Here is a 251276-nt window from a genome sequence, read left to right on the forward strand (position 1 = left end):
AAATTAATCAAGAGATTCTTCAAGATTAATTAAGGTGAGGGAAGAGAACTCTTGAGTAGCTACTTTACTACTGAAACTTGACACATTGTCAGTTAATGACAACTCTGTAAGGTAGGTAGGTATTAATTATATTTTACAGATAAGGACATAGGCTCAGAGCTGTAAAGCAGGTTGTTGATCCTTAATCATATCCATATCTGTATGACTTCAAGTACATATTCATCTTACTATAGGGCAATTAATCTCCCATGATACAAGACAGACCTTGACTGAACTGAAATACTGAAATGTCTTAAAGGATGAAAAGTAACTGTAGGTTGTAACAGGTAAGTTTTGTTGACCAAAAGTTTTTCCAGGCTTATTATATGCTGTTTTGAACTAAATTTGATAAACCTAAATCTTGCTCTAATTAATTTAATCACTCATCACTCTACCTGTGGAAAATACAGGAATTATTCAGTATGTCTTGTTTAAGTGAAATTGCTAAATTTCAAATTAGTTAGAGTCTAAATTTGTTTCTTTGCAAAAATACAATACAGTGATTGGGTCAGTAGTGGTAGCCAGAGTTGGTAGGAGGAGAAGGTAAAAATTTGAACTTCTAAATCTCAGAACCACTTCCTCTTCCTCAATACTGTTTGATATTTAAAGCTACTTTCTAATCATATGCAAATGGAGTTAAAGGCAAGTTCCCCTATCTACCCTTTTCAATCTGACTCCTGGCCCCTTCCTATACTCTAGTACTTTCATTGAATATTATTTTCTCCTAAAGAAATTTACCTTTGGCTTTTAATATAGGATTAATGGTCTCAATACTCTAAGGTATCCAATTTCCTTTAAACTTCAAATAACAGGATGTATTGATAAGGATTTACTTTCCATACCTCCTCTTTCTTTGTGAAGATGAATGCTGAAAGTACAACCTGAACACCAATGACCCATGTTATCAATACTGCATACTAAAACAAAAGAAAAATAGAGATGATGACTATGCTACTAATATATATTTTGTATGCTCAAATAATAGGAAAACACATACCATTGGAAATATGCAACCATAAAGTATATATGGGTATTGCTGAGGCTTCCTGCCTTCACAAATATGAATGAAATTAGGGAAATAGCAAGGCAAAGTAAAAAAACAAATGAACATTTGGGTAAGAGCAAGAGAGAAAGAAGTGATAGTAATTAACTAGTACCTTGGTCCCATAGAGTTGTCAATGATGCCATCTTAATTCAGTTATAAAACTATTATAAGGTGAATTTAATTATCTTCACCTCACATTATTTTGCTGAAACTAAAGACTCACTAAATTTCTGATGTACTATTTAAACCCATGCAGAACGTATAACAAAAACAACTGCAATAATAAACTTAATTCTGTATATACATTTGGGCTATTTCCTGAAAACTAAAAATACTTGTATCCAAACCAAATAAAATAATTTTTTATATTTATTAGACTGTTTAATTTTTTAAAAAATATACAGCCACTTTAGTCTTCTTCAAAGCTATTGTCAACCTAAAAAAAGGCACAAAAGAAAATTATCTCTAAATATGTGGAGTTATTCAAGAATAAGAAATAAAGATTTATAGTCCAGATAGCATGAAATGGTAAACTACCAGTTCATTCTGTGAGGAGAGGGCAGAGAGAAGTATTTAGTAGCAAAAAGGGTGAGATTTACATAAACTGCTTAGAAACAGAGTTTATTGGTTCTAAAGATTCAAAGCCAGAGTTGTTGCCAGTTCACTGGTAGAGATGCCATGACTGGTCAAGTGCTCTTCTAAGAACATCTTATCAGAATTACTGCAGTCCTAAGGAATATCAAGTCATAAACATTATAAAAGCAGGAGATGACTGAAGACAGTTTCCAGCTGGGAGTTTTCAGAAAGTCCTTAGAAACAGTATTTATTTCAGACACGTAGCATGAGCTTCCTCTCCTTTAGACTTTCCTGGCTCTATTTTGTCTGGGTCTGACAAAAGTGATTTCCTGCTGGTATCAGCAACTTTTACACAGCATATATTAATATATAAGATTTAGAATTCAGCTGGGTGCTGTGGCTCACGGCTGTAATCCTGGCACTTTGGGAGGCCGAGGTGGGCAGATTCCTTCAGGTCAGGAGTTCAAGACCAGCCTGGCCCACATAGTAAAATCCTGTCTCTACTAAAAATACAAAAATTAGGCGGGCATGGTGGCTCGCACCTGTAATTCCAGCTACTTGGGAATCTGAGGCAGGGGAATCGCTTGAAGCTGGAAGGTGGAGGTTGCAGTGAGCCGAGATCGTGCTACTGCATTCCAGCCTAGCGACAGAGCGAGACTCCATCTCAAAAAAAAAAGAAAGAAAAAAGGAAAAAAAAAAGATTTAGAATTCATAATAATTTTAAAAGTAAGCGGTCTGAATATTTACTAGGCAAAATATAAGTACTAATGATTTACTGTATTATTTATTTACTTTTTACTTGGCCCTCACAAAGATAAAAATTATTTAATTACACATATTTTATACATTTAATATCTTAAAATATCAGACCAAAATTTTCTTCTGGGCATAAGTTATGTTTCCTAGTTTCAGAGAAAAAAAAAATTCAGAGACAAAAACGTGCTCTTTACATCTATTTAGATGTTCAGATTTTTAACTTCTACATTCAATATCTCACTTAATCTTATACTAATAAGGGATTGGGAACAGCAGGAAAAATTGTATGAAACCTTTTTTTTTTTTTGAGATGGAGTCTGCTCTGTGGCCCAGGCTGGAGTGCAGTGATGCAATCTCTGCAACCTTCGCCTCCTGGGTTCAAGCGATTCTCGTGCCTCAGCCTCCCTAGTAGCTGGGTTTATCCGTGCCCAGCACCACGCCAGGCTGATTTTTGTGTTTTTAGTAGAGACGGGGTTTCACCATGGTGGCCGGGCTGGTCTCCAACTACTGACCTCAGGTGATCTGCCGCCTTGGCCTTCCAAAATTGTTGGGATTACAGGTGTGAACCATCTTAGATTAGAGTAGGAGTATGTAAAATTACCTTTAAGACATGGACTAGCTTTTTTTTTTTTTTTTGAAGGAGTTTCGCTCTTTTTGCCCAGGCTGGAGTGCAATGGAGTGATCTCGGCTCACTGCCACCTCTGCCTCCCGGGTTCAAGTGATTCTCCTGCTTCAGCCTCCCAAGTAGCTGGGATTACAGGTGCCTGCCACCATGCCCGGCTAATTTTTTGTATTTTTAGTAGAGATGGGGTTTCACCATGTTGGCCAGGATGGTCTCGATCTCTTGACCTCGAGATCTGCCCGCCTTGGCCTCCCAAAGTGCTGGGATTACAGGCGTGAACCACCGTGCCCGGCCCAAGACATGGAATAGCTTTTAGGCCTGTAATATTTGCCCATAAGTTGACTGTGTGAATTAATTTGGTTCGGAGAAAAATAGATTCATCCGAAAAATATTGGTAAATTCAGAGAGTGTCACAATGGCCAAATTAGCAGTACCCTTCCATGGAATGTCTAGAAGGAATGGTGGTATCTTGGTTCCAGGCCCTAATCTGTCAGATCCTATGTTCATGTGTATCCTTATGATGATATCTATCAGGCTTTCTCATTCAGATGCCATTAATATTTGAATTATATGAGGCAGAAACTTAGGAAATGTCTGTTTTTCTCCTTCTACTTTCCCCCTTCCTTTCCTATCCTCTACCCCCTACATTGTAACATTGTATAAGTAGTAGACTCTGCATTTCCTTTGCCTACATGGAAATTTGTGACAAGAAGAAAAAATCAAGATTTTCTTGCAAGCCATTTCTCTCCTGGCTTTTATATCCCAAATCTGAAGCTCAGTGAGAAAATTATGCTAAGGATCCTGGAAAGAGAGAAAGATAAGATTTGAGAAGAAAGGGTTGGCCTTGGAGGAAAATAAGAGGAGAGAGTAGAGTCTCTTCTTAGACTAAAAACATACTGAGGTGGAATCTGGATGTCTGTGGGTTTCCAGAGCAACACAGAATAGTCCTTGGAATCCTGGCACTGCCCTGGTAAGGTGGTAAAACCTCAGAGGGAAATCAGGGTCCATATCTAAAGTGCCTGTGCCAGGGTAATATTCAAAGAATAGTAGAAATTACTATTAATAGGCAGCAACTGATTCCTATGCTAGGTGTACCTCCTAATTGCTGTGTCACTAGGGAAGCTCACTGTCTCAGGGAAGGAAGACTGAAGGAATGGAACTGAGGTACTGGTTATTTACCAATATTTCACAAAAAGGTTTCACTGGTATGCCTGTACTGGTAAATACTGGATGAATAGCAGCCCTACCTTTGCCACCCATGCCTTTCAAAGAGCAGAGTGGGTACACCTGAAGGGACCTTGTGACCTGGGAAAGTGAGTGTGTTTGTGGTAGGTGGCGTAGACTGGTAACTAGTGTCCAGGGTGACCACCCAGACGTTCAGTGCTCCATAAAAGTTCAGTGTCTCTGCATTCTTCCTGGTAAGGGACAAAATGTCAGCAGCTGAACTTCCTATCTGCTTGGCTGCAAATTAAAATCAATTTGATTTAGAGAAAAATGTAAAGGCTATATTTCATATGAGTGTGTGAATTGGGATCCATAACTGCCACATGTATGGTAATTGGCTCATGTCCAGGTCAGTACTCTGGAATATAATTTGTCTTTTCACATTACAAGCCTTGAGAGAAATAGTGCACAAGCCAGATGCTACAGTCTGCCTCTTTCAGTAATTATAGTTCTCTTTTAAAAATAACAATTTGTGATCTCAATTATAGGTTACCTTTCATGGCAATGATAGACACTATTATTAAAGAGGGGATGAAAAGAGTGGGGCAAGGGTTGAAAAAGTAACTGCTGGTTACTATGCTCACTCACTAGCTGGGTGACAGGATCAATCGAACTCCAAACCTCAGCATCATGCAATATACACATGTAATAAACTTTCACGTGTACCCTGAATATACAATAAAAGTTGAAATTATAAAAAAATACATACATACGTAAGTTACCTTTCTTCGTGCCACACCCACAAAGAGAAAAATGTGCTGACTATAGATCATGTTTCTTTTACCCTGGTAAGCTACATTGCTCATTGACTTAAATACACTTTATTCTAATTCTAGCCTTCGGATTCTTAAGTTTGGTGAATTGTAGTTCACCCTAGGAGACAGAGAGTCCTATTGATTCTGTGTTGAAAATTAAATGTCCGAATGTGCTGAGGTACAGATTCAGTTCACAGAAAACTCACTGAGAAAGTCTTATCTGGGAAAGTGACTTTGTTGGAGGGAGGAGGGTGTGCTTCATTTGAATTACTCTAAGGACATACTCTACTGCAGTGCCATGGTAATAGAAATCACTATTCATTTGTGTAACTTAGATACTTAAAAATCTGAGATAAAAATTCAAGCTATTGACGTGAAATACGTACCACAATTAGGAGCCATCTGATTTCGTTGTGAATTCCTATATAACCCAATAGACAAAAAAGAACAGTAGAAGATCCCATTCCAATCAAAATCTGAGAAATAGATACTATGAAGTGATTATTTTCATCTGTGGAAAGAACAAAATTACTTATTATGAAGTGGTATTTTTATATGAAGTGGTATTTTATTTTCTATTTAACAATAATTACAGCAACCAAAAGTTTTTCTGAGCAGCTGTTACCAAACCACCAGGATTCTCTCTCTATCCCTCTGTCTCTCTTTCTCTCTTTTTCTCTCTCTCAATTTTTGACCTCATCTACCAGCTCTTACTTTTAGAAACAACTCTTCTTCCTTTTCTGATATGAAGAGAATTTCTTAAATTTCAGATATCTTTACCCTTATCCTCCTTGTCTTTTATGATAGAAGAAATTTTTTTCTAAGATTTCATCTATGTCTAATGTATATTCAAACATTCATATATTCATTCATTCATCAAAAATCTTTAGAACCTAATATGTGTGAGTTAGATGTATATACCCTGAATTTATTGCTAATATGAGCCCTTTCAAACTATATTTTAGTTTTCCCCATCTAGACTGTGAGACCTCAGTGCTAGATATTATATATATTTATCCAGTCAATAGGCTGCCTGTTGGATACTTGGTGCTGTGGCACAAACAGCAGAACAGTAAATGCTCAACAAATAATTGTTTTAAAAAAGAAGGATGGATAAATGAATTAAATATGTGGGAGGTGTTATGGGAGAACAGTGTAGGCAGTGGTGTGCTGGAGTGAGCTTGTATTGGCTCATAAAAGCCAATTGTGGTATTTTCAGGAAATCTGCAAACCAAGTGAATTCACTTTGACACCCTGAAATTGGCCACTGAGGAACTGCTATCATGTCAATCATGTGCTATATACATTAAAACATTGTAAACTACAGTATGTTTAAAAGTATAGTGCTAGTTAGAATTAAAACAATGAGAAGAGAAAAGAGAAACCATCTTCCTCCTAAAATCTCCCAGTGTTGTTGTTCTCAGTTTAAGGAGTCACTACAGGTTATATCTTGTACCTGTTTAAACCATGGAAATGGGCAGATGTCATGAATCAGTGTTCTCCATTCCAGAACTGGTTGTTAAACGTTTGCCGGCGTACTACTGGGAACAGAAGCACCTAAACCAGCTGGGGGAGAAGGTTAGAAGGTTTGGGCAAGGCTGCTGGAAATGGTAACATCTGAGCATAGGCTTTATTGGTCACTGGAAATATCCAGGTTGGAATGGTGGAGCATTTCTGAGACATCCAGCAGCACAGGGTGGGTAAGAAACTCAGCTTTGTTGGCACTTACAATTTGAATCAGATGAGACTAAAAATGTTTGCAGGGATGAAATTATAGGCACTTTGTTTTTCAGTCTTCTTCACTGAAATAAAGCTCCACGAGGATAAGAACTTTATTTTGTTTGCTCACTACCATATCCTCAGCGTTTAGGGCAATGACTGACACAGAGAAGATGCTTAGTAATATTTGCTATACGAGTAAATAGTGGCAATGGGGAGTCAGATTAAAGCTTTTAATAGGAAAGTTACATGTTTAAAATTGCATTTTTAATTTTTCTTTTTAAAGTGACAACTAATAATTGTACATATTCATAGGTGTTGTTTTGATACAGATGTCTACATTAGTCTATGCTTTCCCTACTTTATCGTAAACCGTCTTCCTCCTAAAATCTCCCAGTGTTCTTCTCAGTTTAAGGAGTCACTACAGGTTATATCTTCTACATATGCTTTGAATTCTCACAATATTTATAGTGATCAGATCAGAGTAATTAGCATATCCATTCATCTCAAATATGTATCATTTTTGTGTGCTGGGAATAATCAATATTCTTCTAGCTATCTGTGATTATGTAATACATTATTGTTAACTACAGTCATCCTACAGTAGTATAGAACACTAGAACTTTTTTCTTCTATCTAGCGGTAATTTTGTATCCTTTACCAAATCTCTGCAACTGATGAAGACTTTCAGAGGGAATGCTAGACAACACTTGATAAATTCCAGAGAAATATTGCCACCTGCTGAATAAATTGTGTATACAACTGTTTAAAATGGAATGTCTGTTTCACTGAGAGATAAAAATAGATACATACCAAAAGCTGTTAAAAAATTATTTCTATCTAATAAAAGCCATGCACCAAATCCCATGAATAGAAGTCCAAGAACCTTAAAAAAGAAAGTCAATGCTTATTTTTTTTTGTAATTGCCTATACAATACATTACATTTTCTTTACTATATAATTATGAAGATTCTTACCATGAAAGCTCCATTAATGAGATTAAGAAAGTACTTAATAATTATTGCTTTGTTATTTCTTAACATTCTTTTTCTTCCAAGATATAGATGATTCTGAAAAGACAACCATAACTTTTTTATAAACATTCTACACAGTAACTTTAAATATTTCGCCCTACTTATGTTCTTTATTTGCACATTTTTCTTCTCAAATCAGTTATCAGTATAACATACTCCCATCTCTAAATGAAAGGACATACTGAAGGTATCTTGAAACTGTACCTTGTCTGCATTTTTTTTTTTTTTTTTTACTAGAGAGTATCTGTACTTAAAATAATAAATATATATCTGCAATGCTTTTACTAGGCAATCAAGACTAAGACAGTTGTATAACAAGTCAAGCAGCCTTACTGAACTTCTTGCAGTTTCAGAAAGCATAAGATATTTTGTTTTCAGTCTTATTGTATTTTTAAATGTTTATTTTAATCCTAACCATTTAGATGGCCAGTAAATGTTCCAGTCTTAATATACCTTGTTCCCCTGGCTGGAAAGCTTTCCTCACTTCTGCATGCCCCTTCTCAGAATAATATTAGCTCCTCACTGAGGTGTTGGTTTGGGGATCTTTATCTTTTTTATTTTATTTTTATTTTTTGAGACCGCGTCTCGCTCTGTCGCCCAGGCTGGAGTGCAACAGCTGGATCTCAGCTCACTGCAAGCTCCGCCTCCCGGGTTCACGCCATTCTCCCGCCTTAGCCTTCCGAGTAGCTGGGACTACAGGCGCCCGCCACCGCGCCCGGCTAATTTTTTGTATTTTTTTTTTTTTTTAGTAGAGACGGGGTTTCTCAGCCTCCCGAGTAGCTGGGACTACAGGCGCCCGCCACCGCGCCCGGCTAATTTTTTGTATTTTTTTTTTTTTTAGTAGAGACGGGGTTTCACCGTGTTAGCCAGGATGGTCTTGAGCTCCTGACCTCGTGATCCGCCCGTCTCGGCCTCCTAAAGTGCTGGGATTACAGGCTTGAGCCACCGCGCCCGGCCAGGGGATCTTTATCTTTACCCAATTCGTTGCCTTTCAAATTTCTCATTGCCCTGTCTTCTTCCCCACAGAGAGTCAGGGATATTTAAGTGGCGAGAGTATGTCTTATATACCAGTATAACCTCCAGATTTAGCACACAGTAGGTACTTGATATATATTTGTTGAATGCATGAATGGATACATGAATTAAATTACTTAATCTATAATTTAATTTGGTATGCAGTATATATATAAAAAAACTAAAGTAGCTTTCATTAAAACTTATTTTCCAGATAGCCAATTTTCCTAAAACTTTCATGGAAAAATCAATACTTACTCCATTGGTTTTTGGTGATGTTTGGTAGAGATGAAAGTTTCAAATCTAATCTTGAGTATGTTCCCAGATTTTCTCTTTTCTCTTCTCATTGTTTTAATTCTAATTAGCACTATACTTTTAAACATACTGTAGTTTACAATGTTTTAATATATATAGTGCATGACTGACATAATAGAAGCAGATTTAATAAGATTATTTTAAAGCTATTTGTCTGTCCTGTCCCTAATTAGGCAGAAACCAATTTGTTGAACTGAAGGATGCTTTGAAAAGTGGAAAAATAAGAGATGTCTACATTAGTCTATGTAGTATCTCCCTACTTTATCATAAACCATCTTCCTCCTAAAATCTCCCAGTGTTCTTCTTCTCTGTTTAAGGAGACACTACAGGTTATATCTTCTACCTATGCTTTGAATTCTCTTGCTGTCATTTGGTTTTTCTACTTTGCATCCTATTGTCTTATTCCTTCATTCCTCTAATGCCTGGCATGTTTTGATGGTACACTCAGTTGGAAAGGCTGCCTGATTTTTGTTTCAGTTTATTTCAAAGATGCTATAAATCTACATTTTTGGTTCCAATTCTATTTCCTGCCACATGTGGAAAGCTCTCTCACAACCTGAACGAGAAGATAGGCACAAGGTCTTGGCCCCTGTCTGTGAACAAGAAATAGAATGGAGACTAATGAACCAGAAAGCTCTGTAGTAACTCTGATGTAAAATGTTGAAGGCATGGACTTGAGTGTTGATGTGGTAATAGTTAGCATGTTAGGCAGGGTCAAGCTGCAATGCTTTATCAAAGGACCCAAATACAGAAATAAACTTTTATTTATCTCTTAGTTCAAAGTAGGTGATTGGTTTGCTTCTAGGAAATCATGTTAGAAACTTGGAGCTAACTCTGGCCTATTCAACATGTGGCTTCCAAATTGGCCCCAGGTGCCATCTTTTACAGCTAACAGAAAGGAAAGGGGATAAGTAAACTCAGGCAGGCATCTTTTAAGCAAATGAGGTTGAAGTTGTACACTTCTCTTCTGTTTATATTCCACCAGCATAGACTTGGTCCCACAGCAATACTCAACTTCAGTTGAAGGCAACCATGTACCCAGGATAAAGAAAAGAAAATAGATAGGGTGGTGAGGGCCAAACAAAATGCCCACCTGTCAGAAAAGGCCAATTACAAAAGATAATTAGGAAAAAAAGAGAGCTTGGATTAAACTTTAATATGCTTTACTGTGGAAAAGAATCAAAGACAATGAGGAAGACTCCTGTTCATTAGGATGAAAAAATAAAAGAATAATGGTAATCACTGGAAATTTAAAATTTAAAAATTGGGGAAAATGGTTTAGAAGAAAAATTCATAAATTCAATATTTCATGATAGAATTTGAAGTGGTAAAGGATATCTGTCAGTTATGTCTCATAAGCACTGTGAATGGAGTACAGATAAATAGGTAGCATAGGCTGTACAGACTTGAAAGTCATTTATAGAGAACCAATTTCATGGGTGTGAATGAAAGAGAAGAGACATTGTCTATAGATGGAAATGGGCAGAGGTTTGATGGTAGAGAATGAAATGATACAATTAAGAATTTGGAATTTTTAAAGCCGACTTTTATAGAAGTCAAAAGGGGTGAGAACTTAGTAAGCTCAAAGGTAGGCAACGTGGTAAGGAAGATGTTTATGGTAATTTCAAAACTGTGGTTCAAGGTTTACCAAGTTAAAACACAACAAACTGTGCATCCAAGCAACGATTCAAAGAAGCCTATGACTGTTTACAAAGAATGGTAAAATGAGATGGTCATGTGTTGGCTTTTTCAGCCATAAGTTCCACGTACTGGAAACAACGTCAATAAGAATAATGATGTGCCAACACAAAGATACACAATAAGTTAAGTGTAGTTCTTATTTAAATATTTGTAGTGTGAAAGGTCTATATTTTCTTTTGCTATAAACAAAGAATTTGTTTCTAACCTAATTAAATAAGGTCCAGGTGTGGTATTTATTTTGTTCAGTTCCTGACTAGTTAATTGATGTTGAAAGTTCAACAGCAGAGATGCTATAGGAATGGACAACTTACAATAATTAATCTATTTATAAGTGTTATTTTTTACTAGTTTAATAAACTCGAATTACTTCTTGTTATTGTTTTTATATTCTAAGTTCCAAGAGATGGGAACACACAAATGAACAAGAGAAGGTCAAAGAGTCAAATATTAAAACCTGCGGCTGACTCTGAATTATGTGTTGAGGTGGAAACAGGAAATAAGGAAATAGGAAAGTTTCATAGAGAAGATGATTTTGAGATGACTCTTGAAGGAGGATTAAGGTCTTAGACAAAAAAGGGAGAGAAACAGGAAATATTCAAGACGGGGGGACACTATGTTCACAAACTTTACAATGAGGTGTAAGGAGGCATGGATCAGAGTGGCAAGAGATGAGAGGCAAAGCTAAAGAAGTAGACTCAGTAGAGACTGTGACAAATCTTGTATGCTTTACTAAAGATTTTTTTTTTTTTTTTCTGAAGGTAATAGGGAGCCATAATTCTGGCCTCAATGTGGAAGCCAAATTAGAAAAGACACTTAAGATAGAGGGATCATTTATAAAGTTAATGCACTAATTCACAAGAGAAAAATGTGGTCTACACTGCAAAATGGCTGTGGAAACGGAAACAGTATCACAATATGAGATGTAGTAGGAAGTAGAATCACCAGCACTGGGATAACCAAAGAATCAAAGATGGAATTTAAGTCTGTAGAAACTATGTAATTAAACTCTGAACAGTATCTCATATTCTACAATGTTTCATTTAAATTGATTCCCTTTATCATCGATATTTTGCAAATGCTATTATCCCCAATATCACCAACAAGGAGAGAATCAGGAATGCAAAATTACTTGCTAAAGATCGCTCAGTTAATAAATGGCAGAGATGAGATTTAAATCCATAGATATAAACCACCCTCTCAGTAACTTTCCCAAGCCCCAGTGTCATCATCTGTAAATGCAGATTACAATTGTACACGCCTCAAAGGAATGTTGTGAAAATCAGATGAGATTGCCGGGCGCGGTGGCTGGTGCCTGTAATCCCAGCACTTTGGGAGGCCAAGGTGGGAGGGTAACGAGGTAATCGAGACCATTCTGGCCAACAGGGTGAAACCCAGTCTCTACTAAAAGTACAAAAATTAGCTGGGCGTGGTGGCGGGTGCCTGTAGTCCCAGCTACTCAGGAGGCTGAGGCAGGAGAATGCTTTGAACCCAGGGGCCGGAGCTTGCAGTGAGCCGAGATCGCGCCACTGCACTCCAGCCTGGCGACAGAGCGAGACTCCGTCAGAAAAAAAAAAAAAAAAAAAAAGAAAGAAAGAAAGAAAGAAAGAGAGAAAGAAAATTAGATGAGATTATGTTTGTAAAGCACTTAGCCCAGTGCCTGGCTAGATGTTAGTTATCTCATTATATCATATGGTTAGAATCTCGTTATATCATATCTCAGTATAGAAATGCTAAGATTATACAAGAGTCATGCATGTGAGGATGGGCAATGGGATGGAAACTGTGGAAAAGTGATAAATTCTCACTTTTCCGTGAAGTGGTGGTCACGACACCAGCTGGGAGGGAGCACAAAGAATCTGAAGGCTTGAGACACACTTTAAGTGGAACAAGATAATGAGAGGTCTAAGAATACAATATGTGGTACTATGAGCTACATAGTAAAGTACTTTTACTCAATAATCACCTTGCCTCAAGAAAATAAAACAAAGAAATACAGGCTATGCAGCTCTTTTGAACACAACAATGATATTCTGGGATATTTAAATTATATCACTGCCATATGAAGAATAAAGCAGTTGTTGAAAAATGCTATTAAACTAAAATGATTTCATTACTCAACATTTTCAAAGGACTTATTAGTCTTGTGAGATAACAAAGAACAAACATTTATCTCTTATTCTTTCATTCTCTCAACAAATATTTGTTATGTACTCTTTAAATGAAATATGCATTGTTGAGCCAATATACTATAAATCAACCACACCTACAATTTTTTTTTTTTTAAATTTAAATGAAATGAAATTAACAGGTTCAAAAGAAACAAAAGTTTACTCAGGTGAAAGGGTCATAGGCAAACTAACATACTCAATCTGAAGTCACCATTTCTAGGAATAATGCAATTTAAATGGACTTCTGCTAAATGCCACATGGTTGATAAACAATAGTGTCAAGTTAAATTTACTTATAATCTACAAATGTTTTAGATAATTGCTGCCTTTTATTTTTGATTAGTAATATTCTAGTGAAATTATGACTAGTTGATAAAGTTGTCCTTTCTTCCAAAGTAAAAAATTGCATGACAATATAAGATCTATCACTATGAATTAATTTATCCTCAGAAAAACTTAGTGTTTTTCTTTTTTGCTGTCAATATTTGACAAAGTAAGCTTTGAGAAGGAAAGGAACTAAGGCAATATTTCCAAAATTATTTGATTATGAAAACTAGTTATTCAAAATTAATTTTGAAATTGATTATTAAAGGATTTATATTTTTTAGAAGTATGGATACTTTCGTAATCAAAAATAAAACTAATCTTAAGATTCTTACATGTGAACTTCAACACAATATGAAAGTCTATTTTAAATGAAGAGTTTGAGGTTCCAACACAGTAGCTCATACCTATAATTCCAGTGCTTTGGAAGGCCACAGTGGGAGGATCACTTGAATCCAGGAGTTGTGCTACAGGGAGCTATAATTGTACCACTGCACTCCAGTCTGGGCAACAGAGGGAGACCCTGTCTCTCAAAAAAAGACAACAAAACATAGATAATTTCAATAGTCTATAAATTGGCAATAAAACCAAACTTAAAAAAAAAGAACAAATTCCATTTGAGCATGGACTTTGATAATGAAAATGCTCTGGATTTAATTAGACCTGAAACCAAGTGTAGTTTAAATTATCTTTCCTGAAAAGAACACTAACATGTGTGCTTTTAATATGAAAGTCTATTAACTTCTCACTTTATATTATTAGTTCTAATGTTGATGCAATTCAAGTTTATTGTTACCAGGAAATGTAGTCTATTATTTTTTTTTTTTTTCCAGAGGCTCAATGAAATATTTGCTTTTAGCTTATTTTATAGCAGATACCTTTTACAATTACGGCTACTTCCTTTTAGAATTTAATGCCTTGTTTGCAAACTTTAAAATAAAATTAAAGTAAAAAATATGTTATTAATTAAAATATTATTTTGTACCCTATATATTTGCTCCACAAAAAACTTAATAAATTAAGTTAAAATTAAATAGCATGACATAAACTTAGAAATTAAGGTTTTATATTGAAATACTGTCTGCCAATAGTTTTACAGTAAAATAACTCCAGAAAATAATTTTTCAATTTTTTCACCCACATCCCTTCAGTTAAGAGGTTTTTGATGGGTATTGATTGTTTTTTTTTCTTTTCTTTTCTAAAAAACTGTTGTCATGGAAGGCAAACAACTTATTGACTTCTCTTCCATACTTCTAGGTCCCACAAATCACTGTTCAGGATTAAGGTTTTGTGGAATGAACACCTTATACATGGGCAAATCACCAGATTGAAATATAAATATATGTAGCTCAGAAACAATTTAAACAATTTAAAAGTGAGGTCACATCTACTTGGGTAATTATAACAAAATTTCATTTTATTAAATATTTTCCAAAAGTATTTAAATATTAAAATCTACCTGTAAAAAAACGTAAGCTCTTCATCCAGTCCCTGAAATGCTGCGTTCGTTTCAATTTTAGAATCCAGATTGTTTGTCCTTCTGGAGCACCTGTAGGGAAAAACCGGCTTCTCTTCCTTGGGATTGGCTGTTGCCATGGATACGCTTTGTGTAGAGTCTATAGGCGCCGTCTTACAACGAAGCCGAGGAATCTCGCTGCTGAGGGGTGAGCCGGGGCCTCAAGGCAGGGATTCCTGTTGGGGGAGGTGAAGCAGCTGTGGGAACTCAGGCAGAGCCGGCACACTCTCTGCCTAGCCAGACTTCCAGGAAAGGGAGAGACCGCGGGTCGGGAGATGGCTGTGCAGCTCTGAGAAGCTCGAGGCTCCCTTGGGGAGCTCTTTCAAAACTTAAAGAGATGTCTTGGCTAGATAGGGACATTCGATGGTTACTCACTCACCGCTCCCCACAAACCATTCTTTTCCTTCCTTCCTTCCCTTCTTGTCTCCCTCCTTTCCACCCTTTCTTTTTCTGTCCGTCTTTCTTTTTTTTTTTTGGTATATATAATTTATATGAACCTTATAAATTAGATTTCTCTCCCTTTCCTTTAGAGGGGTTGAAGGTTGGAGTTCCTTAAGCTTTTCTACTTTTGACAGCTTTAGTGAACTCCAAACGATTCGTTTTCAACTTAGAGCACTTTTTTTTATTATTATTTTTATTTTTTTGAAACGGAGTTTCGCTCCGTCACCCAGGCTGGAGTGCAGTGGCCGGATCTCAGCTCACTGCAAGCTCCGCCTTCCGGGTTTACGCCATTCTCCTGCCTCAGCCTCCCGAGTAGCTGGGACTACAGGCGCCCGCCACCTTGCCCAGCTAGTTTTTTGTATTTTTTTAGTAGAGACGGGGTTTCACCGTGTTAGCCAGGCTGGTCTCGATCTCCTGACCTCGTGATCCGCCCATCTCGGCCTCCCAAAGTGCTGGAATTACAGGCTTGAGCCACCGCGCCCGGCCAACTTAGAGCACTTTAATGCAGCCCATTTACAGTGAGACCCATCAGTGACTGCACGTCATATACAGTAACCACTAACTACAGGTGGCTACTGAGGACTTGAAATGCAGCTAATCCTGAGATGTGCTGCAGGGGTAAAACACACAACAGATTTCTAAGAATTACTGTCTAAAGAAAGAATATAAACTCTTTGCCATGATATTAATAATTAATTTTGTGATTACACGTTGAAATTTTTTTGGATATGTTGGGTTAAATAAAATATATTGTAAAAATTAACTGTACTTGATTCTCTTTTGTTTTTAAAAAGTTGCTAATAGAAAATTTAAACTTGCATAAGTGCTCAAATACGTAATTGGACAGGAGTGATCTAATGAGCTAGTAGACGAATAGAGAGGGTCATGGTAAAGGAAATGACTTACTTCCACCATACTCTCCTGCCTCTTTCTACATAAAGTTTATTATACCTGTGCATTTTGCTTTGTAAGCATAGAAAAAAAAAAATCTAACTTTCCTTCTAATAAAGCCTTTTAAATGCACTTTGAGTTCCATTGCAGGATAATATTTTGCCCTGGTTTGGAGTTTCATTTCATTTTGTTTTCCTTTTCTTTCTTTCTTATTTTATTTTATTTTTTATTTTTGAGTGAGTGAGGGAGAAGGTTGTGGGTAGAGTTGATTCTGAGATTATTGAATAGAGTGAAAGGAGGAATCAACGAAAAGGAAAGAGGATGGAAGGAAGGAATGAAGAAAAGAAGAAGACAGGTGGGAAGTTCAGGCTCTTGAGGAAAGAAAAAAAAGAAGTTTAAAGTAGTGCCACGAAAAATAAAACGATAGCTGACTAGTACGTTTTCAAACCTTTTTTGGGATTAAGACCAACAGTGAAAAATAAAAAAAAACCCAGAACATTAATAAAAACACATATTACATTGCAACTCATGCATACACACATACATTTATATGTATTAATCACTGAAACAAAAATTTTATAAACAATTCTGATCTTTATATAGTGCAATTATATAGACATAAATCAAGAGTATTACGGTACAGTTGATCATTTTGTAGTCAAATTTTAAAAAGAATGATTGAAGAGATAAAACAATGTTTGGTGTAACCATAATAAGGTGTGATAAAAGTTTGTTAAATTAAAACATGTTTAAATAAATATGTTGGATTGGTATGACAAATTAGAGAACACATAATTTTTAGCGACATATTAGCCTCTTCATTTTTAAAGCAGTTCTGTGCTTTACTATGAAGAATAATGGACGACGATGATGCAAAGCTCAAAGCAGAAATAGAAGCTGAATTGGATAAACTCAGCATTTCCTCCTTGGAAAAAGAGGACACTGAGAGTGATTCAAAATCAGAAACCCAGAGTGATGATAGTGATACAGTAAGTATTGCACTTTTGAGCCTTTTAACAGGAGTAGGCTTTTCAGGGGAAATATTACTTTTCTCAGGATATTTTTATATACTTCTCATTTTTAGCAGCATTGTTATAAACAATTTATATAAATATAACTTATATTTAATATATATAGTCACCTATACATCTTCATAAAATTGAGATTATTATTATATATATTTGTGTCCTGATTTTTGTTTTTACTTGTGAACATTTTAGCATGATTAAATTACACGGGAAGAAAAATGTATATGAAATCTTTTGACATATCAAAATGGTTACTTTTGGGAATAAAACAAATTATCCTTTTATTTGTGTATTTTTATCAATGTTTATATGCTTACAGAGTTCATTCATGGATTTATTCATTTATACCAATATCCTTAATCCAACTGGAATTTATTTTCAGGAATGTTATGAAATGTAGAACTAATTTGAAAATCTCCTGCACATATTGAGCTAATTTTTCCAGTGTCTCTTGTTTAATAATCTACCTTTTCTCAATTGATTTGTCATTTGTCTTATTGATAGTTATTGTACATATGATCTATCCAAGGCTGTCTATTCTTTTCCATTACTTTGTTCATTATTTTCTTACTGTTGTATATTTTTAAATATTGAATGGATAAAATTCTTCACATTGTTTTATTATTTTCAGATCTTAACTAAGCTTTTTTTAAAAAAGAAAATTTTTTAAAGATTTCAGAACTTTGTATTTTATTAGGATTGCACTAAACCTACCCATTACATTTAGAGAAATTAATATTGTTACATTATTATGTCTTTTATCCAGAGCTAATTTAAATGAGACAAAAAAAATCTGAAATTTTTATTTGAATATGAAATCTAACAGAATAATGGATTGTATTATGTTATACCTTTTTAAATAAAGGAAGAAGAAGATTTTAAAGCCCTTCTATTTCAATTAAGATACCTCACTATTATTTATATCACTTAGAATCAATGTAAGTATTATTACCAGGGGAAAAAATTATTAACTAAGGATTTAGAGATTATGAACTATATTTCCCAGGACATAACAACAATCTCTATAATCCAGATCGTTTCATTTAAAATGCTTCTTAGTCAAACAAGAAATAGAAATCTCAATGCAGGACAGATGTCAGAAAAATAGAATTGATATTTTTGTCACTATTTTTAACACACTACTTTATCAGGACTCATTTTATGACATAGAATTTTACATGCTTTTCTGTAGTACTAAGAGAAAGGTAATATTTTCTCATTATCTTCTGATGTTCATTCTCAAAACTAAACACTGAATTTCATTAGTTAGGATGGAGAAAATAAAGCTGGCTATAAATCCTAAATTCAACACATGAAAACACAGTATGGCAGACAATATTTATTTTTAGTTAAATGAAAGCAGGTACATATCATGGTCTTCTATATAGAAACATTTATATTGTTTCATTCATGCTATGCTTGAAGTCCCTCAAGGAAGTGTTGTCATCATGTAGATATATGTAACTTCAAGATTATTATTAAAATTGTTCATAGATGCTTCAAGTATTTTGTTGTTATGAATATTATTTATTTGCATTATATTTTCTAACTAGTTATGGTGTTTATGGAGGAAGGAATTTAATTTTCACATTTTGCATATCAATATATTTAGCTATTTAGAAAATTTACAAATTGATTTACATAGGCTGTATTGATAGATATTTTATAACAGTTCACAAATGTGACTAAGTTTGTGTATGATAATCACAAAGCCAGTTTTGAATGGAATAATAATTATATCAGGTATTAGTTTGACATTAAATATTTTGAAAAAATAATCTTGCAGTTTTGATTAATATTTGATACAATTTACTTGAAGTTGGAATTAATCTAAAAATATATACAACTATTGAGGGCATTCAAAAATAAACAGCCTCTACAAAAGTGATGTGTAGGTAACTCTTTTCATTTGTTTTCTTAGAGTTTTCTAGAAATGCACAACCACCTGAAAATTAAAAGCAAACTTTAGCCAAATATATTTGTCTGAACTATGCTGCTTGTATGGAACCCTTTTACTTCATTTACATGTTTTGTTCACATTTTTGATGTGGAATGAAGCGTCCAAAATTTGACACATAATTTTGATAATAAACACTTTCACAGTTTCTTGTATTATTAAAATTTTTAGGATTCGGTTGAATTACCAGAATCAGTTCTTCATTGTATTAACATCATAAAGAACAGGAGTAAAGCTGTTGAAGAGCTCATTCTTCAGGACCTGGAAGATACTGGTATTTTAAGTAAGTACTGTTTTCATCTGTCTGGCAGATAAGCTTTCTGTACATATAAACAAATTATAATTTAGTAAACTCAATTGCTTATAGTTCTTATCTCTTACTGTGCACATGTGTATACATTTAGTGTATTTCTAATATATCTACTGTATATTGGACTGTTGGGTTTAGTTCATTCATTTTTTTTTTTTTTTTTACTATCTTTCTTAGGTCTTCAGTAAATACCATCAGCATTTTGTTTCCGTAGTTCTAATTAATACCAGACATCCTTTTATTTTATATTAAAGAAAATAAAACTAATCAATAGACTGTTTTAGCAGTATCAGTATATACATCATTTTTTGGGAAAAATATAATCATTTGATTGAAAAGCCCAACAGTATGTTTCTTGAACTGTGCCAATTTGCTTCTTGGAATTGTTGTAAGACTAATGGAAAAATCGAAGATTTAATTAGAATTAATCTTGGCTTGGTTTATAATGAGAAATGGCAGCATTCTAAATGTTCAACAAGACCTTTTTTTGTTGAATAATATACCTATTTTTAAAAATGAGTTAGACAAATATTTAATGGAAAAAATATTCATGATATGTTAAAAGCTATTTTAAAATTAAATGGCATTTATGTAGGTTTAGTATAAATTAGAATGTAGATATTCATATTCATTCAACAAATATTGCTTTATGATACAATGTGTTCTAGTCACTAAGAATACCGCGGTGAACAAAACAGGCAAAGATTCTGCTCCTCTGTTTTAATGTTGCAGTGTAGGCAGACAGATAATAAACAAATATGCAATATTTCAATAGTGGTAACTGCTATGAAGGAAAAAAATGTAAGAAGATAGAGACTGGGGTTTGCTGTTTTAAATCGTCAGGGAAGGTCGCTATGACAAGGTCTCTATTTGAGCAATGACTTAATGAATGTAAAGCTGAGTCACATGATTATCTAAGAAGCCTGTATTCTGGAAAGAGGGAAGTATAAAGTCCCACTGAATGGACTTAATGTTTGCAAAACAGCAAGTAAACGTTTCTAGTTTTATCTGAGAAAACAAGGGATTAGATGATACAGGGCTCTTCTAAACCATTTTGTGGACTTTGGATTCTTTTCTCAACATATAAAAATTTTTGAGTAAGCAATGACAGTATTTGAATTTTATTTGGAAACAATCATTCTGTTGACTGTGTAGAGAATATGCCTTGAAGTAGTCAAGCTACTACAAGACTATTGCAATAATATGTTAAGAGATGAGAGTGGTTTCAGTAGACATGAGAAAATATGGTCATATTCTGGAAATTGTTTTAAGGTGGAAAGAAAAGTATATATTGGTGGACTGGTACAAAATGAAGAGAGGAAGATGGCTCCAAGATTTTTGTCCCGAACACCAGCATGAATTGCTATGTAAAGATTTACTGTATATTTTGACAGTGATTATCTATGGTTGAATTATGAGGAATGTTAATGACATGTTTTGTTTATTTTTACTAGGTTTAAACAATGAAAATATAAATACATTAACAGTTATACAGACTATTTATAGTCTAATTATGAAAAAGATAAAAGAAAACACAATTGTAGAAATTAGTTACATGAATTGTGATACAACTACAGTTACAGCAGTGGTTTAGAAAATTATGAGATCTTGTATATGACTCTAATGTAATCTAATCTAATCTGATCTCTAACAAGATCAAACAGATCAGAGCCTTATAAAAGATATTTGACAATCTCAATGAATAAAATAATTTTCCCAGAAAATTTAAATTAATTTAATATTTAAAATGGTTAATTATTTAAATTATTTAAAATTATTAAATTTATATTAGTAGAATTATTTTAAACATAAATCATTAATTTTAATTTATTAAATATTAAATTAAAATAATTGTTAAAATTATTAAATTTATTATAAGTTTATTCATTAAATTATTACTAATATGTATTATTTATTAAATTTGGATTTATTGAAATTTAATTTAAATTATCCTGTGTAATAATTTAATAATTTACATTATATATTCATTCTTACATAAATTATTTAATTTAAATTATTTGTTACATTATTTATTGCACAGGATGATAGTTTAAATTAAAATTAATTAATGATTTTTCAAGAAAAATGATCAAAATTATTTGAAAAAGTGAAAAACAATTAAATCAATAATATGGCAAAGAGGTGGAAAGAGATTTCTCAAATGTTGCTAAACGAGGAAAGATGTTAAACTAAGTTCTTACAACCCATTAAGGAGCAAAAATACTTTATTTCTAAAAGCTATTATTTCAGATCAAAATTGTATAAGCATAGCACAAATAAAAGAAACTAGAAGCTAGTTTCATTTATGAATATAGATGTGTTGATTGGGGTTCTCAGTTGTAGAGAACAGACACTAGCTACTTTATGGGCAGTGAAGTTTTTTGTTTATTTTTATAAAGAGAGATGTTCTGAATATTTATTGCTGTGAAACAAAGTTAGAAAGTTAAAATAATTTATTATTATACCTTTTGGTTCTGTTGGTTGACTAGGCTCACCTGGACAGTTCTTGCTTGGGTTTTTCATGCACTTAAAGTCAGATGTTGGTTAAGTCTGTAGTCATGTGAAGGCTTGACTGGATTAGAATTCCAAAATAGCTCATTAAAATGTCTGGCCATTGATGCCACCTGTTGACTGGAGAGTTCAGATGTGGCTTTCAACTGGAGGCACCTACATGTAGCCTCTCTCTGTGGCTTTCACTCCTCAGATCATGTAGATTCTGAGAAGTGTTCTATAGCAAAATACCAAGAGACCAAGGTGGAACCTTGTAGGGCTTCTCATGATCTCTTCTCAGACATCATGCGTCATTTCTGCCGCATCCTGATGGTCACACAGGGTCAGCCTGTGTCCTATGTGAGAGGGAACTAAACAGGTATGTATACCAGTAGGTATGATTCTTTGGGAGAAACATCTTTGGGGACTATCTACTACAATAAGTAACCGAATTATTAATAAGACTGGAAAAGCAGTCTCTAGTCTAAACATCCAAGGTGTAGAACAAACCCCACACATATATCATAAAACTGGGCTTCGTCAGAAGCTACTGTCATACTTAAAGAAGTTCGGAAACATTAATCCTCTACTATACACTCTTGTCTCCCAACTCTGAGCTCCCTCTACCACATTCTGGCTCATATAAATAAAAATATCATCACCTGCCTCCCTTTAGACATAATATTTTATGAAAAAAAGAGTTATGTAAATATATTTATGAACATAAACTAAATCACTCTCAGAAATCTAGCTGCAAAGGTATCTGGATGATGTCATTTTTTTTTTCTTTTTGACCTTTTACAGAGGAAAGCTTGCCAGAAAGGTAGTGAATAGGTGTTAAAAGAAAATCTATAATATCTGCCAAACTAGGTGTGAATAATCAGTTAACCAGCAGAATGGTCCTCTGTAAAGTTAGTTTACTATTGGGAAACATTACAATGTTATAACATATTAATTGAAAGAAAGAAAATAAACATAACTACGTCTGCACACATAATTAAAAAATACAAAATTCAACAACTCATAGAATAAGAAATATAATTCCTCTTCATTTACACGGTAATAATTATAATTTTTAAATTAATATTTTTATTAAAATGTTTTCAATATCTTATGCAAGGTCCTGTCTGGTTTGTGGCAGATAGAGTTGAATTTTTGTTGATTTCTAATCAAGGTGCCATTGCAATATCAAGCAAGGCATGTTTCTTTATGCCTGGGAAATAAACTTCAGGCACTAGAATATGGAAAATGATACAAAGCACTTTAGAAATTTATTACTTTTATTTTTAGAATAAAGGGAGCAGATTTCCTCCACTGTTTATTCTTAATTATTTTTCTGTTATTTTGAGTTACTCTTACTGATCAACAATATACCCTGATAGAATTTGAGATTAAAAATTAAGAAAGAGTTTGAAATTTTGAGATGTTGTATTGTATTCTAATATTGGAAGTTATATATATATATATATTCTTTTTCTAGACTGTAGTTATGGAGCAGTTTCTAATAATCATATGCGTTTAAGAACAGGACTATCAACTGAATATGAAGAAAGCTCAGAGCAATTAATTAAGGTATATATTCAATATTTGACTTAAAATATTCACTGTTACAATTAGAAACTTTCTCTCTTACACAAGATTGATACTTCACTGATTTAAATTTTAAAAATGTAATTTTTTTAAGCAAATCATCTGTGGTTTTATGGTTTCCTCTGGCATATGATTAAAAAACACTCAATTTTCAATCTTTAAGAATATTAAAAGTGGTGGCTTGAGCCATTTATACCTGGCAATTTAATGTGCATGTCAATAAAATAGAACTGTATTACACAAATTTTGTTGTCTAAAAATTCTGAGGAAAATAATGAATATATTCTAATTTACTCTTCTTAGGAATGTACTATGTTCCAGCAGAGAGTTTACAGAAAATTTAAATTTACAATACTTTATAGCAGTTTTTAGAAACAAAAGAAAAACTTACTTAAAAAATAAGAAGAGCCTTAGCAGTTTATTAAGTTAAAATCCCACAAATGTATTTAAGAGAAAGTCTCTCCTAAAGATTCACTTCCTAGATTGATTTTTACTTCTTATTTTATCCAACTTTCTCTCCTTTTACCTATTTCTCCTCCCTAATGTGTTTAACATAATTTGAAAATTGCTTGTATATATCTTATTCTTTTTGAATGTTTTACTCTATTGAATTTTTTTTGTAATACTTAAATTTGAAATATTAATTTTAAATTATTATACTGTTACCTCCTTGGAATACATAGCCTGTATCTTTCCAACTAAAGTATGGTGAAAATATAATTATGGAAAATAATTGATACAAATGATGTATACATAATTTAGGTTAGAGAATAGTTCTCTTTTTCATCATATAGAATATGTAAAAAGTTTGTCTATGTGAACAGTCACTACAGTCAGAAAAACAGAAATATATATAGATATATATAGTTTTTTTTTTTTTTTTTGAGACGGAGTCTTGCTCTGTCACCCAGGCTGGAGTGCAGTGGCCGGATCTCAGCTCACTGCAAGCTCCTCCTCTCGGGTTCACGCCATTCTCCTGCCTCAGCCTCCCGAGTAGCTGGTACTACAGGCATCCGCCACTTCGCCCGGCTAGTTTTTTTTTTGTATTTTTTAGTAGAGACGGGGTTTCGCCGTGTTAGCCAGGATGGTCTCGATCTCCTGACCTCGTGATCCGCCCGTCTCGGCCTCCCAAAGTGCTGGGATTACAGGCTTGAGCCACCGCGCCCGGCCAGTTTTTTTTTTTTTTGAGACTGAGTCTCGCTGTGTTGCCCAGGCTGGAGTGCAGTGGCTGGATCTCAGCTCACAGCAAGCTCCGTCTCCCGGGTTTACGCCATTTTCCTGCCTCAGCCTCTCGAGTAGCTGGCACTACAGGCGCCTGCCACCACGCCCAACTAGTTTTTTGTATTTTTTTAGTAGAGACGGGGTTTCACCGTGTTAGCCAGGATGATCTCGATCTCCTGACCTGGTGATCCGCCCGTCTTGGCCTCCCAAAGTGCTGTGATTACAGGCTTGAGCCACTGCGCCCGGCCTAAAACAGAAATACATTAAAAGGAAAACATTAGTAGAAACATTTTGAAGTGATTGTCAAGCAGTTTAATTGAATATTGTGGAATAATATTAAATAATATTAAAGACTTATTAGAGTTCTGAAAAACATAAGGAGGGTTACTTATGCTTGCATGGGAAAACTTTTTTATTCATTGTAAACAGAATAATTTTCAATGTACTGCAGATTTGTATTTGAGAGAAATCTGAAGCACATTAAAATTCTTGGTATATACATGTAAATATTTAATGTATTATTAAAATGACAGCTTTACACTCTATCTTGATTTTTTTAATCATTAGTACTCATTTAACCTCTTAGATATTATCTGAAATAGAAAAAGAAGAATTTATGAGAAGTAAAACCAATTGTGCCAGTCCTGATTTTGTTCCTGAGCCTATTCCTCATGACTTGCCTATGGATGAACATGTTTTACCAGGTGGACTAAATCGCTCAATGATATGTTTGTTAATTTTTATATGATTGATTATAGTTATCTCAAAAATTTTGGACAGTTGTTTTTTGTTCTTTTAATATTTAGAAAAACAATTGTAATGTTTGAATATTATTATGCCTTTGCTATACTTATTAAATTACATATCATAGACTTTTATGCCTTCTAAATTTACTTGATTTAAATATTTTTTCCACATGTTCAGCTGATTGCAATAGATTTCACTATCCCTGACTTTATTTAGTATCTCTTAACTATCTCTTAACTATTTCTTAATGACAACACACACACACACACTCACTCGTGGATTTTAATTTTATATTAAGTTTTGTGAAATATTTTAAGTCACCTTATGTGACTTTATTCACTTCAGTGAAATTTCTATGTCTATTCAACAATGCAACAATTTCTATTGCTGCATATTCTCGCTTTGGGAATATGTTGGCATTTTTTTTTAATTTTAAAATTACTTTTATACTTTGAATTAGTTTTGACAGCTTCCATCTTACAAATAATAATGTTCTTTTTCTTCATGAATCCAGATGATGCTGATATAAATTTTGGATACTGTGAAGTGGAAGAAAAATGTAGACAGTCTTTTGAGGCTTGGCAAGAGAAACAGAAGGAATTAGAAGATAAAGAGAAAGAAACTCTCAAAGCTCAGAGGGATAGAGAAGAAAAACAATTTCAAGAAGAAGAAGAAAAGCGACATTGCTGGATGAAACAATTTAAAGTTGAAAAGAAGAAATTAGAGAATATTCAGAAGGTATTTTGCTTTTGTTTTTCATCATATTTTTAAAATCAGTAGCTACCTCCTCTGAAGAATATTGATATTTGGATTGTGGTGCAGATTGAGCTTAATAGTATGACTTTTAATTACTCTCTGATAGAGGAAGAAATTGACTGTGAATTAACAGTATTTAATATGAGCTCCTTGATTAGTTTTTATTGAAATTCATTGGAAGTTCAGACACACTTTTGATCTTGGGGGCCGATGGAGTCTATGAAGTTTCAAGGGTCATCCTGGATAGTCTGAAATTTACAATATAAATTGTTGTTTTTCTTTATATGCTTCTAAACATTGGAAAAAGCAATGAAAAATTCTTGAGTATGCATTAACCTTGCTATGTGGTCTGGCATATAACATGTAAAACATATTTAAAAGTAGTTCAACCATTTAGGGACAGTCTGTGCCCCACCTTCGTAATTAAGCTACTTCCTTGAACTGGAACCTTTTTGATGTGAAGTTTTGTACTGTTTTTATTTCTGTCGTTTGTGTTGTTGGTGTTGTTTTCCCCTTAGGAGAGCCACACAATCAGGTCATAGTAGTGGTTTATCGATATTGTGAAACTGGTGGATTTTAGGACCCTACTTGCAGGTCATCAGAACCTTAGAATATTTGGATAACAGGCATGACTGACTTCTCTCTCTTTCCTGATTAAAGTTGTTTTATACATTATCCAGAACTCGCTGGGTTTGAGTGTTGCATATAAAGAACATTAGCTTGTTCAGCATTTTTTTAGTCCTCCATGTTGAGTACATTTCATTTCTTACTGTGTAGAAAATAGACACACTAAAGGCTGGGCACAGTGGCTCACGCCTGTAATCCCAGCACTTTGGGAGGCCGAGATGGGTGGATCACGAGGTTAGGAGATTAAAAAAATCCAAAATAAGATTGAGTATAATATAGATTATTGGAGTAGTATTTGTTGGTTTGTACTAAAATGCATAATTGTTATTAAGTGTTAGTGGCATTTTCAGATTTAAAAAACATTTGATTTCAATCCTATTAAGCAAAGTTTTCATTTTTATTTGTTTTATAACCAAAATTTGCTGACTACCTTAAGGGCAAAGCATTCAGCTATGGGCTTAAATGATGCAAAGGAGATCTAACACCAAATCCCACCCTCAAAGAATTATAACTTATTTTTTGAAACTAATTTGCAATTTATCATATAATTATGATTTAAGGAAATGCAATAATATTAGGTGAATGAATTCCTAAATATGTCCTTCATTATGCCTTGGAACTTAAAAGTTTCCAATGGGACTAGCCCACAAGTTTATGACTGACTCTAAATATATAATTTACTCTCAGTAGTTCTTTCCTGGGTTGTTAGCTGCCTCTCCATTCCCCAAAATAGCAATCACAAATCTCTTAAGAATTACACTCAATTCCTCCCCCCTTGTTATTAGCAAATAATCATATAACTTTTTTTTGCATCAAATACAAACTTTCTCTTTTAATTCCACAGCTATTTAGTATCAATATCTGTATTCACCCTTTTTAAAATTATTACTGGCCTTCCCTCCTATCCCAGTAAGAAAGGTTTCTTCCTTCTGCCAAAGGTTAACTTTTCCACCTCTACTTTATATTTTGTCATTTTTCAACCTACACCTGCTTTTTCCATATGCTGAAACACTCCTGTCGTCTTCCTCCTTTTTTATTGTTTATAAGCATGTTCAATTTCCTCCCATCCTAAAAACAAAACAAAAGAAAAATCATGAGATCATTCGTATATTTTTCTTTAGCTGTTCTTTGATTGACTTTTTAAAGGCTGTGTATGATAAGCTTCTTAAAGAGTAGTTATTTATACTGTATCATTTTTTTCATTCTCATCCAATTCTAATCCTGCTAGATTTTTTGCAGCATTACCACACTGAATGAAACTGTTCTTGAGGAAGATAACCATTGACTTCTATATATTGTAGTCACACGTTTCTTTCAGCTATTTTGGCCTCTGTAGTATTTTATGCCACCAAAAATTTGATGGTTGACCATTTTACTTTCCCTTGACTTCTGTAAGATCAAATTGTCTTGATTCTCTCACATCTTTGGCAATTACTAATTGATATCCATTTTAGACTTCATTTTCTCTCTCTGTCCTTGTGTTTTCCATTATGCTGTTCCTGCATTGCTATAAAGAAAATGCCTGAGACTGGGTAATTTGTAAAAGTGGCACACACTTTTAAATGACCAGATCTAACGTGGACTCAGAGCAAACTCTCACTTATCACCAAGGGGATGGTCAAAGACCTTCATAAGGGACCTGCTCCCATGATCCAAACACCTCCCAGCAGGCCCCACCTCCAACAATGGGGAGTAGGGTTCAACCTGAGATTTGGGTAGGAACTAACAGCATGGATTCTATTTTTGTCCCTTTCTTTTCTTACTTCATGTACCTCTTCTCTTGATAATTTCATCTTAATGAATTCCCTAATGTGTCCTTTGTTATGCCTTGGAGCTTAAAACAAATGATCATTGATAACCGAATCTACAATTGTATCAAAACAAGGTAGCCTACATAACTCTCCTACAAAAACTGCATACTCAGAGAACTTTATGTATCTAAAACTGAATGCATTGTCTTGCTTTCTGAGTAGTTCTTCCCTGGGATTCTTAATTTTGATAAGCCACATTATCATCATTAGTCCAAGAAAGAAAAATGAGAGTAATGTTTTATTCTTCCTTCTTTTTTATTACTATCTTCCAATTACTGTATTAGCCATCTTCTCATCCATGTACTTTACAGCTCCTTTGTAGTTCAAGCTGCCTGAGGGTCTAACTTGGGATATTTACTATATTCTCCAATTGGTCTCCTTACCTTTGGTCTTACATTTCTCACTCTTATCCATAGCACTGTCAGACATTTATTTAAAAATATGTTACTTCCATGCTTAAACCTCATCAAAAATTCCCATAGCTCATATAAGATAACGATCAAAGAACTTTTCCTACTTTTTAAAATATCCAATGAATTGGTAATTTGTGGCAATTTCATGTTTATGTTGTCTTTGCATCTGTTCTCACTCTTGCTACCTATCTACAGAAGGCCCTACTGATTCTCACGTGGTCATTTCCGATACTTTCTGATACAGTTTGGATGTTTATCCCCTTGAAATCTCATGGAATCATCCATGTTGGAGGTGGGACCTAGTGGGAAGTATTTGGGTCATGGAGGTGGATCCCTCATGAATAGCTTGGTGCTATCCCCATAGTAATGACTGAGTTTTTGCTCCATTAGTTGCTGCAAGATCTGACTGTAAAAAAGAGCCTGGCACTTTCTCCTCTCTCTCTCTCTTGCTCTGTCTCTTGCCATGCGACACACTAGCTCCATTTCTCTTCCACCATGAGTAAAAGCATCCTCAGGCCTCACCAGAACCAGATGCTGGCACCGTTCTTCTTGTACAGCCAGCAAAATCATGAATTAAATAAACCTATTTTCTTTATGAATTATCTAGCCTCAGGTGTTCCTTTACAGCAACACACTGATTTAATTTGCTCACCGATCTCATTGTCTCCTTTGTTCTCTTTTAATTTTATCTAATGTAAACTGATGATTTTCATAAAAACAGAGATGTAATTATTTTCTTAGCTCAAAATGCTTAGTAAGTGCCAAAAATTATTTCTCTTCTTGAAAACCTAGTGATTTCAAATACAGTCTTTTGCATGAAACCTTTTATGATCTAATTATCATGCCCATTATTATTTTTTATATTTTTTCCCTTGTAATAAACTTATTCTTCTAAATTTTGGGTAATGTGTAAATTTATGATAGTGTCTTCACGTTATCAGAAGAGTTTTTGAAGAAGGGGGTTGTGTTTTACCGATCTTTGTTTATTCTGAGGAGTCTTATTGAATGTGTTGATAAAGAGTTATTGAAAGAAAACCATTACTTATTGAACTGATTTATGTAAATTAAATGGTATGACATGGTGAGAAAACAATTGTAACACAAATCCCATTTTACAAACATTATTGTAATTTTTACGATGCCCAACAGTGTTTCGAGCCAATACATTATATTCTGTGAATAAACATACTCAAATAAACACAACTTTCCCAGGTTGCAAACTTCTTTCTGTTCTCAGAGTGGAAACCCTAGGTATTATTTATGTGATACTTCAGTTTGAGATTAAAGTTTTTATCCCAGTACTAAAAATTGAAAGCCATTGGTTGGGTTGTCATCTTTAACTATTGTTTACAAATATAGGTTATGAAAATCATATATAATTAATATTTTTGATATTTGAGTATAGTCATATTTATTATTATCATATGTTCAGCAAGAACAGGACAAGATGAATGATGAACTCTATGAAGAAGAGAAAATTTGGAAAGAGAAATTTAAACAGCATGAGGTATCTATTTGTTGTTTTTAATTAGCACATTAAGCTTTCTTTATTTGAAATACATTACTATACTTGAAATGGTTATTTTTAGATAATACTGCCTAAGTAGTACAAGATTTTAGTTTATTACAGCATTAAAAATTTATTAATCCTCAGAAACACTTCTTGAAATAGAATGTCTTGAAAATGAGTTAGCTGGTTTAGTGAGTGTTGTCCATATAAAATTGTAATTCTAACATTTCTTTTAAGGTTTGATGAAATGTACCATTTTGAATATTTATTTATGTTCAAAGATTGTTATGAAAGCTTACTCTTTTTCCTAAATACAATTAATTTTGTTTTGAATGTAAGATTATTCTGATTATACATTTATTGATGAAGTTTTAGTTTTTATTTACTCCATAGGTTTTATATACAATTATTTTAAGTAATTACAAATTTAAAGTAGATATCTCCCATAATCCTGTTATTTAGCTAAGCATTATCGTTTTTTGTATTCCTTTCAAATCTTTTTTAAATTTATATAAATCCGCTCCTGCAAAAGTAGGTGCCTACTACACATTGTCAAATTAAAAAGCTGGTTAAGCATGTAAAGAGACAGTCATATGAATGACAAGTGACAAAAAAAGATAATAATAGCTCATCTGTAGATAATCTAAGTGTTAAGTATAGTAGAACTGTTAAAATACCTATAATTATCATTCAGTAGCAAAATACTTAGACAGGTGATGTGAAAAGAAAAACAGCATCTGTAATGAAGTACCAACTATACATTCTAGAATTTAAAACATTCAGTATATAAAATTAAATTTCAGTGGGTAAATTTGATTGGACATAGCAGATGAGACCATTAGTGAAATGAGACAGTTCAATAGAAAATATCCAAATTAAAGCACATAGAAGAAAAAAAAAATGAGAAAAGAGGAAAAGAGCACAAGGAATATGTGATACATGGTGAAAAGATATGAAATTTGTATTATATCTTAAAAGGAGAGGAGAGAGAGAATGGGGCAGAAGCAATGAAGTAAAGAGATAATGGTTAAAAAGGTTTCAAATTGTTTTTAAAAAATCAAACAGCATATTCAAAGATGAAAAATAATTTCCAAGTAGGATAAATACAAAGAAAATGCCACCTTGGAATAAATAGTATAATTACTGAAATTCAAAACAAAGGAAAAATAAAGTCTTAGAAGCATCTGGAGGATAAAAGACGCTTTACCTAAAAAGGAGTAACAGTAAAACAAATAGCCATCTTTAAGTAAAATGATGGAAGAAAGAAGACGATTCAAAAAACGTAAGTATTCAATGATAATGGTTTCTTTATTAGTGTTCTTTGAATCCTGACTCTTCTTCCAATTTCTGGACTCAATTTTTAATTTCCTGGAGTATACACTTAAATACTTGTCAAAAAATGTTTTTGGATGCTAGATTTTCTCAATCTTTGTTTGCCTATTTGAAAATATTTTTAGTTTGCTTTCAAAAATGGTCAATTTGTTTGGGTGTAGAATACAGGTTTATACTACTTTTAACAATGTAAAGATATGACTTCATTGCATATTTATTTATTTTTGCCTATGCTATCTATGATTGCAAATTTGATACCTTTTCCTTACATTCTTTTGAAGCTTTAGGATTTTTCACTTTATAAATTCATCCACACATATTTACTGGTTTTCTACTAGGTCAGTCACTTCTCTGAGTGTTTAAGATATGGCAATACATAAAACTGAAAATAATCCCTACTTTCAAATATGATACACAATTCCCAAGGAGGAGAGATACAAAGAAAATCACACGTTGGAATTAAATAGTACTATTCAAATTCAAGACAAAGGAAAAGTGAAGTGTGGAAGCATCCAGAGGAAAAAAAGACATATTACCTAAAAAGGAGCACAGTAAAACTAACAGCTTACATTCCTTAGAGTTCTGAAATATTGCTAGCATCTATCTAAGTGTGTTGTGTATGTGTGCATGCAATGTTCGGTCTTTCTCCTACGGCTTTTTGTTATTGTTTTTAAGAAAATGTATTTTTCTATTATTTTCTTCCCTTCAGTTTTTCTCAGTTCTTTATTCAGGAACTACTAATAGTCATGTGTTGGAGTTTCTGTGTTAATCTTCTTTACCTCTGACATATCATTTTTATCTTTGTTATTATTTGTTGTTGGGGGAAAATATCTAATTTTGAACTTTTTTTTTAAAGTAATCAGCTGTCCAGCCGTTCTATTTTGATTATTTAAGTGAGTTGTTTTTATTTGAACACTTGAAATATGAGGTTATTCCTGTTTAAATATTTTTTCTAAAATATCTTTATTTAAATTTTTATCTAGTTTATTTAATAATTCGATTTTCTCAGAAACTGGTTCTTCCTTCTGCTGGTTAAAATATAGTCTCATATCCTTTTTGTTAGTTTCCCGTAGATATTTTCTTAATTTTGTTGATCTGCTTACTTTTGGTTTAGGACTCTAGTAAAAATAATATTTTCTCACCTAACTCTAAATATTTCATTAAATACAGTAGTATATGGTTATCAACTATTTTGGTCATTGAGAAGGGGTAAGATATGTGAGTAGGCTGGTTCTGGATATTGTTTTTATGTAGGGACTATCTGACTTTCTTGGTATCATAAGTGTCACAAAATAATTCCTGTTTTTGCACTCTCAGTACTAGCTGAGCCTTCTTGATCAGAACTCTCGTTCCAGCAAGTTTGAAGTCCTTTATTTCTATGTGGTTTTTAGCCTGTGGTTTCCCTTTTGTTGTTGTTGTTGTTGTTTGTTTGCTTATTCTGTGTCTTTCTGACTTTATGTTTTCTATCTTCAAGGAAATCTCCAATTTATATCTGGGTGGCTTATAATACATATAACATTGGAGTATCAACAACATGATTCAATCTCCTAAAGATTAAAAAAGTGTACCCTTTAAGATAAATGACTTTAGTTTCTCTAAATAAATTTTATAGAAACTTTATTAAGATGTCAGTTTTAGTATTTGTTTTCAATCTATATTTCAGATGACATTTTAGTAACATCTCATGTTTAGTTTATGCTGACTACCATGTATCTTACTTTGTTTTAGGAGTATATTAGAAGCTTGCATTTACAAATGGAAGAAGAAAGGACAAGATTTAAAGACCAACAGGAAAAAGAAAAAAATTGTTTGTTAAAACAGCAGAATAATGCAGCTGTTAAAATTCAAGCTAAATATAAAGCATTTGTAGCCTATCAAAAATATGCCCCAATTATTAAAGAGCAAATTGAAAGTAGGAAAAGGAAAGCACAAGAGTGGAAGGAAAAGGAAGCAAAAATACGACAGAAGGAGGAAGAAAATCGAAAAAGATTAGAGGAAGAACAAAGGATAAAAGAAGAGAGAAAAAAGCAAAAGGAAGAGGAAAGGAAAAGGAGAGAAAAAGAATATGAAGACAAAAAGAATATTATGAAACAAGAAAGAGAGCAACTAATAATCAAGGAAAAAATAAGATTAAGAGAAGATGCAAGCCAACAGCTAATAATAAGTAGTGCATTAAAGAAGAGAGGATATAATAACAAACATTTAAGTCTTGAAGATATTTCAAATGATAAGGGTGATATAGCCAAAAATCTAGTGGATGAAAATTTAAAGAAGCAGGAAGATGTTCTCCTTTGGCTAGCTGAGGAATCAAATATGAAAGGAAATATCGATAGACAGACTATATTAAAAGAATCAATACAAGTACAATTAAAAGAATCTATATCAAGCCAAACAATTCTGGCAGATTTTAAAATGGAAGAAAAAAATGAAAACCTAGCAAAAAAACAATGTTCAGAAGAATGGGTCAAGCAAGAAAGAAAATATGAAAATGCAGATAACAAAACTGAATTGGGAGACTCTGATCTAAAAGGAAATCTGAAAGAACAGTTTCCACTGCAAGAATTAAAGTCTGATGCACAAAAAGAAGAAATCATGAAACATGTCATAAATGAGAATATGGGACTAAAAACCCAGATAATATTAGAACATAACCAAGAAATCAATGAAGTGAAAACCAATGAAGCACAGAAAATAATCAAAGATAATCAGCAGAAAAAGATACAAAAAGTAGAAAAAGAAGAGATACAAGAACAGAATGGATTATTATACAAAGATAAGGATACTTTAATTATTTCAATGAAACAGAAATCACTCTCACTAACATCAGAAAATTCCGAAGATATAGGAGAAAACGTAATATTACAAGAAAAAGAAATTTATTCAAAAGTCAAGGAAATTGAGGAGAACCCTAAAGACAATGCTTGGAATAGTGGCATTGTGATTTTTAACACAACTGATACCATGATAAATAACGAAGGCGAAAGAAATGACCAAGATTATGTGTTAGGTAGACATGCTCCTTGTGAAGACTTGAGTGACTATAATGCAGAAAGCTCCATGGTATCTAAAGAAGTAAACTCTCTTAAATCTGAGATTAGAAAAATTTCAGAAAAATGCCCTGAAAATGGACCTGAACCTGAAAGCATGACCTGCTCTGTACCAGAGTCAACCCTTCTATATTCTATTGAAGAAAAGAGACTAGCCTGGATAAAATCATTTAAACCTTGGCTTGAAATTTTCAAGCAAAATCAACAAAAGAAAATTGTTAGAAGAAAGAGACCTGTGAAATGCCCAGCCAACATGACACCCGCTTTGGATAAACTGGAAATTCTTCGATGTGGCCCTTGGGATACGTTACAGCAGGTATTTCTAATTTTATAATACTTTTTCATATTTAATTGCAATTATCTCTTTAAAATGTAACATTTCAGATCTTAGAAAAAGAAATATTTTGTATACAAGAATTGTCTCTCTTGTTTAATAAAGTTACGAATGAAGTATTACCCCATTTGGGAGGGAATATATCTCAACTAAAATATTCAAGGCATCTTCCCTAAGTGACAGTCTATAAACAACTTTGATTTATATTTTTTAATGTCTTGAAGCCTATGTTCAAGGGCCCTACAGTCATTATTTAAACCTCTAAGAATGGAAGCATACAGGAAGTTAGGGTTAGAATTATAGTAGGAAACTCCTAAGTAAACAGAAGTTTGCTTTAGACTTGAGCCACGACACCACCTAGTGGTTCCTTTTGGAATAAAGTGGATTTCCGGTGCATGACCACTGTTGTGAAAGAAAGGCTTGCATGATAGCAGACCCTAGAACTCCTATCTAGAAACAATTATTTAGTTGTGTGCTATTTAAAGGTGGTGCCTGTATGTCTGAAATGTAAAACAGTTGTCATCAAATGTTACTAATTTTATATGGTTATGGAGAACATTGTTTCAACCAAAATTAAGACACAGAAACTAACAAACGTATGGAAAAAGGGAAAATAATATTTTAAACAGTGTAACACTAGAAAGGACTTATGATTAAAATACATATATTTATCTAAGGCCTGAAAGTCAAATATATTCCATAAAATTTATTTAGTTTCTTGATAGACTTTCTTGCTAGACAGATGTCTAGGAAAAGGAACAATCATATTAATAGGTAAATATTATTTTGTTTATTCATTCAGCAAATATTCATCTATCCAATAAGACAATCAATATTTATTGGTGGACTAAATAAAAACAAAGAAAACTCAGTCTTTTCCTTTACGGAGCTTAAACAAATAAATACACACATAAATACATTATGGATCTTGAGAATTGCTGTAAATAAGACTTCAGAGTATCCGGTGAGAGAATAATAAAATAGTGGGATTTTGAAGAGATTTGTGGTATATGAAATAGCAATATAAGAGATGAGAACTGGGACATACACTTTTAAGTGTCTTTTATTTCCTAGGTAATGTATTTGCCACATCTGTCAGGTCTGTAGAGCTACATATAGAATCTCTCATCTGCTCTTCCCTAATTTTTTCCTTGGGCATGTTATCTCTGGAATCATGTTTTAGCACTTTTCTGTCTCTAACATATTGCTGCAGGCCTTCCAATATGATAACATTAGCAATTATTTAATTTTCCTCATGAATATCTGTTAAAGCTAGGCACGAGTGGTGGCTTCATGCCTACAGTGTACTTGCTTCAAAAATGAAAATGAAGTTATAGAAACAGTAGTGTTCCTCCCTTTTTTTGTAGGTATCTGTTCTGTCCAATGAGAAGGAAGTTAAGGTGTGTGAATCTCTTTGTCCTTGGCATTTCTTCTCCAGCTCACTCTCTGTTCCTTCTTTCAAACGCTTGTCAGTTTACATAAAATGATAATTAACTTTATTTTACTTCTCAGAACAAGGCCTAACAAACTGTTAAAATCTATAGAATACCTGAAGATTTGTTGAAATGTGGATTCTGATTCAGTAGGTCTGGTGATCCACCCATCCTGCATTCTTGCAATGATTCTAAATGATGATGTTGGTGCTGGTGAGTGGACTAATCTGAGTAGCAGTATTCTAAATGGCACCATAATCCTCTCATCACTTCTTAAAACAACTATCTCAAGCTTTTAATTTGGCTTTGAAGCATCAAATAGACAGTATAAAGATGAAAAATACACGTGAATGTGCCATATAGATGCCAGAGTGTTAAGAAAATATCCCTTTTGTTACCAGACAACTCCTGTAAAGATTCTGTTTGGTAGATAGCTTACTATGGTGCATTTATTCACCACTGTTACTACTGATCCATGGCTCACTTTCTTTTTGATCTTCTGATCTTTTAGCTTCAGATCTCTGTCCTTATCCTGACCACTCACCACCATCCTTGGGATATCCTTCTGGAGATAAGCTTAGAATAAGTTTATTGTCTCCCAGTAATGCATTCATTTTGCTTACATTAATCTCTTGCTTTGAGACTTCAAGACATAAGTCAGATCTTTGTTTTGTCCGTACTTCTTTACACGTTGCCAGGCAAATAAAGATACTCCTCAAGTTACAATGAAGTTACATCCAGAAAAACCTACATAGTTTACAATTGGGCAAAATCATCTGATAACATGGTACACTGTAGGGTATTTGTTGTTTACCCTTATGATCATGTGGCTGACTGGGAGCTGCAGCTCCCTGCCATTGCCTGACATTGTGAGAGATTATCATACTTTATATTGCTAGCTTGGGAAAAGATCAAAATTCAAAATTTGAAGTATAGTTTCCACTAAATGTCTATTGATATCACACCATCATAAATTTTAAAAAAAATTCTACGTTACACAATCTTACAGGAACTATCTGTAATGACTTTCATTACCTGATTATAGGATTGATGGGTGAAGGGATGAATAAATGGATGAATACAGAATTCCAATAGAAATATCTAATGTAGATGACCGGTTGATGGGTGCAGCAAACCACCATGGCACAGGGCACGTGTATACCTGTGTAACAAAACTGCAGGTTCTGCACATGTATCTCACGTATACATGTAACCTAAAGTATAATAATAAAAAAAAGAACTGCAATTGAATGTTAATCTTATCTCCTCATTACTACCAGTTTCACAGTTTAGATAAAGTATATTGACTGAAGAGGAAATTAATGTAAAATTATTGAAGTGTAGTTTATTAGACTACTAAGTTCTATGTTAAGACTTTCTAATTTTATTTCTGCCATTTACTGGCTGTGTCACCTTATACAAATGCTTGACGTGTATGAGCCTCAGTTTTGTCTTTCACAAACTGGAAGAGCAATATCTATTATACAGGATCGTTGAGTTTTAAAATGCTGTATGTAATGAACATGGCCCAGGACTTCTAATATCACTCGTTAAATGTGGGTCTCAAGCAAGCAAAGAGAAGGACAAATGGATTGTTTTTGAGGGCTGCTTAATAGCTTGTTTCATCAAAAAAGTTATAAAGTTGAAAATACTAGACCATTGGGTTATATGCAGTAATATCTCAGAAGAGAAGACTAAAGAGCAATAATTATAGGTAATGAATATATTTTTATTTTTAATTTTTAAATGTTTTAACTATTTTCTCTTTTATTTTTCGCAGTTCGCTACTAATGGTAACTTGTGTTAAGTGATAACCACCACAAAAAAGGGCATTGAGCTTAAGGATTTTTAAATATTGCTTTATACCATACATGAATAATAGTATTTTAGCTGCTTATTAACTTTTAGATCAAGAAGTCTCACTTCTCTTATACAAAGTAAATTGTGATGAACTGCTATTGGAATGATACATGACTTACCTGAAATTATTTTGTAGCCGTTCTATTCAAGCCACTAGTCAAACCTTGGACTCAGTCCCTTTGCAGCTGATTTTTAAAACAATATTATTTTTCCCTGCCAAATAGATTTGAGATTGGACCACTGGACAAATGTTCTGAAAAAGTTAAAAAAAAAATACACTTGTTGCTTGCATTACTTTTGTAATTACATTTACCATAGATGACTGACACTTCTTAGGTTGAACTCAAGAATAATTGAGAATAAAATCTCTAAAAAGTATATTGCTGTGTTAGGGAATTTTATGTACAATGGGCATAAATACAGATGATTAAGTAGAAAATTGATTTGGAATCTGTTATTAAAATATAATGAGTGTTTCATAGCTTCTATAGGTGGAATAGTTCATTCTCAAGTCATGAGAGTCTGAAAGTATATTTTTTTCAAATGTTTTTACATAATTCATTATAAGAAAAAGGAAGTGTGAGTGCTATAAATACAGTTGAGTTTTGCCACAGGCTAGGGAAGTTCATTCATTTATTTATTTAAGAAACATTTACCCAAAACCCATTGTGCTCCAATTGCTGTTTTTCAAGTTGACCGTACAGTAATGAACACATATGATTACTAATTCTATATTGACCTTAATTTTGAAGCATAAAGTGGTTTTATATATGTGGTGCTTGTCCCTATAATTAATTAATACAAAAATTAATACAAAATTAATACAAAAATTTATTTTGATCTCATATATTTGGAAAAAATCTGTGGTTGAGTAGGGAATGTATCTCTATACTATAAAGATTTTTTAAAATGTTCAATGAAAAGGGCTTCAATTAAAGGAGGAAATATGAAGCTCCTCATATTCAAAAATAAATACCACTAACAGGGATACTGTAGCAGAATAGATAATAAGATTAAAGGACAGAAATTGCCACATCATAAATAACTAGAACTTAATTGTGGTTGTATATTTGTTTGCAAGCAACATATTACTAAGTCACGCTGAATAATATAAATTATAATTTGAGTAGCATTTGTTACTATACAGCTGTAGTTGTTGAATTTTCATTTTTTAAGTGCTCAATTCTAAGTAATGTTTTCATTTTTAGTGTAGAGCCAGTTTTCCAATTACAGAATTTATATCCGTTTGTTACAGATTAACTAGGCAGTACATAGAATTTATTTCCATACAAATTGATGAGTACATTTTCTTTCTGAAAAAAATATTAAAAATAATTTTGTTTCAAAATTGCTTTAGATTATGAATAATTCCTAAAATGATTTTGAAACTAGAAGTCTTATTTATCTGAAGTATTTTTTTTTTTTTTTTTGAGACAGGAGTCTCGCTCTGTCGCCTAGGCTGGAGTGCAGTGGCGCGATCTTGGCTCACTGCAAGCTCCACCTCCCGGGTTTACATCATTCTGCCTCAGACTCTTGAGTAGCTGGGACTACAGGCGCCGCCACGGCGCCCGGCTAGTTTTTTGTATTTTTAGTAGAGACGGGGTTTCCCCGTGGTCTCGATCTCCTGACCTTGTGATCCTCCCGCCTCGGCCTCCCAAAGTGCTGGGATTACAGGCGTGAGCCACCGCGCCCGGCTGTCTGAAGTTTTAATTATTGCTTTTGTTACTTAAAACAGAGTGGACTAATTCCTTTCTTTATATCACCATGAACACATGGTCCTTCAATTTACTTACATAAATATGTAAATTTAAAACTTTTAGTTTAATTTAATGCACAGGAAATGTTCCATACAAAGAGGAGTTACTGCATTCTAAAATTTTGTACTCTTTCATTGTTTTTTGAAATAATAATGCTTTTAATTTTAATATAATATTTTTATAATTTTAAGTATGGTATACATAAGAATATTCCTATCAAGCTAATGATTTTTAACTTTTACTTTAAGTACAAGGGTACAAATGCAGCTTTGTTATAAAGGTATATTGCATGACGCTGAAGTTTGGAGCATGACTGAACCTATCACCCAGGTAGTGAGCATAGTACCCAATAGGTAGTTTTTAGACTCTTGTCCCCTTCCTTTCACCCCTTCTTGTTTTCCCCAGTGTCTGTTGTTCCTATCTGTATGTCCTTGTTTACCCAATTTTTATTTCCCGCTTATAAATGAGAATATGTGGTATTTGATTTTCTGTTTCTGTGTTAGTTGCCTTAGGATAATGGTTTCCACTTGCAACCATGTTGCTGGAAAAGACATCATTTCATTTTGTATGGCTATATATTATTCTAGGCTATATATGTACTACTTTTTTTTTTTTTTTTTTTTACATCGAATCCACTGTTGATGAGTGCCTGGGTTGATTCCATGTCTTTAGTATTGTGAATAGTGCTGCGATGAACATACCGGTATATGTGTCTTTTTGGTAGATTTATTTATTTATTTATTTATTTATTTTGATACATATCCAGTAATGAGATTGGTGGGTTGAATGGTGGTTCAGTTCTTAGTTCTTTGAGAAATTTCCAAACTGCTGTCCACAGTGGCTTAACTAATTTACATCTCTGCCAACAATGGACAAGTGCTCCCTTTTCTCTGTAACCTCACCAACATCTACTATTTTTTGACTTGTTAGCAAAAGCCATTCTAATTGGTGAGAGATGGTATCTCATTGTGGTTTTTATTTGCATTTCTCTGATGAGTAGTGGTGCTGAGCATTTTTTCATATGTTTGTTGGCCACGTGTATGTCTTCTTTCAAAACATCTCTGTTCATGTTCTTTTCCCACTTCTTCATGGGGTTATTTTAGTTTTATTTTTTACTGGCTGATTTAAGTTCCTTGTAGATGCTGCATATTAGACCTTTGTCCAATGCATAGTTTTCAAATATATATTTTTTTCCTATTCTGTAGGTTGTCTGTTTACTCTTTTAATAGTTTCTCTTGCTGCACAGAAGCTCTCTAGTTTAATTAGGCCCCACTTGTCAATTTTTGTTTTTGTTGCAATTGCTTTTGAGGACTTAGCCATAAATTATTTGCCAAAGATGACATAAAGAAGGGTTTTTCCCATAAAAGTTTAAGATAGATGAAAGACTTAAATAGAAAACCTCAAACTATGAAAATCCTACAAAAGCTAATGATTTTGTTTAATCTAATTTTTAACTTTTGTGGGTACATAGTAGGTATATATATTTATGGGATACATGATATATTTTGATTCAGGCATATAATGCATAATAATCACATTATGGTAGATGGGTATGTCCATTTTCTCAAGTATTTACCCTTTCTTTGTGTTACAAATAATCCAGTTATACTCTTAGTCATTTTAAAGTGTACAATAAATTATTATTGACTTTAGTCACCCTATTGTGCTATCAAATACTAGATCATATTCATCTATGTTATTATATTTTTGTACCCATTCATCATCTCCACTTCCGTCAACCTCACCCCACTACCCTTCCAGCCTCTGGTAACCATCATTCAGCTTTCTAATCCTATGAGTTCAATACTTTTAATTTTTAGCTCCCACAAATATGGGAGAATATGAAAAGTTTGTCTGTCTATACCTGGTATATTTCGCTTAATGACTTCCATTTTTTGTTGTTGTTGTTGTTGAGACAGAGTCTTGCTCTGTTGCCCAGGCTGGAGTGCAGTGGGGTGATCTCGGCTCACTGCAAGATCTGTCTCCCAGTTTCACACCATTCTCCTGTCTCCCCAGCAGCTGGGACTACAGGCGCACACTGCCACGCCCGGCTTTTTTTTTTTTTTTTGTAATTTTAGTAGAGACGGGGTTTCACCATGTTAGCCAGGATGGTCTCGATCTCCTGACCTTGTGATTCACCCGCCTCGGCCTCCCAAAGTGCTGGGATTACAGACATGAACCACCACGCCTGGCCTATGACTTCCAGTTTTATCTCTGTTGTTGCAAATGACAGGATCTCATTATTTTTGATGGCTGAATAGTACTCATGGTATATATGTACTATTTTTCTTTATTCATTTCTCTGTTGATGAACACTTAGGTTGCTACTAAATCTTGGCAGAGTACTGCCGTAAACTTGAGGATACAGATGACTCTTCAATATACTGATTTCGTTTCTTTCGGATATATATCTAGCAGTGGTATTGCTGGAACATATGGTAGCTCAGTTTTTTGAGGAATCTCCAAACTGTTCTCCACAGTGGCTGTACTTATTCACATTCCCACCAACAGTGTAGGAGGGTTCCCTTTTCTCCACATCCTCTCCAGCATTTGCCTGACTTCTGCACATAAGCCATTTTAACTGGGGTGAGTAGATACCTCACTGTCGTTTTGATTTACATTTATCTGAGGATCAGTGATGTTGAGCTCGTTTTCATATGAGTGTTTGCCATTTATATGTTTTCTTGAGAAATATCTATTCAGATCTTTTGCCCGTTTTTCAATTGGATTGTGAGACTTTTCCTATTGAGTTGTTTGAGCTTCTTATATATTCCGGTTACTAATCCCTTGTCAGAGGGATAGTTTGCAAGTATTATTTCCTTTCTGTGGACTGTCTCTCCCCTTTATTGATTGTTTCCTTTGCCGTGCAGAAGCTTTGTAACTTGATGCAATTCCATTTGTCCATTTTTGCTTTGGTTGCCTGTGCTTGTAGGGTATTACTCAGGAAATACTTGTCCAGTCCTATGTCCTGGAGAGTTTCCCCAATTAAAAAAAAATATATATATATATATAATCAGTGTCATAGTTTGGGGTGTTAGATTTAAGTATGTTTAATCTATTTTGACTTGATTTTTGTGTGTGGTAAGAGATGGGGGTCTAGTTTCATCTTTCTGCATATGGATATCCAGTGTTTTCCAGCACCATTTATTGAATAGACTGTCCTTTCTCTAATGTATGGTCTTGGCACCTTTGTCGAAAATGAGCTCACTGTAGATGTATAAATTTGTTTTCGGGTTCTCTGTGCTGTTTCATTTGTCTGTGTGTCTGTTTTATGCCAGTACCATGCTGTTTTCGTTACTATAGCTGTATAGTATAATTTGAAGTCCATACCACTTTAAAAATCAAAAATTGGTGAAAAAACAGAGAATGAGCTAATACATGATTATGTTGTTGCATTTATGTATCTTACCTTTGGGCTTGAATTTGCCATAGATGATTGCAATATTTTGTCTTTGTATGTGGGGAACAAAAGAGACCAGATAGCTTAGCAAATTGAGTTGTTAGTAAACGTAGGCTTCAACATATAGTATTACTTTTCTTAAATGAATTTTCTAAACAGTTTTGTAAGGCTAATGTTGTTTATATTCATTTTTGTTAAGTAACACTGTACACTCCAATTTTCTTGATTCCTCTAGGTTACAACAGTTACATTTCAAGATTTGCCAGGCTGTGTTCTTTCTACACTGGCAGAGTGTACAAATCTTCAGTTTCTATCCCTTCAACGCTGTGGATTAACTTCTTTGCACAGCCTGAGTAATTGTAAAAAACTTAAGTACATTGATGCACAGGTATGCTCTCTATCCTACTGTTATTTATTTTATAATAAAATGTAAAATGGATTTATGTTTACATTTCAGAAATGACACTTTTGAAGAAACAATTACTAAACTAACTTGTAACTCAGAGCCTGAAGAGATCAAGTGGTATGGTAAAGTTTTGAGAAGCAGAGAGGGAAGTTTATTGGATGATATGACCTAAAATGACTAACTCTTTTTGTAGCTAATATGGTTAAGGTTTTCATTACTTCTGCTGCACAACAAATGACTATATTACTTAGTAGTTTCAACCAACAACCATCTTATTTGTTCATGGTTCTGTGGGCCATTAATTGTGACTAAACTTGGCTAGGCATTTTTTCTGATTTCTATTGTATTTACTGGGTCTCTTATGTAACTGTAGTGAGATGGAAGCTAGAGCTAGAATGTCCTAAATCACTTACCTTATATGTCTGCTGCCTTGGCAGAATTGTCTGGAAGATGGGAATCTCTCTGTTATCTGGGGCTTCTTTCCAGGGTGTTTGTAGGGTATTTCTCAAGAGCAGGATCTCAAGAACCTAAAAGACATGCTGCAGTGTGCAAGTGCTTATAAAACATCTGCTTACATCATGTTGGCTAATGTTTTACTGGCTAAGCCCTGAGGTCATGTGGAAGGGGACTGTATGCATATGTGAATATTGGATTCTGATGTTTACTGGGAGCTACCAAAGTACAGTCTATTAAAATCTATCCTCTGACTTATAATGATTCACATCTTTCCCACATGCAAAATACGTTCATATCCCAAATACACCAAAGTATCATTAACTTAAGGCATCGGGCTCAAGCTTGAAGCACGGGCTTTTCTCATCTAAATCAGATCCAGGTGAAGAGGAGGCTCATCAGGTCCAGTTCCTTGGATGCATCCACTGAGGTGACGCCCGCTTAGCTCAGATATCTGCAATCTAAAATTAAAAATTATCTACTGCCACCCCACATACAATGGTGAGACACGGCTTGATTAACAACAGTAGCCATTCCCATTCAAGATGGGAGAAACAAGAATGACAATATATTTACTTTTTAAAATTTATATTGTTTAAAATACTTTGTTATCCTCTGTGTTTTAAAACAATAATCTTTAATACATTAAAAATTAATTATTTATTAGTTTACTTAATATTTTCATCTAAATAGTATAACAGTTTTCAGGGTTATCTTAAAAGTTAAAGATTCAGATATTAATTTGGAGATCCTATCTCATCTTTCCTCTTTTTGAAAACTTTAAATATTTCATTAATAAGCCATTGAAGTAAAACTAATTGCATTTATTCTTTGCTTCAGGAAAACCGTATTGAGGCTATTGACTGTGAAAATTTGAAAAATCTCTGTGTTGTTCTTCTTAATAAAAATCAACTGACTTCTCTTCATGGTTTGGATGGCTGCACTAATATTCAATGTCTTGAACTTTCACATAATAAAATTACTCGAATTGGTAAGCATAATGAAATTTTAATATTTAAGCATGTATTTCTCATAATTTATTTTGTTTTATTTATTCCTTTTTAAGAGTAGGCTGCCATCACAAATCTGCATATTTTATTTGTGTTATACTTTTAAAATCTAGTTTAGAAAAATACAATTATTTTTAATGTCTATAAAGGGACTGTGCTCTCCCATCACTGGCAACTCTGTAGTTGTTAGCAGCCCCCCAAGTTGGTATATTTACTTCTCTGTTTCTTTTCCTACATCTAATAGTGATCTGAGCTCTACGGGAATATAACACCTTGATATTGTGCCTTGATATTTTTATGGATCCTATGCTTCCCAAATGCCTCAGCAATTGTTGTAACTGTTTGCTGGTAAACCTTTATCATCACCACTCTCGTTAGCTACATACATCACTTGGACTAATCTTTCCTTCTTCAGATAAAGTTGCTAAAACTACATGAAAGATTCATCAGGCTGAATCTCCCTAAACTTCCCAGTCCCTCCAGAGCTATATCTGCATATCTATGTAACTATATTGACTTCCTTCTTTATGTCTTATAATTTATATAGGTAGCAATGAAAATCCCTTTTCTTAAAGACTAGTCCTTTTATTTTTTTGTTTTAGCAGTTTTTTTGTGGACCCAAGTTTATCTTTTATTTTTTATTTATTTATCTATTTTTATTTTTTTGATAAGGTCTTGCTATGTTGCCCAGGCTTGTCTCGAACTCCTGGGCTCAACGGATTTGCCCACCTCAGTGTCCTGAGTAGCTGGGACTATAGACATGTACCACTACAGTCGACTAGTCCTATTTTCTATAAATATTCCCATCAGCCCTTCTGGACCTTACTCCATTATTTTTCATCAGCCTTCTGTCAAAGTGTTTCTATTGCTGTGACCTTTCTCTCACATTTCTAAATGAAAATAAAAACAAAAAACAAAACAAAACAAAACAAAAAAACATTTCCTCTTACCTCACATTGAGTTCTGTCATTACCTCCCCTCTCTTCTTCCCCTTTATTGTCAAGTTTTGGGAAAGAAAGAATGTTTTGTGTTTGCTTTCGCCTCTTATCACCCAACTTCCCTCTTCTACCCACTGAAATGCGACTCAAGTTACTTCTGCATTATTGTCAGCGTGATGATTCTAAAGTAAAAATTGTATTATTCACCTCCTGGCTTGAATTCCTCTATTGTTTTTTATTATTTTATTCATTATAAAATTCTCAAGGGCCTTGGTAGAGGGTTAATAATGGTTAATGAAAAATCAAGGATTGCCAAAAAGCTGGGAACTGGGTTAAAACTTTACTTTGATATGGTACAAATGGCTGAAATATTGAGCTCCCAAAGGATACCATACTGTCCACCTTTTCAATCCTATAATCATTAGAAAGTCTAATCTAGACTGAAATATCAAAGTAGAATGGGCATAGATAGGGGAACAGTAGTAAGCTTAATTTCTGTGTTTAGTCCTGGTTCTACTATTAGTTTTGCTTCTCTGTGTATATTTTGTTTTTTCTTCTCTTTTTATTGTGGAAAATTTCAAACATTTATAAATGTAGAATAATACATGGAAATTACATATAACCATTAGTTATATTAAACATTTGCTTCATCTTTACTTTTTTGGGGTTTTGATTTCGTTTTTTCTTTCATAAAGCAGATCCCTAGACCATGTAATTCCATTCCTTCATGCTTCAGGAGACAGTTTTCAATAATATGACCCTCTCTTACTTAACCCCAGTGCATTATAACACCTAATGGAATTAATAATGAATCCTTGTATTAACTGATAGTACAAAATCAAATTCTTCTAATTTCCTAAGTGTCTGGGTTTATTGGAATCATAATATCAATAATGAGTATATATTACATTTATCTAGGACTTTGAAGTCTCTTTAAATCTGCAGCAGTTCTCACGGCTTTTTTCCCCCCCCCTCCATTGATTTGTTGCAGAACCTGTGTGAATTGTCTTACGGAATGTCCTGCCTCAGGCTTTGTCCATTTACTTTTTCTAGTTTTATTGAAATTGTTTCATTAAACCCTGTATTTTCTATAAATTGAAGTTAGTTAAAAAAAGGTTTGATTAAATTCGAAAGTAAGCTGCTTTGGCAGGAATTCTTCATAGGTGGTGTTCTGTGCTTTATATTTGATTACATCAGCAGTCATACAGTATTTGACAGTTTACTTTTAGTGATGCTACACTTGAGTGTTGGGTATAGCTGATGATAACCTAAACACTTCATTATAAAGTTCGCCATCAACCTTTCATCTAATGTTCATCCATTGATTAATATGATCTGGATCAATTAATGCAGCAGAGGATGTGATTTGTGAGTTTTCTATTTGATCGTTTCTTCCACAGCCTTTAAGCTGGAATTCTTTAATCAGTTAGAACTATTTTGTTATCCTGAAATGGTTTGTAGCATAAAGTGAGGGCTAAATGCTTACTATTGTATTGACAAACTCTTAAAGTCTTAGTGACCCTAGTTACTTTCAGTGGTGCCAACTTGTTTTTGGTTTGTTTATTTAATTTGTTTTACTACTTGTTCTACCTTTCTCTCTCTCTCTCAATATTCTTATGAAAATATACATTTTTATAGCTCAGAATATTTTAGTCAGTTGCTTTGTTATTCATTTTGATACTCTAAATGTTTTGTGAACTTGAATTGAGGATGGCAAATATGCTTTAGACTTACAGCTGTATTCATATTTTCTTCCACTTTATTCCATGGTTTGTGGCAACATTATTATAACCACGTGCCATATCTTATCCGTAAAATAGCTTCAAAACAACAATGTCACTATTATCATTGGCAATATAGCTTACTAATTTTAAGGTTTCTTTACATTTTTTGTCCTTGCACTATCCCAAACAGATATGATTAAAATAGTACGTTATAAAATCATTTGAAATATTTTATCTTTGGGAGTAGGTTATAAATTTGATAATTTAGTTTTCTACTAATTTGATAAATTAATTCACTTTTCCCGTTTGATTGTGTTTAACTTTTATATGTAACTCAGATTCATGATTCCAAAATGAAAACTACATTAAAAAAGCATACTGAAGATACTGTGCTTTAGTTCCTGTCCTTTTCACTCTTCTCTCCTGTTTACTTTTATATGTGGAATTTTTGTATAATATGTACATACATAATATGTGAAACATATATATGTGTGCATCTCTGTGTATGCACATATCTAAGGAAATACATGTATGTATGCTAATCCTCTCACAAAATGTAGCATATTTTAAGTACTGTTCTTTATCTTGCTTTTTTCACTTAACAACTTATTATGGAATTTATAATTCTTTTTCCATAGCTACTTAATTTTCTGTTGTGTGAAACGACCAGAGTTTTCCCATTTTTGCCTTGCTGATGGATATTGGATGGTTTCCAATCTTCCACATTACCATAATGAATATAACAGCTACTTAATTTCATATTTGATCAGATATACCTTCAGGTTAATTTCCTGCCATTTGTATCAATGGGCCAAAAGATATCAATAATTTAGGAAGATAGTGTCAGACTCCCTTTATGTATATTGTGCCTATTCTCATGCTGCTGACAAAGACATATCCAAGAATGGGTGATTTGTAAAGGAAAGAGGTTTAATGGACTCACAGTTCCACATTACTGGGAGGCTTCAGAATCATGGAGGAAGACAATGCAAGAGCAAAGGGACATCTTACATGGTGGCAGGCAAAAGGACTTGTGCAGGAGAGCTCCCATTTATAAAACTACCAGATCTTGTGAGATTTATTCACTACCACAAGAGCAGTATGGAGGAAACTTCCCCCATAATTCAGTTATCTCCACCTGGCCTGCCCTTGACATGTGGGGATTATTACCATACAAGGTGAGATTTGGGTGGGGACACAACCAAACCATATCATTGCCGTTTAGTACTTTTACCACAAATGCATGGTAATACTATTTTCTTGGCTTTTTCTTTTCTGTTTATTATGCTGTTCTTTTCTATTTTGAATTAAATATTTAATTGAATTATTTTTAAATCTTTTTTAAATCATATTGAAATAAATACTTAAATCTATAGAATTTCCTGTGAGCAGTGCTTAGTCTGTAACTTCTGACATGTAGATATTTTCATCATTTTTATAATTTCAGAGTTTTTAAAAATCTTTTATCTAAGATTTAAAATTTCCATATAGAAAGGTCATTTTTTTGTTGTTGATTCTTTTTAGTTTTATTGCTTTATAGCTGGAGAATAATTTTTGTGTTATTTCTCTTTTTGGAACTTATTTTGGCTCTCTTGCTAATCTAATATGTGGTCAATTTTCATGAATGTTTTAGATGTACTTGAAAAGGAGGCAGAATTTTTTTTATTATTATTGGGATAAAGAGTTTGTTTTATATGTATAAGATCTACCTTGCTGATAATTTTTCTTAAGGTGTTCTGTTTGCTTGATTTACTTTGGACTGAGGAAGTTGAGTTATTGTGAATTTGCCTGCTATTGATTTGTTATTAATCAGCCTTTTTTTTTTTTTTTTTTGGTAAATCCTTTGGTTTCTGTTTTGTGAGTGTTGCTGCCATGCAATTTTATAAGTGCCTTATCCTTATTGTAAATTTTAGCTTTGACTATTATGTTTCCTTCATTTTCTCTTTAATGCCTTTGAAACTAAATTCTACCTTGTCTGATATGGTTTATTTTTATCTGTGTTTGCCTACCTGGCCGTCTTTTTTTATTTTTAAGCTTTTGAATCAAATTTAGACATTTATTTTTATACAGTATAGATTTAGGTTTTATTTTTTGCTCCAAGTTTAAATTTTTTTCTCATATAAGCTATAACCACTTGCCTTTATTAATTTACCTTATATATTTGGTCTTAATTCTGTCATCCTACTCAGGATATTCCTTCTTTCTGGAAGGAAACCTTGTTCACAATACAGGGGGTCTGCCATCACTTGGGCACCTCTACTTCTTACTTATCCCTTGCACAAGTCTGGATTCCAACTGGATTATGTTGGTCCCAGATACCTATTACCTCACTTACAAAAAATTCAGATTGTAATTTCCTTATCTCCCGCTTACACTGGAATTGTAAGTTGTGTTTATCTTTTATTTTGTTACTCTTTATGGATTTCTAGAGGAGGTATTGGGAGCATTGGATCTAGGCAGTCACCATCATCTCCTTTATTTTTAAAAACATGGGTAAAATATAGCTGTTTTCACAAAATAAGTTTTATTTTGCAAACATTTCAAGGCACACTTTTGAAAATATAATATATAATATGCTTTAATGTGTTTATTTGCCCACGTTCTTTTGCTGCTGCTTTGGGATCATTATGACTTCTCCCATATGGAAATGTTGATAGTTTTGACACAAATATTTTTACTTCAAAATTTTAGTTTAAAATAATTTTGTTCTTGTTGGAGTGAAGGCAAGTGCATTGATAATGTATGTTACTATATTGGCACACACTGAAGCAAACTTTAAAAAGAAAAAAAAGGCTATTTGTAAAAAAGAAATGCTTCAATTCCCATTTACTTCGTTTTCATTGCCAGCAGTGCTGTATGGAATTTTTTTTTTGGTAAGTAATGGATTTTCTGTGATAGGATATCAGCAAGATTTATGTGAAAACTGCCATAGTATTAATTGATGAACCTGAGGTATCTCTGCATGCAATACAGAGCAAACAAGGTAAAAGACTTCTTTGGTGTCTGTTGGGTACAATGAAAACACTGTATTTATTGAGTGTGAGAACAGTATACTTGAGAAAGTAGATTTTCTGAAGAGCAGTTGGAGTCTGTTTTTCGTCTTCAGGAACTGCTTAGAGATTCTGGTTGAGCTAAGTGAAAAGCATAGATTTTGTCTTTCAGTGATATATTGATGCTAAGAACTCTTATGAAGGGACACAAAGATAGATTTGTGTTTATAAGTTAGTGAGTTACTATTCCATGCTATAATATTTCTTAAGGAGGTGAATAAAATTGGAAGCAATACCACAATATTTCACGTTGATAGTTTCAAGTTTAATTTGTTTCTAATTCTTACTGTGCTATAGTTATCACAGTAGTTAATATGTAATGTTAACTCTATTCTCTTTATTAGAAAATTTTAATGTACATATTTATTTGGTTGAGACTATTTGCATTTAAGTGAATGAGAATAGTGAATGCTTCAGTCTTTTTAAGGCAATTTATTTGAAATTAGTTATGAATGTTTTCCATTCTAATTAAACTATACAGTTGTAAAAATAAAAATGTGCTGTGAAATATTCTTATGAATTTTATTTTATTTTGTTTTTTTTTGTGAGTACATAGTAGGTGTATATATTTATGGGATACATGATACAGGCATGCAATGTGAAATAATCATATCATGGAAACTGGGGTATCTATCTCCTCAAACATTTATCCTTTGTTTCTACAAACAATCAAATTACGGTCTTTTAGCTATATTAAAATGTACAATTAAGTTATTATTAACTATCATCATGCTGTTGTGCTATCAAATAATAGGTCTTATTCATTCATTCTGTTTTTTGTTTTCTTCTGTTTTTAATATATTAAGCAAGCATCTCCACTTCCTCCCAGCCCCTCACTACCTTTCCCAGCTTCTGGTAACATCCTTCTACTCTCTATTTTATGACCAATTTTAAATAAGAAAATCTTTCATGTTGTCCTTTGTTTGAAATTTCCCATAAGTAAATTTATGGCAAAATTGGTAAAACTGTGTTTTCTATATGAGATGTGGCAAAAAAAAAAAATATTGAATGAATGTTGCCACATGATTATTAAAGTTTATGAAATGGTTCATGGAAAACCTTTAGTACTTTGCGTTAGTATTTTTGAGTTAGTTTTTAAAATAATAGCCAAAGCAAATGAAAAATAGGGTATTTATAATTTAAAATCTAGTTGTCTTTGTTTATCTTAATTTATGTTGAATTTCATTAACTTTCTAGCAGAAAGTTTTGAAGCTAAATTAATTTTGAATAAATCCATATTTGAAAAGTTATTTTATACATTTTATTTACATAAAAATACAATCTAGTATTATATAATAATAGCTTTCTTACCAACAGGTATTTAAGTGCTTTATACAAATTAACTCATTTGCTTTTCACATCACTGGCATGAGTTAGGTACTATTAAATTTTTTATGCTGGACACAGTGGCTCACGCTTATAATCTCAGCACTTTCGGAGGCCAAGGAGGGAGGATCACTTAAGGCCGGGAGTTCAAGACCAAACTGGGCAACATAGTGGGGCCCTGTCTCTACATTTTTTTTTTTTATTAGCCAGGGTTATTAGGCCATTTATGCATTGCTACAAAGAAATACCCAATACTAGATAAAAGAAAAGAGGTTGAATTGACTCATGGTTCTGCAGGCTTTACAGGAAGCATGGTACTGACATCTGCTTGCCTTCTAGAGAGGACTTAGGAAGCTTACGATAATGGCAGAAGGCAAAGCTGGAGCAGGCACGTTGCAAGGCAAAAGCAGGAGCAAGGGAGACAGAATGTGGTGGTGGTGGGGATGTTGCCATATACTTTTAAACGACCAGATCTTGTGAGAACTCTTATCTCCAAGACAGCACCAAGCCCTGATGGACCCTCCCCCATGATCCAAACACCTACCAGCAGGCCCCACCTCCAGCATTGAGGATTAGAATTCAACATGAGATCAGGGACAGATATGCACACTGTACCACTGAGCATGGTGGCACACTCCTGCATTCCCAGTTACTTGGGAGACTGAGTTGGGAGGATCTCATGAGAGCAGTGAGCTGTGATCATGCCACTGCACTCCAGGCTGGGCAACAAAGGGAAACCTTGTCTCGGGGGGGAAAAAAAAAAAACAAAAAAATTCTGACCCCACCAGATAAGAAAACAGAGACACAAAGAAGTAAAGTAAATTATCTAAAATTACACAGCTAGTAAATGATAGAGACAGGATTTGAAACTCAGTAGTCTATCCCTAGTGCCTAAGTTTTAAATTACCTTATTGTTCTATTCTTCTACTTCTTTAATAAATATACATTTAATAATTAAGATTATTACTATTTTTATACTACATTAAAACTCTTCATGCTGAACAAATGTAATGATTTTGATATTTTTTCAAAATGAAAAATTTATTGAGTACCTATATGTATAAGCGCTTTTCCAGCACTGAAATATTTCTGAGGATGTAGCAATAAACAAAATAAATGATTATCTTGACTTTTTCCACCCATAACAAATGACTCTCTTGACTTTAATATCATAGTGATATACATTTTCTCTCTCTATATGGAATTGGAGTAAATTATTTCTTTTATTAAATATTGAATAAAAATAAAAACTATAAATATAATGTTAACATGTAAGAGTAAGTGATTATTTTAATATTCTTGTTCATGATATTTCTGTTTCTAGGAAAACTTTAATCTGAAAAAAATATTTCTTTAATTGAAGCAATATAGTTGTGAATTTATAAATTTCACATCATATATTCCTTAAAATTATCATTGTAAATAGCAGAGATACTAAGAGTTTTTTTCCTACTTTATTTTCTAGATAATATTGCTTTCTGGAAAATTGACCACTAGTATCATAAATATGAAAGATTTGGAAATAATTCAACATTTTCACATAGGCTTGATTGCTATGTCGTGGCTCATAGTGCCTGGAATAATTCTTGCTTTCAAATGTTGTCTTTGAATCATTGGGAGGAAAAATAAAGTAAGAGAACTCTCTAGACATTTTGCTTATAAGAATCTTTTTCACTATTACCTATTCCGTGAGTTTTTTTTGTTTTTTTGTTTTGGAGTCCACTAGATGGTGCTAGCTTACTTGTTAGTTTTGAAGGGCAACACGATGCTAAGTGCTGAAAGGGATCTTAGGTTATCTCATGAGTCTAGGCTGCTTAGTTTACAGATGAAAAAACACCCACATAGTTTTCATCTAACTCATGGCAGAGGTAGGGCTGGAATCCAAGTTTCCTGATTCCTGTTTCAGTATTACTCTTTCTAAACAACATGTATAACCCTGAAGTACTTTTGCACTAAAATTAAAAAAACTCAAATGCAACTTTGTATATTTGTACGTGTGAATGTAAAACCATCAGACATGGCAATCAGTGAACAGCTGAAGGTGGCTGATCTCCAGTGAAAAACCTCCAGCCTAATTTAACATTTTTAGTTTTGCTGTTCCTTATAGAATTTTCTCCCCTGTGGCAGGAATGTTTTATTAGACCATTGCCTCATTTCTGTGGAAAGAATTATTTGAAATAGATATTTGTAGAAAGTATGGCTGAAAGCTAATTTTGCCATGGGCATGAGCCCTTTGAAGAGGAAACACACTTAGCTTAAGTTTTATTTTGTGAGATCTAGGAAACTTTTAAAGAGCTGTTAAAAATATATTTAACCAGTAAACTAAACAATATTTAAGCAAGTCTTTATTTGTATTATATTTAAGTCCTTTGAAAAGGCTCTTTCATATTTTTGTGGCTATGGTTTGTTTTATTTTGAATGGGGCAGGGAAAGAAGTATCAGATATTTTATCTGAGAAAGAATAATTTTCTTAGAGGCATTAAGGAATTAATGGTATCCTAAGATAGGACTTGCTGTAAGTTTATTTTGCTCAGTTGTCAGCCTTTATATGACAATAAAGAGTTTGTAAAATTAGGACAGGCATGGTGGCTCACACCTGTAATCACAGCACTTTGGGAGGCCAAGCTGGGCAGATGGCTTGAGCCCAAGAGTTCACGACCATCCTGGGCAACATAATGAGACCTAATTTCTACTAAAAATAAAAGAAATAAACAAAAAAATAAGCCAGGTGGGGTGGTTCATGCTTGTAGGTCCAGCTATTTGAGAGGCAGAGATGGGAGAATCACTTGAGCCTGGGGGATCAAGGCTGTAGTAAGCTGAGATCACACCAATGCACTCCAACCTGGGCACCAGAGTGAGACCCTTCTCAAAAAATAAATAAATAAATAAATAAATAAATAAATAAATAAATAATAAGATTAAAGACAAAGGGTAGCAACCTACTTTAACTTCATTCACATCTAGAACCCACCCCCCCCACTTCATCCAAGTGCATTTATGGATTCAATTACTGTTTAATCAGTTGTGAATAGAGTTTTTGGAATGTATATTAATATTCTCTTTCTCGTTGAATGTTTGACTCAAAATTCAGCCTTCTCTGAAGCCTTATTTGGTCACCACAAATTTATAGTTTTAAACTCCTTGTTTTATTAAGAATAATTATTGGGAAATAATAATAGCTATCATTTTTAGTAACTGTCATGTGAAAATCCTGTATAAACTACTTTCAAATATTGTTTTTAATCCTCATAATGAGATGAAGTCACCCTCACTCTATAAATAAAAGAGCTGAAGCTCAGAGAAGTTAAGTAACTTGTCTACCTTCAAATAGCTAGTTTGGGAGTAGACCTGTTTTTTCACAACTCAGGACAGCCTACTTCAGAACCTACGTATTTTTGTTATGCCACCTGCCTGTTGATTAAGTGTGGTACTGATAATATTAGCAATGACTCTCATGATTATTGTAGTTCAATCTTTTTATTCTTTTTTTTTTTTTACTTTAAATGTTTTTGAGGGCATGCTATTTGGTGCCTGCAAATTTCTAACTGTTATATGTTTCTGTTAAATTGACCAGTTTCATCATTTTAAAATGTTGCTTTTCATAGGTAGTAAAGCTTTCTGCTTTAGCCTTCTGTGTCTTATATAATTAAACGAGCTTTCTTTTAGATGCAGGACTGTTTTACATTCTCAAAAATTACTGAGGACCTCTCTCAAATAACTTATTTGTATGGGTTATGTCTAGCAATATTGTCAAGTATTCAAAGAAAACAAAATTTTTATGTTTTATTAATTCATTTAGAATTTCAAATAATAAACCTTTAGATTCACAAAAAAATTTATAAATGTTAATTCTGTTTTCTAAACAAAGAGTTATAGTGAGAAGAAGGGTATTGTTACACATTTTTGTAAATCTCTTTAATGCTGACTTAACACAAGACATCTGGGTTCTCATATTTGCCTCTGCAGTCAATTTGCTATAATATCACAAGTCATGTGGCCTCTGGAAAACTCCACTATACTCTCTTGACCAAATGAGAGTGAAAAATGCAAATAGCATTTTGGAATTATTATAAAAACAGTGCTGACCTTACAGAACTTTTAAAAGTGTCTCTGGGAGGTCTCTGGACCACATTTTGAGAACCACTAGTTTAATGTTCACATGACGTATCTTTTTCTTTTTCTATCTTTTTTATTTATTTATTTTTTTTTCAGACGGAGTCTCACTCTGTCTCGGCTCACTGCGACCTCCACCTCCTGGGTTCAAGCAATTCTCCTGCCTGAGCCTCTCAGGTAGCTGGGATTACAGGCGCATGTCCCCATGCCTGGCTAATTTTTTGTATTTTTAGTAGAGACAGGGTTTTACTATGTTGGCCAGGCTGGTCTCAAACTCCTGACCTCGGAATCCACCCGCCTCTGCCTCGCAAAGTGCTGGGATGTGAGCCACCGTGCCCAGCCTCTATCTTTTTACTTAAAATATTTCTACAAATTTTGTTTCCAGTTTGTCTCTTTTTTGTAACATGAAAATTTGTTGATTTTGTTATTGCTTTATCTGGACTGGCTTACAAACTCTAGCTTTGATTTGCAGCTATTCATCCTTAGCAATTAATTATAATCATTAATTTCATGTAATCATTGATATATTTGAGATTAAACAGACTCTCTTATTATTTTTTATACTGTTCATTCTGCCTGTTTTTTTCTTTTTGCCTTTATTTATTTGGTTTGACGGAGGTTTCAAATTATTTCATTTTTCCTCTTATATTTACCAGCTACATATTATTTTTCTATTCTTTTAAGTTACTATAGATAATATGACTATACCAATAGTAGTAGTATAATGTAATAATACAGTATAAATTTTCCATTGTTCTTTATTTTGTCTTTCATCTACAATGTTCCTTCTGCCCGAAGAATATCTATTAGTATTTCCTTTATTGTAGGTCTTTTGGTGATGAATTTTTCAGATATTATATGCTTAAGTATGTTTTTAATACACATAGGCACACACATACCCACAAACACATATATGTACGTGTGTGTGTCTATTTGAGGTATAGACTTACCATTTGTATTGCAATTTTTGCATTGTAAATATATTTTATTGTATTCTAGCTTTCCTGGCTTAAGTTGATCCTTGAAATATAATTTTATTTTTCTATTTTTGAGATTTTTTTCTTTGTCCATTTGGTTACCTTAATATTCGCTCTGTTTGAATTCATTGCGCCTCCTAAATCTGTAGCTCAGTGTCTTTATTCAATATTGAAAAATTCCAAATATACATGTTTTTAATGATTTAATATATGTTAATAGATATAATTATTATATGTAACAATAAATATTTAATGTAATATAGAGGACATAATATATTTAATATCTTTTATATGCAATGTATGTCCTATAATTTTCTTATATATGTATATTTCTTATAATTATATTTCATTTGTGTCTCCTTGTATTTATCTGGATATTTTCTTTTAACTCAGTTTACAGTTTCCTAATCCTTCAAGTATATCTAATATAATGTTCAATTTATCCATGAAAGTGTTGTTTGCAATTGTTGTAGTTTTTTGGTTTTAGAATTTTTACTTGTTTTTTTTTAACTTGACATTTAATTTGCATTTTTATAGTATCTAGTATTCAGGTATTTAATTTTAACTTTTATTTAACATGTTCAGCAAAGTTTTGTTATGTTCTGTGTCTGATAACTTCATTATCTGGATTTCCAGTGGGTAGTTTCTATTGCTTGTTGTTTTTCTTTATTTTTGGTCAGATTGTGTTATTTTCTTGCTTATTTTTTGTTATTTGGCAGACAGAAGAACACTATGAAAAAAAACTGGAACCAATTAGAGGCTAGTATATTATTATTTTCCTCTAGAAGTCCTTATTTTTTACTGAGGGCAATCTCTGTGTAGCTAAATCTGTACATTGGTATTGAGATTATTTGAAGTTTAGCTTCAGTCCCTCAGAACCCATTCTATATTTGAATGATTCTTAATCTTAATGGATAGTGCATGCTGATCCCAGCCAAAAGTAAGGTGGGGTTTCTTAGGCCTACTCTGATGAAGAGGGCCCTAGAAGCCAAATTGTGACCTCCTAGGTTTGTAAACTTTCTTTCTGAGAATTACTAGATATCCTGAAAGATGTGATCTTCTCACTTCTGGATCTTAACCCTATGATTCGGTATAGTACCATTTTAGTCCTTTAATGTCTTGAGCAGATATGTTTATGTAATTTTCATTTTTTTCTACTTCTCAACAAGATGAACTGTTCTTCATTACCTAGTCCATTAGTACTATAACCAGAAATCTTGTGCAACATATTCTATTTCTGTTTCCTCTCCTCGGTTGTCTTCTTTTGGATTGACTTTTTTTTTTTTTTGTCATTTCCTATTTTATTCATGAATTCCTTTAGTAGCTATATACTTTATTAATTTAACGGTCACTACAGAAATTAAAACTGGACACTTTATTTGTCTCAAGTTAATCAATATCTTTACCTCCTGTCTCCTGACTTATGGGTGTGTGCGTTGCAGGATTTTAAATGTATTTTTATTTAACTCTGCAAGGAAAATATAATGGTTATTTTATATAAAGTTTAATTATATTTGCTCACATTTGTCATTTTTATGCCTTTTATTTCTTCTTCTTCTTCTTTTTTTTTTTTTTTTTTTTGAGACGGATTCTCGCTCTGTCGCCCAGGCTGGAGTGCAGTGGCGGGATCTCAGCTCACTGCAAGCCCCGCCTCCCGGGTTTACGCCATTCTCCTGCCTCAGCCTCCCGAGTAGCTGGGACTACAGGCGTCCGCCACCTCGCCCGGCTAGTTTTTTGTATTTTTTTAGTAAAGACGGGGTTTCACCGTGTTAGCCAGGATGGTCTCGATCTCCTGACCTCGTGATCCGCTCGTCTCGGCCTCCCAAAGTACTGGGATTACAGGCTTGAGCCACCGTGCCCGGCCCTTTTTTTTTTTTAAAGACAGATTCTCACTCTGTTGCCTAGGCTGGAGTGCAGTGGTGGGGTCTCAGCTCACTGCAACCTGCGCCTCCCAGGTTCAGGCAATTCTGCCTCAGCTTCCCGAGTAGCTAGGACTACAGGCGTGTACCACCAAGCCTGGCTAATTTTTTTGTATTTTTAGTAGAGATGGGGTTTCACCATGTTGGCCAGGCTGGTCTCAAACTTCTGACCTCAAGTCATCCACTCACCTCGGCGTCCCAAAGTGCTCAGATTACAGGCATGAGCCACCGTGCCGGGCCTCTTCTTTTATTAAAACCTTGACTCACTTTTCTTCTTTTTGATATAGATCCTTTACATTTTTCTCTAGTAAGAAAATTGGTAGGTAGAAAACTCTATTGAATTTTGTCTGTAAATATCTTTCCTTAACACTTACTTAAATCATAATTTGTATTTTTCTAGATTGAGGTTTATTTCAGTAATTTGCAGATATTAAGCTATTGTTATTACTATTATTATTAATTTTTACTTTCACCAATGCTGTTAAGAATGTTATCGGTTATGTCTGGACTTTTGAGGGTATTTTCTGTCTTCGTCAAATATCTTTTCTTTGTCTTTGCGATTATGCATCTTTACATTGATGTGTCTGGGAAGAGATTTCTTTTGATTCATCCTATTGGGGCTTATTGCAATTCATGAATCTGTGGATTGCTTTTTAATTGTATCTATTTGTCTGGCATTATTTCTTCAAATATTTTTTCCTTTTCATTTTGTTTTCTCCTTCTGAAACATTATGTGTGTGTAATATATTTATTTTTATATCCTTGACTCTAGCCTTCATGTTGCCGGTATTGTATATCTCTCTCTTTGATGCCCATAGGTAATTTATATGTATACATCGATGTCCCAGTTGACAAACTTGAAATTGCTCTTAATCCAGATCATTGAGTTTTAAAACTTCAGCTAATTCTAATTTTCATGTGGTTCTGTTTCTGTGCATTATATTATTTCTGCTAACTCTTATGATAACATATTGCATCATGTATTTCATGCCTTTTATGGTTTGGGTTTGGTTTTCTTGTTTATTGTCATCTTTTTATTTGCCCTGGAACATAAATTCGTGGTTATTCTTAGATTTGGAATGAAAGTTTGGTCTCTAGAAATAATTTTTCAGGTGGCTGGGAATGCAAACAGTCTACAATCTTTAATGGTACATTTCTAGTGGTGGTTTTCTGATCACTATCTGAGCAAATCTGAGCTACAAACCTATGGGAGTGTCAGCTTGTGTTTATTATTTTAAAAATGAGATTTTTATCCACTCTACCGAATATTGAGATTCAAGATAAGAGATTTAACTTTCAGCAGTGTATAGCTGATTGATATTCCAGCTTTCTGTGGGACTGTGGGTTATACCTGTCCATCTTAGGTGCATTTTGAATTCTGTTTCCTTAAGTTCTGAGGCTGCAGAAATGGATTGTCATATTCATCAGTTTAACAAATTTTCTCACTTTAAAAAGTGGCATTATTGTTTTGCTTATCTCTCTTTGCTTACCGTATTTATTTAGATTTTTGAATGAGAGTTCATTACTTTCATAGCAGCACTTTTAGAAATATTCTAAAAAATGATGACTATTTTTAGTTGTTTTCAGAGGTAAGGATGATCAGGCTATTTGAACAGAAATTTCTGAAAATGGATTATTAATTTTTTTCTAAATAACTTTTTTTTTTTTTTTTTTTGAGACAGAGTCTCGCTCTGTCGCCAGGCTGGAGTGTAGTGGCCTGATCTTGGCTCACTGGAACCTCCACCTCCTGGGTTCAAGTGATTCTCCTGCCTCAGCCTCCCAAGTAGCTGGGATTACAGGCACGTGCCACCACGCCCAGCTAATTTTTGTATTTTTAGTAGAGATGGAGTTTCACTATGTTAGCCAGGATGGTCTTGATGTCTTGACCTCGTGATCTGCCCACCTCAGCCTCCCAAAGTGCTGAGATTAAAGGCGTGAGCCACCGCACCCAACCTAGTAACTTTTTATCTACATAATTAATACATGCTTATTGTCTAAAAATTATACTGTAAAATGATAAAGTAGTAATTCATAATTATATCATCCAGATACAGCCAGTGTGTATGAGCCTTCCAGATTGTTTTCTGTGCATTTGAAAAATCACTGCTGTAATTCTCTTAACAATAAATTGTATTTTAGATGTCAGTAATTATTTTTCTACTTGAATTTATCACATAAGAAATCCTTGAAAGCAGAGATTCTGTCTTGTATTATTTTCTGTCTCCCAGATGCAATGACACAGTGCTGAAACTAGTAAAACCAGTCTCTTATGAGTTTTATGTCAGAGTAAAGCTATTTTTGGAAAAACAGATTTTCACATTTGTGAAAATGTAGAGAATATAATTGGTTTATATCTGTTTACATATATCATATTCTATGCCTATTGTTTCAAGAAATTAGAAACAAAAGTCACATACAACTATTAAGAAAATAAAACTATAATAAAAATAGCAAACACCTGAATAGAAATTCAGTAATCTTTGAGTACTACCAAATGTAAACACTGAACAAAATGTAGTCATACATGGAGATATATCATATGAAAAAAAGTTGATCAAAATAATAATTTATTTGAAATGAACATTGTAATGATTCAGCCTATGATGCCTACTTTTTCTATATGAATAAATGTAGTTAGGGTACAGTTTAATTAGAAAAAGTTCAAGTAGATAATTAGATAATTTTTAATGAATATTAGAGAAAATTTAATAATACTTGTTATTGCTAGAGTACATGTAAACTGATATACTTTAGGCATAGATTTTATATTTTAATGTTAAAGAAATGTTTAAGGTTTTAGTACTACTTTTGAAATGATGAAGTCTGAATTTTACACTACTGAAACAGAATATCAATTTTAATATTTTAAAAGTACAGTGAGGCTGGGCATGGTGGCTCACACCTGTAATCCCAGCATTTTGGGAGGCTAAGGGAGGAGGATCACCTGAGGTCAGGAGTTCAAGACCAGCCTGGCCAGCATGCTGAAACCCTTTTTCTACTAAAAATACAAAAATCAGCTGGGCATGGTGGCGCACACCTGTAGTCCCAGTTACTCAGTAGACTGAGGTGGGAGGATCATTTGAACCCAGAAGGCAGAGGTTGCAGTGAACTGAGATCTGAGATCATGCAATTGCACTCCAACCTGGGCAACAGAGTAAGACTCCATCTCAAAAAAAAAAAAAAAAAAAAAGTACAATGATTTATAAAGTAAGTCATTTTGGAAATCTATTATGGTACTAAAAATCATTTTATAATGCAGAAAACATCCACATGTCAATTATGGTTATAGTATTTATTCTCAGCCAATTTTCCTGCAGCTAATTTACTAAGGTGAGACATAACATTTGTTTTTTTGCACTTTTTTTTTTTCCCAAATTTTATTTTAGTTTCATGGGTTGTATTAGTCTGTTTTCACAGTGCTATAAAGAAATACCCAAGACTGGGTAATGTATGAAGGGAGGAGGTTTAATTGATTCACAGTTCAATTAATTCACAGCTGGAACAGTTCTGCACAGCTGGGGGGCTTCAGGAAACTTACAATTATGGTTGAAGGGGAAGCAGGCACGTCTTGCATGGTGGCAGGCAAGAGAGAAATAAGCAAAGGAAGAACTTACCAAATACTTATAAAACCACCAGATCTCATGAGAACTCACTCACTGTCACAAGAACAGCATGGGGGGATCTGCCCCATGATTCAGTCACCCCCAACCTGGGTCTTTCCCTCAACACCTGGGGATTACAATTCCAGATTTTGGTGGGGACAGAAAGCCTAACCATATCAGGGGGAATACGTGCAGGTTTGTTACATGGGTAAATTTCATGTTGCTGAGGTTTGATGTATGCATAATCCCATTACCCAGATAGTGAGCATAGTATCCAATAGGTACTTTTTCAACCACTCCTTGCTTCACTCTCTCCACTCTAGTAGTTTCTACTATTTGGTATTCCCATATTTATGTCCATACATACCCAATGCTTAGCTCCCACTTATAGTTGAGAACATGTAGTATTTGGTTTTCTGTTTCTTTGTTAATTTGCTTAGGATAATGGTCTTCAGCTGCATCCATGTTGCTGCACAGGACATGGTTTCATTCTTCTTTATGGCTGTGTAGTATTCCATAGTGTATATGTACTACATTTTCTTTATCTAGTTCCCTGTTTCTAGTCATCTAGGTTAATTCCGTGTCTTTGCTGTTGTGAATAATGCTGCAGTGAACATACAAGTGCATATATCTTTTTGGTAGAATGATTTATTTTCCTTTAGCTGTATACTTAGTAATGGTATTGTTGGATCAAATGGTGGTTCTAATTTCTTTCAGAATTCTCTAAACTGTTTGAACAGCCACTGAACTAATTCACATTTTCACCAATGGTGTATAAATGTTCCCTTTGCTCTGCAACCTCTCCAACAGCTGTTATTTTTTGACTTTCTCAATAATGGCCATTCTGACTAGTGTGAGATGGTATATCATTGTGATTTTAACTTACATTTCTCTAATGATTAGTAATGCAGAGTATTTTTTCACTTATTTGTTGGCTGCATGTATTTCTTTGATATAGTTTAGATATTTGTTCCTACCCAAATCTCATATTAAATTGTAATCCTCAGTGCTGGAGGTAGGGCCTGATGGGAGGTATTGTGTCATGGGGGAGGCTCCCTCATGACATGGTGTTGTCTTCAGGATAATGAGTTCTCATGAAGTCTGATGGTTTAAAAGTGTGTAGTACCTCACCCCCACTGTCTCACTTGCTCCTGCTTTTGCCATGTGACATACCTGCTCCCCTTTTGCCTTCTGCCATGATTGTGAGCTTCCTGAGGTCCCGCTAGGAACCAAGCAGATGTCAGCACTATGCTTCCTGTAAAGCCTGGAGAATATGAACCAATTAAATATCTTTTCTTTATAAATTACCCAGTCTTAGGTATTTCTTCTTGGCAGTGTGAGAATAGTCTCATGCAGGAAATCGGTATGAAGAAGAGGGGCATTGCTATAAAGATACCTAAAAATGTTGAAACAGTGTTGGAACTGCATAACAGGCAGACATTCAAAGAGTTTGGAGGGCTCAGAAGAAGATAGGAAGATGAGAGAAAATTTGGAACTTATTGGAGCCTGGATAAGTGGTTGTTACCAAAATGCTGATAGTGATATGGACAGTGACGTCCAGGATGCAGAGGTCTCAGATACAAATGAGAAACTTATTGGGAATTGGCAAGATTATGTGTGTTATGCCTTAGCAAAGAGTGAGGCTGCATTCTGTTCATACCCTAGTAATTGTTGGGCATTTGGACTTGAGAGTGGTGATTTAGGGTTACCTGGTTAAAGACACTTCTAAGCAGCAAAGGGTTTCAGACTTGGCCTGGCTGCTTCTAACCACTTATGTTCAAATGTGGTAGCAAAAGAATGACTTAAAGTTGGAACTTATATTTAAAAGGGAAACAAAGCATAAAAGTTTGGAGAATTTTCAGCCTGGCATATGACAGAAAAACAAAAAAGCTTTTTTGGGGAGAGTAATTAAAGCAGGCTGTAGAGAATTACTTGCTAGAGATATTTGCATTACTAAAAAGGAGGCAAGTGCTGATAGCCAAGACAATAAGAAAAAGCTATGAAGGCATTACAGAGATCTAAGAGGCAGCCTAGGGGGACTGAATGATTTCCTTGGCCAGGCCAAGGGCCCCACTGCCCTATGTTGGCCACAGGATACTGCTCCCCACATCCCGACGGCTCTAGCTCCAGCTGTGGCTCAAAGGAGCCCAGGTACAGTTTGGGCTTCCACTTTGCCTAATGCAAGTCATAAGCCTTGGCATCTTCCACATGGTATTAAGCCTGCAGGTGCATAGAGTGCAAGAGTGGTGGATTCTTGGCAACCTCTGCCTAGATATCAGAGGATGTATGGAAAACCCTCAGGCCCCAAGCAGATGCTTGCTACAAGGGCAGAGCCCTCATAGAGAACCTCTACTAAAGTAGGTCAGAGGGGAAATGTGTGATTTGAAGCCCAACACAGAGTCTCTACTGAGGCACTGCCTAGTAGAGCTAAGAGAAGGGTACCACTGTCTTCCAGACTCAAGAATTGTAGATTCACCGGCAGCTTGCACCTTGCACCCGAAAAAGCTACAAACACTCAACTCCAGCCGATGAGAGCAACCTCTGGGGATAAACCTGGTAAAGCTACAGCAGTGGAGTTTCCCCAGACCTTGGAAGTCTAGCCCTTACATCAATGTGCCCTGGATGTGAGACATGGAGTCAAAGGAGATTATTTTGGAGCTTTAAGATTTAATGACTTCTCTGCTTCGTTTTAAATTTGCATGGGATTTGTAGCCTCTTTCATTTGGCTGATTTCTCCCTTTTGGAATTGTAATGTTTACCCATTTCTGATACCCTCCTTGTATAACTTATTTTTGATTTTACAGACACATGGTGGAAGGGACATGCCTTGTCTCAGATGAGACTTTGGACTTTTGAGTTAATTCTGAAATGAGTTAAGACTTTAGGGGACTGTTGGGAAGGCATGATTATATTTTACAATGTGAGAAGGACATGATATTTGGGAGGGGGCAAGGGTGGATAAATATCTAAATACAACTTGGTTATTTGTCCCTGCCCAAGTCTCATGTTGAATTGTAATCCCCAATGCTGAAAGTGAGACATGATAGGAGGTGTTTGACTCATGGGGTGGATCCCTGATATCTTGATGCTGTCTTTTCAATAGTGAGTTCTCATGAGATATGGTGGTTTAAAAGTGTATGGCATCTGCCCCCTCTCTAACTTGCTTCTTTTTTTTACCTTGTGACTTGTCTGCTCCCTAATTGCCTTTTACGATGATCTAAGCTTCCTAAGGTCTCTCTAGAAGCTGAGAAGATGCTAGCACTATACTTTTCCTAAAGCCTGTAGAATCAGGAACCAATTAAACCTGTTTTATTTATAAATTGTCCAGTCTCAATTATTTCTTTATAACAATGCAAGAATGGCCTAATACAGCCTTCTTTTGAGAAGTGTCTGTTTATGTCCTTTGCCCATATTTTAATGAGGTTATTTGTTTTTCGTTTGTTGAATTAAGTTCCTTATAGATTCTGTATCTTAGACCTTTGTCAGATGTATAGTTTGTAAATATTTTCTCCTATTATGTAGGTTGTCTGTTTACTCTGTTGATAGTTTCTTTTGCTTTACAGAAGCTCTTTAGTTTAATTAGGTCCCACTTGTCAATTTTTTTATTATTGTTGCAATTGCTTTTGGGGACTTAGTGATACATTTTTTGACAAGGCTGATATCCAGAATGGTGGTCCCTAGGTTTTCTCCTAGGATTTTTATAGTTTGAGGTGCTACATTTAGGTCTAATTCATCTTGAGTTAGTTTTTGTATATGGTGAAAAGGTCCAGTTTTATTCTTCTGGATATGGATAGCCAGTTATCCCAGCACCGTTTATTGAATAGGGAGTCATTTTCACATTGCTTGCTTTTTAAAAAGTTGTTAAATATTAGGTAATTGTACATGTAGGGCTTTATTTCTGAGTTCTCTATCCCAGGGGTCCCCATCTTCCAGGTCATGGACCAGTAGTGGTTCATGGTCTGTTAGAATTCAGGCCTTACAGCAGAAGGTGAGTGGTAGGCTAGTGAGTGAATCTTTGTCTATATTTACAGCTGCTCCCCATTGCTTGTATTACTGCCAGAGCTCCACCACCTGTCAGATCATCGGCAGCATTAGATTCTCATAGGAGCGTGAATCCTATTGTGAACTGAGCATGCAAGGGATCTAGGTTGCGCACTCCTTATGAGAATCTGGGGAGCAGCTGAAAATACAGATTAACATTTGCAGAGAGGTTTGACTGCACAGAAATCACAATAAATCAGTTGCTTGCAGAATCATATCAAAATGCTATCAGTGAGTGGCAAGTAACAATTAAGCTGCATTTGGTGGCAGACTTTATGGTGTCAAGACTGTTGATATACTTCAATTATACAACTGCAACTTATGGCAGGGTTAAGTCCGCACCCAACACTTATTTTAGTCTGTGTGTGGACCACTCATTATTTTACTTATCATTTCCATCTACACCTCTTTCCTGCACTGTGCACTTGTCTCAGTCACAGTTTCTGTAAGCCCACAAGATAACCTTAGCCAAAATGAGTAAAAGCCAAAAATCGCTGGAGAGTTTCTTTGAAAATGGTGAAATACTCTTCAAATGATGAGGCAGCAGAAGACTATAAGACTGCCAACAAACAGAAAGTTGCATCTAAAAGAAAATATCAAGATTTCTACTTAAATCACAAATTCATTGCAACAAGTGATTCACATTCTCCAAGTTCATTTTGTATAATACTTGGCATCTGGCTATACAATGAACCCATGAAACCTTCAAAACTTCTTTGTCACTTGGAGACCAAGCAGTCCGCACTAACCTTTGGTGTTTTTCAAAAGGAAAGAAACATAGACACAAAGAACAGAAGCAGTTATTGAAGACCACCACTTTATCAAACGTGCCTGCACTGACGGCATCATTCTTAGAGACTAACCACATTGCTAAAGCAAAGAAGTCCTTTACTATTGGTGAAGAATTAATCCTGCCTGCTGCTAAGGACATTTGTCATGAAGTTTTAAGAGAGACTGCAGTTTAAAAGGTGGCACATGTTCCTTGTTTGGCGAGTACCACATCTAGACAATTAGATGAAATAGCAGAGGATTTTGAGGTGTAATTTTTAGAGAGGATTAATGAGTCACCATGGTACACAATCCAGGTTGACGAGTCTATTAATGTTGACAACAAGGCAACAATACTTGTCTTTATGCAATATATTTTTCAGGAGGGTATGCATGGGGATATGTTATGTGCATTTTTGTTGTCAACCAACACAACAGCTGCAGAACTGTTCAAGTATTTAAATTATTACATCTCAGAAGGATGGAATTGGTAATTTTGTGTCAGCGTATGCACAAACGGAGCAGCTACCATAACTGGACAGCTTTCTGGTTTCACTATTCAGGTCAAAGAGGTTGCTTCTGAATGGAAGTTATGCATGGTGGCATCCTTAAAGAAATGCTGACTAGCTCAAAAATGTCACTTGAAATTAACATTTTGCAGGATATGACTAAAATTGTCAGCCACATTGAAGTGCATGCTCTTAACTCACATCTGTTTGCACAGGTATGTGAGAAGATGGATGCAGAGCATGCATGTCTTCTCTTACCCACAGAAGTGAGATGGCTTTCTAAAGGTAGATCACTGGCCAGAGGTTTTGAGCTATAAGAGCCACTCCAAAGATTTATTTTAGAAAACAGCCACCACTGGTAGCACATTTTAATGACACCAAAAGTGTCCCCACACTTGCTTCTGTGACATATTCAACCTCAACACACTCAACCTGTCACTTCAGAGGAGAACAATAATTGTGTTCAAGTCGGCAAGATAAAGTGGCTGCATTCCAAGCCAAACTGGAATTTTTGATGCAACAAGTGAACATAGAGATTTTTTACATGTTTCAACTAGTAGCAGAGATTTTTGCAAGAGACTCAGCCAGGGCCTCCTTTCTCGCAGCTGCTGCATCATCGCCTGTCTCAGCTTTCAAAAGTTTCAGCATTATCTCCCAACCACAAAAGACCTCTGAATTGGGAAGGAATGGATCTGTGACCATTTGTGAATAAGCCAGGTGAATCGACTTTGGCCATGCATGACTTTGGCCATGCTAGAAGAGCATCAACTGCTTGAGACTGCAAATGATGGTGGCCTTAAAAGTACATTTGAGACAACTTCAAATCTCCATACATTCCGGATTAAAGTCAAAACTGGATAGATATCCCGAGTTTGCCAGAAAAGTGCTGGAAAGCCTGCTTCCATTTACAGCATTTTATCTTTGTGAAACAGGGTTTTCTGGAGAGACAGCAACCAAAATGAGATTACGGTGTAGTCTGGACATAAGCAACACACTTTGTGTCTTTCATCACCCCCAAATGGGGCCTTCTGTTTATAGGAAAGCAAGCTCAGAGCTCCCACTGATTCTACATTGTGGTGAGTTGTATAATTATTTTATTATATACTAAAATGTAATAATAATGGAAATAAATTACACAATAGAGGCAATGTGCTTGAGCCACACAGAAAACATCACCGTGAAACCAGTCACTAGTGCCAGAGAGATTGGAGACCGCTTCTGTATCCTGTCCCATTGGTCTATTTGTTTTTGTACCAATACCATGCTATTTTGGTTACTATAGTCTTGTAGCGTAGTTTGGAGTCTGGTAATGTGATACCTCTGGCTTTGTTCTTTTTGCTTAGGATTTCTTTGTCTATATGGTCTTTTTTATGTTCCATATTAATTTTTGAATAGTTTTTTCTAATTCTATAAAAAATGATATTGGTAGTTTGGTAGAAATAATGTTATATCTGTAAACTGCTTTGGGCAGTATGGCCATGTTAACGATGTTGATTCCTTTATTCCGTGAGCATGGAATGTTTTTCCATTTGTATTATCTCTGATTTCTTTCAGCTGTGCTTTATAGTTCTCTTTGTAGAGATCTTTCACATTCTGGTTAGATATATTGCTAGCTGTGTGTGCATGTGTGTTTGTGTGTGTATGTCTATTGTAAATGGATTTGTATTCTTGATGTGGCTCTTAGCTTGAATATTACTGGTGTATAGAAATGCTATTGATTTTTCTCCATTGATTTTGTATCCTAAAACTTAACTGAAGTCATTTACCAAATCGAGGAGCCTCTGGGCAGAGTCTTTAGGATTTTCTAGATGTGGAATCACATCATCAGAAAGTGAGGTATTTTACTTCTATTTTTTATTTGTGTGCCTTTTATTTCTTTCTCTTGCTCACTTGCTCTGACAAGAACTTCCAGTACTGTGTTGAATAGGAGTGGTGATAGTGGACATCCTTGTCTTGTTCCAGTTCTCAAGGAGAATGCTTCCAGCTTTTGCCCATTCATTATAATCTTGGCTGTGTCTTTGTCATATAGGGCTCTAATTATTTTGAGTTATATTCTTTAAATGCCTAGTTTGTTGAGAGTTTTTATCACTAAGGGATGGTGGATTTTATCAAAAGCTTTTTCTATGTCTATTGAGAAGATCATATGGTTTTGTTTTTAATTCTTCTTATGTGGTGAATTACATTTATTGATTCACATGTATTGAACCAGTTCTGCATTGCAGTAATAAAATGTACTTGATTGTGGTGAGTTACCTTTTTGATGTGTTGCTAGATTTGTTTTGCTAGTATTTTGTTGAGGATTTTTGCATCTGGGTTCATTGACCTGTAGTTTCCCTTTTTTGTTGTTGTAGTTTCCTGTAGTTGACCTGTAGTTTCCCTTTTTTGTTGTTGTTCTATCGCTGCCAGATTTTGGTATTAGAGTGATGCTGGCTTCATAAAGCCTTGCATCATGCATGAGTTATGGGGGAGTCCCTCCTCATCACTTTTTTTTTTTTTTTTGGTGGAATAGTTTAAGTAGGACTGGTGCCAGCTCTTCCTGGTATTGTATAATTCAACTTTGAATCCATCTGGTCCAGGGCCCTTTTTAGTTAGTTTTTCTTTTTTTTTTTAATTACTAATTCAATTTCAGAACTCCATATTGGTGTGTTTAGGGTTTCAGTTTCTTCCTGACTTACTCTTGCATGGTTGTATGTTTCCAAGAATTTATCCACTTCCTGTATATTTTCTTACTTGTGTGAATAGAATTATTTATACTACTCTTTGAGGATATTTTGTATTTCTGTGGGATTGGTTGTAGTATCAACTTTGTTATTTCTCAAGGCACTTATTTGGATCTTCTTTCATTTTTTTTTTCATGTTAATCTAGCTAGTAATCTATCTCGTTTATCCTATCAAAGAAAGAGCTTTCAATTTTATTTATTCTTTGTGTGGATTTTTAGGTCTCAATTATGTTTGGTTCTGCGGTGATTTTAGTTGTTTCTTTTGTTTTACTAGCTTTGAGGTTAGTTTGTTCTTGGTATTCTGGTTCCTGTAGGCATGATGTTAAATTGTTAATTAGAGATTTTTCTAACTTCTCTATGTAGGCATTTAGTGCTATAAACTTTCCTCTTGACACCATTGTAGATGTTTCCTGGAGATTTTGGTATATTGCGTATCCTTTTTCATTTATTTCAAATAATTTTTAAATGTCTACCTTAATTTTGTTGTTTACCCAAAAGTCATTCAGAAGCCAGTTGATTTCCATGTAGTTGTGTGGGTATTGAGAGACCATCTTAGTGTTGATTTGTATTTTTATGCTACTGTGGTCTGAAAGTATGATTGGTATGATTTTTGTGTGTTTTAATTCATCCAGACATGCTTTATGGCTGAGTGTGAATTTGACCTTAGCATGTGTTCTGTGTGTCGATGAGAAGAATGTATATTCTGTGGTTTATGGGTAGCGCATTCTGTAGATATCTATTAGTTCCAATTGCCCAAGTGTCAAATTTAAGTCTAGAATTTCTTTGTTGGTTTTCTGCTTAAATAGATGATCTGTCTAATGCCATCCATGAGAAGTTGAAGTCCTCCACGATTACTGTGTGGATAAGTCTTTTTGTAGGTCTAGAAGTACTCTTTTTATGAATCTAGGAGCTCCAACGTTGGGTCTGGATGTGTTTAGGGTAGTTATGTCATCTTGTTGGATTGAACCCTTTATCATTATGCAGTGCCCTTCTTTGTCCTTTTTTTGTTGTTGGTTTAAAACATAGTTTATCTGACATATGTATAGCAACTCCTGCTCGTCCATGTTTTCTCTTGCATGATAGACCTTTCTGGAACCCTTTACTTTGAACCTATATGTTTTGTTACATGTGAGGTAGACCTCTTGAAGACAACAGATAGATGGGTCTTTTTTTTTTTTTTTTTAATTCAGCTTCTCAATTTTTGCCCTCCAGGGGGCATTGTATTAGTTTATTCTCACATTGCTATAAAGAACAACCTGATACTGGGTAAAATACAAGGAAATGAGGATTAATTGACTCACCATTCTGCAGGCTTAACAGGAAGCATGACTGGGAGGCCCCAGGAAAGTTACAATCATGACAGAGGCTGAAGGGGAAACAAGCACCTTCTTCACATGGTGGCAGGAGAGAGAGAGATAGCAGGGGGGAACTGCCACACACTTTTAAACCATCAGATCTCATAACAGCTCAATCACTATCATGAGAACTGCATGGCAATGTCTGCACGCTGATTCCATACCTCCCACCAGGTTCCTTCCACAACATTGGGAATTACATTTTAATATAAGATTTGGGTGGGGGCACAGTCAAACCGTGTAATTTTGCCACTGACATCTCCCAAATTCCATCTCCTCACATTTTAAAACACAATCATACCTTCCCAACAGCCCTCACAAAGTCTAACTCGTTCCAGTATTCACCAAAAAGTTCAAGAACAAAATCTCATCTGAGACAAAACACATCACTTCTTCCTATGAGCCTGTAAAATAAAAAACAAGTTAGTTAAATAGAAGATACAAGAGGGGTACAGGCATTGGATAAATGCTCCCATTCCAAAAGGGAAAATTGGCCAAAACAAGGGGTCTACAGGCCTCATGCAAGTCCAAAATCCAATAGGGCAGTCATTAAACTTTATAGTTTAATATTATCTTCTTTGACTCTATGTCACACATCCAGGTCATGCTGATGTAAGAGGTTGGCTCCCATGGCCTTGGGAGGCTTCATCCCTGTGGCTTTGCAGGTTACACACCCCATCCCAGCTGCTTTTATGGGCTGACGTTGAGTGTCTGCAGCTTTTCCAGGTGCACAGTGCAAGCTTTCAGTGGACCTACCATTCTGGGTTCTAGAAGATGGTGACTCTTTTCTCACAGCTCCACTAGGCAGTGCCTCAGTGAGGAATTTGTGTGGGGTCTCCAACCTCACATTTCCCCTTACACTAGTAGAGTTCCAAATGGGGGCTCTGCCCCTGCAGCAGACTTCTTCCTGGACAGTCAGGGATTTTCATACATTCTCTGAAATCTAAGCGGAGACTCCCAAACCTTAACTCTTGCCTTCTGCACAAACACAGGCCTAACACCACGTGGAAGATGCCAAGACTTGGGACTTGCACCCTCTGAAGCCATGACCCCAAGTGTACATAGGCACCTTTTAGGCACAATTGGAACTGGAGTAGCTGGGACACAACCATATCCTGAGGCTGCACAGAGCAGCTGGGTCCTGGGCCTGGCCTATAAAATAGTATTTTTTTTCTTTGACCTTTTGGCCTATGATGGGAGGTGCTGATGTGAATGTCTCTGAAATGCCTTGGAAACATTTTCCTCGTTGTCTTGGGTATTATCGTATGGCTCCTCACAAATTTCTGCAGGAGGCTTGAATTTCTCCTTAGAAAATGGATTTTTCTTTTATACTACATAGCCTGGCTGCAAGTTTGTCAAATTTTTATACCCTGCTTTCCTGTTAAATATGTTTCACTTTCAGGTAATCTCGTTGTTCACCCATATGAGTATATACTTTTAGAAGCAGCCAAGTCAGTTCTGGAGCGCTTTGCTGCTTAGAAATTTCTTCTGCCACATAGCCTAAATCATCTCTCTCAAGTTTAAAGTTCCACAGATCTCTGGGGCAGAGGCAAAATGCTGCCACTTTCTTTGCTAAAGCATAGCAAGAGTGATCTTTACTCCATCCCAACAATTTCCTCCTCTCCATCTGAGACCACCTCAGGCTGGACTTCCTTGTCCATATCACTATTAGCATTTTGGTCAAAGCAATTCAACAAGTCTCTAGGAAGACATCTTCCTGTCTTCTTCTGGGCCCTCCAAACTGTTCCAAACTCTGCCCATTACCCAGTTCCAAAGTTGCATCCACAGTTTTTGATATCTTTGTAACAGTGTGCTACGCCTGATACCAATTGTCTGTATTAGTTCATTCTGACACTGCTGTAAATAACTACCTGAGACTGGGAAATTTATGAAGAAAAGAGGTTTAATTTACTAACAGTTCTGAAGGCTTAACAGGAAGCATGACTGAGAAGCCTCAGGACACTTACAATCATTGTGGAAGGCAAACAGAAAGAAAACACCTTTATTACAAGGTGGCAAAAGAAAGAGAGGTAATGAGGGGGGGAACTGCCACACAGTTTTTTTGTTTTTGTTTTTGTTTTTTGGTTTTTTTTGGGGGGGGACGGAGTCTCGCTCTGTCACCCAGGCTGGAGTGCAGTGGCATGATCTCAGCTTACTGCAAGCTCTGACTCCCGAGTTCTCGCCATTCTCCTGCCTCAGCCTCCTAAGTAGCTGGGACTACAGGTGCCCGCCACCATGCTGGGCTAATTTTTTTTTTCTTTTTTGTATTTTTAGTAGAGACGGGGTTTCACTCTGTTAGCCAGGATGGTCTCGACCTCCTGACCTCGTGATCCACCCACCTCGGCCTCCCGAAGTGCTGGGATTACAGGCATGAGCCACCTTGTCCAGCCTGCCACACACTTTTAAACCATCAGATTTCATGAGAACTCACTCACTATCAGCACAAGAACAGCATGGGGGAAATACGCCCCCATGAACTGGTCACCTCCCACCAGGTTCTTCCCCCAACATTTGGAATTAATGACTGATACGGTTTGGCTCTGCATCCCCACCAAAATCTCAATTCAACGTGAGATTTGGGTGGGGACACAGAGCCAAACCGTATCAGTCATTAATTCTGTTTACATTTAAGGTTTTTGTTGATATGTAAGGTTTTGACCCTATTGTGAAGTTTCCTTAAAGCATCTGTGGTTTCTTTTGTTTAGTTCCCTTAAAGCATCTGTGGGCTATATACTTAGCTGTGCTTTGTTGGTAGCAGTTTTCATTCTTTCATCTCCATGTTTAGATTTCCTTTAAGGATCTCTTGTAAGGCTGGTCTAGTGATATTGAATTTCCTTAACATTTGTTTGTCTGAAAGAAATTTTATTTCTTCTTTGCTTATAAAGCTTAGTTTGGCAGGATATGAAATTCTTGGTTTATGTTTCTTTCTTTGAGAATGCTGAAAATAGTCTTCTAATCTCTTCTGGTTTGTATGGTTTCTGCTGAGATATCTGCTGTTAGTCTGATGGGCTTTCTTTTGTATGTGACCTGACCATTTTTTTCTAGATGCATTTAAGTTTCTTTCTTTAGTGTTAATCTTACTTTTTGACTATATGCCTTGGTGATCTTTATGTTGTATATTATCTGGTAGTTGTCCTCTGGATTTCTTGGATCCAGATGTCTACCTCTCTGACAAGACTAGGGAAATTTTCTTGAATTATTTCCTCAAATATGTTTTCTATGTTGTTTTCTTTTTTCATTTATCTCCCTGGAATGCCAGTAATTCATAGGTTTATTAGCTTTACATAATAACATATTTCCTGGAGACTTTGTTCCTTTTTTAAAGTTCTTTTCCCTTTTATTTTTTCTTACTGTGTTAGTTCGAATAACTAGACTTCAAGCTCTGAAATTTGTTTTTCTTTTTGGTCTACTCTACTGATAAACTTTCAATTGTATTTTGAAAATCTTTAAGGCAGTTTTTCAGTTACATTATCTCCGATTGATTTGTTTTTACAATTTTTATATCGGCCTTCATTTTGCTGTATTGCTTTAGATGTTCTTTGCATTGATTTTCAGCCTTAACTTGGATCTCATTGGACTTCCCTGCAATCCATGCTTTGAAATATCCATCCGTTATCTCTGAGTCTCCACTTTGTCTAAGAACCATTGCTGATGAGCCATATTGATACTTTGATGGTATAACAACATTCAGATTTTTAATGGTGGCTGATATAGTTTGGCTGTTTCCCCACTAAAATCTCCTCTTGAATTGTAGTTCCTTTAATCCCCACATACCATGGGAGGGACTTGGTGGGAGATAATTGAATCATGGAGACAGTTACTTTCACACTGTTTTCGTGATAGTGAATGAGTTCTCACAGGATCTGATGGTTTTATGAGGGTTTTTCCCCCTTTTGCTCATCGTATCTCCTTCCTGTCACCATGTGAAGAAGGACATGTTTGCTTCCCTTTCCACCATTACTGTAAGTTTTGTAAGACCTCCACAGCCCTGATCAAATGTGAATCAATTAAACCTCCTTCCTTTATAAATTACCCGGTCTCACACAGTTCTTTGTAGCAGTGTGAGAATAGAACAATACAGTAAATTTGTTCTGGTAGAGTTGGGTACTGCTATAAGGATACACAAAAATGTGGAAGCAACTTCGGAACTGGGATACAGTCAGATGTTGAAACAGTTTAGAGGACTCGGAAGAAAGGAAAATGTAGGAATGTGTGAAACTTCCTAGAGACTTTGAGGGATCAGAATACAGGAAGATGTGGAAAAGTTTGGAACTTCCTAGAGACTTGTTAAATGGCTTTGACCAACATGCTTATAGTGATATGGACAATGAAGTCCAGGCTGAGGTGGTCTCAGATAGAGATGAGAAACATTTGGGAACTGGAGCAAAGGTGATTCTTGCTGTGTTTTTGCAAAGAGACTGACAGCTTTTTTCCCCCACCCTAGGGATCTGTGGAACTTTGAACTCTAGAGAGATGATTTGGGTTACATGGTGGAAGTAATTTCTAAGTGGCAAAGCATTCAAGATAAAGCAGAGAATAAAAGTTTGGAAAATTTGCAGCCTGAACATGGGATATAAAAGAAAAATCCATTTTCTGGCGAGATAAATTTGAGCTGGTTGCAGACATTTGCATAATTAACAAGGAGCTGAATGTTAGTTACCAATTCAATAGGGAAAATATCTCCAGGACATGCCAGAGGTCTTCAAGGGAAGCCTTCCCATCACAGGCCTGGAGACCTCAAAGGGAAAAATGGTTTTGTGGGCTGGGCCCAGGGCTTTACTGCTTTGTGCGGACTCAGGACTTGGTACCTTGTGTCCCAGCCATGGCTAAAAGGGGCCAACATACAGCTCAGGCTGTTGCTTCAGAGTGCAAGTCCCCAGCCTTGGTGGCTTACATGTGGTGTTGGACCTGCAGTTGCTTCAAAGTCCAAGCCCCCAGCCTTGGTGGCTTATATGTGGTGTTGGGCCTTTAGTTGAGTTGCACAGAAGCCATGAATTGAGGTTTGGGAACCTCCACTTAGATTTCGGAGGATGTATGGAAATGCCTAGATGTCAAAGCACAAGTTTGCTTCAGGGGTGGAGCTCTCATGGAAAACTTTTGCTAGGGCAGTCCAGAAGGGAAATTTGGGTTGGTTTTCCCACACAGATGTCCCCACTGAGGCATTGCCTAGTGGTGCTGTGAGAAGAAGGACACCATCTTCCAGAGCCAAGAATGATAGATCCATGGAAAGCTTACACCATGTGCCTTGAGAAGTCACAGACACTCAAGGCCAACCTCTGAATGCAGCTGTGAAGGAGGCTGTACCCTGCAAAGTCACAAAGGTGAAGCTGCTTAAGGCTGTGGGAGCCCACCACCTGCATCAGCATGACCTGTATGTGACAGATGGAGTCAAAAGAGATCATTTTGGAACTTTTTAATGACAGCCCTATTGGATTTCAGACTTACATGGGGTCTCTAGCCCCTTTGTTTTGGCCAATTTCGGAATGAGTGTATTTACCCAATGCCTGTACCTCCATTGTATCTAGGAAGTACCTAACTTGCTTTCAGTTTTACAGACTAATAGGTAGAAGGGGCTTGCCTTGCCTCAGAGGAGACTTTGGACTTGGACTTTTAGGTTAATGCTGGAATGAGCTAAGACTTTTGGGGGCTGTTGGAAAGGCATGACTGTGTTTTGAAATGTGAGGACATGAGGTTTGAGAGGGGTCAGAGGCATAATGATATGGTTTGGTTGTGTCCCTACCCAAATTTCATCTTGAATTATAGTTCCCATAATCCTCACATGTTGTGGGAGGGACTTGGTGGAAGATAATTGAATCATGGTGGTGGTTACCTCCATGCTATTCTCATGATAGTGAGCGAGTTCTCATGAGATCTGATGGTTTTATTAGGGGCTTTTCCCCTTTTGCTCAACACTTCTCATTCCTGCTGCCATGTAAAGGATGTGTTTGCTTCCCCTTCTGCCATGATTGTAAGTTTCCTGAGGCCTCCCCAGCCCTGTGGAACTGTGAGTCAATTAAGCCTCTTTTCTTTATAAATTACCGAGTCTCAGGCAGTTCTTTATCACAGTGTGAAAACGGACTAATAAAGTGGCAGAATTTTTACACTGCTTTTTTCTCATCTTGAGAGGGTTATGCTTTGTAGGATCTTTTGGATTTGCTTCTATAGTCCTATGCACTCCGTGGGAAGGTTTTGTATTGGGATGCTCAGTTTAACCTGCAAACCAGTAGGTGGTGTTTGCAGGTAAGAGCCAACTGCCACACAAGCAGGTGTGTATGACCCTGGTCTGTGTTTACTGTGAGGTACTCTCTGCTGTTTCAGTTGAAGGGCTGGGTAGTTGGGTATCTGGTCTGTGAGCTTCCTATTCCAGTGGTGGTCACAGCCGGTCAAAGCTGGAGGCCCTGGCTTGTTCATGAATATATGACAAGGATGAACCTATGACATGCATAAGCACCGGCCGTAATGAAGGTGGTTGGGAAGAATTCCTGCTGAAGTGAGCTGAGGTCTCTATGGAGAGGTGAGGGAGAGTCACTGGCTTTTCTTCCTAGATAAGTGGGAATATATTCTCTTTTCCTATCACACCCTGATTCCAAGGCTTGTGAATTCTAATTCTGATGACATTGTAGTCTCTCTCTGTCCCACAGTGTGGTTGAGTATCATGAGAACCATTTGTTTTGCAACTCTTTGTTGGTATGGTTTCAGGGAATAACCTCATCACTCAGCCTGATACAGACAGCATCATGGCTCACCTGTTCTCCAGGGCGTCAGCCTTCTGCTTTTTTAAAGTGAGGCCTCTACCTTTGAGCTCATGGTGGGTGTTGGTGGGTGGTCTTAACTGGTTGGGTTGCCCTGACATCAGACCCTGGGGATAGTAGTCAGGTGCCAAGGAGTTGGACTGGGGCAAGTAGTTCCCCCATTCTCAAGCCTCTAGATAGCCCACTGAATAATGCGTATGAGTCCCGAAGGACTGTACTGCAGTCAGACTAGCCCAGAGTTCACGTGCTGATTGTGATGGGTGCAGGGTGGTCCCCAGGTCCCCAGCCATGGTCTCAGGAAGTGGCAGCCAGCACACTTAGGTGGTGGAAACCCAAGTGAATATTACAGGTCTATGGGGGTTTGGTTTACAGAAGGCTCTGGGTTTCAAGTGAAATGTTTAGGCAGGGCAGGGTCTCTGTGCTGTGCGCTGTTCACTGTAGCTCGGTCCAACAGCAGCATTAGATCTGTATGAAAGTGGGTCAGCATGACAACTGAACCTTTCACTTCTTGCTTGTCTGAATTATGTAGTTCACTTTAGCTTTTTATAAAACTTATTTTCCAAACACGGTCTAATGGATGCCATAGTTTTGGAATTCTTTCAGGTTTAAGAGTATCTGTCAGTTGCTTTTATACCTGAATGAGAATGTAGATGTGCATTCTATTTTTAGGTCACACTTTCACTTGGTACTTCGTGGTCATTGCTTCATTGCATAAATGGTATTGTGTGTTGCTGTGGTAAATCTTGAGGCTAACTGGACTTTTCTCTCCTCATAACTGATTTCTTCCTTGATACTCAAGTACTATTTTCTTTGTCCTTACACAGTTACTTAACCGATAGACATTTTATTGTCTGAACATTCATAAAAGTTTTCTTTGGAAAGTAATATTCTTTTCAAACTATGAATTAAGTTATTTATTCATTTCTGGAAATTTTTGATTTTTATATAGTTGAAAACTTTTTGGTTTGGTTTCATTTTTTAATTATAGATGATCCGTATTTTGGTTATATTTGTCTTTCACTCATGCATGTTATTGTTTAGTCGATTTAACCTATGTCTCTTCTTCGTCTGCTTCTTCACGCTTAATTCCCAGTGTGATTATCTCCTGTTTGTGGACAACTCAATTTCTAGCTCTCTGTTCCATATATGTTGTTTCTAAATTATTTATTAGCTCTGTCATGGTGTTACTTTGGCTTGTTTGCTTACCTGCATCTGTTGTTTTAATATCTTTGAAATCCAGTCGTATTGAATTTTTTAAAATGTTCTTCTGTCGCCCAAAATATTTTCAACATTTCATCTTTCTTGAGTTATATTTTCTTCGGAATAGAGAATCCTTTTTGTATTAGTTAAATATTGCTGTGAAGCAAGTTACCCCAAACCTTAGCAACAAATATTTATTACCTAGCATTTTCTGAGAGGAATCTGGGAATGCCTTACTTAGCTGAGTGGTTCTGGCTCAGGGTATCCTGTGAGGTTTCATTTTGTAGCTGTCACCCAGGACCGTCATCTTCTCAAGTCTCAGTGAAAATCAAAAATTTACTTCCAAGCTCACTCACATAGTTTTTGGCAGACCTCAGTTTCACATATTTTTGGATAATTTCCTTAAAAAAAAGATTAGGCTGACTTTTAAATTATGTAATAAAAATGTGCGTTTCTTAAATACACCTCTTTCCTCACTGCAATAGTTAGACCAGTGTTTTAGAGACCAAACTGAATCCTTTAAAAAATAATTCTGCTGAATTTTCTTTAAATCTTTCAACTTAAAATCTAACAGATGTGCCTTTCTTTCTATGTAGAGCATTCTCCCACTTTGGCTATATAACAAACACTTGTGATGGGGGAAAGCATCAGGTTTTCCGAAATTTTCGAATAGTTCAGTTCAATAACCATTTTTTTTTGCCACTGTTGTTGTTGGTGGTGATAGTGGTCAGAATTAAATACAAAATAACAGTTCTTTTCAATACAGATGTTTTTCCCAATATACTGTTTTTAAAAAAAACTACACAAGAAGTAAATTCTCATTTAAAAATATAGAAAAAGAGAAATGTACAGAATACACCGTGAAACTTTATCTTTCTGCTTACCTCCTTTCTCTCATTTTGCAGGAGTGACCATTGTTAACAATTACTTGTGAATCATTCTAGACCTTGTCCTGTACAATAAAATGAGAGATATGTAGATTTAAGTTAAGGTTCATGTGTATATTTACATTTTGGTTTACTCAATAGCTAAAAGCCTATGTTATGCAACTTAAGTTTTACATATAGTAATATATCACGGACATTCTTCCATTTTAGTACTACTCTGTATTAAAGATTATAAATATTCATTTTGGATACACTCCATAATTTAACCGTTCCCTTACTGATGGACATTTAACTTGTCTCCTTTTTTTTTTTTGCTTTTTTTTTTTTGCATTTAAATAATACAGACAGGAACATCTCTATATATTCGTTTATATCAGTGTGTTACTATGTAGTAGATTCATAGAAGTAAAAATGCTAGGTAAAATATTTCTTTTTTTTTTTTTTTTTTTTTTGAGACGGAGTCTCGCTCTGTCGCCCAGACTGGAGTGCAGTGGCGCGATCTTGGCTCACGGCAAGCTCCGCCTCCTGGGTTCACGCCGTTCTCCTGCCTCAGCCTCCTGAGTAGCTGGGACTACAGGTGCCCACCACCGCGCCCGGCTAATTTTTTTTATATTTTTAGTAGAGACGGGGTTTCACCATGGTCTCGATCTCCTGACTTTGTGATCCGCCCGCCTCGGCCTCCCAAAGTGCTGGGATTACAGGCGTGAGCCACCACGTTTTAAGACAGAGTCTCACTCTGTCGCCCAGGTTGCAATGCAATGATGCGATCTCGCCTCACTGCAAGCTCAGCCTCCCGGGTTCACGCCATTCTCCTGCCTCAGCCTCTGGAGGGGCTGGGACTACAGGCGCCCTCTACGAGGCCCGGCTAATTTTTTTGCATTTTTAGTAGAGACGGGGTTTCACTGTGTTAGCCAGGATGGCCTCCATCTCCTGACCTCGTGATCCTCCCGCCTTGGCCTCCCAAAGTGCTGGGATTACAGGCGTGAGCCACCGCACCCGGCCGGTAAAATATTTCTTAATATTCTGAGACTTGAAATCATGGTTATTCCACCAGATTGGAATCTCTAACAGAATGTTGAATAGGTTAATTGTACTTTCCTTGTACACTGATTAAAAATTATTGTGTCTTTTAAAATTTGATATTAGCATATAATTCTCTTTAATTCCTTTTAGACTAATAAGTGGCACACTGTTAGTTGTTTTTAACATGTACAGCCCTAAGGTGGAAGCACATGTGGCATATGTGAGGAAAAGCAAGGAGGCCAGCAAGTTAGAATGAACTGAGGAAAAGAGACAGTAGTAGAGGATGAGTTCAATAAGATTATGAGAGGCAGATCATGGAGGGACATGTAGGCCATCTTCAAGGCTTCGGAGAATCTTCTCTCCATTATCAATAATATTAAAAATAGTCTGCAGTTATTGTCTCCACTTCCACTGCACTGTGGTTTTCATCCTGTTTACGCCACTAATGCCTCTAGTAAACTGTTTCATCACTGTCCAGACGATGACCTCTTCTGATTCCTTTGTGAACTATACCTAATACTGTGGACTGTTTATAATTTCGTATGAATAAAAATGCCTTTCATAATACAATTTCATACTTGTATACTATTTTATTTTTACTCTTACACCTTTCTTTGTTGCAGAATTCTGTTTGCATTTTCCTCGTTTCTTCTCTCAATTGTTCTCCTGCTTTATCTGCTTTCTCCTTTCAGCTTTCTTTGCCAAATCCTGCATCTTTCCTCATCATGTGACCTAATGTTTCATTCTTGCTTCTTTTCTTGGATGACCCTTGAAAAGTGTCACAAATATGCTCTCCACTCCAAATGAATTAATAGCAATTTCTATTTCAGATTAGTTCTGGAAAACTTAAGAGCAATGTATATGGCTTTTAAAAATATTAAGCCTATGTAAGCAGATTGCTTGAGACATTTAAATATTTAATAAAGGTCATTTCATTTTACACAACTAGTAATCTGTTTTCATTGGTATTTTACTGTGCCTGGGCTGTTGGCTTCAGTGGATTAATTGATGCTCATCAGATATGATTGTAAGGCTTACAAAATTTAAATACATTTTCTATTTTAGCAGACCTTAAATTACATGACAGCTAATATGTATTTATTAAAATATGTAACAAACTATATCTAATCCATTGAAATTTATAATATAGAATTGGTCTGTTATTTTAACTCAGTCAAATATTTGATAAGGCAGAACAGTTTATTCCCAGATACTAATAGATAACAATTTTCTCTGATTCATAATTGATAGTTCACATTATAGGAAAATATCAGTACATCAATCATAGATTAAAAACTTAAAAATGTAAGAGTATATACAGCCTGAATTTGGATTTCAGTTTGTCTTTTCTTGTGTCAGCCTATTATGTGTTTTCATGCTTTATTTGATATTACATGATTTATTTCTTATTATAAGAAAATTTACTTTTTTGTGTAAAAATTTTTTTAAGAAATAATATCTATAACATTTACTCTATTTGACTCAAACTATTAGAGATACTGTAATTTTGAAATTTATTTAAGATATGTCTTGAAATATCTCTATGAAATATTTTATAGTATACTAATTACCCTATTGCATTATCTGAATTTTTAAATATGTGCTGAATTAAGTTTTCTTATAAGATTTTGTTAATATTAATTGATTCTTTTATTTCTTCATCTTATTAGAAGTAGACCGTTCACCCTTTCTTTTTGTGAATTTATATGTAATCAAAATAACAAATCTTGGGTTAGATATTCTAAATTCCCCCAGGATAAATGTATTTCATAAATTCCAGATATCAATTTTTATAAATAATATTATTTTTTAAATTACATATTTAAATTTATTATCAAATCACCTTTTTTGATTAAAAAAACTCATGTTTATGTCAACATTTAATTGAAAAATATATTTTGTAGGAGTCTGACAAGAAAATCAGAATGAAGCACAGTTTTCCAAAATGTAACCTCAGGGACTCCTGTATACATAGTTCTCACGAAAGACATTCTGCTTACCAGTGTTTACTGAAGACCTTAAAACTTTACTTCCAGTTTCTAGAATTGCTTATTTTAACTAACAGAGTAACACCTACAGAAAAAAATTCATAGTCTAGTATCTAATTTAAAGAACATTTTCTAGATTTTTAATATCTTCCATGAAACTTTTACAGACTTCCTCAGCGTCTTTTTCTCATGCTAACTCTTGATGGCTTATTTAAGCAACCTTCTCAGTTTTTCCCTTATGACCACTGAGTTATAGTTTCTAAGGCTCATCTAATATTTTTTAGATAGTATCATACTGATTTTAAGTTTATCTGGTCAAAGAGGAGGTCCCTTATGACAATATTGAAATACCTAAAGAATATGCTACTAATTAATTGGTTCTGATAGATTGTACATACTTCATTTGGGAATCTAAGGTCATTCAAATGGTAGGAAAATGACATTCTAATGTTATACATGCAACCTGAAGCAAGGATTCAAAGTTCAAAGACTCTGGAATGAGTTAAAAACTATTCTTTTAAGAAAAAAGTCCTTATATTTATCCCTTGTTTTATTCTTATTTGAATATAAAGCGCTCATTCCCAGTGTATGCCTTTTAGTACTGTGTGCAATTTTCAATTGATAGATAATTATGTCATTCAAAATGTGTCACTCAAATGCCAGTTTAAATAATAACACAGTTTATAAGATATGTTTCACCAGGAATTTGTACTAAGTCCTCACTTGTAATTAATGATAGTGAGAAGTACAAAGGTGCAATTATTTAGAAAAAAAATGTAAACTTTCCTCTAGAGTCTGGAAGACTGTATGACACAGGTGATCTTATAACTTTTTTCTTCTAGGTGGTTTAGAATCTTTGAAAAATCTTCAACAACTAATTTTGGACCACAATCAGTTAATTAGTACAAAAGGTCTTTGTGATACACCTACCATTGTATACCTAGATTGCTCCCATAATCATCTTACTGATGTTGAGGGCATTGAAAATTGTGGATTGCTCCAAATATTGAAGTTGCAGGGAAATTATCTGAGTGAGGTAATTGCTTTGAATTAATTGATTTCTGTGATTAAAGCAACACTTTTCTTTTGGTAGAAATGCCAATCACATTTTAAAAGCAATTTTGAATAATTTTTTTTATTCTTTTATATCTCACTATGAAGTAACCTATATCAAGAATATTAAATATTATACAGTTAATAGAAATTTTATTCATATTAAAAAATCTTGTTATACTTTATGATATGCAGTTTATCAGAATCTATTTGTTATTAGTTTTGGAAGATTTTATATTTTTAAATTGGACAAAATGGTAAAATATTTTGCTTAATATAAACTAATGAACCAAATTTAAATATAGCTTCCATCCTTGGAGAATCTTGTTTTACTAAGAGAATTGCACTTGGATGATAACAGCATTTCAACTGTGGAAGCATTTTCTTCATACTGGCTGCCTTTACTACAAAATCTTACTGTCTCTCAAAACAGGTAAAAGCATACTTAAGAAATAAATTCAGTGAATGTTTAAAATAAATATGTGATGTTCATAAACTACCATAAAAGTTAGGTTTCTCTAATAATTCAATGAGAGTGCATCCAAATAAATTAGTATATAAATTATAAAGATAACATTATAGAATTTTTAAAAATTAAAATGAATTATTGGCATACCCTAAAATTTTAGTAGAATTTTAATTGTCCATTTATCTTTCTAATTTTATTTATTTTCAAAGATGCACTTGTGTAAATCTCTCAGGGCAGATTTGTTTATGTTTATAAGGAGCATAGTCCTTGGAAAATACAGGAGGTAGTTAATTCAATTCAGAAGGATGTCTCATTCTCTCAAATGGTACTTATTAAGTCCTAGAAGGACAATTTTTAATCTGCTCTCAACTTGCATGTCTTTTTGAAACTGTTAGGATGGATTTAAATTTGATTTCCCTAAGGATATAAAGTAACACTTAAAAAAATACCTTAACATTCAATTGAAATGGGTACCTGCCTCAGAAGATCTATTTGAGACTACCAAACATCTGGATCTTTGCTGAGAATAACTGGCTAAACCAAAACAGGAGCACAATATGTGTATTTCTCCTCTGCTTAATATTTCATTGAAATCCATTCACTCTAATATGATTAATTTCTTCATCAAAGGCACAAGGAGTAGGGGAAAGAAACCATCTTAAACAAGAAATTAAGTTATATAATACTCACAAAACACGTGAATAAGGACAATATAATTTGTACATATATACCTATTTTCCCCCAAGACATATAAAATCATCTCTCAATCTCTTCCACAATAGTGTTCATCTTTTAGGCAGGTATATACTAAATAACTTAACTTCCACCTATTAAACTTTGACGTTGGAAAACAAATATGTATTCAAAAATCTTCTCAAATTACTTTAATGCAATCTAAAATTTAAAATTTTAAAATTGAGACTTGAGTTTAAAAGGATATTTATTCCCAAAGCCAGCTACATCAGATAATACTGTGTAAGTAATTTGGGTAATTCACAAACTCCTTGGATATTTTCAGAATATTTTCCAGGTACAGAATATACTTTCAAAATGAAATATTCAGCTCTGTTTTGGACATACGCAGTAAGTCACGGAGGAATTGACATACCTAACGTATATTATAAAAGTGGATCTCAAGTGACATTAATGAGCATAAAATATTTAAAGAGATTATAAAGAAAATCAAGATTTTTTTTGACAAATAATGCGTTTAATTTCTTTGGGCAATTTAAATGATCAGTCTGTTTCTAAAAATGAAATTTATTACTAGCTGATAGACTTTTGCTCTATCAGTATGATATGACATGCATATCAAGCTGATAAAATGGGAGTTATATAAACTAGAGAATTAACTATTTTTAGAATTGAGCATGATAATTGGAATGATTAATCCAAATGTTTTCTGTTTATAATTTTGTTTGCATAATCTTATAACGTTTGACTATTGAGATGGGGTTTACTTTGGGGAATAGGAAAATGAGTCCTACACATGTCCTTACACCCACAGAGCATTTTGGCATAAAAGAACTTAGTTTTTTAAACTCATCTATACCAAAAAGTAAAATTATTATATAATATGTGTGATTTTGAAATTTTAAATAATACTGTCACTGATATTGGAATATTTTTCTTCTGAGTCTGTCAGAGCTCTTTGTACATGTAACCTTCTACCATTATTGAGAGGATGAAGGGAGAAGGCCCAAGAACACCAGGGAAATGTCATTGATAGCAAAGGACATATAGAATACTAAAATGATTTTGTAATGTCATAGTGTAAAGATAATCTTCAACCTTAGAATATTTCACAAGTTTATTTTCATTAACTATAGAAATTATCTATTTTAATTTATGCTCTTACATGTGAAATGACTTTTTTAAAACCATATTAAGTTTGATAAAACCAAATCTGTGTTTGAATATTGAAAGTGCAACTTGGTCAGTAGATGTTGAGCAACTCTGCTCTCACTATCTGACTCTCAGTTTCTTTTCACATGTAAAAGTGGTAATGCCTACCTTACCTATTTTATGGGATTTTAATGATGATCCAAGAGGAAAGGGAGAATAATTTTATAATGTGATATTTGGATTTGTGTTTGGTATGGATTTTAAATTATATATACTTTTCCTTTAATTTTTGATATTTTCATCACAAAGAAGATATTATGTGTCCATATGCTTTTTTTCCCCAACAAATGGAATACATATAAAGAATGATACTTAGTACATATTGTTTGAAATACTTGTTTCATCCTGATTTCTGTTTTAAATTTTCATTTAAGACATGTGACTGTTTTAAGTTTGACTTAGTGGAGTTCTAACTGGATGACTCTCTGGCTTTATAAGCCTTTTTACTTCCAATGAGACTCTTAAGTAGGAGCAGAAAGTGGAAACTATTGCCCATTGGCTGTTCATTGTATAAATCTTTTGCTTTTTGTCGTCTTTGAAATTTATATCTTTTTAATGCCCAGGGCTAATGTGACAAGGTCAAATGGTTTTAGGTTTTCACTAATGTCCTTTGTCTTTCTGGTTTGAATTTTCTTGGAAACAATATACACAGAATGTCAGTAAAAGGAAAAGTTCTAGAGGTTTTTCAAAAAAGGATTATACTATTAAGTTTCTACCATCCTAATGAATAAAGGTGAATGAGTAGCCAGTTTTCCTGATTAAAATTTCAGAAGAAAACAAACATGATTTTAATAGCATGGTTATCTGAAAAGATTAATTTCAATATTACAAAAATTTTTTCAAAGCGTATTTTTCTTTGCTTTGATTTTTGCAAAGATTTATTGATTGTTGATTCTAAAAATTTATTGGTTATTTTCATTTGAGGTCTTTTTATAACCTATGTGTTACCATTTAACTTACTGTCTAAAAACATGAGATATTCTGTGAAACGAAAAAAATATTGTATTCTGAATGGTTTAATATGCCATTACTATTAATATTTCAAAATCCTTTCTCTGGAAGGATGAAGAGCTAGTATTAGAAATATATTAAGGGTAGAGCACAAAAACAATTTTCTTGTTAATACATTTAATTTTATTTTTACTTGAAAAAAAAATATATATATAAACTACTTGTAATAATTATGCAGAACCTGCTTGAATAGGAAATGTCAGAAAATTGAGACTTAAACTCACTAATTGTGTATGGGTAAAGCCTGAATTTCTTCTATCCCTGCATCTCTTCCCACCCCCGCCCCGCTTCCCTTACCTTCCCTAGACTTTTTTTCCTTTTCTTTACTTCAATATCCATGTGAGATTTCAGTAAATTTCACTGTTATGGGGTATATGTACAAATAATTCAGTGTATGTAATGGCCAATATTTTCTCACTTTTATTACCTTGGATATTTTTTTCCTGTAAATTGCTTTTAAAAAGTAGGATCTTTTATGTTTAATATGAATGCTAATATTGTATTTAGGATTGGCAACATGTAGAGAGATGTTCTCCCAGCCTCATTATATAATCTACTTTTTCATCAGTAGTATATCTTCTTTCTTGTTGCTAATGCAGAAAGGGATAGTATAAGAGAAGAGTGATGGTCAGTACAAGGGTTAATCTTCTGCCAGACCCCAGGAAGCTTCCACTCACAGGTTTACTCTGTGAGCTTCTGACCTGAGAATATAAAAATAAGAGATTTTGTTGGTGGTGGTGTTTTCTATGGCAGTGAGTTTGTAGAAATAAAGAGGTAAAGGACCCTTCGAGGACAACTGGAGGAAGAGTATAAAAAACACTAAAGCAATAAAAGTGAAAATTAATGCATACTTATTTATTTGGTACCAGAGATAGACCTTGAGTCAAAGCATATTTTGAACAGTTATGGAATTCCAATATTTTATAGTGGGGATTAATTCAGAAGACTTTTCTAGTTGTGGCAAATATATATATTTTATGAAGGAGTTTTTATCTTGCTTAAAGATTCAGATGAACTGGCTTAATTTAATTTCCAAATAGCTACAGGTAATGTGATATTATGTTACAGAGTAACTGTAGACTTGTCCTAGTTGGAAATGCAAATCAAACTGAAGTTAATTTGCCCTTTATATCTTTTGTTTCCTATGATGTGGGTATTTTGAATATCACAATTTTTGTTTGAATATGGGTTTTTGATAACAATTATAATTTAGAAAACAATAAAAACCTTTAAATGTAGGAGGAAAGTTGATTATTACTAGATTATAATATGCATAATTAATGAGTATTAATTTTAAATATCAATGTATTTTCTCCAAGTTTAAGTTAATTCTATTGAGGTAAAACATTTTATATTATTCAGTTCTTATACTCATTTATTTATATATTGAATATATTTCCAATTTAAAAGTAAGCCCAGTTTAATTTTGCTTACAGTACTATAATACTTTCAATTAGTAAAGAAAGATTTTTTAAAAATAAAAATAGTCTTTAGTTAGTTCTCCTGTTGAAAAGTAGCAATGTCTCCTGTTGAAAAGTGATTTTTCATTTGTACCTTAAAGGTTTAGGTTGTATGTTTCAGACAGGCAGAAAAATAAATAAAAAATGTAAATTATTTGTAAATTTGGCCTTATATGAATACAAAACAAAATAATTAGGAAAAAACACACTTATTTAAATAGCAAATACACATCAAAATCCATGATTTTGTGTTTGAAATTAGTAATTTCATGATTTCTTTTAAAAAATGAATAGAAATCTTCCATCATAAATACTTAGAAGTCTATAATTACTGCATTTGTAAAACGCACGGTTAGCAAGTGCTATAATTGTATTGTACAATTATAATTGTATATATAAAATTGTATAAAATGTGTATAATTATATAATTATATTATATAAATGTATTGTTATATAGTTACAATGGTAACATTAAGGACTTTCCAATTTAGAATTTTGATGAAGTTTATGTTTTTGTTTTCAGTTTGACCAAAATTGTACCACTTTTTCATTTTGTTTCATTGGAAAAGCTAGATGTCAGCCACAATTGTCTTTCTGGTAAGTTGAGCATAATATGTATACTTTAAATAATAGACTTTTGACTTTCTGTTTCAAATATGATAAGGGGTTGTTTTAAATGCGTGAGTTAATGACATTTACATATAATAAACCTGTAAAATAAAGCATGCCGAAATAATTCACTTGAAATTTTCTTTCCACTTTTACAGTCATATTACTTTCACATCTGTTTGGTAGGCCTAGCCAAAGTCACAATTATGCTTTTATTTAAAAGTCATAAATCTTTTGCTTTTGAAATGAATATCCTAACGAAGATGAGCAAACTGTATACCTTCCTAACAGGTATAGAGTAGTCATCTATTAAAAATTTATCAAAGAATCATGACTTGAATTGACTCATTCCTTCCTTTCCTCAAAATTTCCTCATTCCCAGTCCCAGTCAGTCCACTCCTAGAGGCAGCCACAGACTGAATTTATCACCACATATTAATTTTGTCTTTATATTAATTGGATCTAATAGTATATTCCTTTTTTCTACAACTTTCTTTGTGTGATATTAGCATCTATCATTCTACCACTTTATATGTTTATTAATTTATTTTTCTGAAGTGTAAGGGATGCATGAATATATTACAATTTGTTTATCCATTCCCCTGTTGAACATACTTTGTTTGTGGTTTGGGGGTTATGAATACAAAGTTCCTATGGTTATTGTACAAATATTTTTGCAGGCTTAAGTTTTCTGTTCTCTTAGGTAAATGTGTAAAAGTGTAATTGTTGGATAATAGAGTAGGTGTAACTCTAAAAGAAAATGACGTACTGTTTTCCAAAGTAGTTGGAACATTTTACAACCCCACCAGAAATGAGAGTTACAATTGCTCCATTCTAGAGAGTATTTAATAATTTACTATGTTATCTCATTGTGGTTTTAGTTTGCGTTGACCTGATGAATAAGGATGTTGAACCTCTTTACAAGTGTTTATTGGTGATTTTTGCACCCTCTTTTGTTGTGTCTATTCAGGTGTTTCACCATTTTAAAATTTGGCTATTTTTATTTTTCTTAATGATCTATAAAAATGTTTACATATTCTGGGCATCATTGTCTTATAAATTTTTTTTCTAGCCTTTGTTTTATATATCAATTTTCTAAATGGTATATTTAGATGAGTAGATATTTTTAATTTTTTCGTTATTTTTGTGTGTCCTTTGTAATAAATTTTTCACTCCCATATTGAGAAGATAATTTTCTGTGCTTTATTCTAGAAGCTTTTGTACTTTCAGTTTTTACTGTTAGGCCTATGATCCCTCTCAAATTAATTTTTATGTATGGTGTGAAGTAGAGGTTGAGTTCATTTTTTATATGGATATTGAATTGTTCCAGCCACACTGGTTGAACAAGCTTTTCTTTTCATAGTTAAGTTACTTTGCCATCTTTGTGCAAAAATTGTTTTACATTTGGTTTTCTTTGGGATATATTTCCATTGATTGCTTTTCTCATAACTATGGATTATGTTTTCGTATTTCTTTGGATGTCTAGTAAATTTTAACTATATGTTGAACATTGTAGACAGTTCTACATTGAGCATTGTAGGTAGTTCAGTAAGTCAGGGTGTTGTTGTCTTCCTTTAAAGGATGTTGTTTTATTCTTGCAGGAAGTCAAATTAATTATGAATAATTTTTGAATAATTTTGTTCCTGCTGGGTTTAGTTTAGTTCTATTTTAGGACAGGTGATTTTAGTTTTCTTTTCTTTTCTTTTCTTTTTTTTTTTTGAGACAGTTTCGCTCTTGTTGCTCTGGCTGGAGTGCAATAGTGCGATCTCAGCTCACTGCAACCTCTGCCTCCTGGGTTCAAGTGATTCTCCTGCCTCAGCTTCCCAAGTAGCTGGGATTACAGGCATGCGTCACCATGCCCAGTTAATTTTGCATTTTTAGCAGAGACAGGATTTCTCCGTGTTGGTCAGGCTGGTCTCGAACTCCTGACCTCAGGTGATCCGCCCACCTTGGCCTCCTAAAGTGCTGGGATTACAGGTGTGAGGCACTGCGCCCAGCCCTATATTCACTTTTTTAAAGGTAAAAAGGTCCATGCAATTCTATTTAGTTATATGTTCAATTTTAATGCTTACCGTATTACTTTAGATTTCACTTCTTCAGATTTTGTGCTTACAATCTGGCACAAACTATTCTAAGTCCTTTATACACATCATTTCATTTAATCCTCACCCTATAAGACAGATGTGAACCTGAATTGTAAAGTAGATTTACAGAAGTTCACACAGCTGTTACATGGTAGAAACATATATTCTGACAATAGTCTGTGTTCTTAACTCAATGCAGTCTTCTTTAAAAAGCGTATAGTATTCTGCAGAAGAAATAAAAATATTGCTTTTCTTTAATAGCTAACCAGTAAATACAGTGGTCATAGATTTTTGATATTTGTTCTAAATCTGTGATACCTTTCAAAATGATTTTATTTTCTGTAGATCTTAAAAGTGTCATAAAATGGTTCGATGCATGCTATTCTCTCCGTGAATTGTCTCTCACTGGAAACCCACTTCTTCAAGAAACAAACTGGAGGTAAAGAAGCATTGTTGCACCCTATGAGTACCCTTTATTATAGTTGCAGAAAAAAGTTTGATAAAAATTGTCCTGTGAATAACAATTGCCTGGGAAAAGTTAATTGAAAAATTAAAAGTTATTTTAAACCAAAAAAGTTTTGTAAAAGTAGTTTTAAAAATGTTTTTATTCTAAAATAATTTTCTTGCACATGTGTGAACTAATACAAAATTGAAATTAAAATTGTAATGTAAACCAATCATTAGGTGACAAGTTTAGTGTGATATTAACTTGGGTTTTACATTTATAGAAAATATATTTGTTGTTAATTGCTTTTTTGCCAATCATCTAATTGCATAGCTTCCTATTTAAAGTGTTTCCTTTTTGAGAGTAATTTGGTTTTGTTTTATTTTCCTAAAAGAGAAGGATGGTGTCTGTTAAAAAGTTTGTGTTATAAGCATGTTTAAATTCTTGCTTCTCTTTGGAATATGGCAATACCTAAATGCAAACCAAGAAAAATATTTTATAAGTTTTAATACATGTTCATAGAAAAAAAGTTCTCTCATTTACACCTCTAATAATATAGCAACACCATTTCCCCCAAATCAACCACCAGCTTTTTTCAAAAATTAGCTATTTTGTGTTAACTTACATATCATAATTTTTATCATTTTTGCTTATGAATATGAATATTTTGTGGAAAACTGGACACTTTTATCACCTTAAAAATACCTCATGCTTTTTTGCAATAAGTTCCCTCCCCCAGTATTTTAAAAACATCTCTCCACTCTTTTATGGCTTTCACTGTTTCTGGTGAGAAATGTCTACTGACATTCTTTCTCCAAGAATGATTTTAAGATTTTCTCTTGATCACTGGTTTTCAGCAATTTGACTATAATATGTTTTGGTGTGCTTGCATTTAGTTTATTTGGGATTTATCAAACCTCTTGGATCTGCCATGTTCATAAAATTTGGAAAATTTATGGCTGTTTTCAGATTTTTTTGTTTTCCTTTTCACTACCTATTCTGTCCTAGTAGGACTCCAGTTTCAATAATATCAGACCATTTGGATTATCCCAGGAGTTTCTGATGTTGTTTTCTTTTACTTATTGTTATTATTTTTCTCTTTTCATGCTTCACTAACTCTAAATAGTTTCTATTGCTTTATCTTCAAATTCTCTGATATTTTCTATTTATCTACTCTGCTTTCAATCTCATCTATTTTTCATTTCTGATTGCAGATATATTTTTCATCTATATAAATTTATGTATTTCTTTAACATTTGTAATTTCTCTTCTAATCATGCTAATGTTTTCTGGAACCTTCTTGAACATATGGAAAATATTAATAATAGCTGTATTAATTTAACTTCCTTATCTGTTCTTTCCATCAGCTCTATCATTTGAAGGTCTACTTGTATTGATTTTTTTTTTTTTCCACTGATTCTAGATCATATTTCTCTGCTTCATTGCATGCCTGGTCAGTATTGGTTGCATTCTGGATATTTTGAATTTTATATTCCCAATGCTTAATTTCATTGCATTACTTTAAATAGCCTCTATTTTGTGTTTGGTGTGCAGTGGCTAAGCACAGCAGCACTAATGAAATACTTTCTAGGCTTGCTTTTAAGTTCTGTTAGAATGGTCCAAAGAAATCTTTGGACTAATGCTAATATAGCCCTACTACTATGATGACAACTTTCTGAATATTTTTCCAGATGTCTCATATAGAGACAGGCTGGTCTTGAACTCCTGGGCTCAAGAAATCCTCCCACCTCAACCTCCCAAAGTGCTGGGATTACAGATGTGAGCCACTGTGCCCAGTCTTCTATGTATCCTTTTAACTTTGCCTGTGGGAACTAATTTCCTATGTCAGTTCCTATAGTTCTGCCTTCAGTTTCTACTGGTTCTTTACCCTGAACTTAGATGGCTTTTTCTTACACATCAACAGAACATTACTGATTTGCCAAGTTTAAGTGAATTACCTCCCAGAACACTGAAAGATTTTGCATATGTCCACTGTGAAATTTTCCACTGTGGAATTGGTGATCATTCTGGCTTACACTTGTGTCTTTTCTTATGCTCAGAACATTCATTTGTGAGATGGTTTCACATTACTTATTGTACATTTGACATATTTATACTGTCATTTCACTGGTACATCAAGGCGGGACAAGCCAAGCAGAAACAAGTCTACAATTTAGGAAAATGAGTTTGCCAATACAAACATGCTAAGTATAGGGGAAGGCACACATTTACCAAAATACATATTAGGTAGCAAAATATATATTAGGACCATTAGAGTTTAAGTCAAATCAGGAAAACTTGTCAACTTGTTCAGGCAGTTAAAATGCATTTATGAACAAAACATAGACTAAAAAGAAAAAAAAAATCCTGTAACACCTTATCCTAGGACAGAAGCTGTTGACTCTTTGCCCTGATTTGGTTTCTCTGCAAGCTATGACCATGTCCAAGAAGACCCTGGATCTGACAATTTCAGAGGAGTATGAAATATATTACAGAAGAATTAAATGTCTGGTTATGTTTAAAATTCCCATATTTGACTTAATGTACCTGTAGAACAAGCTATTAGAGTTTGGGGAATAGTCTATCTTCCCACTCTTGTCTGAAGCTACTGCAAACCTCTGACATTCTTTTTAGTGTCAAAATTTCACAGTGGACATATGCAAATTAATTTGTCTCCTGGATTTGTTACTTGGTCTTTGTTAAGAAGATAGAAGCATTTTTACACTAACTCAAACACCCGTGTAATTTACTGCATATTAGTAACCTGTATATCTTAGAAGAGTTATTATCTTGACCCAGAAAGTCAAATTTTTTTTTTCTTTAGAGCTAGGTTTCCAAAAAAATTCTAATAGCGCAATGTTATTAAGGAAATCTTGCATGTTTCCACATGTTTTAGAAAAAAATTTGTCAACCTCCAGTTTAGAAATGTCTTTTCCAAGTGTACGTTAAGCTGTGCAGCACAGATGAAAGAGTATGACCTAGTACAGTGGTTCTCAAAGGTGTGTGTCTTGACCAGCATCATTCATCATCACCTGGAAACCCGACAGAAATGCAGAATTTTTGACACCATCCAAACCTACTGAATCAGAAACCTAGGAAGGATGTTCAGTAATCTGTACTTTAACAAGCCCTTTTGGTGATTCTGATATATACTAATGTTTGAAAACCACCATTTTAAAACAAGAATATTCTACCCCTACCCACACCATACTATGTGATCCTGGACAAGTAACTTAATTTTCTTTTTTTAGATATGTGGTCTTTCTGTGTTGCCCAGGTTGGCCTTGAACTCTTGGGCTTAAGCATTTCCTTTACCAAAGCCTCCTGAGTAGCTGGGACAACAGGTGTGTGCCACCACGCCCAGCTCTAACTTAACTTTTTTATGTCTCTGAATCCCCAGTAGTAAAATGAGGATGATAATCTCATAGGGTGGTTATGAGAACTGAATGTTATAATACACATAGTTTATTTAGAACAATTCCTAGAACGTGGTACGATAACAGAAATTTACTATTTCCCATTACCATGTTAACCAGATTATATATGGGTTCTTATTCAATCACCAAGTATTTAGTGAACTCCTCCCGTATGCAGTGTCCTAACATGTTGGACATTATTAAGAAAATCTAATATAACCCATAATTTCAAGACATTTTTCTAATCATGTTAGGGAGATAAAATGTAGGCACCGAATTGATAACCATGAAAAATAATAATGATCAAAACCACTAAAACAGCATTCACTCTCTGCTCAACACTGTTCTCATTTAATCTACACAATATGCCTAATCAATTATGTATGTAACACAGCATCCCATTTTATAGTTGAGGAAACTGATTCCCATAAAGGCTAAATAACTTGACTAAGGTTACGTAGCTATCAAGTAGAGGAGCCAGGAAATCTAACCCGTGCAGTCTGGCTGCAAAATCTACACTCACAACTCTTAGAGTTTTTGTATCTAATAAAACACTAGTGTCAAATGATTATTGTAGGCAACACATAGGCTTTAGAAGTTTAGAAAAATCATCTCAGTTTAGTGTGACAAGGAGAAATGGCCTTGGCTAAAGGGGCACACTTTTAGTTAAATCTCAAAAGTTTGCTAAGATTTAAAATCATAAAGAAATAATAAAAGCAACTCTGGTGGAGGAATATCCAAGAAAAGTAAGGAAGGTCAGATGTGTAGTTAGGCTCTGTTTGAAGCTAGTCTATTCAGATTGAAAATGGGTATACTGGGAAATAGCATTGGAAGGAGATGAGAAATCAAGTACTTATAGTGGTCAGAGAATAGACCAAGTACTCTCTCTATATGTTACTTTATTTCACAGCAGCCCTATAAGTTGGGTTCTGTAATTGTCATTCTCATTTTAGAGAGGTATTTACAAAATCCTAGATACCTTGTGATTTGAATAGTACTTATCTCATAGGGTAATATAGGTTAGGCTTCATAAAAAATAACCTAGAAATCTGTGTGGTTCAATACTAGATTATTTCTTGTTTACATTACATTTGATGTGGGTTCAGCCTGTATAATGTAGGCAGAGTCAGAAACTCAGGCTGCTTCCATTTTGTAGACCTGTTTCATGTGACTTCACTGTCACTTGGCTTTTGTAAGCTAGTGGATTGTGGTAGGAGAGAGGGAAAGGGACGATAGGGAAGGTACAACTGACATATAACCACGCTGCTTTCAGAGGTGACAGTCATCACTTCACTCATATTCCATTCTGTTGACTAGTTCCATTCACCTAACTAAGTGATATCACCAAACCTGCTGCACGAGAGGCTAGAAAAGGTAAAGAACAAGAATATTAGCCAACACTAACAGTCTGTGTGAAGGCTAAATATGCTACCACATGAAAGCATTTTATAAAGTGCCTCTCACCTGGCACACTAAGAAAATATTAGCTATTGTTTTTGTGAGCAATAGAGAAAATTTGAGTATATGTGTGGTTATAAAAATGGTAGTTACATGTTTACTTCTGAATATATTTCTGGCATTGTCCCAGTCATTTTGTATTTCTACCAGAAATAAGCATTTTGGGAAGACTTTTTTCATCAGCAAACTGATAAGAGATTAGGAAACAAGTGACCACATTTATTAGAGTCCAAGGATTATAGAGGACTAAAATACAGTCATGGAAATAGCCCCAAATTATTGTACAGATTCTTCCAGAATAGAGCTGGAAGGGGACATATGTACCATATATGTGTATATGGTATTAGACACACACACACATACATATATAGGTATATATACACACACATTCAATTCTTTCATTTTGTTAATATATAAAAATTGAGGTACAGAGATTAATTAACGTACATTAGATACAACATGTTTGCATGCACAGTTTTCTAAAAAATGCCAAAATATCTAAAAAAGATTTCTAAAAACATCTAAAGTATAAAATTTTCCAGAGATGGAAAGATTAAATAAATATTGTTCATTTTATCATATCCTTGGATAGGACATTATTCAATCTTGTATAGTTTATCATCTCCTGAATAGCTAGGCTACATCTTCTTAGGTTTGGATGATCTGTTTTTTCTTAAAATGATTTTTATAGGGTTTATGCCCTTGATATTATTTCCATTATTGTATTTACACATAGTTTTAAAAATCAATATTAATATTTTCTATTAATATTAATGTATAAATAGGCTATTTCTATACTTTTTATATTAATAGCATAAGAAATATTTCTAACTTGGAATATATATTGTTTTCCCATTCATACTAAACATATGCTATTCTTTTCTTGTGTCTTTCCTTTGCTTTTTAAGAGTTTTGCTTCTGAAAGACAAAGCAAGAAGAATTTTATGTTCTGAAATAATCTTTTGGGTACTGGAGATTCTGCAGTTATAAAAATGGCAGTTTACATTTTTTTTTTCTGGATATATTTCTGGCACTTCTTATATCCCAGACATTTCTTATTTCTACCAGAGAAAATTGGTCACTGCCTAAAGGCATGGGTTATTTTAGGGAAATTTCAAATATTTTACTCATTCAGGTGTGATTTCAGGAAAGCAATTAAAAATACGTTAGTTGGTCTCGTGTATTGAGAACATACTCTTCCCTCTCATTCTCTTATAGATAAGATCTTTTAACTTACTGTCTTACAGGCTGTCTTTAGGGCACAAAATCCCTGCCCTCCCAAATATCTGGATGGCTTTTCTTGCCTCTTATCTAATTTATAATAAGCTTGTGGCTTCCCTCTTGCCTTTTTGCTTTAGCAAGTTGGCATTCTGTTTACTCAGAGATAAATATCTCTCTTCATTTATTGGGGAAAGAATATCAATCACTTTTCCTTACCAGTAATACTTTAGTCTTCACCACGTGCCCTTTGGATGCGTATGGTCAATTCTCAATCTGGAGACATTTGTGGCACCTTGAATACAAATGTTCAGACCAGTTTCCTTAATTTTTGTTGAATACAAGAATAGAATTGCAATCTTAAAGAGAATGGAAGGAAACATAGTTGGTGACAGAATTACCACTTATATCTTGGAAATAAATTCTGGAGGGTGCAGAGGAGTCGATTTCCTTTATTTTTTTAAAGGACGTGTATTCATTTATGCAGAGAGTTTAACAGCTTGATCTGCAGTACTGAATTGTGTAGATTGCACTTAGTTTGTCCATTTCAGGTTTGTGTTGTAGCATTTCACTGAGATCTGTTAAATTGAGAAGTTTTATTTATATCCATTAATTTTTAAAAGGATATAATCTAAAACAGCCATCTGAAATGTTATATTCCTAATGGAAAAAATTTTGTTTATTGTTTTTGCTTCTGGTTACACAGTACCAGCACAGTCCCTTATATGTAACAGACACCCAAAAATGTTTGTTGAACAAATATACATTATAGTATTTAATTACATTATATCGTGTAAAGGCTTGAAAAATTGTGTGTTTCTGCCCCCCTCCGCCAAGTTTTTCTATTGAATTCATTTAATTTTACATTAGTGATTAGAAATGTTATTCCTGATAAATTGACAGTTGGTGTTATTGCTAATTCACAGTAATTGTCAGTATCAGGAATCGTGCAACTACAGTACTCAGACTTCTAAAGTACTATAGTATTTATCACATTCCCCAGGTTTGCTGAGAAACTGAACTCTAGGACATATTACTACAGGAAATATCAACTGTTGATGTGAAATCATAAGGGTATCAGAAGCTTCAATTATTCGTGTGTGTGTGTGTGTGTGTGTGTGTGTGTGTGTGTGTGAGTGAAAGACCACCTAAATCTGTTTCTAGACCTTTGGTGCGCTAGGTGTAGGATCCCCTCATCTGGAATAGAAACAATCGATATTTCCACTTACCTGTAGTGGCTCAAGTTCTGGGGCTATACTTCTTTTACACTGGGTTTAAAGTACTCCTAATCCCCAAGTTTGGGATCCTCATTTTCAGGGGCTAGATCCTAAAGTGAAATTTCTCATACAAAAACAAGAGTTTAATTACATCTAAAAGGCACTGCTTGGCAGGTAATACTATTTATAATGAAAATATCTGATGGGTTGTTTTTAGGTGGATTTTTTTTTTCCTAGTAACTATATGGGCCAAGCCTAGATGACAAATAAAAAATATTAGCTTTTCTCATTATTCAGAGCAAGTCCTTTTAAGGCCATAATTTTTTTGTTAGTTGTTCAGCAAAAATGACATGAATTATCTTGCTGATCTGGTGTCACTTTCCATCCAAACAGCTGCCACATTTTCAGTTTCAAGAACCAGAAACAAAATTAATGTCTCAAATAATCTTTCAATGTATTTTTTATCATTTTGTTTGCATGAAGAATGAACACTTATTTTATTGACTTGTGGGAAAATAAATTGACATATTTTATTACAAATTTGTAAAGATAAATATTCACATTTTACTGCTTTTGTTAATTTTATGTACTTTAGAGTTTTGAAGAAAATATGTAATAAGTAATAATGAAAGAAAATACATAGTATTTATATTATAGATATGAAAATTATTTGGCTATTATAATTTCTATATTTAAATGAACTTTTCTGGACTAGAGTAATTCCCCCTTTAGAATGTAGGTTGTCAAATTTCATTTACACCAGTTGACCTATACTTAATTTGAGAAATTCATTTATCTAAAGGGTTTTAAATCTGGAAATCTATAAAATATGGATTTATTAATCAAAGGATCAACTCAAACTTTAAGCAGTCTGTTCCAATGAACTTTGCATAACCCCATGATACCAACAAAAGTATTAGTTATAAATTTTCCCAATTGACTTCTTACTTTCATGTCTAGCCAGTGATAACAGGGACAATGCTGATGTACTAAAAAATCTCTTTTTAAAACTTAATCCATAGACTCAGTTTGAAATCTCCCTTGGGAATTTCTCTCATTCACTCATGATTAATAGAGCTTCTTAAGTGGTGGCATATTCACCAGGAAGTTTTCACCAAATGAAATATTGGTTCTACCCTTGATTAGGAGGCACCCAGCTGGAAAAACTAATGTTGAGATCTCACAGTATTCTGATACTTCATTTCCAACATTCATCAACTTGTTCTGGCACTTTCTAATATATTCATCATAAACTCTTATAAGTCTGCATTTAGAACTTGAGGCCAATCCATGCACTGCTCTGTTATGCAGTTCTGACGATTGTCCTTTAATAAGTAAGTACCATGAAGAAAATGTTTCAAATAAAACACTAACTCCAATCTGGATACTGATTACATAAATTACAAATTTCAAGATATTGTTATAGTCTTAAATATCCAAGCAAACTAAATGTCTACATTCAAAAGAATTCTAAATACTAAATCATTAGGAAACTTTTTATATAAAGGTGATGAACATAACATCAAAGTATTCCTAATGTAAAAATTCAACCTCTCTTGATCCACATTCCCTAGAATCATTCCCCATACCTGAAATATTGTATGTAATATTTATATCAGTATCTATGACCAAAATATAGTATTTCATGATAAAATCATTACTTTGTTCCTTGCTGATCTGGTATCAGTTTCCATCTGAACATCTATTATGTAGTAACAGTTGCAACAACTAGAAACAAACCTATACTTCCATATTATCTTTGAATGTATTTATTTTTATTGTTTTTGTTTGTTTGGAGTATGAAATATTTGTTTTATTAAATAAAATATGCTTATAGTAAAATATATTTATCTGTTCATTTTTCTGATAAAACAAATATTTATATAAGATTATTGTGTTAAAATAGCTCTTCATTTTGTCATTAATTATTCTGCATAGAAGCCCCGTGTCTCTATGTATTTGAAATGTACTCTCTAAATTCAGAGTTCCAGGAATACTGTTCTAAGACACGGTCATACTCTTTATGTAAAACGGTAGAAATGTTAACCAGTGAACAAATTATTGTAATATAACTGCGGCAGTGCCACAATATTTCTTATTGTACTTAGCAGATTCTTTTTTTGTTGTTGTTTGTTTGAGATGGAGTCTCGCTCTGTCACCCAGGCTGGAGTGCAGTGGAGAGATCTCAGCTCACTGCAGGCTCCACCCCCCGGGTTCAAGCCATTCTCCTGCCTCAGCCTCCCGAGTAGCTGGGACTACAGGTGCCCGCCACCACACCCGGCTAATTTTTTGTATTTTTAGTACAGACGTGGTTTCACCGTGTTAGCCAGGATGGTCTCGATCCACCCTCCTTGGTCTCCCAAAGTGCTGGGATTACAGGCGTAAGCCACCGTGCCTGGCCCGGTTCTTATTCCCTAGTGTGCATAAAGAAGGCTATATTTAAAAAATAAAGCTTACGCCAACCTATCAGCAGGGTTATTTCATACAATCAAAGATGGCAGTTTTCCTTTTTTCTTTCTTTTACTTTTATTTTAGGTTTTGGAGTGTTTAGAGTGAACACTAAACAAGTTCAAAATATATGGACTCATATTTTCTTAACTTGATCAAACTATTAGCAAAGCACCAAGCTTTTTATCTGCTTCATAATATTATAGATCATCTGATAATTACCTTGAAGAAACAAATCCAATTTATTTCTCTCTTCCCTTATTTAAATATTGACAAGAAAGAAAGCTTCAGTTTTCTTTCAGGGGAGGGAGCAGAGTGGGGGTTGGGAGCTATTTCTGTTCTCAGTACATGAAAAACTATGGTGTTCTTTTTTCTTTCTTTCTTTCTTTCTTTTCTTTTGCTTTTATAGAGGAAAATGTATTTATCTATCATCTCTTGTGATAATTTTTAAATTTACTATTACTACCACGACTACCAAGATTATAACTATACACAGAGATACATTATTACTTTGGTTGGCCCTAGGCATTTTTGCCTTCATAGGCCAATTCTTTTGTAATATATATACATATGCTAAAATTAGATTTCACAACTGTTTGTATAAATGAATATTTCATCTGAGACTATACAATCTAGGTAGAGATCTGCCTGAATTTTTGCTTCTTAAATCTTAACATTTTTAATAATCTCATCCTGTCATTCTTCAATTGGTATTTAGGAATTGTTACTTTCTTTTTTTAATTAATAAAATTTATTTTTATAGTAGTCATAGTTTAACAGCAAAACTGAGTAGAAAGTACAGAGTTCCCATATACCACATCCCCATACATGCACAACCTTTCCTACTATCAACATTCTGCACCAGAGAGGTATATTTGTTACCATTAATGAGTCTACATTGACATTGTCACTCAATGTCTATAGCTTACATTAGGGTTCACTCTTGGTGTTTCATAATCTATAAGTTTGACAAATGTATAATTACATGTATCCACTATTGTAGTATGATAAACTATAGTTTCACTGCCCTAAAATCTGTGCTTTGCCTATTCATCTCTGCCTCCCACCAACTCATGACAACTAGCGATCTTACTGTCTCAATAGTTTTGCCTTTTCTAGAATGTCATTAAATTGGAATAATATCGTATGTGAGAATTTTCATATTGACTTCTTTCACTTAATAATATGCACTTAACTTTTCATGGCTTCATAGTTCACTTCATTTTAGCACTGAATAATATCCTATTTTCTAGTTGTAGCACAATTTATTATCCACTCACCTACTGAATGACATCTTGGTTGCTTCCAAGTTTCGGCAATTGTGAATAAAGCTGCTATAAACATCTGTTTACAGATTTTTGTGTGAATATAAGTTTTCAATTCATTTGAGTAAATGCCAAGGAGTGTTATTGCTGGGTCATTTGGTGAGATTTAATTTAGTTTTATAGGAAATTGTCAAATTGTCTTCCAAAGTGGCTATTCCATTTTGCATTCCCACCAGCAACGAATGTGAATTTCTCTTGCTCTATATCTTGACCAGCATTTGGTATTGTCAGTATTTCTGGATTTTGATCATTCTAATAGGTACGTAGTGGTATTGCATTGTCTCATTGTTATTTTAATTTTCAATTTTCTAATGAATATCATGTTGAATATCTTCTTTTATGCTGGCTTATCATCTGTATATCTTCTTAAGTAAAATGTCTGTTGAGGTTTCTTGCCTATTTTTAAATTAGTTTGTGTATTTTCTGATTGTTGACTTTTGTTCTTTGATATACTGGATAACTGTTCTTAATCAGATACATCTTTTGAAGTATTTTCTCCCAGTCTGTGACTTGTCGTCTCATTCTTTTGAGATTATCTTTCATACAGTAGAAAATTTTAACTTTAATGAAAAAAATGAATTTTTTCTTTCCTTGTTTATACCTTTGGTGATTTTTGAACTCTCCTTCCTGCACACTGACATACCTTTTGTATTTTATCTAAAAGTCATCATCATACCAAAGGTCATCTAGATTTTGTCCTATATTATATTCTAGGAGTTTTAACAGTCTATATTTTACATTTAGGTCTTTTATTTCTTCTGAGATAATATTTTGTGAAGTGCATAGTCTGTCTAGCTTCATTCTTACTCATGTGGATTCTGAGTTGTCCCAGCACCATTTGTTGAAAAGACTGTTAGCTCTATTTTACTGGTTTTGCTCCTTTGCCAAAGGTCAGTTAGCTGTATTTGTGTGGGTCTATTTCTGGACTTTCTATTCTGTTCCATTGATCTGTCTGTTCTTTCACCAATACCATACTGTCTTTGTTACTATAGCTTCATATTAAGTCTTGAAGTCAGTTAGTGTCAGTCTTCTAACTGTTGTTTTCCTTCAATATTGAGCTAGTTATTTTGGATCTTTTGCCTCTCTATATAAACTTTAGAAACACTTTGTTAATATCCATAAAATACCTTGCTATAATTTTGATTTGGAGTGAGTTTAATCTATAGATCAATATGGGAAGAACTTACATCTTGACAATATTGAGTCTTCCTATCTATGAACTCCCCATTGGGATATCTCTTAATTTATTTAGTTCCTCTTGGATATCTTTCATCAGAGTTGTATAGTTTCTCCATAGGAACTGTTAGTTTCTAACTAGGGTATTGACTTTGTTGAAGGAGTTCACTTTTCCCTGTAACTATCAGCAGCCTGGTGAAAAGAGACCTACACTCTCCTTGAGAATGGTTTCAGCTAATAGTTCTAAGTGGCTGAGCTTGATGGAAAGTTCTTGCTGTCTGACCTGGCTTTTTCACAGCATTAGGGTTTTTCTTTTTTCTTTTTGTTTTTTGTTTGTTTGTTTGTTTTTGTTTTTTGAGATGGAGCCTTGCTCTGTCACCAGGCTGGAGAGCAGTGCCACGATCTTGGATCACTGCAACCTCCACCTCCCTGGTTCAGGTGATTCTCTTGCCTCAACCTCCTGAGTAACTGTGACTACAGGTGGACACCACCAAAAATTGATGTATACTTTTGTAAATACGTTGAAGATTTTTACCTTTATAATCCTTAGCAAGATTCAGGAGAAAGTATAATTTTAGATGTTCCAGATCATGATAAACAGGGTAATATCCTACCTCTCTTGTTTTAGTCTTACTCTCATATATTTTACTAAGAGAAACAGTCAGAATATACCTCTATTTCTGAAATAAAAGACAACTTTTGTTAAGATTATTATAGTTATCTTCTGTTTAAAAGTTTATCTAATATTATTATTCTTTTCATAATGCATCTTTTTACACTCCAAATTCCAGCCTGAGTTTCCAAGTTTCAATCTTTCATTTGTGTTTTAGAAGAAAATGGTTAAATAATTAACTCTAAAACTTACTTTGTATATGACCTGATACCAGGTTTTTTAAAGAAATGTAACAACAACAACAAAATCTAACTCTATCATTTTCCCTACAGTCACATTTTCTGAGATATATATCCTATGATTGTAGTATTTAAATGATCAGCATATGGTATTTAGATATATACTCTCCTTATCAAGATCAGGATTATTAACTTTTTTGTTGTTTTCAATAGGGATTCTCTACTTAAAGTGTTGCCAGATCTGAGAATCCTTAATGGCAGTATGCTAAACTCTGATTCAGAAAGCCACACTGAAGAACACAATCAACTGGAATCAGCAGGTTTCCTGGCACTTTGTCAGTCTCAGATTCGAGAATTCAACTTGCTAACTGAAAATTATATAACTAGAAAAGGGTAAGATTGTGATCATCCCATTGTTGTATTTAGAATCAATAATGTAATTTATAAATATGATTTTTAAAGTATTCTGATTAACACAATTATACTTTTTTAGATTAAAACAGTGTGTTTTGGGGATATTCTACCTTTAAAAAATTTTGGGCATCGTGTTTTTATTCTTGAAATATATTAATATGTATTTTGAACATAACTTCAAATATTTAAATGCTACAGTATTAAATGAAGAAAATGAAAGCATGTGGATAGCATCATGACAAGAGGCAAAAATTCATCAATTATTCAGTCATAATTTTATTCAACAATTATTGTAGGCAAGACTATTTATCCCCAAATAATTCACAAATTAGCATAACAGAAAATTGGGTAAACACCTAGAATAGAGTGAGGTAAGTTTTATAACACATGTAATTTATATTATACATTAAAATACCATACATATGCTTATATACTAAGGTATGATGGGAGCACAGTAGAGAAAAGCAGTCAGCACTTGCACCCATTTAGATTACAGAAGTTGACAGTAATCAGAATCAAATTTTGAAGAAAGAAAACTTCCTATTCCCCACCTCGAATTCTGCATGCATTATAATTGATATTTCTAAAACTGTATTTTAAAATTTGCATTATGTCAGAAAATGTAAATTATAAACAAAAACCATTTTGTATTGTTTCACTTACGATGACTCTCCATTGCAATTGGAAAAATAACATGTACTTCTAAATGTCTAAATGTTCTTACTAAATTATATTCTTAAAGTATTGTTATTGATACTTTTATACATGCTTGTCCTATGTAGAAGTTCATTTTCTGTTTAAATATTTTTGAACAGTCTATTTAGATTAAAAAGAAATCTCACATCATTAAAAATAATTTAAATTGTTATAAGTAGTGTTTAATGCAACAAATACTAAGATTATTTACATTTGTCTTTATGCAAATCTAAAATAATATTTACTTGTATATATGTGGTAATATACAATTTTGTACATAAAGGTGACTCTTGACATTCCCTTGAAATCCAAATTTCAACATGAGATTTTAAATGCAGTCCTTTGGACTATTTATTTCATTGCAACTTAAGTTTTATTTTAGCATTGAAAATGGAAAGACTATAGGAAGAAGGAAAATTCTTATTTTATAATATGTAAAATAGACTATATTTTATATATTTAATGCATAAGTGGTGGTGAGTTCAACTAGTAACCATAAACTCTTGATATCCTAATATCGAACCTTTTTTTGCATTATTAACCAATGAAATGAATAAAATACAAAATATAAACATATTGGACGAGCCTATGCTAATGTCTAAAATTACCTTTGTGAACATAGGAACTATCAAATTGTCTACATTTTGGAAATAATTGTAACTTTCATTTTGTTTGATGTGATTGACATTTTATTTTTCATATAGTGTATTTTGTTTTCAGAGAAAAATTAAGGCAGCTTATGGCAATATATTAAATATAGCCAGAAAATATGTTAGAAATAAGCAAAATTTTTTAAACATGAAATAAAAATAAAAGAAGACAAAATGTAGCCAAGAATACTCATATAAGTGAAAAGTCCTTTTCATTTGTTATTGAGAACTTCAAATCCAGGCAACATTAAAATTTGATTAATTATACAACTTATAAAATTCAAAAGCTAGAAATCCAATAATTGTTCAAGAGAATCTTAGCCATTTGTGTCTTAAAGTACTTGAATTCTCTTTGCGGTGGATTATTATTTTTCCAGAGATAAATGGGAATAAAAATTTTCCCATAATGTAAGTTCTTTGTTTAAAAGTCCAGTACAAATATTTTGCATGGCAAAAGTCAATGTAGAAAGCACTTTTAACTTTATTTCATAAATAGCTTCTCCAAATTTAGTCAACCATGATTTCTCATGTTTATGGTAGTAAAAGCATGAATTTTTCTCATTCATTTGTACCAAAAATACCTAGAATAAAAATGGTCCTAAAACTTCCAGACATGTTGTCTGGACTGATGGATCTAAATTAACTAAACAAATGTTTTCACATTTTGTTATAAACGAGATCCATTTTTATATAAACAACTAGAAATAATCTATAATGAATGTTGTAGTGAAGTTTAATATTCATTTGAGGCCATACAGTGAAAATTTCAAAACTTGCACAAGTTTTAATATTTGCTGATACTATTCTTATTAAATGTTCTCATCGTTTATTTGTTCAGAGATGTATTTACCTTGGATACTGCAGAAAATCTCTGTCATTATTTTAAAAAATTGATGATACTGAGTACTGAATACCGACATGCACACGAACGAGGGGATGTAAATATCACCAAGAAAGATGAATCAGAAGCCCAGAAAAATCATTTGGCCCCTACAAACAGTGACAGCACTCTGCAAAATGGAGTCTTCTACTCTTGTGCACATGAAGATAATCCAGACTCACCAGATAATCCTGAGAAATGGATGGACTCTGTCTCCAGCCACTCCCCACTAAGCAACTCCTCTACATGTGAAAATATGGAAGGAAGACATCAGGAAATATTAGTATGCCAGAAGAAAGAAAACAGCAAGGCAAGCAGTATTCCCATCATAAGAATCCCATTTAAAGAAGTAGAAATGACAAATTCTGTGCTGAGGAATCACCAAAATATTGAGCCCAGTGAAAAAATGTAAGATATATAAATAATGTTTCTTCTATAGATGTATGTTTACTACTTTTGATGGATGATATTAGTCAAAGGTACCTAGTAATTTGCTGAAGGATTTAAATCACAATCATATTTCATACCGATTCCATTATGTTTTCATGAGGTGCACAAATCATTAATTATAGTGCAGATTAATTTGATTAAATTCTGGTTTAATTTCTAGTAGTATTTAAATGAGTAAATGTGAATTTTTTTCTGCCTTGTAATATATTTTAAGGAGAAATAAAATACAATACTCTAAAAATAATAAAAACATTTTCTGAGTAATCAAGTATTTTAATTTTTAAAAAATATACCTTTGCAGGCTAGGTGCAGTGGCTCACACCTGTAATCCCAGCACTTTGGGAGGCCAAGGCGGGTGGAACACGAGGTCAGGAGATCAAGACCATCCGGGCTAACACGGTGAAACCCTGTCTCTACTAAAAAATACAAAAAATTAGCCGGGCGTTGTGGCAGGCGCCTATAGTCCCAGCTACTGGGGAGGGTGAGGCAGGAGAATGGCGTGAACCCAGGAGGCGGAGCTTGCAGTGAGCCGAGATTGTGCCACTGCACTCCAGCCTGGGTGACAGAGTGAGACTCCATCTCAAAAATAAATAAATAAAATAAAAATATATATATATATATGCCTTTGCACATGCCATTTATTTGCTCATTGATTTAATAAACATTTAATGAGCATCTTTGCATGTATTTTGAATGTATGTGCTATAACTTTTTGAAATCAATAGATCTATAAGGTAGGGCAATATTCTCTATGATTAAATAAGTAAACCCCCTTATAACCATTAAATAATTTTAGAAAGCTAATGACTAACTATTGAACAGCAAGGATTAGGTTTTACTTTGGCCTGTCAATTTCTTCTTGTTCTTTTTACTTTTGGCCTCAGAGTCAAGCTAAGAAAAGAAAAATTCCTCAGATTTAGTTTCTCTTATGAATTACTGGTGCTGAGCAGGGCAAATGTCAGAATACCACAGTAGCTAGCAAATCTTGCTTTTCCCACTCTTCCTTTTTTCAAAAGTTGTCAGGGTAAAGAGTAATTTTTTTCTTTTCTGGGAGCTAAGTAATTTGATATGCTGAAACTAACTTATATTTCCTAATGTAAATTTTTAATATTTATCAAAAGTGGCTTTAATATTTTCTGATTTGTGTTTTATCAGTTTATTTAATTGATTGACTTTGCTCCAAACACTTCAAATGTTGCCTACTGAAATTTCATATAAACAATATTTTTAACTTCTTAATCCTAAATAAAATAGCCAAATGATGATAATAAGTGAGGAAGAAGAACTGAAAATACAGATTAAAGACCCAAAGAATAAACGGGAAGGAAAATGTATACCCGTTGCTGAATCTTAACACTCAGTGATTCAGGAGATTAATTGCCAATTGTGTAAGAGTTTCCTAAGAATTATTTACATGTGCTCTTATTCTAAAGACACTTTTGACATTATAAGTTTTGCCAAAAATATTGTGATGATGATGATCATGGAGTTGTTTTTCTCAACCTGTAGTGCACCCTACATTTAGGAAACCATAAAGTCAGCTTCTTTACCTGCTTTCAATGTAGTGAAAAGCAGTCCATATGTTAGTGTCACTGAAGAAAATACCCCTCATCTACCTTCTGTTTTTGTTTTCCCTGGGGAATTTTGATGATATCAGGCTGAGGAATTCATGCAATCAATGACTTTACAAAAAATCACAGTTACAGTTCATGAAACTTGCATGTGTCTATAAAGAAATATAAGATACTGTCTCAGGTTTGATGTGTTTTCCCATAAGCCTTTTAATTTTTACTAGTTGCATATTACAAATGTGTTTTCTGATTCTTTTCTTTATCACCCAAAGTGCCTATTAAAGGTGCTTTGAAATCCCCTAATCCATTTTTGTTCAAAAGATGAAGTAATGAATGGATGATTGAATGAATAAATGTGAATTATATTTATATCAAAATTTACAAAGTTATGTTTACCCTAGGAGGAGGAAATGATTTGTTGGAACATGAATATTTTTTCAAAGTACTGGAAATTCAAGTAGTATATCGTAGACCATATATTTTAGCCTTTAACTTCAATATTCTATTCATAGTAAAACAGATTGGAGCGTTCTACTAGCTTTACATAAAATGGTGGTGATGATAACAATGATGATGATAGTAATGCCGATAATAAGCCAAAACAGCAATAGAAAATGGCTTCATAATTCCTTTCTAATTTCCCAGAAATGTATTACTATGAGGAAAAAAAGTGTGGTCATATCTAGTAGAGTTTATCACTTCATTCCACTTTGCCTTAAAATAAATTGTATGAGGAATGAAGAAATTTCATTGGATTTGGCAATTATAAAATTATTGAAAACTATTTCAAGGGAGCATTAGGAAATGGAGATACGCCAAGAATTACTTATCTTCTTTTTTTTTTTTTTTTTTTTTTGAGACGGAGTCTCGCTCTGTCGCCCAGGCTGGAGTGCAGTGGCCGGATCTCAGCTCACTGCAAGCTCCGCCTCCCGGGTTCACGCCATTCTCTTGCCTCAGCCTCCCGAGTAGCTGGGACTACAGGCGCCCGCCACCACGCCCAGCTAGTTTTTTGTAATTTTTTTTTTTTTTTTTTTTTTTAGTAGAGACGGGGTTTCACCATGTTAGCCAGGATGGTCTCGATCTCTGACCTCGTGATCCGCCCGTCTCGGCCTCCCAAAGTGCTGGTATTACAGGCTTGAGCCACTGCGCCTGGCCTACTTATCTTCTTTTTAAGCCAAAGTCAGGAATTTGAAAAGGGAGTAAGACAGAATAGTCAGCACTTCGACTACACTCTTTACCTTGATAATATTACTCTAATAATCTATGTTGGGAAAGAAAAACATTTCTGATTAGTAAGAGTTAAATTACTAAACGCACTGACAATCCACTTTTATAAACGATGTATATTTTAAATCACATTTTGCTAATGTTGCTGGGCAACTTAGGAGAACATGGAAAACACATAGCATTGATTCATTCAGTGCCTGAAATTGGCAAATAGGTGTGGACCACAAAAATGTGGGTCTGTAAAAGTGTAAGTTAACTGTTTGTGGGCAGAAAAGAAAGTGAAGCTCCTAAGCACCTGATAGGGTCCTTCCTCTTACAGTAAAGGCAGCCTCCTTCCTCTTACATTCGAAGGTCACTTCTCCACAATGAATAGGATTTTACCCTCTCTTGCCGAGTAAACATTGGCTCCTACATGTGTTCCCTCTCTTCTGCCTCATCACTTTTTCCTGTTCTCTCTGGACAAATATCCCCAGAATGATACAAAGTCTCATAAATCTCCCTCCTTAAAAGAAACAAATGAAACTTACTTTTAGCCACATACCCAACTATTGGCCCATTTCTTTTCTTCAGATTGGAAGGTTTTCTTACTATTTTTACTTCTATGACAATGGTTAAGTAAAAGAAGCAGTCTTATTTTTAAATAATATTTTATGTGTTCTTTGTTTAAAATATTGCTTAGGAGGAACTTTTATCTACAACTGTGTATTTACAGATAATAACAAATGTATGTGTGTGTGTGTGTTTTCTCTCCTCTTAATAGTATGGCAGCTGTGGTAATCCAGTCATACTGGCGTGGATACCTCATGCGCAAACAGATTCATTTCTCCACAAGGCTATGTACTGCTGCAACAGAAGGACTGCCAAATTCTTCCATCAAGAATCAGACTATTTTAAGGAAAGAAAAAAGAGAAAATATTGTGAATATCCAAAAACAGAGAGAGAAGGCTGCTGTTCTTATTCAGGTTAATTTCAATCTTTTGGTAACATAGTTACAAAAGATATATTAGTTGTCTTTCATGGTTTATTCTGTATTAAAAATAGCCTCCAAGTTTCAGTGATTACAGTTATGTAGATTTATTTCTTATTCAAGTGACATGTTGGCTGCTGGTTAGCTGCAGGTTGGCTGTGGCTCTGCTTGGTATCTGGATTGAAGGAATAAGCCTTAAATACAAAACACTATTTGCATGACTGAAGGTCAAGCTGGACCACACAACCATATTTAAAACTGCTCATCAAGGCTGGATGTGGTGGCTCAAGCTTGTAATACCAGCACTTTGGGAGGCCGAGGCAGGAGGATTGCTTGAAGCGAGGAGTTCAAGATCAGCCGGCCCACAAAGAGAGGCCCCATATCTTAAAAAACAAAAAAACAAAAAAAAAAACAAAAAAATTAGTGGGTGTGGTGGTGCACACCTGTAGTCCTAGCTACTTGGGAGGCTGAGACAGGAGGATTGCTTGAGCTCAGGAGTGTGAGGTTGCAGTGAGCTGTGATCATACCACTAGGAATACAGTGAGACCTTGTCTCAAACAACAACAACAGCAACTTTTCATCAAGTATGTCATTTGTCACATCTGCTAACATTTGATTAGCCAAAGCAGGTCTTACTTGGCCTTGATAGCTATTTCTATATGTTTAAAAATCTACCAAAATAATTGTTAAAGTTTTTCAAATACTTTCGTTTAAAAATTTAGAAAGCAAATAATTAACAGACTTGACTCAATCTCACCAAGACCAGGGTTTTTGTTTTTGTTTTAGCAGTGTAAAACATTACCAATTTATTACCTTAAAATGTTTGTAACTCAGAAGTCTGAGCACAACATGGATGGATTTTCTGCTCAGTGCCTCACCAGTGTGATATCAAAGTGTTGACTGGGACCTTAGTTCTCATCTAGGGCTTGGGTCCTCTTCCAATCTGATTTGTTGCTAGAAGAACTCATTTGCTTACAGCTGTAAGACTGAGGTTCCCAGTTTCCTTCTTTCTGTTGTCCAAGGACTTCTCTCAACTCTTAGATGCCACTGGCAATACCTTACCAACTGGTTCCTACAGGCAGTTCACAAAGTATATTCCAAGGTCCGATTTTAAAATGAAGTTCATCTTGATCACACTCATTTTTAAAAATTTATTTACTCATCAAATTTTTTGAGAAGCTACGACTTGTCAGGAATTGTTCTAGGCTCAGGAAATAAAACTTAAAATCAACAAGATTCCTACCTTCGTGGAATTTATATCCTGGTAGAGGACGCAAATATAAACTAAATAAAATAAGATCTGTAGAAATTCATGGTATTGTACCCAAGTTGAATGTAACAATTAAACAAAATTTAACATTTCCCTTCATTCATTCAGCAAATATTTCTTGCTACAAAAATCTTTGTGGCTTACATTCTGTTGGAATATGCAGTTAATAAATATGTTCGCTATGGGAAATATTGTGGGTGAAAACATAAAGCAGGAAAAGTGGGATGGGAGTATGAAAGAAAAGTTTATCATTTTAGATAGGATGGATGTGTAAGACCAGGAAATGTGACACCGGAGAGAGACTTAGTCGTTAGACATCTGTGGGAAGAATATTCCAGGCAAAGGAACATCAAATTCTAAGGCCATGATTTAGTAGCCTGCCCACAGTGTTTCGGAAGTAGCAAGAGGCCAGTGTAACTAGAGAATGATGAAAAGGAGCAAGGTAGGATTTATAAAAGGTCTTGTATGATATGGAAAGACATTAGTGGAATTTGAACAGTGGATTGACGTGGTCAAGTTTACTCTGTGTCACAATTATACTATAAGAGAACAGAGGCAGAAGCAGCAAAATCACTTAGCAGCCTATTAGAGTAAACCAGGCAAGAGATAACATTGACATGGACCAGAGTATCAGCAGCGGAGGTGGTAAGACTATCACATTCCAGAATATATGTTGATTTTTTCTTGAGAGTAAATACATGAGAGATAGAGAGGAATCAGGAATGTCTCCAAGGTATTTAGGAAAAGCAACTGGAAGAATGGCCTTAAAATTCAGAAAAAAGAAATTACCTTTCCTCTCAAGTTCCTGGCTCTTAATATTAAAGACATAACTTTCAAGAGAAATACCTTTGCTGAGTTGCTAATCAATGCATCCAGTATTTCTGTTTACTTAATTTGTCTATACTGTACTCCTCCTGAGAACGGTGCATAGGCAAAGCTGTTTTTCTTACCTGATAGCGGTGGGAGTGAGGAGACAGTAATTGATTCAAGGAAACTCTGAGAAAAAAATAAAAAAAAAGCTTCACTTACTATCTCCAAATGTTATTTTGCTACATAAGGAATGTAGATGCCATGCATCCAAACTCCCTCCTGTCATCAGTGGATGAACAATACATTTTTCAGCATTGACAGTAAATAACTATTCAACTTTTGCTTCATTCCTCTCAATAAAGAGAAGGTTCATTACCTTACGAAATAGTCTAGTTGTGACTGGTATCTCTGTTGTGAGTTCTTTGGTTGAGCTTCTTTGTATCAGTAACAAAAGGAAGCATCATTCAGTCTTTCTTGGTAACTTTAAGTCTCTTTTGTACATCCTGTTACTTCAAATCATTGAAGTGAACTCCATTTCCACATCTGCTAGGAACAATCATCTAGCTTCTTAAATGACTCATCTTAAAATACGAATTTTAGACTGTCTAAACATTCTGAAGTAGTACAGCGTGATTAGGCAGAAACAGCCGGGGCGTAACAAGGATCAAAATGAAAGATTTCATGAAGGATGTGCCAGAGACTGCTCTCTGTTCACCAAAACCACATTCTTCTCTTCTTCCTGGAATAGAGCCAAACTAGATTTCCAAGCTTTCCTTGCAGTTGATTGTGGCTCTCAGAGTTCTAGTCATTAGAATGTGAGTGGTAGGCTGGGCGCAGTGGCTCATGCCTGTGATCCCAATACTTTGAGAGGCTGAGGTGGGTGAATCACTTGAGGTCCAGAGTTTGAGACCAGCCTGGCCAATGTGATGAAACCCCCATCTCTACCAAAAAGCAAAACAAAACAAGACAAACAACAACAACAACAAAAACTTAACTGGGCATGGTGACAGGTGCCTGTAAGCTACTTGGAAGGCTGAGACATGAGTATCTCTTAAACCCAGAGGGGAAGGAGGTTTCAGTGAGCTGAGATCACACCTCTGTACTCCAGCCTGGACAATAGAGTGAGATCTTGTCTTAGAAAAAAAATTCATTGGTAGATTTGTACATCACTTTATCACTTTCGGGTCTACCCTGTAACATTTCCCACAGACACTCCTTCATTTCATTTTCCCTTTCTGGTTGGCTGAAATGGAGACAGCCTCTGGGACATCCTTGTTGGAACTGAAGAGTGCAAAGTCTGGCTTCCCGAGTCACCTCATGTTAAAGTGCTGTCCCATTGGCTCATTTACTCTCTCTGTGTTTGTTATGTGATCAAGAGATAAACTATTTTTTTGGATTATTATACATTTTTACTCTGTTATAGCACTTACCCTACCCCACTTAAAGGATATGAGCTACACCTTAAGAAATAGTAGGACTCAATGTAGATAGGTAAGAGAAAGGAATTCCAGGCATAAAGGACAGTGGAAGTAAAATAACATAGGATTTCATGTTACTTAACACAGGATTTCATGTTACTGGAATGATAGTAAGCTTCAGCACAACAAGAATACCAAAAGAACTAGAATCTTAAGAGAATGTAGGAGTAACATGGTGAGAGATGTGTGCAGTTTCAACAAGGAGCAAGTATATAGTATGCTATGGGGGGTAGAACAAAAAGATGTTAGATATGTCCAATAGAGAGAATTGTCAGGCCAGAGAATTGACTCGAATGTATGAGAAAGAGAGATGAGTTCATCATAGATAGATTATTAGGATAAAAATGTGGCTTTGTCAGAAATAAGTAAGTTAGAAGAAGAATCTGAATATTACTTACCCACATGTTTACATGACCATTATTTCTGATAAACTAAATAGAGATGGCCGGGCCTTGAATTTCTGACCCTAAGCAGATTCATGAGGGAGATATCTCTGTGTGACACACCAGAAAACACACACGCTATGTATTTTATAGTCTGGAGCTTCACAGAAGCCCTGACCCTGATGATTTGAGCAGGACCCATTGGGAGCCACAGTGAATCAATCCTTGGCTCATGTCACTTAATGCTGGATTAAAGGTTGCCCTTGCTAGCTTCTTTTCATTAGGTCTGCACTCAATCTTGATATCATTTTGTTGGTATTTTAAAAAGGGAGGAAGGTAAAAAAAAGATAAGATGATCTTAGGAAGAAAGATAATCAAGAGAGAGAGCATGTTTCCCTGATTCTTGGAACCTTTCCAGGACAGGGTTGGGGAGAAAGTTATATGCAGTGTACCTCCCTAGCAGGAGGAAGCCACTTAGCCCATTTGCCATGTTAGGGAGAAGGCATTTTGAAAGAAAGCAAGTAACCAACAGAGCATAAACACCCAGATATGAAAATCTAAGACTGAGCCTGGTGGAGCACACCTGTAATCTCAGCACTTCTGGAAGCCAAGTTGGGCAGATTGCTTGAGCAATCAATACCAGCCTGGGCAACATGGCAAAACCCTGTCTCTACAAAAAAATACAAAAATTAACTGGGCGGTGTGTGCCTGTAGTCTCAGCTACTCAGAAGGTTTTGGCAGGGGATCTCTTAAGCCTGGAAGGTCAAGGCTACAGTGAGTCAAGATTGCACCACTGCATTCCAGCCTGGGTGGTAGAGTGAGACCCTGTCTCAAATAAATAAATAAATAAATAAATAAAATAAAAATAGAACAAAATAGAAATAAAGATAATTTTTTAAAATCCCCAAATGAAAGAGGTAAAAGAAAAATAGTGTTACTTATCTCTGAGGTAGCTTGCATGTACTAGTCATCCAGACCATGTGACATGCCAATCATAAAGAGGGCAAAGAGCTGATAGTATGCTCCATAATGGGTAGGTTAAAAAGAGTAATGCCAATTTCTTAAGCAATGCTTTCAATTTTATTCCTTATTACACAAAGATGTCCTCTTTTTTTCTGCCACCCAATATTGTTCAAGTTTTTGACTCATATTGACATCCTTTCTCATATTAGAAGAACCTTAAACTCCCTTAAGAAGCTAGAATTTATTTATAGGAACTTACAAAACAGAGAAATATTATCTACATTGAAATTCATTTTAGAGGTAAATATGATTAAAATTAAATCAACTGTATTTTTTAAATTATACAATGTTAAATATCACATGATTTTCTTATTTGTTAAACTAAGTGAATGAAGTTGTTAGAAATAAAGCATCAAGGAAATTGGGGGAAATATATTTATTGAGTACATATTATCTGATAATCACATGCTTCTCACTATGTTTAAATTTTCTGGTTTAATCTACGTGGCAATCCTATATGACTTTTATATTTTTCCCTTTACAAATAATTTTCACCTTTCTTGAAAATATTGATAACAATCATAGTTTGAGTTAGAATTTTGTAGATTGGGCAAAAAGAAAGCTCTATCAGTAAAAAGTAGAAAACTTAGTTTAGGCAATAAATAGACTAGATAACATAGCCCCTCCTGGACTCTCAAACCTACTTCACACTTTCCTGGAAAAGAGATCTCAGTATGTATAAATGGAATCTGAAACCTGACACATAAGCAACAGCAAAATAAATTGTTGTTCTTCTGAGGGAGTGACAATATATTTCTTACTTGTCCTGTGGTGAGGTTGCCTTGGAGAGAGCTATAGGAGGCTGCTGAAATAGGTGGTGAGGTTTGATTGGAACAAGTTTCTTCCAGGAAGAGAAAGTGGGTCTGGGGGTAGACGGAGTGGATATGTTTCACGGTTTGAAAAGGATAATTGAATTTTCAAGCCAGACATGTTGGGTGGGTAAAGGAGTAGAGTTATGAGGAACTAGCTTCTTTGACAGTGCTCTCTCCCCACTCAGAAAGTACGGTAGGTAACTATACCTATTCCTAGAAGCCTGAGTTTCTCACAGCTTTTTGGGAAGAAGGAAGGTAACATTGAAAGGCTCAAGTATTTATCACAGGCTGAGAAAAGAAAATCTCTGCTACACTGTATCAGAGAAATCAGGCTATTAAGCATAATTAAGAACAGGGTTCACCACTTGTGAAAAACTTATAAATTTCAATGCAGTAGTATCACTGAGGCACAGTATGCCCATCTGTATCAGCATCTTCCAACTCCTGCTCAGGACCACAGGCTCAAGACTGTTGGCAGCGGTAGAAGTTATAGCACAGCTTCTGATTTGAGTAGTACAAGACCAGTTGGTCACAGAATGAGAGGGGAAGAATGCATAGAAAACAGACATTCATACAGCCAACAGACACATGAAAAAATGCTCATCATCACTGGCCATCAGAGAAATGCAAATCAAAACCACAATGAGATACCATCTCACACCAGTTAGAATGGCGATCATTCAAAAGTCAGGAAACAACAGGTGCTGGAGAGGATGTGGAGAAATAGGAACACTTTTACACTGTTGGTGGGATTGTAAACTAGTTCAACCATTATGGAAAACAGTATGGCGATTCCTCAAGGATCTAGAACTAGATGTACCATATGACCCAGGCATCCCATTACTGGGTATATACCCAAAGGATTATAAATTATGCTGCTATAAAGACACATGCACACGTATGTTTATTGCAGCACTATTCACAATAGCAAAGACTTGGAATCAACCCAAATGTCCATTAGTGACAGATTGGATTAAGAAAATGTGGCACATATACACCATGGAATACTATGCAGGCATAAAAAAGGATGAGTTTGTGTCCTTTGTAGGGACATGGATGCAGCTGGAAACCATCATTCTTAGCAAACTATCACAAGAACAGAAAACCAAACACCGCACGTTCTCACTCATAGGTGGGAACTGAACAATGAGATCACTTGGACTCGGGGAGGGGAACATCACACACCGGGGCCTATCATGGGGAGGGGGGAGGGATTGCATTGGGAGTTATACCTGATGTAAATGACGAGTTGATGGGTGCAGCACACCAACATGGCACAAGTATACATATGTAACAAACCTGCACGTTGTGCACATGTACCCTACAACTTAAAGTATAATAATAAATAAATTTAAAAAAAAAAAAAAAAAAAAAAGAAAACAGCAGTTGTAGGCCACTGCAGAAATCTTGCTCTACTGAGCTTAAGCCAGAACAAAGGTATAAGGAATAACATTCAGGCTATTAATTTTGCCTGCTGATGGTATCTTTAGGTTGGTGGCTCCTAGGCTTCATTATGCATATATATTCAAATGTTAAATACACAGTGGGAGGTCTTTAGGATACCCTATTTAAAATAGCAATACCTCCCCAATGCTCCCCATCTCTTGTGACTGTTATTTTTGTCCATAGCATTTATTTACCATACAGTTTAGTTTCCTTATATATTTTATTCTCAGTCTCAGTCCCCTTTAAAATGGGAAGTCCATGCTTAGAAATTTTTTTGTGTGTTTTAGTCACTACTATGTCATGTGTGTCTTGCATATAACAGACGTTCAATAATTTTGAAATCCATGCTACTTATTTACCCTCCTTGGTTTGTATGGGATGGGCTCCATGGAAGAATACTGTTCTTTTGCATTTCCATCAAGAATCATGATTATGTCCTTAATCGTTGGAAATTATGAATGACAACCAGCAAAAGAAGCTTGTAAGGTCACGTGAAGCTTGATTTCTGACTTTAGGTAATTATATTGATTGTAAGAAAAAAGATAAGTGCACCATCTGTGATTTTCTAAACATTTAGTTACAAAACATTTCAAATGTACAAAGAAGACCCAAGACCACATATACCTACCTTAAACATGAGTTGAACAACTGGTCAAGGTTGACTCATTTAAAACCAATTAACATCTTCCTCCGCATCACTAGATTATTTGAAATAAATTATTCCTTTCATAAATATTTTAGCATGAATTTCTATAATTCAAGCAATTATATTGCTTTGAATATAATTGAAATACATTTCCAAGCTTAAAAATAACAATTATTTTTCACTATCACCAAATATGATACCAGTATTCAAAATTCCTGTACCATTTAATACATGTTTGTTTGCAGATTTTTCTTAATCAAAATACAAGTCATCACTCAAACTTTTATTTTGTATGTTAAGTCTTTTATTATATAGCAACTCCCTTCTTTTTCTTGCAATTTATTTATTGAAGTGACCAGGTCATTTGTCCTATAGGGTTTTCCAATTTCTGAATTTTGCCAAATGTATCCTCATGACATCATTTAACATGCTTATCATTTCCTTGTTTTATGTAAATTGATAGTAAGATCTAATGTTTGTTCTGATTCAGGTTTGATTTCTTTAGCAAGAATATTTCATAGGTGGTGGATGTATTACAAAGAAGAGGTACATAGTATCTGGTTGCCTCTCTTTCAGGAATGTTACTGGCCATTGGTAAACATTGCCTAGATCAATTATTTTATTAATGGTTTACACAATGATGATACTTGATATCTACTATTCCTTATTTATTAACTAAAGTATTCAAAAATTATAAACAAAGTCTTTATCTATTCAACTATTTAGTTATCCTAAGGTACAGTTCATATTGGAAAGGCAGGTTAAATGCTTGATATTAATAATTTTCCTTTATTTACCAATTTTTAGATTAATGAGGTCTCCTAGCATCCTCCAAAGGTCACCAAAATGGGTACTCTGATAATAAACACAAATTTGAAATATATGTATTTGATTTCATTGCAGTTAGTATTATTATTGGTGCTTAAATGGTGGTCTTTTATTTGGCCAGTGGTAGTCTCATCAAGTTCACTTTTTGCCATGATTTAGTAGTCTTTAAAATTGTCCTTGCTTGCTAATGTGACACAATGTTCCAGGTTCATTTGGCATACATTTTGCCCCAGGCCTAGAATCAGTCATTTCTCTAAAGACCGTTGGTTTCTTTAACGGAAATGACATATAGAGCACCCCATCTGGATTTTAGAAATACTTATTTCTACTGGTATAGTTATTATTTGTATAATGTAATTTCATTGTACTTAGTTTTCAAATAGATATTTTTAGGAAACAAATATACCATGGGTACATATTGATGTTTTAAAACTATAGTTAGGACTATAGAATTTTACTTATTTAATTGTATATTTGCATCTCTTTTCTTCTGTAGAAAATCCTGATTTTTTTTTCCTTCTCTCCCTCACTTCTCCTACCATATGTGTATGTGGGTATGTACACACACATACATATACAGTGGAAATAAAGACCACATAAATGAGAAAACGATGGGCTACTCAGAGTATATGCTAATGAGGGAATCAGCCATCATCACTTGCCTTTGGCGTAGACCCCAAAACATGGAAGGGAGTGGGAAAGTTTTTAGTGGAAAAAGGGAAAGCTTCAGGTATGCTCTATTGGAGGTTGTTGGCATGGGGAAAGTGGGTAGGGAGAGGTTAGAAGTAGAGCATCTTATGTGATTGTTTTGGGAAGCATATTTGGTTTTCTCTGGTTGTTCCGGAGTTAGAAGCAGAGTAAAAAGCAAGGAAGCTGGGTCATTGATCAAGTTTTGACCATTCTTGGCTAATTACTGCAGAGGTTATCACCTGGCATCCGGGATTATTTGATGCAGGTTATGGTTTGGCTTCCTATGCTGGCTGTTAACAAAGGTTTGGGTGACTGCTATTGACATAGATGGTTTCACTGTTTTGTATATTTCACTTCTATCTCTCTCTCTGTCTGTGTATATATATTTCAGAATGAAAATACCAATCTTATTACTAACAATATGATTACTGAAAACCATTTTAAGATCTCTTTTGTGGTCAAACTTGTCTTCTGAGTATATTTCTCCTGGGTGAAGCCAAATAAATGTATTTTAGTAACTTTAAATAACTTGTATGGTTATTCCACAGCATAAAACATTTTTTATATTTTAGGTACTTCTTTCTATTTCATATTAATTTGTTTCACAATTTTCTTATGTACTTAATTTGTTTCACAATTTTCTTAAGCATGTGCATAATTTGAAAGTCTAATCCAAGCAAGATGTATTTAGAGAAGTCTGGCTTCTATTGCTACACATTCTACCCCATTTTATGCCTTTATAGGTAACCATTTTTAACATTAATTTTATAATTTGAACGTTTTCTAACTGTGTTTATATAGACTGCAATATATATGTTTATGTAACATATATGTTTATATACAGTTTTTCATAGATAAACAGTAACATGAAAAACACTTATTTCTCTCTTGGTTTTCACACAATATATCCTGAAACTCATTCTCCAGGAGCATAAATATATTATTTATATTTATAAATGTAAAGATATTCATTTTTATAAGCTACATTGTACTTGGAGTTACAGTTAGGAAAGGTCATCCTACTCCAGGATTATTGAGGAATCTGAGTGTTTTAAATTGTGTTGTTTTATGCTTAATGTATTTAAAAATGAAATTAGTTCATTGTTATAGGCCATAATACTCCCTGTGTAATATGAATCCATTTATATATGTTGATGTTTTCCTAATTGTGTTTTAATTTATTTTATGCATAATCATTTGAACATTAGCAAAATGGGTTTTCCTTTGTATCTTTTTCTTCTTAGTTTAGAATGGGTCCTGGAGGAATTGTAAGATAATTGATTGGTTGACCTACATGTGCAGTTGAGAGGGTTTTAAAGATTCTTTTTTGCTTACTACAAGGAAAGTCTCCTGAGATTCAGAACTTTAGACACATGTCGTCATTTAATTTATCTTTCAGTTTTAAGTGTCACATAAAGTTCAGAAAAGAGATTATTATGTCATTAAACTGAGGTCTAAGATGTTTTATCTTCCTAATGGGATAACACAGATAATCTGGTTTAGGGTTTGATCTATAACCTTGTATAACATACTTTACATTTTTGTTTAGGCAGTTTGGAAGGGCTTTATTTTGCGAAAGAAACTGACAGCAGCTCTAGAGGCTATTAAGAATGAAGAATCTGATGAAGAATACAGAGAAATAGATTTAGAGGATTTTACATTTGATGAAGTAAGTGTGAACTACAGTATATAAATACTGGTCTTAAAATATGTTTAGTGTACTATTTTGAAGCTAAACCAATTTCTAAGGTGTTTATCCTGTTAATACTGTTACAGATCTTTTTCAAATAACACCTGAGAAAGTGTCTTAACATTGAGAAACTTTTCCTAACATCTTCATTTATCCTACAAACTTGTATAATGTGCAAAGGTAGCAGTAAAATATTTTACAAGAGTGTCTTTGTGTCCTTCAGCCATATTCTCCAGTTATCAAAATTAGGGAATTAACACTGATGCACTACTATAATCTAATCAACTTTATCAGATTTGTGAGTTGTCTTAGTAATGGCCTATATTTAGTCTGAGATCTAATCTAGAATCATAAGTCGCATTTAGTTATCATTTTTCCTTAGTCTCCTTTAACTGGAACAGTTCCTCATCTTTTCTCTGTATTTTACAAACTTAATACTTTTAAAGACTTCTGAAAAATTGTTTTGTAGAGTATCTCTGGATTTGTACTTGTTATATAGTTTCTTCTCATTGTATTCAGGTTATGTATTATTGGTGAGAATACAACAGAGGTGATACTGTGTTCTTCTCGATGTATCATTGCAGGAATTTTCTCAGGGCATAAAATTATCCTAAACTGCATTTGGCTTAGCTACCCAGTTATAAATGCCCTGACTTAAAAGATTTTTGTAGGAGGATGGGATATAAATTAATATAACTGTAAAGGTCATATGATATAAAACAGATTTTTAAAAAATGTTTTAATTACATAATTAAAAACACTTATCTTTTATGCTAGAAAAAAGCCTATGTTAAACAAACATGAAACATACACATTTCTCTTTATTTTCCTTCATCTACCTATATGACCATCATTTTTCCAAAGTTCTCCTTATCTTTTTAAAACCTGACCATGAAGTTTATACTCTGATCATTGTAATCATGGTAGTCTTCTGTAGCAGATATGTGAATGGAGTTCTAGTTAATTTTTTGCAGTGCTTAGCCAAGGCTCATGAGAAATGAACAAGGATGTGATGGTGAGAGAGAAACCCTATGAAGATTCAGTGGCTCATCACAGCAGTGGAATTTCTAGGAGTGTAATAAACTGGGACATGTTGGCATTACCTCCAAAGTAAAGGGTGGATTGTTGCTTCATGTAGTTTCCACCACTAAGAAGAACAAGTTGGTAAACCTCTTTAGGTTCTAGAGGCTGCGTAGATCATGCTTGGGAATACTGCTCCAGGTTTAAAAAGGGCCCAGAACAGGAAGGATCTCTTCAGCAGGCCCATGCTATGTAACAAAAAGGGCATCAACTGTAGACATTCTGTTATTAAATCATTCAAAAATATGTGTAAGAATACATTTATTGTATCTTAATGAGCTTCAAGATTCTCTTACCAGATGCCGTCTCACAATAACTGGTCTAATTTATTTCTGGCAACTTTAATGTGTTAATAGGAAAATGAAATGGGAGTGGTATCACCACATGCCCTAACTGCAAGAGGTAAATATAGTCTTATGTTTGCATGTGTGCATATGTGACACATCAGTGAGAATTTTGATATTAAATTGTACGGTAAATTTCAAAATTCAGTTAGGAGACTTGAAATCTATTTTATATGTTTTCTCCATTTTTTTCTGTCAAACATGATTTACTGAAAGTCTCCAAATTTCATTGCAATACTGCATTATGAATTTATGAAAATGTTATCAGTAAGATTATGAAGATGAAGCTGTTGTAGAGACAGAGCACTATTGCTTACATCTGAATTGTTTTCATAGGCATAATCATACCTTAAAGAAGCCCTTAAAAATTCAACATTATTCTATTAGGTTGGGAAACTGCTTTTTTGGAACATGCTGCTGATTAGCACGTTTCTAGAAATGTCAGCGATAATATTTTTAGTTGATATTTGGATAGTATAATTGTAAAATCTACCATTATTCTGCACTCTTCATCTCTCAAATCTTAAATGCTCAAATAAATTGAACTGTTTCTTTCTTCACATTCCTTATAAGGTCAGCTATTTATTCTCAGGAAAAACTGTGTTTTTACTTCTATGTAATAATAATAATAATAATAAACCTAGGTATTATGACAACAATGTAAATGCTTTTAAAATACACTTATATGAAATCTTTCTGGCTTACTTTCTTTTTTTTTTTTTTTTTTTTTTGAGACGGAGTCTCACTCTGTTGCCCAGGCTGGAGGGCAGTGGCCGGATCTCGGCTCACTGCAAGCTCCGCCTCCTGGGTTCACGCCATTCTCCTGCCTCAGCCTCCCGAGTAGCTGGGACTACAGGCGCCCGCCACCTCGCCCGGCTAGTTTTTTATGTATTTTTTAGTAGAGACAGGGTTTCACCGTGTTAGCCAGGATGGTCTTGATCTCCCGACCTCGTGATCTGCCTGTCTCGGCCTCCCAAAGTGCTGGGATTACAGGCTTGAGCCACCGCGCCCGGCCTGGCTTACTTTCTATTCTAAATTTATCTCCAATGTTTTTAAAACTGAATTTAATTTACCTTGTTTTTGAAGACATTGAGTAAATTGAAGCCTGCTTTCCTCACTTCAGTTTTCCATAACAATCCTCAATGTGGAAAATACTATTTCATAATGACTTGTATTAATTAGAGGACAGTTTCTGTTCTTTCTAATGTGTTAATACTGACTAAAATAAAATACTCAAAGCATTTTGGAATATCTACAATAGCAAGACACCATGAAGATTTTGTTCATAGTGGTCTTGTACATTTTCAGTTGGATTTGTTCCTAAGCATATATAGAAATACAATTTATTTTTGTATATTGACCTCATATTCAACCACTTTGCTGAAATCACTTATTAATTTTAATAGATTATCTGTCAAATATTTTGAATATACTATATACACAATCATATCACTTGAGAATGACAGTTTTCTCTTTTTTTCTAATTCTTATACCTGTTATTTATTTTTCTTGTCTTATTATCCTGGTTACTACTTCCATTACAATGTTAAATAGTGGTGTTATTAGCAAACGTCTTTTTCTAGTTCCTTGTCTCAGGGTGAAAGCTTTCAATATTTCACCACTAAGTAAGATGCTTCCTAGAGGTTTCTTAGAGAAACTCTGTATGGTTTAAGGAAGTTAACTTCCTTAGAATCTTAGAGATTAAGATGCTGCTGCTGCTGCTGATAATGATGATGACGGTGACTTTATATGCAATTTGGATTTTATCAAATACTTTTTAATGCATCTCACATTGACTTTCAAACATTAAACCTCGTAATCTTAGTCTAAACTGACTTAGCTATAATGCATTATCTTTTTCTACCTATTACTAGCTTATATTTGCTATTATTTTGTTTAGCATTTTCTCATGTTATTCAAAAAGAAATTGACTATATAAATTTTGTTTCTTATACAGCTCCCTCTTTGGGTTTTAGTATCATATTATGTTGGCCTTATACATTTCCCTGGGAAGTGTTTCTTCTGTTTCTGTTTTCTAGGAGAATTCGATATAGGATTGATGTTCTTTGTTGTTTAAAATTTTGTCTCAGCATATACTATATTTTTGAAAATGTTCCATGTGAACATAAAAGAATGTATTCTGTAGGTAAGTATATTGTTATTAAAAATCTCAATTATTTTAACTTTTTTTTTTTTTAAATCTTCTGTATCCTAAGTGATTTGCAGGAGGGGCAGTCTATGAGGTATTGAGAGAAGAGTGCTAAAATCTCTTACTGTGCTGGTGGATTTCTCTAAATTGGCTTTTATTTCTGCCAAATTTGACCTCATACTTTGGGACTGAGTTTTGGGGCATATACATTTTGAGGCTAGTTAAATCATTGTATCATTGACCTTCTTATAATAATATTTTCCTCTTGACCAATAGTTTCCCTCTTTAACTAATTGCTTAAGGGCCATTTCCTTTGATATTTTATACCTACTGCAGCTTTTTTTTGTGGCTACTGTTTTCATAGTGTATATCTTTCTAACCATTCTCATTGAACTTTACTGTGATTTTATATTTAAAATGTATCTTATAACTGCATATAGTTAGGTTTTGCTTATTTTTATATTTTATTTTGGCATTATTTTTATTAGAGTATTTAGACTTTTAATTTATTTTAATTTAGAATATAATTTGGTTTATACAATTTTCATTTGTTTTCTATTTGTTCTATGTTGATTTTTTCCTTTTTATTACCCTCTTTTGCATTTATCAAGTATTTTTGTTTTTCTATTTTTTCCGTTTACTCACTAGTTAATTAATTGGGTTTTATTTTTTCATGCACTTCATTCTTTCCTGCATTAACATGTTTCCATCTAGGATCATTTTCTTTTGCCTGAAAGACACTCTTTAGTAGCAGTCAGTTTTTGATTGCTTGAAAATTTATTTCTTTTAAAAATATTTTGGAATATTTATCTAAATATTTATCTTCTCTAAGAATAGAATTCTAGCTAGGTTTCAATTTTTAAATATGCCATTTTGTTAGCATTTGTGGCTTCCATAGTTCCTGTTGAAAAGTCAGTATTAAGTCTTAATTTTTCTTCTCTGAAGATACTGGCTTCCTATCCCATCCCCCAGGTAACTTTTGAGGTTGATTTTCTATTTTTGTTTCTCAAGCTGGGTATGATTTTCTTTATTTGCCCTGCTTGGAGTTGGTGAGATCATATAACTTTTTGAATCTTTCATCAGTTTTGGAAATCTCTTGTCCAAATTTATTTCAAATATTTGTTATTTGATGTTTTGAAGTATATATACCTTGTGAAATGTGTAAATCCAGCTAATTAGCCATATTCATTACTTAACACATTACTTTTATAGTGAGAATACTTTCATTCACTCTCTTAACATTTTTCAAGAACACAGTCTATTGTTAGCTTTAGTCGTCATGTTGCATAACAGATCTTTTGAACTTATTCCTCCTATCTATATGAAATTTTGTATCCTGTGACCAAGATCTCCTGCAACCACCACCACCACCCCTACTGACCACCTTAAACCCTAGTAATCACCATTCTACTCTCTACTTCTATGATATCAAGTTTTTTAGATTCCCCGTGTGAGTGAAACTATGAGGTATTCTCTTTCTGTGCCTGGCTTATCTCACTTAACATAATGTCCTCTTCATTCATTCATGTTGTTGCAAATGACCAGTTCCCATCCTTTTTATGGACAGATAATTCTCCATTGTGTATGTGTCCAATGACAGACACAGGTTCATTCCATATTTTGGTTATTGCGATAATATGCTACAGTGAAAACAACGATACAAATATCTCTTCAACATACTGATTTTATTGCCTTTGGTATACCTAGTAGTGGAATTTCTGGGTCGTATGACAGTTCTATTTTTAATTTTTTTGAAGAGCCTCCATAATGCTTTTCATAATGGCTTATACTAATTTACCTTTCCACTAACAGTGTGTGAGGGTTTCCTTTTGTCCATATCCTTACCAACACTTGTTATCTTTCATCTTTTTGATATAGCTATTTTAACATGTGTGAGGTGATATCTCATTGTGGTTTTAATCTGCATTTCCCTGATGGCTAAAGATGTTAAACGTTTTTTCATATACCTATTAGCCATTTGTATGTCTTCTTTTGAGAAATGTCTATTCAGGTCCATTGCTCATTTCCAGTTGCTTGATTTGTTCATTTGTTATTGAGTTGTTTGAGTTCCTTATGTATTTTGGATATTAACCTCTTATCAGATATATGATTTGCAAATATGTTTCCCCAATCTGTAGGTTATCTCTTCATTTTCTTCCTTGTTTGTTTTACTGCGCTGGATCTTTTTAATTTGATGTAACCCCATTTTTCTATTTTTGCTTTTGTTGTCTTTCTGTGCTGTTGGGTTCATATTTTAAGAATCATTGCTCAGACAAATGTCATGGAATGATCATATTTTATGTTGGATGCTTCCTACCGACCTACTTTGTTTTCATTAATCATCCTCCCTACTTTATCTCGTGATGTTTTTAGCCTATCTATTGAATTCTTATTTTGTTATTCTATTTTTTAGTTATAAAATTTCTAATTGATTCTTTTTTTATAAATTCCATTTGTATGTTGAAGTTTTCTATTATGTCCACCATTTTCTTGAACATAATAAGTATGGTATTTTCAAACCTTTGTAATTTAATGCATTACCTGGATCACTTGTAGATATCTTTCTATCAGCTGTTTATGTTTTGTTTTTTAGTCAGCTTAAAGAAGCAAGAGACGTGTCCCTGTATTGAGCCAGAACTGATATCTTTAAAAAAAATTTTAACTTTAGTTTCAGGGGTACATGTACAGCTTTTTTATATAGGTAAATCATGTGTCATGGGGTTTGGAGTACAGATTATCTCATCATCCAGGTAGTAAGTATGGTACCCGACAACTAGTTTATCGATCCTCACCTCGTCCTGTCCTCCACCCTCAAGTAGGCCCCAGTGTCTGTTGTTCCCTTCTTTGTGTCCATGTGTACTCATTGTTTAGCTCCAACTTATAAGTGAGAACACGCCATGTTTGGTTTTCTGGACCTGCATTAGTTCACTTAGGATAATGGTCTCCAACTGCAGAACTGAAATATTTATAAATGAGTATTTCAGTACTCAACAATCATTTTAAATCTTCTAGGCATTGTTCTTACCACAGTGAAGAAAAGAGATAAGATCCCTAACTTCATAGAATTTACATTTTATTTGAGGTAACAGACAATAAGTACATATATAAATATATAGTATAAAATAAGATATTGAAAATTACTGTAAATATTAAGAAAGTTTAAAGTATAGAGCATAGTGTTTAATTGGGTGATCAAGAAAGGCCAGTATAAGGTATAACCCTTTAATAGAGATGTGAAAATAAAGTGAAGGAATAAGTTTCATATAAACAAAACAGTATACTGTTTTGGGCTAAGTGTAAGGCAAGTATGTAAGGCTTGAAATATGAAATCAGTGTATTAAAGGAACAGAAAGTTTACAATAGGTAGGCTGATTAGTAAAGGAGAAAAAGAGAGAAGAGAAGAAATACAAAAGTAGCCAGGGATCAGTCCACATTAGGCCTAGGATATGAAGTCAAGCACTTTGGATTTTATTTCAAATGTGTTAGAATATTATTATTGGGTTTCGAGTAAGGGAGCTAAATATTGTTCATATTTTAAGTGGATAATTTTGTTTGCAATGCGGAGATTATTGTTTAGAGGAGCTAGTGATTAAAGCTAGTACCAGTAAGGAAAGTACTGTTGCTTTGTCTTTCTTTGACCTATCTTTGCCCCCTTTTCCATTGCCATCCCTTTATTTTAAAATCATCTTAAAACTTCAGATGATGTAATCAAATTGTTTTTTTTTTTTTTTCTCCGCTCAAACTTTTCTGTATACAGAACTTATCTGACTAGGATTTCCCTTTTTTCACTGATTTAGTTGAAAACAATAGTTGCCTTTAGGTCTGGATTTTTAAGACATATCCTTATGCAATTATATAAAATCTTTTCAAACATTTTTTCTTTCATGCCAACGATGCTTACAATATGGCAGACACCACGCTTAGTGCCAGGATAGGTAAATAGACAGAAAAAACCATAGCTCTAAGTTTAGGGAATATCAGAAATATATTAGAATATTTTCAGTTAATTATAATTTTTATAAGAGAAATAAGTACAAAATTATAAATTAACCAGATTCCAAAAGCCTAGATCAGTTGGCCATGAAATGTTTCCTTATGTTGATTTGTTGCCTCTCTGAAATGTGATTTCATTTAACATGTGATTAACCAAGGAACACTTACAACCAAGAGTAATTTTATTTTAGGTTTGTTAAGTATAGTTTATCCTAATTTATTAAGTGCCAAGAACTATGAGGGATCGGAGATTTTATCCTATACGAACTCTAACAAGTTAGGATGCTGATAGAAGAAATGAAACTTCAAGAGACAAAAACACTTATTACCTCTGACAGCAGGCAGCAAGAGCTTCATGTACCAATTCTCCTTTTCCCCCAAGTTCCATAGGAGGAAATCTGAACAATGTCTTTCTAGTAGTCTTGAGCCTAGGATATCCCATATCTTCTAAAAGGCTGTTAGCAACCCTGCCCATCCTATGCTCCAGAGAAAGTTATCTTTATTACACCAGACAGCAAACAAATTTTTGCCCTCTATTCCAAAGGGAAACACAGTCTCTGCCTTCCGATTCTGTTAGTTTTATGAACATCTTTGGAAAAATAGTCTGTAATAAAATCGGTCAAAAGTCATGCAGAATTGTGAGAGATCCATGGAGAATTTTGTCCCCAAAATATCCATCCCTTGTTTTTACATGACAAATTTTCTAATAAGTATACCATTCCAGTGGCCACCCTGAATAATCTGACAGGGGCTGGGACAAAAATCAATTAGATTTGCCTCATGGTTCATGCAATTAAAGTTACTATCAATAGTCCAGGTGTTTTCTCCTTAATGTTTTAATTGATCTTCCCAATAGCCTTGAGACTGTAATCTAACTATAGCTGGACTCCTTCTTGTCCCTCAGGAAGGAATTATAGGACAATTCTGCCATCCAGAATAACCCTGTTCAGCGAGTTGAAGCTGACCTGAATGCTTTCTAGGGCTATAGTGCTGTTGACTTAACACTTATGTTATGACCACTACACCTTCTAAGTGGCATTTGTCCACCCCATGGGATGACTGAGGATGGGGATGGGGAAAATATCCACATCTGTTTCACAAGGGAAGTGCAACATCTGGGGCCATGTCCTGCTGTCTTGATGGATTTCTTAGTAAACTTAAGGTAAATTACTATCAAATTGTGTTCAGAGCCCCCTGGAATGGGACGGCAGGTCCATTAGTAAGTTAAATTTAAGGTGCTTGCAACAGTTTGTGACAGTCCTGCAGAAGTTTTTTTGTTTGTTTATTTGTTTTTTGTTTTTTTTTTGAAGTAGGCCGTAGGGGCAGTTCAAAAATAAAAATCTCCCTCTTTTATGCTTCCCAGGATTTAAGGTATTCCTTTCAAAGATTCTGGTTTTTTGTTATCCAGCTACTCCCTCAAAATTAGTGTGTTACATTTCAACAGCTATAACTTTACCATTTTTCTAATCATTCTCTATTGACACTTAGACCTTTCATCTTGAAAGTTCAGGAACAAGGAACAAGTGCCTTTTTATAAACCATAGCTAAGATTAGTTTGAATACTCTTGCTCTTCTTTTGGCCAGGCTGTACGTTGTTTAATTGTTCTGGCCTATACTCGCTGTTAGAGAAAAGAGATACTCATCATACCCAGGAATAGTCAGGATAGAATCCTGAGTTGTCCAAATAGATCTCTATTACCCTCTATGCATTTTTCCTAATCATTACCTAGGAAGTGGCTGCAAGAATATGATATTTTTTGGGGGGAGAGCTATGCTCACTGATCAAATTGCTTTATCTAGTTGTGTGGATAGAAGGAGGTGATAGAGGTAGGTGTAGATTATCAGTTCATTGTTGATTGGCTTGTGTCATAACTGTCACAATCAAATGGTCCAGAAAACTGAAAACTTAGGCAACTAATTTCAAAGGCCCTATTTGTATGGCCGAAGTCAGCTGATGGATAACCTAAAAGATATTAACAGTGGCAAATATTTGAAGGTATAGTATAGTCAATTTTCCAACAGGAAGGGGCAAAAATTCACAAGATGAGACGTCCTTCACTATAAGACAAATGAGCAAATTTTTCAGGAATCACAAGTCTGGTATAAAAAGTAGGTCTACCTTAGATATAAAGTTAAACCCAATCAGTGACTTGATTCCAGTGATTCTCATTAGGGAATGGGCCCTTTCCTTGGGCATCTGTATGAATAACACAGACAGTTCTATAGGCAGCTGTGATTTGTTTTCCTTATTTGAGGGTTCAAGTCATGGTGTCTTTAGTTTTTCATGTGGCAGAACCAACTGTTAGGCCATTGCCAACAGTCCAAGAATCAGCTTGGTTTCTGCTTAGCCAAATCATCACTGAACCAGGCCCAAGAATTTAAGGGAACTTGGGTGAATTGAGGTCCCTGTGAGACAGCAACTTTGGTTCAGGCAGTGAAGTGGAGATAAGTGTTCCCTGAGATAGATAGCTGCTCTCTCTCTCTCTCTCTCTATATATATATATATTTTAATTTATTTTTTTTTTCATGAAAAACTGAATGCTACTGGGGCCAGGCTGGCTGCATTTTTAAGTATACCATTTTCTTTTTACAAGTAAGACCTTTTGGGACTTTCTCACCTTGTTAGTCATTGAATTCAAGTTGTCCCACCCAAAATGGGAATTATCAAGCCAGTGAGTCACGAGAACTCTAAGTGCCAGTCATTTAGTTTCTAAAGGAATCAAATAGAATGACAATAGTGCTTTTCCATAGGAGTGTACCTGGTTACTGTATCAGAAAGGCTGCAAATACAAAACCAGAAGTGATGTCTCCAGGTGAAGGCTGCCTCCATTGCCAGTTACATATCTATCCAAGTTCAACTTCATTTTCAATATATAAGTAATAAGTACATTTGATAATAATTCTCAAGTAGCCAGAAAGCTTTCCAAATCCTCAGTTGTAAGTTAAAGAATATCTGAACAGAAGGGTTTTTTTTTAAAATGTATTTATTTATTTTACTTTTAGTTCTGGGATACATGTGCAGAATGTGCAGATTTGTTACATAGGTATACGTGTCCCATGGTGTTTCGCTGCACCTATTGACCTGTCCTCAAAGATCCCTCACCTTGCCTCCCCATCGGCTAACAGGCCGTGGTGTGTGTTGTTCCCCTCCCTGTGTCCATACGTTCTCATTGTTCAAGTCCCAGTTATGAGTGAGACCATGCGGTGTTTGGTTTTCTGTTCCTGTGTTAGTTTGCTGAGGATGATGGCTTCCAGCTTCATCCATGTCCCTGCAAAGGACATGATCTAATTCCTTTTTGTGGCTGTGTAGTATTCCATGGTGTATATGTACCACATTTTCTTTATCTAGTCTATCATTAATGGGCATTTGGGTTGGTTCCATGACTTTGCTATTGTAAATAGTGCTGCAGTAAACATATTTGTGCATGTATATTAATAGTAGAATGATTTATATTCTTTTGGGTATATACCAAGTAATGAGATTGCTGGGTCAAATGGTATTTCTGGTTCTAGATCGTCGATGAATCTCCATACTGTCTTCCAGAATGGTTGAAGTAAATTATATTACCGCCAACAGTGTAAAAGTGTTCCTATTTCTCCACAGCCTCACCAGCCTCTATTGTTTCTTGACATTTTAATAATTGACATTCTGACTGGTGTGAGATAGTATCTCATTTTGGTTTTGATTTACATTTCTCTAATGATCAGTAATGTTGAGCGTTTTTTCCTATGTTTTTTTGCCATGTAAATGTCTTCTTTTGAGAAGTGTCTATGTCCTTTGCTCGCTTTTTTGATGGGGTTGTTTGTTTTTTTCTTGTAAATTTGTTCAAGTTCCTAGTAACTTCTAGATATTAGACTTTTGTCAATTGGGAAATTTGCAAAATTTTTCTCCCATTCTGTAGGTTGCCTGTTCACTCTGATGATAGTTTCTTTTGCTGAGCAGAAGCTCTTTAGTTTAATTAGAACCCATTTGTGAATTTTGGCTTTTGCTGCAGTTGCTTTTGGCATTTTCATCATGAAGTCTTTGCCTCTGCCTATGTCCTGAATGGTATTGCCTAGGTTTTCTTCTAGGGTTTTTATGATTCAAGGTTTTACATTTATGTCTTTAATCCAGCTTGAGTTAGTTTTTGTACAAGGTGTAAGGAAGTTGTCCAGTTTCAGTTTTCTACATATGGCTAGCCAGTTTTCTCAGCACTGTTTATTGAACAGGAGATCTTTTTCCCATTGCTTTTTTTTGTAGGGTTTGGTGAAGATCAGATGGTTGTATATGGGTGGTGTTATTTCTGAGGTTTCTGTTCTGTTCCATTGGTCTATGTGAGTAGAAGGCTTTATTAAGCAACAACTGAAATTTGTATAAATTTGCAGTGGTAAGCACCATATATTAACATACATTTTAAAATATTTAACATACATAAAAAATATTTATAACTCTTAGCCAATTTCTCCTGACATTTTGAAATTTTTATTTCCCTCAGCATACTAGGTAATGCCAAATCTATTTGATATTAAAAAGCTTGGATACATATAAATTCATTATATTGGTAACATATTTTTGGTTGTGATTATATAATTACCAAAAGCATCTTTAACATTTTATGTAAAACCTTCTCTTTATGCTTCTAGAAATTTCTAAGAGATAGTAGTTAAATAATTGTTCTGGAATTCTATAAAAGTTTCTATAAACTTTCTATTCAACCAAAAAAGCTATTTTCAAAGTTTTCTGTACTTTTAGGTATTAATTAGAAAATGTCAATTTTCTCCAGACTCTATATAGACTTTCCAAGGAAGAGCACTCTATCAACATCTCTATGATGTGGCAAAGAAGTTTACTGTGCTTTGTGGGATCTTGTCCTGCTGAAGAGAGACAACAGCTGGATTTCTAGAGAATATAAAAAGTAGATGGTTTGGCAGGTGTTTAAGGAAATAACAATTTTAAAAAGGCTGTTTGTATAAAACCAGTGTAAAAGTCAGGCAACTTGCCTGATAATGCTGGTCCTTTTCCATAACCACTCATCAAGTGGAACGTTGCCTTTGTAATATTGTCTCCTTCACATTTTCTCATCAATTTAGCAGTTTTCAGCAGAATAAAAATGCTAATTCAATTATAGCTGATGTATTGTGGCCCCTGATCTTCCCTGAGTTGTGACTGGATTTTCCTTTTCATTGAAAATAAAATAAGTTCTGAATCATGTTTACAATTTTACATCAAATAAAAATTTCCATCCCCCCCCCCTTATTTTAACAGAACAGTCATTAGATTTATTTGTCATTCATGATGAGCTAAAGAGAGAATTTTGATTGTATAAATCAGTGGGAGTTTACTGAATTACTAGCCTGATTTAACAAACGATCAACATAAATGGCTTAAATATATTAGAAATAAATGGCCGTATCTTTTTTCTATAATTTTCCAAAAGTACCAAAGTATACATGTTTCCTTTTATTTTAGAGTCTCCCTGAACTGTAGCCATTGTTTCTAGACTGCCATTTTCAACCTTTTTCTTTCTGTGAGGATGAGAAGGAGGAATACTCATGGCTGTGGTGAGAGAGCTTTGTCTCTCTCTGCCTCTTTCTGTCTCTTTTTCCAATAGTGCATTTTTTTTTACAGTTATTGAATTATTTCCCAATATGGAAATTTGAATTTTTTAATTGACAAATAAAAATTGTATATGTTTATTGTGTAAAACATGACATTTTGAAATATGTATACATCGTAGAAAGGCTAAATTGAACTTATTAACATGCGCATTACCTCACATAGTTAACATTGTTTTGTGGTGAGAATGCTTAAAATGTATTCTCTTAATGATTTTCAAGAATACACTATATTGTTATTAACTATAGTAACCATATTATGCAAAAGAACTCTTGAATTTATTCCTCTCATAAAACCAACAAATAGCAATTCTTCAACGAAATATATATTAAACCATACATAACTGTAGAAATGTAACAGTTGATCTGTCTAGCAACTGAGTAGAGGCACACTATTTACATAACATTCAAATGGTGTGAGTTTGAGTAGGTATCCTAAGACTAAATTTTATTAAGTGAAATTCTGTCATTGCACTACCTTCCTATAGTCAGTATGTTCTAGGCCTGCCTTTCCAATGGTCTTTCAAAAGGCAGTCAAGACACTGCAATTGTGTAAATGAAAAATTGCATTTACATCCCCTCAGAATAAATTATTCTAGTTTTAAATCATAAAATGTTTGATTATTTTAGAACCTTTTTAAAAAATTGGTATTCTAAGTATGTTTTTTTCCCAAAAATAAAATACAGAAACACAGAAATTACTTCTAAGCCATATTATATATTCAATCAAGTAAAAATCAGATAATTACATCCTAAATTATACAATACTAATATAATTAGCAGGTTCCATTGTAGAAAGATATAATAAATTTGGAAATTCCATAAAATGAAGAAAAATGTTTTAAGGTAAAGAGAGAGGGAGTTTAAAATAGGGATTTCCAAATTTGGGCTTAAACTTATATTTTTGTTATTTGAACAGTTGAATTAGAGAATAAAAATCAGGGACCGGGCCGGGCGCGGTGGCTCAAGCCTGTAATCCCAGCACTTTGGGAGGCCGAGACGGGCGGATCACGAGGTCAGGAGATCGAGTCCATCCTGGCTAACACAGTGAAACCCCGTCTCTACTAAAAAATACAAAAAAATAGCCGGGCGAGGTGGTGGGCGCCTGTAGTCCCAGCTACTCGGGCGTAAACCCGGGAGGCGGAGCTTGCAGTGAGCTGAGATCCGGCCACTGCAGCCCGGGCGACAGAGCAAGACTCCGTCTCAAAAAAAAAAAAAAAAAAAAAAAAAAAAAAAAAAAAAAAAAAACAGAGACCATGTTCCTTATATTGTTTTAATCATTGCCACAAAGTATGTTTTCTTACTCTATTCAGAAACTTTGTGAAATTTAAAAAAAAATTAAGAAAAAGCTGGTTATAGACTGTTTATAGAAAAATTGATACTAACATATTAAAATACTATAAATTTTCAGTAGTGATGTCTGTACTGTAAAGAGCTAAAAAAATGACTTTACTCAGTTCCATCTAGATTTGTCTGAGTCATAGTTATAAACAGTTAAATACACTGAAGAGTCTGCACCTCATTTTTTAGAGCATTCAAATATTAAGTTTTCACTTTATCCAAAACTTAGAGATGAAAAGTCTTATCCCATTTTTAGCATGTTTTCATTAAACAGATGAATATCATCTCACAATAGTACATAGAAAATTTCCTATAAATAAAAATTCTGATATACTTTGTCAACATTTGTAGTCTATAATTTAAAAGAAACATTGTAAAAGTTATGTAAGCTAAATTACATACATTTTTATATTATTTGTGCAGGCTGCCTTAGAAGAAGAATGGCTAGCATCAGATTCCACCCGCTTCCCTTCACAAACACTGCTTCTTTCAAACCAGCTGCATTGGCCAAAGGTAACATGTCATGGAAACTTCTGAGTCCTCGATCTTTGCTCATTTCTAAAGGTTATGCTATGTTGCAGTGATTAATAATACAATTTATTGACTTGAAAAACATAATTACTTTTAGAAGCCTCTGACTTCCTCCTCATCCCCAGATGTAATTTTTCATGTAGCTTTTCTTTCATTTGCTCCTTTTTTTCTTTATTTTGGATTTCTTTCAACACTTTATTTCACAGTAGCAAAAGAAAAAAAAATGATACGCTTCAGCTGCATATTTGGCAGTAGACTAAAATCACTAGTTGACAGCACTTTAAAAATACAAAAATATGCATTAAGAGGGCAACAGCTGAAGATTTTCAGTCAGAGGTCAATGGACTGTAATATCTGTTATTTATTTGATAATCTTTGAAGTTTTAGTTTTCTGAGATTTTTTAAGATCTTTACAATTAATCATTTTCTATATGAGAGCTATCCCAAAAAGCATAGTTTCCACCACTACAACAAAGCACATGTATAATATATTCCATAAATTTCATTTTATTATAACTTTTAATTTTATAATGAGTTTCCCTTAGGAGGCTATTTGGTAATATGCACGTAAAGTAATACAAAATAAATGCTAGGATTTTAAAATTTACTTAACACTTACTTACTTTTTTTTATGAAAAGATTCCTGGAAACTTAAAATGGGATGATACTTCATTTAATTTACCAAGTAATCCAGCTCAAGCATGGTTATGTAATGACAAAGAAAATTTGTCTTCTTCAGAACATACACAATTTAGTGGCAGGTAAGCTGAACTACGGTTTTAGAGAATCAATCTGTGAATAACAACAGTATTACATATCTTACAAAAGTAGTACAATTATAAAACTAGATGTGAATGTACTTGTTTAGAAAATGGAACATTTAGTACTAAAAACATCATGGTCATGAAGATTTTTCAGTGTAAGCAAAATGAATGAAGTAGGTACATTAAAGCAACTACAAAATGTATATGTCAAAGAAATAATGTAATTAATGATTGTAAACAAGTGGATCTTAAATACTGCTATATAGGTACAGATAATAATTAGACTAAAAATTCCAGTGCTGCATTACTTTTGACAAAGAGATTAAAATATGCTTCAAGTAATTGAAATGTAAACATTTTAAATTAATGGCAGACTTTTATTGCCTTTCAAGATAATGTTTTTTGCTAACTTAGATTTTATTTCCAAGTTTGAGACAACATAAACAGCTTGTAGTTTTAAAAAGTGCTGATATACTTACGTTGATTCAGTTAAAAGTGTTTGTTTTCTATTGCTAGATCAGAAAATAGAACTTCTTCCTGGACACCTGAATCAAAGACCAGTAGAAAGAGTTTGCTAAAATCTGAAAAAGAAAAAAAAATTTCAGAAGAATGGTATGTAGTCAATTTGACACTAATAAATTAAAAAATTGAGAGACTGCTAAATGTCCAAGACAGATACTTTTCAAGATTTTAAGAATGCCTACATCAGTTTTTAAGAAACTATCCATCTGACTAATTTAGTTTCTTAAATGGGAATTCACATTTATTTTAGTATGCTATACTGCATGTCTATATGTATTTGCGTATCTAAGTATGATCCGGATATTTATTTTACTTTATTATATTTAATCTTTTAATAGGGGCTTTAAGGACATTTCTACTGCTCAGCAAATGTTGAAGAGGGCACAGAAAATGAAATCAAAGAAACTAAAGAAAAAAATAGGTGAGTAGTTAGTGCTCTTTGAATAATAACTGTGTATGCAAAATAGAAGATAATTCCTTTAAATATATTTTATAAATTGTGTTTAATAAGAAAAGTAATGAATTCACAGATGACTATGTCTAAGATAATTACTCCGAAAAAATAAACTTAAGAGAAAATTATGCTATACTATTGAATGACTTATACTCTTAAACACTATTTTTACTTTTTTCACCTCTTTCTTATATACTTTGCTATTGATTGCTCTATCTATTGTGTACTGAGAATTATAAGTTGTTTTAAAACAGGTTCATTTTGGGAAACGTTGACTCTAAAGAGTATCTGCTTCACTCCTTATTCTTTTGTGTGCTTTTACATTGCTTGATTATTAAATTATACAAATTTATCAGTTCCATGGATTTTAGCTATAAAGACTTCATTCACAACTTGGAATCTTGGAAAAGCAAAGTTTATATATTTTATGATTTTGTAGGACTTGGGAAATGTTTTAAAGCATATTTTATTCTATCTCACTTATGAATACTCTTTAAATCATTTGTTTTTCTTTGGATACCTCTGATTATTTTAGTGTAATTACTTAATACGTGGAGTCAGAGAAGAAATATCAGGATCTTATATGTTTAATTAAAACTATTTAAAATCATTGCATATAACTTTTTATTTATTTATAATTAAATATTTACTCATTTAAATATAAGAACATGGTTATTTGTATTGGTTTTGCATTTCTTTTGTACATCAGTTTTTTTTTAAGTTCTTATTGTTAGTAAGAAGTTTCCATAAAAGACCTGTTACTCATGAGCAGTGCAATAAATGTACACTTTTCCTATAGATCTAGCTTATGGAATCACATGAAAAAATATTTCATAATACTATTTTTATCTTTTTCTATTAATTATATTTTAATTATAATTCAGTAAATTCTAAGACCCGGATATAAATATGAAATTTTAAAACAAGTAAATATTGCAAAAGTGCTTTTGATTTTCAAGGAATAACTGATATTTATTCGCGCATCACTTCACTTACTAGCCATTGATAAATTCCTGGTGATTTATTTTTATATTCAGAAGTGTTCAACTTGTGTATCTTATTGTTATATTAGTGATATCTTAATTTTTTGCCTTTTTGTGATAACTTATTTTTATTGAGTAGTAATTTTTTCAGATTTAAAACATTAACATTTCAAGCATTTTTAAAGAAAATACAAACACTGTGCTTTTTAATTTGTTTGTACCTCCCACACTCTGATTTTGTAAACTCCTATTAGGTTCATCAGGCTTCTCTGAACTGAATGCTATGTGGTGGTTACCCAGTGAAATAGTAACTACAAACTCTTAATGATACTGAGGCTCTCAGTTCTCTTGATATTGAATCTAGTAGTGTAAATCAGGTAGTTTGATAAACTCTATTATTGCTTTGATCATCTTCAGCAGTATCAGAAACATTCTTTAAATAACATTTTGGGAATAAAAACAATTTCTGAAACTCCTGGGGCAAGTTCAAATATCAGAGGTGGCTTAAGAACTGATTCAGCCAATATTCAATAAATAATTATGACATAGCTGTATTCAAGGAATTTTGCTAGGCCCACTTTTAAAAGTATTTGTAGCTTTTACAATAAATAGCCTCCAGTAGTGAAAGTAGAGGAAAAGCTTAGCTTGTCAGACTTGCCATACGATTCTGTCTTTGGAAAATATATAGGTCTTTCTTGCCAACTCTTTTAATTGAGGGTTGGGGATGAGAACATTTTTGATAAAGCAGCATAGCAAGTGTTTTAACAAAGGATTCAGTAAGGAATATATGCTAGTACATAAAAATCATTGTTTTAATGGCCACGACTAGAGATAATTATCAGACAAAAATTAAACCCTTTTTATCAGTCACAAGGGGGCATGGCAGGGTAACAAATGAAAGAGGATAACCAGACGTCCAACTTAATGACCATGTCTTTAACTTAACATTTTGGGTTAGGTTAAAATCCTAAATGGCAATTGTATTTTATTTATGGAGATTATTACTCTAATAACATGATTATAATCCAAATTACACTCTTATTACTGTGTAAGGTTTTATATCTCTATGTATCACTTTTGTTTTGCTTTTTTAAATCAATATATTAATGAAACTAAATATTTTGTTTAAAACATGAATGCTGAAATGTAAAATTTAGTGATAAGTTTTATATTCTCCTCACTTTTTTTCATTCTATTCTTCATTCACAACAGATATACAGATTAGAAACATTAAAGGGAGGATTAATAGTGAAAAGCTTGAAAAAGAAAATCTGAGATTTTTTCTAATTATCACATTTTGTCTATCTTCTGTTCAGTTGATGATGTAGCACTTATTTCATTTTGTATCTGTGAACAAATTATTTAAGATTCTGTGCCTCAGGTTTTCTTCTTATAGAATAAAAAATGTTTAATACTTTTTCCAGTTTTATAATTAAATCGATCTGTGATATACTATTAACTTATTTGCATCTGTCTCAAATAATGACCATAATTTAAAATTTTTACTCACTAATGAGCTAAAACAATGTTTTAAATTTCTAAATTTGGTTAAACACTTAAAGATTTACTAGTAATTTTTAAATGTACTTGGAGATATATATCCTACATACACAACTTGCCAACTTGAAATTCTTAGGCCACTAGAGGGCAACATCGTCTATAAAACTGCTGTGACATTAACTAGATCTATTGGGGTGGGGAGCATGGCAGGAGGGGTGTCAGAGAATAGGAACAATTAATGTAATAAATTATGTTCTACAATCTAACAAAGTAGTAATCCTCAAGGAAATGGAGCATAATTGCATGAAGTATGGTAGCTTTAGTTCAAATTTCTGCCACAGAAAACCTTAGAGCACTCAGTAGCAAGCACTTCATATTTTCTGTTTGTATTTTGTACATATTTTTATCAGTTAAGGGACATGAGTCAATAATATTTTATTTATTTAAGATTATTTAATTTAAGAAAATTAAAATACAACAAAAAGCAGAGGGTCAATTAATTTAAGAAAGTAGAATGTAATGGAATCAGTTGCAGAGAGAGGGAAGAATACTTACGAGGAGGCCCATTAATGAAGAGGCAAGAAACTGAGGAAAGATGTGGTATGGACAGCTACTAGGGGAGACTTAGTATTGAGGACTTCTATTGGTATAAGTGAGGCCATCTGATTAAAACCGGAGGAGGTTGGAGAAGGAAGAGGAGGAATTGATTGGAAGCCACAGGGTAAAATCTAAAATTATGAGGAGCTGTCATCACTTACACAGTTTATGTTTGGGTTATGGTGGTTGTTTTTCCTAGTGAGTAATTGCTTTTAAACTCTTGATTGGCATAAGCTTGAATCAATAATGACTGGTCTTGTGTTTCTGGGCTTTTTGTTTGTTTGTTTGTTTTTACTGTTGCTTCACGCACAGAAGCAGTTTCAGAATTTGGTGATCTGTGTTGAAATTTAGCAGATATCCAGGGAAGTTTAGAATTCAGTCGTGCAGTGAAGAAGATCCTGTGTAAGGTGAGAGTTACTGGTTTATTGAAAACATGCAGGATCGATAATCTCACAGTACTGAGTGTAATTGGTAGCAAGACTGAGATGAGGTGGATGCAGAAAAGGAGTGGGTGTTTGGTTTTGATGTGGAGCACTCCTCAGAGTGCTCAGAGAGAATGGGGTCTGAGTATAGGGATTTTGGTGGAGAGTAGCTGGTAAGAGGTTTAGGGAACATAGGACGAATAAGTAACATGGATTTTCTGCCAGGAATTAAGCTAACATTAAAAAAGACTAATGTTTTTCATGTCAAGTAAGCAATTCATGGGCTATAGCAAAGCAATCAGGTTGCAGAATGATAATAAATGTAACTAAAGAATGTTAAGGGGGAGGGACCAACAGGGAATAGTATAGGCAAAATTCCACCAAAATGAAGTTTACTCAAGATTTATTTTGTTTACCACATTAATTTCCAGAAAGATTTTACAAGAATTTTGATCAGATATTACTGTGTTATGCTCTCAACAACAAAAAATTAATAATAAAATTCATCTGAATATTAAGATCCTTGAGGGCTGAAACACCCTTGACATCTCAGAACTACTACCACCATGCCTAGCACCTGGTAGATATTCAATGAATGTCAGTTGACTCAAAAAAACTAAATAAAAGTCACTAATATACATTTTACAATATGTGTGTGCATTTTAGTCATGTAAATATATGCTTATATTTGGGCAAGTTTAAATTAGTAAATAGTACTCCTTATAAGATGATGAAATATTGTTAGTTATTCAAGCTTATTTTACAGCACTGCTATATTTGGCATCTGCAAAAAATGGGTAATAATAACCAGATATGTATGTAAGAAGAAAAATACTAAAATAAAACAATGAGATAAATTAGAATTATAGAAATTAAAAGGTATTGTACAAGAAATTCAATAATATGGATACTCTAATGCTTAACTAAAATTATTTTATTTAAATGAAATAATAAACTGTTAAGTATAGAGACACATGCATAATAGGGACATGGTAACTTACCTAGGGGTTTCTTGAAACATTTTTGAACATCAATTTAATACCTATTTACCCAACATTGGGCAAATCATTGCTGGGAGATACAAAGATTATGTTTAAAAGGCAGCATAGATCTGCTGTTGATTATCACAGAGGGGTAGACTTAAGTGTACAAAACTGACTTTATAATGAATAAAAACGTGTCACAAGCTATAATGTTTACAATTGGCTTTTTTTTTTTTTTTAACTGGGTTGTGTTTTTGTTTATTCATTTTTTTTTTATTGAGGTAAGAATACTGTCTTATTACCAGTGGTATTTTCAGGGACTATCAAAATCAAGTGATTTTTTTTCTATCTAAAAGTACTATGTTTCTTACTTCTTATAATTACCCCTTGGCAATTTGAATTAATTCAAGATTAAATCCATTTATGCTGATGCAATCAGAATGTTTTAAAACAAAAAGATATTGATAATGTAGCACTCTTTATTGCTCTTGGGGAATAAAATTATTTTGAGTAATTTGAGCTAGATAACCTTTCTAAACATTTTATACATATTAAATTATTTGACCTTGATGTTGTATGAGGAAAGTATGGTTGTTTTATTATTTGGCCGAGGAAATGCCAAAGAACTTATAAAATACCCATAGCTTCTGTTCAGTGCACTGTGTTGAATGAAATGGAGCCAATTATCGTTCTATGTATTTTTATATATTACAGTAAATTTCAAGAAGAATGTAATTTTTTTTCTAAGAATACAAACTGGAAATATTTCATTGTTTATGTCGTAATTATGTCTATTAGCTGTTATTTGTTGAGAACCTACACTAATGTGTGCATGGGACTTGATGTTTTACACAAATGATCTCATTAATTTGTACAGTACTACTAGTACTTCAAAGACAATATTACTTCTGTTGGACAGAAGAAGAGACAGAAAGTGAGAACAGTTTTTCCAGAGTCATACAACTGGTAAAAGTTGGAACTGGGATCTAACCCAGGTCTGCTGAATTGTGATGTTGTCAGAAAATACATGCATCAAATAAAAAGGCAAGAAGAGCAAGAGAGTAGAGAGATGGTTATAAGATACCAAACAGTTTGTAAGCTCATGGTAACGTCTTTCCTCATTGACTAATGATTCTTTCACATGTCATTTTTTTGTCAATGACTTAGATGATATATAATACTTATTTTATGAAATATATAAACAGATTTTTATTATTCTTACTGATAGTTCATATTGAATTAAAAAGAAACATTTAATAACTATAACACCTGAGATTACATATATTAATACTTATGAAATGTACCTAAACATTGTCCGACATTTTCCCTAATCTTGAGAAATACAATCATTGTGAAAAATGTAAATCATACTTGCTAAAGATGAATTATTACTGGAAGACTAATGGAAATTGTCAGGTTGCTCACGCTGGAGAACAGCTATGCAAATACTATTTATTTTTTCTACTTTAGCATTTAATTAAAATATGTAATTTGGTATTTACAGTGTTAAAAATCTTGTTTCTTAATTTAATATATAATGTATAGTCTACATTCACAATCTGTTTTTTGTCATATAATAGATCTTGAATATTCTTGGCTTTGAATATACGGGGAAAATTTATACATCTTTGTTATCTGAAAATACATTAGGGCAAAAGAGAAACCACTATTTTAGGTGTTAAATTAATGAAATAACCTTTCCTACCTGTTTCTTATTCCATTAGTTGTCTTGCTTCCATCTTTTATATCCCAGCTCCCCATACTTTAGATGGAAAAGTAGAGTATTTCTGTTCTTTAAGTATTGGCTATGTGTTTTATCAGATAACCAATAATATGTACATAGTTGACTACCTTTCCATGTTATGAAGCTTAATATAACATCATCATCAATTTCATAGAGCTTTGTAGAGTGGATATTATTTTTTTTAATATCACCATATAAGAAATATGTGGCCATTTAGAGAAGGAATTAACCAAAGATGAACTTTGCTCCTTTCCTGCTCATTTTGTCTAGATTCCACTGTGCGTCTATCCTTATTCAAAAACAATGAAAATAAAGTGTCTGCTCCAAAATCATCAAAGAAAGTACAGCCCAGAAGAGATGGTTACTTTGAAGGTATGGCTTAATAACAGATACATGGAGCGGTATAAAGATAAAGAAAGATTGAAAGAATTGTATTTACAATAAATTTTTATTTCTTAATGAATCATAAAGTATATATAAAAAGAATTATGTATAACATATACTTGAATAACTCAAAATATGGCTCTTAAAGCTGAAGTGCTAATTTAGTGTGCTGAAATATTGATATAGTAACTGAAAATTTGTATCAATGTTTACATAAATTTTAATTTTTTAAATTTATATATGAATGTTTTATAATGCTGTATCATCAGTGATATTAATATTATTTAAATTTTACAGTGACAGATATATTAGCTTGTATCAGTGGAAGTGATCACATGTTGAAATGATATTCTGTTTACTGCCAATTTACATAAATCGTATTAAGCTCTATAAATTATACTCAGGAATTTAAAATAGTTTACAATATTTGAAGTTTGCCCAGCTCACTGTTGGGGTGAAGGATTTGCACATCTAGGCCGTGATAGTTCTGATTATATCTCTGATGTCAATATTCAGAACAAATATGAACTTAAATTATTAAACAGAAATATTTAAATGTAATAAAGCAGCAAGCATGATGCAAAGCAGTGCAGCAAACATGACTTAAAATGTTTGTCATCTGCTTTCCTTTTAATACTAATGTTTTTTAGTTTTTATACTATATAAAAAATTTATAGTATAGTATAAAAATGGTATAAAATTATACTAAATTTTTAGTATAAATTTTTATTTAATTTTACATTTTCATTTTGGTATTTTTTTCATAATTTAACCTGTATTTGGATAGCAATTTTAATAGAAAAGGAGAATCATATTTTAATGAAAAGGACCTATGAACATTTGCAATATTTTGTCTTCTATAAGATTTAAATAAATCTTAAAATTTAGGCATCTTCATAGCACGATTGAAAATGGAAACAATTTGATTTACATTTCTGTTTTGTAATGTCTCAAACTAAAGAAAAGTTTGGTAACCACCAAATTTATACCATCCTAGAAATGCCTACTGAAGTATGTAGGGGTGGAAGCCATGCAGTCTAGAATTTTCCTTAAAGTAGATAGCAATAGTCCAGGCGCGGTGGCTCACACCTGTAATCTCAGCACTTTGGGAGGCTGAGGGGCGCGGATCACGAGGTCAGGAGATCAAGACCATCCTGGCTAACACGGTGAAACCCCGTCTCTACTAAAAATACAAAAAAATTAGCCAGGCGTGGTGGCGGGTGCCTGTAGTCCCAGCTACTCGGAAGGCTGAGGCAGGAGAATGGCATGAACCCGGGAGGCGAGCTTGCAGTGAGCCGAGATCCAGCCACTGTACTCCAGCCTGGGTGACAGAGTAAGACTCCCTCTCAAATAACAGCAAAAAAAGTTAGATAGTAATAAAACCATATATAGAAAGATAAATAAAGCAAGTATGGGAAATTATTGAAATTGTTGGACCAATCGATGATGATAGTATGTAGGTGTTTCCTTTACATTCTTTTTTTATATTAAATATTTTCCATAGTAAAACATTAAAAAATTTTGGTGCCCATTATCCATGTCAAAACACAATATTATTTCAACAAATATTTATGGATTAATATTTTGATAGAATTAAAATATGTTCCCAATTTAAAATAAGGCTGGGGTTTTAATCAGAGTGTATTTCATTGTTACAGTCTTAACTCTACCATTTCAGTCTTTTTTAAAAAAATGTGGAAATTCTGCTAAAATCAGTAACAATTCCATAGATATTGTTTGTTAAATAGGAATGTTGTTGCATTAGAAAAGAAATGCCTAGGAAGAAAGATGAGCAGGGTGTTTTCGTCCTTTAATTTAACATATATCTCAGACTCATAAAGAGAAATCTATCCTAATAGGTTCTCTTGCATTCTATCTTGTTCTATTAAATGTGAAACTGCATTACCATCTAGAACAGTATAATATGTATGTATGATATGTTTATTGAATTGTGTACTGGTATAAAATATGCTAGAAATAGTTCAAGGTAGTGATAAAGTCAAAGTGGCCTATAGAATGTAAAACATTTCCACACAAGCTTTATGATGTGATGTTCTATGATTTTATTTTCTTTCCCCCATGTGAATTCTATTTAGTTTGCTTTCTTTTGGAACCAAGTAAAGTACATTTGGCATATCATTAATTTCACTGAATGAGTTTTATGTATTTACCAGATTTTCTAATATACTATAGGTTTTTTTTTTTGTTGTTGTTTGTTTGTTTAGGAATAGGCTTGGCAAAAACAGTTTTATATGGAAGATTTTTTTTTTTTAACAGTTAACATGTTTATTCTTGTCCCTTTTGTAAGGGGAAAAGAGTGAGGAAAAATGAGGCAAAATCATTTGTTCATTGCTGGCCAAGTTGAACCCCATGTTGTCTTTAACTGCTACTCTGGAATTACTCACTTCAGAGAATCACAGATATTTCCTGATGCCACAGAGTGCAGCTTGCAATGAAATATCCCAACTAACCCCTACTGCCCAATAGAGGGTGCCTCCTGAGCCCAATTCTTTTGAGATACAACTGTCTTACGATAAAATGCACCCCTTTTAAAAGTACAATACAATGAACTCTTCTATATTTACAGTTATATAACTGTCACCAAATCTGATTTTAGAACATTGGAAGATCTTTTATTCCCTAAGGAAAAAAAAAATCAAATAAAACTAGTGATTGGGCATCTGATGCCCACCCCCCCCAGAAAAGTGAGGAAGATCAGAATTAAATTTTGCTGTAGGTTTGTATTTAATAATTCCATGTGGAACAGTATCTCAGCACAATGGTATGCCAGCACTGTCTTATAATTTCCTCGGTTTTGTTGAAATTGGATCATACTGTAGAATTGCTTGACTATTGCTTTCCAAAATCCACATTTATTTTAGTAACACTGTATAAATTAAAAAAAAAAAAACTAAATTACTTTCTATCTCCACTCTGCAATATTGACCATATGAGGTTTCCATGATTTTTCTTACAAATTTGATTTTTATTGTGGCTTTTTCTGAACATCCCCAGCAAAATCGTTAGTAGCAAGAAAGCATGGTAGATATATCTCTGTTGGTCTATGATTAAAAGTATGCTTAAATTCAAGGAATAGTTGATAGTAAACATCAAGTTGTATTAAAATATAAAGTAAAATATTATATCATTTTAACAGTCCACGTTTTACAGGATGTCCTTCTATTTTTTCTATATTCATAAAATGTTGGCCATTTTTGTCCAGCTACCAGATTTAGATATTTAATCTAATCAAGTCTGAGGAGCCTTTGATCACTCCTGTCCCCAGAGTCACCTCATATATGTGCCGTGTGTCAGATATTAGCCAGTTGTTCCTATGAGATAAGTCTGAGAGCCTGAACTCTTCGAAGATTTAGCATTGGCTTATTTTATTTATTTGTTTATTTATATTTATTTTGAATCAGATGCCTGTCTTTGTTTACCTTTGTTATCAACCTGTAATACCTACTTGGGCTTCAATATCTTGTATTGTCTTAGAACTCAAAACCTTCTGTTGGTTATTGCCTTGAAGATCTCCAGCCAAGTTTCTTTTTTTTTTTTTTCTGTTTTAATTATTTAGTTTGGAGCTCTGACATCATTTATATTCATCACTTGCATAAGAGCAAGCATAGCTTAATGGACATTAGTGTAGATTCTGGAGTTAGTCCAACACAGTTTGAAACTTGACTTTATCGTTTATTAGCTGTGTGACCTTGGGGAGGTTATTTAACTTCTCTGTTTCTCATTATTTTTCATCTATGAAATTAGAGGCGAACAATACTTAGGCATGGGGAGTATTGTGAGAAGATTTTATTTGTGAGAAGCTTGGAACACAGCATCTAAGTACATATTAAGTGCTCAAAATATAATCATTAGCAATAGTCATTTTAAAAGTATACCATTCCTTATTGTTCTTGTTTACAATTAGTTGTCTTTATTCCATTTATCGTTAAGTACTGTGCTGAGAGTTTTACTTACGTTCTCTGATTGAATGCTTTCAGAAACTTTGAGAAAGGTTTTATAACTGTCTACATTTTACAGATGATAAAACTGTAGTATCGAGAGATTGATAAGTGACTTGACCAAAGTTTCTACACAAAAAACAAGTGGCTGAAGGGAAATGGTAATAATTTCTTTGACAAATAAAGCTAGCAAAATCAAAACAAAACACAAATGTTAGAGAAAAAAGATTACCAGGCAACCCTGAAATTTATACCACTTAGAATTAAAATACTTAGGAAAAAAGTAAAGACTAATTATTAAAATAAGATAAAACTCTGAGAAAACCATAATCAATTTTGTTTTTTATTCCTTTCTCATAATTGCATCAATGTAATTTAGGATATAATTTAGTGTCATCATGGTAATGAAGATTTCATTTGTGACCTGTAAGTAGCTGCTACCTTGGATGTTATTATTGATATTATTATGCTAACCTAATATTAAATATCAAATCTATTAGATTGTTAGTAAAGAGTGACCATTTTTAAAATAATTCCAACTTTTATTTTAGATTCAGGGGTAACATGGGCAGTTTTGTTAAGCTGGTATATTGTGTGTGACACTGAGGTTTGCACTACAAATGATCCCATCACCCAAGTAAAGAGCATAGTAACAAACAGGTAGTTTTTCAGCCCTTGCTTTCCTCCCTCTCTCCCCACTCTAGCAGTTCCTGCGGTCTATTGTTTCTATCTTTGCATCCATGTGTACCCAATGTTTAGCTCCCACTTACAAGTGAGAACATGCAGTATTTGGTTTTCTGTTCCTGCGTTAATTGGCTTAAGATAATGGCCTCCATGTTGCTGGAAAGGACATGATTTCATACTTTTTAATTAATTAATTTGTTTATTTATTTATTGAGACGGAGTCTTGCTCTGTCACGCAGGCTCGAGTGTAGTGACGCTATCTCGGCTCACTGCAACCTCTGCCTCCCGGGTTCAAGCAATTCTCCTGCCTCATCCTCCTGAGTAGCTGGCATTACAGGCGCACGCCACCAGGCCCGCCTTATTTATTTCATATTTTAGTAGAAACGGAGTTTCACCGTGTTGCCCAGGTTGGTCTCAAACTCCTGAGCTCAGGCAATCCGCCTGCCTTGGCCTCCCAAAGTGCTAGGATTACAGGTGTGAGCCACGGCACCCGGCCGATTTGATACATTTTTATGGCTTCATAGTATTCTGTGATATATGTATTCCACATTTTCTTTATCCAATCCACTGTGGATGGGCACCCAGGTTGATTTCATGTCTTTGCTATTGTGACTACTGCTATACAAGTGCATGTCTTTTTGGTAGAATGATTTGTTTTCCTTTGGGTATATACCCAGTAATAGGATCGCTGTGTCGAATGGTAGTTCTGTTTTCAGTTCTTTGAGAAATCTCCCACATTTTGAATCACGTTTTAATTTTCCGTTATATGAGAACCTCCCTACACAGCCTATATTTTTGCTTCATTATTCCTATTTTTATTTATACATAAATTAAGTCACTTTCCTGCCCTTATCTACTGAAACTTCGAAATTTGCTACTTCTAAAGTCAATTCCAAATTCAGACTTCTGGCTTTGGTCAGGGAAGGAAATCAGGCAAGCCAGGAAAAAAATTTAGTCTTGCCCAACAACCTCCTCAGGAATGCAGGTTTAGTCTTAGCTCCTCCATTGCCTGGGACAATTATACTTGATTTCAAGTCAGGTTTTCTTAATTCCCAGTCTGCTGCTGTCATCACTAACATGATTCCTATTTGTTCTTTTATAAAATAGAAGATTTACAGATAACTCATGGTTTTGTAAACATATATTCAAATATTTTTGTATTAAATATTAAAATATTGAATGTATTAAGAAACCTATAACTTCTTTAATTTTTACTCCAGAGCATTTCTTTTGTGATGCTTTTTACTTTAGAATTATAAACATTTTCTCCTCCTGACTTCTCCTTTTTAATGCCAGCTTAGAGAACAGTTTATATTGTGTAGATTGCTTTAAAGTAGGTCTTGCATTTCCCTAGCTGTATATAGTACTTGCTAGTAGTGCCAATGACTATGTATTAAGAGATGGCAGCATAAATGCCACAGGGCATATGCAAACAACAAAATACCTGAAGACATCTCCGTAAGAAGAGATGCTCATAATTTTATTCCACTGAGCAAGGTTCAATAATTAGTCAAAATTATCATGGATACAAAGATCAATAAAATGTAATTTATCAGTATGTCAGTCTCCAACAAACATTACATTTTGAATTACTGTTTTCCTACTAAGTTTTGAGCTCCAAGTATTTCTTTAATACCCCTAGCCCTTAGCACGGTGCCTAATGTATAATGGATGCTTAATAAATGTTTTTTGATGAATAAATGAAAAATACAAATGACCCTGGCATTAAACCGTTTTAAAATAGATGGAGTTGCAATATGCTTATATAATGTTTTTTAACATGCAGTTTCCTTTACCAAATTGGACTCATTGTTCTGTGCAATCCAGAAAAATCTCTTCGTTTGGCTAATTTGTATTATCTCAGGCATTTAATTTTTTGGAAGACTTTTCTGATTCTAGTTTAGAACACCACTCACTGTGTTTCTATAATATCCTGAATAAACTTTTGTATGCCATACGTATTATTAGTCAGGGTTCTCTAGAGGGGCAGAACTAATAGGATAGATGTATATATAAAGGGAATTTATTAAAAAGTATTGACTAACACGATCACAAAGTGAAGCCCCACAATAGGCCATCTGCAAGCTGAAGAGCAAGGAAGCCAGCCTGAGTCTCAGAACTTCAAAAGTAGGGAAGCCAACAGTGCAGTCTTCAGTCTTTTACTGAAGGCCCAAGTGCCCCTTGCAAACCATTGGTGTAAGTCAAAGAGTCCAAAAGCTGAAGAACTTGGAGCCCAATGATCTAGGGCAGGAGACATCCAGCACGGGAGAAAAATGAAGGCTGGAGGACTTAGCAAGTCTCTCTTCCATCTTCTCCTGCCTACTTAATACAAGCCAAGCTGGCAGCTGATTAGATGGTGCCCACCCAGGTTGAAGGTGGGCCTGCCTTTCCCTGTTTACTGACTCAAATGTTAATCTCCTTTGGCAACACCCTCACAGACACAACCAGGAACAATACTTTGCATTCTTCTATCCAATCAAGTTGACACTCAGTATTAACCATCACAAGTCCATCCCTTGTCAACTTGAACCCATTCACATCTCCTGACATCACATGTAATCTTCAAATAAAGACAATAAGGGCATAATAATGCCTAACCTAACGCAGCTAGCATTCATACAATCAGAAGTGCACTAATCCTTAACCTATATGCTATTACATAACGTTAACAACACTTAAATCCTGACATGAAGTCAATAAATTTTATGGCACATGATAAAGGAAAAAGAAAGGAAATAAAATGAAGATATTTTCTTAGTACAAGTGTATACATGCACAAACATGTTCTTAATAAAATAAGAAGAAAATACTCTTGACAATCACAGTCCTACTTCTAATACCCATCCCATTGCCTTCAGCAAGCACCTCAGCAGGTCATGGTTTTTTACCTGGAGGAGTGACCCAAACCTTCATTCCTGAAGGGGCTTGGCCATTTGTAGTCCTGGCTGGAGTGGGTTCCGTAGTTTCCTATTGACCTTAATCACAGGGCATGGTAATACTAAGGGCCACCCTAAGGGATCTCCTGTCCCACGCATTCCCACGCATACTCTTCCTTACCTCCATCATAAAACAGTAGACTTTATCTTGATAGTCTGGGCCAATCACCCCAGCCAACACTGCCACTGCCTTGTTAGCCTGTTGACTTAGAGGTAGGAGGAGCCCAAAATAGCCAGGTGGCAATATTAACTTCCAGTTTAATGAAATCATTGTTGTATCTCCTGGTGGCAGCATTCCTCCCTTTGGACCTAAGACCTCTAGGCCAACAGAATATAATGTCATAGGAACAGGAAGCAAAAATTTTGCTAGTGGGTCACTAGGGGTGATGGTGAGTGGTGCCACTTCCACTTCCGCCCCTTAATTCCCGGACCTGTGAATCCTGGCTATGGGAGGAACAGTACCATATGTTGGACACTGATTCAGGGCATACACGGCCTTCTGGAGAACTTTGCCCCTGACCTGCAAAGTGTTGTCACCTATTTTGTATTGTAATTGTGACTTTGAAAGGCCATTCCACCATTCTATCAATGCAGCTGCTTCAGGACAATGGGGAATATGGCAAGACCAGTGAATTCCATGAGGATGAGCCCACTGCCACACTTCTTTAACTATAAAGTGTGTGCCTTGGTCAGAGGCAATACTGTGAGGAATACCATGGCAACAACACGTCATTAGTAGGGTAAAATTAACCTGTCTCACAACACCACTCACTATATTTCAATAGTATCCTGAGGAAATTATTATATACCATATAATATAATAGCCTCCTTAGTGTTGCTTATCATTTATCATTTGTACAAGGCACTGTTCTAAGTACTTTTTCTCTACTAATTAATGACATTCTCACAAGCAACTTTTGAGATAGAAGACAAAACTTCATTCCTTTTGGAAAAGATAGTGTCAGTAGAAATCTGCCTGCATTTGCAAGGAATAAAGGATAAAGTAGCAAAATCTTGTAATCTGATTTTTGCATGATTTTTTTTTAGTAGGGAGAGAGGAACCTGGAGAAAGAGTCAGGAACAAAACTAAATAAAATTGAAATGTAAGTTGGAAGCCCTTAGATAGTTGAAGATCAGGAGCTATGTTTTTATTTTTTTAATGTAATATGATAGCTCCAAGTATCTAAAATCTTTTCATGGCCTCCTGTTGTCCTTTGAATGAAAGCTGGGCTTGATATTAATTATCATGGCCTACGGGGCTATAATTGTCAAACCCTCTTTCTTTTCCTCAAGTATGATAAACACTTTATTATTTTGTAGCTTTCGTATTTCATCCTCTTTCTGCCTAAACAGTACACTTAGCATTTTACACAAATGGCTGTCTTATTGTTTAGTTTCACATTTATCCAGTGTGAGAACCTGTCCCTGCAACACTATTTCATGTAGCCCTTTCCTCTCTTACCAGCTCCTCTCTCTCATAACACCTGTCATTTTGTGGCATTTATTTGCTATTGTCTCATTCATTAATTTAAACTGCTTACTTACTTATATATTGTGGCTCCAGCAATAGTATGGAAGGAGAGCCATGTCAGGATGGTTTATTCTTATATCCTCAGCACTTAGATCAGTGCTAGTAGTATGTTGGCTCTCAATAAATATATGATTAAGAAAGTAAATGTATATGACAACTTATAATTAAAACTTCCTAAATATATTCTAGGCAGTATCACACCATTTAGTAATATAAGGTTTGAAATAAATTTCAATTTTCCACAGAAAAAAATCTGATTCAAGAATTTGGTCCACTGAAGCATAAAACAAACTATAACTTTAAAAAAAATTATTTATCTCTGGATAATCGTAGTCTAAGGCCTGAGAGCAACCTATTCAACTATTTTTTTTTTTATCCAAATCGATTATAAATAGCTTGTATTTTTTGTATTTCCCCCAATTCTGCCATAATTGAATATTTTTGTTCTATTCCAAAGTATGTATTTGTATGTGCATATATGTGTGTGTGTATATATATATTTACTTAAATGCTGATATGAAGTCAGTAAAACTTACATCACATAATAAAGAAAAAAGAAAAGAAATAAAATGAAGATATTTTCTTAGTACAAGTGTATACATGCACAAACATGTTCTTAACAAAATAAGAATTCGTATATACTATGTATATATAAAAATTATATACATAGTATATATAATTATGCACATAGTATATGTATATATAATTTTCATATCCCAGGTATAAATATATATAACATATATATGTGTACATAGAAACACTTTTTATACGTGTGTGTGTATATATATATAGATGAGATATGTATATGATTAAATTTTTAAATAGAAAGAGATTTCAGAGCTCTTAGAGTTTTTTGAAATGGACCTTATGTAACCTGTGTACTTTTTATTAAAAAATAAGAGTACTTCCACGTCTTATAATAGAGGAATATGTAATTCTGATCAACCGTACTTCAGAGAACAACTACAAAAACTGGAAAATTTTTGTTTTAAAAATTTCATTGAAGTCATTGGAGAACTAACAAGTAAGGAATTACAAGTCAAGAAGGAAATCCAAAGAGCTGAGAAGCTGAGAAAAAATTTTGATGTACTTGCCTAGGTCAACTGGAAGTAGATTTTTCACTAGCCTCTTACCTGAAACAAAAATAAATCATCTCCAAAAATAGATAATATAATTCTAGACTTCTTTTTATCTCCACAACTTTTCATATAAAATACCTGGCACACAGTGAAAAATAGACATGGAAAGAGATGAGACATTGTTATTGAACAAGAGATACAATAGACAATAGAAATAGAGTCAATGAGACTTTAGATAATGGAGATTTTAAAATAAATGTACTTAGTATCTTTGAGGATATGGAAGAAGAAATTAAGAATTTCAGCAGGATGTTAAACCTATAAAAATATCCAAATCAAAAGTTTATAACTTAAAACCACGACTGAACTTAAAAATTCAATGGATGGATTCAGCTACAGATTAATCAAAACTGAAGAGAGAATTAGTGAACTGAAACACATTTAGAATCTAATAAAGAGAGGTGTGAGGTAGTGGAGTACAAGTAACTGTTGGAGAATTTATGGTTGAATATTTACCAAAAGTGAAGAAAAAGCTGAAGTTGTAAATGCAAGAAACTTAATATGCATAAAGAAAATATATACAATAAAAACCACATCTTGGCATATCATCATAAAATTGCTAAAACCAAAGACAAATACAGAAATTTTAATAAGAGCCACAGAAAAAGATACATTATCTTCAAAGAAGCATCAGTAATAAAGCTAACTTCTTCAGAGAAACAATTAAAGCCAGAAGATAATTGTTATGGACTGAGTTGTGTCCTTCAAAAATTTGTAGGTTGAAGCCTTCATGTCCAATTTGGCTGTATTTGGAGTTAGGGACTGAAAGAGGTAATAAAGATGAAATTCAGTCAGAAGGGTGGGTCCATAATCCAATAGAATGAATGTCCTTTTTAGAAGAGGAAGAGACCCCAGGAGTCTGTGGGTACAGAGGCAAGCACATATAAAGAAAAGGTGGCCATCTACAAGCCAAGGAGAGAAGACTCTGAAGAAACCACACGTTCCAGCACCTGGGTCTTGGACTTTTAGCTTCCACAACTTTGAGCAAATAAATTTCTGTTCTTTAAGCATCCCAGTCTTTGTGGTATTATGTTATAGCAACCCAAGCTGACTAATGCAATAATGTAGTGGTAGCTTCAAAGTGCTAAAATAAAATATCTTCCACCACAAAAGTTTATATCTAACAAAACTTCCTCCTTCAGAAATGAAAGCAAAGCACTCATACCACCCACTTCCCCAATTGATGCTTTCCTGGACAGCCACAAAGAAGAAGAGTGATGGCACCTGGGTTCCTGAGCCAAAGCTTCACAGAGAAAGTAGTAACTTTGGTGAAGTCCATGGCACCCCTTTGTCCCTTGCCCATTGTAAGAAACTTCTCTGTCATCTGTATCAGGTACCCATCTACCTCTCATAGGACACTTTCTATATTTCTGGAATAGCTGGAAATTCTATCAAAGTCTCAGAGAATTATAACAACATCTTGGAAAGTTTGTCAACCTTAAGAATATTTCCCTTTTATCTAAACTAGGCTACATGAAATAATGAAGTAACACTGGATTTAGACTGAGAAAGTCTTGTGTTAAATCTTGCATAGACACTCACTAGCTGTGTACTCCATGTCCTAGTTTTCTCAATTGCAAAATCAGAATACTAGCCTTTACTTCTCATGATATTTTGAAAATTAAATGAGAATCTAATGGCTTCTGGATAAAAATGATGCAGCTGAAAACCTCCCTAAAATTTCTGTGGAGGCTTTTTTAAGATATAGATGAGCAAATATGGGAGTATTAGGAAAGGGCAACAGCAATAGAACTTTTTAGGCTAGAAAGTAAATAAGTGAGTAATAAAGAGAAAGCAAAAGCTTAAACCAGCAATGGGAAAATATGAGAACTGTCTCTATGTCAAAAGTTTGGGAATTGATGGAATTAGGCCCTCGTGATATGAGATGAAGTGGGTATTAAAATAAATATATTGGCCGGGTGCAGCGGCTCATACCTGTTATCCCAGCACTTCATGAGGCCGGGGTGGGTGGATCATGAGCTCAAGAGATTGAGACCACCCTGATGAACATGACGAAACCCCATTTCTACTAAAAATAAATAATAATAATTTAAAAATAGCTGGCATGGTGGTGCACACTTGTAGTCCCAGCTACTCGGGAAGCTAAGGCAAGAGAATAGCTTGAACCTGGGAGGCAGAGGTTGCAGTGAGCTGAGTTCGTGCCACTGCACTCCAGCCTGGTGACAAAGCAAGACTCTGTTTCAAAAATAAACAAATAAATTAAATTAGATAAAATACATATATTTGTCTTAACAACATTTTTAACATTAATTCTGTTATAAAATTCTGTAAATTTAACATTAACTTTAATTCTGTAAATACAGTCTCTGTGTTTGAGAATACCAGGGTTATTTGAGATTCTTGGTGTCTTGTTAAAACTAAGAGTAATTATAGGAAGCATATTAAATGCTAAGACCCTAGGCCATTCTTCTAATTAACTCCCAGAATGCTGATATATGTGTCCTGGTGAACTCATGCTCCCATAACAAAATACCATAGTCTGGGTGCCTTAGAGAGCAGAAATTTATTTCTCACAAATCTGCAGACTGGGAAGTCCAACGTCAAGGTTCTAGCTAATTCAATTCCTGCTGAGGGCTCTTGTCTTGGATTGTTGACAGCCACCTGCTTGCCATATCCTTACATGGGCATGCATGCACTCAGAAAGCTAGAGACTACACAAGCAATCTCATACATACACAGGTACACACACACACACACACAGAGAGAGAGAGAGAGAGACAGAGGCAGAGAGAGAGAGAGAGAGAGAGAGAGAGAGAGAGAGAGAGAAAGTCTTTCTCTTCTTCTTCTTATAGGACCGGTAATCCCATCATGAGGGTCCCACCCTCATTTCCTAATTTAACCCTAATTACTTTCTTAAAGACCCCATTACAAATACAATCACATTGGGGGTTTGGGTTTCAATATATGAGTTTTGGGGGTACACAAATATTTAGACCATAACACCATGCCTTTAGTCACCAGGCTAGAGATTAGGAGTCTTTCTGAAGATTCTTATCAGTGCAAGAGGAAACATCTAAAAACTGATATCAGGTATTTCAATATAGGATTCAGGTAAGTCACCTTTAGGTGAAGCTCTCATACAGTAGGGTTTGCCCATTTATGCAGTTTCCTATCAACTTTATAGACCCCCACTCTAAAAGATAAGTCCACAAATAATGATCATTAAACAAACTAAAGAAAACATATAACATGAAAATTAGAGAAAAAAGTAACAAGCATAATAAAGATACCAGATGAAAAACATCTTAAAGAATACCATCAATATTTTCATAGACATAAAAAAGGTATGTCCATGAAATAGAATGAGATGCTATAATAAGAAAAAGGGAGATCAGAGCCCAAAAAATGTCTCTGAAAGTAAAACATGATAGCAGAAATTAAAAAAAAAAGTCAGCAGAAGATAGTGTTAAATAAGTCTCCCAGAAACCAGAGCAAAAAATACAAAATGCTAGAATAACACACAAAAGAAAATATAAATAGTGAGTAAGCTCAGGAGTTCCAGCATTTGATAAATAATCAGAGATCCAGGCCGGGAGCAGTGGCTCATGCCTGTAATCCCAGCGCTTTGGGAGGCCAGATGGTTGAGGCCAATAGTTCTAGATCAGCCTGGAAAACATGGCGAAACCCTGTTTGTACTAAAACTACGAAAAAAAAAAAAAAAAAAAAAAAAAAAAAAGCTGGGCATGGTGCTGTGTGCCTTTAGTCCCAGGTACTTGGGAGGCTGATACAAGAGAATCACTTGGACCCAAGAGGCAAAAGCTGTAGTGAGCCAAGATCACGCCACTGCACTCTAGCCTGGGTGACAGAGCAAGACTACATCTCAAAACAAAAACAAACAAACAAACAAAAATCTGAGATCCAGAAACAGAGAATAGCAGCAATGTCAACAACAGACAGACGGAAGAAAATTATCAAAGAAATAATTCCAAAAAAATTTTCCAAAACTAAAGGACCATTTTCTAGATCAAGGGGCCCACTAAATGTTAGGAAAATGAATGAAAATAAACCAATCTTTTTGGCACATATTTGAAAAATGTCATAAAACAAATCAAAAACATAAAATTCATGTTAGGAAAATGAATGAAAATAAACCAATCTTTTTGGCACATATTTGAAAAATGTCATAAAACCAACGACAATGAAACGAACCTCAAAGTCCTCTAAAAGGAAAACCAGATCTCTTGCAATGGATCAGTTATCTAAAATATATTGAATCTCTCGACAGTAGCCTTGGACCCTAGAAAACAATAGAACAGTATTTTCAACATTCTTAGGAAAAGTTATTTCCAATCTAAAATTATATAAACAGGGAAACTATTAATAAAATGTAAGAATATAAAAACATGCTAAGTCTTAATTTATTTCCCTTGCAATCTTACTCAGAAAGCTACTGAGGGAACTGCTCCACTGAAGTGGTAAACCAATAGAAACAAATGAGATCCAGCAAGAGAAAGAAGGAAAGGAATTTCATGATGATAGTGAAAAGAGATCTCAAGATGACAGCTCACACAGGCTTAGAGAATAAACATTCTATGATGACAGAGAACACCATGAGCAGTCTCTCTGAGCAGGGAGAAAAAAGAGTATATTTGCTACCAATACATTCAAGTATATCAGATCAATTATAAAGTAAATACTCAAGAGTGTTCTTCAAGCAGAAGAAAAAGACTTCCAGATAAAATCTAGGAGATACAGGAATTAATAAAAAGCAAAGAAGGTTTACTATGTGGTTAAATCTAAATAGTCATTGGCTTGGTTCAGGGATTTTAACAATAATAAGAATTTTGGATGGGTCTATAATATGTGTAGTCATGGTAACAATAACATTATGCTTTGGGATTTTTAAACTGTGCGTCAAATTGCTTATGCCTAAAATGGTTTTTGGACGTTTTTTTTTGTTTTGTTTTGGATAAGTCTTACATTTCTTTGTATTTTTGCTATCTATACAGCAGTGGTGGAATAAAAATCGTATTCACCAATTTGGAATTATATAAGACAGAGTTTTGACTCTAGTCCAAACCTATGTGATTTTGGTTAAGTTACTTAACCTTTCTATACTTAATTTTCCTCATCAATTAATTGGAACAAGTAATATACACCACATAAAGTCATTGGGTAAATTGAATAAAAATGTATAAAAGCTACAAGAATGAGCTCACCTTTAGAATGTATTAACTACGATTTAATTCCTTATCTTCCCTATTTATTCTACCAGTACATGTTTATCAAATTTCTGCTTTGAGTTTGGCATTGCGGAAAAAGATGAGGGTACGGTGATCAGTGACATAAACACAAACCACGTGTAATACAGTTCACTATCTAGAAGCAGGGATTGGGGGCGGGGGGCAACATAAATACTTCATGTAAGTGTATAACACAACTGAGTAAAGCTCTGTGGAGGGAAGCTTATTATGAATCTAGCCCAGAGACATGAGGGAAGAAGTGACATTTGGACTGAGTTTGAAGGCTGAGTGAAAGTAACTAGGCAAGAGGGGAAGTTGTGTAGAATGACTATTTCAGACTAAGGCATGTCCCATTGAAAGACTTTGAAGACTGGGTTAGCCTGGGCCATTCAAAGAACTGAAAGAAGGTTGGTATGGCCAGAGAACAACGAGTGAGATGAAGCTGGAGAAATTGGTAAGGCACAGAGCAATTTTAGTCTCTCCTTTTTAGTCCATATTGAGGATATGACTTGCTACATTCCAATGATAACAGCCACTATAGGATTGTAAGCAAAAGATAAAATGGTCAGATTTGTTTTCCAAGTAACAATTATGGAACATATGGTGTGAAGGATTAATAGGAAGGAAACAAGAGTAAACACAATACCAGTAAAAAGATCATGGCAGTGGTTTGGCACAGAGATGGTAACTTAGACCAGGGAGAACATAATAGATATGGAGCTGTAGGTGGAAAAACAGCACATAAATCATGGTTACCAAGTATGAGTATGTTCAACTTGCATCTCACCTATGGAATGAGAAGAACAATACGTATCTCAGAGAGATGTTGTGAGGAGTGAGAGAACTGTTTACAGTAGTAAGCAGTGCTCAGTATGTGACAGCAATTATTATTTTTATTTCCATTATCGTTCAAAATTCTTTTATCACTTTCTTCCATCTCGCTTAGCAATTGGTGTCCCATTTCCTTTTTATGGCTAAAATTTTCCTCTTTCTTTGGATGTTATCCTACTGATCCATGGTGATCTTCCGTGGTGATCCTACATTTAGTTATCTCCTGTCATTTGTTTCTTAAATTTATGTCTCCATCATCTACCTTAGTTTGTTAAAATAAATACGTAGACAAGCTGTAATGCTGTCATTGAAAATATTATTCTACCTCCTCCTCAGACCACTATCCCATTCATCTGTCTTTAATCGTTGCCAACCTTCTTAAGCAGTCTAATCAGTGTCTTTATTCCTTACCTTTAGTTATTCTGCATTTTTTATTTTTTCAAAACTTACTTTTGAGCTTTCATTTTCTTCCACTGTCCTTGAGATGGGAGGCACAAGTAAATACCAGTTTATACTTCAGAAGATAAGCCTAGTAAGAGAGACACATTGACATTTATAAGCTGATGTACAATCCTCTTAATAAAGTTATTCATGGTGTACATTCTACTCAAATTACATTCATTATAGTAATCAGTGTTTATCTCTTAGTTACTAAATTCAGAAACCTCTCTTCTATCCTCATTTTACTTATCTTCTTCAGTATTTCATTCATAGCACCCCCATAATTTGTCTTAGTCCCTTACATCTTCACTTCCATTCTCTCTTGGTTCTTCTATTTACCTGGGACCACTCCTTTTTAATTATCTTCTCCATCTATTCCTGTTGATTAAATATGAATATTATGTAGAATTTTGTTTATATATGACCTCATTCTCTACTCAGTATCAGGGATACAAAGATGAATATAGGGATACAAAAATGAGTACTACATAGTCTCTGACTTAAAAACAAAACAAAACAAAAAAAAAAACAGCCTCTGAGTTGGTTGAGAAACCTATGTAAATGGGCAAACAAAATATTGTAGGAGTGTACAACACACCTATTCCTATGACACAATGGAAAGATCAAGATAGAATACCTAATTCTATTATGTAGCCTATGGTTACAGGCAATAACAACCGAATATCTACCTCTATCCTTCCTCTTTTGATTTATACCATAAAGTATATTATATTCATTCCACTCTGCCCACCTATTTGATTATTTTTATTTCCTGTGTCTGTTACTAGTATCATTAGCCACTTACTCAATTTAGAAAGTCAAAATCATTCTTAATTCTGTTCTCTCTTTCTCTCTCATTCCCTAAATACAAGCACTACCTTCACATATCCCACTGACTTCAGTGTCTCTTGCCTTGAAATATTGTAAATAGTATCCTTTGTAATATCCACAAATCTCTCAGTCTTGAAAATGCTATCATCTACTTCTTTACTGCAATGTCTTTACAAAGTATAATACTGCTTATGGCACACTGCTGTTGAAAATAGTGCAGTGCCTTTCTGTTTCCCCTAGTATGAATTCCAGTCTTTCATATCCAACGCCCTTCACTTACTGGTCCTAGTCCACTTTTCTACCATCACCTTGTAACTTTCCTCCTCCTCTCCTGAAATATTCCTTAATTATATTAAAATACTTCAGTATATCCCCAACTATGATAAACTGTGTTCTTTCTAAAATGTCCTGCTCTGCAAACTTTTATACTATTTCCTTTATCTGAAATGACCCTCATCACCTTTCCATCCGACACTTCCGCTTATCCTTCACAATTCAGATAAATGTCATTTCATCTGCAAGTCATTCCTAGTACACCAAGCCTCCCACAGGCCTTTGTCCATGTCTCTGTAACATCGTTTGTATCTATGTTTTTATCTATTTCCTCCCAACTGTTAAATCTTTTCGAGGTCAGGGATCAAATCTTAATCATATTTCTGCTTCCTCCCATCCTCAGAACATAGTAACTGTATTAGATTCATCTATACTAGGCACTCAATAAGTGTTTGTTGAATTAATAAACATTTCTGACTTAAAAAAATCTTTAGATTCTCAGAAACACTCTTCCTGCCAATTGCTATTACTCAAAGTCAGATACTGGCCTATTTCCAACTTAAACTTACAACTCATTCAGTGTTCACATTCAAGCTATAAGTTCTACTGTCTCAACCACCTCTGAGATCTATTTAGCACACTTTGGAATTTATTTAATCATTTCCTACTGAAGCTCAACCAACTGTGAGGTTGTGGACCCTGAAAAACTTAATCGTTATAAACATTGTCCCTTCATTTTAAGGTTTCGTAGCTTCTGAAACATTTTTCTGAAAGAATGGAAAGGGATACTCTACAAACATCAATATGTGTTTTTATGTTTCTCAAAAAAAAAATCTTTTCCATGAAAATTTTATAGTACTCTAATAGAACTGGGGGATCCCACATATTTTCCCTAAAACTTCAATACCTTCTGCAAGATTTATCAAGATCATTATTTTAATTAAAAAAAAAATGATAGTTCAACCTAATGGTTAGGGGAGTGGGCTATGGAGCAAGACAATTTAGGTTTAAATTTCAACTCTGCCCTTTGCTAGGGATATGACTTGACCCCCATACATTTCTTTGTCTATTTCCTCATTTTTGAATTTGGCATAATGAGATAAAATAATGCTTAACTCACAGAGTTGAGTAAATGAATTAGTATATGTAAAATGCTGAAAACAGTACCTAATACATACAAGTTCAATGAATGTATTGAACCTAACTATTGCTATTTTCGGGAACAGTAGCCATTTGCAATGAAATTTGTTAAAATTTAGAATTTAATTATAGTAACGATACATTTTGAAATATTACATTTTAAAGTATGGTATGTTTGTGTGTGTGTGTTGGGGAAATTTGTTATTCTGCTTAGACAATAAATTTTCTATGGAAAGGAATTTTCTTGGTAATGGTAAACGTAAATACTTGATAGATAAGATGTAGATTCTGATAAATGATCTATTCTACTCTAAATTTTAGCTGGACAAATTTGATAAGCAGGTTTAATCCACATATCTCAAGGTGATGTCAATCAATCAATCAGTCACACTTCTGGCATTAACCTACTACCCCCAGTATATATAGTATCCCATGTCATTTCTTTTCTTCACCCTGTATAAGGTCTTGAACTTAGGTAGCCCATTGAAGCATGAATTAAAGAAGAAACTGATATCTTTAAACATTCCAGTAATAAATCTAATTATAAAAATTAACTTAGTTTTTATCCCCGACTTAGAGATAAAATATTTTGATTCAGATATTGATATATGCTTTATAAAGATAAAATTTATATTGCAATATTTTTCATGAAGAATAGAAAAACCAACCCTTCTAGAATTGCTGACCTGGAAGAGTGAATATATTTCTATAATTCTTGTGATTCTAGGATGTATGTTTAAAACAATTTTGAAGCATTTATCAATGTTATAGGGAAATAAAATTATCTTTTGAAATTTTCCAAAACATAGCCTATGGTTCTTTGTACCAATGACCTTAAATTGTATATGAGATTTTTCTATTTAAAGAGAAATGATTATATCAAATACTATTTGAACATTAGTGAATTATTATAAATAACATTTAGATTTAATTTTGAGAATTTAAAACTTATGTACCATAGAGTCAACATTTTATCATCACACAAATGCTAAATTCAGTGTCGCTTTCTCAGAATTGCAACTTTTGAATGATGCACTTATGTTCAAATGGACTTATCTGTGTTTATGGTAGTTTATACATTTAAGCTACTCTCCTATCTTATTGTGAGGAATCTGCACATGTACATATATACATATTTCCATCTGATGAAATGAATACTCACTCTTGGCAGGAGAAGTTAAATGAGAATTTATACCTTCCCTTAAACTGCTTGCCTTTTTATCAGGTTTTGTATTGAAACCAAAATCCTGCATTAAAATATCCCTAATTTTTTCATGTATTTTTCTTTGATACATTTCTGTTAATATTAGAAGAAATATATTATTGAAATATTGAGAAAGCCTTTCTATTGTTATATGTAAGTATCAGTAATTTATATATTTGAAGTATTTTATTGTTTAAAATGTTTAAACTTAACTCAAATGTTTATAATAAAAATCCCATTGCAACTGGAACCTTAGGTTCTTAATATTTGAATATGTTCACCAAAAAGCAATGACAATCTTCCCCTTTTGTACCATTTCTTCAAATAAAGAAAACAGTTTCTGTTTTAAAAAATATTAATGGTCATGTTCAAAAAAGTCATCCAATCATCTCTGAGTTTGAAATAGTTTGAAGACATAAAAACACCTGAATTATTTTTCTACAACTCATCTCACCCAAGTTAAGAAAAAAAATGTTGAAGAAATAGAAACAATGACAGGGGTTGGTAGATTAGAAAGAGAGTAAATCCTTTTATATGTTTTTGTTTGACTATTAACTAAAATTGTATGTGCCAAGATTTAGGTTAGTTGAAAGCCCTACAAACTGGGCTTATGGAAATAGTAACTGAGCCTTCTAACATTTTGTTTTTTAATACACCACGAGAATGCATTTCCCCAAAAGTGTAAGATCCCTATCATGAGATGTGATGAAATGCTTTTAAAAATTGTATCATAAAAGAGAAACATCTTTCTTAAAATTCTGAATCACGTAGCTAATGTGAGCTCACACAATAGAGGCCCACACATTGAAATATTTTCTCATTTTTAAGGGAATTAATGGCTCTCCACCAGCCCTTTAACATGTAAAATGAGTAGGTTACTTGTGTCCAGTACATCCAAAAAAGAGCCAGGATAAAATAAACATAAGGGGTTGGATATCTTGGAAAAAATCTGTCATGGGTTTGGGTTAATCATCTCCAGAAGAAATTCAACTTGATGCCTGAAATGTAAGACTTCTTGGAGAAAGCAGAAAGGCCCGAGGCAGTGTTGATCTGAAGGAGTGCTCTCCATGGGTCAGAGCTGCTCTGCTGGCAGAGTGCAAACCCAGTTCACAACCGCGGCCTCTGAAAAGTTGTAAAAGACTGCAGGGGCCTTCCAGTGCACGCACTCCAGCTTTGGTTACATAGTTTTAATGGCCTAGTTTCTTATTATAAAATAAAACTTAAAAATAAAATCTGTGCCTAATTTTCCAACCTTCTGTCCATCAATGACAGGATTCTTTCCTTCAACATTTGTAGAACAAAACAATTTCTCAAGTTTTAGTAATCATATAGAAAAGTATTTGCAAATATAGCACACTTGTATTTGGTATAGTTTTCATGATGTCCTATTTGTAGGCTTCCGAACTTTGGAAAGTGAGTTATTGAAGCAGTACTTTGGGTTAATTTTCTTCGATCACTTTTCATACATTTTTGAAGTGTTTTTTTCTGGTGACAAGTTTCTCTTTGTCTAAAATCCCTTACACTACATGCCATGTAGACTGAAAAAAAAAAAAGATCATTTTATTTATCAGTAATGATTGTGAACGCCAACAAAACTGATCTTATACTGAGTAGTCCAACTCAAATATTTACACATTTTGCCCCAAATTCTCCTTTACTTATTTCAGTTCCATTATCATACCTGGAGTATATTCACTTGAAATAAAATAAAGTGAATATAAATATATAAAAATAAAATATCATGGGCTTTGGTTAATCATTATTAGCACAGGAATAATTATGTGATTTTATCCTGTATGAAAATTCAGTGTGCTGCTAAATTACCATAAGTTTTTAATCCACTTTAGAAGAAACATAGCATAAAGAAATAATTTTTAGTTCCCTTTGCTTCTATACATAATTTTATTGCACCCAACTGCCAAGGGAATTAAACTCAGGTGAGGTCTTAATTAAAATACCTGAGCATGTCTTAAAGATGCTTACTTTTTATAGACATATAAGGTTGTTTGTTTACTGTTATACTCTTATAATCTATTTATGTTCTATGTAGACTTTTCTTAAAATTATATGTAGGCATAACCTGACTAGTTCTAGCAGAGAAACTTCAAACTTTAAACAGTGTAGAAGTCAATCAGTTCAATGAATAAAGTCCTAAGTGCTGAAGCATTTCAAATCCTTTTTCATTTGACCACTTGGTGACCTGATAACTATTTCCTGTCCCTAAATAAGGTTGTGACCCAGGTCTTAGAGTGCGAAACTCAGATAATTTTAGAAACAAGTCAAATACCATAGAATTAAAGAAGTAGAAGACAGTTCGACTGAAATTCTTTCTTTTAAAGTAGAATAATGTATCTTAAATATGTAAAAAACTTGAAATGTGTTAGATTTTATTTATTCATCAAATTTCCAACTATGAAATCATTGATTTTATCACCAGATATCTCTAAAAGATTAACTTGCAGTGCGATTCCTCATTTCCACTTATTTATGATAACTGAGATTATAAAATAAATAAGTAAATACATTACATGTAATAATAGTACTATTTGAATAACTCACCAGAATAGTTTGAAAACAAGTGACGTTAAAAATTATACATTAAACTTATACATATAGATGTGTATGTGTATGTGTCTGTATGTGAGTGTAATAATCTAAACTTTATTAATATTTATAACTACAGAGAGTTAAAAGTTATTGAAGAGCAATAACTACAAAAGACCTGTACATTTCAGACAATATGGCAGGAATATTTCTAGCCACCTATTTGAGCTGTTAAAATGCCTTTGGCAATTGGATTAGGGAAAGGAAGACTCTTACAAGTGCATTTTGCTGATCTAAAAATGTAATTGACTGTAGTTTGTTTTGATAATTTTTTTTTTGCTTTTCTATAACTTGGATGTGAAATATAATGTTATGAAATGTTAATTATTTTAATGAGGTCAAGAAGTATTTCCTTAAAATAGCAGTTTTAATGTTTAACATACGTTTGATACTTTTTCTCCTTGTACAGTTAATAAAGCTATGGATTAAAATATATAAGAACTAAACTTAAAAATATGATTTTAAAAAAGTAAATATTAAGAAAAGCCTCTGAAATTGACACTTAGCCTGAGATATTTAAACTAAGCTGAGGTTTACACTTTTCATAAGGATAATATGATTTATCAAACAAAAGAAATTCTCAGTGTTGATCTCATGCATTTTAAAGAATGATTATAAACTAAGCAAATAAAAACTATAGGATTGATTAAACAGTGAGAAAGTGTTATTTTAGATACTGTTTTAGAATGTGATATGCCATATTACTCATAAGGATTACACATTTTTATTGATAATATACCAATTATACACTCAGAAAGATAGAGTTTCACTCTTCTTCAATTGAATGTTGAACTCTTGCCAATTCCACTCTTACAATTTTATAATTTGTTTTACTGTGTGTTTCATATGGAATTATATCTTGAAAATGTGTGTGTGTATGTGTTTAGTTTAAATATTAAAGGTAAGGATTTTCAAAAGTAAAATATAAATTACTGTAAAATAAAACAAAGCATCAAACTCTTGATTTTCTTCTTAGCGTTTATCTGAACAAAAGGAGAACTCCTAGAATACATTCTAAGAATGATTTGTGAAAAGTATGTACAGAAATAAAATTTCTACCAAAATAATAAAGTTTAAGTATTTAAATTATTGCAATAACCAAAATTATAGCATAACTAGAGATGTTTTAAACATTTATTATTAAATTAACAGCCTAGAATAAAAATATGAATAAAGTAAATTTTCAAGTGTGATCTGAGGTTTATATCAAAGTGGTGGTAATGATTCATAAATTTCAAATTGTTGTTAAAGAAAGTATGAACTAATGTGCATTATCTGTCTCATATAAACATAAATACAATTTTATTCCACCTTCATTTTATTTTTGCTCTTTGATTTAAATGAATGTTTCAGCTACCTATTTATAAACACATCTTTTGCTACATATTACTACTATTTATAAATTTTGTGTCTTTTTTCAAAAATTACTTTTTTGAATTTAATTGCTTATATATAAGGTGCATGCTATGATATATAAATAGGTAATTGATAAAATTTGAAATTGTTTAATTTTAGTATAAAACTATTTTTCTTATTTTAAGTATAATGCACTTTATACTTAATTTATGAAGTTTAAATCATATTACCACTGTAATCATAATTTTATATAATATTTAAATAACATTTAAGAGCAAATAATAAAAATGCAATTAAGTTACAAATGCATACATTTATGAAGGTTTGTTTTATTTTTGTTATTAAGGTCAGACAACAAAAATTTATTAAGCATCTACTTGATCAAAAGAAAGTTATAGTTATAAGATTAAAAACCGTCAGGGATTAAGACTAGAAAGTAAGCTCTAAGTACCAGGAAAGTATCTTAGATTTAACCTACAGATGACCTGGACTTGTTTGTTCAGATGACAGTTCTAAAAGTGTACAGGGAATATTCCTATTTAACACAATTATTTGCTGCAAGCCTTGACCTCAGTGACTGTCAGGGACCAAGTCTGAATTGGCCCATTCTCTGATATGGTGACATTGCTTCTGTTGCCTCGATTGTGACCTCTGATTGCATGGTACCCTTGAGAGTTCTGTAACAAGCGTAACTCCTGGTTCTTAGCCAGGAAGGTTGGTCTGCCTGCATAGATTTGTCAGCCCCTTTAGTCTGAGTAACATGTGCTATCTACCCTGCCATGGTATACTAGTTATTTTATTTATACACATCTCTCTGAGTACTTTAATGGTAGCATTTCACAACTAGTGGAATATGCAAAAATTCTTTTTTTAATAAGAAGTCTGTGTAAGGTATTAGTTCTTAGTACAAATGCTTATTTACTTGCAAGCAGGTTTATTGTCTTAGTGCATCGGGTTATATGTATGCAACAATTTCTCACCCACATGCGTACCTTTGCCTGCCCCAGAGAAGTGCACACCTCTTCCCATCCCCCCACCCCCTTAATCCTACAACGTCTAGTATAAAGAGAGTTGATGTAGAGAAGTAGCATGGCATAATTTGATATCAATAATGATTATTAGAAAAAATCTATATTTAAAACTGGCTTAAAATGGCAGCTTTAGCACTGTCACCACGGATAAACTATTTAGTCCTGAACCTCCATAAAGCATAACTCAGAGTTTTAATTGGAATTAAATGAAAATTAATGTACTATAAAAGGCATATCACAACTTCAGAACATACTGTGATTATCATTATGATAATGATATTTTTCTATGCTTCCCAAAGGAGAAAAAACATGGGAACTTATACATAAGTAGATACAGGATAGTTCCTAAATTTTTGTAATCACAGCATGGAATGAAGGATATTGCATGCACAGCAGCCTGAACAGAACAACTTACATAGCTTTCCTTACCATTTAACTAAAAGCTAGGATCAAGATAATGTGGAATCATTTGTTTGTCAGTCATGTGTTTAGACGTGGTTTGGTTATTTGAACTTAAATTATAAATGGGCAGTAGAAATGGAAATTTAAACATTTTCATGCTGAGATGTAGTGCTTTGTCCACCAGATCAATGGTTTTCTAACTTTATATTTTAGCAGAAAACCTCTGTCTTCCAGTGAAATATACTCACAGAGTACATATGCTCTGGTTTAGAAAGTGAATCAGCCGAGCATTGTGGTTCATGCCTGTAATCCCAGCACTTTGGGAGGCCATGATGGGTGGATCACCTAAGGTCAGTAGTTCGAGACCAGCCTAAGCAATATGGCAAAAACCTGTCTCTACTAAAAATACAACAAAAATTAGCTGGGTGTAGTGGCTCAGGCCTGTAGTCTCAGCTACTTGGGAGGCTGAGGCAGGAGAATCGCTTGAACCTGAGAGACGGAGGTTGCAGTGAGCCAAGATCATGCCACTGCACTCTAGCCAGGGCAACAAGAGTGAAACTTCATCTCCAAAAAAAAAAAGAAAAGAAAAAAAGAAAGTGGGTCTGATCTTTTGGCTGCTTCCCTAGTAGCCACTAAGATTCATTTGCAAAGCCTCCTAGGGCTTCACAGAGCACAATTATAATCCTGATTAGACCTTACCAAAGAACAGTCCCCATTAAAATACTCTCATTGTACCCAGGACCAACCTACATGTCCTTAGTATTTATCACACACAGAAATATACATTTAAAAGCTATGACTAGAATGTCTTTATGCTGTGTGCTGCCTGAAGTTGGGGACTCTATTGGCTTACAGCTAGGTCCTCAGGACTTAGAATAAGCTTGGCACATAGTAAGCACTCAGTAAAAAAAAAATCAAGTAATTTATGCAAATACATCAAATTGTATTAAAGTAACAGCCAAAAATTGTATAGCATGATTCTTGTTCTGGTTAGGCTAATTTAATGACCCAAGATTGACTGGTATGGATAATTACATTTTATATTATAGATTACAAGGTGCTATCAAAGTATTAACTATTTGGTATTTCATTGATTATGAGATGTACATTTTATTCAGATTTTAACCACTGTGAACACAAAATGCATAAACAGCATAATCAATGGCACAACTGATGGCAACTCGGAGTTGCTGTCAACGAGGTGATAGTTGGCAAATAATATAAAAACCTTTGATTGTTATTTTCCAGCAAAATCAAGATCAAAGCATTATAGATCCTATGAAATAATGTAGCACTCTAAAATTTGCAGAGTACTCATAAGAGTGACATATTTGTCACTGAAGCAGTAGTTAAAATATTAAAATACTCTCTTATCTGATTGTTACATAGCTACTTCCTGGAGTCCCCTTCCTATTACAGCAATGCCACCAACTGTGGCTGTCTTAGCTCTTCCGTTGAAAACTCCTCTCAAGTTTACAATATTAAGTAACTAAAGGATTTACATCCTGCACAGCAGAGGCCCTTCAGAACTCTGTCCCTGTTTAAAGCCAGTGTCCTTCCTGGTTGGTCAGTGCCAATGTCATAAAGCTTAAAGTTCTTTGCTATCACCTCTATTATACATAAATTTTTTGACATGATTCAACTCTGAGAGTGAGTCATAGGAGTTATGATCCACAAGTTTTATAGATGAAGAAATCAGGTTTAGCAAGGCAATGTTACCTATCTGGTTCGGCAAACTTCATTTTGAACTGATGCCTTTAGTAATAGCGACTGAACAAGGTGGAGAATCTCAAATCCAAGCAAGTACAGGCACAAAACTTGATTGTAAGATTAAGTTAAAGTAAGCAAAAATCCCAGAAGAAACATTAACAGTTAGCTAATTCAAAGATGCAACTCCACCAGGGAATGTCAAGATATGCTCCTGTTAGCAAAGTAGCCCATTTCCAATAATGATTAGCTCTTGGGGCCTCTAGATGAAATGAAGAAAAGAGCAAATGGCTAAATTCAGTATCAAGAGACACATTGCATATCAGCCCTCTCTGGGCAGCTCTGGCATTACTGTATCAATGAAATGACCCTCCAAGAAGTGCCTTTACACACTGTAACTGTGCTTCATTTACTGCTCTCTGATGTTTGTATTCTTGCCACAGTATGAGCACTAAGGAAATATTCAAATGGAAAAGACAATACAAGTAAAGGTAGGGAAAAATAAAAAACAAGTGAAGATTTTTTAAGAAAGGAAGTATTGGGGAATTATGAGAAATCTTGAAAAGAAAGGAAGTATTGGGGAATTATGAGAAATCTTGAAAAGCAAAATAACAAAATTACATCGATTATAACATCAAGAGATTAAGAAGCATGAAAGTATATGCTCCGAATACTACTCAGCCTCTGAAAGTCACCATGAAAAGTATAACAATATAAACATTAGTGACTGGATAAAAAATTATTTTTGATACAAACTTTTTAGATAATTCTTGACTGCAAAAACCTACATATGGTACTAGATAAAATAAGGACTTTAATTTCCTTTTCCTGGTGGGAAGATTAAAAATATATATATATAATATCTAATAATATATATTATTTACCTGTAACTATACAGTTAATAATATAAAAATTTTAAAATAGTATTATTAAATTATATATTTATTATAATTTATATATTATATATGAGATCAAACATAATCTTATATTTCATATAATATTAAATATATTATATATCATATCTGTAACTACAGTTAATAATATAAATAACATTATTTTATTATATATTAATATGTAATCTATAGTAATATAATAGTATATTATATATTATATATAATTTAATATGTTATGATTTTAGTTATATATAATATATAACCTATATAACAGTTATATAACCTATATACATGATATATAATATAGTTATATATTATTATTATATCTGTAACTATAGTTAACATAAATAATTATATATAATACAGTAATATAACAATATATTATGTGTGATATATAATTCAGTATACTATAATTATAATTTTATAATTTCATGATATATTAATATAAATTATATATTAACTGTAACTGTAGAGTTAATAACTACACAGTTAGAAACATAAATTATTAACTATATACAGTTAATAACTATACAGTTAATTTATATTATTAACTGTAACAATACAGTTAATATAAATATATCAAATTATTTAATATTAATATAAATAATATATTATGTAATAATATGTATATTATATTATAACATACAATATTTATATCATATATAATTATATAATTTTATAGTTATATGCATTAAAATAAATATGTGAACATAAATAGTATATATTAATAATACATATACTCTTATATAATAATATAAATATATATATCATCTATATTATGTAGGTAGCCATACAGTTAGATATTCTCATGGGCGTTTTAGACTGATTTTAAATTTGTAACTTACCACTTTATGTGTTGTACGTAACCTCTCTGGGCTGAAGCATTCCTATATTTTAAATGGAAATAATAATGTGGGCCTCTCAGAATTTTTGTGAGATAATGTACTGGAAGTGTGACACCACTGCTGAGCATACAGTAGTCTTCAGTAGATGATAACTTCTGTTGCTGCTAGAGCCTTTTGTCTCTACCTCCAAATTTCACCACTAGCCGTATCAAACAGACTTTCTCATGTATTATCTCTGTGATATTGAGCTTCTGATTGCACAGCATATGTTAAACAGGTTTCTATTTCTGGCAATGTGGTGAGTTAAATATTCACGTGCAGCTCACCTAAAAATGCTGAAGTAAAACAATCATTTTTTTAAATAGACTCCATATTTTAATATAGTTTATGTCCACAGCAAAATTTAGCAAAAAGTACAGATAGTTTTCATGTACTCCACAAATGTACAGTCTCCCTGGCTATAAACATCTCTTAGTAGAGTGGTAAAACCTATATCGGCACATCATTATCAGCCAAAGTCCATAGTTTACATTAGATCTCACTCTTGGTGTTGTACATTATGTGGATTTTGACAAATGTTTAATGACATGTATCCAGCCTTATAGTGCCATACAAAATAGTTTCTCTGTCATAAAAATCGTATGTGTTTTATCTATAAGCATCCTTTCCTCCTTGATTTCCAGCACCAGTGATCTTTTTACAGACTCCATAATTTTTCCTTTTCCAGAATGTCACATAGTTGGAATCGTGTAGTATATAATCATGTAGTATACAACCTTATATAATCGTGTAGTATATAACCTTTTCAGATTGGCTTCTTTCACTTAGTAATATGCTTTTAAGGTTTCTCCATGTCTGGTCATAACTTGATAGCTCATTTCTTTTTAGTACTAAATAATATTTCATTGAATGGAAGTACCACATTTTATGTAACCATCCACCAACTGAAGGACATCTTAGTTGTTCTGAAGTTTTGGCTGTTATGAATAAAGCTGCTATAAATGTCCATGTTAAAGTTTTTGTGAGTGCACGCATTTTCAACTTATTTAGGTAAGAGTGACTGCTGAATTGTAAGAGTGTGTTTAGTTTTGTAAGAAATGGCCAACGTGACTGTACCATTGCATTTTCACCAGCAATGAATGAGAGTCCTGTCATTCTCATTGTTTTGGATATTCTCCATTATAATAGGTGTGGGGTAGTATCACATTGTTTATTTTAGAATTCCTTAATGACATATGATACTGAGCATCTTTTCATATGTTATTTGCTATCACTGTATCTTCTTTGGTGTGGTGTCTATTCAGGTCTTTTGACCATATTTTAATGGAGTTATTCGTTTTCTAATCATTGAGTTTTTAAATCTTTTTTAAAGTATTTTACGTTCATGGGCATACGTGCAAATTTGTTACAAAGGTAAATTGCGTGTCACGGGGGGTTGTTGTACAGATTATTCTGTCATCCAGGTAATAAGCATGAGTATTATAGTATCTGATAAGTATTACAGCTTTTCACTCCTTATCCATCTCCTGTCCTCCACCCTCAAGTAGGCCCTGATGTCTGTTGTTATCTTTTTTTTGCCCACCTGTACTCGATGTATAGCTCCCACTTATACATGAGAGCAAGTAGTATTTCATTTTCTGTTCCTGTGTTAGTTCGCTTAAGATAATGGCCTCCAGCTCCATTCATGTCACTGCAAAGGACATCATTCTTATTTATGGCCCTGTACTCTTCCATTATATATATATATAAAATATATATTTTTCTTTATCCAGAATACCATTGATGGGCATGTAGATTGGTTCCATGTCTTTGTTATTGTGAATAGTGCTGCAATGAACATATGTGTACCTGTGTCTTTATGGTTCTCATTTATATTTCCTTGGGTGTATACCCAGAAGTGGAATTGCTGAGGTAAATGGTAATTCTGTTTTATTTCATAAATTGCTAAACGGCTTTCCACAATGGCTGAACAAGTTTATATCCCCACCAGCAGTGTATAAGCATTTCCTTTTATTTACAACCTCACCATCATCTGTTATTTTTTTGACTTTTTATTAATAGCCACTCCTACTGGTGTGAGATGGTATCTCATTGTGGTTTTAATTAGTATTTCTCTGATGATTACTGATGTTAAGCATTTTTTATGTGTTTGTTGGCTGAATGTATGTCTTCTTTTGAAAAGTGTCTGTTCAAGTCCTTTGCCCACTTTTTAATGGGGTTGTTTTGTTCTTGTATATTTGTTTAAGTTCCTTATAGATTCTGGATATTAGAGCTTTGTTGGATGCACAGTTGGCAAATATATTCTCCCATTCTGTAAATTGTCTGTTTACTCTGTTGATAGTTTATTTTGCTGTATAGAAGCTCTTTAGTTTAATTAAGCCCCATTTATTATTTGTTTTTGTTGCAGTTGTTTTTAGTGTCTTTATCATGAAGTCTTTGCCAGGTCCCATGTGCCGGATGGTGTTTTCTAGGTTTTCTTCTAGGGTTTTTATAGTTTTACGTTTTACATTTAAATTTCAAATCCATCTTGAGTTGATTTTGTATCTAGTGTAAGGAAGGGGCCCAGTTTTAATCTTCTGCATATAGCCAGCCAGTTATTCCAGCACTTTTTATTGAATAGGGAAATCCTTTCCTCATTGCTTGTTTTTGTTGACTTTGTAGAGATCAGATGGTAGTAGGTATGTGACATTATTTCTGGTCTCTCTATTTGGCTCCATTGGTCTATGTGTCTGGTTTTTTTTTTTTTTTTTTTTTTTTTTTTTGAGACTATGTGTCTGTTTTTATACCAGTACTATGCTGTTTTGGTTACTGTAGCCTAATAGTATAGTTTGAAGTCAATGTATTAGTCTGTTCTCACACTGCCATGAAGAAATACCCAAGACTGGGTAATTCATAAAGGAAAAGGTTTAGTTGACTCACAATTCTACATTGCTGGGGGAAGCCTCAGGATACTTACAATCATGGTAGAAGGCAAAGGAGAAACAGACCTCTTCTTCTCAGGGCAGCAGGATGGAGAGAGTGCAAGCAGGGGAAATACCAGACGCTTATAAAACCATCAGATCTTGTGACACTCACTCACTATCACAAGAAACTGCACCCATGATTTGATTACCTCCCCCTGGTCCTGCCCTTGAAACATGGGAATTATGAGGATTATGATTCAAAAGAGATTTTGGGTGGGAACACAGCCAAACCATATCCGTCAGGTAATGTAATTTCTCCACCTCTGTTCTTTTCATTAAAAATTGCCTTTGATATTCAGGTTCTTTTTTGGTACCATATGAATTTTAAAATAGTATTTTCTAATTCCATGAAGTATGTCCTTGGTAGTTTGATAGGAATACCATTGAATCTGTAAATTACTTTGGGCAGCATGACTATTTTAACAATATTGATTTTTCCTATGCATGAGCATGGAATGTTTTTCCATTTGTTTGTGTCATCTCTAATTTCTTTGAGCAGCGTTCTGTAATTGTTGTTGTAGAGATCTTTCACTTCCCTGTTTAGCTGTATTTGTAGGTATTTTATTCTTTCTATGCCTACTGCGAGTAGGACTGCATTCTTGACTGGGCTTTCAGCTTGGATGTTGTTGGTCTATAGGAATGCTACTGAATTTTGTATATTGATTTTTGTGTGCTGAATTTTTGCTGAAGTTGTTTATCAGATCAAGGAACTTTTGGGCAGAGATTCTGGGGTTTTCTAGCTATGGAATCTGAAAATAGGGATAGTTTGACTAATCTCTTCCTATTTTGATGCCTTTTATCTCTCTCTCTTGCCTGATTGCCCTGACCATGACTTTCAGTACTATGTTAAATAGGAGTGGTGAGAGGGCATGCTTGTCTTCTTCCAGTTTACAAGAGGTATGTTTCCAGCTTTTGCCCATTCAGTATGATATTGGCTGTGGGTTTGTCATAGGTGGCTCCTATTATTTTGAAGCATGTTCCTTCAATGCCTAGTTCACTGAAGGAATGTTGAACTTTAGCAAAAGCCTTTTCTGCATCTATTGAGATTTCTTGTGGTTTTTGTTTTAGTTCTGTTCGTGTGATGAATCACATTTATTGATTTCAGTTTGTTGAACTAGCCTTGCATCCCATGGATGAAGCTTACTTGTTGATCATGAAGGCTTAGCATTTTATATATTTGTTTATTTATTTATTTGTTTATTTATTTATTTATTTTCGAGACAGGGGCTCACTCTGTCAGCCAAACTGGAGTGCAGTGGAGCGATCTCAGCTAACTGCAACCTCCGTCTCCTGGGTTCAAGTGATCCTCATGTCTCAGCCTCCCGAGTAGCTGGGACTGCGGGTACCCACCACTATTCCCGGCTAATTTTTTTTTTTTCATATTTTTAGTATAGATATGGTTTCACCATGTTGGCTTGGCTGGTCTTGAACTCCTGACCTCAAATGATTCACCCAACTTGGCCTCCCAAAATGCTGAGGTTACAGTTGTGAGCCACTGCGCCCAGCTTTTTGATGGCTTAGCTTTTTGATGTTCTGCCAGATTTAGTTTTCTAGTACTTTGTTGAGTATTTTTGTATCTATATTCATTGAGGCTATTTGGCCTGATGTTTTATTTGTTTCTTTATCTTTTTCTTTCTTTTTTTTTTTTTTTCAATAATCTCCCTCAGGTTTTGGTATCAGGATGATGCTGGGCTCACAGAATGAGGTAGCGAGGAGTCTTTCCTCATCTTTTTTTTCAAATAGTTTCAGTATAAATGATACCAGCTCTTCTTTTATACATTTGGTAGAATTTGGCTGGGAATCCTCATCCTGAGCTTTGCTTGATTGGCCAACTTACTACTGATTCATTTTTGGAATTCACTATTGGTCTATTCAGAGATTCAGTTTCTTCCTAGTTCAGTCCTGGGTGGCTGAATGTGTCGAGGAATTTATCCATTTCCTCTAGGTTTTCTAGTTTGTGTAAACAGAGGTGTTCATAGTAGTCTTTGAGGGTTTTTTGTATTTCTCTAGGTTCAGTGGTAATGTCCCCTTTGTCATTACTGATTGTTTTTGTGTGGATCTTCTCTCTTTACTAAGAAAAAAAAAATTTGTCTAGCTAGTTGTCTATCTTATTAATGTTTTCATAAAACAACTTTTGAATTTATCAATCATTTGTATGTTTTTTTGTTTGTTAATTTCCTTCAGTTCAGCTTTAATTTTGGTCATTTCTTGTCTTCTGCTAGCTTTTGGGTTGGTTTTCTCTTGTTTCTGTAGTTCCTCTAGTTATGGGAATAGGTTGTTATCATAATTTTGGGTTTTTCTTACTTTTTGATGTGTGTTCTCAGTGCTATAAACTTCCCTCCTAACACTGCCTTAGCTGTGTCCCAGATATTCTAGTATGTTGTATCTTTGTTCTTATTCACTTCAAATAATTTCTTGTTTTCAGCCTTAATTTTATTATTTACCCAAAAGTCATTCAGGAGCAGGTTTCCATGTCATTATGTGATTTGGAGTGATTTTCTTAGTATTGATTTCTACCTTTATTGTGCTATGGTCTGGATTGTGGTTAGTATAAATTCAGTTGTTGTTGTAATGGTTTCTTTTAATTTGCTGAGGATTTTTTTATGTCTGATTGTGTGGTCAGTTTTAGAGTGTGTGCCATAAGCAGGTGAAAAGAATTTATATTCTATTGTTTTGAGTGGAGTGTTCTGCAAATGTCTATTAGGTCCATTTGGTCAAGTGTCAAGTTCAGTCTCGAATATTTTTGTTTTGTGCCTTAATGATCAGTCGAATATTGTCAGTGGTGTATTGAAATATTCCACTATTATTGTGCTGTCTAAGTCTCTTCATAGGTCTCTTAAGAACATGCTTCATGAATATGGGTGCTCCTATGTTGTGTGCATATATATTCAGGATAGTTTGGTCCTCTTGCTGAATTGAGCCTTGTACTATTATAGTAATGGCCTTATTTATCCTTCTTGTTCTTTCCTTGTTTAAAGTCTGTTTTGTCTGAAATTAGAATAACAACCCCTTATTTTTCTTTGTTTTCCAATTGCTTGGTAGATGTTTTTCCACCTCTTTACTTTGAGCCGATGAGTGTCCTTGCATGTGAGATGAGACTTTTCAAAACAGCATACAACTGGGTCTTGCTTCTTTATCCAGCTTGCCACTCTCTGCCCTTTAATTGGGGCATTTAGCACAGTTCTATTCTAGGTTACTATTGATATGTGTGAATTTGTTTCTGTTTTCATGATGTTAGCTGGTTATTATTAGACTTCTCTCTCTGGTGGCTATATAGTCTCACTGGCCTATGTACTTAAGTGTGTTTTTGTAGTGGCCAGTAATGGTTTTTCCTTTCCATGTTTAGCACTCCCTTCAGGATCTCTTGTAAGGCAGGTCTGGTGGTAAGAATTTGATACGGTTTGGCTCTGTGTCCCCACACAAACCTCATCTTGAATTGTACTCCCATAATTCCCACATGTTGTAGGAGGAACTAGGTGGGAGATAATTGTATCATAGGGGCAGCTTCCCCCATAGTGTTCTCATGGTAGTTAATAAGTCTCACATGATCTGATGGCTTTATCAGGGGTTTTCACTTTCGCATCTTCCTCATTCTCTCTTTGCCTGCTGCCATCCATGTAAGACAGGACTTGCTCCTCCTTGCCTTCTGCCATGACTGAGGTTTCCCCAGCCATGTGGAAATGTAAGTCCAATTATACCTCTTTCTTATGTAAATTTCCCATTCTCGGGTATGTCTTTATCAGCAGCGTGAAAATGGACTAATACAGTAAATTGCTATCAGTAGAGTGGGGTGTTGCCGAAAAGACACCCAAAGAGCTCTCATGGAGAACCTCTGCTAGGGCAGTGCAGAAGGGAAATGTGGGGTCAGAACCCCCACACAGAGTCCCTACTGGGGCACCACCTAGTGGAGCTGTGAGAAGAGGGCCACCATCCTCCAGATCCCAAAATGGTAGATCCACCAACACCTTGTACAGTGTGCCTGGAAAAGCGGCAGACAGTGCCCATGAAAGCAGCTGGGTGGGAGGCTGTACCCTGGAAAGCCCCAAGGGTGGAGCTGCCCAAGACCATGGGAAGCCACCTCTTGCATCCCTGTGACCTAGATGTGAGAAATGGAGTCAAAGGAGATCATTTTGGAGCTTTAAGATTTGACTGCCCTGCTGGATTTTGGGCTTGCATGGGATCTGTAGCCCCTTTGTTTTGGCCAATTTCTCCCATTTGGAATGATTATATTTTCTCAATGTCTGTACCCACATTGTATCTAGGAAATAACCAGCTTGCTTGTGATTTTATAGGCTGATAGGCAGAAGGGACTTTCTTTATCTCAGATGAGACTTTCGACTGTGGACTTTTGAGTTAATTCTGAAATGAGTTAAGACTTTCAGGGACTGTTGGGAAGGCATGATTAGTTTTGAATTTGAGGACATGAGATTTGGCAGGGGCTAGGGGTGGAATGATATGGTTTGGCTCTGTGTCCCCACCCAAATCTCATCTCAAATTGTACTCTCATAAATCCTACGTCTTGTGGGAGGGCCCAGGTGTGAGATAATTAAATCAGGGGGGTGGTTTCCCTTATAGTGTTCTTGTGGTAGTGGATAAGTCTCACAATGTCTAATGGTTTTATTAGGAGTTTCTGCTTTTGCTTCCTCCTCATTCTGTCTTTGCCCACTGCCATCCATTTAAGACAGGACTTGCTCCTCTTTGCCTTCCATCATGATTGTGAGGCTTCCCCAACCATGTGGAACTGTAAATCCAATTAAACCTCTTTCTTTTGTAAATTTCACATTTGTGGGTATGTCTTTATCAGCAGCATGAGAACAGACTAATACAGAATTCCCTTAGCATTTTCTTGTCTGAAAAAATATTTTATTAGTTCTTGGCTTAGGAAGCTTACTTTGACTGGATATGACATTCTTGGTTGGAAATTCTTTTCCTAAGAATTCTGAATATAGGCCCCCATTGTCTTCTGGCTTGTAGGGTTTCTACTGAAAGGTCTGCTGTTAGCCTGATGGATTTCCTTTGTAGGTGACCTGCCCTTCTCTCTATCTGCCTTTAACATTTTCTCTTTCATTTCAACCTTGGAGGATCTGATGACTATGTGTCTTGGGGATAGTCTCCTTATGTAGTATATTACAAGGGTTCCCTGAACTTCCTGAATAGGAATGTTGGCCTCTCTTGCAAGTTTGGGGAAATATTCATGGATGATATGCTGAAAAATGTTTTCCAAGTTGCTTGCTTTCTCTCCCTGTCTTTCTGGGAAGCCATTGAGCCATAGATTTAATCTCTTTACATAGTCTCATATTTATTGGAGATTTTGTTCATTCTTCTTTATTGTGTTTTATTTATTTTTGCCTGACTGAGTTATTTTGGAAAGGAGATTTTCAAGTTCAGAGTTTCTTTCCTCAGCTTGGTTGGTTCTGCTGTTAATACTTGTGATTGTATTGTGAAATTCTTGGAGAGAGTTTTTAACCTCTGTCGGCTCAGTTTGGTTCTCCGGTCCCTCAGGGTTGGGAACCTGCTGGACTCTTAAGGGCTGAGGTGTTCCTGGACCACTGGTCACAACACTCTGAAGGATGGTGCCAGCCAAATTACTTGTCAGGCTATGGCAGCAAGATCCATGCTCATTTGCCCATGCCAGCAACAGCACCAGCTCATCAGCTGAGGCAGGACACTGGTGAGCCTGGGGCTGCTGACCTCCCTTCTGGCTTTGACAGTGTTAATGATGGCAGTGCTGAGTTGCAGAGGGGGACTACTGGGGTCCATGTGTGTGTTTCCATCTGCAGCAGTATGGGCACATGGGTGGGGTGCTGGCAGGCACTGGTGTGTGCATTCCATCTGGCTGTGGTAGCAGCATAAGGCAGGTGGCAGGGCTGCTGGTTTCCCTGTCCATGTTCATACCAGTGACAGTGAGAGTGCAGGGGTATGGGACAGGGCCACTGGTGTCTGGGTTTGTTTTTGTGCTGGCAATGGCAACAAAGTGGTGCAGTGGTGGTAAGGGGTGAGTTTGCTCACATTGACAGCAATGGTACACGCCCACATGCAGGAAGTAAAGGGGAGAAAAAGTCTGTCCACATGTGCACCAGCAAAGCAATGGGGGTGAGGGGGTGGTCTTGCGTGAGTGCTTCCTAGCAAAGTGGCACAGAGTAGGGTGAGGTTGGAGAGAGTGTGGGTGGACTGTTACTGCAAGAGAATGCCACTCTCCTGGAGGTCTCCAACAATCAGGTGCACTCTGTCAGCAGGAGCTATGATGCAGATCCCCAGGAGTCATCCTATTAAATATCCAAAACTACACTACAAGCAAGCATGGCCAAGCTTGGGCCCCAGGGGAGACCGGCAGACAGAGGGTGACTCAGGTCAAACGGGCCCCATCTCACAGACAGGATTGCTCTACTCTGTTCAGGTCTTACAGTTCCCCGAAGACTACCATCTTCTAGTGGAGCATGGAGATGTTCCCACACCAACCCTTGGAGCTTCAAACAGGCTAGAATTTGCCACTACCACATCTCTAGACAGCTCTTACTGACAGTTCATGTCCGGGAGGATCATGGGGTGTCCTGCTGCCAGGATTCCAGAGGTCTTATGGCATGAGCGGGTCACTTGTCACCTGCTCTACTGACCTTTTCCCCAGGAGTGCTTGGGGAGCCAGTACACAGTAGCCTTCTGCAGAGTCCCCAGCTTCCAACCACTTCAGCCCAGCAACTGTATCCTCCCTGCGTCCACTCATAATGCCTGCCTTCCAAAGATGTGTTTGGAGTTCACCAGTCTTCTACTATCCTGATCTCTTGGTGGCAGATGTTACTCCTACTTTCAAATGGTTGGCCATCATATGTCCTGAAAAAAATTTATTACTGACTTTTAAGAGTTCTTTGTGTATTTTTGATAACAGTCCTTTATCAGCTGTATCTTTGGCAAATATTTTCTCCCAGTGTGTGTCTTGTCTTCCCATTCTCATGGATTGTGCCCTTGATGTTGTATCTAAAAAGTTATCACCAAACCCAAGAACACCTAGATTTTCTCCTGTGTTATCTCCTAGTAGTTTTATAGTTTCATGTTTTGCATTTGAGTCTATGATTCATTTTGAGGTACTATTTTGAAGAGTTGTGAGGTCTGGGTTTAGATTCTTTTTTGGGGAGTGGGGAGGCATGTATCCAGTTGTCCTGACGTCATTTGATGAAAAAAAGTATTTTTTTCTCTATTGTATTGCCTTTTCTCTTTTGGCAAAGATCAGTTAACTATATTTTTGTGGATCTATTTCTGACTTGTCTATTATGTTCCATTGATCTATTTATCTATTCTTTCACCAATACCATACTGTATTTTGTTTTGTTTCAATACTGTTTATCTCAAATAATGCTTAATTTGAATATGAAATATAGGTTGCTTTTTAGAGTGATAACTTTCCTCTCATTTTCCTTTTTTTCAAATTTATGTTTTTAATTGACAAAGTTATATATACACACACAAATATATTTAATGTGTACAATGTGATTTTTTGATAACTTTCCTCTCATTTTCCTTTTTTTCAAATTTATGTTTTTAATTGACAGTTATATATACACACACAAATATATTTAATGTGTACAATGTGATTTTTTGAGGTATATATACATTGTGAAATGACTAAATCTAGCTAATCAACACACTGTTTTGATTACTGTAGCTTTATATAGTAGGTTTTGAAGTTAGGCAATATCCATTGTCAAACAAAAAAGAAATGAAAGTTGATAAGGAGTTCCTCAGAACTCAGAAATGACAAGAAAACAAATATATTGGTGTAGTAAGTTATTGCTGAGAAATATCTATCTAGAGGAAGGAGGAAGGTGCTTCCGGGTACCTGCCAAAAGCAGTTAAAAAGCTTTCTGAGTTGAGACAGTTTAATTTCACACTTCTAGAAATTCACAATAATGCAGATATAAAGAACATACATTAACTAAAACAATAAAAAAACCTAAACATCTCAGGAAATAAGCCATAAGAATGATAGTAAACAGAAATACAAACTACAAAATTAGTCTATTAGAATACTTAAGATAGTGGGTTGATCAGGTACAGAATATGAAATAAGTATCTTTAGTTTAATCAAATGCATACAAATTGATTTGATAATGTAATTAAGCAATGAGACAGTAAAATTAGAAAACTAAAAAAATAGTGATTCTTAAAATGAAAACTATTATTGATATTAAAAACTCAAAGGATGGATTAAAGAAAATTAGAATAATGGGCCAAAAAAAGTGAACCTGTTCTATTGTTGCTATGCATTATCTATATAGTTATATATTAAATTCCAAAGACAACACACTTTATTTGGGATTGTTATCTAATATTATAAACTTGACATTTTATCAGGACTCACATGATCTAAAATACTGGCATTTTTCTATAGAGACTTAAATATTTTCTGTCTTCTGCTGCTATTACTCAAAAAGATATATTAGCAAGCATTCTTGACCCCTATGAACACACAGAGCACTCAGCTATGGACTTAGATAACTTTAAACTCACCAGTTGCCTAAATATTGGCAACATAGTGAAAAAGGGACCAGTCTAAGATTTAGAAAAAGGTTCCTAATTTGTCACTCAATAGCTATTGCATCCTAGATAAATCACTTAACTTGTCTTAATCTCATTTGAAAATAAAATATATCTATGTTAGTTCATTCTCATGCTGCTGTGAAGAAATACCTGAGATTGGGTAATTTATAAAGGAAAGAGGTTTAATTGACTGACAGTTCTACAGGGCTGGGGAGACCTCAGGAAACTTGCAATCATGGCAGAAGGGGAAGCAAACACATCCCTCTTCATATAGTGGCAGCGTGGTGAAGTGGTGAGCAAAAGCGGGGAAAGCCCCTTATAAAACCATCAGATCTGGTGAGAACTCACTCACTATCAGGAGAACAGCATGGAGGTAACCACTCCCATGATTCAATTACCTCCCATCAGTTTTCTACTACCATAGATGGGGATTATGGGAACTAAAATTCAAGATGAGATTTGTGTGGGGATACAGCCAAACCATATTAATCTGTGTATCTTCTCTTTATTTAAAAAATGCATTTTTATTTGTAAGTTCATATGAGTATAGCTATAGTAAATATCTAAAGTTGATTTTCCAACCCTCAGGCTAGTAGTTAAACTCTATGATTCGGAGCTCTGGTAAATATCTGTACCTAAGAAATTGATGCCTAAGATTTACTCTTAATATTTTGAAGTAACTGCCACAGGAGAAAAGAGTATGAGATGCTATTTATTGAGCAACAAGAATATTATCTAGGGATTTTATGTATCTGATTGTATCTTCACAACATCCATGAAAAAAAAAATACAATTACCCTCATTTTTTGGAGATTGAAACTAAAATTTTGAGCTTATGTAAGACTAACAAGAATTTGAACTTAGGTCTGACTCCAAAGCCCATGGTATTTCCACTTCATCAAGAAGCCATGTTTTTCCATGAGAATCCTCTTAATGTCATTTTTCTTAATATGAAAATGAATGACATTTTAAAGTATTCTTAATATGCTAGCTATAATAACACAGAATTTATTTTTTCTTATGGATGACTTTAGAAAATAAGGAATAATTTCGAAATGCAGTTTTTCATATTTTTTCCCAGAGGACTTTATATATTTCTACTAAATTTATTCAAGTATTAAATTATGAGAATGACAAAGCACAATAAACATTCCAGTCCTAGGATATGATGTATGAATTGATCAAAAACCACAGTATCCAATAGATCCATATTTTTCCTGTGTAAGTATGTTCTGAAGAATAGCTTTTTCACACATTTGGAGAATAAATATGTTTGTGACCATTTGCAGCATATTTCTTGCCAATACTCACTGAAAAACTAATGTGATTTTTAGTTACATGTGTTTCCATGCTGCAAAAGGGTTATAAAACAGGATGCTTTTGATGTAAAGATAGCAGAATTTGTTGGATTTATTTTTCCCTTTTTGTTTTCTTTTTTTAAACTAAAATGTAAATGTTTGGTTTAGTTTAATGGTTTTTTAAATTAGGAAAATAGTTTTATCAAGAGAAAATTTTTCCAAATTGAATACTCAAGATCACAGATAGTAAATAGATTGGTTAGATTAACTACATCTATAGTGTTACTATAGTCGGAATTCTAATAGAAGAAAGAAGCAAATCATTGGTTTCGTATACAAAATGTACTGAGTGTTTGGAGACAGTTCTCCAGGGGACTCTTGTGTTTCTGAACATTCTGGATGTGTGGCATGTACTACCCTTTAGTTTCAGACTATGTTTTAAAAAATGTTTGTGTACTGAACAACCTTAGATGATAAAGATAGTGTGTCCACTGAAGCTAAGGACAAATTTGCTTGCTGCTCAGCACTATAAAGATAATGTTTTCCTCTAGTGCAAAGGGTAGCTTGGTTTACAAGCAATCATAAAATATTTGAACTCCCTAAGCTTGGGATTTCTAAGCTATAACACAAACCCACCATGTGCATGTTGTCTGCCTGAACTCTTTCACTTTACCTTTGTAGAAATTGAGGGGCAAAGGAGACCCACACAAATATGCTGATGCTCATATTTCTTGCTGTGCTGTAAATAAAACTTTTTCTTTCTGAATTAGGAGTCTTCTTTTTCAGCATTCATAAAACTATGCCATGCTTATATCAACCTGAAAATAGGATAAAATCTCAAATCCTCAGAAGTTATGATATAGAAAAACTTTAAATTCACATCTTATATACCCAAGAATGGATACATGGAATTATAGAATGAATCATTCTTGCTTTATGAGTTGTTTTTAAGCAAATATGTATTTTCCCGTCTTTTTGACTTATTTACTTTGTGACATGCTCTTTGTAACCATAGGTGTATAATTATGGCTTCTTACTCATATAGTAGTTTTAAGGAATACCAATCTACAATATTTTAGGACTGTAATACTGTGTCAAACTTACCTAGCAGTGGTTGTGATTTTGGGATAGGCGTTATGTAAATTAGCACAAACAAGCCCTATCCCTAAAAACATGCCATTTTCTGTAGCAGAGAGAAAGTATTGGAATCACAGAAACAAAAATCAAAATTGCTATTTCCAAAGTTTGCATCCACCAGAAATAACAGCGATAGTTGTCTTTATATTTGCTGTATTCAAATGATTTCACATCTTGCCTCACATATTGACATGTATTTTTCCTATTTTACAATTCATAAAATTAATATTTAAAATAGTAATAGTCACTTTCTGCCTCTTAGTACAGTTTCCTCTCCACCATACTGCAAGTTATGTTGAACTTGGATCATTCAAAAATGATGGGCAATATTTTAATAATATATTTCTTTCCTTACAGAGAATCACACTGGAAGCAAACTCTGTTTACCATTTCTTCTACTAGGTTAAGAATCATTCAGTTATATGTGGTCCTTTGACTTAGGAAAAGATGCTCTTAGTGATCAGATAAAAGGAAATTAAAGATTTTTAAAAAATGGGGGCCAAGCGTGGTGGCTCACACCTGTAATCCCAGCACTTTGGGAGGCTGAGTTGGGCAGGTTGCTTGAGACTAGGAGTTTCAGACCAGCCAGGGCAATATGGCAAAAAAAAAAAAAAAAAAAAAAAAAATCTTTACTAAAAATACAACAACAACAACAACAACAACAACAACAAAATGTAGCCAGGTGTGGTGGCATGCACCTGTAGTCCCAGCTGCTTGGGAGGCTGAGGTGGGAGAATCACCTGAGCCCCAGGAGATGGAGGCTGCAGATGGTGCTGAGATCACACCACTGCACTCCAACCTGGGTAACCAAGACCCTGTGTCAACAAACAAAAGCACCACACAAAAGAAAAGAAAAGAACAGGGAAACTAATAGTGCAGAATTACTCTAGGCAAAGAAAGGCACTATGAGTTTTATGATATACAAGAGAAATTTGGGACAGGACAAAAAATGTGAATTGAAAAGTGTATTAGTCTTTATAGCAATGTGTATTCTCTGTTGTGAGGATGGTTGTTGATGGTTCCCTGATAGAAGTTGCTTCTGTGGAACCAGTTGCTGGAGAAGTGAGTTTAGAGACCACTACAGTAGCAGAGAGAGAAGTGGCAGAAGTTGAAACAGTGCTATAAAGAATTACCTGAGACTGGGTAATTTATAAAGAAAAGAGGCTTATTTATAAAGAAAAGACTCACAGTTCCACAGTGTGTACTGGTAGTGTGACTGGGGAGGCCTCAGGAAACTTTCAATCATAGTGCAAGGTGAAGGGGAAGCAGGCAAGTCTTACATGGCCAGAGAAGTAGGAAGAGAGAGGTTGGTGGTTCCACAAACTTTTAAACAACCAGATCTTGAGAACTCACTGTCTTGAGAACAGCAAGGGGGAAATCTTTCCCCATGATTGAATCACCTCCCCCCAGGCTCCTCCTCCAACATTGGGGATTATAATTCCATATGAGATTTGGGCGGGGGTACATAATCCAAACCATATGAGAAAGCTAAAAAATAATACCGAACTTCTATTTTGAGGAAAGAAAGAAAACTTGATTAATACTCCTGCTGAAACAAACATAAACAGAGAATATAACTTTAAAAACAATGTTAAGATGTGAATTTATTTTAATATGATTTCAATTTGCTAAAACCTCTATAATACCTGGAAGAACTTGAAATATATCATTTCTAGCAGGGTACAGTGGCTCACAGCTATAGTCCCAGTAATTTGGGAGACTGAGGCAGTCGGATAGCTTGAGCCCAGGAGTTCAAAAGCAGCCTGAGCAACATTGTGAGACCCCCATCTCTACAAAATAATTTAAAAATTAGATGGGTGGCGTGAACCCGGGAGGCGGAGCTTGCAGTGAGCCGAGATCGCGCCACTGCACTCCAGCCTGGGCGACAGAGAGAGACTCCGTCTCAAAAAAAAAAAAAAAAAAAAAAAAAATTAGCCGGGTGTGTTGGTGAGCACCTGTGTCCCATCTACTCAGGGGACTGAGGTAGGAGAATCACTTGATCCCAGGAGGTTGAAGCTACAGTGAGCCATGTTTGAGCTACTTCTTCCAGCCTGGTCAACAGAGCAAGACTCAGTCTCCAAAAAAAAAAAAAAAAATCATTTCTGTAAAAATACATTTTCATTTATAAGAACGTAGGGCATCATGTGTAAGAACCAGCAGAAACAATAGACATCAGGAAAAATATACAGACAACTTAAATATTAGAATTATTGAGCACAGATTATAAGATATGTACGTCTACTTTGTTTAATGAATAAAAACTAAAAATATGAATAGAAATATCTTCAAGGGAAAGCAGTTTTGAGGAAAAAACTGAATGTAAATGAAAAAACAGAATAATTGAAATTAAAATCTCATTATATGGGTTTAACTGCAGATCAGTCAGAACTGAAGAAATAATAAATAAGAAATAAGAAATAATGTGAGTACTCATTATTGAGAATCTAGTGCAGAGAAGAAAAGAGATGAAAAAATTAAGAGGTAAAAATATATAAAGAAAGTTAGAAATGCTTACTATTTATTTTATTTATTTACTTTTTTTTTTTTTCTTTTTTTTTTTTTTTTATAAGACAAGTCTCTCTCTGTCACCCAGACTGGAGTGCAGTGGCACGATCATGGACTATAGACAAACACCACTCTGCTTGTTTTGTTTTTGTTTTTGTTTAATTTTTTGTATAGGTGGAGTTTCATCATGTTGCCCAGGCTGCTCTCGAACTCCTGGGTCCAAGCAATCTTCCCACCTTGGTCTCCCAAATTGCTGGGATTACAGGCATGAGTCATCATGCCTGGCCTAGAGATGGTTTCAATTATTTCTAATTAGAGTTCTAGGAAGAGAGGAAAGATAGTATGAAGAAAAAGTAATCCCCAATAAGATAATGACTGGAAAATGTTCTTAACTGAATGAAAGACATCAGTTCATAGATTCAAGAAATTGAGTCAATCATAAGGAGGATAATTTTAAAAATCAATCAATAGCTAATTTGCCAATTACAATTTTTTTTCTTTCCTCTTTTGGCAATTAAAATTTCAATAGAATGTTTGAAAATCAAAAGCCAACTCCACAGCTAAACTCATCAGAGTAAAACTGTATGGAGCAGAAAGGATATCTTAAAGTAATGAGATAAAAAGGAGACAAATTAACTTCAAAGAATTTGTAGTCAGGCTGAGAACTGATGTCTTAAAATCAACAGAAGAGAGTAAAAGATCATCAGTGATCTGAAAGTTGAATGAATGAAAGCTTATTCCCAACCTAGAATTCTATATTATGACAATATATAATAAAGACAAAATATACATATTTTAAAATAAACAAAAACTGAATTTGCTACTAGCAGACCCTTCTTAAATACGTTTTTTTTAAATGGGCAGTCTTTTTGGCCAAAAAAGTCCCAGATGGAAGATCCAAGATGCAAGAATATAGAAAAATTAACTAAGACGAAAATATGTTGGTGAAATCAAGCATAAATTAAAAATATTAATAACAATAATAATATGAAATGTAATGTTACATGTAAGGAACACAGAAATATCAATATATAACTGAAGAGTGAAGCTAAATTGAGTCAAAATGTTCTATGATATTTGTATTCTCTAGGAGGAGAGAAAAATGGTTAATTTTAGATTATGTTTAAATTCCATTTATATATGCTATATATATATATATGTGTTCCATAAATATATGGAATATATTTATAATATGTATTGAATGTGTGTGTGTGTGTGTGTATATATATATAGAGAGAGAGAGAGAATTCTAGGGTAAAAACTCAATGAGTAGGTTAAAACAATATTACTGCCACACTAGAAAGAAATTAGTAGAAAGAAAACAAGTACTCTATTGAATTTGGAGTCAAGAAAGTAAAGAAAAAGAACACAGTACAGAGAGAGCATATAGAAGGCACAAAATGAGATTGTGTACTTAAACTCAAAATGTAAGTACTTAAATTACACATAAATGATTAAATAGCCCAGGTAGCAAATAGTAATTGTTTCTAGATTTAAAAAAAAATCCAAGAGACAAACTTAAACTATAAAGGTACAATAGGTTCAAATGCAGAAAGATAGAAAAACATGCCACAAAAACTCTAACAACAGCAACAAAAAAAGCTGGTGTTCTTATATTTACATAAGAAAAAAACACACATTGGGGGAAGAAAAACATTGCTAAACATAAAGAGCAGAATTTCAAAATGAAAAAAAATTTCCGTTTACTAGAGAGAGGTGATACTTTTAATAAACTAGTATAACACAACCTCAAAAATAAGGCAAAAATTAAAGCATAATAAGAAGTAACAAATTCCACAACTATTTTGGATGATTTTAAGGACATTTCTGTCACGTCTATATTGCACGTACTCAAAAAAGCAGTAAGGGACAGGCTTTGATAAACTGGTTTAATAAAATTTTCCTAAAATGCTTATACAGAACATTCAGCAGTAGGAAAATGTACCTTATCCTTAGGCCCACATAGGACTTTTACCTAACTTGAACTTATACTGGGCTTAAGTCAGGTATCAAAAAATGTCTTCAGGATTAAAATCTTATGCAGGGTGTTTTCTGAATACAATGCTAGTTAACTATAAATCAATAATACCAATATAACTAGAGAATCATTTTATTGGAAGTTAAAGAACACCTAAAAACTTATGAGTGGAAGAAATCATAATGTTTTTAAAAATAACAATAACGAGAACACCACATATTGTAGAGAACAATAATTAATGAAATAGAAAAAAATGTAATAAAATGTATCAATAAGGCCAAAATTGTTTGAAAAGACTGGTAAATGTGATGCAGCCATGACAAGTTTGATCATGAAAATAAGAGAGAAAACACAAGTAACTAGTATCAGGAATAGAAAAGGAGTAGATCGACAGATGATACCAACTGTAAAGCTTTAATAAAATAATATTGTGAACAACTTTACATCAATACATTTGAAAATTTAGAGGAAATTTAAAAACCTAGAAAAGTACAATTTGCCAAACTGGCCCTATTCTTAAACTAACTCTATGAGTAAGCAATCATAAGGAAAAGAAATGCAACCAGTAATAATATTTTATAATCAAATACTGAAGAATACATCTAACAAGACATGCGTAAGACCTTATGAAGAAAATCATAAAACTTTATTGAAAATACTAAAGAAAAGCTTTAAGTATATTTATAAATTGGAAGACTAAATATTAAAGAATTAAGTCTTTCCAAATTAACTTATGGCTACAATCTCAATTAAATCCCACAAGGAGTTTGTTTATGGAAGCTGACAAGCAGAATCTAAAATTTGTATGGAAATTCAAAATCCACAAATAGCCAATTACACTCAAAAAGATAAAGTGGAAGAATCCGCCGTATAAAGCACCAAAACTTATTATAAAACTGCATTAAATAAGACGGTGGATATCATGTGCTATGGTATGATATGGTGGTAATTGTGTGGTGGATAGACAGGACAGGGAAAGGTAGGATATAAAGTGTAATAGCATAGAAAACGGCAATGGGAGAGCTAAGACAGAGGCCCATACGTATAGTTGATATTGATAGTTTAGTTGATATTGTTACAGAGGTTGCTCCAAATCAGTGAGGAACAGGTAGGGTTTTCTAAAATCTTATTATAAAGTTAGTTATCTATATTAAAATAAATTATTCTACGTACTTAAAAAAGACCTAACTGTAAGAAGAAAAAATATATAACTTACAGAAGATAATATGGAATAATATATTCATAAACTTAGATATGTTATTATTTTGTTAAAAATATGCAAAAAGTACTAGTCATATTAATAAATATATACACATTATAATTAAGAACCCCCATACATCAAAAGATGTCATAATAGTAGTGAAACAGCAGCCACATAGGGAAGATATTTACTGCACGTAACCAACAAAGCACACATATTCAGTATAAATAATTCTGAGGAAGCATTAAAATAGAGACAGTTCAAGAGAAAAATAAACAAAACAAGCAGTTTTAACGTACATTTCATAAAAGAAATCCAAATAACTCATGAACATATAAACAAGTGCTAAATCTCATTTGCAAGCAGAGAAAGTTAATTAAAACTGCAAATTGAAAAACAAACAAATAAACAAACAACAAAAACAGCCTAACAGAACTTAGTATTATAGAGGACAAGAACCATTGAAACTCATATTTTGCTAATTGGAATATATTATAATTTGGTGTAACCATTTGGGAAACAACTTAGACACTCCAGCAGAGTTGAAGATATGCATACCCTATCATCCTTCAGGTGACACTCATAGATATTTGCACCAGAGGAAGCCTTGCACAAGGATGGTCTGGGCAGTGTTGTTCTTTTCCTTTTTAAGTTTTAAGTTCAGGGGTACAAGTGCCGGTTTGTTACATAGGTAGACTTGTGTAATGGGGGTTTGTCATACAGATTATTTTATCATTCAGGTATTAAGCCTAGTACCATTAATTATTTTTCTTGATCTTCTCCCTCCACCCACCCTCCAACCTCCAATAGGCCCCAATGTATGTTGTTCCTCTCTGTGTGTCCATGTGTTCTCATTTAGCCCCTACTTATAAGTGAGAACAAGCATTATCAGATTTTCTGTTTCTATGTTATTTTGCTAAGGATAATGGCCTCCAGTTCCATCCATGTCCCTGCTGAAATGACAGAAGTAGGATGCAAGTGTTCTTCTTAATAGCCCAAAACTGGAAACAACCCATGTGGCCAATAACAATGGAATGGATAAGCTCTAATACATTCATATAGTGAAACATAGTACAGCAATAAAAAAGAACCATATCTACACACAGTAACACAGATACATTTTACAAACAATATTGAACAAATGAAAACAAAACAATACCTAAAGAATTGTTCTATCTATGTATAGTTCAAAAGCAAACAAAGCTGCAATATAGTGCTTAAACATGTATGTGCTAAACATTATAAAGGAAATCAAGAAAGTCAAGGTTATAAGCTTAACTATAGTAGTTGCCATTAAGAGAAGTAAGACCTTTTTTTAAAGAAAATTACTTTAAGTTCTGAGGTACATGTGCAGAACGTGCAGGTTTGTTACATAAATATACATGTGCCATGGTGGTTTGCTGCACCCATCAATTCGTCATCTACATTAGGTATTTCTCCTAATGCTATCCCTCTCTTAGCCCCCCACCCACTGACAGGCCCCAGTGTGTGATGTCCCCATCGCTGTGTCCTTGTGTTCTCATTGTTCAACTCCCACTTATGAGTGAGAACATGCAGTGTTTGGTTTTCTGTTCCTGTGTTTGTTGAGAATGATGACTTCCAGCTTCATCCATGTCCCTGCAAAGGACATGAACTCCTTTTTTTATGGCTGTATAGTATTCCATGGTGAATTAGGAGAGATTTTTGAGCAGGACATCTGGTATGCAGGCAGTGTTCTTTATTTTGAAATGATCAGAGGAATATTTTTATGACATTTCATTTATATAATTATAATTTACATATAATTTAATATATAATTTATATAATTATATTTCATAGCATTTTAATAAATCTTGAAATTGAATATATACATACTATATGTAAAATTGTGTGTATGTGTTATATTTCAAAACAAAATAATTAAAAATAGCTTTCAAAAATTAATATTTACATTAGTAATGGTTTAAAGCTAAAAAGTAATTTTTTAGTGTGGACCTATAATTCCTACCTGTATTGACTCATTTCTCCACAAGAATATGAGTAGATAAGGACTGCTTTTACCTATTTTCAAATTAAACGTGAAATTCCTGTAAAAAGGACTTCATTCATTTACAAATGAAATTCTTCCATGTAAAATAAAAGTCTGTCTTTCTAAAAATAGTACAACAAAAAATAAAACTTTGGCATTAATAAAGTATTCAACTGGAAAACTCTTAAATATTCAGCCAGTTATAGGGATAATTGCTTAATATTGTTGCCTATGGAAAACAGTAACTTTAGAACCAGGTTTATTACTTTCTAATATGTTGACATGCAAATTGTGAAAGTTATTTTTAATTATTGCTTTGCATAATGCAAGCAGTATTTTAATATATATTCAGTATTTCATACGAAGTTATCTCTGTATGTGAAACTTACCTATATAATTCAGTTTGACAAATACAGAAATTATCATAGGCAGAAGTGTATAATAAAATGATATAAATGTGTATAATGGGAATTTCATTATGAACATATAGACTTATGTGCTATGAGCATTTCTGTTATATAGCTATGTAATGATATAAAGTGTGTTTTATTGAGTTCTTCAAGCTTCTATCACTAATATATCAACTAATACACTTATTGGTTTCTTTTGAAATAAAAGTAGCAAAGGAAATAAAACCACCTGCTTGTCCCTCAATTAATAAATATACATAAATCAGTAGAATTAGAAATACATTTTTATCAAAGAGTAAAAACCTTTAGATAGAGCAGGGACCAGAAGTATATGTATAAATATATATATTATATATATATAATATATATAGTGTGTATATGTATGTAATGTGTTCATACACACATATATATGTGTGTGGCAGTAATATTTATGTGGCCACTATGACCATGTTATTCTGAAAGCCAACCTACTGACATCATTAGATGCTCCATTATGCTGTTGAGTGAGCCCTAGTTTGGATGACCTACTATATTAACACTCCCTGAGGGAGTGTAGATTGGATAGAGGAATATTTTTCAAGGATAATTAAATTGAGAGGGTGAAACAGGAGAGAATCATGTCAATGGAGTCTCCTTCATGGTTATTACTAATTGATAAAAGTAATTTGTAATAACTTAAAATCAATTAAGACCATCTAGTCTTCTTATCTTGTCCAAATTGATTTTTCTTTTTAAAGACACACTAAAATCCTTTTATATTATGAAATGAAATACATTAAAAATACGGATTGCATATTTAGAATTCTGGTAAGGAGTACTTCCTGGACTCACCTTCCAGACAATTTTTCTGGCTAGTTTTGTGTTAATCATCAGTCTTTCCCTCCTGTGAGTGACCCCCTAGAACCCTGAAGTTGACCTGAATTTAGAGTAAGTCCTGGCCTTTGGCAATTGAGATAGCATTGAGGTTACGCATGATGGAATTCATTTTACTTTTTAAAATAAAAGATAGTAATATGGCTAGTAAATCCGTACTATATGTTAGGTACCCTATGTGTTCATTTTATGTTATTATTTACATTTTAAAACGAGAAAACTGAGACAGAGAGAAGATAAATAATTTGCTCAACATTACACAGCTAGTAAGTGAAAAAGCCAACTTACTACGTACAATTTCGTTGCTAGGCAGATACAAAGATGGATAAGGTACAGACCCTAGTTTTACAGACTGAATTAATTTATTCTGTAACGAATTTCCTATAAGTCAGAATTCCAGGACCTCTTGTAATGGAAAATGAGGTAGTGTGACAGCCTCATGGGAAACAATCATAAATTCCATGGCTACTGGGTAGTTCTAAAAGCAATATCCTATTAACATTTACATTAGTATTTCCAGAAATGGATAAATACTAGGACAGAGAAAGAATTAGTATTACTGATCTTTCCCTTTGCATCAAGCTTCAAAACAACTTGGCATAACACTGCTACTAGTCCTGTTATTTAAAACTTTGGTATTTAGTTTCTCTTAAATTTTTGCATTGATTTTTAGATATTACAGTAAAATATTATTTATCTTAATTACTGAGGTTTTTTTGCACTTCCTTAAATGTTATGCCTAAGGCAAATACCTCACTTGTCCCACTCACCTTACTCTAGTCCCAGTCCATATAGCAAACATGGAGACACAATACATGTTAATGTATATATGACTTAAGCAACCAAGGATTTTCCTTAGTTGTGTGTTTCTCTGGAAATAAACCAAAGAATCACCCTTTATGTAGTATTTGGTACTATACTATAAAGATATTAGTGAGGAAATATAGCCCAGCTAAACAATGTACATGGCAAAACATATTTCCTTTAATGTGGAATTGTTTATAAGTTGAATACAGAATATTTATTATAATTGGTTAATAAGCACAACTGTAGTTGATTTTTTAAAGATATTTCTGCTATTCTAGAGGGATTCAGCTAAATCTATTAATTCCATGATATCAAAAATGTGTCTTGCAAAATCTAAATATTTTCAAAGATATAATTTAGTAACTCATTTTTATTTTTCTTTGCCTTCCTAAAGGTTATTCATATACTTTATGTACTATCCCATCCCCCAAATGGACCAATTTTGAGAATTAATTCAAATGTCAGAAACTAGCACATAACTTTCATTTTAGTTTTTTTTTTCCCCCTCTCTGCCATAAAATATAGTGAAATATGTAAAGGAGTGATTGGTGCTGATGTTAGCCTTTGCCCTTACATATAGGTTTGGCACTATTCCCAAAATTTCTGTTTTTTAAACTTTTGCACCAACAATCCTCTTTATTCATGAAGTCATTTTTTCTGAGTGATCAATTGCATATATACTTAAATATATCTTTAAAGAATAGGGATGTTGCTTGTCACACACAAATGGCTCTTATAGAGTTACTGGTTTCATGCCAATGCTGTCAACTTTCCAACAACAGAATGGATTGGTTAAGGAAGAAACCATAAACAGCCTAAGTAAGAAACCATAAACAGCCTATCAACAAGTATTTATACGAATGTTAATGAAATTAAAATCTTGTTAGTGTAACATTTATGCCAAATTCCATTTTTAGTTGTGCTTTGTGAGGTATAATGCAATAACTTATTTTAGTAAACACATACAGACCACTTTTGTTTTATAGTGTAAATCAAAATTTTAGTATTGCCAACATAGGATACATAGACTCAGTCATTTATCAAAGTTACCAAAAATATTTCCGTTGCATGAAGAAGTGTTTTTCTGAGCCACAACTATGTCCTCCAAAAACTTTTGGTAAAGAAATGAACTCATCTCTATACATGAAACCAAGAGTATTTTATTATATTACTGAGAAAAGCCATTAAGGGAAAAGAAAATAGTCATGGGAAAGTTGCCATACATATTAAAAATATAAATAGTTAGCTTATTTTTCTGTGCCTTAAATGATAATTGAATCTTAATCTCCCTCACTTTAGGATATTATGTTATATTGAAAATTTAGAAAACTGATTTATTTGAAGCATATGAGTTTAATGAACACTTTTGTGGTGCTTTTCATGAAGAAAAGAATAATATTTCCATTAATTTAGAAAGTACTTCATTTCTTTTGGTGAACTTCTTAAAACTAATCTGCTTTCCTCTATGATTGAGTATATGTCAAACATTTCATAAAGTAATTTTATATGAATGAGTAGTGTTTCTTTTTTTGGTATTGTGTTTTATTTTTATTTATTTATTTTTATTTAATTTTATTTTTTGAGACAAAGTTTCACTCTGTCGCCCAGGTTGGAGTGCAGTGGCATGATCCTGGCTCTCTGCAAACCCCTCCCCCTGGGTTCAAGCAATTCTCCTGCCTCAGCCTTCCTATAGTAGTTGGGATTACAGGCGAGCAATACCACACCCGGCTAATTTTTGTATTTTTAGTAGAGATGGAGTTTCACCATGTTGGCCAGGCTGGTCTCGAACTCCTGACCTCAGGTGATCCGCCTCCCTCAGCCTCCCAAAGTGCTGAAATTACAGACGTGAGCCACGGTGCCTGGCATGGTTTTGTGTTTAATTCTGTACCTTTAGTTGCTAATTTTTATCCCAATCTAATCTTGACCTTCAAAGCTGAAGTTTCTATTATAATAATCAAGTTAATTATGTTTAGACATGTGTTATCCTCCACAATGCACAGGTTTGTCCACATGCTAAAAACCTACAAATTCTAGTTCTACTTTTCTCAGGGTACTGAGACAACATTAACCAACTGTGATAATTATTATTTTATTTCACAAATATTTTTGAGCACCATCCTACTATGTATCACTTAAGGAGATTATATTGTGTTAGATTGGTGCAAAAGTAATTGTAATTTTTGCCCTTGATAATGGTAGGAAAACAGACACTTAGATAAGAAAATAGAGTACAATGTAATGAATGCTGTCATGGGGTATCTATACGGTTCTTTGGAATGAGCGTACCTAACCTAATTTAAATAAGGAATGCAGTGTTGGATGATCAGGGAGCTTACCCCAAAGAATGTAAGTTCTAAACTGAGACCTGAAGCAGGAATACCCTTGGCAAAGTGGATAGTCCCAAGCATAGAAGACAGTATGGGCAAAGGTCTGTGGGCAAAAGAGAACATTTGAGGTAACTACACTATGTCTGGGGGATTGAGACAGGAACCTAACAGAAGTGTCTGAAGATATAAAGTAAGACCTATACATTATGCAAAAAAAAAACCTTTGAATATCATCTAAAGGCAGTGGAGAAACAGGAATTTAACCTATGAGATGGCACAATTAGATTTGTACTTTAGCAAGATCATTTGCGGTATGGAGATATATCTGTGGGAGGAAGACTAAAAGCAGAGGCCAGTTAGAAGGCTGTTGTAGTAATTCAGAAGAAACAATTGTAGCCTGAATTAAAAATAGTGGCAGTGGGAATGGAGGAGATTTAATAGATTTAACATAGATGGTAAGATACGCAGTTGGAAGATAGAATTCTGGTTCAGTGCCACACTCTGTTTTCTCAGTTGTAAATTAATGATAGTGATAGCATTATAGAAAATTTAGGAAAAGGTTAAATAATAAACATGAGTTCAATTTTTTGACATGCTTGAAGTATCTGTTGGATATATAAGTGAGGAGTCTTTGAATACATGTCTCAGAAGAAAATAAAGATAGCAATTGAAGAATTTGAATGCATATCATTATACAGAGAGAGTATAGCCTAAAAATAAAATGGGGCCAAGATAGAACTCCAGAGAATAATCCTGAGATTGAAAAAGATGGCAAGGGAAGAGGGGCCCTTAGAATAGACCAGGGTTTAGCCAAAGGATTGAGAATAAAAACATGGAGAAGGTAATGAATCCAGGGAAAACAACCCTTTCAAGAAGGAGGTAGTGAATAACAGTGAATAATACTGTGGAGAAGTCAGTAAGATATGAACTTCAAAAAGTCCCCCAAATTTAGCATTATGATCATTTTGATGTGCACAGTTCCAGTGAAAGGGTGTTGGGAGAAAGCCATAATGCAGACGGCAAGTAAGTCAACAGAGACTAATCTTTGTCTTCAAGAAGCTCATCTGATTAGGGAAGGAGAGAGAGAAGAGTCACTGGAGGGGAATGTAAAAAGTCAGTCTTAAGATATGCTGAAAATATAGAAGAAAAGGGAAACTGATGGCAAGGGATTCTATATTATATGGAAGGATTGGGATCTGGTGCATAGTTTAAGGTGTTGGGTTTAAGAGGAAGAGAACCTCTTCTGTTGTGACAGGTCAGAAAGGTACCCTTACACATACATATATCACCACATATAAGACTGCTCACTCACGTTCAGAATGGGGCCTGAAGTAAAATGGTTGCAATTGCGAAAGAAAGAAGGAATCAGATTAGTAGATTACCCAGGAGGTGGACTAGTTCTTATATCTGATTAGATATTTGTACTTAAAGAATAAGTAGCCAATATTGACTACAGACTGACTAATCTGAGTTACTTCGGAATCCAGGAAGAAAAAACATACTTTACTAGGATGTGATGGTAAAGACAATTTGTGATTTTGAAGTTCAGGTGGAAATATGAGATACAAGAACAGGAATAAGATAGAGGTTGGTGATACCTAGTCCTCTCAGCTGTTAGTGCCATCAGATAAGAAACTATGCCAATCAGGTTGACTGTTATCAGAAGCTAGCACAGTGAAAGATATAGAGTGGGAACTGACTCCTAGGTACTTGTAAAACTGGGAGCACCAACATCTAAAAGAATCTAAAAAGGATCCTGAAGGGAGGGAATACTTGATGTCTGGTGTCCCAAAGGCCTGAAGAAAAAAAAGAGTTGTAAGACAAAGGAAGTGGTCTGGAATTTAGCAGTGAGGTCAGTGAAATTATGGAATGAATATAATTGTTAGATGAGCCAGTTTCAGGCCATCTTACAATATCCCGTAGTGATATTATTTGTGATAAACAAAATATTGGAAGAGTGTCCAATTTGTCCCTGAAATTCTCTTATATCTCATGTAGTTTATAGAATTGGGAAATACCTATAAATTATGAAAGGAAAGTAGCCTATAGTTTAGAAGATTTGGGGCAAATATATAAATTTGTATGCCTACTAAAAAAGAAAATTGCCCCTTTTGAAAATAGAGTAGAAACTAAAATCAACCAATTGTCAGGGGAAAATATTTGCACCAGTGATAACAGAAAAATAATTATAAATAGTCAAAAACAAAAAAGGAAACTAGAATCCAGTAGATAACTGAAGGAAACAAAAAAATATTTTACAACATACAAACTAAAATTATTAAATAATTATAATGTTCCATTTCACCAGCAAAGATGTATAAATTAAGACCATAATTAGTATTATTATCAAATTATCAGCAGTTTAAAAATATTTGCTCTCTTACTGTTGACCAGCGACTCAGTAAAATAAGCAATCTCATAAAGTATGTTATTGGTGAGACCTTTTAAAACCATTTGACAATATAGATTACATCAAATTCTTCAAAATATTTATACTATTATTTTATTTTTAATTCCATCTTTTAAAATGGATTAATTATTTATGCAGACAACAAACATATGAAAAAAAGCTCATCATCACTGGTCATTAGAGAAATGCAAATCAAAACCACAATGAGATACCATCTCATGCCAGTTAGAATGGCAGTCACTAAAAAATCAGGAAACAACAGATCGTGGAGAGGATGTGGAGAAACAGGAACATTTTTACACTGTTGGTGGGAGTATAAATTAGTTTAACCATGGTGGAAGACAGTGTGGCAATTCCTCAAGGATCTAGAACCAGAAATGCCATTTGACCCATTAATCACATTAGTGGGTTATATACCCAAAGGATTATACATCATTCTGCTATAAAGACACATCCACACGTATGTTTATTGCAGCACTATTCACAATAGCAAAGACTGATATCAACCCAAATGTCCATCAATGATAGACTGGATAGAGAAAATGTACGCATATACACCATGGAATACTATGCAGCCATCAAAAAGGATGAGTTCATGTCCTTTGCAGGGACATGGATGAAGCTAGAAACCATCATTCTCAGCAAACTAACACAGGAACAGAAAACCAAACATCACATGTTCTCTCTCATAATTGGGAGTTGAACAATGAGAACATATGGACAAAGGGAGGCGAACATCACACAGTGGGGCATGTTGAGGGGTGGGGGTTTAGGGGAGGGATAGCATTAGGAGAAATACCTAATGTTGATGATGAGCTGTTGGGTGCAGTAAACCACCATGGCACGTGTATATTTATGTAACAAACCTGCACATTCTGTACATGTATCTCAGAACTTAAAGTAAAATTTAAAAAGAGATCATTAAAAACCTATTATATGGTAAATTGGTAGATCATAGTATAAAACCATGTAAATTATGTCTGAGTTTTCTATTACACATAATATATTTACTATAATACTAACTGAAAAATAGTATATGAAGAATACATATAATTACAGTCAGCCTCTCATATCCATGGGTTCTGCATCTGTAGGTTCAACCAACTGCAGATAAAAAAATTGTTTTAAATGCGCTTATACTGAACATGTACAGATTTTTTTCATTATTTCCTAAGAAAATCAGTATGATAGTTTATATTGTATTGGGTATTATGAGTAATCTATAAATGATTTAATGTATTTAGGAGGATGTTCACAGGTTATAAGCAAATGTCATTTCATATCAGGGACTTGAGCATCCACTAATTTTTGTATTCAAAGAAGGTCCTGGAACCAATTCCTTATGGGTACTGAGGAACAACTATGTGTGTAAACTGAAGTCAAAACAAAACCAAAAAAATGTGAAAACAGCTACAAGTAAATGCCTCTAAATATTAACCAGCAGTTGTCTTGATAATGATGTTTGCAGATTGTCTTTTCTTTGACTTTTTACTTCCTAAATTTTCTGTAATGAGTATTTATTATTTTTATAATAAAAGTTCAAAAATATTTAAATAAAATTACTGAAGGTTGTGTTTTGAAGTAAAAAGCACATATAAACAGTAGTAACTGGAGGATAGCAAGAATCAAAAGAAGGCATTTTTCTTGGGTTAATAATATAGGGAATTGATGCAAGACCCATAGAAGTAGCAAGGAACTGTGGATAAAGGGATTAGTGTTCTGCAGGCAGAAGGATGCTTCTTCTAATACTGAAAGGAAGGAATTACTGGGCAGCCTAACTGGAAACTGGTAAGTATCCGTTAATTAATCCAGGTCACCCTTATTCTTCCTACACAATTTGCTAAATAAAGGACTTCTGCAAGCTTCCAAGAATAAATGTTACTTTCTCTTCCTCAGTAACAGGAGTGATTCTGAAATGATTTTGCTGAGACAGAACCACTTCCTCTAACATTTGAATTGCAGTATTTTCAAGTATATCCAGCCAATTTCACCACTATGCTTGTTCTGTTTCTTACACTGAGCTCATGCCAATCTACCAATTTATGCCTTGGGGTTAAAATGGTTAATAAGAATTGGATCCTTATGATGAAACCTCTCCTTTTTACTCAGGAATTGTTGTTTAGAACTTTGGCTGAGTTCTGATGTAAAACCACTTAGAGTTTATGAACTGTTATTGTAGAATTGAGGAAAGCTTTCCAAAATGAGTACCTTAAAAAGTGACCATTACAAGTATATGCCACTATTTTTAAGAACGGTAAGACTGAGATTATTTACGTTTTAAGATATCATCCTCAACATATTCTGAATGACACATGCTAAGCTTATGTGTATGTGTATGTGCACGTACGTGCACAGAGTATTCAAAATAGGTTTTCCACCATGCTTTATTCGTTTTCCAAACAACTTGCAAATATGTAGACTTCTTCTGTACAAACATCTATAATGAAAGAATATTCCAAAGTAATAACTTGACATTTTAAATATCAGGTTTTTAAACTACAGGATTATTCTGCGTTGATTACTATGATTTAGGTTTTAAGAGGTGTCTCCCTGTGGTGTACTTTCAATCAAGTTTATGAGGCCAACAAGCTCCATATCAAAAATGAAGCAGTCTAAAAAGATCAAGTCCATGGAGGAAGGCTTTAAAACTAGTCTTCAGTGTAACTCTGGAATGCATTAAATACTATAGTAGCTTACACAGAGCAAGCTCAGTTTTATGTAAATGAAAATTCAGGTTCAAATACACTCAATATAATTTGTAAATTCTCCATATGTATAAGAGTGGTATAAGAACAATTAGACTTTAATCCTGAAAAGACAGATAGGGAACAGATGTTTTTATATTAGAAGAATTCTACAGTCTACCAAAAAATAACTCTCTGATTTTTCTAATTAAAAACTCAAAAACAAGCCCTATAAATGGTGATGGATTTTAAGTATGTTTTTCAAAATACATGGGTTTGAAACTTAAGCAGGAAAAATTGTTAATCTGTGACTGACATTACTTTTCTTACTGACATTACTTTTCTTACAGATTTAGCTCTCAGTTAGTCATTTTTTTCTTTCTTGTGATGAAATGTTTAGCACAGATGGAACTGGTTGGCCGAAGTTTGATCTCTTTAAATAACAAATACACATTCCATATTTCTTTCACAGGTATAGAAGAAGACCCTATCCACAAAGATACCACTGCAAATGAAAAATTAGAAAGGAGTAGAGAATATACATACCAATGGCTTCACACACAGGTTGAGGTTCATGAAACAACTAGTTCCAGAAATATGAAATGGTGAGGTCATTTCCTCTAAATTAGATTTTTGTATTGTAAACACATCTTGAAAATTGAAACCTAGGTTAATTGTGCTAAAACAAACATGACTTTGTAGCCAAAGGCCAATACACTACGTTGCCAGGTAATAAAAAGGCCTTTCATATAGAATAGATTTAATTACTCCTCCTATTTTTCACCCTGAAATGTTTGGGAACAACTCTATTCTGTAATGCTTGAAACCAACAGATGAGCCACAAAAATCATCCTACTCTATAATGTAAAAAATGTGGTATTCATTAAATGTTTTTAGATATCATGTATATTGTAGATTGTGTTTTATTTTGCTTTATTTTTGTTATTTGTGACAGTTAAAATTATAATTAAGCCCTGTGGCTGTCACTTTACCAGTCATGTAACTCATTTCAGTGATGCCCCAAAGCTTCCGTTTCCTCTTTCATAGAGAGATAATAATTCTAACTCATGACCTACAGGTGAGCTACAAGGTTGAAGTTATCAAATGTTTATATTCCCTAGCAACAAGGTACCTTAAATCTAAAAGTTGCTTAGTTAATTTTTGTTATATTAATGTATGTACCATTTTGCTAGGGCTGCCATAACAAAATACCAGATTGGGTAGTTTAAACAAGGGAAAATTATTTTATCTCAGCTCCAGAGGCTACAAGTTCAAGATCAAGGTGTCAGCAGGTGCAGTATCTTTGGAGACCTTCTCTTTGTTTGCAGATGGCTACTTTCTGCTGTATCCTCACATTGTCATCCCTTGGGCTGTGTTGCCTTTGTTCTAATCTTCTCTTCCTACAAGGACACTAGTGATATTGGATTAAGGCACACCTATATGATCCTGTCTACCTTAATTATTTCTTTCAAATATCTAAGTACAGCCATATTCTGAGGTACTAGAGGTTGGAACTTCAACATATGCATTTTAGGGGACAGAATCCAGCCCATAGCAATATGATATAAAGCATATATATATATCCTGAACCAAAGTTTTAAGGAAATAAAAGTCCAGAGATGATATTTTTACATAGATTTTCAAGATTTTTGTTTTAGCTACATATATCCACAAAGGAATAAAAGTGTTATTATAGGCATTTATAAAAAAATGTAAGCCAATATTGAATATAAATATAAAGACAATTTTAGAAATATTTTCAGGCGTAGTGGGTAGTAACTGTTTCACATGAGTATCAAACAAACAAAAACCTATAATTTTTACAGTTAAAACTTAGTTTAACAGCAAGTCAAAATAGGTTTAAAACAAATTTCTTTTAATAATATATATAAATGTAACTTTAATATGTGATCAGTTTTATCTAATTCTTTTAAAAATATGAAAAATCATATAAAAATAAAAATAGAACTTTATGATCTGAATTATCAGATTTTAATGTGAGCAGAAAAGTAGGAATAAAGGCATCAATATTTGAGAATTTTTATCTTACTAAGTATTCAAATTAATGTAAGCACAATTTATTTTATGTTGTTATTAATCAATTGAATTAATAGGGTAGTATCTTCATCTGTTTTGTGTTGCTATAATAGAATAGCTCAGACTGGGTAATTTATAAAGAAAAGAGGTTTAGTTAGCTCATGGTTCTGCAGGCTGAGTTGTTCAAGGAACATGGCACCAGAATCTGCTTGGTGTCTGATGCCGGGTCACAACATGGTGGAAGGTCAATGAGGAAGTAGACTCATATGAAGGGGCAAAACCCATGGTCTATACTGTCTTTTCAACAACCCATTCTCATGGCAATTCAGTCCTGCCAGAACTAATCCAGGCTAACAAGAACAAGAACTCACTCACTGCAAGAATAGCATCAAGGCATTCATGAGAGGTAACCACCCTCGTGACCCAAACATCTCTTCACTAGTTTCCAGCACCCAACGTTGCTACACTGGGGATCAAATTTCAACATGGGTTTTGGTGAGACTACATCCAAACCATAAGAGAAAGCATCCTTAGAACTATAAACAAACATGTAATGATAGAATCCATAACTTACTATTTCTATTAACCGGATATAAGAGGTCTTGTTCAGAGAATTAAAAACATTAGAACAGATGTAGTGTAAACAAAAATGTAAGAAAAATGTTTCAGGATGACATTTTGATATACTTAAACATTTAACAATAATCCTTACTCATAAATAAGTTATATATAAAATTTTAAACAATAAGCAATTGTTAATAAACTTTATCCTTTGAAAATATAATACATTAAATAGGAAGTCATATTTTAAGAAAAAAAATGGTTTTCAAAGACAAGAGTTCTTGAAAAGCCAAATATTGTTCTAGTTTTAAACAGTATTTTATTTTAAATATTAGTATAATTCATTAAACACACTAGAGCTATTTTAAAAGTAGGAAGCTTTATTTTTTTTGAAAAGACAACTAAAAAATATAAGCAAATAACAAAATGTTTAAATTTTCTATAATTTGTTAACCATCATTAGTAGTACTAATCAATTGTGACGCTTTGCATGTGTTTATGTTTGACAAAGAAGGGTGGTATTGAAGTGTTATTTAGAAATTGAAATTTTATCTCAAATTGATTTTTTTTTTAGTTAGGGAAAGATGTACATTTGTACTTATTTTTGCTTGTAACATAATTTAAGAAAACTGTTATTTCCATTTTATAAATAACTAATTTCTCTCAAGCTTTTTAGTTGGGCATTTCTTTTATATGCTTCCTCTACATTTACATTATAAAATACTTTCTGTTTTTGTCACTATGCAGCAATCACTTTTTGCCTGAGTTAGATCCAGATGTACTTAATGGTGGAAGAGTTCAGCTTGTGGTAAGAAATGTGCTTAAAGTTACAGAAAAATGTTGTAGACACTAGTACTCAAATAAATGCACTTTAAAATATGTTTATAATTAAATTATGAAAATATCACAACTGTGTCTATTTGGGATAATATCAAAATACCATGTGTTAAAATAATAACATCTTTTCTTGTAATATAATTTAAAATGTGACATTGCTTAAAAATGTTAATTTTTGTGACAGATGTAAAAATATTAGTATCCTACAACTTTAAAATAAAATTACTCTGGATAGAAAATTGAAACTTTTTTTCTTGGATATTTTAGAAGAGTAGAATTTGCAGGCTATAACTGGAGGAAATACCAAAGCACCCTCATTACTCAGAAAATCCAACCATATAAAAAATTAACAAATAATTGTGAGCTCAACAATTCTGTGTAATAAAGTGTAAAATATTGGAGCTTTTGGTACAACCAGGTTTTAAACATAATGATCAGAATAAAGACTCTATGCTGTATAACTGTAAGTGCATTGCTAAATTCAGTTGCACTATATGCTACTAGAAGGAAGACTAGGTAAACAGAGAAGAATGGTCAATTTGGAGTCCAGAAAAACTGATCACATAAAATAAGAATTTTTCAGTGCGTTTCTAGAAATTTCCAGAGAATAGAGTATTCTGACCAGTGACAGAAGTGTGTGGCGTTTTTGGTAGGCGAAAATGGATGCATCAGGTAACCCTAAGTTTACAACCAATCATTACCCCTTGCTCAGATTCTGCATTCACCAAAAATTTTATATATTTAGCTTGACTTATAGAATTTTATATGAAAAGATCATGTGCTATTTGAATAAAATGAGTATTATGATTTCCAGATCAGTTATATTCATCATTTTTATGAACAACTCATGCCAGAAGTTTTCCTGAAAGAGAAGGAAAATTAAGGTAGTCGCTAGCTAAAGTGCGTGTGTTTTGGAAAATATTTATGGAATCTATGCACAGATTTGAGATAACCACTCAGCAAATATCTTCTTGCATTTTAATAGAGACGTCTCTAAGAAAGTGGCCTGTAGATTATCCAGGGAAAATTGCTAATTTAGGCCATTAACACTACACATATTATTGATTAACACTTTGGCACAGATTGGTCAGTGGCCACTTTTGAGCAAGAATTGAGATATAAATCTGTAAAGGAATGCCAGGATAAAGAAATGATATAATATTGTGGTCAAGCATGCTGCCTTAGGCCTGTAATCTCAGCACTTTCCGAGCCTGAGGCAGACAGATTTCTTGAGCCCAAGAGTTCAAGACCAGTCTGGGTAACGTGGCAAAACCCCATCTCTACCCCTAAAACTTAAAAAAAATAAATGTAGCTGAGCATGGGGGTGCACACCTGTAGCCCCAGCTACTTGGAAGGCTTAGGTGGGAAGATCATTTGAGCCCAGAAGATGGAAGTTGCAGGGAGTTGAGACTGCACAACTGTACTCCAGAGTGGATATCAGAGTGAGACTCTCTTTCAAAAAAACAAAACAGTTATAGTATTTAATTTTTCCACATTTAAAAATGAATGAAAACTGATTGGATAGATTACTGATCATAATAGGTCTATGAGATTAATGCAAGGATATTAATCCTTTTTCCATACTCCTCTATCTTCCACTATATAAAAATAAATAATATACATTACAATGATACATTTTGTTTTCACATTGAAGTGATCCAACTGAACACAAAAACAAGGTAAATCGTACTGGAATAGAAATATCCAGATGTCTCTTTTTAAATGAGTGGATGCAGGGAAAGGCATCAGTGGCTTTTATCAAAAGGATACAGAGCTGACTAAAGGACCAGAGTAGAAATCTAGAAGAGTACTGGGGAATGAAAACATCCCACTTGCCCACTTGTGCCAGGGAACTGGAGGCAGATAATTACACAATTGGTACAAGGCTATACTAGGAGGAAAACGAAAAGGAAAAACAGAAAGAAAAAACCACTGCAACTGTTACTAGTATAAGATTCTTAAAAATGTAATAATAACACCCACAATAAAAGGACAGAAAATTTGAAACAAAAGTTATCAAATCTTGAGAAAGGACAGATGGGTATGCAAGCAAACCAATTATAAACTCTGGAAATAAAACATTTCATTTATATACACTCTAGACTGGACACTGTAAAAGATAAATTTAGTAAACCAGAAGATTATCTACAAAGAAACAATAATTAGATTGACAGCTAACTTCATATCAGAAGCAATGAATGCCAAAAGACAATGGATTTTATTTCTTAATAATAGGGATGAGTATCATCCACAATACTCTTTAGTAGCCTTCAATAGTAAGTCAAGAATAAGGCATAATCAAACGTTTATATTCTGGATATTGAGGAAGCTAGTAAGTAACATTTCTGTCTTTCAAGGAAGAGCAAAGCATATTGCATGACAGGAATTAGAAAAACGGAAGCAAAGTACATTTTCTTTACATCCAAAAATATATCAGAAGTCATGTCAAATATATAGACAAGTTTATACTTAACTGACTAAATGAATCCCCCCAAACCCCAGAATTTTCCTGCAGAAGACAGAATTATAATTCAGGTTTCCCAGGAAACATACTCTGATAGTTTTATGTTTGAATGCAGAGTTTATTCAGGAGAGCTTTCCAAAACAACTCCTGTGAGAGATGAAAGAAGCAAAAATGAACAGAGGGAAATGGTGCCCTTCAGTAGAGGTGCATCAGAGAAAGTGAGGTCTGAAGACAGGGAAGACCCTTTTGGGTTGTCCTAGCTTGAGACAAGAGGACCAGGCTTTAATGTTCCTGTTATCTCCTCAGGAGAAGGTGTGACTTTGATGAGGCAGTTCTCTTCAGCGAAGGACAATTTCCAGAGAGGGATTTGGCTGAGACCCATAGGGCTGCAGTTTTCTCAGTGACTATCTCTGCCTCAGTTGTTAAACATGATCTAGGTAGGGTATGATAATAGCAAGGCAAGTTTAGTATTCATGAGTGCAACAACTTAGTCAAGAAAATGTGTCAATTGTACCCAAATAAATCTACAAATTAGAAGAAATCTCATCCAATATTACAATGATAGTTGCAAGCCTGATGAAAATGTGTATTGAGGATTAAAAACCCAAGAATATGAGTGTCAACTCTGAAAAAGAAGAGCAAGTTGTGTCACAAGACATAAAGGCTTAGTAAAAAGGTAAAGCAAACTTTATGGTTCCGGCACAGGAATGGATGAATAGACCAATGGAAATGAATAGCAAGGTCAGGAATAGATATATGACTGTACTATAAAGATTAGAAAGCTGAGATTGTTTACTAAATGGCATTGAAAACATACAGGAGTATGCATGCACACCTTTTACAACAGTGGGCAGAATTCAGAAGGTTCGAAGATCCAATTATGAAAGGTAAAGCTGTAAAACAGGTAAAACAAGGAATAATAGCTTTGCAACTTAGCAGTTAAAATACATTTTTAGAAAGGTATGAATAGTGCCAACCATATGGCAAAAAATCAGATGATCATGGTAAATTAAATATCTCTTTGTATTAAGGATTTAATAGAAAAGGTTAACAGGTATATGACTACTGTTTTTAGTGCCTCATTTAACAGAGCTTAATATCTAAATATAAAAAGATCTCTTTCAGGTAACCCAATGAATACATTAGAAAAATAATATAAATTGGTAGTTCACAGGGATGATGCCTAAATGGGCAAGTATATGTGAAGAGATGCTCGGTTTCCAGATGAGAGGAATGAAAATGAAAATTAAGATGTCTTATGACTATACTAATCAAATGGCAAAAATTGGAAAACTGGATATTGCAAAGGGATGTCACCAATGTGAAAATCCTTGTGTACAGTGGGTGAAAGTAGAAGCTGGTAGTCATTCTGGAAAGAAACTTGTCAGTGTTTATTGAAGTAGGTATTTGAATACCCTATTAGTCTGCAAGCCCATTCCTGGAGGAAAAAAAGATACATATTTTTGGATACATATATATATTTGGATATATATATTTCTAGATATATATATGGATGTGCATATATATATATGTATATATCTCCCAGATTATTTTTACATACAGCCACCAAAGAATATTTACCAAAAAGTGTGTTACTGTATTATTTATACACATTTAGAGGCAACTTAAGTACTCTTTAATTAAAGAAATGAATAATTGGTTGGATATACATTATGAAACACAATACAGCAGGCAAGAGGAATAAATTAAAACCATACAGAAAATAGATAGATTTAAATTACATATTATTGTGTTTAAAAATTAATGACCATAATTTTAGTACCAATTTATTTGTTTTCCTAATTGTTTCTGCTTTGGGCTATCATATAGTATAGGCCAGTCCTTCTGAAGAAAAACATTTTTATAAAACCAGGATAAAACGAATCAAACAACTATTGTGTAAGTTGAAAAACAGACAGCACAGGACTATGATCCCTGAGATAAAAGAGTGGAACATGAGTTCCACAGTCAATTCAGGTAACAGCTTGAAAACACTTTCTGGACTACAGCAGAGGGAAGGGAAGCCTAAAGAGAGCTCAGTAATTTCACTGAGTTGAAAAGAGAGAGAGAAAGGAGTGTTCAGAGTTGCTGAGATAAATGGTATTTACAGGGTAAAATACTAGAGAAAGTGTTGCAAAAATTGGTATAGTGGTTTCCTTAAGTCTTTGGCCAAATACTAAGCTCTGTGTATAGTGCACTATGTGACTCATTGATGTCCAGAAGGGAACAGCTACTGGGAATATCTGAACTGAAAAGAGACTCTAGAGGTCCAGAAGGGAACAGCTACTGGGAATATCTGAACTGAAAAGAGACTCTAGAGGTCCAGAAGGGAACAGCTACTGGGAATATCTGAATGGGAAAGAGACTCTAGAGACCAACCCAAACCGGGAAACATTGGAGTTCTGACCTGCTACAGTGGAGAACGTCCCAGACATTTAGTTAAGACCATGTAAAGTTAAACTTTAGGAAGGGGTGACTCTAGCCGTGGATTAAAATCTCTTCTAGATCCACAGTCGTAAAACATAAATGTAAGCCTCAAAAAGACCAAGTTAATCAACAAATCAACTGCCTGCTAGAATAAAAACTGCCTCTGTTAGAATAAAAGCTAACAGAGTTTCAAGGATGCTAACAAAATCTACAGATTCCGCAAATAAAATTAGAGTGTCCAGTGTGAAGTAAAAAATTGCTAATCCTTCAAAGCAGCAGGAAAATGAGCCTTGTAAGAAAAATCATCACTAGAACCAAATCAGGTAACCTTTTTAAGATTCTTGCCTGCAAATTATAACATCTAATAAAAATATCAGCGATTTGGCCACGCGCGGTGGCTCAAGCCTGTAATCCCAGCACTTTGGGAGGCCAAGACCGGCGGATCACGAGGTTAGGAGATCGAGACCATCCTGGCTAACATGGTGAAACCCCGTCTCTACTAAAAATACAAAAAAATTATCCGGGCGTGGTGTCAGGCGCCTGTAGTCCCAACTACGCCTGTAGTCGCAACTACTTAGGAGGCTGAGGCAGGAGAATGGCGTGAACCCGGGAGACCGAACTTGCAGTGAGGTGAGATCAAGCCACTGCACTCCAGCCTGGGCAACAGAGCGACACTCTGTCTCAAAAATAAAAATAAATAAATAAATAAATAAATAAATAAATAAATTCAGGGATTTAAATGTTGAGGAAACAGATTGAAATCTTAATAGAGAAAATAAACTTTAAAAAATAATTAGATAGAAAATCTAGAACTGAAAACTATTTCACCTTAATTGAAAAAAATATAATGGCTGGACTTAATAAATTAGACATTGGAAAGAAAAGTGCACTCAGAAACAAAGCATGATAAACTCTCCAAAGTGAAGCAGAGAGAGAAAAAATAACTTTAAAAAATTCAAAGCTTGAGTGTTCTGTCAGATAATAGCAAGCAAACTAATAGATATGTCGTTGACTTTCCGGAAAAGAGATTAGAGGTGAAAAAATATGTGAAAACTAATCACTGAAAATATTTAAAGTTTGATGAGAAATATGAGAAAACAGATTTTAAAAGTTTAACGCAAAAATTACACCTATGCACATCATAATCAAATTGCTGAAAACCAACACAAAAGAAAAAAATTTAAAGCAGCTTAAGTATACATGATATACAGGAGACCATTTGTAAGGAGGATGGTTCACTATTGATCATAAATATAGACATCCAGAAGAAAGTGGAAGAAAAAAATGTCAACTTGCAATTCTATATCCAGTAAAAGTAGAATTCTAATTTACCACATTAACATGAAAAGGAGAAAAATCATTATCTCAATATATGCAGAAAATGTTTACCACAAATTCAACAGATTTGTGGTAAGAATTCGTAGAAAATTAGGACTAGAAGACACTTTCTTAACTTGATACACTTAGTGGTTAAAGGCCCAATGTTTTGTACCTAATATCAGGAACAAGGCAAGAAAATCTGATTGGAAAAGAAGACCGTCTGATTTTCACAGATGACATCTTATTGTACATAAAAGTTTTAAGAAATCCTCACACTTTAGATGTAATAAGTGAATTTACTCAAGGACACACAATAAAGATTAATTTAAAATATGCTACATTTCTAAATATTAGCAATAAACTTTAAAAATTAAATTTAAAAATTGCATTCATGACAGTGTCAAAAAATGTAAAATATTTAAAAATAAATGTTAACATTGAAATGTGTAAACCCTCTACACTAATAACTGCAAAGCACTGCTTTAAAAAATGTCAGAGACATACATATTTATAAATAAGTTGAAAAACTCAAATTGTAAGAAGTCAATTCTCCCCAAATGTTCTGTAGATTCAAAGCATTCCCAGTAAAATTTTTGGTAGAAATGTACACACTGATATTAAACTGTGTATGGAAATGGAAAGGACCTAGAATAGCAAATGCAATCTTGAAAAAAGAATAGTAAGACTCATACTACACAGAATTCAAGACTTGCTATCAATCCCCAGTAATTGAGACTGGTATATATATATGCGCGCGTGTGTGTGTGTGTGTGTGTGTGTATATGTGTGTATATGTGTGTGTGTATATATGTGTACATAAATATATATGTACACACATATATATACATATATACATGTATATACACATATATACACACACATATATACACACATATATACATACACACACATATATACACATATATATACACAAATATACACATATATATGTGTGTGTGTATATATATATGTATGTGTTAAGATACAAGAATCTATCAATGGAAAGTATAGGGAGTCCAGAAAACTACCCACACTTATAAGGTCAATTAATTTTCTATAAAGTTTCAAAACAATTCAAGGGTGGGGAAGATAACCCTTTCTACACATAGTGCTGGATAACTAGATAACTATATGAAAAAATAATCTTGACTCCTACTTCTCATTTTATGAAAAATGAATTTAAGATGAATGATAAGCCTGAATTTAAAAGTCAAAATTGTAAAACCTATTGAAGAGGCCTGGCATGGTGGCTCACACTTGTAATTCCAGCACTTTGGGAGGCTGAGGCGGGTAGATCATTTTAAGCCAGGAGTTTGGGACCAGCCTGGTCAACATGACGAAACTCCATCTCTATCAAAAATACAAAAATTAGCTGGGCATGGTGGTAAGTGCATGTAATCCCAGCTACTCAGGAGGCTGGGGCATGAGAATCCCTTGAACTGGGGAGGCAGACTTTGCAGTGAGCTGAGATCACACACTGTAATGCAGCCTGGGCAACAGAGCCAGACCCTGTCTCCAAAAAATATATATATATAATAAAATAAATAAAAAATAAAACCTATTGAAGAAAACAGTAAGATACATCCACAAACCTGGTATAGGCAAAAAACCTAAACTATAAAACATATAAATCAATTCTAGTTCATATTTAAAAACAGCCCTTAGGAAAACAGAATTCAGAAAATAAAAAGAAATGAAAAGTCAAACCACATAATCAGAGAAACATTCATATTCCCTTTCTTTCTGTCAAAAGTAAGTGAAAAGTTGTTCACTTAGAGAAATAACCAATACCACTCTACACCTATTAGAGTGGTTAAAATAAAAAATACTGAAATTATCAAATGTTGACAAGTATGCAGAGCAACTATATCTCTCATACATTGCTGGTGAAAATGGTATAGCCACTGGAGAAAAAATCTTTATAAGCTTTATAAGCTTGTAAAGACTCTGGTACCTTCAGAAGCTTTAAAGCTTTTATAAAGTTAAATATACACTTAACATGTGACCTAATTATTATCCTTCTGAGCATTTTTCCTAGAGAAGTGAACTTTCATTCAAACAAAAAACTACATAAATTTTTATAGCAGTGTTATTCATAATAGCCAAAACGTACCACAACCCAAATCTCATTGAATGGGTAAAAGAATAAAGAAATGATGGTACATACATACAATGGATATACAACACACAACTAAAAAGCAATAAACAAGAATGCTGTTGGCATATACAAATATTTTCATAGATCTCAAGAACATTATGTTGAGTTAAAAAGGGCTAATCTCAAAAGATTACATGGTATATTATTTCATTAATATAACATCCTTAAAATCACATAATTATAGTAATAGAGAACATGTGATTAGTTGCCATGTTTAGGTTGGGGAAAGGATATGACTATAAAGGAGAACAAGAGAGTTTCTTTGGGAAGATGGAACAGATTCGTGTCCTGATTGTGATGATAGTTGAATCTATACATATTAATATAATACATAATCTATACATGTATGTATGCATAATTTATACATATGATAAAATGTCATAGAAGTGCAAACAAGAAAACATTAGTGCATGTGGAAGCTAGTGAAATCCTAATAAGGTCAATAGTTTAGTAATAGTATTGATACAGTGTCTGTTTTCTGGTTTTGTTGATCATGATTTGATAATGTGAAATGTTGTCATTGAGGCATGCTGGGTGTAGGGTGCATAGGGAAGTCAGTGCTATTTTTTGTAACTTCTATGGCAGTTATTTTTTTAAACTTCTATGGGAGTTGAGCTTCATGTTTAAGGTCTTTGCACTTTACAGCATGTACATTATTTCTTTTAAACATTTAAAGTGACTTCCCTACCCACATACGTTATATAACAAGACATCTGTCTTATTACATAAGAAAAGGATTTTGTGAAAAGATGACGTATTATGAATTTAGGAATATGCATAATTCATTTTCTTTACATGAAATTAAAAAGCTTTAAAAATCACTCAGATGTCTAGATATATTACAAGTAATTATGTGGTATATTTATGGTATAATCATAATTTTGCCATAATTTGCAAATTATTCTAACAGTTAAAATAAATGAACTAAATCTAGATCTCACATATATAATGTACAGTGAAAACAGCAAGCGACAGAAAAATATATCATTTATGTTAATTTTGAAATAATAGTCTAAAATGTTTAATAAATATGTAGAAAATCAAAGTAGCATGTAAGGGGACTTCATCGTTATAAAACTTCCTTTCACTCTTTAAAGAAATATCTGGGTAATAAGTACATATTCATTTGTTTTTATGTGTGCTGTTTTGTATATCTTCACTTCCAAAAAGAAAATACTTTTAGAATTAATAATTAATACAATCTTGTTTATGAAAAAGTGTAGAAGAGGAGGAAATCCGTATTGTTTAATATATGAGAAAGAATTTCTTTTTAAATTAAGTTGCCAAAGTTGAAGGTGAATCAGAATCCAAATGCTTGGAAAGTCCTGTCCCAAAATGTACATCCCTCATTTCATTGTGAAAATATAGGGTGGGGGTGGGGAGAGTGGCAATTACAAACCTTGTAGGTAGGGAGATAAAAGAGATCTGTTCCAAAAACAAAGACCTAAAAGAATTTTGCAAAATTACAGTCTAATAAGTATTTCCCATTATGTTGTATGTGAGAAAATTCTTATCTGACATTAACTTGAGATTGCTTATTATAACCATAGAAAATATTGCAGTATTTTATAATCCAACATACATTTTTATAGAATGACTGTCAAATGTGTGATCAGTTATCTTCAAGTTTTTTAAGTTGGCCCTCCATGTCTGTCAACCAACTCTGAACTGAAAATATTCAAACAAACAAAAAATAACAATATAACAATAAAAATAGTGCAAACAAAGAAGCAATACAATATAACAACTCTTTTATAGCATTTACATTTAATTAGGTATTAGAAGTAATCTAGAGATTATTTAAACTATAAGGGAGAATATGCATAGGTTATATGCGAATCCATTTTATATAAGGGACTTGAGCATCCATGGATTTTGTTATCTGTGGAAGTCCTGGAACAAAGCCCCACAAGTACTGAGGGATGATTGTATATACAATTTACATGACATTGAAAATAATCTGCATCTTCTTTACCATTTCTCTATTTTTTTAACGTTAAGCAGAGAATGATGTTTAGTTGGGAAGCCAATATTTTCAAAAACAAGATCTAAATATTATTGCATATGAATGGCTGTGCCAGATTCACTGAAAGACATTAGCTAGCCCATTTATGAAATTTCTAGGTTTACTTTTAAGCTGCTAAATGGCATTATTGTGAAGCCATGTGTTTCTGATAATTTTACTTCTAAAGTTGATTTCCTACATAATTGACCAAATTAGTAACTAACACTAGTTATTTTCTACTTTGGAAAAAATCATCTTTGGATGTTAATGGCTTAGATGATAATAAATTTTTTGGAAGGTGTTTATTTACAAATATTTTCTTGACTGTAGGTTTCGTCTTATTCAGGGTAGAGTGGGAATTCTACTCTCTAAATAGGTGTAGTGAAATTATGTCATTACATTTAAATACATAAACCTCATTTTACAATATTAAGGCTTATAATCTTAAAGCCTCTTTAGTTTGCAGAAGGGTCCCTTAAACGGTTCACATGTTTTTTTCTTGTTATCTAAGTATACTCACCAAAATTGTGGTATTGCTTTCATGTTTCCCCTTAACTTTTGACTGTTTTTTGTTTTGTTTTGTTTTTGTTTTTGTTTTTTAAGGTTTACCATTGATGGAACTTTTCTAATGAAGCTATTATAATGTTAGACATGTACTCTTGTATACTGTTGAAATACATTTCAAAAGTAATGTATAGCATTTTTCATACAAATCACAAGTATAAATTGGAAGCCAATTTTTAATTTTATTTTAATGTTTTCTACCAAGGTTTTTTGACAATGTAATTATATTACTTAGCCAGTTACATTAAGAAATGATTGACATTATACAATGGTTTATATTCTGAACTCAGCAAGAGCAATACTTGCTTACTAGAAATAGTTTGTGAGGCAATACATATGTTAATTAGCTCAATTTAGCCATTCCACATTGTATACATATTTTAAAACATCGTGTTGTACATGATATGTGTATACAATTTTTGTTTGTCAATTAAGACCAAATAAATCAGGGAAAACATAAATGAATTTGGAAAAATATAAGTATATTAAATAAATAAATGTAAGTTCATATGTTTAAGAGTAGGAAGAAGGTGGGAGGGGGATGTAAAGGTGAAGGGCAAATATCTGAATTTTAAAGAGGATCATTTTTGGATTCTAGTTCCTTGAGTCTTTGTAGCTCATCATATGGAGACAGCTTTTTAACCACAGTGGTGGTTTTATGCTTTTATTTTGCTATACTTAAGTTTTCCTAACATCAAACATTAAGAACAATGCGTTTTCACAGGATTTCAAGCATGGTGTGGTTTTGGTTAAATCCCAGCTACTTTGAGGCTGCTTTGCTTTCCCTCATGGCACTTCCCCCTATTTCAGAACTGAATCCTAATATATCTTTATGTAATGATATTCAACATTATGTACAACAATGTTTTATAGGTAAGATGCAATTATTTTTGACACTTAGATTTGGTCTAAGTAATAAAAGTTCAAAGGCAATTTGAGATAAAATAGATAATTTAATTTTTATGTTCATTAAATAATGTCCTGAAACATCTACATGTTTATAATTATCCCAAAATTAGACTTAAATGTAATATTTTTATATTGATAATGGTTATAATGAGAAGGTAAAGATTGTCTGTACCTTAATAGTATGCAAGTATGGGATGAAAGGCACTTCAGAGAATTTTATTGATAAGACTAATACATGTAAGTGGCAACATATAATTATTGCAAAAAATAACCCAATATGACATGTCTAACATTCAATTAAGAATTAAATAATATACTTGGCAAATAAATAATGTTAAGCTCTTTAAAGTTTCATCAGCTAACTTTGAGACTGATTTTCATCAAAATTACTGTACTAAAATGTTTTCTTTTGTTGTACAGACTCAAATAGCAATCCTCAATTTTACAATCGACTCTTATTTGCAAAAAAATGCTTTGACATAGTGCATTTGTTCTGCCTGGGCAGCAATAAAGGATTGTGGTATCATTTTGAAGAAGGTTGTTTGACAGAGTCTGTTTGTTTATTTGGGGTAATGTGAGCTGTATTCAGAACATGCCATATTTTGTTTCATGATTGTATATATTCTCTTCCATTGCTCCCAGGCAAGACTTGTAAGCAGAGAAGACACGGATTTAGACCTTCTTTCCATGACCAGTGGAAGTGCTTTGTCTGTGAACAGAGAAAAAAAAAATCAGGCACACAGACACTCAGCAGGATCTTCAAGTAAGTTGTGGTTTCCTTCAAAATTAATTTAGAAATCACGAACGAATTGATGGAACCTAATGCCAGCAAGAATTCTTTTTCAGATGGGAGTAGGATGCCAGCAACCTGAACTGCCCAAAAATGTGCATTTAGATTTTTTCTTTCTTTAAATATACTCTTTTGATACAAACAAAATTAAATTATTTCTAAAATTAACTGCATCAGTTTTTATTTTAATTGTATTCTGGGCTTCAATATCTCCTGCCCCCCACACCCTGTGAATCATATTGAATTCTTTGATCATTTAATTTTAAAAGAAATTTTTAGATTAATTGTAAAATGTTAGATTTATATATGAAAGTAGTGTGTCTTGGCCTTTTGCCATTGATTTAATAGATACTATATGTAAAGATAATTTTCAAAGAAATTTTTTAAAATAGAAGAGCTTTAAATAATATTATACCATCAAAAAACATGCTTTCAAAAACTATTTCCGTTCATATGTAAGAGTTTGATTGTGTCTATTAATGATAACTTTATATTCATAAATCTGTCACATACATCTATTACCTTTAATTTGGTGAGAAATATACATATATATTAAACATATATTTATATAACATTTGTTACATATGTGGAGAGAGAATATAAAGATAATGATTTCAACAAGACATATTGCAATTATTAACTCTGAAAAATGTAAACATTTAAAAAATATCTGTATCTTGTGCTATTTCAGGGAAATAGAGAGTAATTTTTTTCAAAGTCCTTATTTAACCCTAGAGATTTTGAGATATCTTCTAAAATATGACAATAATTAAGTCTTTTTACTTTAAAATTAAATCTTCATACTTAATTATACTTATTGTTATTTTTGAAAGTTTTATTACTTATTGGTATTACAGTTATATACATACATATATATAGGCTCACACAGACACAAATACAAAATCAATATTTGATTGAAAGTGAAAAATTCAGTGATCCAGATGGTGCTCTCCAGATAAATGAAAACTTCAAAATGATTCTCTGACTTTCACTTTTCATCCAAGTACTTGGCTTTATTATATTATAATCATTTATATTTATTAATACATGCAAGTTCATTTTGATAAATTTTAATTTACTTTTGAAATAATAATTTTAATATGTCTAATTTTATGTTATTGATGCATTTATTTATTTTGTTTTTGTTTTTGTTTTTGTTTTGGGGGGGACGGAGTCTCGTTCTGTCGCCCAGGCTGGAGTGCAGTGGCACACTCTTCGGCTCACTGCAAGCTCCGCCTCCCGAGTTCACGCCATTCTCCTGCCTCAGCCTCCCGAGTAACTGAGACTACAGACTCCCACCCTCATGGCCGGCTAATTTTTTGTATTTTTGGTAGAGAAGGGGTTTCACCGTGTTAGCCAGGGTGGTCTCTATCTCCTGACCTCGTGATCCGCCTGTCTTGGCCTCCCAAAGTGTTGGGATTACAGGCGTGAGCCACTGCGCCCGGCCTGTATGTCTAATTTTAAAATATTTTCCAAGTTTCAAAGACCTTCGAGAGCTTGAATTTTTCTTATATGATTATAGAATCTCGTCATTGAAATGTTGCCCTAGTCTATATAGTTAAGAAATAAATATTTTAAGTTTAAATTATTCACCTAATATAAATTTTTTAGTTGTTAACATAATGTATCAACTTTATCGAATTTCAAAATCTATATTCCATTTCAGAAGTAATCAGCCTGTGTCAATACATATTAATGAGTAATGATAATTTTATGCATTGCGTATTACAAACTCATATGATATCTCTTTGGAACATTTTAGGTAAAAAAATAAACAAATTAAAAACAAAAACAAAAAATTACTTTTTCACTTTAGAATTTCAAAACTTCTGTTTATAATGTATTACCTGAATGTTAACACATTAATAGCTCAATAAATCAACTATTTTCAAATATGCAAGTTTCATCATTCACTTACGTGATATTGAATTACAGATTTTAGGGATGTAATTACATAGAGTTCATTTTTAACACATTCTCCAAGAAACTGAAATAATGCAATTCTCACTGTAATTCCAACTACTTGTCAACAAATAATATTACTGAAAACAATACTAATCTCTGAATGTGTTTAATAAGTAACAATTTAAGGCTAACTACTTTAGAAAAATGAAGTTTTTTAAAAATAACAAAATGATTATGAATCAAATAGTACTTGCTTAATCACTGTAGTTGCTAAGTAACTATAACAACATCAGTATTATATACTAATGAGTATGGTCTCTGACGTAAATTTGCCAGGATTTGAATGAGGACTTAATCTTTAAAATAGGAATGATAATAGAAGTACCTCCTTGTAGAGTTGTTTTTGGGATCAAATGCATACCGGTTAGAACACAAACTGGTACAAAATCAGTGCTTAGTAAGTGTTCTTTATAATCACCACCTAAACATAGTTTTAAAAGAAGCATCTATTGGGCTAAAGTATGGAAGTCTCAAGTATCTAGGCACATGGTCTAATTGGTTCAGCTTACAAGAAACCTACTCTTAGTTCCTTAACTAAAATATTTGGCTTAGTCTATTTTTCTGTAGAAATCAAAGTCCTTGGGCCCTAAGCCTCCATGGCCCTGAGTCAACCAGTTACAGCTTTGGTATCCTGAAAGGTCTTTTTCCTTTTGCTTTCTCTCTCTGTCTCAAAACTTGTCACCTTATAAATCTATTAATAAAATAATTTTTGGCCGGGCACGGTGGCTCACACCTGTAATACCAGCACTTTGGGAGGCCGAGGCGGGCGGATCACAAGGTCAGGAGATTGAGACCATCCTGGCTAACACGGTGAAACCCCGTCTCCACTGAAAATACAAAAACAGCCGGGCGTGGTGGCGGGCGCCTGTAGTCCCAGCTACTCAGGAGGCTGAGGCAGGAGAATGGCGTGAACCGGGAGGCGGAGCTTGCAGTGAGGTGAGATCGCGCCACTGCACTCTAGCCTGGGTGACAGAGCGAAGATTCCGTCTCAAAAAAAAAAAAAAAAAAACAAAACAAAACTTTTTTTTAGATGTTTATCTTTTATTGTTGTTATAATTTTATAACATGTATTCTTTGGAATCAGAAAAATTCAGATTTAAAATCCCAGTTCCACCATCACATATGAGTTGTGTGCCCTTGGGTAAATTGTTTAACCTCTAACATTAAGTTTACTCTCTGTAAAATGGGAATAGTAATGTTTATATCATAGTTTTAGTAAGGAAAAACTGAGTAAAAATATACATAAAGCACGTGATATATTGCCTTGGGTATTGTAAGGCCCAGAAGAATAGTACCTGTTGTCTTCATTGTTTGTTGTTGTATGTTTTGTGATTCTCTTGCATCATTACAAAACAACTCCACAGTAGAATTGTCTTCCTTTTCTGTGTGTCAAATATAATAAGACCAGGAGGAGTATACTTTTAACACGCTGGCCATCTCAGGCAATATGTCTTTTCTTAGAGAACTTCCTAAATTTTCTGTCCCTTTCCTTTTAGGCTTTACTATTTCCTTACAAAGAGGCCAAAGCAGTCTTCTGCTATCTAGATTTCTGATCTTTCATCTGGTTTACAAAGTTATGAAAGAGATTACATTCTCATTCAAAAATTGCCATTTATAAAATGGACGGAGCAAGAGATTTCCTCATTTATGTAATATTTAAGCAAAATATTTGAATTTACTAAATGATTTTAGTTTTCTCAATTAATATCCTCATTTAATGTTTAAAGTATGCTTTGCAATATATAATAATGCTTTTATTGTTAGGGTAATTTATAGCTTTATACATTATATTTATTTATCTTTTCTCATGTATAATGATCATATTTCTTTGACAGCTAACATAAATGAAATTCAGGAATTTAATTTGCTTTTCACACAAAAAATTAGCAAAGAAGAGCAGCAACTTGAATTCATCTTTTTTTGCTGTTGTTCCAAATCCAGTGATCTTTTATTCTTCTATGGACTAAAACATATAGCTTGGTTAGTAAAATAGTCGAACAAAAATTAGTATAGTTTTTAATCATTAAATTATCCAATAGTCATTTAGTCAATGCTCACTGCTCCCTGCATCCCCACGAGTGGTTTCCAGGTACCTCCTTCTGATTGTCTCTGTACTTTCCAGGATACTTTCCATTTTCATAGTTACTTGCATTTTGAAAACCCACAGTGCCTCTGTAATAGTGAGTAATCAGACCCTACTCAAGCTTTTCTTTGGTTATATCTAAACTCATGAAAAGTTAGCCCTTTAATATGGTATTGAATTTTCTGAATATGACAGAAAACATTGTTCAGAAGAGAAGCAATTATAGTGGTTGAATTGACTTAGAGAGACTTCTTAAAGGCACTATACATGATTTGTGCCTAGAATGACAATCAGGATTTAAGTAAAGATAGAGGTAGAAGAAAACCATTTAAAGAAAGGTAAAAGGTAAAATATGAATGTATAACTATGGAACATTGAAGAGTATGTCTGGGCCAGAGGTTCCATATACTGAAGTAATGTAAAATAAGGTTGGATTAGAGAGGAAGCCCGGTTTTAGGTAAGTTTGAAAGTAAAGTAGAAGACTTCAAATTTCCTACTAATAATAAGTAACAAATGAAGATTTCGAAAAATAAGTGTTTTAGAAAACTAATGTTTGTTAAAGCTATTCTGAATCTGTTCTAACATTATATACTTCCTCTAATATATTGAAAGAGTAATTTTATAGCTCTTATGAAAAAATAATTGATTTTGGTGATAAGAACTTCAAAATGAAATAGATTGCTAGGAGTTCATGCCTAATACTGTTTATAGTTAGAAGGACTAGGGATAGTAGCTAAAGCAAAAGTAGATTCCAAAGATGGATATTGAGGTTTATTTCAAGTAGAATAAGCACATTTCAATAATATAATTTTAAACTTGCAAATCAAGAAAGTAGCATGTTGTGTGTACACATGTATATTAATATCTAATTTGTGCATACCTGGAAGTGTGTGTCTGTGTGTGTGTGTGTGTAACATGCATAATAATTCCACACTGTGTGAACTCAAGAACTATCATTGTATGTATTTATGTGTTATTATATAAACCACACATCATGATAGTAAGCAGTTACAGGCCTACAATGTGAGAATCACTTCCACAAGTCATTAAGAAAATATAAAGATGAACTACATGTGCCTAGCACATAGTAGGCACTTACATTAAGTGAATAAATGAATATATGAGCCGTTGTTGCTATTCTCCTATATCATGTATTCATATCACTTTATTTTTAAATGAATATTGTTTTTTATAAAAACAAGGAGGAAACATTTTCTTTAACATTAGTGGACTTCTTTCCAAATGGTATGTATGAGGTTTAGATTAATAAATTGATGCAGATATTAATGTTGTCATATATTATAAAAAGCACTCTATGATGGAATTTAATTGACATGAAGATGGAATTTTCAAGGGCTTGGCTTATATCAGGGAGGAAAATCTCTCTTAAAAGCCCTAAACATACTTTTTTTACAATTCCATTGTCAGCAACAATGTTGTACTAATATTTTGTGTTTATTGATTCTTCTTCTCCTATACTAGAGTGTATGCTACAAGAAGGCAGGGATTTAATTAAATATTCTAAGTACCTAGAGCAATTCCCTGGCATATTGTCTATTATATATATTGGAGGAATTGATACATAGATGGATGGATGGATGGATGGATGGATGGATGAATATCATCATCCTTTAGATGCATCAGAGCTAGGAGAGTATCTGACATTTTCTTGCTCCATAGTAAGAGGAAAGCTTTACCAACAAAGAAGCAGGGTAGAAGATTGCCTATTTAGTAGACATTCGCCATCTATCATATATTCTCAGAGCTTTGCAAAATCCTGGCGTTTATAAACGTTACAAAATATAATCCATCCATATGGTAAGTGTTTTATTTCAGGGAAAGTTTTCGAATAACACAATCAGAAGATGCAAATTTCCACAGATCTAGCCCATATGAAGCCAATCCTGTAATTTCTTCATTCAAAAATATTTATGAGCCAGGTGTAATGGCTCATGCCTATAATCCCAGCAATTTGGAAGGTCGAGGTGGGAGAATTGCTTGAGCCCAGGACCTTGAGACCAACCTGAGCAACATAGTGGTACCCTTACTCTACAAAAAATACAAAAATTAGCCAGGTGTGGTTCTGTGCACCGGTAGTCCCAGCTACTCAGGAGGCTGAGGTGGGAGGATCTATTGAGCTCAGGAGATTGAGTCCTCAGTTAGCTATGATCACACCACTGCACTTCAGCCGGGGCAACAGAGCAAGGCTCTGCTGCTAAGAGGCAATAGATAATGGAATATGGAATATATATTATATGATATATAATATATACCTTAAATTACTAATTTCTGAATATAATAATTTTCATATATGTACGTATTTGAATTATAAGTGTATTTATGAAGAACATCTTTATGAAAAGTAATTCGGACTGAATTTTCTTTAAAAGAGATAAGCAGCTTGGACCACATGAAGTCCAAGTATTACTTATTCACAGCATTTTAGTCTAGAAACTGTGTTTGAGGGAAATCGAGGAAAAGCATAAGGCCTGAAATTGTCAAGAAAGCATTGTTCCATCATTCTTTTTCTCTTTCTTCTAAGTTTTAGAAATTTGTAGACTGGAAATAGCCTATAAAACTATGTCGTTAACTAGGAAAAAACTGTTAACTAGGGAATAACTAATAAAGTATAATATAGCTCTCATTAAACTGCGATTATGAGGTAAAGAGTAGTAAAGGGTGATTAATAAGCTGATTGAGGTTTTTAAACATGGTGAGTGTAGTATTGATAAGAATATGTGTTTAGAGATTGGGCAGTCTCATTTCTAGTCCTTGTTGGCTCCTTCCCAGCTTGTTTGTGTACTTGGTTAAATCATTTGCCACTCTTATGTAAATTTAGCAGGGAAAGGCAGTCTGGCATAGTGGAAGGAAATTTGGAGTAGACCATATCTAAATTTGAATTTCGTTTCTTACATATATGCTTTTTGTAAACTTGAATAGAATATTTGAGGTCTGGTTTGTCCGTTAAGAGAATGTTATTGTGAAAATTAGAAAGGTACGTATGTGTATTTTGGACTCATGAGAAGAGGGGCAGAAAAAAAAAAAAAACACAGATATAAAGGAGATAAAGAGTACTTCTAGCTTTCAAATTCCATAATTCTGCAACTAGAACAATACAACTTTATAGTCAACGATTTCCCAAATAAAAAGCAATAGAAACTATCATTTCTGATATTTTTTCAGTATGAAAATCATACTTGAACTCAAACTTTTCTCTATGCCAGAATGCTTCCAAATGATTGTAATCTTGAACATTGTTTAAGTGGTCTCTAATTATTTTAGCTCAACACAATCAACAGAGAGGGGAAAAACTTAATATTTTCTTTAAATGATTTTAAAGTAAAGATCAGAAGACTACATTATCACTATTATATATTGAGCACTATTATATATTTTATATATATTATATATTATATATTGTTGATATAATTTCAAATTTAATTAGATATCTAAGTTCTAAACATTAAAACCACAGGGCAGTCTGTACCTTATGATTACACATAATAAAAGTAAATGATGCAGTTTTTTTTTTAAGTAGAGCTTAAGTTTATTTTCAAAAATAAAAAAGTAATGGCATTTGAAAAAGAAACAGTATGTCTTACGTGAAATAGACTTGTTTTTTTCTTTCTGAAAGCATTAATAATAAACATCATCCAATTAAAAATGTGTAATGAATTGCAGCATTAATTTTTAACGTTGGAGAACCTACCTCTGTCGTCTTGAGTTGTCTCTTTCCATTCCTACAGCAAGGAGTGGTTGGGTGAGAAGGATGTCTTCTCCAAAGAAACCCCAATAAACCCCACTAAACATAAGCACTGTGGTTCACTGTGGTCCATACTCCTTAGGAATTTATCTTTAGTAAATTACAGTGTGAGTAACTGCTGTTACTATTATCTAAGACTATTGCAAAATAAGAGTACTCACATAAGAGCCATGCAACATTCTCAAATCTAGAAGTCCCTTATATATTTCAGGGAAGTAAAGCTCTGGTATTGCACCAGCACCTGTTATTTAGAACCATCTAAGGAACCTTTCAACACAAAGAATGTGGAGATATTCATACTTTATTGTCTCTTGCCAGCCAGAACCACAACATTCTCATTATAGTGCCTTCTCATTAAAGGAAGAGAAAATCATAATAATGTGACATTTTCATGTTACCAAGTTTCTTACTTGGATTATAAATTTACAGTTTTACATAAAATAGTAGGCCAAAGACATAGATTGTTCAACAGATTAGACACACAAAAACAAATGGACACACACACACACACACACACAGAACTTTACTTCCGAATCCTTGTTGTATTACCATTTATGACTACAAGTATAAATTATTTTCTTTTAATTTATGAATATGCTAATCACTGGTGCTTCATCAGTGAATTTACCTGCCCATTTTGTCATCTTGTTCTCCAAGCTGTCTGCCATCTGTTTCTAATATATATCTGCTGATATAGTTTGGATGTGTGCCCCTGCTCACATCTCATTGAAATCTAATCCCCAGTGTGGGAAGTGGGGACTGAAAGGGAGATGATTGGATCACAGGGGAGGATCACATTGGATCTCTCATGGTTTAGCAGCATCCCCCCGTGGTACTGTCCTTGCAATAGTGTCAGTTCTTCTGAAATCTGGTCATTTAAAACTGTGGAGCACCTACCCCCTTGCTGTCTCTTGCTCCTGTTCTGGCCATGTGACATGCCTGCTCCCCCTTTACCTTTGCCATGATTGTGAGCTTCTGGGGAAGCCTCAAGAAGGTCAGGAGATGCCATCATGCTTCCTGTACAGCCTGCAGAACCATGAGCCAATTAAACCTTTTTTCTTCATAAATTATGCAGTCTCAGGTATTTCTTTACAGCAATATGAGAACAGACTAATACATCTGCTTTGAAAAAAAGTTTTTCCAAAGCTCCATAATGTTTAACTAGCACTTTGAACATTTTGGGAGCTTTGCTACTTCCTACTGGTCCCTTAAATTTCATAACTGAAATTTACAAATAATTTCTTCACTGGATGTTAGAAACATTTCACATTTACCTTAATTTGAAATTATGTATGTAGTGTTGAAAAAGTGAGGAAAAGTTATGTTTTATCATGTCCCTGCTTGCATGTTTTTAAATATAGACTGCAACTATATATAAAAAAGAAGAAATTGAGTTTTGATTAATTTCTCCACTAATTTACTAGCATATTAATTTTACTTCACATGACTGTTACAAAATCCAAATAGTTATATAATTCTGATGTATTTTCCTCAGACACTATCTGAAAGAAAATGTCATTTAGAAGTCTGTAGTATTCTCAGTCTATTTTTGCAAGGTTCAAAGTAGTCACTACTCATTAATGTTTTATCAAAATATGTGTTCATGTAATATAATAAAAATCTTTCAATTATGAGTATTCTTCGAACAACTCCAGAACTTTTGGTAAGGTCAGGATTACAAAGAACTTGAGGAGTGAACAGAAGTTTAGGAAGATAAGTAAAGGATATGAAAGTGTGAATAAACCTTTTGATAAAATTTTTAAATTAGAAAAATCATGTTAGAGTTATATGTATATATATAATTTTATATAAAGAGAAATCTTTCCCTTCTAACTTATGAAATATGAAAATAGTATTGTTTTTCACTAATGCCTTTTATTCATTTTTAGTTTCATAGGCATTATTTCCAGGTAATATATAGGTCATATTACCTGGAAATACGCAGGTCAATGCATCCCAAAGCATGCAAAATTTACTTTCCTAATGATTTTTTATGGTACTAATATATTATAGACATACTTTATTACAGAATATTAAACAAGATATTGACTTCTTTAAGATAAACCTTAGTCACATAAAGCCAAGTTTTGATTATGTTACCATCACTTGGCTTTTATCTGAATTACCTATGTTTTCACATTTTAAAAATGAGGGTAGTTCTATGCATCTTTCAGGACTGTAATAAAGATGGAAAGAGACAGTAAATTTAAAGTACTAGCCAGAGTCTGGAATATTATTGGACTCTTAAGTCCCTGCAGTTTCATCAGTGTGATATTTCAGTAACGTTATATTAGTGAATTGACATTGGCAGAGAACTGAAGAGCAAATGGATAATGAGGAAATATGGGCAATAAGTACATAATACTCTAACTCCAGTAGATTTGATGATAAAAAATGTAATTATTAAATGCAAAATAAGAAATTTAAAAATATGCAAATTACAGTAATACTGTTAATTGGCACATTTGTAAGTGATGCCATTCTACCTATAAACTCTTCTAATAAAATAATTACTTGATATCCACTGTCTATGTCAATTGTTGCTCAGTTTCATTGGAGAAGTCAAAATTGACTTTCATATTTCCTATTAAAATGTTAAAAGTTCAATCCCACTCTAGATGTTATATTTTTCCTCATATAAAAACAATAAAAAGGTAAATCTTATAAATAACTGTGGCCAATTTAAACTCTTTTGTTCTACACATAATGAAATCTGGGTCTTTTAAAATCCTCTTTTGTTTTTATCTCAACTATTCAACTTGAGGTAACATATCAGTAATGAACTTATGTTCATTGATTTCATGAACATCTCATCTCATGGGATTATTTTTATTATTATTATCACTTTATGGTCAGCAAGAGTTATTCTCTAGCATTATAAAAATTTACATTTTAAGAGTAATCTAAATTATTGTTGAAACTATTAAGTCTGACTCTTGGACTGAAATTTTTGGCCAGGAACTTTAAGACACAAATTTGTTAGGTGTTGATATTTTGTTACTGAACCTGGACAATTAATTAGAGAAAAACATTAACACTTAAACCCTTAAAATAGTCTATTACCTAGACCTAGAAGGTGAAAATTAATTGCTTTTACACTAAGAGCACATTTACATGGTTAGTGGGTTCATCTAATATGGATTAATTTTAAAATCTACATTTTAGAAGAGTAAACACATAATAAATAGTAATTGATTTATTGTCTTTTAACAACTTGTTACTATCCTAAGTAACAACAATCCAAGACAGTTGAATAAAACAGTCAACAATTATTCCAGGCACAGTTAAATATAACGGTTATTAGTAACTACAGAATAATATTTACAGAGCTAAGACAGTAGCTAGTTTCAACAGGAATTGACATTATGCAGAAAAAGATAAATTTCATCTGTATTTTGTAAAAGAGCTAGTTGTACATATGTTAGCTACATTTACTCTTTGTTAAAAAATTAACATTTTTTGACGACAGGATCCATGCATGCTCTATTGATAATACATTAAAGCATGATGTTTCTAACTGTAATATTTTAGTTCTTATCCATTTATATGATCATTTTCTTTCTTAAATTGTTTGACTTGCATTTTTGTTATTATTTTTTCTTTCAAACCAATTATTCACGCTAGCTAATGTGCAAAAATAAATGGATGTTGTTAAATATGAAATGCATTTGTCAAATGAATGAAACTGGAGTGAAATAACATAATAAATCCTCAGGCTAGTTATGTTTATTGTTGCCAAATGTCTCCCTGCTAAGAACTAATAAGTATGAAAACGGATAATGAAAGTTTCCACGAAAAATTTTTGGGAGATCTATTCACAAGGCTTCACTATCTGGGAATGTGGAAATAAGTATTTGTTTTATACAAGTTCCATATGAAAATGGTAAAGATGAAATTAAGAAAATAGAGTCAAATAGAAAGCAACTATAGTATGACAGTTTCTTATATTATTTGGCTCACAGAAGAAAATTAACAGGAAAGTTCCATTGAAAGGAACCGGTGTTGAATGAATATATAACTAGACGAAAGATTTTAAATTAAATTTTTCGAAGACTCAAAGGGATCTTGAAAATCTAATTTGAATTTTAAATGTTTATATTCTAAAATAAATAGATTAATAATAAGCATTTTGGAATTTACTTAAAATTCCTATTTTGCTAAAAATTTATTTTAGCAAAATTAATATGGGAAAATATGGTGAGAGAGAGGCTGAAATGTTATATATATATAAAGACTGACTTGTTTCAAAGGAACATGCATATCCATCAAGATACATAAAAAAAGATGCTCTCAAGTATAAGCATCACTTATGCCATTGTTCTTCAATTAATTACAACTATTTGTAGATACTTCGTTGTAAATATAATGAAAATGAATAAAGCCCTGAAGAGGACATTAAAAAATTAAAAAAATAAAAAAAATGATGTGGAGTTTGGGAATAGACCTTTCCCAAACTAACAAAATAAACAGGACTTATATGACCTGATTTTCAGAATGCCTTTTAGAACTGTGTGCAGTAGAAAATGTGGGACATAGATAGTTTATGGATTGTTAAATTTCATTCTTAACTGCTTATTGGAATACGCTTTTGATCATCCAGGCAATTTAAAAGCTTAAACACCCAATAGGTATCAACTATTTCAGTGGGAAACCAGAAAACCACAATAACCAGCATTACATGGAGTAGTTATCAATGGAAAGAAGGGTTTTAGTTAATTTACAGGCCACATTAGGAAGTCAATTTAGTTCTGAAACAAATCACAAAACCCTTTTAGATTTTATAACTAGAAACCACTCACTCAAAGAATTAGAAAAACCCTCCAAGAAAAAAGCATGAAAACAATGTAAGAATGACAGAATTTAGTGAAGACTATTTTTTAGCACCACATTTTTAGCACCACATTCAAGCCATCATTTTGCAAACACATCACATGGCATCTTTAAGAAAAAATCAACACACTGGTTTGTTAAAAATAAAACGTGGGAAAACAGTGCATATTATAAGGCAGCCTCAAAGATACAAATGTAAAATATGCATGGTAGATATTATAAAAGGTAAATAAACAGGCATGTATTGTTAACTCATGTATTTACATGAGTTTAAAAAAACTATGCATTTATCAAAATGAGATTCCCAACCCAATGTGATATGTATTAGCTTTTACAGTCATTGTTTTTTCAAAATAAATATACACAGACAAAAAAATGTGTTACTCACATGTTTTTTTTTTAATATTTTGATTATTAACACCAGTAATAATACTAGTAACAAATACGGTGGATATTTTTGTGACTATCAGGTGTACCAAACATAATTGATTTTCTTATTTATATGTCACTTAAATTTATATGAGTAAGAATAAACGTGTCAGTTCAATGGGGATTTTGAGAAACAAATTTTATTAATATTTTATGATGTACAAAAATAATTTTATTCACTGAAAAAGCTAAAAAGCAATCTCAAAAACAAGGAAAATCACAATATTACATTGAAGAAATCCAAATATGGTATAAATAACCTGTTCAATATTTATTTTTTATTTTCAGTGTTAGACTTTATCTACCTCAGGTTCACTATAAATGATTATTATAACTCAAACTTGAACACAGCAATGACCTTACAAATCAACTGTTATTTCAATATTATAATGTCTACCTCAACCCCAAATTTGCCCAATGTAACTCATTCACAGCACTTAAATTGATATAAATGCTTTGCTGCTAAAAATTGGTTCTGGTCACGTTCATTAAAATGTTTAATTTTTTTCTCCATGCTTTACTTATGCTGTATCTGCTGTTAAGTAATAAAATATGGAAAGTATTTTGAAATAATTTATATATCCAGACACATAATGTTGGGTATATCAATGAAAATTCAATGACGTATTAGTATACATCATGAAATTCCTATTTTGACCTGTTTAACGGTTTTTTATACATACCAGGAGAGTCATTCAAAGCATTTTACATATTAAATTACTTATCAAAACACAGCATATATATAGACCTTGACATTTGTTAAAGAACCAAGGATTTAACAATAAAATTTTATAGGACCAGAACAAATCTTGAGCAGAACACAGATTGTGTAGCAAAGAAGTGACTTCTTGAAAAATAGAGCATCATCATCAATACATACTTTCAGCACTTGTATAAGCAATTGATTAGTTGATTTATATGCTCACCTGCAAATACGCAGCAGAGTGTTGTTAAAGTAACCTAAAATCTATAACAATAATGTTGCAGAAAAGGGAAACAATTGTCAAAGATTTGTTAGTCATAAATATTTTTGTTCTAGGAGTCCATCAGTAGGTTTAGCTCCAATATCAATATTTTGAGGCAAGAATCTCTTGCTATTTTATTTTCATATGGGTAAGTAATTTTAGAATGATTATACATTGACCATATTAAATTGCTTCTTTTTATGTGTTTTCATTTCTGGAGTAATCATAGGACAAAGTAATGACTTTGCAATGAATGCCAATATGTGATTCTCTCAGAGAGATGTTATTTTACTCCTCAATTTATTCTCTATATAGTTAGTGATTTGGGAATTTATATGATAACAAAAAACTCTCACTAATTGCAATGAGAGAATAAGCTATATAGATTACTGCTCAAATTGTTTATTTACACATAGCAGAACAATACAATTCAAGCTTTTAATCACACCTAAAATATCGTTTTCACAAAACATTATATATTCACTTAAGTGTTTGCTAAAGACTCATTTTCTATAGCATTTTCATTCCACTTCAAAACTGCTATAAAGCTGTCTTGTAATATTACCCAATGTGCTTTTTAAATTGTAATTATTATTTGTTTAAGGAATTATACCAAGCAATGAAAAGTTAAAAAACTGTTTTTAAAATATAGGTTTACACTGTGAATAAATACAAAAAGATTTAAAGATTCATCAGCAGCTTCAAATACAACATAATAATATTGGGGGGAAAATGTACCACATGGTAGATTTCTGTCAATAGAAAAGTCCCTTAAAATGTAAAAACATTGTTAAGAATAAAGGTTTGATCTAAAGAAAAGCTATGCTTTAATGCAATTCAGTCTATTTCATTTTGAAATATTTATTTTAGAAGCATATGAAATTATCTATATGTGTTTCAATACTTTATACAAAAAGTACTACCCTCCTTACATGTTACTTTTCATTGTTGGTTTAAAAAAAAAAAGCTTATATTAAGAATAAAACACTTCACGTACCTTTAGTCCCAGCTTCTGGGAAGGCTGAGGTGAGATGAGAGGATCACTTGAGCCCAGCAGGTGGAGGCTTCGGTAAGCTGAGATTCAAATCATGCACTGCACTCCAGTCTGGGTGACTACAAAACACTGTATCAAAAAATAAATAAAATGAAGAAAGCCCTTAATACATCTTTATACTAAGATAGTTTCAAAAATATTATTAACAAGAAATGATGTTGTTGAATTAAATTTTAAAATACTTCTACTTATTACTTTGAATAATGCTTGGAAGGCACTTGACTTAGTTTACTGTAGTGGAACAAAATGTGTGTATTAGTCATTTGTGAAAATCTGCTTACTATTTTATTAATCTCTCTATTTTATCTTAAATAAATATGTCAAAATTGTAATGTTACTTCATTAGTTCATTACTCAGACATCCTTCTCCCTCCACCTCCACCCATGACCCCAGCATTCTCCCTATTTAATGTGTTCTCATAAATACATATTCAGTATCCAGGAAATAGTTTATTTACAAATAATTTTTACTGCTGAGGCAAGATGAGGGTTTACTATTACTTTTATTGTTTTTAAAAATGGACCAAAGTAGACATTCCATTCTGTCATCTGGGAAAAAATATGAAGTTATATGTTTCCAATGGATAAATAGTAAGTAGAAGGAGGATAAGTTTTTAAGACACTTTCTTAATGCATTTTAGGTCAATAGTTTGTCACCTAAGAAACACTTGCTTCTATGCTTAGTAATATTTCTGTTGCTTGAAAGAGTTCTTGCACTTTCTTGAAGGACTACTGACTGATTTATAGGGAGTAGCTCGGCATAGAATGAATCTGGCTAACATGTGGAAGTCAACTTCAGTTGGCATCTCTCTTAATTGTTAGTCTCTCTACTGAGATTTGCCTTCACAAGTGCCAACCGTGAAGGTCTCTGAATTCCTGAGCCACGCTCTGTCTCTAGCTCCGTTACAGACTAGTGTCTGTAGACATGAGCATTAGTCTCTATTGTATCCTGCATGTCCTGTACTAAATCGGTAGCTTTTAATTTTATCCCTGCTTTTTAGTACTATTCTCTTGGTGGAATAAAGGTAAAATATATTCCCTTTATGGAGGTTCATTAACTCCTTTAAATTTGTTTTCCTAATCATAATTTTAAGATTAAAAACTAAAATTCAGTATTCTGTATTTAAAGAGCTTTTAAACGTAAAATGAACGTTGACAATCAATATTCACCATCATGTTGCATCAAATTTGAAATTACAGACCGATTTCCTCAAATGGCCTAATGTTTGTTGACTCTTCTATTTATTTGGATGTATATTTTTTAAATATATAAAATTTTAGTTGGAAAAGTATTAATCTCAAAAAACATTCTATTTTTTTTCTCTCTCTGTAACCTTACTTAAACACGAAAGCATCAAAATGGAGAATCATGTAGCTTCAACCTTTGCCTCAAGCCAGTACTGAGGAAGCCCTGGAATGCCTCACTCTGCTGCTTTCCAAACCCTTTCCCCACAGATACAGCCCTGTGCTCTTGCTTAGTCCTAACAGGATTTAAAGCAGGGGATCATAATTTTTATTATTTTGTGTTTATTTTATGTATATATGTATGTATTTATTTTTGAGACGGAGTTTGGCTCTTGTTGCCCAGGCTGGAGTGCAATGGCGCGATCTCGGCTCACCGCGACCCTCCACCTCCCGGGTTCAAGCGATTCCCCTGCCTCAGCCTCCCGACTAGCTGGGATTACAGGCATGCGCCACCACGCCCGGCTAATTTTGTATTTTTGATAGAGAGAGGATTTCGCCATGTTGTTCAGGCTGGTCTCGAACTCCTGACCTCAGTTGATCCGCCAGCATTGGTCTCCCAAAGTGCTGGGATTACAGGCGTGAGCCACTGCTCCCGGCCATAATTCTTTAATAGTATTCATGATATGGCATCCTGGGGTCTTACTGAGTAAACATTCTTAATCCACGAACCATTCTTATGACTGTTTTTAACCTCTCAAAGTTTTTTTAATATAAAAATAATAATTTCTTCCATTGTATAGCACCTGTGTACAAAGCAGTCTCACTGATCTTACTACCGTTTACAACATAATCAGAAAGGCAGTCTTCACAATAATCCTGATATGCACATATTATTTCTCTCACTTATAAAACTGATGCTCAGAAAGACTATTACCTGCCCAGAGTCACAAAGGTCTATTTTATGTAGCCAGAGTAAAACCCATGAATATCTTGATATTCTAGATCTAATATACTTTCCATTTTACCAAGAACACCTTTTTCTGAAAAAGATCTTCATTCAATGGGACTATTTATAAGACAAATGTTAACATGTTTTATTTATTATAATATAAATATAGAAATTTAAACTATGGAAATATAAACAAATATAAATACCTTAAAACTAAGAAGATTTATCTTTTTATAGTTGCGAAATACCAACGATATTTGAATCTGTAGATAGAAGGAAACGATTATATCTATCTAATACTTTTAGTACCCTCTCTCTATTTAACCTAAACACATTTTATACCAATCTTGATTATATGGTGTTACTTTGCAAACAAAAATAAGCTTAACAAAGATACTTCTGTTAAACTCCAAGATCGTAGACTTTTCAAATGCATGTTTTTGACTTAAATATATTTCTTACTTTAAAATATAATTTATTTGGTTCATATTAAGTGAAAATGTACATTTGATATCACTGTCTAGGTTGTTCAGTTAAGGGAATACCAATATCGCCAATCATAACAAATACAAGACCTTCTAAAAAAGAACGTATATCATTCCGAGACAATCCTGTACAACTCAGTGGTGGATGGGGAAGTGGCAAAAAGAAGGCGAACATTTCCAACTAATCCTTAAGGCTTCGGCATTCAAAACATGTGGCAAACTGTTTCATGAAGTCTGGATATCTAGTCATGTCACCAATTGGATACAAGGTTTTAGAGTACTATATTTAATTTGGTTTATTATACATATTTAACAAGTTTGTTTTCTAATAGAGTTATCTTCTTTCTCATCTGTAAAATGGAGTTTTGCATTTCTTCCTGTGTTCATGTGAAATGGCCTCCAGAAAATTCTTGAGATACTGTAATTAAATTTGCATATCCAGATTTTTTAGTTTTAATTTTTATGACACATGTATTAAAGATAGCTTTTGTTACCAATAATAAATGTTAATGCTATACACATAAAAGAGAATGTAACTTTCTTACTGATGCTGTTTAATGTAGCAATAATGATTACTATATTAATAAACTTTGTTCTATTAGATTATTGTAATTGAGTATTTCAAAGATAAATTAATACATGGAATAAGTGAAAATGAACAGTGACAAAGGCCTTTATTTTTTTAATTTTAAATTACCTTAAATAGATTAGAGAGTAATGATAAAATGTATATTCAATTTAAATTAGAATAGAAATTTAATTATCATTTGGATAATTGGATATTTTATCTGTAATGTCAGATGTTTATTACCCTTATTTATAGAGGTAGACGCTAATTTTGGTTCATTAACGTTATTATACTAATTCAAGAAATACTCTATCATTTTAATTTTTCATTAAGTTACCTTAAAACTGTCACTTAAAAGTACTTTTTCAAAGTTCAAATTACCATTTCGTAATATTCACCTATTTTCTAAAATTACAGGCCCATTTTATTAAAGTCTTACTATTGTGTGATTAATGTTCTGCCATATCTCAGTAAATTTAATGTACAAAATGCCATGTTTACACTTAGTTCTCTTAGATCTGTTATTCTCCTGAGTCTGGGACTTTTTTTATAAAGCTAAATTCATAGTTTTTCAGTTTCCATAGCTGTGTTGCTCAATAATAGCATCCAGTGAACTTTAGTGTCTTTTTGTTTTCCCTATATTTTATTAAAATATTTCATCTAAAGATATTGAAGAGATGTAGAGATACATGTATTAATTTGTATTCCCCATCTACTTTTGGATCCCTATTGCATTGCAAACCTATCTTTTAACTTGACTGAGATAGAAAAGTTAATGAGACTTGAGCTGTCAATCAGTAAAGAAGATGCAGATTCATATGTGTTGTCCTAGAATTTCCACTCCATGTGTAGTTGTTTTATGAACATTCTCTTGTTGTCATCCTTTTACTAACAACACCCACAAACCAACATAATGTAATAAAGGAAAATATTTTATCTTAGCTTGTTGCGAACCCTGAAGGAGACAAGCCACATTAAAGCTGATATTGATGTTGTTTTATGGTTATATACGGAAATCAATGAAGTGGAAAAGCTGGCATGAGAACTGAAATTCTTATGATTAAACTGTTTCATCCCCAAAATAACTTTAATCTATAGTTTCCTTATTCTGTAACCTGTGTAATTGTTTCATAATACTAACTTTCAGGATGATGAATGGTGCTGATGCTCCTAAATTTGCAGGTAATGATTGATATATGTGTCAATAAAATACTTTCCTAATTATGGTGTCAAATTGGAAGTTTTTTAATACTGTTATTTATTGTGTTCAGCCTTGACATTATTATCTTTAAAAAATTATTTCAATGCTCAAACTTATCATTTTGTAGCACTACTTTATTTGTGTTGATGGAAATAGAAAAGTTAAACTGAAATTTTAAAAATTGGATAAAGCATGAAAGAAATCAAACCAAGAAATATTCTTTCTCCTGTCTCCTTGAGTCAACATTTTAATTAATAATTTGTTTTTAAGATTCGGGGAGGTAAAAATATGAGCCTATCTCTTCACTTAGTTGGCACTGAATTTTGGACTGACCGTGATGGACTTAGGCAATGTTACTTTTCAAACATGTGACCCACAATGACTTTTTGTCCTCTCTTGTGCTCTATATCCTACCCCCGACCCCTTCCACATTTAATTCTCACCTTTCTGTAAGTACCCCATCCCAGTGAGGTAACACTTATCGTCACTGCCTTCTAGCTAGTAAGAATAGCAAAATGAATAGCTAATCACAAAAAGCTTAGTAGAAGTTCTAGGTGGGGTTGTTTGGAGATTTCAGAATATTTTGATGAAAATCAACTACATTGGTTTATGGAGATAGCCCTGTCCCAAGGTCCAATCCACCAACAATGTATTTGTGTACATAGTATATATAAGAGATCTTATTAGGTGTTTTGGGAAGCATTCCAAATCATTACTAGATATAGCTCATAATTTCTCCTTTCTTCCTTCTTTCCTTCCTTCCTTCCTTCCTTTCTTCCTTCCTTCTTCTTTTTTTTTTTTTTTCCATGGAACCTTGCTCTCTTGCCCAGGCTGGAGTGCAGTGGTGGAATCTCGGCTCACTGCAACCTCCACCTCTCGGGTTCAAGCGATACTTGTGCCTCAGCCTCCCTAGTAGCTGGGATTACAGGTGCCCACTACCACAGCTGGCTACTATTTTGTATTTTCAGTAGAGACACGGTTTCACCATGTTGGCCGGGCTGGTCTCGAACTCCTGGCCTCAAGTGGTCCACCCGCCTTGGCCTCCCAAATTGCTGGAATTACAGGCGTGAGCCACCCCGACCAGCCTGGCTTATAATTTCTTATTGTGTTCATAAGTTAGTTGGAGGGATAGCACTCCTATTTAAAAAAAGAAGAAGAAGAAGAAAAAAGAATAATATAACAAAAGGCAAAGCATTATTATGAGCACTGCTGCACCTTAGATGCAAAAGAGAGAATACACCAACATTCTTGGACATTAGGTTGAGTTTTTCTTTCTTGGGGAAAACAAGGGACAGCACATTTCAACTAGAAAGAATATCTTGTAAGGCATAGTAGGTATTAAAAGGTTTCTGAAATTTGAATTTCAAATGAACAATAAATAGCAGCTTTTAAGAAATCTTTGTCTACTTTTAAATCCTTGCAACAGTAATATAATAAGCTTTAGTTCTTGTATTTCCTGAGTGTACTGTTTAGCTATTTAATTAGTCATTTCCATGATTTTTCTCCTTATTAGTAATTTTCTCATTTTTTTCTCATGTTTCTCCAAATCTGTGTAATATTGATATGAAGTTTAGAAAAATAACGTTAAACATTTATGATATATTTTGATTATATTTTACTCTAGTATGCTATAATAAAAGTAGCTGTAATAAATTTTATAAGAAAGAGAAATATAGTGATGTCCTTAAAGTAGTATTCATTATTATTTATTGTGTAGCTAATTATTCATCATCTGGATTTATGGCTTTTATGACTGCATGGAGACTAAAGTGAGTTATAATTAATATATTTTAATTTGGAGGAAGAAGACCCCTAAGGAGTCTATGGGATTGCAGTTGTCAAATCTAATTTCTAAGTAGTCACTAATATGAGATGTAATTCTATTGTTCTTTTCAGTATACAATGAAATCTGTTATCTGCCATGATATTTTTGCTTACCTAGATGGAGTTGTTTTTGCTCTAATTATTGTGAAATTCAGAGAAAGGCCCTTAGTGAGCACTGAAAGAACTGTAATCTAGGTCTATGCTGTGCAACACATTAGCCACTAGACGATTGTGATTGAGATGTACTTAAAATATGGCTAATCTCAGCTGAGATAAAGTCTAAGTGTAAAATTCATATCAGATTTCAGAGATTTCATATAAAAATATAGAATTGCCCAATAATATTATATTAATTTAAATAATAGTATCTTGTTTCTTTTAATTTTTTCAATGTAAGTATTAAAAAAATTAAATTATATGTACAGTTAACATATTTCTGTTGGACGACACTAACCTTGAAGCTGTTGTGTAAAATAATATAGAAAAGGTGTTTTATGCAGAAAATAATTGGTAAGATATTAGGAGACTCAGAGGTGACACAAAACAGGGCACACAAATCCTAGTTTATAAAACAAGAGACCTTAGATTCTGCTAAACATAGTGAATATTATGAAATAAAAAGTGGAAATAACCCTCGATTGTGGTTCTAGACTTTAAAGTGGCATAATTGAATTTAACCCTTCATTTCCTGTACTTATTTTTTTTAATCAAAGACCATCTTATAAACTCAGGATAAAGTATTTTATGTTATTTGGATACTTGATGTAAGAAATAGGATTAGCACCTGACTTGTAATCTATTTCATATCAGGTTTTACATAGATATAATTATTAATTATTCAAATAGCACAGTTTGTACTGTGATATGGATGGATTCTTGTAATGAGAGCCACATTATATTTGACATCCTGTTGGATCATAAATCCAGTTTTAATCTAAAAGACACAAAATATAAGAGCCAATAGCAGTCGCATAAGTGAATATATTTGAATGACAAAAACAAGTATAATGCATTTATAACTTCCAAGAATCATATGATTATGCTTTATGTGGCACTTCCTGACAACCACTCACACTTCCTTTTCAAATATGCAGATCATTTACATTACTGGGAAACAGAATTTTACCCAAACCAAAAGTTAAACTGAAATGCTTCATGTGACTTCTCTGTAACTCACCTCCCTGTCAGCACTTCAGGGCAAGGGAGCAAGTAAGTTTCAAGAGCCCTCTCTAGTGGATCTGGAATAACCACCGGTAGGAAAGGATCAGAAGATTTCCTTAGATTTCAATACAGAAGAATGCATAAGGAAGCATGGAAGAATGTCACAACTGCCGATGTCTGCTGTAGCAATGGGAGGTTAGAGTGAGAACTTACTTGACTTGCTAGTTGTCTTTGCTGTAAGGCAACAGCAAGCCAAGGTGCTACAGGAAGATTCTTTCAAGCTCTTGAGAAAAGTGAACCAGTTCAATTAAAAATGCAACAGGAAAAGTTCTCCTTACATTTCATGGTTATATTTGCCATTACTGACGAATATAATCTGCATAACATTCCTACATTTTAGGAGATGTTGTTATAACCACATTTATATTGCAAGAGCAGAGGTGAGAAAGCACTTCAAATTCATAATTTCCTTATGGAGGCCTGAATGCAGCTGCCAGTGATAACCAGATGAGTAAATATAAAACTATTTTTTAAAACAAATATGTCTGAAATGTAGTTTTCTCCCACAAATGCTATAATAGAAACTTTCAAACTATTTTTATGATCCCCAAGGGATTGATCTAGATCAGCATTGTACAATATAAGTATAATGTGAGCCACATATGTAATTTTACATTTTTAAGTCACATTAGAAATGTAAAAATAAATTGGTAAAATTAATTTAGTACTGTATTTTATTTGATCTAATATATCCAACAGATACCTTTTATTTAATGGAATTAGAGGACATTATCTTACAGGAGAAAATTTTAACTATATTAGCCCCTAAAATTACATGTCTTAATGAAAACAAAAATGCATAAAAATAAAGTAATTTTAGATTAACATATATAAGTATGTAGCTATTAGTAAATGTTAATACATATTACAAATCAAATGATAAATGCTAAATTAATACTTTAAACTTTCATATGGATGTGAGGTTTTCTCTCAAAGTTATTGGATTCAGGAGTTCTCTACCAACATTCATGTATCAGTAGAAAATTACAAGGAGACTTGGTAAGGGTGAATCTCTCTCCCATCTTTCTCCACATTATTCAGATTTGATCCAACAATGGATTTTCTATTAACTTCGAAATAAAACCAGTGCTTGGAATAACTCAGTGTGATACATAGACAAAGTAAGAAATCAGCACAACAATTTTGTTCTGCTAAGTACATATTTTGGTGTGAGACATATGGAAGAAAGTAAAAGGAACTTTTTTTTTTTTTTTTTTTTGTAATCTGATTGTGTTGTGTTCTAATCCTTGCTCTGATGGGTATCTTGAACAAGTGGCAAACTTTCTGAGCCTGTTTCCTTACCATTAAGTTCAGACTGATGTATAACTCATAGGGTCAAGTGACAAAGTATAATGAGAAGCCCCTGGCCTAGTATCTTGATTTTCATAAACATTCAGCAAATACCAACTTGACACAGTAAACCTTTCCAGAACAATATTCCAAAATTAAACCAAAAATACTCTAAGCAGATTAAAATTGGATCAATTCGACGTACCATATTTAGGAAATATTTCCATGAAATGATGGGAAATTAAAAAAAAAAAACTTTGAGAACTGATTCCTCTAGATTTGTCTTGAAATGGAAATAGAACTCAATGTTTTAAATACATCAGTCTTAAGCCTCTTCCATTGTAAGTATGTAGAATCTTTGGAAATGTAAAAGGTATAAATTTCTAATAGCATGTTAACTTATTTTTTCACATGGGCAAGTAGAAGACACATTTCTAGAAAACAGGTGGGAATGTCAACACCAGTACTCTTTACGCAATGCACTATACTCCAAAATACACCCAGAAAATGTTTCTACTACCAGGGTCCAAAGGTGGATGCCAGATAATTGATTAGACTGACTTGTATTCTCTGTAAAATAAATTGGTAAAGTAATTTAATAATATTATTTTATTTAATATATTCAACATATACCTTTTATTAAATAGAATTATGAGGACATTGTCCTACAGGATAAAATTTTAGCTGTATTAGCCCCTAAAATTATATGTCCTAAAGAAAACTAAAATACATAAAATAAGGTGGTTTTAGATTATTAACATCTGTAAGTATGTAGCTACTTTTTCATCCCTTTCCCTTTAAGGGAAATATTGGCTAGTTGTCTTTTTAGGGAGACAAAGAGAAAGATATCCACCACTGTGTTTTGTTTCGTTCTTAATCTTATTCAGTGTTTAAACTGCAATTGTATCTTCTATTGAGAATAAAAACCTTTTTTTGTTTTATTACCTTCATAAACTATTTTTAAAATACTGACCTAGATCCAATAAACAACACTAAAAGGAACTTATAGTTTAGTATCCTAAAGGAGATTTTAAAAATGTTTTGGAGATAGGAAGGATTGGTTTCAAATAATAATGGACAGGGAGCAGGTGTTTCCAGATTCTATTTAACTGATCTTGAAGGATGAATTAACGAAAGCATTTTAAGTGAAGAACACAGACTAAATAAATACCTAGAGATAGATCACAATAATGTATCCAGGGAATAGAGAGTAGAACAAACCAAGGACTGGATTATTAGATAGAACTGAGATAGCTTGGTGAGAGAGACCAGAAATTAGTGGGAAATGTGAGTGGGAAACAGGATTGGATCAACTACCCTGATACCTGTCCAATCTATAAGCTTCAGGTTATTTGTATAATCTCCAGGTGGAAAACTGCTATGTGATGGTTTTCAAAATAGGAAGGCAATAGTATGCTCAGATAATGTTAATTCCAACAATTATTGGTATATTTTGAAATAAAATTAGACATGGTTAGGGGAAATAGTAATTTAATTCAAATATGAAGAGATAACAATCAAGTTACCTACACTGAAGTCTGTACTTATTGGGTATATCAATTTATTAGTATTATTAAGTGGAAGAAAACTTGATCTACAGAGGTATTGGCATTTCATTCTGTTGATAGTTGATTTTACGTGTGCTGATGCCTCTTAAATCTGAGTGAAGCTGCTTCCAAGTATAGACATTGGTAGAACCATTTGTAAATACTTTCCTCACAAGGATATTGATATAGACACTGATTTCCTGAACAAGCTAACCTACTCAAGGGATTGAGTTCCTTGAGGGCTTCAGGAGCACTATGATGAGTCCTCTAAGTCTAGTATTGGCTGGAAAAAGGTAGAATTTCTAAGATTATTTATCTGGAATACATTAGAATCAAAGAATTGGAATGCCTTGCTATCTAAGACAGCTCGGGCTCCTGTTACAGAGTACCATAGACTTGGTGATTTAAATAACAACTATTCATTTTTCACAGTTCTGGAGGCTGGAATTCTGAGATCAGGGTGTCAGTATTCGTGGGTTCTTGATTAGGGCCTTCCTCTTGGTTAAAGAAAGCCATCGTCTTACTGTATCTTCACGTATCTGGGAGAAAGATCTTGTATCTCTTCATCCCCTTTCAGGTGGGTTAATCCCATCATGAGGACCCCACCTTCATGACCTAATCTAACCTTATTACCTTCTAAAGGCCCCATCTCCAAGTACCATCACATGGAGGATTAGAGTTTCAACATAATGAATTTTGGAGGAAAACATCCACTCATAGCAGCATCTTAGAGACCATATAGTTTAATTGATAAGAATTGTATTTCTAATAAACTTTTAAAAACACGTTAAAAATACATACTCTTACAATTGGAATATTTTAACAGAGAAACTGAGACTTTAAAAGGTAACTGTCCTTGTTTTAGGTTATACAGATTATTAATGGCAGAGTTAGGAGTAGGACCCCCATCTCCTAAGTCACAAAAATCATGGAAAATTTATGTTAGGGCCAATACCTATGTTTATAACCTAACCGAATAATAGTTTGGGATAAACACACTTACCTTAATGCAGTACACACATCTCAGGATTTAGCAACTTCATAGAGATTTCTTTCTCATGTGTGATCCATTTTCTTTCCATCTTCTAACAATCATAATTATATGCTTCATATTCTTAATGTAAATAGTTGAATCTGTTTCTGCTTTTTAAGTCACTTTTCATTGCATAGCACCATTTGTTAATTATTTTTTCTATGTCCATAATCCTTATTAAATGATTTCACAATGTGAGTTTTAAAATATATAACAGCAGCAAACACATAATGCTTATTTTATGACCAGGCACTGTTCTAAATGCTTTAGATACATTAACTTTCTTTATATTAACTCCTACCCTTGGAAATAAACAGCCTTAATTTGATAGAAGATTACACTGAATCAGAATCTCAGTATCCCACAGCCAGTGAGTGGTAGAGCTGGATGTAACCCCAGTGACTCTGAATCTAGTCTCTACATTATTACATTTTTGGTATTATAGATGAAATAGATATGCATAAATACACATTATGATACAAGCGTGTAAACAGCCAAACTTGCTTATCTGTATAATGAAAACATAGGCTAGAATGATACAATAGTTACTCGACAGAAGACACTCCTTTTCTAAGTTTAGTCTTTAATTTCAGCTTAAGGCAAAATATAAGGAGTTATTTTCTTCTCCTTAGAGAAAATTAATCCGGATTTTAAAAAGTAGTACTATAACATATTTGTGAA

General features: G+C 33.7%; 1 protein-coding gene across 2 annotated transcripts; it reads left to right on the forward strand.

The window, feature by feature from the left end:
• The first annotated feature begins 16976 nt into the window (after positions 1-16976).
• LRRIQ1 (leucine rich repeats and IQ motif containing 1) lies at positions 16977-242720 on the forward strand. Of its 2 annotated transcripts, XM_037996759.2 has the most exons (26): positions 16977-17129; positions 19297-19408; positions 23406-23497; positions 25323-25440; positions 25998-26221; positions 30523-30597; positions 33661-35295; positions 43999-44151; positions 45463-45613; positions 85367-85560; positions 85883-86010; positions 90946-91019; positions 93461-93554; positions 106884-107063; positions 109269-109718; positions 113319-113520; positions 124461-124580; positions 139527-139616; positions 140274-140395; positions 140915-141010; positions 141259-141341; positions 147874-147975; positions 208604-208736; positions 211477-211537; positions 224056-224176; positions 241951-242720. In XM_037996759.2, the coding sequence occupies exons 1-26, from the start codon at positions 16998-17000 to the stop codon at positions 242094-242096; spliced, it is 5088 nt and encodes a 1695-aa protein (XP_037852687.2). In that variant the 5' UTR covers positions 16977-16997; the 3' UTR covers positions 242097-242720. The 2 variants fall into 2 exon arrangements, with proteins under 2 accessions (XP_037852687.2, XP_008002358.3); XM_008004167.3 differs by lacking the exon at positions 241951-242720 and having other exon boundaries at positions 224056-224208.
• Positions 242721-251276: the final 8556 nt, after the last annotated feature.

The sequence above is a fragment of the Chlorocebus sabaeus genome, chromosome 11, assembly GCF_047675955.1.
Source record: "Chlorocebus sabaeus isolate Y175 chromosome 11, mChlSab1.0.hap1, whole genome shotgun sequence".
NCBI lineage: Eukaryota > Metazoa > Chordata > Mammalia > Primates > Cercopithecidae > Chlorocebus > Chlorocebus sabaeus.

Coding starts and splice junctions, on each gene's coding strand:
- LRRIQ1 (XM_037996759.2), top strand. CDS start 16,998: ATGGACGACGATGATGCAAAGCTCAAAGCAGAAATAGAAGCTGAATTG. Junction 26,222..30,522: donor AATTAGAGAATATTCAGAAG/GTATTTTGCTTT, acceptor TCATATGTTCAG/CAAGAACAGGACAAGATGAA. Junction 35,296..43,998: donor CTTGGGATACGTTACAGCAG/GTATTTCTAATT, acceptor TGATTCCTCTAG/GTTACAACAGTTACATTTCA.